We start from the raw sequence: 288358 nt of genomic DNA, 5'->3' as shown, positions 1-288358 counted from the left end.
AGGGGTAACTAATTGACTTTGGTGGCGTTACACCAGGAATTAATTTGGCCCCTTGAATAAATTACTTTGAAATAGTGGGTCTTTCTACCAAATAGTAGCTAAATGTATTTATTTTATGTATAGGCTTTTTTATTGCTCTCGTCACTGTATTATTGTATTGGAGAGCCTAAGGGCACCAGAGATACTGCCCTATATTTGGAAATGCACACGGGCCTCAAAGGCATCCGCACCAGATCATCATGTCTAGATCACAAGTCCCACGTGGGGGCACACCCCAGAGTAAATCGAACTGAGATTTAAATGGACAAGTATAATGGAACTGGACATCACTGTGGACAGCTCAATGAAAACCTCTGCTCAGTTTGCAGCAATGGTCAAAAAAGCAGGCAAAATGTCCATAAAGAATGGGATGGAGAATAATACAGCAAATATTAGGCTGTTATTTAAATCAGTGGTCTGCTCTTAGTTCTGGTCCTCCCCATCTCAGAAAAAGTACACCAGGAATAGAGGGAGCTCAGAGACGGGTGACAAAAATGACCAGAGATTGGGAAAAATGTATATGTGATATTAGAGAAGAATTAATAAGAGGGGACATGACAGAAGTATAGAAAATAATGGACGGTAGAGAGCAGGTAGGTAGGTTGCTCCAATTTATCTTCTCTCTTAATAAAAGAATAAGGGACATTCAATCCATGTGAAAGCAACACATTTAAAACAGACAAAATGGAAACACTTCCTTTCTTAGCACACAGTTAATGTGGAATTCACTGCCACCAAGATATCGAGTAGCAGCCGTGTTAGTCTGTATCAGCAAAAACAAGAGGAGTCCGTGTGGCACCTTAGAGACTAACAAATTTATTTGGGCACCTTAGAGACTAACAAATTTATTTATTTATACTTTTGTGGGCTAGAACCTACTTCATCAGATGCATGGGGTGGAAAATACAGTAGGCAGGTATAAATAAACAGCATATGAAAAGATGGGAGTTGCCTTACTCAGTGGAGGGTCAGTGCTAACGAGCCAATTTAATTAAGGTGGAAGTGTCCTGTTCTCAACAAATATTTTTGATGCCAAGAATATAGATACAAAACAGGATGAGATGGTTATATGGCTAATGGAAACACCTACAATTCTATTAGACAGGAAAAAACTCAACAACCCTCGTGTATAAACACTCCTGCTTCAGGACATAAGCCAACCACTAATTGATGATGGGTAGGAGAAAACTTTCCCTGTAGGGATGCTAATCTGTAATTGTCCACAGGGGGGTTCACTGCACTTTCCCACTGTCAGAGACTTTCCTTGGATTGGAAGGAACGCTGGTTTCACCTGGTATGGAAAGTCCTACGTAGAGTGAAGAATTAGTAATTTAAACCAGGTGCTAAAGCTAATGGGTAATCAGTGCAAGAAGTCTAAAACCAGGGTGTCATGTGATCATTACAAGAATGGAGGAAATTTTAAACAGGATGATCTGCTAAAAGACTTGAGTAGCCTGATTGTGAGAGATGGCTGGGTATCCGTGGGAGTTTAGCAGGTGACCAAGCCTCAATGGTGTGAAATTGCAAGGCCAGGGACTAAATGTTGTAGTCACCAAAATGGTTACATTGTCATGCCTCTGCTGAGGTATTGCCAAATGCATAGTGACTTGACTTAGTTAGACAGCCACCAAGGGACGAGAGAGGCAAGTCAGTGTAAAAGTAACATCCACGTTCACACTGGCAGGTGATGGGGACCTTGGCCAATTTGGCTAGGAACTGACTTCCTAGTTTAATGATTGGAGTGCTCCATTTTCACAGATGCAAGGGAAGAACACGCAACAGGAATTATCATGCTATCCAGGATTGTTTGACTGGCAATCAGTGATGGGTTGAACTTCAAAAGATTGGGAGGTTCAGTTTAGGTAAGTGCTCAAAACCTTGAGCCTGCTCCTCAGCTGATGTCAATCCACATAGCTCCGTTGACTTCAACAGATGTACGTTGATTAACCGCAGCTGAGGGCCTGGTTCTTTATGCTTTGTCAAACCTCTTGGGTCTATCAAACTGAGCTGTAAATCTCATAAGAGAGAACAGATATTTTCTTGCAAGATTTCTGGTACCTCTTGATTTCAGTCAGGCCCGAAATATCATGGTGTTTTGACACTTCTGCTTTGGAATCAGGCAGTTAAAGAAAATGTCTGGCAGTTTGGGTTTAAGTTTTGGTTTGGCTTAATTTGAACTCTATCCAAATCGATTTGCCAATCCCCAATGGATATGTACCCTCCTCTTCCTACCCCTAGTATTACATACCTGAAGGGGGAGCAGCTGGTGAGTCATGCCTTCTCTGCATTCAATATGTCCGTACTCATGGAGATGGGTGAGGTCCAGAGCACTACAGATGGGTAAACATAGTATCTGTCTTTAAAAAAGAGGAACTGGGAATTATAGACCGGTCAACCTAACTTCAGTACATGGAAGGATACTGGAACAAGTTATTAAACCATCAGTTTGTAACCACCTGGAGAAAATAGGGTTAATGAGGAATAGCGAGCATGGATTTATCAAGAACAAATCATACCAAGCTAGCCTAATGTCCTTCTTTGACAGGGCTACTGACCTAGTGGATGGGGTGAAGCAGGAGATAGGATATATCTTGATTTCAGTAAGGCTTTTGGCACAGTCCCACATAACATTTTCATCAGCAAACTAGGGAAATGTGATCTAGATGAAATTACTATAAGGTGGGTGCACAACTGGTTGAAAGACTGTTCTCAAAGAGTAGTTATCAATGGTTCACTCTCAAACTGGGAGGGCATATCTAGTGGGGTCCCATAGGGGTCAGTCCTGGGTCCAGTACTAGTCAATATTTTCATTAATGGCTTGGATATTGGAATGGAGAGTATGCTTATAAAATTTGCAAGCTGGCAGGGGTGGGTTGTAAGCACTTTGGAGGACAGGATTCAAATTCAAAATGCCCTTGACAAATTGGAGAATTGGTCTGAATTCAACAAGATGACATTCAAAAATGACAAGTGCAAAGTACTTCACTTAGGAAGTAAAAATCAAATGCACCATTGCAAAATGGGGAGTAACTGGCTAGGCAGTAGTACTGCTAAAAGGGATCTGGGGATTATAGTGTTTCACAAATTAAATGAGTCAACAATTTGACGCAGTTGTGAAAAAAAGCGAATATTCCGGGGTGTTAGGCTGGGGTGTCCACCCCACACCAGCCTTGAGTGAGGTAATGTGTGCCAGGGGGGCTCAATTAATCTGAGATGCTGCAGCTGGAGGGGAACCAGGGATTGATTGTTCCTAATGGCAGATGAAGCCCAGTTTGGGGAGGAGCTGGACTAGCATTATAAAGCCAGAATACAAGAGCAGAAAAGGACTTCAGGGAAGAGGTTTGCAGTCACTCCCTAGAGGGGAAGGGAGTTGGCCAGCGATAAGGAGGAGATTCAGCGGGAGAGTAAACCCCCGAGTCCTGCCCTGATCTAGAGAGTCTTAGAAGAGGCCTAGAAAGTTGAAGAAGCCATGGGGAGCAGAAGAGTCTCCAATGGTAAACCAGAGACAGGTAAGAAGATAGAGAAGTGGGGTAGGAAGGAGTTCCAGGAAAGAGCAACAGGCCTGAGACTGAGTGGAGCCGGTTTGGTAGTCACAGGGTCCCTGGGCTGGAACCAGGAGTCGCAGGTGGGCCTGCATTCCCCCACCAGCCACTTGCAAAGTGGCACAGGACCAGGATTTGGAACAGAAGACTGCCTGAGACAGCATACAGACAGCTTGTGCGGTGGGACTTTGTTACCCCGGAAGTGGGGTGCACTGCATAGTGACCTAGCCGGAGGGCTGAGTCATGAAGAGGGAGCACCCTAGGTCATGGAAAAGGAGAGGGGCCACAGCACAAGCAACCAACCGAAGGGGGCACCAGGTGGGGGGAGAGCTAATTCCCAGATCTAGCCTCAAGGAGGCACCACTATGGTGAGTGGACCCCTTTACCAGGTGCATTAACAGGAGTGTCATATGTAAGACACAGGAGGTAATTGTCCTGCTTTACTCAGCACTGGTGAAGCCTCAGCTGGAGTACTGTGTCCAGTTCTGGGTGCCACACTTTAGGAAAGATGTGGACAAACTGATTTAGAAAACCTGACCTATGAGGAAGGGTTAAAAAAACTGGGCATGTTTAGTTTTGAGAAAAGAAGACTTGAGGGACCTAATATGTCTTCCAGTATGTCAAGGGCTGTTATAAAGAGGACGGGGGCTCAAGTGTTCTCCATGTTCACTGAAAATAGGGCAAGATGTAATGGGCTTAATCTGCAGCAAGGGAGATATAGGTTAGAAAGTTTTCCCTAATATCTAAGTGTTAGGATAGTTTTGCTCTGGAACAGGCTTCGAAGGGAGGTTGTGGAATCCCTGTCACTGAAAGTTTTTAAGAACAGGTTGGACAAACACCTGTCGGGGATGGTCTAGGTTTCCTTGGGCCTGCCTCAGCGCAGGGGGGCTGGCCTTGATGACTTCTCAAGGTCCCTTCCAGCCCTACGATTCTATGAGTCTATCAGGAAGAGGATATAAAGCAGAGTAGCTCATCTTCCTTCTCCTTTGGTAGTGAATAGGCGTATTAATTCCACTAGGACTTTGTGCTTAGCTAGTTGCTGCTGCTTGCACTGGCAGGGCACTGTTGTGAGGAAGCTCACGCTGCTGGAGTCACTGGTCGGGTCAATGCTGCCTGGAAGCTCCCAGCTCAGATACATCTCTCTCCCTTGGAGGGAGAATTGCAGCATGTTAGACAGGACTGCCAGAGACAGTGGGATGTGGAGTGGGAGATGGAGAGGGCTGAGGAGCAGGAACAGAGTCCGTGTAATAAGAAGAGACAGCATATTAGCACTGCTCTGAGTTGGTGTGTCTCTAAAACCTGATGCCTTGCCAGTGTGTGTGTCTGGCAGTGAGCTCCCTTGTCACTTCTGTAATCCCATTCAGGCAAAGAAGAATGGAGAGGAGATTAAAAACAAAGCAGAATGAACCCACTCCATTCCCTGCTGTGGCTTGCCTCCGATGGCACATGCCCCCATGCAGTCTGGGTGTCTGCATGACTCACTCCCCAGTACTCCATGGGTTGGGTAGCAAGGGTACCTGCACCCAACATGTTATGTGCTGTTCCTTGGGGTGCTGTTGCGGGAGCTTGCAGGAGGGTGCTCTATCCACCACAGCTTTGTCTTAGATAAAAATGGGCGGAAAGAGGGAGAAGGGACATAACTTTGTGAAGACATGGGCTGATTCTGCTCCTGTTGAAATTAAAGGCATGATTCCCACAGACTTCAGTGGAAGCAGAGCTGGGCCAATGGTAGGTCTGGCCTTCTTTAACATCTTTGTCAATGATCTAGAAGAGGGAAGATAACAGCATAGTAATGGAAAATTTCCAAAGCGACTGAACTGTGAGATGTTGGGCGGGCAAAGGGACTAGAGAGATTAGAAATGAGGGAGAGACATAAAACGAGCTCTTAATCTTGCCTCTTGTGATGCTCACTTCTCTGGCTTTCTAGGTGTCCTTCCCATCATCTGTCACCATGACCGGCACTCAGATCCCCCTCTCCTTGGACATCTTTGCTGGCTTCTGACTCAGCTCCTAATTCCCTTTAAAAATTGTTCTCCTTGTTTTCTAAACTCCCTGGACTCACTCCACCAGACCTCTTTGACCTCATGGTCACTTTCTCCTAAGGCCTGCTCGTGCCACTGCACCAGTCTTGGCTCGGTCTCACTCCCCACCTTTGTGTCATTTCTCTGTGGATGTAGCTCTCGTGTGACTAAGGAGTTCCTGCGTGCCCAGAATGAATCACCACTGAGCACTACACCACAGCAACTCCATCAGCGTTGCCATAGTGTGCCCATCTAGCCATTACTCACTCCCTAGCTACAATCTCCTCTCTCCCTTTACAATCCCCTCCCCCCTTCCCAGTAAGGAAAGTAGATGAGAAGAGAGATGAGATGCATTAGGCGACCAGAGGGGAGAGTAATAAGAAATGAGGGCGAGAATGGAGGAGGAAGATTGAGATTAAGGGGGGCAGGTTAAATTCTCCCACTGTTTACAGCAGTGCAATCCCCTTGAAGTCAGGAGCCCTCCAGGGTAACATAATGCGACCCTAATTCTCTGAAGAGGATGAGCTGAGTCTCCACTTGTTCCAAGTGAGGTCTTGCTTCACTTATCTGGTTATGAGAAAGCAACCCGGGGCATCCACGGGCCCAGTCCCACTTCCATTACAGGCCGTGGAAAGATTCCCATTGATTTGAACAGGAGTTGACTTGGAATAACTTCCCCTTTCTTCCCTAAGAGGTGAGAAAGTATTTAAATTAGCCCAATAGCCTTTCACCTGAGGAGCCTGGGGTTCAAATCCTGCCCGATACTATCACTCAAATGACCCACTGCAGGCAGAGACTCTCCTCCCGTTCATAGCTCCATGCCCCTCAATCCTGCTCTGCAGCACTTGCTGCTCTCCTAGTCCTGGGCTCCCCTCCCAGCCCTGCCAGTGCCCCTCACTCCTCTAAGCCCCTCCAGGCCATATTTAATTGCAGCAATGAATTAACAAGTGTGAGCAATGAGAAATGTTAATCCAGATGTCAGGCCTCATTTTCCTTTTTTTTTAAAAAAAAAAAAGAGAGGGAGAGGGGCTTCATGGAGGAAAGTGTGGCCAGAGAAAGGGGAGGAAGAGATTCGATTAAGAGGAGGCAGAACAAAAGGGAGAGAGGGACTGGAGAAAGAAAAGATGTGAGGGAGACAATGGAGATGAAATAGAGGAAGGGGATGAAATTCAATCTTCGGGATTGTTCCCACTTCTTCCAGGGCAGGATTTCTCCACTGGGTAGAGAGAGGGGTGGGGGATAAGGAAAGAAGGGGAAATAGCATGAGAGAAGGTGGGTACATTGGAGATCGAGGAGGGGGGGAAAGGGGCAGTGGAGAGACTTGTCCAATGGGATTCCCACCCAGTGCAGTATAACAGAGTGTTACATTTTGCTGGCAGCAAAACCCCAGTGTACTTCACCAGCTGTCAACAGCCTTGCAGAGCACTAAGTGGTGCCATTCACAGGTGCTGTTATGCTGGCAAAGGGGCTGGGTGGGGAACCCATTACCCGGCCTTCCTGCCTCCGAGTGTGAGGTGCCATCTTTGCTGACACCCTTTCCTACCTCTCTCCAAGCCTGAATCCCCACTCTCCTCTCAAGCCTCTCTTCCTCCCTGCACATCTGACAGTACAACAAATGACGTGCTGTCTATTTCCATGCCTGCTTAAGCAAATGAGTCTGCCCATCACTCCAGGGCATCTGCCATGTGCCAACAAGACGAGCCAGGCAGGTGAGATTTCTCTGACATAACAAGGCTCAGCAGGTGCAGTGCTTTCTGCAGGAAAGGGCATGGAGGCCACTGTATCTGTTGATGTGCCAGCAGGGCCTGGGTGTGTGTGTGTGTGTGTGTGTGGGGGGGGGGGGGGGCATGAGTCAATAGGCTACACGTAATACTTAAGATGCTCCATCAAAATGGTGTCTCAGCAGCAGTGAGGTGCAGGATGAAAATGAAATAGAACAGATGTATTTTGACATCTGGTGGGGAAAAAAGTGGCTCTAATCTCCCTGTCTCTCAGGGCTTGTCTACACTTAAAACTTTACAGTGGTACAGCTACACCACTGCAGTGCTTAAGTGTAGACACTACCTACGTCGACAGGAGGGGTTCTTCTGTCAGCATAGGTACTTCATCTCCCTGAGAGGCGGTAGCTAGGTTGATGGAAGAATTCTTCCCTCGACCTAGGCTGTCTACACAGGGACTTAGGTTAGCTTAACTATGTCACTCAGAGGTATGGATTTTTCAGACCCCTGCCGACCTCAATTTTTAGTGTAGACCAGACCTCAGTCTCTGTCTTATTGCCTCTTGTTTTCTCATCACCAGAGACTACCGGCTGCTTGTAGTGGGAGTGGGTGGGGTGGAGAGGGAGGCTGATGTGGGGATAATCCGATTATGCCAAACACAAAAGATAGATTTCTTTGACTGCTGTGAATTTTTGTTGCCTACTTTATTTTCCTCGTCTTTCTCTCCTTTACCCCTCCTTCTAATGCATAGCATCCATTTTACTGTCATAAACTTTGGGCGTCTCAGGCCTTCACCCTCCCTTCCTACTGCTGGGATAGGGCCTCTCTCTAGCCATTTCCTTCTGCACATTTTCTTTCTTGCTCATTCCTCTTCCACACAGAGCATCAGTACCCCTGTGTGTGCCTCTGCTTCCTTTGCTCCCAACCTGTGTCTTGTCTGTTTAGATCATAAGGAGCAGGGACACTCTCCCCACTATGTTTGCCCAGTGCCCAGCACAATGGGGTCCTGATCTTTGACGCCTTTAGGTGCTACTGTAATAAAATGAAGTAATCGTAACTGAAGGAATTTTTCTCTTAACCCTAACCTGCCCTGTCTGCTGGAGGCAAAGCTCTCTGAAGCTTTAGTCTGGGAACCGATTTGGGGTTAGGTTCACCAAAGAGCTATGCCAGAGCAGACTCTAGTGTCTACCTTTGGTGGTAGAAAGCCCACCTACGACATGCCTGCAGTAGTATAAGTCACCCACCAGGAGTCCTTAGGCAAGTTGATGCAACTGTGAAAGTGGGTGTTGTTGACCTCGGAGGGGCTGTGGCCAGGTCACCCAGAGAATGTGCTTACTTAGGGTATGTCTCCATTGCTGCTGGGGATGTAATTTGGAGCTCAGGGGCACATACACTCACTAGTTCTGATCAAGCTAGCATGCTCCAAATAGAAGTGGCAGAAGGGGCCAGCCACCCAAGTATGTACGTAGGGTCTCAGACAGGATCCTACTCAGTGGCTATCCCCTCCCACTGCTCGTGCTGCTGCGGCTACGCTTGATCAAACCAAGCATGGTATGTCTACCTGAGACAGAAATTATACCTCTGGCTCCAGTGTAGACATCCCTAGGTGCATCCCAAGACAGCCTCTGCCAGCTGCAGTCCTCTCAGCCCTGGATGAAAGTAAAACTGCCCTCTTCTGGCAAAGGGTGGCAGTGCAAATGTTGTCTGCCCTCCTCTTGTGGCCCCATTGGGGATTGGATTCCCGGTGAAGCTCTCTTCTCTCTACCCCAGTGGGGTTGTGAACAAAGGCTTATCAAATTGTGTTTAATTACAAATAAATCAGTTCTCCAAACATTTAGTAATTGTTAAAATTAAGAGTATTTTACATTAGTCCCTAGCTAGACAAAACTCTTAGCTCTTATAGCAAAAGTCACTGGATGTGTTTAATGTACTGAAAACCAAACCAACACAGCTTTATTTCAGCATAATTCACAAACTGACACTCTGCTTATAGGTGATGAATAGTGCATCTTGCTCTTGCTTTTGTGACCTTCTTTTTGTGTGCGATGTTTCTCTCCCCAGCATTCACAAATATACCCTCAAACCACTCTTGATCTTTTCTTATGCTAAGGGGGTGGAATTGTCTGTTCTTCCTGTTAACTCATTTGAGAGCTGCAGGTGGAAGGTCAGAAGATTTTTTTGGGAGAACTTAGAGTGTATTTGAGATGGTTCGTAGCGCAATGGATCCTGGGTCACCAGTCTAGCTTCTTGTACTGACTTATCTGTCTGTCTGACATCAGTAGAATGTGGCGTGTCAGCCACAACACAAACTCACGTTGAATTGAGAAGTTTTATTGAATTTAAGGAGAATGTCTGATATATACCTGCAGGAAAACTGTAAAAGCTATGAGCATAAGTTAATCGAAATAAGTAAATAAAAATAAAGAAAAGCAAAAGTTGCATCACATTAGAAGACAAAACAATACTCTTACGATGAAGTAGTATTCTTCATTAGGCATCAGGGCTTCAGAGTAATCTAGGGCAGAATTTTCAATGCAGTTCTCCCCCCCACCCCCCCTTGAAAATTCCAGCAGTAGTATTTGAGCAGCCAGAAAGTCACATGTTGTTCCATCATTTTGTAATAGGATCACAAATAGCATAAGAATTAGTTAAGGCTGTCAATTCAGCTTTCATGGTACAAAAGAGCTCCATGCCATGCAGTTTATTCAGAAGTTATAAGGGCCGCAACATCTCTGTATTCTGCAAAAATAGCATGCAGGGCAAATCTTGGCAGATAAAACATGGCAGTTCCTATGTCCGAGTGCTATTGGGTGTCTTTCCATCATCATGCAGGAAGACTGACAAAATAATTTCTGTAGCGTCCCTGCAATGTCCTTATCCTCCTTGATTGTTCCCATTGACTCTCTTGCAGACTTTCTACTTCTGGTATTCTCAAATAATTTTTATTGGCTATTTTCTCTTTAAATTTCCTCTTAGCGCTCCTGATTTTCATATTACATTTTACCTGATGTAGCATTTGCTCCTTTCCTTTGGCATCAGTTGTGTTGAATTCCACTTTTTGAAGGGTACCTTCTTGGACATTGCCATTATCCATGTTATGTCTTTTATTGTTTGTTTGTTTAGGGGCATGCAGGCCTCCTCTTGCTCGAATATGCTGTGCTAAATCTAAAGGTATAAACCAGGGGTGGGCAAACTATGGCCTGCGAGCTCCCGCTGGGGAGTGGGGTCTGGGGCTTGCCCTGCTCCGGCGCTCCAGACGGGGTGCAGGGTTGGGGGCTGCACCACACAGCTCCTGGAAGCCACGGCATGGCTCTGCTCCGGCTCCTACACACTCCAATGGGCCCGCTCCAATGGGAGCTGTGGGGGCGGTGCCTGCAGACAAGGCAGTGTGCAGAGCCTCCTGGCCGCACCTCTGCATATGAGCCAGAGAAGGGACATGCCACTGCCTCCGGGAGCCGCTGGAGGTAAGTGCCACTGAGAGCCTGCACCCCAAGCCTCTCCCCATGCCCCAACCCCCTGCCTTAGTCCTGATTCTGCTCCCGCCCTCCAAACCCCTTAATCCCAGCCTGGAGCACCCTCCTGCACTCCAAACCCCTCATCTCCAGCCCCACCCCAGAGTCTGCACCTCCAGCTGGAGCCCCCTCCCACACCCTAAACTCATCATTTCTGGCCCCACCCCGGAACCCACACCCCCAACCAGAGCCCTCACCCCCTCCCACACCCCAACCCCAATTTTGCGAGCATTCATGGCCCGCCATTCAATTGCTATTCCCAGAGGTGGCCCTCGGGCCAAAAAGTTTGCCCACCCCTGGTTTAAACTGATGAACTTTTGTCTTTAGATTCTGGTACATTCGTTCCCACAAAGATGTTGAGCTTAACTATATTGTCACTAATACGTTAGTGGCTCAACTCCTTGAGCCAACTCCTGGGTTTAGGACTATCTCAAGAGTAACCTCTGTTCTCACATGTTCCAGAACTAGCGTTTTCCAATCGTTCATGGCATTCTCAGACCTGCAGTGTTTCCTTTTAACTCTCAAAAAAGCTAGACTCATTGAGGTCAAGAGTTTCTCATCTAGTCACAAGTCCAGGCTCTTCTAGTATCTCGCACTTGAAAGAGAACTGCTTTTGTGTTTCCTCTCTTCACTGAGTATATGGTGCTACTTAGTTCTTCTCACTTTGGTTGTCAAATCATAACTAAGAAAGAGAATTAGGTCATTGCCGTTGTTGCTGTTATTTTCTTCAAAAAGTTCCTTCCCACACCAACTAGTGGCTTTTTTTTTCACCAAGTTAGTTGTTTATTATGTGTGTTATGCCTGTTTCCCTTAGACCTACTGCAGTTTATGGTTCTAGGACCTATTAGTTGGTTTTCCAGGGCCAGAGTAAGTTACCAAGACTACATTAAAATAAATGCTGCAAGAATGAAACGGATTGTCAAACCTGGGGTGAAGATTAGAATAGCAGGAGGTTCTAAAGACGGGTCTGAGGGGGATGGGTAGAGCTACGCATGGGTCTCCAACGGATGATACTGATGGGGATTGAGGGGCATTCACAGAGTTCTTTGGGGATTCCAGGAATGAAATAGGTGGGAGAATGATGCTGCTGATGTGAAGTGGCTTGAATCATCACAGCTATGTGGGGGAAGCTTGCAGAGCCTAGGCCTGCCTCTAGCCAACACTATCTGTGGCTCCCTAGCAAGCACTAAAACAGCAATAACAATAATGCAACATTACAAACATCACCGGTGAACATTCTTCACCTTCCCTGCATCCATCAATGAAAGCACAAGTACAACCAGGAAGATAGGAAGGAAAATTTGTGAAATGACAATATGATTCATACAGTGCAACGTAACAGCATCACAGAAAGATGTCAACAAGTCTTGGCAGGAATTCATAGAAGGGGAACCAAAATGATTAAGGGACTAGAGAGATTAAAATCATGAAATATGTGTATCTTGGCTAAGCGATGATGAAAAGGGATGTGGTAACCATTCTCCGGTACCTGAAAGATGTAAATACCAGGGAGGGATGGGGATTGTTCAATGTAACCCCAAAGACTATGGGATGAAATTGACCAAGGAGCAAATGTAGGCTGAAACATTTCCTTAAGATGGGATCTATGGGTCTGTGGAATAGTCTCTCCAGGGGTGGATGCCTCCTCACCTGAAGAGTCTATTAAAGGTGGACTGGACAAAGCACTGGAGAGTATATTCTAAAATAAAAAATCTGCATTGGCCAGAGGTTGGTGGGATGAGATGTGACCTCACTTTATTGGCCTTTTCCATCACTAATCGATGATACTGGCTGTAATTGCGCCACCCTCATGTCATTTTGGGATGATCTCTGTGCAGGCGCTGGGGCTGGTGCTTAGGCAAACAAGCAGGAATGGGTTCTAACACAGGCACAGCTGCCACTTGACAGAGGTGCCATTTCGGGGGGCAGGGAGGGCTCCTGCCCCCTGAGTTTCATAAGGAAGGTGTGCTCCCAGGTGGAGCTCTTAACTGCAGCACAGCATGTGTGTGGAATGTGAGTTCTGCAGAGGAGAGGGGCTGCTCCCAGCTTGTGCCCCTGGGGCAGGGAGTCAGTATTTTGTTTACAAACAGAGGCAGAGTGATTAAGATAAGAAAGGGCTGGTAATTAAATCAAGGATTTGGAAGTCGTTAATGAGACTGTAAAACAGAAATCCCTCTTCAGTGGGTGGGGGTGTTGAAGAGAGAATGCAGGGGGCTCAGAAGAAATACAGCAAAACCCTCTGAGCCAAGGTTACATTCAGAAAAGAGGGAGATGTGAGGAGCATAGGTGAAAAGAAGGGGCCAAACTCCAGGGAAGGGATAGCAGTGGTATAGAGAAGTTCCCACTCTACCTATGGTACTTATGTGGCCCCATCACCGTAGTATCTGAGCACTTCACAATGTCTATTTCTTCTCACTGCCTGTTGGTGAGGTAGAGCAGTGCTGTTATCCTCATTGTACAGATGGTGCACTGAGGCACACACAGACTAAAGGCCAGATTTTCAAAGGAATTTAGGCACCTGCTGGTTAAGTGCTTTGTAAACCCCAATAGATGCCTAGCTGCATCTTTGGGTGCCTAAAAACCTTTGAATCTCTGTGCCGAAGGCACTGGCCTGAGGTCATACAGGAAGTCCATGGGGGGAGTAGAACCCAGGTCTCTCAGGGCTGGCTCCCTATCCACAGAACCAGCCTCTTTCTCTGCTGTGTGTTGCAAAAAAAGAGAGCTCTGATAGATGGGAACAAGCCAAGGAGGCCAGTTCTCTGAGACTCTAACAAACAGTCCCAGGCGCTTGGGAAGGATGTCATGTTTGATAGGATGAAAAGCAGCTCAAAGGATCAGGAAGGATGAAGAAAGAGAGAGAATGAGAGTCAGATGAGAGGTGATCACTTACCCCCTAAGGGGAAGTGGGTTCTGCCCCAGGTTGGGCTAGAGAGCAATGGTTGCTGTGCAATTTTTACGTTTTACTGAAAACCATTTTGTTTTGTCATTTTTTGTTCTGAGCTTGAGAAAAGGAAGGAAGGAGAAAGTGTCGTATGAGTATCAGATGTGTTTATGCCTCAAATTCCTAGGGTTTCAGCTGTATTCAGGCCAACTCCAGAACAGAGAACAGAAATTCCATCCAAAGAGTCCATACAGTTGACAATTATTGTCATGATTTGTATTATTCACTGGGCACCATCTGTGTGCTCAGCACTGTTCAGATTATGCCAGAAAATATAGTCCCTGAGCCAATGCGTATAAGATGTGTAGCGCTGGATAAGATGGTTCAGATATTTAAGTATGAAGTGAATAGTTATTGACCACATGTTAATATCTATGAGTGGAGATGCTGATGGCAATAGAAGTTTTACTGGATTAAGGACTAGAAGATTTGATCTTCCAACTTTCTTTCAAGAGGAAGAGCTGCCCAGAGCTCTTGTGCCTGTGTATTTACCTTGCTGCCTGCAGTGGCCCTGCAATACCTCAGAAGTGTCAATTTTTTCTCAACTTTGAAATCTGGAATTTTCTTGGTGTTTGGTTTTAGATATTCTCCTGTGAGAACTGCCACTCGATCACTGTAGTGTTGTGTCTAAGAGCCTTCTGGAAAGTACCTAGCCTTTAAACAGACGTGAAAGCAGTGTTTCATAGATTCTAGGACTGGAAGGGACCTCGAGAGGTCATCGAGTCCAGTCCCCTGCCCTCATGGCAGGACCAAGTACTGTCTAGACCATCCCCGATAGACATTTATCTAACCTACTCTTAAATATCTCCAGAGATGGAGATTCCACAAGCTCCCTAGGCAATTTATTCCAGTGTTTAACCACCCTGACAGTTAGGAACTTTTTCCTAATGTCCAACCTAAACCTCCCTTGCTGCAGTTTAAGCCCATTGCTTCTTGTTCTATCCTTAGAGGCTAAGGTGAACAAGTTTTCTCCCTCCTCCTTATGACACTCTTTTAGATACCTGAAAACTGCTATCATGCCCCCTCTCAGTCTTCTCTTTTCCAAACTCTGTTGCCAACTCTCAAGATTTTGTCATGAGTCTCATGATAATTATTCAAGTATCACATGCGTCTGACGAAGTGGGTATTCACCCACAAAAGCTTATGCTCCAACACCTGTTAGTCTTAAAGGTGCCACAGGACTCTCTGTTGCTTTTTACATGATAATTATTGTTTTTCTTAAAGCCCCAGCCCCTGGAGTCACATGGATATGTGGTGATTTCAGCCTGCATTCTTAAAAATTAACTTTCTAGCCCTCGTGGCTGTGGAGAAAGCTTCAAAAGATGACCCCGGTACACTGTAAAGGCTCAAAAAGCAGAAGGCAAATAAAAAGAACTCCAAATCCATTATTTTTACATAATTTCATGATTTTAAAGCCAATCTCGTGATTTTTGGTGAATATGAATTATGATTTTTGAACATTTGGGGTTGGCAATACTGTGAAAGTTACTTGAAAGTGCCAGTTTCACTCCTGTTTAAAGTCAGTTTCTAGTCTCTTATTTGGAGTGAGGTAATACCCATACACCCCCAAGCAGGTGCAGTATAAACTCATGGGGCCTTGCCCTAGTAGGATGTTTCCAAAAGTTAAATGATCTATTCCAAGCTCGGTGAGCTTTAAAAAAGTAAAGTTGCCCCCCACCCGCCACTTGAGCATCATGGCATGGGAGGAAGGTGGGATGGACATCTCTGCTTCATTTTCCGTCCTATTGAGATTCCCGCCTAGCATAAGGGAAGGTGGGACACCAGAGTGAGAGAGCGCCATTCAGGAGCAAAGATGGACATCCCGTTTTTTCAGAGAGGGAGGTTTGTAGGCATGTCTCTTTGATGCACTGTGCACATATGACTTTTTCCCTCTTGTTCCATCTCTAAGTCTCTCCCTCCTGTGCTAGTAAAAATCCTGTGCTTGCTTTGCTCCCAAATAAATAATTCCATCTATTTTATCTGTCTTAAGCACCTTGGTTCTTATCCAACTTTTCAATCACCTTGATATCTCAGCCTAATAACTATGTCTGTATTTATCTCTCAAATCTCTTCTCTTCCCTTCTATGGGGTGCTCTCTCCTCCCTTGTCTTCCCCCTTATCTCTCTGACCCTGGATTTCTCATTGGCACACTGCAGCTCGAGCTGACATTTTTACACGGCACCTTCTGTCTGAGCAGAGAGGAGGCTGTGCGTGATGGACAGTGGAAGTGGATAGAGCTGGTGCCCCGAGCATCTCCTGTGTGTGCGGTGGGGATTCAGAGGGGATTCACCAGGAGCTGAACCCTTTACGTTGGCTTTCCTGTTGCTGGAAACCTGCCATGATCTCCTAGCACATGTACTCCCCATGCAACCCACACCTGTCTGCTAGGTTCCAGGTGTGGGTTGAAGCAAAGTCCTGGAGGTCAGGGAGGGAACCAGTGGGGAGTCAGTTCAAATGAAGGGAGGCAGGGTATCATCATGACGGAGGGGTGTGAGAAACACTGTCCGGGGGCAGAAAGATTTGTAGTAGGCCAGGGAACTGGAAGGGGTCTCTTGTTGCCATGCTCTGAATACTGTGTGGCTAACTGGCCAGCTAAGTCAGGTTTGTTTCTGCTTTGCTTCACCCAGAGGGTACAGAGCAGCCAGAATGTACAGTCTGTCCACTGCTTTGGGGAGCCCTGGGTACACGAAGCCAGGATGACTATTAATAAAACCAATATGTTTCGAAAAGCTGCTGTGATCCGCTAAGACCCTCGTCCCTGCCAGGGAGAGGAGCATCGGTACATTTGCTGATTGGGCCTCATAGTATTGATGAACTGACCTCCATCCCACAGTGTGGCAAAGTGGCTCCTGGCTTTGGGGATGCACAGTAATAAAGAATGATCAGATGCAAATCACTCCCCTGAGATCCTGAGTTCTTCACAGCCAGTGTGTGTGTTTCAGGGATGATTCATTCATGTTTCATTTTGGTGGCACCATTTCTTTTTCTCTTGTGGCGAACTCCGCTCCCTTCCAATCAGTGTCTCATACTGGATGTCAGATTAATTGTATGTGTATACGTCTCCATTCCTCAGATAGCTGAGCGAAGAGAGTAAGGATTAGACTGATTTAGTGTGTGTGTGTATGTACACCGCTGCCCATTACTGAATGTATTTATCAGTTTATTGTAGTCTTGCTCTCCAGTGGCTGGCTGTATTGCTATTACTGATAACTAATGGTAATACTCCTTCAGCTCCCTCAATAGAGGCTTACATTTTATAGCCTTAGGTTGGGAATTTGTCTCTGGTGTAGCCTGTTAGCAGGTGATGGTGCTGTTGGTGAAATGATATTTGGATGTGCGCCCACACCATCTCTCCTCAGCCCCTCACACCTCAAATGTCTTTCTTTAGCACTCTACCCTCCCACCTCCAGGGTTTTCTGTGCCTGCCTTTCCTCCACCTCAATCCCCTCTATCCTTCACCGTGGTAGAGAGAGGAGTTCCAGCGTGTTCAGGCTTATAAAACTGAAAGGGAAATTGGAAATGTTTCAGCTTTGTGTATGTTTCAAATTTTCCTTGCAGTTTACAGTGCTAGACACACTGGATCCTATTACATAAAGATGTTTCTTGCCTTCATTCCAAGGCACACTGCCTGTTCTTGGCACCTTCCTTCTAATTTTATGGTCTCCTTGGTGAATAGTTATACCTACAGCTTTACTCAACTTTATCCTAATAATAACACTTGCTGTTTGACTTTAAAGGAGAAGCATCCCTTTCTGCATTTTTTTCTTCTAATTTTATTCATGCCTTGAAACCAACTCAGTCAGCTGAAGCAATGGGAACCCAATGACACTTGGTCTTCTATTAGTGTTGGGTGATCCTCTCTAGTTTTGTTTGTTCAGCTCAGACAAAAGTCCTGGGGCCAAATTCTGGTCACACTGATGCTACCCGGCAGAGTTTCAGTTGGCCTAATTGAGACCAGGAAAGGGACCTAGATGCTCATTTTTGGTTTGGAAATGAAGGCTGCAAATATAATGAGAACTGGCTGTTTCTGACAAGGTATTATTTCTGGTCTTCAGTGGTTCAGTCTAAATTAAAAATACAAGATGTTTCAATAATCATGGTATTTCAATACTTCCACTTCCCACCAAAATCAAGGTGCACATGTGTGTATACACACACATGCACGCACGCTTTTAAGATGCTAGTTAGAGGAGGAGATGTCTTGTGCTTTAACCACAGTTCTTGTATGCAGATTATCTGGGTTCTATTTACCTTCTCTCACAGACACATTGTGTGACTCTGGGCAAATAATTTCACCACTCTGTCCTTTCATTTGTCCATCTGAAAAATAGGGATAATAATGCTAAACTGTCCCATGTGAGATTTAATTAAGGCTTCTAAAGCAATTAAAGAACTCTGGATAAAAGGGGCTATTGAAATGCAAGGCTTTATTGTATATTACACACAAAAAAGCTACATTAAACGAACATTATTAAGATTGTGAAGTTAAGCACTCAAAAGTTACAAAAACCCAGAATTGAAGTTGCTTGTGCAACCCTAATTCGCCCTCCTTGTGCGTAAACATTATGATACAGTCTTTAATTACATGATCACATACTATTTTTTCCACAGGACCCCTACCACATTCAGTGCACAGAATGGATGGAGCTCATTTAATGAGCAGCTATTCAATATTTTGTTTCCTCTTCACTGGTCAATGTGTGGCCCCATGCCCTATTTACTGCATGCTATTTGACCCCTGCTCTGAAGACAGAATTATTGATTTCCTCATGGGCTTTTCTGTGATGCTCAGCAGAATAGCCTGAGTGCTTCACAAATATTAATTAATTAATTCATTTTCACAACACCCCTGTGACACCAGGGGGTATCATTCCCTCATGTTACAGATGGAGAACTGAGGCACAGAGAGTTTAAAATGAAAAAATCCACTACATTTGAATGCCCAATTTGAGACACCTAGAACCTGATTTTTTTTCCAGAGCACTTAGCATTATATAGCACTTAATACCTTCAGAGCACACCTTTCATTGACTTCTACTGCAGCTGTGAGTCCTCAGCACTTCTGCAAGTCAGACCTCAGGCTCTCAAGTCAGTCACCCAGAAAGTGCAGAACACACCATTAGGCTATGTCTGCACAGCAGCTGGGAGGTGTAATTCCCCGATCAGGTAAACATACACACACTAGCTCTGCTCGACCTAGTGCCTAAAAACAACACTGTGCATGGCGGCAAGGCTGGTTGCTTTGTACCCAGGGGGTCAGGTGGGATTGTATTCAGGAGGCTAGCCCAACCCAGTGCCCTCGTCTCCACGGTCTCACTGCTACTTTTAGGGGCTAGCTGGCATGTGTACAACTCTCTGAGCTAAGAGTTTGTGGCAATGAAAGTCCAGACACTGCAAGAGGAGAACAGGGGGTTTGAACCCCAAGAATAAGCAGTCGAATCAACTGATTGTAAACAATGTTATTGTTCTATAAAAATATGTCCAGTAAGGTCTCTTGTGAAAGCTTGTAAAGTTCTAAACTTAATAATCATTGAGATATATACATACAGGCTATGGTTATAAATTTATGTGCTTGTGTATATAGAGAACTGTGCTCATAAACTTTGGCTCTACCTCACAACAGAACAATGAGCGATCAGACAGGAGAGGCACCTCCCAAGCACAAAGTGTTTACACAGAACCAGACTCAAGTAACGATCCATTGTACAACCCAGGAAAAGACAACGTGAGTCATTAAATTTAATGGAAAGACATTGAGATAGCTGGGATTTTTCCCACATTGAATATAGTGACTGAAGAAAAAAACTGCAGACCCTTTTAAAATGGAACAGGTTTGAAGTGAAATCCATCCAGCAATGGAGGGACAGCATCTAGGTTGGAAGCTGTCCATGAATGAACAGGAGTACTTGTGGCACCTTAGAGACTAACAAATTTATTAGAGCATAAGCTTTCGTGGACTACAGCCCACTTCTTCGGATGTCCATGAATGCTGGATCCTGGGCTTGACTACACTTACCGGGGATCAACGTTGCGGAAATTGATGCACTGGGGGTCGTTTTAAGACCCGCTAAATCGACCACAGATTGCTCTTCTGTTGACTCTGGTACTCCACTGGAACGAGAAGAATAAGGGATGTTGACAGGAGAGCGTTTCCCATCGACGCAGTGCGGTGTGGACTCCACAGTAAATCGATTTTAAGCTATGTCGACTTCAGATACGTTATTCACGTAGCTGGAATTGCGTAACTTAGATCGACTTATCCCCGTAGTGTAGACAAGGCCTAAGGCTAAAGGGTAGGGCTGTGAAATTGTTCCAAGGCAATAAGTAACTTGTATTAGAAAAGGGATTTTGTCTGATATGAAAATGGAAAGCCTGAGGTTGCGTCTTTGTTTTCAGTGTAATTCGTGCATGTTTTCTCTCCCCTACTATTTCATTTTTGAATCTGTGTTTTTTCTATTAAATAATCAGTTGTTTGTTTTTTACCCCAAGCAGGTCTCTATTGTGCAAACTGTGTGAAGGGTGGGTGCCAAGGTGAACTGATAACTGGGGGGCTGGTTTTACATCTTCAGGGATGATGAACCAGAGGGGAATGGTCCAAGTGTCTGGTTCTTAAGAACTTAGGGAGGATGGATTTGAGGAGACTTAGAACTGGAAGGGCTGGTGGTGTCTCTCTGCAAGGAATAACTAGGCTGGTGGAAGCCAAGGTTAGATCTTGTGCTTGTGAGTAGGCTGCTGGTGTCAAGGGATTGAACCATAATGGCACAGAACAAAGGCCCCAAGGTTACAGGGCAGGAGGTAGCAGAACCCTTTACCAGTCTCCATGGTCCCCAAAACATCACAGAATTACACCTCCCAGCTGTTGTGTAAATGTACCCCGAATGACCACCTGTGAAAAGTTTGGTTTAAGTGACTTGCCCAGCATCACATAGGAACTCTGTGGCAGAGGTGGTGATAGAATCCAGTTCTCGAGCGCAGCTGTCACCATGAGACCATCTGTGACGCATGGCCAGAAAGGGTTAAACATCCTGCAAAATAAATAACCCTCAAAAGACATGTGGGGAGATAATGTTTGTGTTTTTGTGTATTTACATATATATGAGTAGGATCAACGATGTAATCAACGGTCCCTGTCTATGCTGTATTCTGATAGTTCAGAGATCAAAAGAACATCCTAGCATTTAAATGAATTGTAAACACGAGCTATCTCGGTATTCATCTCTCTTTGAAATGTACTATGAATGGTGGAGGAACAAGCAAATTGCCTTATGTTAATTGGTATAGCTAAGTATCGGTGATGGACTTCCTTCAAAGTCATGATTATTACCTTTTGTTCTCTGAGGAACTCCAACTTGTTAAAAAGACATGAAACTGTATAAAAGATCCTTGGGTCCTGATTCTGTCATGTCAAATCTGCTTAAGCTTCATCAGGGGAAATTTGAGTCGCAAGTCTGAGGTCCCAGTTATGCTGGTATGCCCTGAATATGATATTTGGACATTGGACTATAACCTATCAACTATTTCTGAAAGAACTCTTGCAACTACAAAGCTCACCATCTCTGCTATGAATCTGAATCTTAAGAACTGAACTCATGTCTCTATGTATATTGATCTTTTAATCATACTCTCTCGTTTTTTAATAAATTTTAATTTAGTTAATAAGACTTGGCTGTAGCGTATTTGGGTAAGATCTGAAACATTCATTAACCTGAGAGGTAATGTGTCCAATCCTTTGGGATTGGTAGAACGTTTTCTTTTATATCAGGGGTTCTCAAACTGGGGGTCGGGACCCCTTACGGGGTCGCAAGGTTATTACATGGGGGTTCGCAAGCTGTCAGCCTGCACCCCAAATCCCGCTTTGCATCCAGCATTTATAATGGTGTTAAATATATTAAAAAGTGTTTTTAATTTATAAGGGGGGTTGCACTCAGAGGCTTGCTATTTGAAAGGAGTGACCAGGACAAAGGTTTGAGAATCACTGTTTTATATGATGAAATATGATTTTCAGAAATCATCATATTTGACGTAGGTACCTGGATGGAGGCCTGAGACTGGATCACTTTAAGGGGACTGTGTTTTTTTGACTTCTGAGTAACCGGTAAGGTAATAAAGAAGCTATTTTATGTTGGCTTGGTAAATCTAAGTATTGGAATATCCAACAGCTTTTGGGGGATTGTCTGCCCCATTCTTTGCAGTTCACCCTAATTGAGTGACCACAGCTGGCTCCCACTGGGACCCCGGTCACACCATCCTTTCTCTGCCTGCAGTCCTCTGCTTTGTTCACCACACAACTTCCAACTTCTGCAACAAATGTGGCAGGGGTCCTACGGACAACATCAACCTCCTTCCCTATACAACCTGATTCATCCTCACAACAGGGCTATCCTGGTTACTGAATGAGGCAGTGGTCCTGTGGAAAAAGACTGCACAGGCTGCCTTAATTCTGGCATTGCTTATCTTCTGAGTGCTTGACACCACAACCCTAATAATCATCTTTTAGTGTAGTTTGTGCTTGTGCAATTTCTTGGTTTTTAAAAAAGCAAGCTGAAAAAAACAAATTGTATCATGTGGCATCATATTGACACCTGCAAGGGTCTTCAGCGGGGTTGGAACCTTTAGATCCATTGCATAGAGCTCTGCCACTTGAGCTAACAGAGTTACAGATACCAGTGGCAGGTTGCCATCCTCTATGTGGACCAGAACTAGAGCGAGGTCAGAGACACATTTTGTAAGTGGGTTTCACAGATATCTGCAGAGGAATGGTTAGACTCATGAGTCTTAGGATCCATTCTGGGGTTTGCAGGGGAATGTGAGGGGCACAGACTTTTCTGCTCTTCCTCCTATCCCCAAGTTTGACTCCTTCTGCCTTGTTCGCTCCCACCTGTCCCTGTCCCAACTCTGTCTCTTTGGCACCCCTCGCTCCTTGTCCAACTCCTATTCTTCTACCCTACCCAGTCCTAGTCGTCACTACTCAGGCTTCTTATTCCAATCCCAGTTTCCTTGCCCAACCAGTCCCCCCGCCCCAACTCCCAGTCCTAGTTTCATGAGACTCCTTGCCTCAATCTACTCCTTTCCCTCCCTCCAGTACAGATTTTGTCCCCTCTGCATTTGAATCAGGGACCATCCTCCTCCACGCTGTATGGGTGCCAGCAAGGGGGTTGAGTCAATGAGAGCACAAAAGACAGTTCCACTGCCCAGCCCCACACAAGCCTGGAGCAGTTATTACAGGGAAAGTCCTTCTGAGTTCCAGTGACCCTGGACTGGAGCATGCTCAGTCACTCTGTGGGGATGACGTATGTACAGTCTGATCATATGCAGGAGATGGAGCATGCTCAGTGAGGACAGAATCTTTAGAAATTTTAGCTGCAAAACTCTAACAAGTCTTTACTGAGCATGTGCAAACTTTTTATCCCTCCAAAGGCTTATAACTTGGTCAAATTCTGGCAGATTTCATGCGAATAATAAAGGCACATCCCTGACCCACAGACAATCCCTATGCCAAATTTCAAGTCCCTGCTCTAAAGGATGAGGACAGTAGAGCAGTTCCACATAACTCTCAAGATTCTTTTAACATGGCACAACAACATATGTTTCCAACTTGCTTTCAGAAATCTCTGAACTGTCTTGGCTGAAATTTTCCATAAACAATCAGCCTGAGGCAGAAACCAGCCATGGGTAATTTCAGCCCAAACAGTTAAAATTTGGAAAATTATAAGCAACTGAAAACAAGATGTTATAATAGGAAGTTTTCGGTAAGTTCAGTAATAGGCAACACTACCAATCCCAACTATAATTAATCCTAAAGTGTAGAACACTTCAGAACTGGCCATTTTCGTAAGGGCTTTGAGGGTTCTCTGAGGTTAGTTGTGGTAGGGAGGAAGGAGAGTTGTGGGGAGGACTATGTAATGTTTGGTGAGTGTTCGGGAGAGAAGGCACAGCACTTTTATGATCTGCATGAACACGTAGGGCAGTCTGCTCAAACCTCTGGAAACAGGGAGCTTACGCTAAACATGCTCAGAGTCAATACAAGCCATCCCTGTGCTAGCATTACATCATCCAATTGGCATAAATCGTTCCCATATTAGTAATTTATACCTATGCTTGCAAAGCTGGAAATACTGGTGCCTGTAATGATTCTGCTGGCATTAATATGGTTCTTTGCTCTGTTCCTTGGGGAATCAAGCTTTGGCCTCTTTTTCCTGTATTAATGGGTATCTGGTTTGTCTCAGGCATATCAAGTAAGTATTAATGATTTGTCTCCACAGCAGAACTGGTCCAAAAATTTCCCTCAAAACTGTTTTTTGATGAAAAATTGGCATTTCGATTAAATCAAACTTTTCAGGCCAAGTGTCTGCTTTCCACAGAAAATTTCAGTTTTTTGTTTAAAAAAAAAATATTTTGATACCTTAAATGCCGCTGCGGTGTCTCCTGGGAACAGTAATTTGGAACATTCTTCTCTATGGGCTAGGTTCCCTAGCTAGACTTAATCTCCCATAGTACACCTGGGCCATGAGACTTTCATGGTGTGACCCTACCCAACAGGGGAGGCCATGGTGCATTGTGGAAGGTGTCTGACTAGGGAGCCCAGCCTATAGAGGAGAATGGGAGTATTAGGCACCTGAATTGCCAGGAGGCACCATGGCAGCATTTTGCAATGTACATATGCCAGTTTTTTGCCAAAAAGTCAAAAATGTACAGGGGGGTAAACTATTTTCCAACCAGCTGTTCTCCTCAGTACGTGATTGGGTCTCTGCTCAGGGCTAAGAACTTTATTTGGCTTCCAGTTGTTATTGTCTATTCTCAGCCATGCCCCTTGCCTGGCAGTCAGTCTGAATGATGGTTTTATATATTACAGTAAAATTTTGCTTTATTTTGCCTTTCTTCCAGCTCTATTTGTGAGTCTGGTGTTTGCTTGCGTTTGGATAACTGTCTTGTGGGAAGAAAAGTCCTGTTTGTCTAATCATTAGCATCTGTGCTTTGGAAGCTAAGCCTTCTGTTGGTGTATTTCTAAAATCCAACCGGGGCAGATGTGGATCTTTATTGTCAATTCTAGCTTCCTTTAAGGGATTTTTTTTCACCATCTGAATAACTCTTTCAGGTATTCTGTAACTCATGTGTATCTGGACAAGGAGGCAAATTGTGCAAATTAGTGGGTCTTAGTGAAATCCTAAAATTCCATAACTGAAAGTTGGACTCCCTTCTTGGTAGTGAGACCCTTGCAGTGAACTATTGTGTGTGTGAATCTTCTGAGCAACCCTTCAAACCCTTGCTCTTTACCTGCATTTTCCAATATATGGATGACTTGTGTATTTTAGGGAACCATTTTTTTCTAAGCGTTGCTGGAGTAATCAGTCTCCTTTTAGCAAAATGTTGTCCTTACTAGTAGTTTCTTTTCTAAGTGGCTAATGGGACCACAATTAGCTTCTGTAATACATCTTTGTAAAATTGTTAATTTTGATTTATGCAAAAGTGGGCCTCTCTGAGTCGCTTGGTTTGAACTTCTGCCAGTTTGGACATAGCATGCCTCGCTAAGGGTGAAATCCACTCCTATGCAGAGAGCCAGCACATGACTTAGGCTCCTCTTCAATCCCACTAAAGCCCTCAAAATAAACACTCAATATTGCTGTTCCCAAGCCTTCGAGAATAATGTGTCAGGCCCCCAAAATATCGAGATTGCTTTAAAAATATGAGATTTAAGAAAAATAAATACATTTTGGATTTTAGTTTTTGAGCAGCAGCAAATATTGCAAGACTTCCAATAAAATTGTGACAGTTAGCAACACTGCAAATAAGTCGGTTTTAAGTTCTATGTAGTCCTTACATTGGCCGTCTGTAAAAGGGTGAATTTCTCCTTACATGAATTTCATATTCATGAATATCACTTTCAGGTGCTGTTGATCTGCTTATTGGTTTGTTGAGGGTATCTGCCACATGTGGGTCCTTGCTTGACTTATATTCCACATGGAAATGAAAGGTGATTTCCCCAGTACCTTGCACTGTGGTGTAGTCACTTACAGTTGTGCAAAGCGGATGTATTGAATTACAGATGAATCTTTGTAGCTTCAGTGTCAGATGTTGGGTTCTGGGTGGTACACAGTGAGCATGACTTTGAGTGCATCTGGAAGCAGGCTGATATTTCTGAACTTGTAATTTTTATTCTGTGAATCTGGATGTATTTTGAACACTTCCAAGGTATTGGATGATTGCTTATTATTGTTCCATATTAAAAGATAGACATAAAATAAATGAAGGCAAAGGATATTTTTAAACAGTATTTCAAGTAGTTTGTGATTATTTAAAACTTTCCCCCTCTCACGCTGTGGTGGAATGTAAGACAGCCAAGCACAGTTGCCAGCTTCCCTTTCTCAATCTGGATGTAGTTTCTTTTGGCCCTGTGTTGAGTGCAAATACAACTGGCTGCTGTTCTTGCACGAGTAAAGCACCTTCTGTGGTCCTCTGGAAAATACATCTGCCTATCATGCATCTGACTTAGTTCAATTAAACTTTAAAATGGATGGATTGTCGATCAGTATATTTAACTGTCTCTCTGCCTGTTTATGTCTCTCTAACCAGTGCTAGGCAACGTCATATTTCAGCAGTTGCCTTAAATGTCTATTGACCATAGGTAGATTTTGAATGAATTTTGCGCAGTAGTTTTTGCCCAGTTACATACATTTCTCTGGATCTACTTTACATTTGAGGATGGATGTTTAATCTGTTGCTTTTATTTTATCACCATTAGCCATTAATCTACCAGTGTAAATCCAACCCCCATACAAAGGGGCAGTAAAAAGGCTGGGGGTTCAGGGAACTTTGGAGGGTGTGCCTTATCCTCCCCTGGACCCTTCAGAATTCCCCATGGAAAGGTAAAACAGACCAAGACATTTTGGTGCCATCCTTCCCTACTTTGGAGAGCTCCTGTTAATGGAGAACTTGGGACCAGCTGGGGACTTCCTGGTAGCAAGGGTGCCGGAACCTTTGCAGAAGTGGGTGGGGGCCAAAGCCAAAGTAGATTCCTGCACCCCTTCTCCCCTAACCCCTGCACTCCCTCCTTGTGCCCCCTTCTCCCCTAAATCTCCCTCATGGCCCTAGCCCCTTGCACTCTCTCCCTGCGTGGCACCTCCTGCCCCCCAAGACACTTGGTGCAGTTGATCTCCTACCTCCAGCAGCTGCACGGAGCTTGTGGGAAACCAGCTGCGCAGCTTGTCCTTCTGCCCTTTCCACCGGCCACCGGCCGGCACCTGCAGCACCATGGTCAGCTCCCCTGCCACAAAGCACAGCCCTTGCTGCTGCCGCTCCGTACCTGCCCAAGGCTTGCAGTTTGGGGAGGCAAAACCCCTCCTGTCCCGCAAACTACACCCATGTTAAAAAGTGTGGGGGCATGCCCCCCCATTCTGGTGCTGGTGCCTGTTGGCACAGCTCTGATGGAGCCAGGCGTCCCAGTAGCAGCCTAGCGTTGAAGAGTACTGAGTCTAGTTCAGGGTGCCACACCTTTAGGAAAGATGTGGACAAATTGAAGGAGTCCAGAGGAGAGCAACAAAAATGATAAAAGGTTTTAAAAAACCTTATGAGGAAAGAGCTTAAAAATGGTCATGTTTAGTCTTGAGAAAAGAAGACCTAAGTGGGGACCTGATAAGTCTTCAAATATGTTGAGAGGTGATAAAGAGGATGGGGATCAATTGTTTCCATGTCCACTGAAGCTGGGACAAGACATAATGGGTTTAATTTGCAGCAATGGAGATTTAGGTTAGATATTAGAAAAACCTTTCTAACTGTTAGGACAATTAAGCACTGAAATAGGGAATCCATAACCACCCTTAGAATCCTATCTTCGGAGGTTTTTAAGAACAGATTAGATTGGGCTAGATAAACTCTCACAGTCCCTTTCCACTCTGCATTTCTATGATTCGGATGCTACATGTACACATTCAATTTTATATTTATTAGCATAATTGTGTGTGTGTGTGTGTGTATATATATGTATATATATATATAATATATATAAAAATAAATTTGCATCCACATATATGAATGCGTCATCTCATTGAATTGGTCATGGGTTTTAAGTATATACTGTAATTATTCTTACATATCAATATATGCCTATGTGGGAGGGCAAATAGTTGCTATTTCCTGAGTGAAGATTAAAAAAAAGTCATACAAATACAGATACATATTTGTATACATAAGGCATGTGGAGTTCTGTATGTAGCTGATAAGAGTGTGATTATTAATTCAGGTATCCAGGAAATCGGGAAGGCGGGGGGAAGAGTGAAAGGCATAACTCCTCATGGAGAAAAGTGAATAGGACCATTCTGGAATTTGTAGATAAAGGGATATATGAAATAGAATAAACCATAAAAAGTTAGAGGGATTTTTAAAAATGACAGAACACTTTAAAATGTGAGACCTAGTATCCCAAAAACTGGGGTTCTGAATTACCTCAAAGTCAGTGGGAAAATTCTGTGTGGTGGCAACATTGGACATGACAAGTGTGAGGACCTTTGTTTTTTTGGTTGTTGGGGTGGGTGTGTCAAAATCAACCTTAAAACAGGAGTATTTAACTATGGAGAGGTGGTGGCTCACTCCACAAATATATAAAAATACACACACACACACACACACACACCATTTTTAACTCAGTTTGGTGTCTCTCTCACTCACTGCAAATCTTGCTAAAGGGCACAGTTCACTCTATGGTACTCCAGTCTTATGTCATTGTGACTTCGTTTAAATCAGTGGAGTCACAGCATCATAAAACTGGAGTAACACAGTGGGGAATTGGCCCTTTTTGTCTTTAATTGTTCTATTTAATGTACTTAGCTCCAATTAAAATATCAACCATTATAAATTCATCACTTTGTAATCCCAGTGCAGTTACTCTTTGCAATACCTTGAGAGAACTAATACCAAATGCATACCATACTTAAGTTGGCCTTTCAGTTACAACCACAAAATTGATGTAATTATAGGTTGTTCTACATTTCCAATAGCCCCCAGTTTTTCCATATTATAGAATCACAGGGTTAGAAGAGATTGCAAGGGTCATCTAGTCTAACCCCCTGCCAAGATGCAGGATTTGTTCTGGCTAAACCACAGGCACCAACTTTCCAAGCACCCCTTGGCTCTGCCCCAGGCCCCACCCCCACTCCACCCCGACCCCACCTCTTCCCACTCCGTTCCATTCCCTCCCCTGAGCGCGCCACATCCTTCCTCCTCCATCCTCCCGCCCGGAGCCTGCATACCGTGAAACAGCTAATTGCGGCGGGTGGGAGGTGTGGGGAGCTGCTGAGCAGTGGGGCTGCCGGCAGGTGGGAGGTACTGGGGGGAGCTGATAGGGGACTGCCAGTGGGTACTCACCATTTTTTCCCCTGGGTGCTCCAACCCCAGAGCACCCACGGAGTCAGCGCGTATGGGCTAAACCATCCAAGACAGATGGTTATTCAGCCTCCTTTTAAAAAACGACAGTGAAGGAGTTCCACAACCTCCCGAGGCGTCTGTTCCATGGTCCTACTGTTCTTACAGTTAGGAAGTTTCCCCTGAGATTTAATCTAAATCTGCTATGCTGTTGTTTGAACCCATTGCCTCTGGCAATAGAGAACAACTTTTCTCCATCTTTTTTATGGCAGCCTTTCAAGTATCTGAAGTCTGCTACCATGTCCCCCCCTTAACATCCTCTTTTCCAAACTAAACATACCCAGTTCCTTCAGCCTTTTGCTCATGTGGCTTGCATTCCATCTTTTTGATCATCTTTGTCTCTTGCCTCTGGATCCTTTCCAGTTTCTCTCCATCCTTTCTATACATTGGTGACCAAAATTGGACACAGTACTCCAGCAGAGGCCTAACCAGCACCGAGTAGAGCAGTACTATCACTTCCCGTGTCTTGCATGCTATGCCTCTGTTAATGCAACCTAAAATTGCATTTACTTTTTTTGCTGACTCCTGTTGAGGTTGTGATCCACCACAACTCCCAGTGCTGCTGCCAACCCAGTTTTTCCCCCCAGTCAGTATTTGTGCATTTGGTTTTTCTTCCCTAAGTGTAGAACCTTACATTTGTCTTTGTTGAATTTCATGTTGTTGTCTATAGACAGCTTCTCCAATTTATCAAGATCCCTCTGAATTTTAGCTCCATCCTTCAAAGTGTTAGCAACTCCCCCCAGCTTTGTGTCATGTGCACATTTGATCAGTATGCTCTTTATTCCTACATCCAGGTCATTAATAAAGAACAGATCCCTGTGGAACCCCACTTGAGACCTCCCTCCAATCCAACATCATTCCATTAATAGTTACTCTTTGTTTGTGGTTGTTTAATCAATTATATATTCAATTATGTTTATGTATTCAGTCCTGTGAATAGGAGTCTGCCTTGTCCATGACAGAGCACATAGGCCTTGACTGAGCACTCAAACATACACTCTTAGTGAGGTTTGACTGTAGTGGTATCTCAAAAACAGTAACACATCATAAATTAAGCTGCTTCTTCGAGGTTGGCTATGCCTAGGGTTTCTCCTCCAGGGCTAATAGTGGTCTAATTTCTTAGTACCCTCTGACCCAGTATCACGCCCACTTCCTTTATATCCTTCTTGGAGGTTATTCAACCCTCCTGCCAGATTCAACAGTAATTACTCTGAATCCTAATGGAGGGTTTTAGCAAATGAGGCTAAAGGCATCTACACTGCCAAAAAAGGTGTGTTCTTAACTCTTGTTAGCTAACCCATATTAGCTAATTTGAGTTAAAATAGCACTGAAGACCTGGTAGCTCGCCTTTTAACTCTGGTTAATGCTTATAGGGGAGCTGGGTTGAACTCAAGCTGCTAACCCAAGATAACAGCCAAGTTGCAGGTTTTTAGGCCTAACACAGGTGGTACATCTATCTGCATTTGCTAAATGGAAAGTTATTATGAAATGATATTGGTTTTTAGGGTGAGTTGTAATAGTTAGTTGCCCTTGGATTCGTACTTTGTTTCCTGAATAAGAAAGAAATTTTGCTTTTGTTTCTGTACATTTCCCTTAGTTACAGTATTTATTTTCTTTTGGAATAACACCGTGCTCTAGTGCCCAGTGTAAAAGATACAATTCCACTGTTATTGTTTAGCTGTACTTGCCAACCTGAAGCAATTTGCACTGCAGTCTCTATCGCTACAAAGAGATATGGATCACTGCCTTGTTTGTCTCCAAGCACATGGCTATAACTCTGCCATATTGAAATATGATTTATTTATTGCATTTATGGCATCATTGATCAAATGCTGGACCTTTTTTGGGCTCATTCTTAGCTACATTTAGTGCCCGACTGAGCTGCTGCTGCAAATCAGTGGGCGAATCTTGCCATTGACTTCAACGGGAGGTAGATCAGGCTGCTAATATTTCCCTGCAGAATAAGATTTATATCTGTTTTGATTGTTTTTGGTTTCCTTCATTTCTAGGATTTTTTGTTTGTTTTTGTTTTTCTTTTTAAAATTAGGTTGCCTGAATTAGCTGCTCATTCTCTATTGGGTCACAGAGTTCAGATCTGCATTTCACCAGATATACAAGACTTCTGTGGTTCAGATTAAGGTGACTCCAGCTTCCCACAGCATTCTGTGACTTGCTGAGTCATTTTCTGTTCCATTTATAAGTTTAATCTTTTATTAAAAAGTCACATAGTTCCTCAGATTCACATGTTGGAGCTTGAAGTTTTAAATCCGTCACATGCATCAACGGGTTCATCTTGCCATTGATTAAAAATAACGAACAAATGTCTCTCAGAAGTAATTTTTTCCCAGGGGTCACGCTGCCTCTACATTTATCTGTACTCTGTCCCTAATCGTCTTTATTTTCCTCTTCCTTTCTTGTAAAAGCATTATGTACCTGCAACATGTTCGAGCCCTCCATGTAAAGAAATGTCACTGTCTGCACATAGGTGCTTTCTCTGCAGCCCCTGTGGCAATTTCAAATTGTTGCTTTCAAATGTCATTTTTTGGTGCGGTTTCTTTGCAAATCCAGGATAGCTGAAGAATGTAATTGCTTCATCTTTGGCAAGATATATAGCTTCTTGCAACATGTAACGCTCAGTAGGTACTCAGGAATCAGGCTGGTTGGGCAGAAGTTATGGCACTTTTAGTAAATGCACAAACACTTAGCTTGGTTTTAGTCTGCTCCGGCTTCTAGAAACATCTGGCTCATAATGGGCATGATCAGAGGCTTATCATAGGCCGTTGGGAGGGATAGTTGCTTCCATGCTAATTATGCATACACTAATTGATATAATCACTCCTATGCTAGCTCTTTACATATCCTTATTGGCAGGGCCATCCCTAGGGAGGTGCGGGGCCCTGGATAAATCAGCATCGCCGCTAGTCTTCTCGCCATCCGCCCAGCGCGTCCCCACCCCGAGGCCACCCGACCGCTGCTCTCCTTCTCGCTGTCCGCCCACCCACCTGCCTCCTCCCCCGCCTGCTGCTCGCCTCTCCATTCGCCTCCTCTCCCCGCTTGCCCGCCTCCTCCCTTGAATATCGGGACAAATTGCGTCCTGATCAGACATCGGTCAGGATGCAGGACAACGGGCTAAATATTGGGACAGTCCCGATTTTATCGAAGCGTGGGGGCCCCCCAAAGCCCGGGGCCTGGGGCGGTCACTCCGATTTGCCCTACCCAAGGGACCAGGGTGGGTCTCAAGAAAGGAGTCACTTCTGCCCTGGCTTGCCATCCCTCAGTGCACACCAGACCTCTCACTGTGCTCTCCCTTCCCTTCATGCTGGGTTCCTTCTCCCACAACATGCAGAGGCCAGTGGAGCAGGTAGATTCCAACTCTTGTGATTTTATAGCAGCTCTGGTGATTTTGGGTTGTTGTTTTTTACTTGTCTCATAAAAACATGATGAAAAGCTGCCAGCTCTCAAATCTTCATTATTCAAAATAGCCACCACCACCTGTTACTGTCAATGGGGCTGACGCCAGCAAGATGGCTGCCATTTCCCTACTGTTCACCAGCTTTTGGAAGTGAGGCTAACTTTGAAGTTGGCTGCCATCTCCCATTTGTTATCAATGAGACTGAAGCCATGCCTACAGGCAAAATGGCTGCTGCTTTATGATCTAGGGGGCTGGACAGGACATGGAGACTGTAGGGAGAAGGAGAGACATGTGAAAAGTGGATGGGGAGCATGAGTGGGAGAGCAGGGCAGTGGTGGAGTTAATGGGGAGAAAGAGAGAGTGACCCCCCCACACACATGGACGGTGGGTCTAATAGGTAGGGTTGCCAACTTTCTAATGACACAAAACCGAACACCCTTGTCCCACCCCTTCTCCGAGGCCCCATCCCTGCTCACTCTCCCCCACCCACAGTCACTTTCACTGAGCTGGGACAGGGTGTTGGGGTGCGGGAGGGGGTGAGGGCTCTGGCTGGGGTGTAGGCTCTGGGGTGGGGCCACAAATATGGGGTTCAGGGTATGGAGGGGGCTCTGGGCAGGGGATTGAGGTGTGGGAGGGGGTGCGGATTCCAGCTGGGGGATGTGAGCTGTGGAAGCAGAGAGCTCTGGGGTGAGGCCATGGATGAGGGGTTTGGGGTGCACGAGGGGGCTCTGGGCTGGGGCAGGGGGTTGGGGTGTGGGCTCCGGGCGGTGTTTACGTCATGTGGCTCCCAGAAGTGGCCAGCATGTAGGGTTGCCAAGTGTTCGGTTTTTGACTGGAATGCCTGGTTGAAAAGGGATCCTGGTGGCTCCAGTCAGCACTGCTGACTGGGCCGCTAAAAGTCTGGTTGGTGGTGCAGCAGGGCTAAGGTAGGTTCCCTGGCTCCGCACAGCTCCTGGAAGCAGCCGGTATGTCTAGCTCTTAGGTGTAGGAGCCAGGGGGCTCTGCGTGTTGCCCCTGCCCCAAGCACTGGCAGTTCACCCAGGGCTTCTCCAGCCATGGGGGGGGGGGGGGGGGGGGGGGGGGGGGGGGAGGGAGGGGGGGGCGGGGGGGGGCTGGGGGCAGCAGGGGGGGTCTCAGATGGAAGGGGTGGGGCCACGTGGCTAGTCTTCCCAAAGAGGAGGCTCACATACCGCCCATGCCCCCCCCCAGCACTCTTCAGGTGTATGTGTGGCTCCTTTTCAAGCCAATTGGTATGACTGAAGGTGGTACCACCAATGAGGCATCACCCTCACCAGCTCCGCCACTACTCAAATCTGGCTTCACTGTGAAAGTAGGGCACTGGGTGGAGCAGGAGGCAGATTTCGAGGGTTCAGGGGAATGAGGTCCAAGAGAATGTTGGGCAGGAGGGAGGCTGATGGGGGTGGGAGATGGCAGGGATTGGATGGCAGCTCCCCTATCCTGTGGGTGGGGGTAGGGTAAGGGAGTCCCCTCCGAGCAGCCAGGAGAAAGCCGCGTGGCCACAGTGACACTGCAAAAAGAGCTAATGTGATCCTGGGATGCATAAACAGGGGAATCTCAAGAAGGCGTAGAGAGGCTATTTTACCTGCATATATGGCACTGGTGTGACCACTGCTGGAATACTGTGTCCAGTTCTGGTGCCCACAATTCAAGAAGGATGGTGATAGATTGGAGAGACTTCAGAGAAGAGCCACTATGATGATGAAAGGATTAGAAAACATGCCTCATAGTGATAAGCTAAATAAATTGAGCTCCTTGAGTCTAACAAAGAGAAGATTAAGGGGTGACTTGATTATAGTCTATAAGTACCTACACAGGGAACAAATATTTAATAATGGGCTCTGCACTCTAGCAGAGAAAGGTGTAACATGATCCAGTGGCTGGCAGTTGAAGCCGGACAAGTTCAGATTGAAAATAATGTGTACATTTTTAACAGTAAAAGTCAATAAACCATTGGAACAATTTACCAAGGCTTGTGGTGGATTCTCCATCACTGGCAATTTTAAAATCTGCTCTAGGAATTATTTTGGAAAATTCTATAGCCTGTGTATACAGGAGGTCAGACTTAGATGATCACAATGGTCCCTTCTGGCCTTAGAGTCTATGTATCACAAGTCAAGAGATTTTGCCAGTTGCAGGAGGAGCTGTCACAATGACATGAGAGGCTCCTCTGAGTCCATGATTTAGGGCTGGACATGTGGGCAGAGCTCTGTGTGAGAGCCTTGGGGCTAAGGCCCCAGACTTATCCTGCCTGAAATGTATGGTCCTATAGGAGTGAGCAGGCCTTGGGGCAGGGGATGGGGGAGCTGGGGAAAAGCTGCTGCTGGGTCTGAGGCCCTGGATTCAGCAGTAATACTTCCATGACTCCTGTTGCCTTGGGACTTCTCCTCTATCTGATATCTGGGCAGAGGAGAAGCCCTGCAGGACAGCAAGGCATTTCCTATCTTGAGGGTGAGGAGAAGGTAAGTGGAGTCTCCATCTGAGTAGCCAGGGAGGGGCATGCATTTGTGTGGGCATTAAAGGTTGACTTTTCAACCTGAGATTATCCCACGCACACTGTTAGAAGAGTAGAGGGAAGTTAAAACGTCAAAAGACAGACTAAAAAACATGGTTTGATGTTTTAAAAACCTCATGCTATTTTATCTCTTGAGGTTGGCAGCACTGGAAACTTGACACAGAAGCCAAAGAGGTTTAACGATGGAGATGTGGGTGGAAGGGAGGAGAGAAGAGGCAAGACGGTATTGTGAGGCTGATGGCCTGCTGTGTGGGGATCTCCTCTCATGGTGCTGGAGAGCCGTGAGAGCATTCTTTAACAGATGGGGTCCATGGAGGTATGAAGTGCAGGGAGGGAACTGGAAGATAAGGAGAGAGAAACCTTGTTTATTCAGCTCCCAGTTCTTGCCTTGGCATCCTAAAGGTGAGTATATCTTCCCTTAGCACTCAAGAGGTCAAACCAAACTTTTCAGATTCCAGCATTTAATAACCACAACATTGGTCTTCCCAAAGGACAAGTAGAGAGCGTTCTCCAAGGGAAACTCACCCTGGAGGGACAATGATAAAACAATAGAAATGCGAGAGGACATCTCAGAAATTCTGTTTGGGAATTCACAGCCCCACTGATCCCTTTGCCTTACTTTCTGTGCTGTGTTGATGTCACTTCCATGCTGCGATGTCACTTCCTATGCTGGGATGAAGTCATTTTCTTTCTTAAAGGGGAAAATGGATGTGTTCCCTTTTCATACCACTTTTCAATTATCTATGTCTTTTCTCCTCAAGCTAGCTCTTTGTAATAGGTTTTGACAGATGCCCCCACAAAACAATCTCTGCTAATTGACAGAAATATGGCTGCTTCAGCAGTTGGGCAGGAACGAATAAGATTGTGAGGAAAAAAAACCCTAGTGGCATTCTTCTTCAAAGAAACAAAAGAATTATTTTAATTTTTTTAATCTATGCACCAAAGAAAAAGGAGAACAGAGAAAATAGAAAGCATTAAATTCCACACCGAGGAAGATACTGGCTTGTTCCTCTCACTATGTATAATCTATAATTAAACCCAGAATAGAGCAATGTGCTAGAGGAGGGAGGTGGGGTATGGGACAAAGTGGGAGGGGGCCGGGTTACTCACTTCAGAAACACTAACTCCAGAAATAAGTCTTGCGCTCGCTCGTTCTCTGAGTTTGACAGAGGGATTTGGTTTTATTCTCTTAGTCACATTTTTGGCTTTCCCCTCTTAGAACGTAAGAACGGCCATACTGAATCACTCCAATTGTCCATCTAGTCCAGTATCCTGTCTTCTGACAGGGCCTATGCCAGGTGCTGAAGAAGGAATGAATAGAACAGGTAATCATCCAGTAATCAATCCCCTGTTGCCCATTCCCAGCATCTGACAAATAGAGGCTAGGGATACTTCAGAGCATGGTTTTGCATCCCTTTCCATCCTGGCTAATATCCAGTGATTGACCTATCCTCCATGAACTTATCTAGTTCTTTTTTGAACCCTGTTATAGTCTTGGCCTTCACAACATCCTCTGGCAATGAGTTCCACAGGTTGACTGTGCGTTGTGTGAAGAAATACTTCTGTTTGTTTGTTTTTAAACGTGCTGCCTATTAATTTCATTTGATGACCCTAGTTCTTGTATTATGAGAAGGAGTAAATAACACTTCCTCAACACCAGTCATATTCCCCCTTAGTCATTTCTTTTCCAAGCTGAAAGGTCCCAGTCTCATTAATCTCTCCTCATACGGAAGCTGTTCTATACCCCTAATCATTTTTGTTGTCCTTTTCCAATTCCAATATATCTTTTTTGAGATGGGGCGACCACACCTGCACGCAGTATTCAAGCTGTGGGTGTACTATGGATTTATATAGAGGCAGTATGATATTTTCTGTCTTATTATCTATTCCTTTTCTAATGATTCCCAAGATTCTGTTCACTTTTTTGACTGCCGCTGCACACTGAGTGGATGTTTCCAGAGAACTATCCACAATGACTCCAAGATCTTTCTTGAGTGGTAGCAGCTAATGTACTCTCTTCCCCCTTCTCTCTCTGATATATCATTGTTATTATCCATTTATTAATCTGTATTATGGGGATGGTTAAAGGTCTGAGTTGAGATTGGGTCACCCACAGTGCTAGGCACTGTAAACACAGAGCAAGAGACCGTCTCCCTTGCACCTTGCTGGGCACTGTGGGGAGGGGCAGCCCGCGATGGGTCTCATCTCGAGCTGTGCTGCTGTTTTACCAGCTCTAATTGCTCCTGTATTTTCACTCAAGTTTTTCCTCACTCCCTCTTTCAGCCTAAACTTCCTTTCTTTCTCCATTTCCCAATCTACATCTCCTTTCTTTCTGGCACGTCTCTTTTTCCCCTCTTCCTCCTCTTTTTCTTGCATCTTCTCCTCATTCTGCTTTCCCGTCTTTTCCATCTTCATCTCTTACTCTTCGTATGCTCCTCTCTCTTTACATTTACCCTGACCCTGATTCAGCAAAGTATTTTACCACATGCTTACCTTTAAGCATGGGTGGCGGGTATCATAGGCCGGGGGAGGCTGTGCCTCCCCAAACAGCCAGGCATGGCTCCGCCCACGCTCTGCCCCCAGACTCTCTCTGCAGCTCCCCTTGTGCGGCCCTCCGGGGGGGGAGGGGGCAGGGTCAAGCCGCCAGTGCTCTGGGGGGGCCGTGACACCCACCCTCCCAGTGCGCTGGGACTGGGGGCGCTAGCCTGGGGCAGGGGCTGGTGGCCACAGTGGGGGGCTCGGGGCTCCGGCCAGGCGTGAAGAGGTGGGATCTCAGGCAGAAGGGGTGGGGCTGGGGGCTAGTCTCCCCCAGCCAGTGATTCACGCACCGCCCATGCCTTTAAGCGTGCACATAAGGTTAAGCATGTGCTAAAGTGCTTTGCTGAATATGGGGCCTCAGGTACCCACAGTGTACTGGGTGCTTTCCAGACAGAAAAAGGTGTAATACTTGTCATGGTGAGCTCACAGTCTAAGAACAGAGAAGAGATAGAGGGAAGGGATGAAACAACTAAACAGTTGTGTTAACAAATGTAAATTGGGCAAGAAAATTGTACCCATGGTACTTTCCCATTCCTCCTTTTTCATGTTCTGCTTTATTCTCTCTCCCTTCCCTTCCTCCCTTTTATTCTCTCTGTCTTCCTCTCTGTCTGTTTTTCTAGGGCAGCATAGTTATAACATAGCCACAAGGTAAAGGCCAGCAGGCTTACTAAGGCAATTGCTTTACAAGAATGTGAGAAATTCAGGTTAATTGGATGCAATGAGGTCAAAAATTTAGTCAGTCTTCCAGTGGGTGCGCGTGTGTGTTCAAAGAAGGTTTGTGCATGGTTTTGGGGTGACCCAGGTTTATCAATCCCAACCCCTCGTGAGCACTAAAATCCACTCTGAGTTTAGGAAAATGATTATAGCTGGGCTGAGTGATGGGACTGTGAAAGCTGCTTCTGTTCAGGGAAACTTCTCCCTGGGCTGGCAGGAGAATGAGGCTGCCAAATCCTAGAGGAGAAATGGCAGCAGTTGAACTACATCTAATAAATGAGAGTAAGAGAATAAGAGCATCTGCGCTTAGGAAATGCGGGTCGGGGGTTATGCTGGCATGAAAGATGAGGGGAAGGAATATTCCCTCCAGTTGCTTTATTGATTCTTAGTAATGAAGGAATAGGGTTAATTTTGCAAAGCCATCAAAGTTATTCAATTGCGAGATGCCCATTGGTGCTAATTGCCCGGCTGAGCTGGAAGGGATGGGGGAGGCTGAGATGGGAGAAGGAGAGGGAGGAAAATGGGGCTGCCAGTTTGAGAAGAAAAATGTTGGGCTTAAAACATATTCAATGATGCATCCCATTCTAATCTCCTACTGGAATCATTCAGGGCACTTGGTCCTGAGGGGAAGTGGAATATGTGACAGACTTACCCTGGAGGGTATGGTGGGCAACTGAGAGGGGATCAAATTTGGCCTAGCAAAGCAGTGAGGGGCTCTGCAGGTGAGCTGGTGGTTTAGCATGAATGGAGAAGGGCTTGGCAGCTGGGAGAGAGGTCAGGTTCTTGTTTCTAGTCAGGGGTGGAAAGGTTTGACTGCTTGGAGGGGGTCAGGTGAATGGTCACTTTCTCTTTGAGATAATACCACACAAGGGAGCTCTGTGCAGACATCGTTCATGTTATGTTTAAGTTGAAAATTGCAACACGCAAAATAAGCAAATATCACAGTTGTGGTACTTTCCATATAGCAATGTTAACTCAGACACATTGCAGATACAGTATGTGAAATTACTGGAGCCAGTTAAAATGAATGGCTTACCATATAAGGCAAGATTCATGCCTGGGGTAACTCCATGGACTTCTGGGCCGGATGCGGCAATCACTAGGAGAAATTCTGTGCTACGGAGGTCAGACAGGATGATCACAGCAGCCCCTTTGGTCTTAAAATCTAATAATTTGTATCTGGTCAATTATAGTCAATGTGGCTGAGAAAACCTTGCTGTGGGAACCTTATATTTGGAATCCCTTCACTTTTGTGCCTTTAAATTCAGAATCCTAATGTGGTGTGACAGCTATTCCATGCAGACAATGGAAGTTTGGTTCTGCATGTGCAGCTCTCACTGTCCCCAAGTGGTGTAGCAGAGCGGTTGTGCTTTTGGTTAGTGAAAACGTGACCTTTGGTAACCGTTTTATTTGTGTTACTAGTTTGTGTGGGTGGTGTGGTGATGTGAAGTGCAAATTTGGGTCTGACTTATTTATCTCTGTATACACCTTAAGTATGCTGTAAGTGAATGAGAGGGCATTTTCTATGCAGTTTGAATGTGGAGGAAATAGAGTGGAAACTTCGCAAGAGAAGTAGAAAGAACATGTGGGAAGCAGCCATTCAGAATGGCAAGCGGAATATTCCTTCATTTGAATTCAGGGGTATAAAACATTCATGATAAGAGGTTTAGGAGGATTCTAGAAAGGAAGGGTTCTTGAGCTAGACTGGGAACTGAGACTGTGGGAACTGGAGAAAACGTCTAAGAAGCTGGACCTGTGGGGCTTGTGCTGTATCCTGACTTGACTTCAAGAAATTAAGAGTAATCCTTCTCTTGAAACTCGGAGGCTGGAGTTGTGGGAACTGTACCATATACGTATCATACCAGGTGGGAGGAGGGAGCTTTTAATGCCTGCATGAGACCTTGTGTACTCCAACGTTAAAGGCAAGGCCTCATGTACTATGTGGCAGACATTATACCTAAATTATATCTGGGTGTAATGTCTGCCATGTAGTACATGTGTAGTGGTATGGTATATGTGGAAGAGCCTCTTGCTTTACACAGGCTGCTATGGCATTGACAAAATTAGGTGGGTGATAAATTGCCCCATAGGAGGAGCTTTGGTATCAGTGTGGAGGAAAGCGGGCTGCAGGCAGGTGCAGGTGATGTTAGTTGGGAGGAAGGGCATGTCCGGGAGGAGGAGCAATGACTATTAGGAATAGAGGTCTACAGTGCTAGAGGGAGCAGGGGGAGTTTTGCTGGAGGGGTAGTCCGCCATTGAGACGTCCTAGTCATGTTGCTGGATTAGAATTCTTAAAATAATGGAGGATATGGCACTGCTCTCTATCCCACATCCACATGGGGGGGAGGGGGTGGAACAACCATCTAAAGTCCTTATTCTTCACCTTAAGACATTTGGTGTGGGGGGAGGCTCCCCAGTATAGGGGGCAATGTGACACCAACCATTTCTGGGGTGGGGAGAGAGCTTAAAGCTCAGGTGCTCCATGGGAGTTCAGCTTCAGGCACTCTTCTTCCTGCACCGCTGCCTTCCCCAGCTCCTGACGTGAGGAGAAGGAGAGACGCGGGTCCCGCACAAATGGAGATTCACCCGGCGCCTCGACAAGAAGGGAGATTACGTGTCTTTGTGGGGCTGCATGATCGCATTGTACACATAACCTTGGTGGAAGCATTACACACACACCTTCCTCTGCGACTTGCTAACTGCATGTGATTATTTTTAATGCCAGCTATTTACAACAGTTGAAGTGCTACTTTCTGGGCATGGCCACTTGCTTTTAATTAACCACGCACACCTGTGCGCAGTAAAATCCTTCGCCTACTCAAAGCAGGGGACAGTAAAATAGTTTTATATGTTTTGCACCAAGCCCTGTTTCTGAAATGCAAAACGGAAGCCAGTGAGAACTGCCAAGAGCCACAAGTGGTACAGGCCGTTTCCCTGGAAGTGGGAAGAGAGGGAAATGGAGGGTGGGGGGTGTTCTGCATCCTACCTCTGTGCTGTTCCTTCACTGGCACAGAATTCTGCTTGTGACAGCAATGACCAAGCCGCTGTGATACCTATGTCCCATCAGTCTAGAGGGTGTCTGGGGATACAAGCTGTGCCTCCAAAACCATTCCAATCTGATCATTTCAGTCCAAACACCCTCTCTTGCTCCCCCCACTAGTATTTCCCCCATCACACCCACACTCTCTTCCCCCCTGATTACAAGCACAGTTTGTCAGATATACTCATACAATATGATACCATTTTATTTAGTATCCTTTGTAATAGTTGTATTTCCAAAATACAGGGGACTGAGTTACTTGGAATAACACAGATGCAAAATTTAATAATAGCATGGGGAGGGGAAATGAACAGGCAAAAAGCAGGAGAGAGAGGCGTTTTCAGCTGAGATTTTTAATGGTCGTGGAACTGAACTGCCTTCTCTGAACCTCCTTTTTGAGACTGGGTAACCAGCCTTTTGTGGGGGAGCTTTTCAAAAGCCTTTTGAAAACGTACATAAATTATGTCCACCAGTTTTCCTTTATCCCCTATTGACACATTTAAAGAATTCTAAGATTAATGAGACACAATTTTCCTTTTCAGAATCACGATCATCCTGATGTTTTGTTGTTCTGTTTTTAATTAGCAGTTCAGCCGGTTTTCCAGGGACAAATGTAAGGCTTACTGGTCTATAATTCCCTGGATCTCTTCTAGAGACTTTTCTAAACATAGGTGCAAAATTTGCCGCTCTGCAATCCTTTGTTACTGTAGTTGTTAATGAGAAATTGCTGGTTTTTGTTAGCAGCTGAGCCACTTCATTCTAAGCTCCTTCAAACCTCTTGGATGTATACAACTTGGGCTTGATGACTTATTGGTTTTTAACTTATCAGTGTATTCCATCACCTCTTCTTCTGACACCTCAATCTCTGGTAGTGCCTCACCTTTATTATCAGAAAAGGGTAGAAAAGTGAGGAGAGAGCAAGCCTAAAACAGAGGGAAACTCTGAAGTGGAATATGAAATGAAAGGCAAGACAGTGGAGTTGTTTGAGTGCAAGAGTGATGTGGTGGCTATTCTCTGACTATGGGAAGAGGTGGGCAGCAACATTCTGAAATCTTGATTTTGAGGAAGCATCAGAGAAGAAAGTCAAGGCAAGCAGATGTGAAGGTCTGGATTTGGATTTTGACACAGATCTTTAGTGGGAGGGTGAATCCTGGGAAAGAGTAATAATTAATACTTATCAGCTGTATAACACTTTCCATCTACCTATCTCAAAGCGCTTTTGATGTCTAGCTAATGCTGAAAGAGACCGATAGGTACTAATGGACAGTAAGTTAGACATGAGGTTGCTAAGCAATATGTCAAAAGAGAAGCTCAGTGCAATTTTGAGCTGTATACATAGAGGCATATCACAGAGCTGGGAGGTAACAGTCTGTCTCCGCACAGGGCTGATGCCACCACACCTGGAAGATTGTGTTCAGCTCTACACTCCTCATTACCAGAAAGAGCGAGACAAGCTGGAGGGAGTTCAGAGAAGTGAAAATACTCAGAGGGCTTGAAGGATTGATTTGGTGTGTGTGTGTAAGGAAAATTAAATACAGATGACTTGGTTTAGCAACAACTGACAGGGAACAAGGTTGTGGTGTGCTGAGGACTGTTGGAATTGCAAGCTATCTCTTTAAGGGTTGGGGTGAGGTGTTCCTGGTCCTGCTTACAGGCTGCGGGGGGGTCTGTAAAGAAGTGTTTGGGAGCAAGAGACAGCAAGCAAGGTGTGCCTTTCTGCTTGAGGAACAGCCTGTTCTCTGTGCTTTTGGGTATTATCCTTCTGAATTCTAAGGGCATGGCTATACTTGCAGATGTAGAGCGCTGTGAGTTAAATCAGCCCTCGGAGACCGCAGCAGGGAAAGTGTTCACACTGTCAGCTGTCAAGCGCACTGGTGTGGCCACATTTGTGGCACTTGCAGCGGCATTGGGAGCGGTGCATTATGGGCAGCTATCCCACAGAACACCTCTTCCCATTTTGATGCTGTGGCTTGTGGGAAAGGAGTAAAGGGGTGCGGGGCATTCTGGGTCCTGTCCCAACTCCCCATGATGCATCGCTTCGCATCTCAGCAATCCCTGTGCTTCCGTCCACATTTGGCACCACCTTTCAACGTTTTTTGTACTGCGCACTTGGTCTTCCCTTTCAGTCTGTGGGACTGGATCCCGAACTGCTGAGGAATATGCTGATGGGTCTTGCCAGCACATCACGAATTGCAGTCGAGTTACTCCTTAAGCTACAAACTGACAGTGAGGAGTCCAACAGTGATGTCGACTTGCATAACACATATGACACAAGATTGCCTGTGGCATTCATGGACATGCTCACACAATGGAATGCCACCTTTGGGCTCGGGAAACAAGCACTGAGTGGTGGGACCACATCGTCATGCAAGTCTGGGATGACGAGCAGTGGCAGCAGAACTTTCAGATGAGGAAAGCCACTTTCATGGGACTGTGTGCTGAGCTCGCCCCCACCCTGCGGTGCAAGGACACGAGATTGAGAGCTGCCCTGACGGTAGAGAAGTAGGTGGCTATTGCAATCTGGAAGCTGGCAACTCCAGACAGCTATCGATCGGTTGCTAACCAGTTTGGAGTGGGAAAGTCGACCATTGGAATCGTGTTGATGCAAGTTTGCAGCGCCATTAATTGCATCCTGCTCAGAAGAACCGTGACTCTGGATAACATGCATGACATTGTGGCTGGCTTTGCACAAATGGGTTTCCCTAACTGCGGAGGGGCGATAGATGGGACGCATATTCCAATTCTGGCACCAGCCCGCCTAGCCTCCAAGTACATTAATCGGAAGGGGTATTTCTCTATGGTTCTCCAGGCGCTTGTGGATCACCGTGGGTGTTTCATTGACATTAACGTAGGCTGGTCCGGAAAGGTGCATGATGCACGCATCTTTTGGAACACAGGCCTGTTTTTTTCATAGATTCTAGGACTGGAAGGGACCTCGAGAGGTCATCGAGTCCAGTCCCCTGCCCACATGGCAGGACCAAATACTGTCTAGACCATCCCTGATAGACATTTATCTAACCTATTCTTAAATATCTCCAGAGATGGAGATTCCACAAGCTCCCTAGGCAATTTATTCCAGTGTTTAACCACCCTGACAGTTAGGAACTTTTTCCTAATGTCCAACCTAAACCTCCCTTGCTGCAGTTTAAGCCCATTGCTTCTTGTTCTATCCTTAGAGACTAAGGTGAACAAGTTTTCTCCCTCCTCCTTATGACACCCTTTTAGATACCTGAAAACTGCTATCATGTCCCCTCTCAGTCTTCTCTTTTCCAAACTAAACAAACCCAATTCTTTCAGCCTTCCTTCATAGGTCATGTTCTCAAGACCTTTAATCATTCTTGTTGCTCTTCTGGACCCTCTCCAATTTCTCCACATCTTTCTTGAAATGCGGCGCCCAGAACTGGACACAAAACTCCAGTTGAGGCCTAACCAGCGCAGAGTAGAGCGGAAGAATGACTTCTCGTGTCTTGCTCACAACACACCTGTTAATACATCCCAGAATCATGTTTGCTTTTTTTTTTGCAACAGCATCACACTGTTGGCTCATATTTGGCTTGTGGTCCACTATAACCCCTAGATCTCTTTCTGCCGTACTCCTTCCTAGACAGTCTCTTCCCATTCTGTATGTGTGAAACTGATTTTTTTCTTTCTAAGTGGAGCACTTTGCATTTGTCTTTGTTAAACTTCATCCTGTTTAACTCAGACCATTTCTCCAATTTGTCCAGATCATTTTGAATTATGACCCTGTCCTCCAAAGCAGTTGCAATCCCTCCCAGTTTGGTATCATCCGCAAACTTAATAAGCGTACTTTCTATGCCAATATCTAAGTCGTTAATGAAGATATTGAACAGAGCAGGTCCCAAAACAGACCCCTGCGGAACCCCACTCATTATGCTTTTCCAGCAGGATTGGAACCATTAATAACAACTCTCTGAGTATGGTTATCCAGCCAGTTATGCACCCACCTTATAGTAGCCTCATCTAAATTGTATTTGCCTAGTTTATCGATAAGAATATCATGCGAGACCGTATTTCATGTTCAGGAAGCTGCAAGCCGGGACTTTCTTCCCAGACCAGAAGATCACTGTAGGGGAAGTCGAAATGCCCACTGTGATCCTTGGAGATTCCGCTTACCCTTTAATGCTGTGGCTCATGAAACCCTACACAGGGAGCCTTGACAGCAGCAAGGAGCCGTTCAACAACAGGCTGAGTCGGTGCAGACTGACTGTGGAGTGTGCTTTTGGCTGTTTAAAGGGCTGCTGGCACTGTCTGTATGGGAAGCTGGACCTGCCCGATGACAACATCCCCACAGTTATATCCGCATGCTGTACCCTCCATAACATTTGTGAAGGGAAGGGTGAAAAATTCACTCAGGCATGGACCTCAGAAGTTCAACATCTGGAGGCTGAATTTGAACAGCCAGAGAGCAGGGCTACTAGAGGGGCCCAGCGTGGGGCTGCAAGGATTAGGGATGCCTTGAGGGAGCAATTTGAGGCTGAAAGCCACCAGTAATGTTTGGTGCCCTGCACGGGAGTGAAGTGCAGTGCAGGGCTGGCTCTAGGATTTTTGCCGCCCAAAGCAAAACCAATTTTGGCCGCCCCCCACTTCTTTAATTACCCCACCCCCGGCCCTACCTCAACTCCACCCCTTTCCCAAATCCCCAGCCCTGCCTCCTCCCCCCAGGCTCTCAAGCCTAGGAGGGAGGGGGAGAAGCGGTGCCTGCACCGCGGCCACTTGGAATCTCACCCCCCATCCCAGGTTTGAGAGCCTGGGAGGGAGGGGGAGACTCCGAGTGGCCGCGGCGCGGGTGCCGCTTCTTCCCCTCCCTCCCAGGCTCTCAAGTCTGGGAGGGAGGGGGAGCAGCGGCGCGCGAATCAGCTGTTTCGCGCGCCGTGGCAGCAGCAGCGGAGGTGAGCTAGGGCGGTCGGGGCACATTTTTAGGGGTGGCATTCTGGCGCAGGCCATGCCGCCCCTAAAAATGTGCCGCCCCAAGCACCAGCTTGTTTTGCTGGTGCCTAGAGCCGACCCTGGTGCAGTGGTTCCGATGTTAGTAGGAATCTGTGTTTGCTACGTATGATGCACTGACTTGCAATGCCTGTTGCTTTCCTGGACTATGGTATCTTGTACTTAATGCAATAATAAAGAATGTTTTCAAAACCAAAAAATTCATTTATTGAAAATAAAATTCATTTATTGAAAAGAAACAGAACTGCTTGGGACACAGAAAGGGCATGACACATCTGTGCTGTTTGGGATGAGGGAAGGGGATGGGTTGGGGCACGGGACAATCACAGATTTGCGTATGTCCTGTTATCATAGTCAGCCTTCCTGTCTGGAGTGCCATTCAGTGAGTGCTGCACTTCAGGCTGGCTAAAATGCTTGGTGATGGGAGTTGAGTGCAGTGGGTAAGGGTCGTAGTTTGCAGAGCTGGGTGGTGAAGCTACAGGTGTTGGAGGCAGCTGGTGGAGATAAGAACCTGGATGTTGTAGAAAGTGGGTTGGCAGTGACATGGGGGCACAAGGGAAAGAGTTTTGGGACAAGGGCTGCAGGGGGGTACAGGCACGGAAGTGCTCTGCGTGCATTGCTACGAGTGCCTGTATCGAGTCTGCTTGGCACTCCATGATGCTTAGGAGCCGCTCCGTGCTTTGGTGCTGGTGATCCGCATTCTGCTGGCAGACCCTCCTTTCACTCTCCCGCCACTCCTGTACTTTCTGATTTTCATTAAGGGACTGCTGCATGACTTCATGTAGCATGTCCTCTTTGCTTCTTCGCGGCTGCTTCCTGGTTCTTTGGAGTCTTTCGGCCGGTGATAACAAGGACGGCTGGGATCTCAAGGTTGCATCTGTAAAGCCAAAATGCAACATTTAACAGAGGCAGCATTGTTCACACCAGACAAAGTAATGATTTGGCTATACTTAAAGACAAGCACAGTGTACACAATAGCAGAAATTGCACATCCCAAAGCGAGTGCGCACAACCCACAGGAGCCCCAAAATGGTGAGTAAGCACAGGGGCAAGTGGGACTGATTATTTCACGGCTGTACTGTCCTCTGGGGTTCTGTGCCTTGGGGAGAGCCAATAGCTGCAGGGGGCCCCTATATTGAACACCATCCCCACATTTTCCACAGGATGAGTTCATCCTGGACGATATCTCACTGCTGAGGGTGACCTGGGAAGCAAGGGAGGGTCTTCTACTACAATGCGGCTTCTGCCCTGGCCCATATGCAGCTTGCCTGTATGCAGCAATGGTCCCCCTGCCCATCACAGCACAGTGGCGTGGACATGTTAGCCTTACTGGGACAAGAAGCACAGTAGCTCTGCCAAGGAACCTGTGCAAGGGCATAGCCCAGCCTCTGCATGAGACCTTTGAAGAGATCACTGAAGCAGATTACCACGATGTGAGAGAGCACATCAACGCCCTATTCCGCATCTAGATAGGCATGCAGCGCTAACCCTCCTCGCTCCAAGAGCCCGCACCGAACAACTTCCTTCCCAAAATAAAAGCTGCTTACCGGGCACCTCCTCTGGAGTTTGTTCTTCCCCAAGCACCATCCACTGCGACTGGCTACCTTCCACCTGGCTTGAAAACAGCCCCTGGCTGCTTGCATCTAGGGATGCCGGGCTGTCCCCCTCCACCTCAGCACCCTCACTCCTGCTTTCCTCCTCCTCCTGCCTTGTTGAACTGGGCTCTCAAGTGTCCATGGTGGTCTTCGGAGTGGAGGTGGGGTCTCCCCCAAGTATCGCGTCCAGCTCTTTGTAGAAATGGCAGGTCGCGGGGGCAGCACCGGAGCGGCCGTTTGCCTCGCATGCTTTGTGGTAGGCATTCCGCAGCTCCTTCACTTTAACCCTGCACTGCAGTGAGTCCCGGTCATGGTCCCTTTCCATCATGTCCCATATCTGCCCAAAGGTATCGTAATTCTTATGGCTGGAGCGCAGCTGGGACTGGACAGCTTCCTCCCCCTAAACACTGATGAGGTCCAGCACCTCACCATTGCTCAATACTGGGGATCACCTGGCGTGTGGAGGCATGGTCACCTGGAAAGATGCGCTGAGAGCACTCCATGCCTCGCTGAGCAAACAGGAAGGGGATTTTCAAAATTCCCAGAGAATTTAAAGGGCGGGTCTGGCGGTTGGTCACCGGAGGACAGGGCAGTAGAGTTCAAAGTGATGACCAGTGTGACTAGAACAGGCATTGTGGGACACTTCTGGAGGCTGATCAGAGCGCATTAATAGACCAGGGCATCCACACTGGTGCCGCGGCACTCCAGCTGGGGCGCAGCAAGCGTTATGCTTCTCATGGAGGTGGATTACCAGGAGTGCTCCAGCCATGGAGTCCGAGCGCTCTACGTGCCTTGCCAGTGTGGATGCATCGTGAGTTAGGGCGCCCGGGGCTGCTTTAATGCGCTCTAACTCGCAAGTGTAGCCAAGCCCTAAGAAATAAAGTAGTATTATGTTGCAACCTTCCAGCAAGAGTATTTGTTTTTATCTAACTTCTATGTGTATGCTGTGAACATAACAGGGGAAACTGGCACTGAGTATGGGATTTTAAAAAAAAAAAAGAGAGAGAGAAAAGATAAAATGGCTAAATATGGCAATATGGACAGTTTCCAAGTTAATGCACAAGAGGAGGATTTTGCAACTTCTATTCAGAGCTTTGAGCTGTAAGAGCCTACAATATGAAAGGTGAAGAGCGAGAAGATTTATTTAAAATAGAACAACGGCTAGGGACTTGTAAAAGAATAAAGAGATGAAATAAAAGGAAGATTTTGGCTAAATAGTCTAATGCACTTCCTGGTTGTGAGATGTGTCATGTTGGTGGAAATTCCACTGCTTGTGACATTTAAAGTAGACAGGCCAAAACAAGAAAATGTGCAGTGCACCGGCCCCAGGGAAATGGACTGGACAGTGTAATAGGACTTTTCTGCCTCTAACTTCTGTGTTTCTATGAAAAGAACAGTGGGTCAAGTGTTGAACTGAGGCAGAACATAGGAATTGTCATATAAGATGAGACCTGAGGTCCTTCTAGTCCATTATAGTGGCCAGCACCAGATGCTCTAGACCACCGCAGCAGGCAGGGGTATTCGCAGAGTTACTGGTGCAGAGGTGGAGTTATCACCAGAAGCAGATGGAGCAACGGAACTGCAACAAGAAAAAAAATCAGAGGAGACCTCTACAGAGCAGCAAGAAGAGACACCTGCGCAGATCTCTGGGAGGATGGAATGATTCAGTGGTGAAGGTTACACTAGCGAAGGAGAATGAAGAGAGAAAAGAATCCCTCAGCGGCAGAGGATGAGATCATTACACCAGGTTGCTTCTGTGTTGTGGCTCTGCCAGAACCCAGCCTCAAATCAGTCTAGGATATTGTCTTATGGAAACCAAGAGGGGGCTACTTTCTTTAGGACTTTTCTGAGAAAGGGAAAGTTAGAAATAGGGTCAGACTAAGTGTGCATCAGGGTGAACAGGAGGAGAGTGAACATTGACAGATTTTAAAGAGTCGAGAAAGTAACAGAAGAAAAGAAATTGTTGACAATTGCAATAATAGGAGGGTGGAGGGAACCAAATTATAGCAATGGGGCACAAGGGCCTAGATATGAAGAATGCTCCAGGGCAAGAAGGAAGAAATAATTGGTTGGGAGGAGTAAAGGGAGTTGTTGGAGGAGGCAATATTAAAGTGAATTAGAGCAATCTTATATTGAAAGGAAGTGACATGTTTTAGCCACTCAGAAACAAATGCACGCAAGCTTCAGTTACATTACATGTATACACACCTCTCCTACTATATGTATTAATGAAGTCAGGAGGAGATTAATCAGGAATAACAGTGCTTTTGAAATTGGCTGCTGTTCAATTAAAAAAAAATCAAATGCTCTCCCTGGACCACAGAACTCTTTGGCACTTACAGGGGTCCACTCACCCCATATGTGCCTCCTTGCGGCTAGGTCTGGGAATTAACTCTTGTCCCATCTGGTGCCCCCTTCTGTCGTTTACTCACGCTATGACCCCTATCTCTCTCTGTGACTCAGGGTGCTCAGTCCTCTGGCCAGGTCACTATATAGCCCCCCACCCTCTTCTGGGGTAACAGAGTCCCACCGGATAAGCTGTCCAAATGCTGTCTCAAACAGCCTTCCATTCCAAGTCTCCAGGTCTCCTTCCAGGTGCAGCCAGGTACCCTAATTGGCCTCTCAAGCCCACGTTAACCCTTTCAGGGCCCATGTGGGGTACGCACCCCAGCACAAAGCTTTCTGCTTCTGATGTACTTAAAGAATCTCTTGTTTTTACACCGTTAACTATTTGCTCTTTGAATGTCTTTTTGGCCCTTCTCATTTCACTCTTACTACCAGCTGTAATTTATTTTCCTGTTTATTGGCATCACTAGGGTCCAGTTTTCAAATGTAGATAGATTTCTGTTTGGCTTGAATAGCCTATCAAAGCTTGCCATTTAATCATATTGGCTTCTTTCTTTTTGCTCAGCAGTCTGCATGTCTTTTGAGACTCTATTATTGTTTTCTTAGCATCATCCAGGCCACCTTTAGGGATTTTACTTCCTTTCCTTTTAACTTTAGGGTCTTTTTGACTAACTTTCTCATTTTAATGAAATCTCCCTTACTAAAGTTTAGTGTCACTTTGTAGTACGGTATCTGCCCCTTGTATGTTGAACCTAATTATGTTGTGGATTCTATTAAACAGTAGCTCACTTCTTGAATTTGCTCCTGTGTGTTACTTAAGATGAAGTCAAGAACAGTCTCTACTGTGTGCTGTAGAATTAGCTGTTCTAAGAAGCAATAATGTAAAGTGTTGAAAAATTGTCATGCCATTTGAGCATTTATAGATGGGTAGTTCAACTCATATTTTTTAGTTAGATTTTACTGCTGCTTTGATTTCTTTCACCGTTGTGCATTCAATTTCCTTTTCTTGATCTGGAATTTGGGCCTATATTTACATTCTTATAGTTTGGGATTGGTATCCATATGGATTCAACTGTGTGGTCTTCTTCACTCAGAATTGTTTATCTCACTAGATTCAATGGAATCTTTTAAGATGCAGCACTACTTCGGCCTAGTCTGTCTTTCCTGTATAGTTTGCAACCAGATATTACAATATCCCACTGGTCTTTGTCATTTCACCAAGTTTCCACTTTTCACAAAATGATCACTCCATATCTGACCTCTCAGTCCTTGTCCTCAAAGGAAACCTGCACAACACCTTCAAAAGACGACTCAGGGAGTGGGAACTTAAATTCATAACTTTGCTAGCTACTAAAAATCATGGACTCAATAAAGACACTGGATTTATGGTTTAATCCACGAACCTCCCTTTTTTGTCCATGACTGCTGACGTGTTAATGGGCCACTTCACCTTGAATGGTACTTTGTAATTTAACACCTTATGCTTAATCTGAAGAGCTCTTTGCAAGCTCAGAAGCTTGTCTTTCACCAACAGAAGTTGGTCTAATAAAAGACCACCCTATACCGGAAACTACTGACCGTTATACTTACCTACATACCTCCAGATTTCATCCAGACCACATCACACAATCCATTGTCTACAGCCAAGCTCTAGGATACAACCGCATTTGCTCCGATCCCCTCAGACAAACACCTACAGGATCTCTATCAAGCATTCTTAAAACTACAATACCCACCTGGTGAAGTGAAGAAACCGATTGACAGAGTCAGAAGGGTACCCAGAAGTCACCTAGTACAAGACAGGCCCAACAAAGAAAGTAACAGAATGCCACTAGCCGTCACCTACAGTCCCCAAATAAATCCTCTCCAGTGCATTATGAAGGATCTACAACCTATCCTGAAGGACGATCCCTCACTCTCACAGACCTTGGGAGACAGGACAGTCCTCGCTTACAGACAGCCCCCCCGACCTGAAGCCAATACTCAGCAGCAACTAAACACCACACAACAAAAACATCAACCCAGGAACTAAACCCTGCAACAAACCCCAGTGCCAATTCTGCCCACATATCTATTCAAGGGACACCATTATAGGACCTAACCACATCAGCCACACCATCAGGGGCTCGTTCACCTGCACATCTACCAATGTGATATAAGCCATCATGTGCCAGCAATGCCCCTCTGCCATGTACATTGGCCAAACCAGACAGTCTCTACGCAAAAGAATAAATGGACACAAATCTGACATCAGGAATCATAACATTCAAAAACCAGTAGGAGAACACTTCAACCTCTCTGGTCACTCAATAACAGACCTAAAAGTGGCAATTCTTCAACAACAAAGGACTTCAAAAACAGACTCCAACGCAGAACTGGAATTAATTTGCAAACTGGACACCCTCAGATTAGGCCTGAATAAAGACTGGGAGTGGTTGAGTCATTACAAAACCTAAACCTAATTCCCCCAATACTAATTTCCCCCTACTGTTACTCACACCTTCTTGTCAACTGTCTGAAATGGACCACTCTCATTACTACTTCAAAAGTTATTTTTCCTCCCTTGGTATCCTGCTGTTAATTGAATTGTCTCGTTAGACTGACCTCACACTTGGTAAGGCAACTCCCATCCTTTCATGTATTTATACCTGCTCCTGTATTTTCCACTCCATGCATCTGATGAAGTGGGTTCTAGCCCATGAAAGCTTATGCCCAAATAAATTTGTTAGTCTCTAAGGTGCCACAAGGACTCCTCATTATTATTTTTTTTAAATAAAAGATGCTACCTCACCCACCTTGTCTCACCAAGTTTCTGTCATTCCTATTGTATCCCTAAGTCACCATCTATTGGAAGGCATTCCAATTAATCTAGAAAGCAGCACTGTCTGAGACATAAAGATAGACTAGGCAGAAAGCAATGGAGATTACAATGTATAGCCATCTCTCCATTGTTTGGGAGAATATACAAGTTGTCACCCGATAGGTCTTTCCCATCTCTGATTTCTATGAGCCAGTCTGTGTGTTTTCTTAGCTGGGCTTTATCAGCCAAATGTTTTAAATTTTTATTTGCTGAATTTACTGCTTGTGAAAGTGAGAGTTGGAGACAGAAATACTGTGAGGCAGGGTCTGTGCCAGTTTCCCAGAACCCCCAGCCTTCTCTCCCGTACAGTGCTGCCTAAACAACGCAAAGATGACCTAGAAATCCTCTTGCTGTTCCAATGCCAGCATTACCATATAGCTCTAACCTGCATTCCCCCTCCTTCTTCCACTCCTGTGCCCGCCTCCTTTCAGTTTTTTCCAATGCACTTCATTTATGGCCAGCAGCACCTGTAGTTATTCCAGTCCTGGGATTCCCACACAGCTGTGCCAATAAATCTTAGTCCTTCCCTGCAGTAGTCCCTGATATTCTGTTCCTGGGCTCTCCAGACACAGCTCTGATACTGCACCTCAGGCCTGCCCAGCATTACTCCCTGTCCTCTCCTCTTTTCCTGCTTTACGTTTTTACATTCCCGACTCTTCCTGGTGTGTGGAATGTGCCAGGGCTGAGCTATCACTGGAATGAGTTGACTTGGGCTTGCAGAAAAGCTGTGTACATATCCTTTCTGCTCCTCCCCACTCCAATCCTCCCCATTCCTCGAACTACCTGCTCCCTTGAAGGACGATCAAACCTGCAGATGGGGGAGGAGGAAGGGATTAGTGAATGCCTGGTGAATGGAATAGCTGGGGCTTGCTGTGATTTTTTTTTCCCCTGTGTGGGGTCAGTTCCCTAATCCAGAAGTGAAAGATTGTGTCTGTGCCTTGCTGCAGGAAACAGGATGTTGGAATTTCCCTTTCACAGATTAATCTGGTTACACTGTTCTTTGCATCTCCCTTTAGCATGGGAGGTGAGAGAAGAGTAGGTAATGCAACCCACCATAACTTGCAGTGCTCTGCATGAACCTCAGAGAACAAAGAAAGAAAGCAACAGAGAAAAAGGGACACAACCCAGATAACATCATAATCCATCTATTTTTCATAAGAACTCTGAGATGTCTATTGTGGAGGTGTCTAAGGTCTGAATAGATTGGTCAGAAAACACTGATTTGACAAATTTGAAATATTTCACAGAAACACTCTGATTTCTTAGAAATTTTCAATGAGAAATTAATTAAACATTTCAACCTTAGCGAAATGAAATAATTTTGGAATATTTAAATACGCAAAACTTTTTATTTCAACTTTTTGTCCAGAATCAGAACAAAATGAAATATTGGAATTTCCTGCAGAATGGAAATTCCATTTTGTAACTGGCTCTTGATTTAGTTGGGGATTGGTCCTGCTTTGAGCAGGGGGTTGGACTAGATGACCTCCTAAGGGCCCTTCCAACCCTGATATTTTATGATTCTAGTTCTGCCGTAAATAACAGTAGTTCAGCTCCCTACGGTTCAGGGCTTCAGCTGACCATGGAAGTGCCAGAGCCAGCAGTAACAGCATTACCCATTACCCATTCAAGGTTAAGAATATCCAAATGATTGTGAAAAATATGACCTTTCCAATGGCACACGGCAGGATCTTCAACTCCCAAAGTTGAGGAGTCGTCTTTGGCCTGAATATTTAGACAAACACTATATCCCAGAGTTTAATGGAATCTTGTGCTGATCATAGGTGCTGGACTGACAGTTTTGAAAAAGATTGCTTAATGCATTCCTGGAAGGGGCTTAGATGCTACCGTGATGGGTATGATATAAGAAGCTGAAGAAATAAAATATAATGTCTCTCTTTCAACCTCCGGGCACGTACATCAAGGACGGTAGCCGCATAAACTTCCCATCACACTGGCCTCTTGTCTCAGTCTTGACCTGGAAGAATTCACCTCTAAGGTTGTTCAGTGTCTGTGGCCCATTCAATTCTTGGCTTGCCTGGGCCTTTGTTTTTGAAGGGATCTGTGATGCCAGTGGTAGGGTTGGTTTATGGGGTGTGGACACCTTTCCCAGTAGGAAATGGTCATAGACTTGTCTCATTTCACAACAAGTAAACCTTCAAAAACCTATAAAATTCCTGGCCACTCCTTCTCCATTTCCAAAGCTAACGTTGGGTTTTGGGGATTTTTTTTGAGCTTTTCTAATCTCTCTTGAATGGACGGGCTCTTTGTTCTTCAGAGCCTTCTCTTTGCTCCTTCGGTATATTTTAAATACAAAATATTTGATCATAAGTTCGTATTGTTACAGGGGAGATGTCACGGCAGGAAATAAGGCAAGGATGGCCTCCCACTCATTCTCTGTGACTGTTTCTGTGAATGGAGAAGGCAGATAGGTGAGACCCTTACTGGGAACAAGACAAGCCTGCACATACCAGCGTCTGCTTTTCCTGCTTGTGGTTGCTATCAAGGGGGTGGGGAGTGGTGGTAAGATGAAGGATGAAGGTCCCATGCAGAGACCCACACAGGATATATCAGATCTCACTGTTTGTTCCGGCAGCCACTTCCATGCAGGAATTGGGGAAGGAGAGGGGAGCAAGACAGAACATGCCAAACTTCCTGAATGTAATGTGAAAGAGAATTAACATGCCACCTGAGATTCCAGCGATGTGCACTTCCTCTCAGCAGTGCCCTGCCAATGCCAGCCAGGAACTCTGTTACTGTTCTGATGGCAGTGCAGGGCTGCCTGGGCAGTGCCATCTGGTACTCCAGTTGGGGCAGAACGGCGCAAGCTCACTTTCAGGGCTGGAAACGCTGCAGGGAGAAGTAGGAGTAATGAAAATTGAAATGCAAATTCTTCTGAGTGGAGAAAAAGCCCCATAAATCAGGAGTGACAAGAACACAAAGACACCATCAGGATGCATTTGCACAATCAAGGGATATTTCATATTTCAGAGAAAACCCAAGCTCAGCCTCTGCTTCTAAAATAAACCAAATCCATTTTTTTCCTCATCGTAGAGGCCTTTTCTGAATTTCTCTGTTTTAAAGAGCAACAGGAAGCAGATTGAGTTAAATTTCACCCAAATGTGGCTTGTTTTCTAACCCTGACAGGATAATATTTGTTATAAAAGAATCACTTAGAAAACCAAACCCAGCAACCTTTCTTTGATAAAAGATTTGAAGGTCCATGAATACTTGGTACCCCTGCTGAGTGTCAGGATTAACCACCCCCCAAAAACAAATGCATAGTTTTAAAACAAAGTAACTTTCATTGAAAGGAAAGACAGCTCAAATACTTGAGCACTAATTCTGACGCTAAGACACAGGCAAAGTGAGTTTGCTGCTCTCAGCCATAGCGGAAATTTCTCATTACAGACACCACCGTGCAACCCATCAGTCTCTGCTCAGAGTGCACATGACTGGATCAGCAGGACCTGCTGCTGGACAAGATGAAAATGCAGCTGCTGCGCTGGGGAGCAGGACTGGAATAGCAGGTTGCACTGCCAGTCAGAAGAGGCAGAGCTGGGGCAAGGAAAAAGGCTTTTTCCTGCCTGCATTGCACCCGATTTCAGCCAGTGCTGCCATCCCCCTCTCACTGTCACAAGAACCAAATCCATGCCATTGTTAAATTCCACTTATCTCAGTGTCGTGGGTATTAGATTTGGGAAAGGCCTCTAAGATCTCCCAGCCAGCACCGGATTGTTCCCTACAGGATATTTGTCTAGTATTTTGCCCAGTTTAAGATTTTCCTAAGCACTGGGGCTTCTGTCACTTTCTTTTGGCATGTTCCACAGCCTAACACATCCTCACTGTCAGAAAATAGTTTTGCCTACACTCTGCAGTGTGTGTAACATCTCCAACTCTGCAAGAGAATGATCTCTGCAGTGCAGGAAGTGGGATTTACATCTATGAAGGAGGTGTAATGGACTGAAAGCTGACCTGGCTGGAGGGCTAGGCCACGGAAGCAGCAGTTTGGACTGCTGCAGAACCAGGACACCAGGAGGGCTAGAGTGGATGAGCCTCCGCAACACCGCTTCCTGACTCAAAGGGGGTGCTGTGGCGGTGAGTGAACCTCATAATAGGGATCCATAAGAATGACCTAAGATAGCTTTCCTATGCATAAACATTTCACAGCTTTAAAGTTTATCTCCAGATATTCCACAGGTAGAAGCGAGCACTGAGCACTATTGGAAAAAGAGAAATTTCCTTTTTAGTGGAGTGGCAATTACCTCCCTATACTAAAGGTTTGCAACTAAGTTTCCATTATAAGCCCAATTTTGGCCTCCACTCTAAAAATCCACAAACAAAGGAATATTTGCCTCAAAATTGGCAGGTTAGGCGTGGGTCTGTGGGAGAATTTTTCTACCAACTGCAAAGGAGTTGGTCAAAGAATTTTTGTAATATGGCACCCAAAATATGGCATTGTTCACCTGAGTTCTGGAAGTCATCTAACCTTTCTTTACCACTCTGTAACAGAAAGGGAAAGGAGGAGGTAGAATGTAGCTCCTGAACTGGAGGCGGCAGATACAAGGCCCGTGTTGCCAGAGCTGGTCGGTGGGCTCCAGCAAGGAGAATCTTGGCTTACCATTTTTACCCTAACCCTAACCCTAGACAAACAGATTTATACTGATGCAAACTGCTCACAAAAGCTGTCAGGACCAATCACTTCTAATGATTCCCCCCTCCCACGCCATGCCCCAACTTTGTATGTATAATGAGCCGATTAACCCTGGGCCTGTATCCTAAAGAATTGCCTCCCCAAAATCCTCAGGCTGCCCCTGAGCAGCATGAAGGACAAGGTTTGGCCATGTTTGAAGGGAAGGCAAAAAATTGGTTTACAGTCCCATCCCAAAATGCTAAAGCCAGCTCTGCTAGTTAAAATATTAACTGTCTCTGGGTCTGGGGCGGAGCAGCAGTTGCTCCCTCAGGGCCTGATCTAAAGGTCATTCAAGTCAGTTGAAAGCCTTTTGATTTCAGTTGGCTTTGGTTCAAGCCTTCAAGGGAGCTGTTGTGGCAAGGTGCATCCCTCCTTGCTGTAGCAGTTGCTGCAAGAGGAATATCCCTTCCATGTTACCCATCAGCATCTTTGGGAGTGCCTGGGGTGCTCCTCTCCTACAGACCTCATGAAGTCAGCACTAAGGGGGAATGGCTCTCCAAGCCCTTTTCTGTCCCCCAGCCCATGTTAGCACTAACTAGAAAAACTAAGGAAATTCCTAGATACGAACACACACACCAACCAATTTCATTAAGCAGAAGTTACATTTGTGAGTAGGTTTCACTAATTTAAACTTAAAATAACTAAATAACTTTGTAACAAACATATGACCATAAAAATACCTGGAAATTCCAGGTTAAGGTTAAACATACACGCAATCAGAACTTTGGAAAGTATGCCAGTTCCCAGTGAAAGTACAGCTCATACGGCTGAGCTCCATTATCACATGCTTATTGCCTCCATGTAGTGTATGTATTTTTTGTATACAAGATATCCTCACACAGACACATGTTATATATCAGAGTTGTCATGTGACGGTCTATAATGGGACCAATGTGGTTTAGCATTTCTTTTTATGCATCTTCAACAAAATTCTGAAAGGCAGCACTCGGGGGGCTAAAGGGAAGAATGTGAAAGGTAAGTGCAACTGCTAATGGTGGGGGGGGGGAAAGGATCTGTCACAAAGGCGGGGGGTTGGGGGAGGTCAATTGAAATGGTTTTAATGCACAGGGAGACAGATAGGACCTGTAAAGAGCTTTGTAAATGATAGCATGGTCTACATAATAATTACTGCTTTGAAATTTATAGTTCTGGAAGTGTGTTTGAAAGGTCAACAGAACTAATTATACTAGGGAAATGAAGCTGGGTTTAGACAAAAAAATATAATAGGGGTCACTACACACACGCACACAAATTTGGTGAAAATTCTATTTTTTTCCCCCTCCCAATTCTTAGGGTCAGGCAGGTGGGAAAGGCGGAGTGTGGAGGACGGGGAAAAAGTCTTATCAGTCCGGCGCAGTGTGCTGGGTTTTGAATGTGCGGCTGACACCAGTACTGGGCGCTAAGCAACCGGTCTGGCTTCCAGCTGTCAACCTGGCCAGCAGCTGTCGCCTTGGCAACACTTTCTCAGTTCCTGAGGTATGTGCAGGACCTTAGCCATCTGGCCGTTGGCTGGTGATTTGTCATGTTCCATGATGGCGAGGAGGGTTCAGATGCTGAGCTGGCTTAGGGGACAGGCTGTTCTTTCCGGGAAAGAGCCGGCAGCACTTTGCTCTCATCCTTTAAAGATTTACTGCTGACTATTCAGTGTCTGGCTTCTCTAGTGCATGCCAAGTCACTCTTTGCCATCCTGACCTGAGTGCTAACTTTGCTTTCTCTCCGTGTGCTGTCATAAATAAGGCTAAAGGTTTCTAAATACAGTGAACTGAAATGCTTAGCACGGATTGCCTGAGAGCAGAATATGCTTATGTGCTGTGGGGATATACAAAGTCCATTCCAGAGGACAGTTCCATTTCAACCCTCCTGCCATAGGACATGCCCAAGGACTCCATTCTAGCAGAGGTGGCAGTGCTGAAATCCAGATAGGTTTTTTTCTCCTTCCATGGGGCTGCACCCATTCCAAGGTGCCACAAAAAGCCAGGACTTTCTCCCACCTTCACCTGGAATTTAGCAGGTGAAACTTAGTGAGGTAAAATATTTCAGTCCTCAAACTGACTAAAACTGAAATAATTTCCTTCACCACCTTCCACAAAGCCCCATAGTAATGGACTTGTGAAATGAATGACATCCTGGCTGCAAAACGAAAGATTACTTGGGACATTGGGTCACTGTAGCACCCTCTCAGGCCTACCTCTTTTCCTGACTTTCAGTGATACAACTGTCCACCAGTTCTTTTAAAAGTTATCTTTTGTGCCTTTCCATGTCCCTTTCTCCTCCTCTTCCCAATCCCTGCCCTCAATGGGGGCAGGGAGCAAGGAGAAGTGAGGTGGATCAGAGGCTGTGACGCCTCACTATTGAGAAATTTTAGTTTGACCCCTGTGTAGAACATGAGCACCACATAGTTAGAGAACGGGACTCTTTTCCAATTATTTTGACTGGTCTCTTGCTACCTTCTTCAACTTGCCCCATTCAAGTCCAGTAGTCCCTTGCTGATGATGACAATAATTAACACCTACCTCTTAGGCGATGATGCATTTGGTAATGTCAGTCTGCCTCCCTTACGTCCACAACCAGATGGCCTTCAGGATTAGAGCCACGTCCACCTGTGCAGACATGTGAGGTTAACTGCTTCTGGTAGTCTCCACTCTGTGTGCATAGTCTACGTAAGTGTGCAGTGCAATCAGGCTATGGAGAGAGGAGATTATTCTGTCATCCAGAACATAGACAGCTGGATGTGTGATGACCAGGAGACTGTAAAATAATTTGGTCACTGGATACAAAGGTGTCAAATGCCACAAGACATGTAAGTCTCTTAGGCCATGTCTACCCTGAAAAATTAAGTCAACCTAACTTATGGCAGCATACAGCAGTTGCAGTAATTATATCGCTTGTATGGGTCTACACTTTGCTCCTTGTGTCAGTGGAGTGTGTCCTCACCAGGAGCGCTTGTATCGATTGTAGTTTCAGTGTGGGGCTTTGTGGGATGGCTCCTGAAAGCCAGTAACACAACAGTCGACATAAGCAACACCATGTTGACCCTGTGTTGACTTAACTTTGTCGACCGTGAGTCTACACTGCTTGTGGAGATGGAGTGATTAAGTTGGTTTAGTGGGGCAGTTACATCAGTAGGAATTTAAGCATAGACACTTTCGTAGTTAGGTCGACGTAAGCTTCCTTGTGTTGATCTAACTCTGTAGCACAGACCAGACCTTAGAGACAGCTGGGGAGAAGTGGGTGATTATGGTACATTTTAGTAACAGTGATGTATGAATCTGTAGGAGAGAGGTCTTGGAAATGTAATCTACATTATTAGCAAGAAAGCCTAAAGTCAAGGCCTCACACTAGCCATTTCTAAAATACTATCAGCCTTATGTTCTGAGTCATCTAGGCAGGAAGAATTAAATGGATGAATGAAAAGACAGGGTAGAGAAGAGGGACCCAAGTTCTATTAGGCACTGGTGAAACTTTTGGGAAAAGGAGACCCTATTCTTAAGGAACAGCCTCCACCTTACATAGGAGCATAAATTTGCCATGCTGGATCAGGCTATTAGTCCACCAAACTTAGGTATCCAGCAGTAGCCAATCACTGATACCTCAGAAAATGGTGAAGGTGACCACCATCCTTCATGGACCATCTCAGTGATACAGTGCTGTATAAGGTGACCTTTGTGAGCCCTATGGTGACTGTGTTACACCTAGTTGCCATGATCTTAGCTTGCATAGTTGCAAGTGTTATCGATGTTCTTTTATCTCTTTAAAGTCCAGCCAGGCTATTTGATTCAATGCCCTCCCCCCATCCCAAAAAATCAGGGAATTCCAGAGATAAAACATTCACTGCATGAAGTAGCTTTTCCTTTTCTTGGTTCTACATTAACTAGCCACTAGTCACCATGTGAATGCGTCTTCTGCGACAGGGCAAGTAGGAGAGAAGGTTCAGTTTTCACTAGACCCTCCAGTATTTTTGACAAGCCATTTCCTGACTAAATATTAATTTTCAGTCCTTCCTCATATGTAAGTCATTTCATTCCTTTAACCAAAAGGGAAACCGACTGCTGGCATTGAAAATGTATGTGGATGGAGTGGGGGAGAGTCTTTAAACTGGGGGATTTGAGGAGAGAAGGAAATCTCGGGGAGAGTTGACTGGTCCTGAAGTATGTTCAGATCAGTCAGTGAAATCTGCTAGAGACAGAAGAAATTGAAGTGAAACTTTAGTGCAACACTCAGTAGTTAACAAGTCAGAAGTTGGATTGATGAGAATGAAGAACAATCCAATAAGGAAACAGCTTCCATGGAGTCACATAAAAATATGCACAGCTGTTAAAAATAAAAACAACCAGGAGCTGTACCCCCAGTGAACCTCTTAAAATCAAGAGTGGAACAGCAGGAATGGCGTGTGTGGAGAGGGGGGCTAGATGTACTGTAATGTGATGGGTGAGAATAATCAAAAGATTACCATAAACTCTGGCTATATACTATATGGTGAAAATAGGGTTTGTTGTGGATATGAGGGAGAGGGTGTGTGTTTCCAGAGATAATGTCAAAAGAGAATTTCTAAATAGAGGGTGCTTAGATTCTTCAGTGGTGGAAAAACCTTAGATAGTTTGTGAGGTAGACTCTGTAAATACATACAGATACGATAGTGGTCGTGTACTACCACTAGCTCCCAAAGCTGAACCATGGTGATAAATGCAGAAGGAAGAAATATCAGAGGTAAACAACTGTAGCATATTAATAAGAGGTGATTTGCTGGTTGATAAACTGGTAGATTGTCATACTGGCACATAGTGTGCAATAATAATTTCTTTGTGGATTCTTTCATTCTGTAGACTATCATGACAATAATTTGCACTTTATAATGCACCTTTTTATTTGTGATCTCAAAATGCATTAGAAAGAAGGTAAATACTTTACAGATGGAAAAACTGAGACATGTAAACTTAATTGTGCTCTGTAACTGAAGGTGGAATTTGGCTGTAAGTTGCTCACTTAAGATCATATAGCAAGTCAGGACAGATGAAGGGATGGAACACAGATCTCCCGATTCCCAGTTATCAGTGTACTAGACACTTCAATAGCCAAAGGTGAGTCTGAATGGGAAATGAAGCACTGACTGCCTTATGTGGCCCTGCAAATAATAAAATCAAGTGCAGTAATATAAATGCAACTGACCAGCTGCAGCTGTAAAATGAAACATGTAGAGTTTCAAATGTTTACTGGAAAGATTGATATGGGGACAATGCTTTCAGTGTCCCCGTGAACATAATGCATTCTAGCAGAGAGGGAGAGGGATCTTGTGGTTAAGGCACTGCAGTACAACTCAGGAGACCTGCGTTCAACTCCTTGCTTTGCCCCAGACTTCCTTTGTGACCTTGGGGAAGTCACTTCATCTCTCTATGCCTTGGCTTCTCATCTTCAAAATGCAGATGGGAAGTATTACAATCACTCAACCTTTGTCCGTCTTGTTTATTGAGATTCTAAGCTCTCCGGGCAGGCACTGTGTGTTTACTGTATGTTGGTACAGTACCCAGCACAATGGGGTCTTGAACTTGGTTGAGGCCCTCTTGGACTTACTGAAATACAGATAGCTAATAATAATGAAAATAATTAATAATAATAATATGTGCACCCACTGTAACTTAAACTAATTGCTGAAACAGTCCCCAGCCCTTTCCAAACAGAACAGTGGCCATTATTATGGAGGCTTGAGCATGCTTCACTTTGTGATGACACTTTTCTTTAGGGCTGTGTCGGCCCTCAGAGGAAAGCAGTGTGGTCTAGTGAATATGGACTGGAAGTCAGGAACACCTGAGTTCTTATGTTGGCTTTGCCAGTGACTCACTGTGTGACCTCAGGTAAGTCACTAGGGACAACACTTTCGAAAGTGAGCTTTCATTTTAGGTGCCTTCATTTTTGGCTGCTTAAGGCTGAGGCATTTGGGCCCTGATCTTCAGAAGTGCAGAACACCCACAGCTCCTGTGGGCTTTGTTAGAGCTTGGGGTGCTCAGCACTTCTGAAAATCAGGCCCTACCTTTCGCATCTTGGATACCCAAAGTCAGAGACCATTTTTGACAGATTTAGGCTTAAATCTTCCTACCTCTTTCCCCACGTGTAAAATAGGGATACTATTTCCCTATGTCATAGGAGGTGTTGTGAGTGTTAGGTAATGTTTGTACAGGACTTTGAAGGAGCTGTAGATGACTAAATATTATCATTGTTATGTGTCTCTAGGCCATGCAGCCCTGTTGCTGTGTGCTATAGGGGTTGGCAGAGAGACAGAGATGTAAGAGGAGAATACCAGTATGTCGATTCACTCTCCAGGCGCTCTTTTCCCTCCTTACAATAGAGCAAGTTAAAATAAATTAATGTGTGTCTGTCTCCCCACCCCTACCCCTCCACATTATCCATTTCCCTTTAGGGAAGCTGTTCTTTACCTCTTTGTGTCCCAATGGAGTGATTAGCTGCTGCAGGGAGCCTGAGCAATTATGAGCCTGCCGTAGTTCCCTGTTTCCAGTTGCCTGCTGAATCAGATTTGCTCACTTGGTTGTTCTTCCAGACCCCAGGCGTGTGCCCCATACCACACTGCCAATTCCTGCAGCAGGTCCTTTGGGAACAGGAGCACAGGATTCTGGGATGCATCTGAGAAAGATCAGCTACAAGTGTTTAGAACAAGGGGAGACAGCGAGAAAAAAGGCTAAGACACCCCTTAGCTAGGGAGACACATCTAGAAAGGCTGAAAATAAATGTTTTATTCAATGAGAGTCAATAATGAAAATGTATTGAAACAAATAGCAGGAGCTAGTACCAAGCCCTTTCTGCTTGTTCCCAGGCATGTTGTGTGCAATTTCTTCAATGTAATTGAATACACAGTACACCCTTGACTTTATCTTTATTTACATGATATGTTCTTCCCTATACTGAATAAGAAACGCTATACAGAAATATGTGGTAGTGTAAGCACAATGCTCCAGATTCTGCGATGGCTCTTGCAGGCAGCCCAGCCCAGGAGGTGGCTTTATTCCATCTTTGTACTTCCCTAATCCTGGACTGCTGCAGGGATGGGTGTGGCTGTGATAGGGTGTGCAAACCCCACACTAGCTGAGAAGGGATTGGTCAGAGCAGGAGAGCTCGATTAGCCCCACCTTGTTACACCTGGAGGATGTGTCAGGCTCAGGGAGAAGTTGAAAGGAATGGTTCAGAATAATTAGGGGAAGCAGGAGGAGACCTAGGAGAGAGGTGGTCTGGAGTTCCCTCTCTGTGGGAAGGGCCTGACAGGAGCCAAGCAGAAGGAGAACCAAAGGAAAGCTACAGGAATTAAGTTAACTTCTGTGGTGGGACTTGAAAAAGAGCAAGACTCCAGGAAGGGCAGCCCTGTGGGCTGGCACTCTGTGGAAGAGCAGCGAATTGGGGAGACCCTAAGATGGACTAAAGGCTCAAGCCTTGGGTGGGCAGAAGTTGCTTAGTTTGTATTTCGTCGGGTGGTTTTGTTTTGTTGAGGGACGTCCGGGAGACACCCTGGGATTGCTGCTCTGAAAAAAGATTGAGGCTGAAGAGAGCCCAGGCGGGGTAGAAGACATTGTGTTGATGATGATTATTTTGTCTGACATTTGTTGTTCGGAACAATGGCAGCGTGGAAGGGGTGGAACTGTAGTGTGAGCTGGCCAGAGAGCTAACTCACCATTGTACCAGATCACTGAAGTGCCAAGGAGGAGATCGAAGCAGAGTTGCTGAAACACCAAGTCATGCCACGTCAGGGTGCTCTGGGAAGGTGAGTCTACAACAGTGGCACCCAGCATAAGTTAGCCCTGGGAGCTGCTCTAATTTATGGGTATCTGAGGGCTGTCCTGCAGCACACAGTCACTGGAGCAGAGTGTACTCTGGCTACACCCCTAGCCCAACCTTACACTGAAGCCTGTATTGGAGGGCAGCATAGCATTATCTACACTGCCCCTTTGTGGGGGGTGTTGCCCAGCGTGGAGAGTGTGACAGCCCTTTCATGTGGCAGCAGGGGTCAAAATCTCTCCCTGGGTGTCATTACCGTTCTCTTAAGGGGGCTTCAAAATGTGATGGCCTTGTTACTGAGGGTGGGCAATAGCCTTCCCTTTAAACCCATTCAAGCACTGTGGAATTTAAAGTTCAACTTGGTTCATGTTTCATTTACTTGGGGGATGGGTGGAAAGAAGCAGAGAAGAAAAAAAATCTGATAAAAGCTAGGAGGAAGAATGGACTAAAAAGAATGAAGACGAAACCGAGAGAGACTGGGGCGGGTGGAAAGGGGAAACACCTAATGAAAAAATAAATGTATATGCAGTAGTTCCGTGTGCCACCCGAGTGCTTATGGGGTTTCTTCTAGCCCTTAAGTCAGTTTCTCCTTTTCAGGCGGACGAGCCCTTTTTCAAAGTCAAAACTTTTCATGATGCCCTTACATTTACTATAAAAGCCAAAACTGTATAAACAACAATAAGCCTGTGCCATTTGTGTGTTGTGAGAGGCTGAGAATACTTGAGCTTGAAGGGTAAGGATGTGCGGAGAGTAGGGGAGCAAGATTTTCTATGCTTTAGATTGTAATATAATTTTCGACGTCTCGCAGTCCCCCTTGATTGCTTTTCAGAATCCCCCGGGGGGTTGTGACCCACTGGTTGAAAAGCTCTGCATTACATAGCTGCTTCCCATTTGTGAGAGAGGCTTGGTGTAGGTTTTTAAAAACTGAATAATCTTTGAATTACGTGTCAGGGTTAAATTACAAGAAGAAAGGTTCATAACTTCAAATTAGCTACCTGAATCTGGAACACAGAGAGGGGTGCACGACTTCAGACTCCGTGAGGTTCCTCTATCCCTACTCATTAGCTCTAAAACAACCAGGCCGCCTTGAGCACAAGCTCAGAATTTCCCTTCAGGGCAACAAAGGTGCCTTAATTCCAGTTACAAGTGAGCTGACTAGTGATGGTAAGATAACCCTACGTGCACATGCTCTGGCGCAGCTTTCATGGACACACATGACCCCCTGGCATTGATTCAACGCCTTGTGCAGGACCAGTAGTCCTGTTGCTGGCTCTAGTTTCTAATGCTCTGATCCCTCTGTAGTAGCAGATACATCCCGACAGCTTCTTTCCCAGGTGGGGTAAGCTTCAGTGGATTCTGGAGTACTTCTCCTCCCACCCCCCGCCATAGATTATAAGGGTACCACTGGTACTCCTGTGAGTGGAGGGAACATGAAATAGGACCATCTCTTTTTCACCACAGTGCCCAGCACTGCTCTGTCATATGTAACATCCCTACAGACCATGCTGGTGGCCTGTGCATTTGGCTTGCAGCACTGACATTTCAGTCTGCTATTTCCCAGCTTCCTTCCTGCTTTCTGTCCTGCATATCACTCTCATTATCTTATGCTGCTCTCCCACTGCATGTGCTTCTCTCTGTTTTGCTTTCCCCATGCAGCAGGCTCCCTTATGGATGCTGGGAATTTCTCGGACACGGGGTGGGGTGGCGGCAGATTTTTAAAGGTATTTAGGTGCCTACAGATGCAGACAGGTGCCAAGATGCTTTTAAAACTCCCCCTAGGTGCCTAACTGCATCTTTAGGTATGTAAATACCTTTAAAAATCTGGCCTTGGCTGCCTGCCTAAAGGAAGAGCAGCTTCTCTTCTTCTTTACACTGGTTCCCTTCATGCAGCTTCCCCCGGGTTGAGGGGAAGGAGAGATTGAAGTGGGGAGGGTAGAGAGAGAAGCATCTAAATGAAAGAGGAGGAAAAAATAGGATAAGGGGATAAAAATTACGGTAAATTGTGTACAGGAAAATATTGAAGGAAAAAAATAGAGAGAATGAATGAGAGAGAGAGAGAGAGAGAGAGAAACCTAGGAGTGCTGACTAGGAGGTTAGGGTATTGAACTTGGAATTAAGAGACCTGGGCTCTGTTCCTGTTCTGCCACTGACCTGCTGAGTGACTTTGGGCAAGTCAGTTTCCCTCTCTGCCTCTGTTTCCCCTACCACACTTTGTTTGTCTTGTCTGTTGAGATTAAACTTTTTGGGGCAGGGACTGTCTCTCACTATGTTTGTCTAGTGTCTATCACAATGGGGTCCTGATCTTGTTTGGGGCTCTGTACACTACTACAGTACAAATAATATACAATAATAGTGTCCAGGATGCTAAACTTCAAGAAGTGGGAATTGAAAATATTAAGGCATTAGAAATGCACTGAAGGGAAAAGCTAGGAAACTTTAAAGCCCATAGAGTCATCATGGAGACTGATAGAAACCTAATTAGGGTCCCATTCCTGTTAAACTTGGCTGAAATCAGAGTTACCCCACAGTTGAATGTGCGCCTCCAAAAGTTCCTTTAAAAAATAAAAAAGCAAAATGGAGGGAATTCTGTTCATTAATTTAGATCACCATGTGCAGCAATTTATTCATACCAAAAATTGTATCCTTTAAACAATGAAATCCAGCATAAGAAAGGCTAATAGAAGGAACTTAAACTTTGGCAGGTAAAATGTCCAATGGAGATTAAGAGGCTAAGAAGAGATTTGAAGAGCAAATAGCAAAGATATTAAGACAGATAATAAGAAAACCTTTAAATACACTAAAAGTAGGAAGCCAGTACCAGAGTCAGGATGTGCTAGGCCACCGGGGTCTGCAGAGGGCAGTCGTTCACAGGGGAGATAAGCTGGCTGCAGAGAAATGAAATGATTTCTTTGCATTGGTCTTTACCACTGAGAAGGATGGGAGAAATATCTATTTCAGGGTTAGTCTTTCCAGATAATAAAGCCAAGGGGAGGCCAGGAATGCAGGGATTTGTCCCTACCCCACTGATTGAGTTGATTGATCTTGTAAAGCACCTGCTGTTTCTTCTACCAGAGGAGCCGTGCAGATCCCACGGGCTAAGAATTCAAATGTTGTTCCTCAATTCTGCCCACACGCTTTCTAATAATAATAAGTTAATAATATATTATATCCCACATTTCTGTAGCACCTTCAGCCCAAAGCATTGTGCAATGTTTATATACTGATCATGACCCACCACTGAACTGCAGTTAGCTCTGTGGTGCAATGTAGCAGCTGTTTAACAGTGTATAGCTTTCCTACACAACCATTTAGCACAAGAAGTGCAGAAGAATATTGTATTCAATAGAAACCACACAAGAAATTTTTAGGCCAGCAGAAAGTAATTACCTAAATCTGAATTTGGGAGGATACCAGAGCTAATAACCGTATTCATGGAAAAAGGACTGTAGGGTCTTTTAATATTCCCACAGGGTGAGGACCTTGATTGCATGTCTCATCTGGCAACATAGTGCTCTAACACTATTCTAGAGGGCATTGGTTCAGTACTGACTCATGGAAAACAGCACCTCCTGTTGAGTCACAAATGTCACTTCCTGCAACATTCTGGCTTTCTCTTGGAGGCCCCCATCCAAACATTGACCCAGCATCATGTTATGAGATTTGATGAGCACGGCCAGCTCCAGGGTTTTGGCCGCCCCAAGCAGACAAAAAAGAAGAAAAAGCCGCGATCGCGATCTGCAGTGGCAATTCGGTGGGAGGTCCTTCGCTCCCAGCGGGAGTGAGGGACCGTCCGCCGAATTGCCGCCAAATAGCTGGACGTGCCGCCCCTCTCCGGACTGGCCGCCCCAAGCAGCTGCTTGCCAGGCTGGTGCCTGGAGCCGGCCCTGTTGATGAGGTCACAGCTTGAGGTGATGTGGCTTCAGCTCTGAACGTTATGCCACCGTAGGGAAGTGACAGCGTGTGTTCTCAAAGCTTCTAATGAAATGGGCACAGCTACAGGGTCACCATCTTCTTCCCCTTGAAGTGGGGAGGAGAAGGGACATCAGTGGAAAACCATTGAGCCAGAAACACAGACTTGAACTCTAGATTCTAGATCTGTTATCTATCTAGATTTGAACTTCATGGACCTGATTCTCCACACACATCAGAAGCGATGCATTGACTTCAATGAAAATACACCTGATTTACACTGAATGAGACTTCTCATCTCGGTGTGTGTGGGGGAGGGGAGACGAAGACAGATAGGGACCAACCTCTGATCTGAATACTCCCAACATTTGGTTTAAAACCCAATTGCGTTCAGAATTAGTGTTCATGTGTTAGAGGTAGATTTGAACTATAAAATCTTGATCTCAATCCAGATCTGTGGTTTTCGGTCTGACCAGTCTGTAGAAGTTAGAAAATCCATTTCGACACGGTACTCTATTCAGTGTTGGAATCTGGCCTCTGATGCTGGTGCTTAGTTGGTTCTTTGATTTTATTTGAACTTCGTTGTCTCTTTTTATCTAATAAAAATAAGTGTTCAATGAAAAATGCAGTTTCAGCAAAAGTGAAATTTTCTGCAGGAAATTTAATTTTGTCAAAATTTTTAAATTTTCCATCAGCAAACCTGACCAAAAATCTCCCCTATACGCCAGCCATATACTGTATCATAAGTCACCTGATTGAGTAGGCTGACTAGGGAATCCAGCCTAAGGGAAAGAATTAAGGCACGGGGCACCAGACTATAATTCCCATAAGGCACTGTGGCATCATAGGACAATGCAGTGTCTAGTCATACTGACTAGAAACTGAATGTTTCAATTCATGTCAACAAACTGAAACACTTCATTTCAGGAATGTCAGAAGGTTTCATTTAGATCAACAATGTTGAAACATTTCAACATTTCCAATTGGAAATTTTTGGAACTTTTCATGCTGTAAAAAATGTTGACTTTTCTATCCAATTTGAGATGAAAAAATTGGTGAACTATTAGAATTTTCAATGGGCAGTAGATTCTGATTATCACTCAGCTTTGCTGGTGAATCAGACTTGCAGATTAAGACTTAAGGGAACTGTGTTGCTGCTGCTTTGTTACATGCTTGTCCTATAGAAAGAGAGCATGGAGCAGAGAAAGATGAGTGAGGATAAGAAAAAAAAGGGTGAGGAGAACAAGAGTAGACACCTACCCAATGGCAAGTCTGCAAAGGGAAGACAGAAGGAAGACGAAGGGACAGTGGAGAGAGAGAGAGAGAGAATTTCTTTCCCTGGAGCTACTGGTCTCTTTATCCTTCATAGCACAAGTCACTCCTCCCACTATAAATGAAATATTAACAGTCCTGCAGCAGCCACGGGCATCCCGCTGCCTCCCCAGGATCCTACATTAGGGGCACGTAGAGAGAGAGAGAGAGTGAGCCAGGGAAGAAATGCAGCTCTGCTCTCCAGTCCTGAGCAAGGCTATTTAAAGGGGAGGGAAGGAAAGTATAATCATCAGAAATCTGACTGATTGAAATGAAGTGGCTGTGAACCAAGCAAAAAGATGGTGGGGAGGGCGGGGGAGGGAGAAAGAAGCAGGGAAGAGAGGATGATGCTAAAGTGATTCTCATCTAGCTGGCAAAGTGCCCACAACTGCCTCCATGAAAGGCAGGGTGACAACTTCTCGTGAGCGCTGCTGACTGGCAGGAATTCAAAGTGAGGAGGGGTTGGGACTGTATGTCATTATGTGGTGCTTGGGATGGATTGCACATGTCTCTGTGTTTTGGGTTGTATGTCTCCATGGGGCCTACAGCTTCCACTACTGTTCCAGTCCTAGAGCAACTCTGCCAATGTAGTGCCCTCTGTTATCATTGTAGAATCCCTACAATCTCCTTTTAGCTAGCTTGTTCTTCCCATAGGACTGGAAAAATTCAGTTATTGTGGCTGGCCAGTCACTGGAGCTAAATTTCCCTGACATAATCCCAATAGAGGTCTGCCAAGGATGAATTTAGCCCAAGAGGTTTTGGGAGTGGGCTGACGCAAGGTATATAATGGGGAGAGGGCTGGGAATTTAGCAGGACATCACCCCAAGGAGCGTAGTGTTCTCCATGGAAACTTATCTATCTTTTAAATTGTCTGGGGTCTCAGCCAGTAGGAAACTTTCTGGGTTTGATGCTCTCTCATGAGCTATAAAGTGGACTCTGGTTTAGGGAGAGCAGTGAAGTGGGCCATGCCTGCAAAATGCATAACACTTGGACTTCACTTAGTTTTGTTTTTTGTCTAGGAGAAACAAAAGTGATTATGGCTGATAGTAACCCATTTTGGGCCACATTTTCCCTCCTATTGTTACTTGTCCTATGGTAATTGAAACCAAATGATTTCGCAGTGTCACAACATTGCCATGTTTTCAGTTTCATCTCATGGTCTCACATGGTGTGTTAGTTATCATTGTGTATTTTCATGACCTACAGATGCCTAAAATAAATGAAGATGTCTTTAATTATCCCACACACTAAGTCTTAGAGGACTGATCTGGAAAATCCAGGAGCGGCGCGAGAATTTTTGCCGCCCTAGGCGGCAGCGCTCCTCCTCTGAGCATTCGGCGGTGGGGGTCCTTCCGCTCCGCGTCTTCAGGGCAATTCGGCGGCGGGTCCCAGAGTGAGTGAAGGACCCGCCGCCGAAGACCCGGAGTGGAAGGACCCCCTGCCGCTAAATTTCCGCCGAGGATGGCAAAATACCGCCCCCCAAATCCTGCTGCCCTAGGCGACCACCTAGGGTCGCCTAGTGGAAGCGCCAGCCCTGGGAAAATCCAAGGTGTCCCATACTTTTTAAGACAGGCAGTGATCCTTTTATAGCCCAAGTTGGTGTCCTATACATCCCCTAAAGTAGACTTCAGCTTCCCACTTCCAACACCACCCTGACTGGTTGAGAGCAGAAGTTAAAGGACAATTAGTCATTTGGCCGATGCTCCAGAGAGTGTGGGCTGTCCAGCTGCTAGGAAATCAATAGATAAGAGGATGAGGGAAGGAGATAGATGACTGGCACTGTGAATTGTCACTGAAGTTGAAAGCCAACAAATGTAGAACTGATAAAAGGGACATACTTCTCAGGCAAAGCCTAATAAACCTGGATCTGGAACCTATAATAGGACTGGCTGCTTCCTGAGCGCCCCCTTGTGGCCAGAGGTCACTCTCTGGCATCCTGCCTCTCTTTCCTCCTCTTCAAGGCCCCTGAATAATTTACTCAGTCCAAAGGTAATCAAATCACTCCCCTTCTGGGGGGTCCAATATTTTAGTCATCTGGGTACACACTGGCTCTCCAGGCCCCAACCCCAGTTCTCTCCCCTTAGGTAAGGAAGCATCCAGCCCTTCTTCCCAGAGATGGGTCCCAGTTCAAAGGTCTCCTCCCAAGTAGGAGTTTGATGCCCGCAAACCCCATTCAGTGTCTCTTTACTCTTAAGTAGGGAGTTCCCAGCCCTTCTTCCCAGAGCTGGATCCTAATCACAGTCACTTGGAGGCTTTACCTGGCTGGAGTTCAGGCTCCTGGCTCTGATTACTTATTTCCCCTGGTAGGAGCCTTTCTCACTCCTTGAGGTTCCTCTTTCTGTGTATCTTCCTGCTGCCCTCCATCAGGCTCCATCCAGGCTGCTAATGTGGCACAGTAGGGCTGTAGCAGTTTCTTCAGTAATAGGGGTTGGCTGCCCTCAGGCCTCCAGCCCATAAGGGGCAAGCCATCCTGTTACAGAACTCATGCTACAAGACAGCACTGAGGCCAAGAGCTTAACAGGATTCTGAAAGGAGGAGACAGTTATATGGCTAATGAGAGCAATCCATGGGTATGGGAGACTGGACAAAAAAAATTTAAATGAGCGATATAAACCCTTTAAGTTTCAGGATATGAATCAACTGTAACTGACAGTGGTTAGGAAGAAACTTCCCCTGAGGGCAAGTTATTACAGAATTGTTCACTACAGGTTTTCTTGCACCTTCCTCTGAAGCGTCTGTTGCTGGCCTCTGTCAGAGAGAGGATGCTGGACTAGACATAAAGCTGATATGATCCATTTTGACAATGTCTGTGTTCTTGTTTTCATTTCCTAAACCCACCTATGGCGACAGGCCTTGTTGTGAAAGTGTGTTGTCACTTCTCCATCCCTTTGGGATCCAGAACTCAGAACGAGAAGGGGAGCAATGACAGGAGAAGGAGGGATTGGAGCAGAGAGAGAGGGATGGGAGAGGAACAGCTAGGGAAAAAGAGAAATGGGTGGGGGAGAAAGAGGGAAAATTCACTTGTAATTAGAAGACTTGAACTTCAAAAAAGTTAATTAGTAATGAAACTTCTGACTGAATGATGCAGATTTTGAATACCAGCTTTGTCAGCAGTTGAAATTAATTACAGGCTCAGGCGCAAGAGAAGGGGAGAGAGCAGAGAGGGAGGGGGAGACGTTGCAGAAGTGAAGATTATAAACCTGGTTCTAGGCTGTTGCCGTGGTGACTGGAGACAGTCCTTGTGGCTGACAGTGGTGACACATTGAAGGCAGCAGGTAGTTATAATTACCCCCTTCCGTAGACTCAAGTTGACAGTGACCCCTCCCGATTCCGAGCGGGAGATGCTCCATTTTTCTCATCAGACTTTCTCTCTCTCAACTGCAGCTACAATGGGTCTTTTGGAGACCCACCTGCACTGAAAGGAAAACTACAGAGTGACAAGGGCGGGAGCCTTTTTTATGTCATTTTAACCACAAGGATGCTCAACAATGTCACCAGGGAAACCTGGATGGCATCTACAAACTTTCAGAGAGCCAATTTCTAAAAAGGGGAGGAGAAATCTAGTATTGCCAACCCCAAGTGTCCAAAAATCAAAAGTCAGGCCTCAAAAATCAGGTGGTTTTAAAAAATAACAGATGTGGGGTATTTCTGTAGGCACCGACTCCGTGGGTGATCCAGGGCTGGAGCACCCATGGGAAAAAAAATAGTGGGTGCTCAGCACCCACTGGCAGTCTCCCGATCAGCTCCTCCCCATCCCCCGCAGCGCCTCCCACCTGCCGCAGATCAGCTGCTTTGCGGCATGCAGGAGACACGGTGGGGAGGGAGAGGAGCAAGGGCAAGGCACGCTCAGGGGAGGGGGCTGGAAGAGATGGGAGCAGAAAGAGAAGGGGCAGGGGTTGGAACTTGGGGGAAGGGGTGGAGTTGGGGCGGGGCCTGGGGCAGAGCGGGGGTCGAACACCCCCCAGGAAAGGACAAAGTCGGCACCTGTGGATATTTCTATTTGCCTTCTGGTGTTTGGGTCTTTAGGGTTCATATTTTTAAGCTTTTCTCCGCAACCATGAGGGCTAGACATTTTTTATTATTTATGAAAACTGAGATTCTCATGTAATCCATGGCTTCGGGAGCTAGGGCTTTAAGAAAAACACCAAATATTGTGAGATCACAATAAAATCACGATAGTTGTTAAAACTGGGGAATCTATCGGTACTTAAGTGGCCCCATCAACATAGTATTTGAGTGTCTCATAATCTGTTCTGTCACCCGTGTCTGGCCTCGTGCTTAGAAAGGAACCCCTCTTTTAAAACAGTTTCTATCCCCCTTTTATGCATGTGCTTCAGGCAGCAGAGTTCTGAACTCCAGCTTCCTTCTCCCTGTCTTCTGTATAGAGAGACAGTCAAAGTCAATGGCCCTACCCAGAGAAAGCCCCTTGTTCCCGTAGGGGAGAGTCATTCAACATTGCTGGCTCTGTCATAGCTTCTCAGACAGACATTCCACTAGATGTTAAGCCCCTCTTACAAAATGGCTCCTCTAATCCACAAAGGAAGTTGCAATACACCATGAAGGTCACAATACAAAGTAGAGCCCCTGAAACAAAATGGAACCTACAGTTCGACACAGACACGTGTCATAATGGGTTCCTGGTAGAGAACAGTTTAGCAGATGAGAAATGAGAAAAGTCCTCATTTCCTTGTGTATGCAGGAGCATGTTGTCTTCAAGGCCATGAAAATGGAGGGAGAACCAGCAAACTGTGGAGACGCAGCTGAATGACAAACAACCCTTTCAACCCTTACCACCTCCTTCCAACAAAGTACAAAGCAATAACAAACTGTTCCTGTCTGCAGCGAGGGCAGACTGGGGGCAAAATGCAGGACAAGGCATCTCTAGCTTAGATCCAGCTTAGTCCCTCCACAGGGGGTGAAGAGAGGCATAGCCCATGCACCAGGCTGGTGAGTAGGAAGAGAAGTGGAGACTATCCTAGAAACAAGGGGAGAGGGAGAGAGAACTAACCCAGGAAATGGACAGATGCCAATGTAGGAAGAGAGGATTGGTGGAACAGAGAACAGGGATGGAGGAATCAGAGATAGGAGGGGGCAAAGAAAGGAGATGTTGCACAGTTAGGAAAAGGGGTGCTTTTCAAAGCAAAGGAGGGTCAAGAGAGTAGGAAGATGATGCACAAGAAGAAAAAGAAAAATGGGAGAGAATAGGGCTGATGCAAACCCCATTAGAACCAATGGGAATCTTTCCATTCCATTCAATCGGGTCCTTAAAGAAGTGATAGGGAGAATAAAAGACACACACACTCAGAGTTGACAGAGTGAGTGTATTTGATTCATGTCCATATACTTTATGTTTGCAGTGTTGGTTCTAGGATATGAGAGACAAGGTAGGATAGGTAGTTTATTTTTTTGGATCAGCTACTGTTGATGGAAGGGACAAGCTTTTGAGCTTCACAGAGTTCATATCTTCCACCAAGAGCAGCTGGTCTGATAAAAGAGGTTACCTATTCTTCCTCATCTCTCTCATACTTCATAACATTTTCCTGGCAGGCAGGCAGGCAGTTTGCTTTAAAACTTGGTGCTAAAAGGATCTGTTCATACAGTAGTAAGCAGAAAGGACCTTCCTGATGTGGCTGTGAGGGGTGGGCAGGCAGGAGCCAGTGAATGGTGGGGGGCAAAACTGGGGAAGGGACCAAGTGAAGCTTAGGGAGGGAGCTAAATAGGGCCCTGTGTGCATTACCTTCTACTAAGCCTGGTGCTGGCCTCCCAAGGGAGCACAGGAGGAATGTGTTCTTTGAACTGCCTTTGAGCATGATTGAGACACAGCTCAGCCAGTGCCCTTGCTGAGCATTTGTCTGATGTCATGACAAAAGGAAGCTGACTGCTGCTCCTGTTCTTTGGTGAGGGCAGTGGAGGAGAAGGAAGGGAATCCATAGTCCTTCATCACAAAGAGTGCAGGTTTGATGTGCTTCCCTGTCACATGTCAGTCAAGGAAGAGCCCACAAAACAAAGTACAGGGCTTGAAATCTTCTTGAGACATGACAGAAGTCTAGGCCACCATTTTGCGTTCACTTATGTAAGGACCGAGAGACACCACGACATGAGATTGCTCTTTAATAATGGACTTTTCAGCTCTGGTAGTTAAAAGAAAACTATTTGGTCCTGTTGATGCTACAGCATGTCCTTGCACCCCTTGGAGTCTGAGCAAGGTGTCACTGGCACATCCTGGCTCAGTTTTCCATCTCTCAGGTACACAGACTTTTGTCCTTTAAAGCATGCCTCAGAGCCTCATTTATTGATAACAGAAAATGATATAAGTAAACCTGACTCTTAGAAACAGTCTCTAGTTTCTTCTGAACTCTTGCCCCCTCCACGTGGGATCACACTCTGGTTTCTTCTTTAGGCACTCCTCTTTTGGAAACCATCTCAAGCCCTTGCCTTCCGGGTACATCTGTTCTCCTCCCTTCCAGCCTGGAGAACAGTCACTCCTTCAGGTTGCCTTTCAGGCATCTGTTCCCTCCCTGGGAACAGCCTCTCTCACAGTTGCCATTTAGTTACAAGCCAAGCTTCTCCTCTCTACCGGCACTTTCTTCTTCCTGTCAGGGAGCCTTACAGGAAGCAGTTGCTCTACTGCTAATTGTCCATTAACTGGTTACTCCCAGATGGACTTCAGAAAACCACAATGGGCAAGTGAGGCCCTGATTTCCCTGGATTCCCCAGGCTCTAGGACTCTGTGAGGTGCGAAGGTCCCAGAGCACAGATTCCAGCCCGAGCCCATAAGTCTACACAGCAATGAAAAAGCCTCACAGCTTAAGCCCAAATCGGCTGGCACAGGCCAGCAGTGGGATTTTCTTGTTGTGTAGACATCCCCTTAAAGGACAGACACCCACTATAAAGGAGGGTTAGTATAAGTGAAATCCAGGCCCTAAGTCTGTTTAGTTGGGAAAGGAGAAGAATAAAAGGAGGGCGGTATATAATTCTGAAGGGTATAGAGAAGGTCATTCAAGCACTCCTGTTTACACTGCCCCCTAATGTAGAAATGGAGCAGTACTTGATAAAATTAAAAGACAGTTCATTAAAACAAATAGAAGGAAACACTTTTTAATGTAAAGTATAATTAGCCAGTGTAACTCACTGCTGCTGGCTATTATTGAAGCAGATATCTTACTTTAAACAAAGGATTCAACATTTTTTATGAATAAGTGTAGCTTCTGCAGGGACACCAATGTAGCTAAGAAAACAATTACAAGGATTATCAATCCTCATGCTTCTGGGCATAAACTGGTCACCAGCTGGGGTCAGGAACACAATTTTCCCCTGTGGTGATAGTATAGCACAATTAGGCACATCATGGAAGTTTTATCCAACATTGATCACTGTTGGAGGCAGAATAACAGATTAGATAGACCATTGATCTGTTCCATTATGGCAGTTCCATGTTTCTAAGTTCTTATCAAGGAGAGAAAATGATTTCTAGGCTTTGAAACCTTAAGTTGTACTCTCCCCAGGAGAGACTCTTACTTCTAGGTTCCACTCCATTGTGTTGGATGAACCCTGTCCTCATATGCTGAAGACCTTTGCAGCTTTTGAGTGGAGGGCATGATGGGAAATCTGTTTCTATCACACTGAAGTTGTAACAGTTCAGCAAACCACTGAAACAGGAAGTTGGTGTGTGTCTGTGTTCAACAATGGATGTTAATTTGCATAAATAGCCCACAATGCTTTGAGTTACTTGAATCTGTCCCCAAAATGAGTTTCAACTTGTTTTTTTTTTTCCTGGAATGAAATGGGAGGAGGAGGGTAAAGGATGGAGACAGAAAATATAGGGATCAATGACTTGGCTATTATATCACCTGGAATTTTGTTTTCTTTAAAGATGTCTATTTTGTCATCCCAAGTTTTAGGTCAGTTGACCCTAGCTGAGTTTTCCTTGACTCTCTATTTTCCTTTGCACTTGGTTTGAGTGTGTCAGCATGATGGTGATTCTACTGAACTGTGTTACCCTGGGGATGTACCAGCCTTGTGATGATATGGACTGCCTCAATGACCGGTGCAAGATCTTGCAGGTAAGCAGTCTCCTGCCCTTTAATGGGAGAAGGTGCACCATTGGCTGAGGCTCAGGCCAGTGTTCTAATTGTTATGTCTGATGTTTCCCTTCCATCTGCACTTAGCTTTTTCTGGGAAAGGGTGGCAAGGACCAGGGCTGATTGGGGGGAGGAGGAAAATCGGGGACAATTGTACTGGGGCCCTGAGCTCGGGGCCCCACTCCCAAACATCTGTAAAGTCTGTTTAAATAAAGTGAAATGGGAGCGGGCGTGGCCCCACAAACATGGTGTAGTGGAGCCTCAAATTTCTCTCAACAAGGATACCCATAGCAACGTACTAGCTTGCTTTAAAAAAATCACAAGAGTTTGCCAGAGAGAGAGAGATTGAATGTAGTCTCTGGCACTAGAATATAGATAGTTCACTTATACTCTATGTATTCCTATTTATCCAGCCATGTTCAGAGGTAACTTGTCCAGCACCTGCACTGTCCAGCACTGTCAGTCACTCATTTTTGTGCACACTGAAATTTATATTCATCTACACACGCTGAACTGTAGACCAAAAGGGCAGCGAGCTCTTGTTAAACTTACCCTCCATTTTCCCTGTGGCTCCTTCAGGTATTTGATGATTTCATCTTCATCTTCTTTGCAATGGAGATGGTGCTGAAGATGGTGGCCCTTGGGATCTTTGGCAAGAAGTGTTATCTTGGAGACACCTGGAATCGCCTGGATTTCTTCATTGTGATGGCTGGGTAGGTTAACTGTTTTCTGTGTTTTTACAGTGTTGGAGTGTTGCAGTGTTGCATGCAGTTGGGACATGGTCCCCATCTTAGGGTTGTGGCAAGCAGGGCTTTGGAGCGGAGCCTGGAGCTGGAGCGCGGAGCAGCTCCAGAGCAGTGGATCTGCAGGTTTTTGCCTGGATCTGGAGCGGAGCCGGAGCACAGCTCCAAAGCCCTGGTGGCAAGTGCTGGAAGAGAATAGAAGGTTCTTGGGGGTATTTTTTACGCACAGGAACAGATTCAGCTCCCATTTACTTTAGTGAAAGGCCAGCACAATTCCGGTAAAGTGAACATTGCTACTCTTGATTTGCCCTGCTGTAACTGAGAACAAAACCAGCTGAGGTGTTTGTGGCTTTGTTGCTTTGTGGGCATCGTCCCTGAGAACCTGGAATCATGCATGTGCTCAGTTCAGCAGGATTGTGGAGAAACAAGTAGACAATGAGGTCCAGACCTTCCACCACTGTGAATTGGTGTAACTTCCTCAGTGCAGGGGAGCTAAGCTGATTTACATCAGCTGAAGCTCTGGCTCTGAAACCCAGCAAGCTTTTTTAACGTAATTGGGCCAATGAGGTGTCGCCTTGGCCGAAATCAGTGCAACAGCTCTGCTTCCACTAGCTCAGCTTTAAGATTAAAAGCATCCTTTTAGAAACTGTGGGTCTCTGCCTTTGCATCACATCAGTCCACCCCACAGCACCTTAGGGACAAGTTGACATTTGAGCATTTTTAACAACAAAGTTGCTATGGTGAAGCTCTGATTTCCCAAGCCTCTGCGCATGCACCGCCAAAAGCCCACATGAATTGCCACTTGAATGTGAGGTGAAATTTTACTCCTTGCACTGGCGAGTGCAGCTTGTTTTTAATCAAATTGCCCCATGGCAGAAATTTTGCTGTTTACAGAAGAAAATATGGCTGGTTTTTTTGTTTTGTTTTTTTTTTACAGCGAACAAAACACAAATAGCTCCTTTCTAGAGGTATCCCCACCTCCCTTTTCCTCCCTGCAGGGAATAGCCAGCTTTCATTGTCATCTAGAACTCAGTATCACTGGTTGAGCTGGCAGAGCCGTTCAAGCTTACCCCACACAACTGTTCCCCAGGGTGAATAATAGGAACATCTTTTACATTTGTTTTTAATACACCTGTCTGCAACAAGGCTTGAAAGATGTTTCCCTTTGGGTGTGAGGACAATTGTTTCCTGATGCACTAAACTGAGACCTTCAAACTCATTTAATTTGTTGTCTGAGAGATGAAGGTAGGTGCCCAGTGGGGAAATCGGCCTGTACCTAAAAGAGAATGGAAGAAAATGAAAGATCCTGTGTTTCAACACTGAAAGCAACGTGGGTGAGATGGGAAGAGCCTTCCCATCTTCCAATTCCTGAGCCTGGTGTTTCAGTAGCTAGGATCTTTAATTAAACTGGCCCCACATTGTGGTGAGCAGGAGGTAATCGATGGAAAATAAGTTAAAACAACTGAATCATGTTGCATTACACCTCCCAGCGTACTGATTCTGAGCCTCTGTAACAGCAAGGTACAGCTGAGCGTATGGAGGGGGTAGTGTAGTGGCATGAGAAGTGATGTTAAAGGAGCGATATCAAAGCTCAGATTTTTGAATTGCAAAAGGACAATAAGTGCATTTGAATGGAGTGGCTTGGAGCTGGTTGTATTTCTCTGATCATGTTAAGATCTCTCAGAACCACTCTGTCATTCAGGAAATAAAGAAACAAATCAACAGAGCCAGACGTGTACCCAGAAACCTCCTGCTACAAGACAGGCCCAAAAAAGAAACCAACAGAACTCCACTAGCCATCACCTACAGTCCTCAGCTTAAACTTCTCCAATGCATCATCAGTGATCTACAACCCATCCTGGACAATGATCCCTCACTTTCACAGACCTTGGGAGGCAGGCCAGTCTTCGCCCACAGACAACCTGCCAACCTTAAGTATATTCTCACCATCAACCACACACCACACCATAACAACTCTAACTCAGGAACCAACCCATGCAACAAACCTCGATGCCAACTCTGCCCACATATCTACACCAGCAACACCATCACAGGACCTAATCAGATCAGCTACAACGTCACCGGCTCATTCACCTGCATGTCCACCAATGTTATATATGCCATCATGTGCCAGCAATGCCCCTCGGCTATGTACATTGGCCAAACTGGACAGTCACTACGCAAGAGGATAAATGGACACAAGTCAGATATTAGGAATGGCAATATACAAAAACCTGTAGGAGAACACTTCAACCTCCCTGGCCACACAATGGCAGATGTAAAGGTAGCCATCTTACAGCAAAAAAAACTTCAGGACCAGACTCCAAAGAGAAACTGCTGAGTTCCAGTTCATCTTCAAATTTGACACCATCAGATCAGGATTAAACAAAGACTGTGAATGGCTATCCAGTTTCTCCTCCCTTGGTGTTCACACCTCAACTGCTAGCAGAGCACCTCACCCTCCCTGATTGAACTAACCTCGTTATCTCCACACTGATTTATACCTGCCTCTGGAAATTTCCATTACATGCATCTGAAGAAGTGCGGTTCTTACCCACGAAAGCTTATGCTCCCAATACTTCTGTTAGTCTCAAAGGTGCCACAGGACCCTCTGTTGCTTTTTACAGATTCAGACTAACACGGCTACCCCTCTGATACTCTGTCATTCAGGTCGGGATTAAGACTCCATTCCAGGTGGACACAGAAATCCAGTTCCTTGACTTGGAATGAGGAGACTGGGAAATGGATGGCTTCTCCCTGTCTGATGCTAAGCAGCATATCCCATTAGGGAATGCCATTCACCTTTCCATGTCCAACGCCAGCACCAGAGATGCTAGACTAGAACCTCAAATCTGAACCCCTTCTACACGGGCAGCACGTAGAAGAGCCTCCCCAAAATAAAACAGGCTGGCCAGGCAGGGGGCAAATGCCAGATGCAGGTCATCTTCCTTTGGAGGTGCACCAGCCCTCCGCCTTCGTGCCCTGGGAGCAGATGTGCCGGAAGCTCCCTAGAAATGGTGGGGCCACCAGTGTCTGGACCATGGCCCTGCCCCCCGCTGTGCCCCTCCTCCGCACGGCCCTGCCCTTAAGGCAGGAAACCCTTTGTATGTGATGGGGCCATGGCCCTCCTCTCCCCCCCCACCCTCCTGTTCCAGTGTCCCTGGCCATGGTGTCCTCACTTTTAAAAGTGGGAGGGCTATGCCCTCCTCCTTTTTTCTTGCCTTAAGGGCAAGAGATGGGGGAGAGAGGGCAGAGAGGAGCGAGTGAGGGCAGGACCTCGGGGCGGGGGGGGGGGGGGAAGCGGAGTGGTGGCAGGGCGTAGGGGAAGGGCAGAGTGTGGGGGGAGCCTTAGGGAAGGGGTGTGGCCACTGTCTGGGAGCCGGTGGCCCCCCCACTTCTAGGGAGCTTCCAGCGCTGAGGTAACCTTCCCAAAAGAAAGAGTCACTTTCTGCCTATAAAAACAACAAGGAGTCTGGTGGCACCTTAAAGACTAACAACAGATTTATTTGGGCATAAACTTTCGTGGGTAAAAACCTCACTTCTTCAGATGCATAGAGTGAAAGTTATAGATGCAGGCATTATATACTGACACATGGAGAGCAGGGAGTTACTTTGCAAGTGGAGAACCAGTGTTGACAGGTCCAATTCAATCAGGGTGGATGTAGTCCACTCCCAATAATAGATGAGGAGGTGTCAATTCCAGGAGAGGAAAAGCTGCTTCTGTAATGAGCCAGCCACTCCCAGTCCCTATTCAAGCCCAGATTAATGGTGTTAAATTTGCAAATGAATTTTAGTTCTGCTGTTTTTGAAGTCTGTTTCTGAAGTTTTTTTGTTCAATGATAGTGACTTTTAAATCTGTAATAGAATGACCAGGGAAATTGAAGTGTTCATTTACTGGCTTTTGTATGTTACCATTCCTGATGTCTGATTTGTGTCCATTTATTCTTTTGCGGAGGGACTGTCCGGTTTGGCCAATGTACATGGCAGAGGGGCATTGCTGGCACATGATGGCATATATAACATTAGTAGATGTGCAGGTGAATGAGCCCTTGATGGTGTGGCTGATGTGGTTGGGTTCTCTGATGGTGTCACCAGAGTAGATATGGGGACAGAGTAGGCAACGAGGTTTGCTACAGGGATTGGTTCCTGGGTTGGTGTTTCTGTGGTGTGGTGTGGTGTGTAGTTGCTGGTGAGTATTTGCTTCAGGTTGGGGGGTTGTCTGTAAGCGAGGACTAGCCTGCCTCCCAAGGTTTGTGAGAGTGAGGGATCATTTTCCAGGATAGGTTGTAGATCGTGGATAATGCGCTGGAGAGGTTTTAGCTGGGGGCTGTATGTGATGGCCAGTGGTGTTCTGTTATTGTCCTTGTTGGGCCTGTCCTGTAGTAGGTGATTTCTGGGTACCCGTCTTGCTCTGTCAATCTGTTTCCTCACTTCCCCAGGTGGGTGTTGTAGTTTTAAGAATGCTTGATAAAGATCTTGTAGGTGTTTGTCTCTGTCTGAGGGGTTGGAGCAGATTCGGTTGTATCTTAGGGCTTGGCTGTAGACAATGGATCGTGTGATGTGTCTTGGATGGAAGCTGGAGGCATGTAGGTACATATAGCGGTCAGTAGGTTTCCGGTATAGGGTGGTGGTTATGTGACCATCACTTATTTGCACTGTAGTGTCCAGGAAGTGGATCTCTTGTGTGGACTGGTCCAGGCTGAGGTTGATGGTGGGGTGGAAATTGTTGAAGTCCAGGTGGAATTCTTCAAGGGCCTCCTTTCCATGGGTCCATATGATGAAGATGTCATCAATGTAGCGCAAGTAGAGGAGGGGCACTAGAGGATGAGAGCTGAGGAAGCGTTGTTCTAAGTCAGCCATAAAAATGTTGGCATACTGTGGGGCCATGCGGGTATCCATAGCAGTGCCACTGACTTGAAGGTATAAGTTGTCCCCAAATCTGAAGTGGTTGTGGGTGAGGACAAAGTCACAAAGCTCAGCCACCAGGCGTGCTGTGGCCTCATCAGGGATACTGTTCCTGACAGCTTGTAGTCCATCCTCATGTGGAATATTGGTGTAAAGTGCTTCTACATCCATGGTGGCCAGGATGGTGTTTTCAGGAAGAACACCAATGCATTGTAGATTCCTCAGGAAGTCAGTGGTGTCTCGAAGATAGCTGGGAGTGCTGGTAGTGTAGGGTCTGAGGAGAGAGTCCAAATAGCCAGATAATCCTGCTGTAAGAGTGCCAATGCCTGAGATGATGGGGTGTCCAGGGTTTCCGGGTTTATGGATATTGGGTAGCAGATAGAATACTCCTGGTCGGAGTTCTGGGAGTGTTTCCATGTAGATTTGTTCCCGTACTGTAGCTGGGAATTTCTTGAGCAGATGGTGTAGTTTCTTTTGGTATTCCTCAGTGGGATCAGAGGATAGTAGCCTGCCTATGCCCTTCTGATATCATGGGAGATTTCAAATCAAGTCCTGGATACAAATCCGACATGTTTGGTTATGATTTCAGATTCAGAACTGGACGGGGCTTGTTTTCTGGTTCTGGTGCAACTGTCCTCATGAGATATCGGCCTGTGATGGTGGAAATCTCATGAGATTGTCTGATCTCACAAGACTTCTCCCATTAGAGAGATTCCTCCCACTTACTTATATAAGTAGAACCCTGAGTGGATACAAAATTTATGGCCATGGATATAAAGCGGATATCCGTGGAGCTGCAGGGCTCTACCAGGAACCACAGCGGCAAAAGCAGCAGCATGTTGGGCCGTCACTCACAGGAGCCAGCGCCCAGCCTGGACAGCTCATCCCGCGTGGCTGTACCGCCCCCAGTCCTGCTCATTGGCTGCTGTCCCTGGTCACATTAAGGTGTGCAAGCGGCTTGCATGCTCCCGGACAGGAGTCTCTTCTATGCAGTGGTGTGCACATAGGTGCTGGAACTAGGGGTGCTGGGTTCCCTGGCTTGAAGTGGTTTCAGTTATATCCAGGGTTTACAGTTTGGTTCAATGGCTCTCAGCACCTCCACTATACAAATTATTCCAGCACTGCTGGGTGTGGTCTCTTGTCCGGGAGCATGTGAGCCGCTTGCACACAGTAGCACGACCAAGGACAGCTGCCGGTGAATCTGGGGCTGCCACAGTGGGCAGAGCTGGAGGTGGTACAGCCTCTCTGGAGGATCTGCCCAGGCTGGGCGCTGGCTCCTGCAAGCAACAGCCTGACATGCTACTGCTTTCACCGCTGTGGTTCCTGGTAGAGCCCTCCAGCTCCACAGGTATCCACTCTATATCTGCAAACATCCGCATCCATGGATATAAATTTGTATCTGTGCAGGGATCTATATATAAGCTATTTTATAATGTGTATATTATGTTATCTGTCAGAGAGAGACGAGAGCCATTAGTGCTGTGTAAGAACTAGTTGTTATTTGTTGTTTTATTATTTGAAATCCATTAATGTTGCTTATGCAATTTGGGTGTGATCAAACTAATGTTTGCCATCAAAATCTGAATGCAAGCTTTTATTCAGCCTCAAACCCAACCCCAGAACCCCAGTTCTGATTTAGCCTCCAACCCAAATCCTCATGTAACCTGTCCAAAATCCAAACCCCTCCTTGCTGGCTCATCTCTGACTAGAACTGACTCCGTTAGAAACCTCTGTTTGCCTGGAAGTCCCATGGAAATCCTTGACACTGGGTCCTCAGGTCTCCTATCTCATTTAACTACCTAAATCAGAATCAAGTCATTCCTCTCCCCTGCCCTGTACTGCGGGCCATGTCTTGTTCTAAATCAATTCCATGGCAGAGTTCCCATTGACTTCAATAGGGCTCAAATTTGGCTCAAAAAAGGAAAGTGTGGTATTGATAGAACTAGGCACCATCAGGCTCCTCTCCTCAAACCAAGGGAAAAACGAACAACTCACCTGCCCCAAAACAAACACCCACCCAGTCCACCAGACCGAGAGCCCAGGATTAAAAGATCACCCTGTGGCCAGAAAAAGTAGAGGAACAACAGACAGCTGGGGAGACTATCCTATGGGGCATTCCTGGGTGGTTTAAATTACCTCCCTCTGACTATTTGCGACAATAGTATCCTTTATCCAAAAAAAAAAAAAAAAAAAAAAAGTGGCAAAAACAAAAAGAACAGTCATTTGGGGTGATTCTCAGCAAATGGTGTTCTGGTTGCATAAACTTGGTTCACTTGTTCATTAGTTCAAGTAATTTATTCATTCGGTCGTTTTTTCTCTCGCTCTCTTTTCACTACCTTTAGAAAGCCAGAAGCTATAGTTTTAGTTAACTGAATTCCCTTGTCCGCCCCCTGCCCTGCTCGCCCTTTCTCCCCACACAATCCAGCCCCTTGAGGAAGAAGACTTCGTTGTCACTAAAAATGTTCAGTTTCCATGGCAATGGAAGCTGACATCACCAGAACTTTCTCCCCCTTCCCTCCCTAGTTTTTGGAGTGGTTTAGAAAAAACAAAACAAAATTTAAAAAAAACAAACCCCCAAACCGGCCCTCACTAAGTCAATATTTTCCTTCTTTATTATTCCTCTTAAGAAATCTGCAAGCTCCCAAAACGAAGACAGCTGTTGCAGGGTTAAAGAACGCATATGCCTGTGCGCACATGAGCGATGAGGCTGCAATCTGGCTTGTAGATATTCCAGCCTTCAACTAGTCACTGGATGACAGTAGTCTCCAGGTACCCAGATGTCTAATGTGGGCTGCAGTTGTCACCAACTATCCTGGTGGGATGCCCTCCTCTTCACCTTTTGCTTTAGATGTTATCTGCTGTGATTTATGGCCTGCATTTCCCAAAAATGTCTAGTGATTTTGCATGCTGGATTTTGTGGGTGCTCAACTTGAGACAACTTAATGGGACATGGAAAACCAGGCTTCTTTTAGGGTCTCAAGTTTGGGCACCCAACATCACTAATCACTCTGGAGAATGTAGGTCAGTGTCTCCAGACCTAGGCCACCAATTTTTGGAATGGAATATTCACTCTAACTTTCCTGATCTGGCAGCTCACTGCCTGTAAATAGTGATGTATTCACTTTCCTTGTTCTAATCTGTGTGTGTGTTTGTGTGTGTGTGTGTGTTTGAGGTTGGAGGGGGTTACTGCCTGTTCAGGATGAGGAATTCACTCTGAATGTCCTGCTTTGAGGGTTGCCAGTTAGCTGAGGTTTTATATAATCATGCTACCTTCCTGATCTGTGGGGGGATCGCCTCCTATTTAGGGAGGAGTGTTTACTCTACCTGTCCTGATCCTAGATGCCATTATTACCTGTCCTTGGTGGGATGTTAACTTTATCTCTGATCTGTTTTGTGGGGCCCACTACAAGCCTAGATTGGGATATTCATGTGACCTGTCCTTACATGCGCATATGTGTGTGTGTAGGTTGAGAGAAAAGGGCTGATGTTCATAGATTACATAAGGCCAGAAGAGACTGTTGCGATCATCTAGTCTGTCCTCTTGTGTAACAAAGGCCTTAGGACTTCCCTGAACTTATTTCTGATCCAAGTCTGAAACTGTCATTGAACTAGAGCATGTTTTTCAGAAAAACATCCAATCTTGATTTAAACATTTCCAGTGATGGAGAATCCACTACTATCCTTGGCAAATAGTTCCAGTGGTTAGTTACTCTCACTGTCAAAAATTTGTGCTCCAGCTCTGGACTGAAATTGTCTAGCTTCAACTTCCAGCCATTGGATCTTGCTATACCTTTGTCTTCTAGATTGAAGAACCCTCTATTATCAAATTTCTGTTCACCATGGAGGTACTTACAGACTGTGATCAAATCACCCTTAAGTTTCTCTTTGATAGGTTAAATAGTTCGAGCTCCTTGAGTCTGTTACTATAAGGCATGTTTTCCAATTCTTTAATCATTCCTGTGGCTCTTCTCTGAACCCTCTCCAATTTTTCAAGATGTGACTCAGGGTGCCTGGGGCAGCCCTCACTGGAAATGCCAAGGTCAGGGCAGGCTGCAAAAGGGAGAGCAGATACTCCCAAGACTGGTGGGTAACACTGAAGTTAAACTCCCCAACCAGTCACAAACTGTGGTGCTGATCCCCCACACTGGTTATCAAGAAGCAAAAGATAAATCACGCAACCCACTTTATTGTATTCCAGTTCTCTGGTTCCCAGTCAATACATAGATCCAGTACAGTGAGCAGTTATTTAAAAAACTCTGCTCACATATGCAAAATGTTCTTCTGACCCCAAAGGGTCAGCCACATTATCAGGTCAATATAGGTTTGGATCTTACCCAAAATACCACGCTGCCCGTCAATCCTTTAGTGTCTAAAACTAAAGGTTTATTATCAAGAAAAACAGAAGAACAAGAAGAGAGATGTTAAATGGTAAAGCAGTCACATACATACAAAGACTTCAAAGTCCATATATCAGGTTCTTAGTAGTATTGGTGAGTTTGCTGGCTTGAAAGTTCCTCTGGAACACATCCACAGCTTGGATGGATCATTCAGTCCTTTGTTCAGAGCTTCAGTTTGTAGAAAAGTTACTCCAGAGGTAAGAAGCAGGACTGAAGACAAGAAGCAGGATTGATGACAAAATGGAGATAATGCAGCTGCCCTTTATAGTCTTTTTGCCATGTGTCTGGTACTTCCTTTGTTTCACACACAACAAACTCATAGTACACATCATTGAAAGGCCTTAGAGTTCTTTCCATAGGCATGCCCCTGCATGCCTTGCTGAGTCGTAAGGTGTAGTCTCGGCTCCTTTCAGAGGGTTCATTGTACAGCTGATGTCCCTTGATGGGCCATCAAGCAGGCCTAGTGCTGGTGCCATTATTTCTGGCGGGGGGTCACCCAGAAACACTGCACAAGTTTGGAAATACAGATATACCCTACATATCTATAACTCATGGACCACTGCTCAAAGAGCCAGGAAGCGATACAAACATATGAATAAGATCATCATATTTGGCAAATTATGACATTTTTGCAGATACCTCACACGGCAAATCTGGCACGATTCATTGCAATTTTATAATATTGGTATCAACAATATCATAAAGTGTCTCCTATATTCCATATAGCGTCACACAAGATTCTTCTTGAAGTGTGAGCACCAGAACGGGACACAATATTCCAGTAGCAGATGCATCAGTGCTTAATGCAGAGGTCAGAGAGCCTCTCTACTTTTATTTAATATTCTTGTTAATGCATCCAAGGATCACATTAGCACAGGGTCACACTAGGAACTTATGTTCAGCTGATTATCCACCATGACCCCCCTGTCTTTTTCAGAGTCACTGCTTACCAGAATAGAGTCCCCCATCCTGTAAGTATGGCCTACATCTTTTTTCTTAGATGTCTGATCTTACATTTGACTGCATTGAAATGTATATTGTTTGCTCCAGATTGCTCTGTATCAGTGACCTGACCTCTTCATTATTTACCACTCCCTCTACCATTGTGTCACCTGCAAATTTTATCAGTAATGATTTTTTTTTCCAAGTCAGTGTAGGACCAAGAACTAATGTGGGACCCCTAGTAACACACCTTCTTGATGATAATTCCCTATTTACAGTTACGTTTTGAGATCTATCAGTTAGCCAATTTTTAATCCATTTAATCTGTGCCATGTTGATTTTGTGGTGTTCTAGTTACATCAATACAATTATAGTCTTTATCAACAAAACCTGCAATAATATCAAGATAGTTGATAAGATCTATTTTTCATAAGCCCATGTTGATTGGAATTAATTATATTACCCTCCTTTAATTCTTTCTTAATTGAATCCCATATCAGCTGTCCCATTAATTTGTCTGAGATCTATGAGGAATCATGGGTCTCAAACCCAGGTCAGCAGGTGCCCAGGTAGTCCTTGGACTGCTGCCACTACCCAGCAGCTCACTGATACCAGTGGACCGTAGCTCACCAGAGGCACCACCCACAAAGCTCCTGATTGGAGGAGGTGTCAGGCCTCTCTGACTCACTCAGACTTACTATTTAAGCCAAAAGGAGGCACAGGAAGTTGTCTGAGCAACTTGAATTCCTGACTGGCCGCCACCCTGCCTTCTTCCAGCCTTCTTGCCTGGTTCCAGATCCCTGCTTCTATGCCCCACATCTGGCTACAACCCTTGACTTGACTTTTTGCTCTGGGTCTGACCCCTGACCCTGTCTCTTGTTCCTGATCCCTGGCACTGGGTCCTGGCTCCAACCACTAGGCGGGACCACCACTAGAACTGACCACCTATAACTTGGTCCATGACAGGATTGATGTCCGGCTGATAGGCCTTTACTTACTGAGGTCAACCCGTTTACCCTGCTTAAATAGTGGCCCAACATTAGCTTTCTTAGAGTCCTCTGGAACTTTCCCAGTTTTTCAGGAAATATTAAAAATCAATATTAACAGTCCAGAGAGCTTCTTGGCCAGCTCTTTCAAACTCTTTCATGCAAGATATTTGCACCTGCTGATTTAAAAATGTCTGTCGTCAGTAGCTTCTGTTTAAAATGCTTCTTAGTTACTGTTGGAATGGAAAGTATTTCACCATCATCTTATTATGTAAATACATCATCTGGATTTTATCCAAATATAGAACAAATATTTATTAAATATTTCTCCTCTTCTGCATTACTATTCACAATTCTACCACTTCCATCTATTAGTGGACCACTACTATTACTAGGATTCCTTTTGTTCTTGATTTATGTAAAAAAAAAAAAAATCCTTCTACTTGTCTTAACTCTGCTGGCCATAGAGTTTTCCTTATGTCCTTTTGCTTCCCTAATGAATTTCCTACGTATTCTAGCTTCTTATTTATGTTCATTGCTGTCAACTGCCCCTTTTTCCCATTTGTATTTTTTGCTTTTTGCTTTGTTTTTGTTATTGCTGCTTTCATTTCCTTCTAAGCCAGGTTATCTTTTTTAACCAAGATACTAGATGTTCTTCTCGATTATGGGATTGTGGCTTTTTGGGCATCTAGTAAAATGTTCCTAAACAGCTCCCAACTATCATTCAAATTTTTCTGATTTAAATTCTTTCTCTCAGATGATTTGGCTCATAATTGTTCTAAGCTTTGGGAAAACGGCCCTTTTAAAGCACCAAGTATACATATTACTGGTTTGGACTTCATTCTGTTTGCACATAACCAATGTGATTAAGTCATGATCACTTTCTCCTAAGCTAACTTTTAGTTCTGTGAACAACGCCTGTATATCTGTTGAAATGACATCTAATATAGAATTCCCCCATGTTGGATGTAATGCTTTCTGAGTTACGAAGTTTTCATTTATAATGTTTAGAAATTTCAAAGATGTTTTAATACTGGCAGCATGAGACCTCCAGCATATGTCACTCAAACTGAAATCTCTCATGATGATGCAGTTTTTTCCCCTACACATTAGAGGTAGGTGCTTAGCGAGCCAATCATCATGTTCTCTAGTGTGATCTGGTGGTCTGTAGCAGACACCAACTAGTACCCAGGATTGCGACTTATCTGTTAGAACATTGATCCATAAGCATTCAAGATAATTTGCTTCTGAGTTGTCAGTGACTTGGAAACAGGTAATGCCATTTTTTACATAGAATGCCACTCCTACTTCCCTTTGCCCACTCAATCCTTCCTAAATAGCTTATAGCCATTGATTTTAACATTCCAAATGTGCAAAACTTTCCACCAGGTTTCAGTAATGCTAACTAGGTGAAATATATTCTCACAAATGAGCAATTGCAGTTCCTCTTGTTTATTACCCAGGTTCCTGGAACTGGCTGCCTAGGTAATTAAATTTTTTCTTTTCATCCTTTGGTCCTTGATTATTTTGTTACCAACATCTTGATTTTGTGGGAAATCAGAGCTCATTTATTCCCCTTTTCGCTCTCCCCTTTCATTGCTAGGGCCCCACTGACAAGTCAAGCCAATCTGTGCCATAGAAGATTGTTCCCTTTCTTCAAGCTGAGGTCATCTAAATTGTACAGCCCCCTCTACTCACAGAAGGTGGCCAATATTCCATAAAACCAAACACTTTACCTTATGCAACTTACCTAGGCACCAGTTCACTTCCCAGAATCTTCTGAATTCCTTTGTGTGCGGGATGGGAAGGATCTCTTAGAAAGATCACATAGACATTCCTCTCCTCCTTCAACACCTGTCCAGGTTCTCTGAAGTCGTCTATAATTAAGGCTAAGATTTTGTCATGATTATTTTTAGTAAAATTCATGGGCAGGTCATGAACAATAAACAAAAATTCATGGAAGTGGTGACCTGTCTGTGAATTTTGCTACTGCGGCTCCATGGTTTCTCCCGCCAACGTAGTGGCTGGGAGCTGTGGGGTTCCCCCTCTGCCCGTGGCAGCTGAAAGCTGCAGGGGGGCCCCCTCTGCCAACAGTGGCTGGGAGTTGCAGGGTGACCATATTTCCCAAATTGAAAACGGGACACCCCAAGCCGCTTGCCTGAGGTGCTCCCACCCCCTCACTTGAGGCTGTTGCCTGTCGCTGGAACCCTGAGGAGGTCCCCCTCAGGAGTCTGTCGCCTGTCACTGGAACCTTGCAGGAGGCTCCCTGTCACTGCTGTTGCCTGTCGTTGGAACCCTGCCAGGGCCCTGCTGGCTGCCAGCTTCAGAGTCCCGCAGCCCCTGAGGCTGAAGTGGAGAGTCACAGAAGTCACGGATTCCGTGACTTCCATGACCTCTGTGACATAAATGGAGCCTTATCTATAATCTATGGTGTAAGTGTCATGTGAAGCAGTGTCATTAGTGCTCATATACAGCATCACCAGTGGAGCCTTGCCTGCTGACTTCAGAAGCCCTTCCAATCTTGCAGTCACATCTCTTGGCTTGTCTCCAGGCTGACAGCACACCACCCTATTGTCTGCCTGTCCCTTGCAGAATGTTCTTTCCATTCTTTTAGCATAGAATCCCTGACAAACACAGTCTGCCTTCTTTGAATGGTTGGAGATCTTTTCATGGGCACTCTTGATAGTCTTGTGGGTGGGGCTGAGTAGTTCTTCTAACTCTGTGGGTATTCTTCCTGGTCCTCTTCTCTCTGGTGGTCACAGCCAGCCCATTCTCATATGCCTCCAGCCACACAGAATGTTGCCTGGTCCTCTTGTCTCTGGTGGTTACAAACTGCCAAGCCTCCTCTCTGGTTCCTTGGTCACCAGTTTCTTTCTTTCTTGATTCTGAGAGGAGAGGGGTGCATGTGATATTACTTGAATCTGGTTTGCTAACTACTCCTCAGTCTTTCTGATGCTCTGTAGAGTCAATACTTGTCCTTCCAAATCACAAATCTATTTTTCCAGCACAGCCACCAACTTCCACTTCATGCAGAGGAAGTCCCTTCTGGTTTCAAGCAGGAAAGAAAACGTCCATTGCTGGCATCAGGGTATTGAACATAGAACTGTAGCTAGAAAGAGAGCCTCTCACACTCCTTCTCTCAGCTCCCCTGTTTGCAGGGCTGGATCCAGGTTTTTTGCCATCCCAAGCAAAAAAAAAAAAGCCGGAATGCCATGGCCGAAGCAAAAACAAAAAGTGTCACCCCTTGAAAAGTGCCACCACCAAAGTGCCGGAATGCCGCCTCTTGGAAAGGGCCGCCCCAAGCACATGCTTTGAACACTGGTGCCGAGAGCCAGCCCTGCATGTTTGCCACTCCCGTTCACCTGGCAAATGACTTCTACACTTCTAGCTTCATCTCTCGCTAACAGGGAGGGATTAACCGCTCGAACTTCAAACTCTGGGGTTGAGTACATACCCAAAGTTCCCAGCACACAGTCCTTAGAGAGACATAAACAAATAGACTCTCTCTCCTGGCCCATTCAGGGGCCCAGAAGCCCAGCCAGGTGACCCTCATGGAGAATAAACAACAGCCTGAACACACAACTCACTCTGAATGGGTGCTGCTGGTTACTTAGTGGGATATGACAGTATCAGTGTATGAACTCTGTTTCCACACATTCTATATGGGCACAATGACTGCATAAGTCTGGGCTTGCCCAAGGGCAGCCTGTTGCACTTCGTTTCAGCCAGCTGTCCTTCTCGGGGAAGGTGTTAAACACCTCGCTGAAGGACTGTCACCGAGAGCCATCTCTTGTTATCAACACTGAATGACTCTCGGCTACTGGCTCACCCCCATGGAACAAGAGTCTCTATACAGGAACCTATAAGGGGCAAGCGAACCTGACCGGTGAGTCGGGAGCTTCTCAAGCCAGGTCTAAGCTATGCCAGCAAATGTTCATAGCTATGACAATCAGAGATGTGAAGAGATGAGTTCCCTGACTCTCATACCTGTGTTGGCAACCCCCCCTGATGTAGACGCAATTTTACTGGTATAGCTTGTTTCACTCAGGGGGCTGGAAAAAGCTATGCTTGCAAAGTTTTGTTGGTATAGTTATAGTGGCTAGGAGTGTGGGGAAAAAAATCACACCTCCAAGGGGACAATGATATGCTGCTAAAAGCCCTAATGTAGCTGCAGGAATCCTTTTGCCTGTATAGCTTATGGAGTTGGTTTAACTATACTAGTAGAAGATCTCCTTTGTTTGGTATAACCTGCATCTCTACTAGGTGGCTTTGCCCACATGGCAATACCAATATAGCTATGCCAGCAAAGCACTTGTGGTGTTGACAAGCCCCTAGTGTAGAGCTGGCCTCAGCATGAACATGTGGTACAGAGACAAGGGTCCTGTTAGAGAGCGGGGTCCTGCTCTGTATTGTGGGGGCAGCCATGGCCACATATAAGAAGGAATTGCAGGAGGATGAGGGCAGGAGGGACGGTATGCATCCTGAAACTCTAACGAACCTCAGACTCACAAGGAGAAGTGAGCTCTGACTAGGACAAGGGATTTTTGTTATTTTCAAGAATCTGTAACTGCTGAATGTTTTAAGAGTCAAAGTGACTGTGTTCTTTGCTAAGCCTGTGAAGCCTAGAAGCCCAGAGTGGCCCACAATCTACGTGGAGTTCAGGAGGAGCATCCCTCAGTAGCTTGGGGACTCTGGAGGTCTCAGACACTGGTTTCAGGCGCTAGGACAGCTGGATGGTGGTGTCCCACCTCCCAAGGCAGGGCACTGGACAAAGGTCTCAGTCTGGGAGTATTCTCTAGAATCCCAGAGCTAAGAAATAGTTGCTAGGCTTTACCCAGACCTAGTTGGCTTGGAAGTACAAGGGACCCAGTATCAGGGTCCACCCACAACAGACTGATGACTATACAGGGGGGCACGGTCCAGGCTGTAACACTCAGCACTTGTGGAAATCAAGTCACTGATTGAAGTGCCTAAATATGGATTTATGAGCCTATTTTTAGGTTCCTGCTTTTAAAAACCTAGGCCCCACATTCTTTCTTCAGTTCCCTGAGCTGTTCAGTCTCCCCTAGCTTTCTCATCACAGAGAGAAAACCTGATTATGTCTTATATATTAGTCACAAAGTGTCCCTCCAACTGTTAAGACATTCCGACATTTTCTCTTATTACTAGGTTTGGAGGGAAATGTGAACATACAGGGGTGTGACATAATCACATCCCATTCAGCTAGGGAAAGATATCATAGACTCAGGCAGCTTTCAGCAAGCCTTTGCTTGGAGAGACATTAAAAAAAAACCTGATTAAATCAAAAATTACTTACTCAATTAAGTTATCCTGTACAGCATGGGGTTTGGTTTTGTTTATATTTTGTTTTTAATAAGAAATGGAGTAAAAATTCCCATTGCCAGCAAAACAAGGAGGGCAAAAATTCTATTGCATCTCCCAGCTCTGCTGCTAGTGAAGGGTTATAATTGCATTGGCATGAAATCTGATTTTAGAAGAAATAAATAAAACTGCTAAGCCAATCAGATTATGGTATGCAAAGAAATCTAAAGCAAACTGTCATGATTGGCCAAGTCTCATCTGATGTCATTTGATGGTTTTCTCAGTGTGAGGAATGGAAGGTGTTATTCGATGGTTTCCTCAGTAGTTTTGCTTGACCCTTTAGGGCCCGTTTTCAAGCCTTGCCACAAAAGTTATGATTGCAGAATGTGTGCAAGAGCCTTCAAACCTCATGGTTGAGTGTTTGTCTGGATACATAGCATGAGATATTGCTAATCAATATGTATTGAGTGCTGATAGTGTCCTCAGTGCTGTCGAGAGCCTGAAGTAGAGCCTTGCAACCCGACACGTACTCAGTGGGACCTAGCTACAAGTGTTGGATTCGGCTTGGGTCAGGTCTGCAAATAACTTGACACTCTCGAGCTTGGTCGGGTTTGGGCTCAGTTCAGTTAGCCATAGCCAATGCCAACACTGCTTGGAACATGAGCACCGGGGGGCTGCTCCAACAAGGGGATCGAGATGTGAGTGGGACCTGCCCCAGTGTGGGTATGGGGATGGATCCTGGACTCAGCTCCTCACATCAATGGCACCATGCTGCTTTCAGGACAGTCTGCTGCTTTCTCCTTGTGGATAAGCCAGGGTACGTACTTTACTAATGAGGCCTCATAGCAGGTGTCTTTCATGATACACTGTTCACTTAAGCAATTTAGCTTCTTATTTGCTTTCTTGCCTTCCTTGCTCTTGCTCCGCCATTATTGCTGTTAGCATGAATGAGCCACACTAACCAGACAGCAATTGGCTTCTTAGGTGCTTTGAAGCTAGTTGGTTCAGCTATTTCTGCCTATTTCTTCCACTAATCGGGGCAGCTATTGGAAGAGGCTGTGGGGGGTTTGTCCAGGCTGATTGTCTCTGACTCCTAGGAATGAACTGTATGGAGGAATATGCCTATCTGAGGTGCCATTTTTAATATCCTTGAATGTGTGGGGCTGGCCAAGGTATGTCAGGTGAGAGGAGACATAGGATGGGGGTACAGGACACTAAGATAATATGAGCCAATGAAAGGATTAGCCATGGAATTGGGTGTTGGAACGTTTCTCCCACCTCACTCCATGGCCACAGATTTCTAAGCTGGAGGTGGGAGTTTCCAAGGGTAATTGGCCTTCCCCCCCATCCCTGCTTACCATGTGGATGTAGGCATTTTCAGGAGTGACTATCCTGGCCCCTCTTCCATATTGTAGGTGGGAAATTTGAGACACAGCATCTTCCATTTCCTCAGCTATTGTACTGACATCCACCAGGTTCCTTTGCCTTGAAGTGAGGGAAAGGGGAAATCTAAAATAAGACTGGTGAGTAGCTAAAATGCCCCCTATGTCCTATTTGGGAAGGGGAGACACATGACTGCATGGAGACATAGCCCCTGGAATGAAATACGACAGTTGGCATCTAAGGTTGGACACACAGCTGACCATGCAGACTGAAAGAGACAATTCCATGCTGGCCACCTCCTCATGGGAGAGAGAACTATATCAGCATTCCCTTGCCTTTGCCCTCTTGCTAATGTTGTCAACCTCGATACCCTGTTGCCTCTGCAACCTGGTCTGCAAGGGCAGTACATTCTCATTCCATTCCTGAGACTCATTTCTGCCGTGAGGAGAGTCACCCACGATGTTTTAGATACCGGGGGAAAAAATCCCACCTTGCTGTGCAGCCTTCACTGAGTAACGTAATCCTATTGCTGTAACTCTCTTCCTCCTCCTCCTCCTCCAACCCCTTCTGTCCCCTCTCTTTTGCATCACGATTGCAAGCCCTTTGGGATATGGGCCAGGGCTGCTTTTTTCTGTCGTGAAGCACCCAGTAGACTCTTACAGGCTGTATAATAATTAATGTCATTTGTCCTTTCTGTGCTTATTTCATGTCTAGTATCAAAGGGATAGCCGTGTTAGTCTGGATCTGTAAAAGCAGCAGAGTCCTGTGGCACCTTATAGACTAACAGACGTATAGGAGCATGAGCTTTCGTGAGTGAATACCCACTTCTTCGGACGCATAGGAGCATGAGCTTTCGTGAGTGAATACCCACTTCTTCGGATGCATGTAGTGGAAATTTTCCACTACATGCATCCAAAGAAGTGGGTATTCACTCACGAAAGCTCATGCTCCTATACGTCTGTTAGTCTATAAGGTGCCACAGCACTCTTTGCTGCTATTTCATGTCTGTACCTCTGCTGTGTATTCTGTACATGCACCTAGCAAGAGACAGTCCCCACCCCAAAGAGTTTACAAGCTAAGGCTACTCTGCAATACGAGCAAGGGGTGTGATTCCCAGCTTGTGCACACATACTCGTGCTAGCTCGATGAGTATAAATAGTAAGGTAGCCTCCATTGCACGCACAGCGGTGGCATGGCTTAGCCAGGATTCAGGTGGGTTTGTACGCCACATGGCCAAACCATACTGCCACTGCCCTTGCTCCCACAGCTACACTGCTATTTATACTTCCAGAGCTGAGAATCACAGCCCTGGTTCATAGTGTAGACATAGCCTAAGTAGTTAAGACAGGTGAAAGGTGGGAGAAAGGAAGTAGTGCAGAGAGATTAAGTGACTTGCTCAAAGAAAGTCCACATTAGAGAAGGGAATTATTGAAACCAGATCTCTTGAGACTCAGGCCAGTCCCTTAGCAACAGGACCAAGTTTCCTCTCCTTCCTGTAATGGTTCTATAATCATTTGGTGTGGGCTCGCATGTCCTTGCTGTGTACCTCTTGCCAATGTTCTTTGTTCTCATTGCATATGACTTTTCTATCCCTTATGTGCTTTGTGTTCCCTTGTGCCCATCACGTGTCACTTTCATGTTTATTTCATGTACCTTTTGTGTCCATTCTGTGTGGCTTTTGTATGTAAGGAATCCAGCTCATTTGAAAAAAAAAATCTAAAATGTGGCTATCAAAGGTCTCTTGTTCATGACTACTTCTTGTCACCTGACATAGTCAGTTTGGCCGGGTTCTTTTGCTGTTCTCAGGTTCTAAACATCATTCTTCTCTCTGGAGCATATAGGGAAGAGGAGCAAAATAAATGCAAAGTTGTGGCTGGTGAAGCTATTCAGCCTGGGCTCAGACCTCACCATCAGTGTCCTCCTTCCTGTATGCTTGTTCTCTGCTTCAATGGTTGGCATGAGTTGAAGGTGCTCCAGGCCAGACCCTTTTGGTACGTTCAGGCCAGGGTCAATGTGTTAATAGATTGGTCAGCACATGGAACAAGTGACTGGGACTGTCCTTCCTTGTAACTCAAGGTCTCTTGTATATCATAGAATCATAGGACTGGAAAGGATCTCAAGAGGTCTTCTAGTCCAGTCCCCTGCACTCATGGCAAGACTAAGTATTATCTAGACCATCCCTGACAGGCGTTTGTCTAACCTGCTCTTAAAAATCTCCAGTGACTGAGATTTCACAATCTCCCTGGGCAATTTATTCCAGTGCTTAACTACCCTGACAGTTAGGAAGTATTTCCTAATGTTCAACCTAAACCTCCCTTGCTGTAATTTAAGCCCGTTGCTTCTTGTCCTTCCTCAGAGGTTAACGAGAACAATATTTCTCCCTCCTCCTTGTAACAACCTTTTATGTACTGGAAAACCGTTATCATGTCCCCTCTCAGTCTTCTCTTCTCCAGGCTAAACAAACCCAATTTTTTCAATCTTCCCTCATAGACTGAGCTGGATGAGCGAGCGTCTCAAAGGGGTGATTAAGAAAAAACAGAAAGCGTACAAAGAGTGGAAGAGGGGAGGGATCAGTAAGGAAACCTACCTTATTGAGGTCAGAGCATGTAGAGATGGAGTGAGAAAGGCCAAAAGCCGTGTAGAGTTGGACCTTGCGAGGGGAATTAAAACCAATAGTAAGAGGTTTTATAGCCATATAAATAGGAAGAAAACAAAGAAAGAAGAAGTGGGACCGCTGAAGACTGTAGATGGACTGGAGATTAAGGATAATCTAGGCATGGCACAATATCTAAACAAATATTTTGCATTGGTCTTTAATGAGGCTAATGAAGGGCTTAGGAATAGTGGCAGCGTGATAGAGGGGAATAAAGGAGGGGGGATTGACATTACCGTATCCGAGGTAGATGCCAAACTTGAACACCTTAACGGGACTAAATCGGGCGGACCGCATGATCTTCATCCGAGAATATTGAAGGAACTGGCGCGAGAAATTGCAAGCCCGTTAGCGATAATTTTTAATGAATCTATAAGCTCGGGGGTGGTACCGTTGGACTGGAGAATAGCTAATGTGGTTCCTATTTTCAAGAAAGGGGAAAAAAGTGACCCAGGTAACTACCGGCCTGTTAGTTTAACATCTGTAGTATGCAAGGTCCTGGAAAAATTTTTGAAGGAGAAAGTAGTTAAGGACCTTGAGGTCAATGGCAATTGCGACAAATTACAACATGGTTTTACGAAAGGCAGATCGTGCCAAACCAACCTGATCTCCTTCTTTGAGAAAGTAACAGACTTTTTAGATAAGGGAAATGTGGTGGACCTAATATACCTCGATTTCAGTAAAGCGTTTGATATGGTACCGCACGAGGAATTATTGGTTAAATTGGAAAAGATGGGGATCGATATGAAAATCCAGAGGTGGATAAGGAACTGGTTAAAGGGGAGACTGCAGCGGGTCATACTGAAAGGTGAACTGTCAGGTTGGAGGGAGGTCACCAGTAGAGTTCCTCAAGGTTCGGTTTTGGGTCCATTTTATTTAATCTATTTATTACTGACCTCGGAACCAAATGTAGGAGTGGGCTGATAAAGTTTGCGGATGACACAAAGTTGGGAGGTATTGCCAATTCGGAGAAGGATCGGGCTATTCTGCAGGGAGACTTGGATGACCTTGTAAATTGGAGTAATAGAAATAGGATGAAATTTAATAGTGAAAAGTGTAAGGTGATGCATTTAGGGATGCCTAACAAGAATTTTAGTTATAAACTGGGGACGCATCGGTTGGAAGTAACAGAGGAGGAGAAAGACCTCGGAGTCCTGGTTGACCGCAGGATGGCTATGAGTCGGCAATGTGACGTGGCCGTGAAAAAAGCTAATGCGGTCTTGGGATGCATTAGGTGAGGTATATCTAGTAGGGATAAGGAGGTGCTGCTTCCGTTATACAAGGCACTGGTGAGACCTCATTTGGATTATTGTGTGCAGTTCTGGTCTCCCATGTTTAAAAAGGATGAACTCAAACTGGAACGGGTACAGAGAAGGGCCACTAGGATGATCAGAGGAATGGAAAACCTGTCGTATGAAAGGAGACTCGAGTTGCTCGGTTTGTTTAGCCTAACCAAAAAAAGACTGAGGGGGGATATGATTGCTCTCTTTAAATATATCAGAGGGATATATACCAGGGAGGGAGAGGAATTATTTCAGCTCAGTACTAATATGGACACGAGAACGAATGGATATAAACTGGCCGTGGGGAAGTTTAGGCTTGAAATTAGACGAAGGTTTCTAACCATCAGAGGGGTGAAATTTTGGAACAGCCTTCCGAGGGAAATAGTGGGGGCGAAAGACCTCTCTGGCTTTAAGATTAAGCTAGATAAATTTATGGAGGGAATGGTTTGATGGGATAACGTGATTTTAGTCAATTAATCAACAGCGTGCCATCGCTGGTAAATAGTATCAATGGTCAATGAGGGTCTGGCTGGAGAATCTTGCCTGCATGTTCGGGTTTCTACTGATCGCCATATTTGGGGTTGGGATGGAATTTTCCTCCAGGGTAGATTGGCAGAGGCCCTGGAGGTTTTTCGCCTTCCTCCGCAGCATGGGGCGGGGGTCGCTAGCTGGAGGATTCTCTGCGACTTGAAGTCTTTAAATCACAGGATTTGGGGACTTCAACAGCTGAGTCAAGGGAAAGGGGGTGGGTCAGCTTTTGTGGCCTGCATCATGCGGGAGGTCAGACTAGATGATCATAATGGTCCCTTCTGACTTTAAAGTCTATGAGTCATGTTTTCTAGACTTTTAATCACTTTTGTTGCTCTTCTGTGGACTTTCTCCAGTTTGTTTACATCTTTCCTAAAATGTGGCGCCCCGAACTGGACACAATACTCCAGTTGAGGCCTAATCAGCATAGAGTACAGCAGAAGAATTACTTCTCATGTCTTGCTTACAATACTCTAGTTAATATATCCCAGATGTTTGCTTTTTTTTTTTTTTTTTTTTTTGGCAACAGTATTACACTGTTGACTCATATTTAGCTTGTGGTCCACTATGACCCCCAGATCCCTTTCTGCAGTACTCCTTCCTAGGCAGTCATTTCCCATTTTGTATGTGTGCAATTGATTGTTCCTTCCTAACTGAAGTACTTTGCATTTGTCCTTATTGAATTTCATCCTATTTACTTCGGACCATTTCTACAGTTTGTGCAGATCATTTTTAATTTTAATCCTGTCTTCCAAAGCACTTACCATCCCTCCAAGCATAGTATCATCCGGAAACTTGTGTACTCTGTATGCTGTTACCTAAATCATTGATGAAGATATTGAACAGAACCAGATCCAGGACCGATTCCTGTGGGACCCCACTTATTATGCCCTTCCACTGTGAACCACTGATAATTACACTCCGGGAATGATTTTCCAACAAGTTATGCACCCACCTTATAGTAACTCCTCTAGGTTGTATTTTCCTAGTTTGTTTATGAGAAGGTCATGTGAGACAATATCAAAAGCCTTACTAAAGTCAGGATATACCACATCTACCATCATAGGTGCTGGAACTAGGGATGCTGGGGGTACTACCGAACCCTCTGGCTTGAAGTGGTTTCCATTGTATATAGCGTTTACAGTTTGATTCAATGGCTCTCAGTACCCCCACTATAAAAATTGTTCTGGCACCCCTGTCTACTGCTTCACCCTATCCACAAGGCTTGTTACCCTGTCAAAGAAAGCTATTCGGTTGGTTTAACAGGATTTGTTCTTGACAAATCCATGCTGACTGTTACTTATCACCTTATTATCTTCTAGGTGTTTGCAATTGATTGCTTAATTATTTGCTCCATTATCTTTCCTGGTACTGAAGTAAAGCTGACTGGTCTGTAATTCCCTGGGTTGTTCTTATTTCCCTTTTTGTAGATTGGCACTATATTTGCCCTTTTCCAGTCCTCTGGAATCTCTCCCATCTTCCATGACTTTTTGAAGATAATTGCTAATAGCTCAGATATCTCCTCAGTCAGCTCCTTGCGTATTCCAGGATATATTTCATCAGACCATGGTGACTTGAAGACATCTAAGTAATGTCTAAGGTCTTGTCTACACTGCAACTTTACAGCGCTGCAACTTTCTCGCTCAGGGGTGTGGAAAAAAAACACAGTGCTGTAAAGTGGCAATGTAGACAGCGCACCAGTGCTGGGAGCCACTCGTGGGGGTGGCTTTTTGACAGCGCTGATGCTGCGACTACACAGCCATGTTAAAGTGTTGCCATGCTAGTGAAGACATACCCTAAGTAATTTTTAACTTGTTCTTTTCCTATTTTAGCCTCTGATCCTACCTCATTTTCACTGGCATTAATTGTGTTAGATGTCCAATCACTGCTAAACTTTTTGGTTAAAACTAAGGCTATGTCTACACTTGCAGAGTTTTTGCACTGTCAGTTTCACTGGTGATAGGGAACAGGTCAAAGAAAAGTGCTGGTTTGTGTTCTCACTTACTTCCACAAGCGTCAGATTGTGTTCACATTTGCAGTACTTCCATCCCCGATGAGAGCAGTGCACTGAGGGCAGTTATTCCACAGTGCAGCTTTCTCCATTTTGAGGATAGGTCTTGTGGGAAAGGGAGGGGGGTGATCCCGGGGCATCCTGGATCCCTGCACAGCCTCCTCTCCCCAAACACTGATCAGCTGCAGTAGCTCAGTATTTCTCCAAGCAGGGGATCCTTTGCTCTGTGGAGCAGGCATTGTCACCTGGCCGGATGATAAGTGAGCACTTGCCAAGAAAACAGGAAGGGGAGTTTCAAAGTTTTCAGGGCTTTACAGGGGGAGGGGCAGAGGTCTGTTTACCTGGTGTCAGAACTGCAGGCCAGCGTGGTCACTTAGGCACTGTGTGATACCCTCCAGAGGCTAAAAGCTGTGTAAACAGGAAGAACGTGTCTTCATTTGCACATCACTGCAAAAGTATCACCAGTAAGAACTGTACGCCTCTCGTGGAGGTGGTTTTCTGTTTGTGGTGAAACTTCTGAGTTTTTCCGCAAAAAGTCATTGGCAAGTGTAGACGCTCCTGTGGTTTTTGCGCAAAAAAGGGACTTTTTGTACTTTAAATGGCAAGTGTAGATAGGCCCTAAAACAAAAAAGTCATTTAACACTTCTGCCATTTCCACATTTTCTGTTATTGTTCCCCCCCCCCCGCCCCATTGAGTAACAAGTCTATCCTGTCATGGTTCTTCCTCTTGCTTCTAATGTATTTGTAGAATGTTTTCTTGTTACTCTTTATGTCTGTAGCTAGTTTAATCTCATTTTGTGCCTTGGCCTTTCTAACTTTGTCCCTACATAGTTGTGTTATTTGTGTTTATATTCATCCTTCATAATTTGACCTAATTTCCACCTTTTGTAGAACTCTTTTTTGAGTTTCAGATTGTTGAAAATCTCCTGGGGTACGTCTACACTACCCACCGGATCGGCAGGCAGTGATTGATCCAGTGGGGATCGATTTATTGCGTCTAGTCTAGATGCGATAAATTGACCCCCGAGCGCTCTCCTGTTGACTCCTGTACTCCGCCACTGCGAGAGGCGTAGCTGAAGTTGCGTAACTTAGATCGATTTCCCCCCAGGCCCTGGTTAAGCCAGGGTGTTCTCTTGCCATACTTCCTATCTTTCCTGTGTCATTGGACTAGACAGACTTGCCAAGGCACAGAGTAATGATTACCATCAAAATAGAGAGTAGGACTAGAGAGAGAGAGAAGAGGAAAGGGAGAGTGGAAAGAGAATAGAAGGAAAAAGGGGAGAGTGAGTTATGAAGGTGGAAGAGTGATAGAAGGACATCCATGAAGGATGGGAGGGAGGAGTAGAGAGGGAAGGGGAGGAAGAGGTAAAGAGGCATGAGACAGGGAGATGGAGAGAAAGCAGCACAGGGATAAGAAGGGAAGAAAACTGGAGCAAGGGGGATTGAGGCAGAGCCACAGAGGAGAGAACATCTGAAACTACAGACGCCTGTTACTTTAGAATTCTATGGAGCAAATATCATATTGATTTTGACAGCTGAAATGCACAGGGCAAAAACTGTGTCTCGCCTCTGCCCACCTTTTCCTTTTTCTGTTTTCACCCTTCGTTGCCCCCTCTTCTTCTTGAAATGACTAACTGGCCCCTTCCTGGGCATATAAAGCACAGGAAGAATTGAAGTAACTTTCCTTGACGAGAGCCTCTGGCCCTGCCTCGGAGATGTCACAATGGATTTTTTACGCACCACCCCAAACCCCTACTAATTAATGCTGCATGCCTGAGAAGTCATGTCAACTGCTCTGTGGATAGGGATCTGAAAGGCAATCTCAGCAAGAGGGTGGGGGTCAGATTTGCACGACGCTTTTTGTCTTAACTCCTTTCATTCCCACGTCTCTAGTAACTGGCAGTTCCCTTTCAGGCAGCACCTCCATCCCTCACAGCCTCTACAGCACCATCCCCAGCCAGTGCTTCCACCCTGTTCCCTACAGCGATCCTGCTCACAACCCATACTCCTGCCCTGTTCCCCACAGCAACTCCCCCCCTAGGGTGACCAGATGGCAAGTGTGAAAAATCGGGACAGGGGTGGGGGGGTAATAGGCACCTATATAAGAAAAAGCCCCAAATATCAGGACTGTCCCTATAAAATCGGGACATCTGGTCACCCTACCCCCCCCCACAGCCCGCCTTTCCCTCCCGTTCCCTCCAGCAACTGCCCCCCCACAGCCAGCGCTCCCACCCCATTCCTTACACGACCCCCTCCCACAGCCGGCGCTCCCGCCCTGTTCCCCACAGCAACTCCCCCCACCAACAGTGCTCCAACCCCGTTCCCTCCATCGACTTCCCCCACAGCCAGGTCTCCTTCCCCGTTCCCAACAGCGATCGTTCCCACAGTCAGCCCTCCCGCCCTGTTCCCTCCAACGAACCCCCAGCCAGCCCTCCCGCCCCATTCCCTCCAGCAACACCCTCAGCCAGTGCTCCTGCCCCATTCCCTCCAGCGACTGTCCCACACAGCCAGTGCTCCCACCCCGTTCCCTCCAGCGGCCCGCTCCCACCCCGTTCCCTCCAGTGAACCCCCAGAACCAGCGCTCCAGCCCCGTTCCCTCCATCAACTTCCCCCACAGCCAGTGTACCTGCCCTGTTCCCTCCAGCAACCCCCCACAGCCAGTGCTCCCGCCCTGTTCCTTACAGCGACCCCCGCCCCAGCCAGCACTCCCGTCCCATTCCCTCCAAAGACTCCCCCCACAATCAGCGCTCCTGCCTCGTTCCCTACAGCGACCCCCCCCCACAGCCAGCGTTCCCACCCCGTTCCCTACAGTAACTCCTGTTGAGAGTGGCTTGAACTGGAAGTAGTTATGAGTTCCTACATCTTGAGCACTACTCTGCCATTCCCCACGGTGACCATTCCCCACGGTGACCATTCACCATTCTTTTGCCCCCTACACCTACCCTGGACAATAATAGTTTTTTGGGGTAGCATTGTTCCCCCTCCCTTTCCGAGAAGTGTCACACAGGAAACCTTGAAGGGGAATATAGTCTCTGGGTGGAGAGGCATTACTGTACAAATTCAATTATCTTGACAGCTCTCTACTCAAATCCCTTCACAGCTCAGGGGTTTCCCACTGATTTAGCAGTAGTTTCAGCTCCCTAATCCCTTCCTGCACTCACCCACCCACAACCAAAGGCCAAGTAACATCTGTTCAACGACGGAGGTGAGCTGCCATTTATTTGAGGGGGATGGAGGGAGAGAGTGTTCAAATCCCGGTATGGGTTTTTTTTGGGCCGTTTGCTTTGCTTGATTGCTTCTGGGCCTGAAGACACCAGCAGCAATTATGATAAAAGAACAGAGACTACAAGATGCCGAGAGAAGCTAAATTGGAATATATAATCAGGCCCATGCTTTCTTGTCAAGCTGGGCTGCGACAAGGGGAGGATTAGGGGAGAAGGTGGTGGATATCTTGGTTGGCCTTAATTTGACCCTGCTCTAGTTAATTTATAACACCTGCAGCGTATTGTGATCAACATGGTTTCCCAAACTCTTTCGGATAGCTGGGGGCAAGTGATGGGTCGAAACCCCAAAGTTCAGATGCAGACCCAGACTTCTCCTTCTTCAGGTCCAAAGTTTTGGGTGCTAGCTGTGAAATTCTGATCCAGCTTCAGATTTCAACCCTTTCTCCCCATGCATAGGAGTCACTGGATTCAAGATAATTGTTCAGGCCCATTATAGAGATGGGAATTTGAATTCAAACTTCACAGCTGGGCCCCTGAGTTTTGGTCTAGTGAACTCTGTTGAACAGGGACAGCCATATAATCCTGAACTCTGTGAGGATCAGGCTCACTGCTGGTAGGGTGTGGGTGTTAGGTGAAGCAGGAGTTTAAAGGCAAAGGTTACAAGAGCTTCAAACGCTTGTGTGGCAAATGTGATCCTGGTTTCCTGACGGTTAACCTGGCCCTGGCTACTCATTCTTGGTGACATCCCAGTCAGTCTCCATGGTAACCTGTCCTCCTGTCACACAGGGAAGATTATGACATCAGACATAGGTGTGCACACGGGGTGTGCCGGGTGTGCCCAGGCACACCCTAATGCAGGGGTGGGAAAATGGCCCCACTCTCCCGGCGCAGCAAGCCGCAGGGTCCGCGCTCCCGGGCTGCAGCGCCCGGCCAAGCGCAGCAAGCCGCCGGCCCCTCCCCCACCATCCTCCCTCCCCTGGAGCCATGCCGCCGCACGCACAGCACTCTGGGGACCGGGGCTGTGCGCTCCCGTGGGGCAGTGTTTGGCTCCGCAGGGAGGCAGACACGCTCCCTGCTCATCTGGAGCCATACCACCGCGCGCAGCACTCTGAGGGGCGGGGCTGCCCGCTTCTGCGGGGCAGCATGTCTGGCTCTGCGCATAGCCAAACATGCTGCTAGGAGCCTCATGGTAAGGGGTCTGGGTCCAGGGTTGGATAAGGGGTGGGGGCAGTCAGGGGACAGGGAGCAGGGTGGGTTGGATAGGGGGTGGGATCCCGGGGGGGTGGTTGGGGTAGGGAGTCTGGAGGGGGCAGTCAGGGAGCAGGGGGGGTTGGAAGGAGCACGGGAGTCCTGGGGTCTGTCAGGGGGCGGGGGTGGATAGGGGTCAGGGCAGTCAGGGGACAGGGAGCAAGGAGGGTCCTGGGGGGGGCAGTTAGGGTGGGGGGGTCTCTGGAGGGGGTGGTCCGGGACAACGAGCTGGGGGGGGATTGGATGAGTTGGGAGTTCTAGGGGGGCCTGTCAGGACGGCAGGGATGTGGAGAGGGGTTGGGGCAGGCAGGGAACGGGGGGGGTTGTATGGGTCGGGAGTTCTGGGGGTCCTGTCAGGGGGTGGGGAGCGGTTGGATAGGCGTGGGAGTCCCGGGGGTCTGGATAAGGGTCAGGGCAGTCAGGGGACAGGTAGGGGGTAGAGTCCTAGGGGGGCAGTCAGGGGACAAGGAGCAGGGAGGCTTAGATAGGGGGTGGAGTCCTGGGGGGCAGTTAGGGGCAGGAGTCCCAGGAGGGGGTAGTCAGGGGACAAGGAGCAGGGGGGATTGGGGGTTTTGAGGGGGGCAGTCAGGGGGCGGGAAGTAGGAGGGAGTGGATGGGGCGGGGCTAGGGCGGGGCTCCCTGGGTGCACACCCTAATGAAATGTGCTCCGCACGCCTATGACATCAGATGATGCACTCCTCCAGTGTAGTCCAGCTTCCCTCCATGTACTGGGTACCACCAGTAAAAACACAGTCCGGGGAGGTGGGGGACAGGGTGGCAGGGAAAAGGTATGAAAGCAAACAGCAAGATTGAAAATTGGTGGGGTTCTGCAGGTCCACCTGCTGAAATTACCAGTGTCTCTGAAAGATCCCATTTTGAAAGGGGATGGAGGTGAAATTTGAATTGCCCACACAGACAGTAGATTCCTTCCTGGGCAGGGGGCTTGCCTCATCCCAGTCTCCTCCCTCCTTGAGTCTGTGTTCCTGGCATCACTTTGAGGGGTGGGGAGAGACATTGACATAAGGTAATGCCAAAGCTAGAGACATCAGGAATGAGAGAGATGTGTCAAGGAGTGGTCCTGAGGCAGGAGAACTGCTGACTCAGAGGAGATTCTGGAACTGTGTGATGTGGAGGTTCAGGGGGTCCACGTTATAGCTGATATCTCTGAGCTGAACATAGTGGGCATAACCAACTAGCCGGGACCCCTTGTCATCCAGTGCTGGTGTGCATGCATGTCCCGCTTGTTACCCTAACCAAGGCTATTACTGAGAATCCTCATGAGAAACTGTAAGTGGCAGTTCTATCAGATGAGCTGAAACCCCTAGCCAAACAGGTAGGAGTTGGGCTCATCTCTGTTAGAAGTTGCTCACTACAAAACCCTAGAGGGTCAAACTTTCTCCCAAAAGAATAATCCTCTCCCTTCCCTGAGAACCAGTTGTTCTTTTTCACTGACACCTGGCACTGAGACTGACTGTTCCAGGATCTTGCAACCAAACAAAACTATAGTGTAACAAATCCAGAGCCACCTAGAATGCTGTATGCTGACACTGTGGCTACTGGGAACTTTGTAACTACAGCTGACATAGACTTCTGACCCTCCTGCTCCAAACTTCAACTGGTGGAGGATCTCAGTTGTAGCACTATAGTTGACAAGTTTTGATTCCATCCAGTACAGGGAGGTAGAGTACACGTACCCAGCAGTGAGTTCATTACAAGATTGTGCCTTTCTGCTGTGCTCATGCACTGTGAGAGCAATTGGATCTTTTATGTGGGGACTTGTAGTTCAAAGAAGGCCCACTTTCCAAAGTACAAGATTTTACATTAGGATCATTTGCTTATTTGTTATCTGCGTGAGAGAATTTGTTTTGGATTATTCTGCTATTTGTCAGAGAGGAAACTCCTTGTTTTCACAGCTCTCGCCCTGCCCCACCACACATCTCCATAGGGAGTATAGCTGACAGTGTCCTCATGGTTACAGTGTTGTTGTAGCCATGTTGGTCCCAGGATATGAGAGAGGCAAGGTGAATTAAATAATGTATTTTATTGGACCAACTTCTGTTGGTGAAAGAGACAAACTTTCGAGCTATTGAAAGAGCTCTGTGTAGCTCAAAAGCATGTCTCTCTCACCAACAGAAGTCGGTCCAATAAAATATATTACCTCACCCACCTTTTCCCTCTAGTGTACTCATGGGAAGTGGGCGAAAAGAACATCTGCAAGTGTATAACTCTGTGTGGAGGCCTTGTCTTTGTGTGTGTGATTGCATGTCTACATGCACATATATCTCTGTGTGTGTGTGTCAGGGCCGGCTCCAGGCACCAGCTTGTCAAGCAGGTGCTTGGGACGGCCGCTCCGGAGAGGGATGGCATGTCCAGGTATTCGGCAGCAATTCAGCGGACGGTCCCTCACTCCGCCGGGGAGCGAAGGACCTCCTGCTGAATTGCCGCCGCAGATCGCAATCGCGGCTGCTGTTGTTGTTGTTGTTGTTGTTTTGGCTGCTTGGGGCGGCCAAAACCCTGGAGCAGGCCCTGGTGTGTGTGTGTGTGTATTGCTTTGTATCCTTTCCCAACTGCTGTTCACATCTTCAATCCCTGTCCATCATTCATGCTTTCTGTGGGCTGACTGTGTCTCCTTTATGAATATTTTGATTATCTGTACAAAATCCCTTCTCTCTCTCTCTCTCTCTCTCTCCCTCTCTCTCTGTGTTCACTGCGTATGGAGCTGACAGCTCCAGGGGATAGATCAACACCGCTGCATTTCAGGAAAAGAATTATTTCACTCAATTACTCTAAAAGTATGAGAGAGAACAGAGCGGAGGGAAAGAGAGAGAGAGAAAATAATCACAACACCTAGACAGGTTTACCCCATTTTGTCTGAAAAATCTATCACTCCAACAAGTTCCTTTGTGAAAAGTTTAGATAGAAAAGTAGACACCTGCTCTTCATGTCCTTTGGGTGGGGAGGAATGAGGTGATGGAGTGTAGGGATCAATCTGGATAGAGGGGTTACAGTGCTCAAAATAATTGAGACAAAGCAACATGGTATTTTAATAGAAAGTGGATTTGGTGTTGGTGAAAGGTGCTGAATAGACATCCCTGAAATCTAAAGGCCTCTATATGACAAGTGCAGCATGTTAAGCAAACATCTCTGGTTTTGGAGTAGATGCAGCAGAAAGGAGAAGATTCTCCTATCCGTCTCCTATGCACCTCGAAACAACAAGAGAGTGCCATTTTTTTCCTGGCCTTGTGGTTAATGTCGAGGAGAAGGATTCAGAAGATCTGGGTTCTATTCCTGAGTCTGCTACTGACTCAGTGGCCAACCTGAGGCCAGTCACTTTACTGCAGTGTGCCTCAGTTTCCCTTCATGTAAATTGGGAATAACAATGCTTGCCTACCTTCCAAAGGGGTCATGAGCCTAAATTCATTAACGTGTGTAAAGTGCTTTGAGGTCCTCTTACAGTAAGTGCCTTATAAGGCCCATGTTTCTTCCCCTTTCCACTTATTAAAGTAAAGGAATGCTTCCTTAATGTTTGTCTGACTGGCAGGGGTGGGTTAAAGCCAATGCATTACTCATACCTGCTCAGTTCTCAAGGTTATTTGGGGAGAGAACTCACTGCGTAGGTTGCAAGTTTAAAAAAAACACAGATCCTGTATATATCATAAAATAAGGACATTCCCCTTAGGATGGTGTCCAACAGGCATGACGTACAGCTGAGATGTGATCACTCCTGCTGCTCGTGAGCCCTGCCCAATGCTAGAAGGATCCTTGATGAGATCCTTGTGATGGGAATCCATGGATGTGTATGCCACAGTAAGTCCAGCTGCACCAGCTGGGAAGGGAAGGTGGCTGTTGTGCTCCAGACTGTTCAGCTGCCAGTGGACTCCAGCCCGTCTCTCTCTGCAGGGGTCACCTGTGGGGTGCGTGCTATTCTGCCACCATCCCCTTGTCCATTCTTGCACAGCCCTTTGTGACAGTCGCCACAGGTAAGTGCCAGGCTGGGGTTATTGCAGCCTGCTAAGTTGGAGCCTGATGGCTTGTCACTGCTGCTCTCTCTCTCATTTCCATTCCAAAACGTATGGATTGAAGGGCTGAATTTTCTACCTTGGGGTTCTGGGGACTTGAGTTCTGCTCTTGTAGGGCTCCTGAGGACTCCAGCTCCACTCTCAGGACTTATACTGTTGCCAGAAACTCTTGAATAAAAATGCACCCTGTGCTTTGTAAAGCCGTTGTCATTCATTTCCTCTGCCTCTCCAGCTTCAGTGAGGAGCATATTAGCATATTATCAATGTGTTCATGGGTTCATCAGTACCCCCTTGTTTTTAACACTTTCCCCACCAGCCGGATGGAAAAGCACGAATGCGTTGAAAGCTGTTTGCACTGCATGGAGGGCGTGAACACCCTGCCCTCTCATCTCAAGCACCCATCACTTCCTCCTGCTGGTGTCATACCTGTCGCTCAAACTGGGTCTTGGATTGTTTTAAACTCACTCTCTGTCTCTCCTGTTGCAGGATGGTGGAATATTCCCTGGACCTCCAAAACATTAACTTGTCTGCAATCCGTACTGTCCGTGTCCTGAGGCCCCTCAAAGCCATCAACCGGGTGCCTAGTAAGTCGTTCTTCCCTCTCACCGGCACCCCATTTCATCTGCACTTCACCCTTGTCTGTGCCGTTTTTATCCATTGCTCTGCTGCTGTGTCTGGGATCTCTTCCCCCATTGATTGTCCAGCCCTGGACCTCCAGGTAGCTGGATTGACCTTGTTGTCTGTAAAACAGGTATGCATGTATACTCTAGGTGGATCACCAAAACAATGGCCCCTAGATTCCAGTCCCAGCTGTGGACCATTGGCTGGCTCAGGAACTGGGAGATAGGTTTGGGATACTTAGCCTTCCCGCTCTAAATCACCAATCCCTCAGTTGGGCGGTGAGTACCGAAGAGCTCAAGGATGTTGGGAGAATGGGATTGAGAGCCACTAGTTCCAATCCAGGTGTAGGTTAAATTCCTGTGTACCTGAGATTCTCAGCCTAGCCCTTCATTTTGTCTCCAACCACCCCCATCCCACCCTCCAAAAAAAACCTCTTCTCAAAGGGCTTTGCAAAGACTGCCAGGCTGGGTTGTGAGGAGTGTGTGAACAGTAAGGCTACACGTGGTGTCGTTCTGTCTATCGTGCCCAATTGATGACCAAAGTGCTGGAGCTGGGAGTTGGCAATAAAGCAAGAATTTTTTTTGTCTCATGTAAGAATATGGAAGGGGTGAGACTGCCTGTAGAGTCATGGTGAGGTGTGTGGTGGGGGATGGATGAGCAGTGAGATCCGGTGGGAGAGGGGTGAGGGGGTTGATTTCTACTACCTTCTGCACCATTCTTCAGTTTCCTCTCATTTAAAAATACACCAGCCCAGCTCTGCGTGGGGGTGAACAACAATGGTGTATTTTATCTATTCCTTGCTGCGTACTTTCTCCTTTCCCTCTTGTCCTGGTTCCCACCTCTGCAGCTCTGTGTATATGCAGCATGTATGAGTCAGGGCTGTGAGCTCCGCTGAGGATTGAGCTGTCAGGATCTGATGGGCCGAGCCCGAACCTGGAGGCACAAGCAGCTTTCTACAGCTCCCTGGCCCAGCTAAATGGTTTGGCTCAGATCTGAGAAACAGGCCCACCCTGGTGTTAATTTCACTGTGGCGGGAAGGGGGTGAGGAGGGGTACCATACACAGGATCCAGCCATGTATCTGCTGTGTTCATATGACACTTCTCTCTTTCCTTCTTTTCCCTGCAGTCAATGGACACTGACCCCTGCCATGTGACAGGGGTATAATCTTTTGTAACCCTGCCCCATCTCATGTGGCAAGGGCTGGGAAACAGAAACTAGCCTCTTACCTGCGTGTCACATCTTTATTACGCTCCACCTCTCTTCCTTTGCCTTTTCCTCCGCATCTCCTCTTTCTTGATTCAGTTCTGATAACTATAGAGCACAGTAAGGTAGACAAGGATTGCTTGTGTCACCACAGGACGTATCCACTCTATATGGCACAGGTATCATGGTGGTTATAACAGGGGAGTGGATTTGATGCAGTGGGCCAATTTCATGCCATTGAAGTCAGTGGAGTTACACCAGCAATGAATTTATCCCACTGTGTCTGTCTGGTATTTCAGGTCATGCCTTGCTCAGTGAAAACAGCTGTCACGTAAGACATTGTGACACTTTCAGCATTTCTCCCCAGGTTTTATACTGAGTTTTTCTTCCTTACCATATAACAAGAAGTCTCTTTCTTCTCCCCCCTTTAATGCCGCCGGCTCTCACTTTTATCAGGCTATCCACAATGACCAAGACCTCCTTAGGGCTCTCCCACAGGGCTGAGGCCAATCCCATTCCATACCTCAGTGTCTTCATTCCCTTCTCCAGAGCTGAGGGGAAGTTTATTACAGGTGAGAGCAGGCAAGAAACTAAATGAAAGAAACTCAGTTGACAGGCTGTCTCCTGAGGATGTGTGCCAAGGACATTTTAATTATTGGGGCCCAGAACTAAAAACAAAGCTAGACAGATCAAAATGAAGCCCTGCATTCTTATCTCTCTTATACGAGTGTAAATAAGGAGTAGCTCCACTAGAATCAATGCAGTTACACCTTGGGAAAACCAGTGTGAGATCAGAATCAGGCCCACAAAACTAGATTCAGAGATGTTAAAGCCAAAAGGGACCATTGTGATCATCTAGTCTGACCTCCTGCATAACACAGGCCAGAGAATTTCACCCACTTATCCCTTTATAGAGCCCAATAACTTGCCATACAGCCACTTCTAGGCATTTCTTCCCTACACTGGTCCCTCTTCTAAACTCTACTTCTCTCCACTATAGCAGTGTCTGTGTGGAACTAATACTGGTTTAGTTTCTATTCTGCTATCAGGCATTTATATCTCTGACTGTCTACATAGATATATGGTTATATGTGCAATAGTTCTGGATGAAGAGGCACTTTCATTATTAAATGAAAAAATAAATTTCCTTGGATAGGAAGACTGTCCTGTGGAGTGAAAACTGGCTAAAAGGCTGTAAACAAAGGCTAATGATAAATGGGAATGTGCTGAGGTGGAAGCAAGTGTCTAGTGAGGTACAGCCAATATCACCAATAGGCCCTTTTGTCAGAAATCTTATTGAATGTCTTTTTAAAATTCTTCATTAATGATGTGGAAGAAGGAGCAAAGCACATTAAGGAGATTTGCAGACGATAGTAAAACTGGAGGAGTTGCAGACACTAGGCAAGACAGAGAAATAATACAAAGGGATGGAGAGAGAATAGACACCTGGGCAGAAAGTAACAAAAGGAGAAAACTGGAGGGGCGGGGGAAGGAAGGAGTGATCTGCAGCGCACATGTTTAATGTGAGGGAGGAGGACTCTGAGAGATAGCAGTGGTGAGATAGACACAGGGCCACGTTTTCAAAAGAGCTTAGTGCTACATTTAGGCAACTAAATAGGGGCCAGACTTTCAAAAGACCTCAGCACCCAATGTGAACCCAGTAAGCTGAGCTCTTTTGAACATCTGGCTATGTGTTTTGGTGCCTCCCAGAGAGCTGAGTTCTTTGGAAACTTTCTTCCCAGTCATGGGCGCTACACTCTTCTGAAAATTCCTGCCCATGGAGTGAGAGCAGGCAGCAAAGATGAGATGAGTTTGCAATGTGCAATGGCAGCATACAAGTTTGCTATAACTTTGGGCTTCATATGCCAAGAGTAAATCTAGACTAGAAATTAGAAGAAGGTTTCTAATCATCAAAGGAGTAAGATTCTGGACCAGCCTTCTAATAGGAGTACTGAGGCAAGCAACCTAACTAGTCTTAAAATGAGGCTTGATATATTTATGAATGGGATTATATGACGGGTTGCTTGCGATAGCAGGGAAGTGGACTCAATGACCCAGGAGGTCCCTTCCAGTCCTGTGTTCCTAATATTCCCTCTCTACATGGTCTTATCCAGAACCTTGTTTTCAAATCATTGCACCGTATTACCAGAATATATTAGAAGGCATTCATAGAAGAGCAACCATAATGATCAGGAAGCTGGAGGGATTTGATTGATGAGGGAAGATTTTTAAAAAGTGAAATAGGTCTAGCTTGGCTAAGCAGGGATGTCTAAACAGGAGGACATGATAACAACCCACAAATAATTGATTTGTGAACTGATTTTTTGGTGTGCTGCCTAGGCTATAACTTAGAGTGATGGGATGAAATTAATAAAGAAGAAATGTAGAGTGAATAATAGGAAGAACTTCCTTATACTGAAATCTGGTAAGCCATGGAATAGTCTCTCAAGGGAAGTGGTGGAAGCCCCGTTGGTTGTATATGACATGATTGAAGTATATGAAATAATAAATGGTACAGACAAAGTAGATCGGGAACTTCTGTTAACACAAGAACAAGGGGACATTCGATGAAATTAAAAGGAAATGCTTTTTCACACAATGCATAATTAGACCATGGAATTCACTGGCCCAAGAAGTCATTGAGGCCAAAACTTAGCAAGATTCAAAAGGAGATTAGACATTTGTATGGATGTTAAGAATATCTAGAATTATCATAGTTAATGATAACAAGTTTTGTAAGAGACATTAAACTCCATGATTCAGGGTTTGAGCCAATCTCTAAACTACTGGGGAATAGAAGTTTCTTGTACCTTCATCTGAAGCATCTGGTGCTGGCCATTGTCAGAGACAGGACACTGGTCTGGATGGGCCCAGGGTCAGATCCAATCTGGCTACTCCTGTGTAATTTTTAAATTAGACTGGACAAAATACTAGAAGCCCAGTTTTTATAATACTGTATGTCTCACCCATGCATTAGCATTCAGGCTTCTCTCTCACATTCCTGCCTTTAGCCTTATGAGTGCTGCCTTTCAAGGTTTTGTGTGAAGGTGCATGAAACAGAAATGATAGGCTGTTGTGGTCCTATAACCATTCAATTTAATTCAGTAACATTGTATTGGCGTGACAAGCTATGCAAGCCAACAAATTGTAAAGGGGAGAAAGACCCTTCAGGTGTCTGTCAAAGGTAGTTACAATCTGCTCACGGTAGGTCTTCAGACTGGGTTTGGGGTATTTTTCCACATCCTTTGGTTATTATTGTCCATTTCTGATTCAGTGGTAGGTTGCTATGTAAAATGTCATCTATGTCATCTCTTTTCTTCTCATCCTCTCAGGGTAATGCAGTTTTTCCTAACTGCTTTTTAATGGAAAGTCTTTAATCATTTCTGATAATTTGAGGAAATATCTCTTACTCCATCATATTTTTGACATTGGAGCACAAAACGTCTCTTCAATTCACTCTGCTGTCACATTGGTTGCACTGTCCTTTTGCACTTTACTATGTCTCCCCCAGTCTCTGCCTCAAATTTATGGTCACTGATTCTTAATTTGATAAGAGTCGTCACAGACTGCACAGAGGTGAAGAAATCTGCTAATGTGAAGGTTCTGTGGCGGGATCTGTAGTAGACTGTTGCATAGCAACTCTGTTGAATAGGAAGCATATGTGTCTATTAATAAATAGTGTATGAGTGTAGGAATATATGTGGGGGGGTTGCATATACATCTCTCAATATAGTATTATCTCTCATATACAATATGGCATATTATTATTTAGAGTTGTGTGGGAACAGGGATTTCCATTTCGTGCGGAATTCTGTGATTTCAAGGTTTGTTTCAATCCTAATTGGAACAAAAACAAAAAAGTTCACATTTTCACTTGAAACAAAATTTCTTCTCTTCCACCACAAAAGAAAATCATTTTTGGTCGATCAAAACATTTCATTTTGGATTGTTACTAAAAAATTGTATAAATGTCACATTAAAGTAAAAGAAATTTTGAAATGAAAAATCAAAGCATCTGAAAATATTGAAACAGAAAGTTTTCACCTTATTGAAACTTTTTTTTTCCAAAAAAATTTCCAAAATGAAATTTCATTGATACATTCCTGTGGGAAGTTTCGGTTTTGATGAAATGGCATTTTCTGATGGAAAACTGTTCCACTAGAAAATTTTCCACCAGCTCAGTTGTTGTTGTTCATTTATATTGCAGAAGCTCCTAGAAGCCAACCTGGTCAGGTTCCCATGCTTTTCAATTGCCAATCTCAAAAAGCTTTCCAGAAGTGTATTAGTTTTATCATCCTCTTGTTACAGAACGGGCGACTGAGGCACAATGAGTCACCAGCAGAGTCAGGAATAGAACCGACATCTCCTGATTCGCAGTCCTATGTTCAGCCCACTAGACCAAAACAATAATATAAAAATAATCTAAAGCAGCTGAACCCTGGGATGGCAAGCACAAAGCAGTTCAATATTTACTTGCCTGCCTTAAATCTGTATTCCACACCCAGATGTTTGGTGTCATATCAGTGCCTAGGACAGAGAGATTTATATGGATGTAAACCCCACTTGCAGCACCGTGGAGAAATGATGGCTTTTGACTTCTCTCCAGTGTGTTTTTGAGGAACTAATTTCAATGGAGAGTGTATGTGAAATTAGCTTCTGATAGGGAGATGTATTAGGCTGTGGAACAGTCTGTCTTAAAACTAGACTGTTTCCCTGTGGGAAACAGTCCTGCCATGGCTTGGGGATCTAATAGGTCTTTTCCATCTCTAACTTTTAAAATTCCATTATAAGCCCCTTGTTTCAGATACTATTAACTTTCTGAAAAAAATTATTCTTATTTGTTTTCTGTCCAAAGGCAACTTAGTTTTGGAAAATGTAAAATTCCACTTGACTATTTTTGAACTGTATTTTCTTATTTCAGATGGGGTTTTTGTGCATAGATAACTCAAAGCCAGATTCCCCTCCCCCCAAAAATTTCAAATTTGCCATGCACTAAGTTTTCTGTTGTTGTTAATAAATGTTTGTGGAGCACCATATGTGTACATGTCCCCCCACCCCACAACCAAAAAGTAACAATACCTGGCAATTGCACAGCACTTTTCATCAGTAGATCTTCAAGCAAAAAAAAAAAAAAAGGGGGGGGGGGGCAAGGCAAAGGAGTTTACAATCTAAGGCTATGTCTATTCTATGGATCTTACAGCAGCACTGCTACCACTGCAGCTGCATCGCTGTAAGGTCTCCCGTGTAGCTGCTCTATGCCAGTGGGAGAGAGCTCTCCTGCCAGCATAATTAAACCACCCCCAATGAGCAGCGGTAGCTATGTCACCTGTTTTTTCACACCCCTGACCAACAAAAGTTTGGCTGACAAGAGCGCTAGAGTAGACATAGCCTAAGGGTATGTCTATACTACGAAAATAGGTCGATTTAATACAGGGGTCTCAAACGGGTGATTTTCTGTGGCCCGTGAGCCCCTCACAGCCCCGCCGCCCTCCCCCAGTGTTTACCAGAGCGGCTCCAGCTGGACGTGCACCGGGAGCAGGGCATGCTCCCTGCCTGCCTGCCCTGCCCTGCCCTGCGCAGCTCCGGGGAAGAGGCTGAAACATGGGGAAGGGGGGGCAGAGGGGCTGTGTATGTCTGTTGCTTCAGGCAGCGCCCCCAGCAGCTCCAATTGGCCGTGAACAGGGAGCTGCTGGGGGCAGGGAGGGGGCAGAGTTGGGGAAGGGGTTGGAATGGGGGCAGGGAAGGGGTGGGAAGAGGCGGGGCAGGGGCGGGGCCTCATGGAAGGAGTGGAGTGGGGGCGGGGCCGAGGGCGGTGGGAGGGGAGGTGTCAATAATGCGGCCCTCGGGCCAATGTACTAGTCCTCATGTGGCCCTCATGGTCATTTGAGTTTGAGACCCCTGATTTAATAGAAGTCGATTTTTTAGAAATGTATTTGATACAGTCGATTGTGTGTGTCCCCACTAAGCACATTAAGTCGGCGGTGTGCGTCCACAGTACCAAGACTAGCATCGACTTTCGGAGCGTTGCACTGTGGTAGCTATCCCACAGTTCCCGCAGTCTTGCCGCCTATTGGAATTCTAGGTTGAGCTCCCAATGCCTGATGAGGCAAAAACATTGTCACGGTTGGTTCTGGGTATGTGTCGTCAGGCCCCCCCTCCATGAAAACAACGGCAAAAAATCATTTCTCGCCTTTTTTCCTGGGTTACCCATGCAGACGACATATCACGGCAAGCATGGAGCCCGCTCAGCTCACTGTCACCGTATAATCTCCTGGGTGCTGTTAGCAGACACGGTACTGCAGTGCTACACAGCAGCATCCCCTTGCCTTGCCTTGCGGACGGCAGACAGTACAATACGACTGCTAGCCGTTGTCGTCGTCCCATGGCTGCTCCTGGCCGACCTCAGTTAGGTTGGTCGGGGGCGCCTGGGCAAACATGGGTACTCCTGGCCAGCCTCGGTGAGGTCGGTCGGGGGTGCCTGGACAAAAATGGGAATGACTGCAGGTCATTCTCTTCTTTAAGTTTTGTCTAATGGAGATTCAGTCCTGCCTGGAATATCATGCCAGCTGGAGACTTCTGCCTCAGGCTGTTCTCCCAGTCGGCAGCACCGCGCGGTCGCACCTACCCCAGCCTACCCCTTGTTCCCATGGCTCATGAAGCCTGGACAGTAGTAAGGAGCAGTTCAACTATAGGCTGAGCAAGTGCATAATGGTGGTAAAATATGCCTTTGGACATTTAAAAGCTCGCTGGCGCAGTTTACTGACTCGGTTAGACCTCAGCGAAACCAATATTCCCATCGTTATTACTGCTTGCTGTGTGCTCCACAATATCTGTGAGAGTAAGGGGGAGATGTTTATGGCGAGCTGGGATGTTGAGGCAAATCGCCTGGCCGCTGATTACATGCAGCCAGACATCAGGGCGGTTAGAAGAGCACAGCAGGGTGCGCTGTGCATCAGAGAAGCTTTGAAAACCAGTTTCATGACTGGCCAGGCTACAGTGTGAAAGTTCTGTTTGTTTCTCCTTGATGAAAACCCACCCCCTTGGTTCACTCTACTTCCCTGTAAGCCAACCGCCCTCCCCTCCCCCCTTTGATCTCCGCTTTCAGAGGCAATAAAATCATTGTTGTTTCAAATTCATGCATTCTTTATTAATTCGTCACACAAATGGGAGGATAACTGCCAAGGTAGCCCGGGAGGGGTGGGGGAAGAGGGAAGCACAGGGGTGGGGTAGTTGTAGGGGCGCCCCCTAGAATGGCATACAGCTCATCATAGAAGCGGCATGTCTGGGGCTCTGACCCGGAGCGGCCGTTTGCCTCTCTGGTTCTTTAGTAGGCTTCACGCGGCACTGCTGCGGGTTCCTGTTATAACCTCTGTCCTTCATGCCCTTGGAGATTTTTTCAAATATTCCGGCATTTTGTCTTTTGGAACGGAGTTCGGATAGCACGGATTCGTCTCCCCATATAGCGATCAGATGCAGTACCTCCCATTCAGTCCATGCTGGAGCTCTTTTGCGATTCTGGGACTCCATGGTCACCTGTGCTGATGAGCTCTGCATGGTCACCTGTGCTGATCAGCTTGCTACGCTGGCCAAACAGGAAATGAAATTCAAAAGTTCGCAAGGCTTTTCTTGTCTATTTGGCCAGTGCATCTGAGTTGAGAGTGCTGTCCAGAGTGGTCACAATGGAGCACTCTGGGATAGCTCCCGGAGGCCAATACCGTCGAATTGCATCCACACTACCCCAAATTCGACCCAGCAGGGTCGATTTCAGTGCTAATCTCCTTGTCGGGGAGAAGTACAGAAATCGATTTTAAGAGCCCTTTAAGTTGACAAAAATGGCTTCGTCGTGTGGATGGGTGCAGGGTTAAATCAATCTAACGCTGCTAAATTCGACCTAAACTCGTAGTGTAGACCAGGGCTAAGGACAAGATTTTCACTTGCCCTCTGTGCCCAGGCAGTAAAGGTAAGGGGCATAAGAGCCCTCCTTATTCCTCTGCATGGGCTACCTGCATTGCCAGTCCATAAGCAGGGGAGAGAGCAGGCTCTGTGGATTTGTGATTCTGTGCCCCAGGAAGGTAGGCAGGGAATGGGTGAAGAGGAGTGAGGAATAGGCAGAGCCTTGGCTTTATCCCCCAACATGCTGGCCAGTGGAGCTGAGCCAAAGCAGAGGGGGATGAAATCTGTGCCTGCTGTAGGCCAGTAGAAGATGGCGTTCCTTTGAGAGCCAGGGGAGATCACGAAAGGAGTTGTAACTCAAAGTCATGGTTCCTTCCATAGAGTACTCCTGGGTAAGACAGCTGTTTGTCACCCCTTTCTATGGCTAAGGAGCAATGCCTTAATGTAGCCCTAAATCAGACAAGCATGTACAGTCTACAGAAGAGCAATAGAAAGAGAAGATGGAGAGTGAACAGGGCAGCATAGAATTCAATGCTGGCAAGTGAAATGAAAGAGGTGGCTCTGAAGCAGGGAGAAAAGTGGATATGGTTGATAAACAAGAAGTGAGAGGCCATTCCTGCTCTAAATGTGGTGTGAAGAAAGATGCGACATTGATCTTGGAAGAAGAGTGGGAAGAAGGGGAAATACTGGGGGTGAGAAATGGGAGGAGAGGGAAATGTCAGCAAGTGTCAGTAGGAAAAAAGTTCATTTACAATCGAATAACTAAGTGAGAAGTGTTTGGAAATCAGCATTTAATACTACCTCATTAATCAATTTACCAAGGTCTAGACTAGTTCTAGACACACATAGGGATATCTAGAAATAATCCTGGTGCTGTCGTACAGATACATTCAAATAAAAATGTCATGCACTGGCCTTTATTTAAATGAATGATCCATCAAAAGAATTTTTTTAAACAAAAATTAAATTAAATTAAACTGATGTCAATGCAGCATCATGGCAGAGATTTTAGATCCACGAGAGTCAGGGAATTCCAAAGTTAAACTTCCTACAGTATTGTTAACGCTACCACATTGCACATGTGGGGACAAATTTTCAAAAGAGCTCTGCTCCCTTTTAGGCTCATAAACAGGCCAGTGAGAAGGTGTAAAGGCGCTCCAGCATGTCGGGGTTTACTGGGTTCCTGCCTGTCAAGTGGCCAATTTGGGCAGGGCTATGAAAGGACAAGAGAAGGATGTGACCTTTCTCCTCTCAGCTGGCTGAAGTTGGAAAGACCTCAGTTAGTTATTACCCAGTAGTTTGAGTTGATTTGTTCTGGCTGCAGTATTGCCAAACCCAATCATTCAAAAGTCATGTCCCAAAAATCATGAGATTGGCTTAGAAATCATGAAAGTTTAAAAAAAAATGTGGGGGTTCTTTTTATTTATCATATGGTTTTTGAACCTTTCAACCTGGGTCCTGTTTTTAATCTTTTCTCTGCAACCGTGAGGGATAGAAGCTTTTATTTCTTTTAAATGAAAGCTGGGATTGTCCTGTATTCACAAGTTGCTGCTTTTTGGCAGAAGACAAAGTGATTCATGTGTGTAAAGTTTGGATGGCCAGTTAATAAATATTTCGAAGTACTCTGGGATGCATTTGGATGAGAGCTGCTGTGTAAATATAAGTTCATTATCATTATACCTTCTGTTGTTGGCCTTCTCCTGCTCCGGTACGCTGCCTGTATTACTCGGAACCAGAGTCTCTGCAATCTGTCCCCTGCAGAACACTTCACCCTACCGAATCCTCATGCTGCACTACGCTGCCAGTCACCCTCACAGCCCGGGCAGCTGCTGAGAGCTAGCACCTGTTAATGCAGAGCTAGAACTGGGCGGGTCTGTGTTGACTTGGAATATTAATGTTGTCCCCAGAATCAGGGCCAGCGCACACCAGCACTTTGGCCTTGGCCCAGTGAAGCGTTCCCACCGGGCTTCTGACCCTCCTGCCCTGTGGTGGGTGTGTCTGAGGACTGGTCTATGCGCAGCCACCTCCTCATGCTCCAGCTGTCTAGCAAGGCTTGTGTGGCCTTCTTGTTCCCGTGCACCCCATCAGAAATGGAGAGGGTGTGCTAAGTTGCGTGGCTGAAATTGCTGGGGAGAGAAGCACTGTGGGGGCAGTGGAGGCCAACACAGAGAGAGGTGAAAAACAAAAACCAACACCCAGCTGCATCCCCTGGGGATATCATACCACTTCCTCAGGGATGGCCCCATTCCTTTCCCTGATTTAAATCCATGCCCAGTGGGCAACTTCCTCTGGCTGGCTGGCTCCCTATGGAATGGGGTCCTGCCCAGTTGCCTTTAGGGCCCAACTCTGGCTCCCCACAATGGTGCTGCAGCCTGTCAGGAGAAGGCATGGGCGTACCAGGGAGCAGTGAAGGAAAGAAGGAGAAAGACCAAAGGGCTCCTGAACAGGAAACTGGTGGTTTGTGAGAAACGGTGGAGATTCAGAGAGGGGGGTCACCAGAGTAATCAAGTGGGGGCGCAGGTCGGCAGAAGGCAGGGGGCAGAGAGGGAGCGGTGTGTATATATATGAAGGCAGTGGGGAGAGGGCAGGACGTAAATGGAGAGGAAGCTGATGCTCAGAGGGAGCGTACAGCACCAACACTTCTTTTTGTAGTGCCTTATCAGTGGGGAATCTGGACACCTTGCCTCAGGAGACCATTGTGATGGAGAGGAAAGCATAAGGGTTAGCAGGGCAACGGTTACCATTTGGGCTATGAGAGGACATTGGAGCATCGTACAGAATGAGTTTTCAAAGGTCTCAGGAAGCGGACTCTTTGGGGTATTCCTCCCCAGCTGCTTCCTGGCCTCTTCGCTTAATTTTTTCCTGCCAGTCTCTCTTCCCATGTACTTTTCTCTCACTGTGTTTTTTTCTCATTCTCATTCTCTCTTTCTTTCTCTCACCAGGTCTGTGCCTCCCCCTCTCTCCTTGTCTGACTCTCCCTCCCTCTCATCCGTTGTCTTTCCCCCCATCTCCATTTGTCCTTTTCCATTGGCAGAGCAGAAGCCACACTGGCTCACAGCGAGGAGTGAATATGAAAGGGACAATGACCTTTTCTGAGGCAGCCTTTGAAAACAGCCGTTCCCTGAGAAGAGAAAGGAAGAGGGGCTGGGCAGTCCAGAGAAAAAGGGGGAAGGGAGGGCATTAATGAAGCAACACTCAGCAACCAAACAGGCTTCCAGGGCATCAAATATGAAAAGGTTTGCTCTTCAAGGGGAAGAAAAGCAAGAAGCATGAAATATTCATGAGTGCCAGGTGTGGGCTATGAAAGGCGTCTCACCCTCCCCACTCACCCTCGCAGGAAGACTGGGGGGACACACAAGGCTGTATCTGCTGCAGGCAACCAAGGGAGGATTCTAGCTGGCTGGTTTCCCCCAGAAGACAGAGCTTGTGAAATGTTAGATAATAGTCCTCTACCACCCACCCATGCACACACCCCTGCGCACACTCAAAGGGTGGAGAATGGAAGAGCATGCCTGGCAGGTATTAGCCAGCTGAGGTTACTCTCAGTGGGGTGTCCCAAGGACTCAGACTATGGGCAGAATGGAAACATCTCACTGACTCCAACATGGCAGTGCTTCATCAAACCAGGCAGGACACCCTGCCATGAGGGCGGGTGGAGGGGAGAGAGGGTTACAAGAGAAGGAACCTTTTAAGAAAACAAAACCAAAATCCACTGACAAAAGCCAATATTTTGGGAAAGTAGCTGAATTCCCTCTTGGATTTGGACAGAGCAACTCTGCTCCTTGCTCTGGAGGAGCCCCAGGGCCCTTTCTGACAAGCTTCTGTCAACTTCAGAGAGTCCATGGTTCCCTCCAGACAGTTCCTGTCAGCCCCAATTAGCTTGGCCGTCACAGCTGAAACCTTCCTGAGCGGAAACACCTGGCATGTGCCAACCCTTGGGAAAGCAGAACCACGGTGAGCGATCCAGAAAGAACAAAGCAGGGGGCGTATGCTGCAACTTGCATGCTAAGCTAACAGAGCATGTGCAGAAGAGACCACCGACCCTTTAAAAACAAGCAACTAAAGCCCAATACATTTCTTTTCATGACACTGGACTGGTGGGAAAATTCTATTCCACTTAGGTGGTTATACCTTTCCCCATCACCGTGGTATCTGGGCACCTTCTAGGAGTGCATTAATGGACATGACTAGCATCTGTAGTATCAAAAGGAGAAGCAAGATTTGAGGCAACGAAGCCTTCCATTTGTTCAGTATCCACTGGTTCAAACAAACCAGGCAGAAGAGTATAATTCTCAGTACTCATCTTAACAGCATTATGGGCCAAACTACCAGTTTGGATTTTTGTGGAAGCCAAAGCAATTATCTTCCCCATCAGCATTTGGGACATAATGATCGGCAGGGGCACTGGAATACATAATTTTGCTGATTCCAATAGCCACTGCAGAATCTGAAGCATAATTCTGTCCCTCATCCAGGCAATGTGCCCCAACTGAATATGCCCAAGTTTTCCCTCCTTCCCTGCCCCAGTGTGCATTTCACAGGGATGTCATTAGGCTGGTTGGATTTTTCTGTGGTCTGCTCTTTGGTGGGAATTTTCAGAAACCAGAGACTAGATATAGAAGTAGGCAGTATTTGGGTAGACAGAAGCAGAGAGAAATGTTTGCCTTTTCTCATGCTATCCCCTGTGACTGAAACAGTGTCCCTGTCTCCAGGCACAGTGCAACCTCACTCTCCTGATTCAAACCCTACCTCAAAACTTGCTTCTTTCCTTGCTGATCCCCAGCCTTCATTCCACACACGGTCCACAAATTTTAATAGGTTAAATTCATTTAAAACAATCCAAAGAGGCACTAATGAGCTGTGTAAGTAACACATCACAAATGCACCACAACACCAATGATATACCTGAGATACCTAGATGATATTTTCATCCTCTGGACAGATGATTTAAACTCCCTCACAGATTTCCACTACAACTATCACCACCTGTCCATTAAACTCTTTCTGGAACACTCCCACACCAGCATCAACTTCCTGGATACCACAATCAGCTTCAACACTGGAACCCTATAGACAGCTAGATACAAGAAACCCATGGATCACCACACCTACCTTCACAGATCCAGGAGCCACCCCAGACACACCAAGAAATCTGTTATCTACAGCCGGGCACTCAGATACCACAGAATATGCTCCGAGGAGAAAGTCTGGGGTATACACTGTAATACACTTAAAACCACCTTCACCAAACAAGGACACTCCACCAGAGAAGCAGATCATATTGTGGAACAGGCCACCCAAATACCCCGAAAGAACCTGCTCCAATATGGAAATAAAACCCTCTCTGACTACATATCCCTAGTGGTCACCTACCACCCCACACTGGAACCCATACCGGGTATCATCCAACAACCACAACCCCTACTTGATGACCCCATCCTGAAAGAAATCTTTCCTGAACCCCCTTTTCTGGCCTTCAGACAACCCCCCAACCTCTCCAGATTCATCATCAGAAGCAAGCTCCCTACAGGCCAGACACATCAACTCGAAGCAGCCCCAGATCCTGCCAGAACAACAGGTGCAAAACCTGTAGACATATCTCCACTGCTTCAATGATCAACACCTCCCATGACATACCTTTCAAGATCCATGGGTCCTACACATGCCTATCACAACATGTGGTGTACCTCATCCAGTACACTATGGGTATGGGCTAAATGGGGATAAATGCCCTGCAGTGCTGCCCTCCACGCGCACAGTGTCCCAGAGCTCGAGCTCCATCCCAAGCCCAAAGGTCCATACAGCAATCTTTCAGCCCCAGAGCCTGGGCCCTGCAAGCGTGAGTCAGCTGATGCAGGTCAGTGGTGGGTTTTTTATCCCTGTGCAGACATACCCAAAATGTCCCGATAGCAACTATGTGGGTGAAGCAGACAATCACTACACGCTCAAATGAACTCACACAGAAAAATGATAAAAGACAAAAGCACCATATTACCTGTGGTTGAACACTTTTCACAACACCATCACTGTATATCTGACCTCTTAGTCCTCTTTCTCAAAGGAAACCCACACAACACTTTCAAAAGAGGAGCCTAGGAGCTTAACTTCATAACTCTGCTAGTCACTAAAAATCATAGACTGAATAGAAACACGGGGTTTATATCTTATTACAACAATCCGTAATCCACTCACAACCACCCCTCCAGCTGCCTTTCCATCCCCCCCTTCTTGTTTCCCCTATGACTGGAGGGGTGTTAATGGGGGTCCCTGGAAATATGTGTTAACTACTTATGCTAAACAATCTATTCCAAGCAACAGAGGGTCCTGTGGCACCTTTGAGACTAACAGAAGTATTGGGAGCATACGCTTTTGTGGGTAAGAACCTCACTTCTTCAGATGCAAGACATCTATTCCACCTTGCATTTAGCTGTGATACCCCGAGGGCAAACCTACACTTAAAATGCTGCTTCAGCAAACCTGCACCGATGCAGCTGCGCCGCTATAGAATAGCGCTTTAATGAAAGATGCTCTATGTCAACAAGAGAGAGCTCTCCCATTGGCGTAGTTAATCCACCTCCCTGAGAGGTAGTACCTGTGTTGGTGGGAGAAACCCTCCCCCTGACATAGCGCTGTCTACACAGAAGTTAGGACGGTAAAACTGTGTTATTCGTAGGATGTGGATTTTTCACACCCCTGAGTGACATAGCTATACTGATATAGGTCTATAGTGTAGACCAGACCTGACTATGTTTCCCAGACCTGAAAGAGAGCTCTGTGTAAGCTCAAAAGCGTGTCCCTCTCATCAACAGACATTTGTCCAATCAAAGATATTACCTCACCCGCCTTGTCTCTCTACACATCACCTGACATTTCGTTGTTGCATGCTCAGCCCAGAGTCTCTTGCAAACTTTTTCATTATTTCCTACTGGGTGAAGTCTATGTAATTCCCAGCTTGATGAGGAGCCTTGCAGGAAGCTGGACACAGGAGAGACAGGGAGATTTTGGAATCTGCCTGTGTTCCATTGGAACTTCCGCAAAATTGCACGATCTGTGAAATGTTTCCATTTCTCCAATTTGGCAAATTCTGACAAAACAATGTTTCCTCTGAATCTGTCTGACCGGCTGTAGTCAGGACCTCAGGTCTGTGACTCATCTGAAAGTTAGCACCATCCCCCAAATACCAGGATGGAGCATTGGTTTAGCAGTGACTCAGTGGAAAGGCAGTCGATCACCTACTGCATTACCTGCACAGCCGCCTAGGAAACCTGGGTTTCCCTGCAGGTCTCCCATCTACGTATTACCCAGCCTGACCCAGTCTAGCTAATGAGAGCTAATAAGATCACAATGTGTGGCAGTATTGTTGCTGGAAGCACATTGCACTGTAGTGAGGGGGTGGAGTTGTAAGTCGGTAATGCTGTAAAAGGGTTGCTTCCAGAGACCGGAAGGTCAGGGTGACTGGCAGCACACAGCCCTGTGGCTTGACTGTGGGGCTTTGTATTATTACAAATCAGGAAACCAGATACGGGCAAATACTCTCAGGCAAGAGGCTGGAGCTGTGATCCTGTGCTAGTGAACTATTGATGCCTTACTAGGCTAGAAGATGACTAGCCAAAGACTAATGGCACATCCGGGCATTCAAGAGACTGGGGCTTTGCAACCACCCCAAGACTTATGCTTATTAAGTCCAAAAGGGACTGCTCAATCATTCCTTCTACTCTCTCCCTCTCATGCATATTCCCCCCAATGCTGGAATTCTGCACACACACACCCCACTGCACACACAGACCAATGCCAGGGTGAACATGTAAAGCCCTGTATTAACTCATCAAATCACACATGGAGAAGCTCTCTACTCCCTCCAGCAGTGGAACCAGAAGGAAAGGAAATTCGCTATCAGAACCCCCACTGCTGGCTTAGGGCCTCCCAAATAGTAAGGCCGGAACCCACACCTGATCAACATAAAAGATATATACTCCTCACACCCATACCATCTTGTCACATAGATACACATACCTGTCCGCCTCATGTACATGCCTCACACTAGGTCCAGACCCTCTCACCATACAGATGCTCTTCTCTCCTCCTCCTCTCCCACCTTCTTACTCAGGTATAATAAACATCTCCACCAGTACAAATACATCTTAATCCTCATCCACCCTTGTTGCCCACATACGACATTTCTCTGCGTGCCCAGCATCCTCTCCCCCTGCAGTAGGAACAAAACAACACAAGAACCTGAGACATAGTGTAAAGCACAACTTGATGTGGCTAATTACTTGACAGTGGGCATAAAAGAGGGATTAACTGTTGCCTCGAGGGGCTGTTACTGAATCCTAATCTTATCTTTCCCTCCCCCTCCCCCTTTCCCTTCCACTGCCATCTGAAGTAATGAACTAGTTATAAATATCTAATTAGCTAATTATATGCTGGCCTACATGGAGCATCTTGCATGATGGAATTCCCTGGACCCCTGGAGGAGGGAGTCTCAGCGGAGGAGGGGGGAGGCATGTGTGTATGTGCGTGTATGAGGAGTGGGGGGCGGTGTGAGGGAGAAGGCGCTTGTTTCATGCTCCGAATGATTTCTAGAATTTTGGCATCCTTGGAGACCAGAGGAAATGTAATTAATTTAGCAGCGGAGGGAGGCTGGCCTGACCCTGCCGGTCTGAAAACAAAACCACCAAAATTCTTCACGCAATAATTTCAACACAAAATTGTTTTGTTATGAAATGTTTGCACTGGTCAGAGGTACTGTATCGACAGCCCTGAATGCCCTGTTTTGCCAGAGAACAGGTACAGCATGGGCGGCAGCAGTGAAAGCTTCCTTCATACAGTACCCTCCAGCGTGCCTCAGCCCTGTCATGGAGGGACCACTAGAGAGGAGAAGGGGGTTTGGTGTCCATGAGCTCTGTGTGGCTCGAAAGCTTGTTTCTCTCACCAACAGAAGTTGGTCCAATAAGAGATATTGCCTCCTCCACTGTGTTTCTTTGATGAGGCTGTCATTGAGTGGGCCAACCCATGCCAGTTTGTTGAGGGGGTTGTGTTTGTGTGGTGTGCATACTCATCCCACTAGGAATTGGGTTCAGGCTCATTTCTCACGAGTCACCGGGCAGCCAGCAAGCATTTATGATTGTTAGTCCCTGCCAGCTGAGGCTGGGGTAGTTGATCTGCAAGGATTTCAGGGCGGTGTTTTCAACTCATCGCCCTTCTGTGGGAAAGGAAGAAGATGGAATATTATATCAAATGATGATTGTGCCAAAAACCTCTTAGGAAAATAGGACTGGCAGGGACCTTCTGGGTCATGGAGTCCAGTCCTCTGCTATCGCAAGCAACCCCGTCACAAGCTTATCATCATCCTTCCTTCCTGGGGCTGTAACATGAAGCCGGGGTAAAGAGGATATTGAACAGAAATAGCTTTGTCCCTGCCTGTCATTTGGGAGTGGGACTGGGGGAGTAGTGATCATACCTGAGTGACCCAGCCTGATTTGGAAAATAATTAATTTCCAATCTGCCTGTTTTATTTTCATTAAAATGTTTCTCTCTGTCTTGTTTTTTCCATTTCCCTCTTTTACTCTTCTCTCTGCTTCTCCCTTTCTCTCCCTCCATCTCAATCCCTCCTCCTCCTCCTCCTCTGCCTCTTCCCCACCTGTAGGCATGCGGATCCTGGTGAATTTGCTCCTGGACACCCTGCCCATGTTGGGGAATGTTCTGCTTCTCTGCTTCTTTGTCTTCTTCATCTTTGGCATCATCGGAGTACAGCTGTGGGCTGGTCTGCTCAGGAACCGCTGTTTCATGGAGGAGAACTTCACAATGTGAGTGCATGGGAGATAGCTACCCCCTTGTCCTGTCTGTGTGGATTCCTTCCTTCCCCACCCTACTCTTTACTTCCTTCTCCCTTCTCTCTGTCACTGAAGATTTCCAGAGGCTGAGCCAAGGGTGCTAACAAATCGAACGCTTCCCCGTTTCCACCCTTTCCCCCAGCCAGAAAGGTTCCTGTTTCCTTACACGCACACACCTTCTGAAAGCTACCTCTGCCTGTGGAAGGGACCTGTCAGCATAGTGGGCTCCAGCAGCATTCCTCTTCTGCATCAGCCAGAGCAATCTTCATTTCTGGGATCCCACTGCTACCTCTCCCATCCCCCTTGATTTCACTAAATCAGCTCAAACTGTCCCAATGAAAAGAATCTCATCTCTACAGTCAAGAGGCCCATTGCCTTGCACCTCGCAGAGTCACTTCCACCTGTGCAAAAGGGATGCAGGATGCCACGACCTTGATACTGAGCTGCCTTCTGGACAAATCAGAACGGGAAGGAGGGCAAAGAGGCCTGCAAACCTTCTTCGCAGCCGCCAGACTCTTGGGCGAGCTGGGGACTACGTCTGGCTGCCCACAGCCTCAAGCGATCATTCCAGTTGCCAGGAATATTTACAAGAATAGTTAAAGGATTAGAAGACAGGCCTTATAGTGGTAGACCCAAGGAGCTTAATGTATTTAGCTTAACAAAGAGTAAGTTCAGGATGGCTTGATCATAGTCTGTAGGTACCTACACAGGGAACAAATATTTGATAATGGGCTCTTCAAGCTGGCAGACAAAACTCTAGGCATGTGTGGAATGTCAGACAGGATCTCTGTACTCCACGGCACATGCTTAAGAGTGATCAAGGTGCTCTACCCAAAGAAGGGAAGGATGGTCCAGTGGGTAAGGCACTGCCTTAGAACGTGAGAGACCCAGCTCTGCCATGGACTTCCTGTATGGCCTTGGGCAAGTTACTTAATCTCTTTCTGGCCTCAGTTCCCCCTCTGTAAAATGTGGATAATAGGACGTCCTTACCTCACAGGGATATGGTGAGGATAGATACATGGGGGTGCGGGGGGAAGAGAGATTGTGAAGCGCTTTGAGATCTACTGATGGAAAGCGCCATATAAGAAATAGGCATAATTAGTATTATTATCTATGGTCAGACAGAGCATGTACAGCTCCGTTCACTTCCTTCAGTAATACACTGAACCATGAAAACTTCTGTGGGTGATCACCACTCCAGTCATCTTGCATGGCAGAGCACCAGTGCCAGACTGCCATGATCCCTCCAGACGCTTATTGTCTTCTTTGCAGCTGAAACTGATCTAAGGCTTTAAAGTGTCTTAGCCCCTTAAACAAATCTAAGGCCTTAGATCAGTTTAAACTGCTTAAAGATCTGAAGTGTTGGATCAATTTAAACTGTTTAAACAATTTTAAGTCCCTAGATCATCTTAGACTGAAAAAAAAAAATTGCAAAAACACAATTTAGGGGGCAGCAATGGGACTGGAGGGCTAACCAGGGGGTGGAAGCTGCTTAAAGCTGTCTTACACTGTGCATTTATAAGGGAAAATGCATAAGCAGGACGTTGTTCTTCTCCCATGTGCACCAGTGTAAATCAAGAGTAACGCCGATGAGACAATGGAATTACACCTGTGTAGAGCTACTGTCACTGTGAGGTGAATCAGACCCACAGCCTGCACAGCCATCAGATACTAGTTAATCTTTGGCTGACTATTGCTGGCTAAGTCGACAGAGTCTCAGTTTACTAATGATATTAATATGCACTGCTATGCCTTTATAGATTAGTGTCTATTAGTTATAGAATTAGGAGCTTTTCTTTCTTTTTTCTTTTTTCTTTTTTGGACACGTTCCCATCCACCACAATATTTAATGCAAAAAAATCTATATTAATGCAACATTCAGGTTGTGTATTGTAGCTCTGGGAAGACTGGAAATGCACGAGTTAAGGTTGAATGCAAAATCCTAAAGCTTCTCCCTTTCATTTGCTCATTATTGTCTAGTCTTAAATTAGGTGAGCACAGATTATTTCAGATACACGTGTATTTTGAAGGTTGTAGAACAGATTGTGTTACTGCAGAAATATCATGTGATCTTGAAATTAAAAAGCTCTCTGGAATATATACACACAAGGGATCAGAGTTAAGGTTGGTCGTTCAGTTTTAACTTCTTCATTTACTGACTCTTGAGAGCTTAATTGTGGAACTTTAACTATGCATTAACTGGGGGTTTGTACTTTATTATAGAAAGTTTACTGCCAAATGTAATCAAATTGATGGTCACACTCACAGGCACATCACCATGTAGCCCTGTTCATTTGCTTTACATTGCAACAGTTGTAGGCCTTGGTGCCAGCTGGGTGGGGGAGCTGACTGCACAAGTTTCCCCCCTCGTTCCCGAGAAAATTAAAACTTTCCTTTGGCAGCTGTAAAATCTCCTTCCCATCCCCCAAATCTGCTGGTGGTGGGGTTCGTCTTGGGACTGTGCAGTTTGACCCTGAACAGGGCTCTGCAAAACCAGGGACCAACTCAAGAAACTTCCCATGTCTCTATTCAGCCCCTCACCAAAATAAATCTGAAGGCCCCTTATATGCAGATTTCATGCACCAAAGTGGGAGTTCCCAGTTCCGTAAATGTCACTACGGTGCATGTTTGTCACAGTAACTTCATTAGCACGTTTTTCCTCTTCCTAGACAAGGCGACATCATTCTCCCCCCCTACTATCAACCCGAGGAGGACGATGAGATGCCCTTCATCTGCTCCCTGTCAGGAGACAATGGCATCATGGGGTGTCATGAGATCCCCCCGCTGAAGGAGAGGGGCCATGAGTGCTGCCTGGACAAGGATGACTATTATTACTACAACTCCATCAGGCAGGAGTTCAATGTCAGTGATGTGTGTGTCAACTGGAACCAGTACTACAACGTGTGCCGCACAGGCAATGCCAACCCACATAAGGGTGCCATCAACTTTGACAATATCGGCTATGCCTGGATCGTTATATTTCAGGTAAGATAAGGTTGGCTTCCTATCCTCAATCCAGGTTTGTGACCAGATTCTTCTCTTGTCCCCATGCTTTTTCAGCCCCTAATTGAAATGAGTTAGGCTCCACATTCCAAATCTTGTTGTGGTTCTCCCTACGGATTGAAAAGGAGGCTGAATTTGTAAGAACCCACTCCAGGTGGGAACTGAAATCCAGGCCTGTTTCTTCTCCTCCCCATTCCAGAGCCTGTACCCAGAATTCAAGCCAGAGGGCACAGAAATCCAGTTCAGATTTTATTTCTTTTTGTTCCAGGGAAACAAACCATTTGAATGAATATAAATTGGTGACTAGTGCAGTTCCAGATTATGTCTAGACTGCAGTCACGGGGTGGGATTACAGCTCGAGCAGACATACCTGAACTATCGTTAATCTAGCTAGTTCGGATCCTGGAGCTGTGCACATCTGTCAACAAAGTCTAGCTCTGCAAGTAGTTACCCAGGGTTCTGGGTGAGTTAGTACAGCCTGCACCGAAGCCCATGCGGCCACAGTTTCACTGCTCCAGTACTTAACTAGTTTGGGTATGTCTACTCGGGCTGCAGTCGCATCCCATGTGTATATAGACCTACTCTTTCAGGCTCTCTTAGCATGTCTCTTCACCTAGGAGAATCCCACTGATATTCTGGCATGGAAATTTGGCCTTCTTGGAATGGATTCATTTTCTCACCTTTGTTGAGGTTTGAATCTCCTGCTCTGCTCACCAGCGTCAGCCTGTACCATGTGTAGAAATGAATATCCCAGCTGTTGAATGAATCCAGAAGTCCCACATCCTGGTTGTCTCTCTTGCTCTCTCTTCTCTTTGCAGGTGATCACACTGGAAGGGTGGGTGGAGATCATGTATTATGTGATGGATGCTCATTCGTTCTACAACTTTATCTACTTTATCTTGCTGATAATCGTAAGTACAGGGGTGGCCTCTCACCCTAGTAGAATCCTATTTTATGACCGAGAGTGTTGCAGCTTTTCAAGCCAAGGGTCTGAGAAAGGGCATATATTCTATAAACAAAAGGTATTGGATGGCGAAGAGTTGTAACCAATCTATTCCAGGGAGCTGAAGAATCTAGGTCAGGTTCTCGTCTTCCTGGCGGCTGCATCCAGAGTCTATGCCAAAGCATATAAATGCAAGTCAGGTTTTTCTCTTCCTTCCAGAAGGATGCACCCAGAATTTATTCCAGGAGGCACAGAAATCCAATTCAGGAGTTTCTGCTCTTCTTAGGTATCTACACCCACAGTCCATTCCAAGGGAATCTATAATCCAGATCAGCTTCTTCTGCCTGGTGGTGCTGCATCTAGATTCCATTCCAAGTGCACAGAAATCCATTTCCACCTCTTTCACTGTAGATCCTCTTTACACATTTGGCAGTCTCGAGTAGTTCCTCCTATTATTAATTTATTTCTCTTACAGTTGCACCCAAAGGACCCTGTCACAATCAAGTGCTGAGTGACATAATCACCTAAAATAAAAAAAGTCTCTGTCTCAAAGATCTTACAGTCTAACTAGAGGCAGAACATAACAAATTGGTGTAGTACACAAGGGATGGAGGGGAAGGAGGAAGAGAAGTGTGACAGGAATAGGAAAATAAGGTTGTTTATATTAGTTAAGTGTATAGTTTGGAAGCTTTACAGGTTTTTGTGTGGTTTTGTTTTAAAGACGTGCTCAAGAACTATTAACAAACCACTAACAAGCTCGCTGGACTTCATCTCTTTTGGGTGCAGAAATTCTGCCTGTCAAGTCATTTATGACACAATCACCACCATGGTATCCGGATTCTGGGTATCTCTTGGTTTCCAAGTTACTGTCCACGTGGAGAATACAGAGGAGACAAAAAGAGAAGCAATAAGGGCTAATGAAAAGGGAAAAGAAGGGAATATTTTTAAACAAAGCTAGACAAGGCCTGATTGAAGAGCTTCATTGTGGCTGACAGCTGAAAGTGTCGCTTCGCCGTAGCTAAACTTTGTTTCTGTCTGTCTCTTTGAGCTGAGATCCCTTTCTTTCTCCTCTTTCCCTTTATTGCTCAGGAAGTGCCTATGATCCTTCTCTCTGCTTGGGTCTGAAATGAGCAGGAGCACTGTGAGCCTAAGGGTACGTCTATACTTACCTCCAGGTCCGGCAGTAAGCAATCGATCTTCTGGGATCGATCCCGGAAGTGCTCGCCGTCGACGCCGGTACTCCTGCTCCACGAGAGGAGTACGCGGAGTCGACGGGGAAGCCTGCCTGCCGCGTGTGGACCCGCGGTAAGTTCCAACTAAGATACTTCGACTTCAGCTATGTTATTCACGTAGCTGAAGTTGCGTATCTTAGTTCGAAGTGGGGGGTGAGTGTGGACTAGCCCTAAGTGAGAGGATGCATGGAAAGCTGGGTGCCATTGCTTCTTTTGTCCCTTGGGACCTGCAGACATGAACATCCTCCCTTCTCCTCCTCCTCCTCCTCCTCTTCCTCCAAAAAGGGATTGTTTTCAAAAATTATCGTGGAGTCTGGCTACACAGGAACCAGACCCAAGACAGAGGGGAAGTCCTAAAATGGGTTGTGGAATATATAAGATGTATCTGGGGAAGGCTCCATTTCACTCCTTGATCACTTCCCTTGTAGGGACGTTAGCCTATAGCTTCGAAATCTCAGGGTACATCTACCTTTCGAGCTTGAGGTGTAATTTTCAGCTAAAATAGATGTAGGCATGCTAGCTGTGGTTGTCCTACAACGCTAAAAATAGCAGTGTAGCTGCAGCAGCATGAGCGGCATGGTGGGCTAGCCACCAGAAGTCAGGATGTAGGATCTTGGGTGGGGTCGTGCTCAGGCAGTTAGCCCATCCCAACACACTGTGGCAATTACACTTCTGTTTTTAGTGTGCTTGTGTAACCCACACACCTCCTTGGGTGTGGTGTTCTGACCCATCTAGTGGCACCGAGACCACTTAGAGAGATTAATGAGTTTGCTCTACAGCAGGGGTTCCCAAACTTGGTTCGTGGCTTGTTCTGGGTAAGCCCCTGGTGGGCCGCAAGACGCTTTGTTTACCTGAGCGTCTGCAGGTTCGGCTGCTCGCAGCTCCCATGGGCCGGGAACGGTGAAACGCAGCCACTGGGAGCTGCGAGCAGCTGTACCTGTGGACGTTCAGGTCAACAAAGTGTCTCGCAGCCCGCCAGGGGCTTACCCTGAACAAGCCATGAACCAAGTTTGGGAACCCCTGCTCTACAGCCTTAGCTAACAGCCAGTGGGCTTTTAGCTCATGTGATAGACGCTCATGCACTAAGGTCCAGAGGTCCCAGGTTCAATCCCGCCCGCCGACGACCAGGGTCTGTCGGTGTTACACTTGCTCAATCAAAGCTCACAGGCTGGTTGAAAGTATAGATATTCCCCAAATGGATGTGGAGTGAAGATGAGACAGACCTAGCTAAGGGCCTATTTTGCAACATTCAGTTGAGCTTGTGAACCCCCCTGGTACCCACTCCTGTAGGGAAATAGGATCTCAGGAATGTTCTTGGAGCCCATCCCCAGTGGAATTCTCCGCATACACCTTCTTAGCTCATCATCTCATTCAGAATAAAGTGTTTCCACTTGATGGGGTGCCAGGCTTGGGCTAAGGGGAATCTCCATTGTGTTCTTTTTCTAAACATTCCTCTTTGTTTTCTGGCCTGTTTACCTCATTACACACCCACTAGTGTAGGAACAGAATCCCCAGTGAGGGAAAAGAGAAATGGAAATGGAGAGGGTATGACTGTCACCTGAAGTGCTGAAACTACCTCTGAGCCTGTTTTCCCTACCAGTTTGGGATTCCAGAACCCTGCCTTGTTGAGCCAGACATACTACTCCACTGCAACACAGACCCAGGGTCTGAACCATGCCCCCAAAGTTGCAGGCTTTAACCAAAACTGCTCAGCAGGTTTCCTATCTCCAGCACCCAGACACCCAGCTCCCAATGGGATCCAAACCCCAAATAAATCCGTTTTACTCTGTATAAAGCTTATACAGGGTAAACTCATAAATTGTCCGCCTTCTGTAACACTGATAGAGAGATATGCACAGCCGTTTGCTCCCACAGGGATTAATCACTTACTCTGGGTTAATTAATAAACAAAAGTGATATTATTAAGTATAAAAAGTAGGATTTAAGTGGTTCCAAGTAATAACAGACAGAACAAAGTAAGTTACCAAGCAAAATAAAACAAAACATGCAAGTCTAAGCTTAATACATTAAGAAACTGAATACAGGTAAATCTCACCCTCAGAGATGTTCCAATAAGCTTCTTTCACAGACTAGACTCCTTCTTAGTCTGGGCCCAATCCTTTCCCCGGTACTGTCCTTGTTAGTCCCAGCTCAGGTGGTAACTAGGGGATTTCTCATGACTGGCAGCCCCCTTTGTTCTGTTCCACCCCCTTTTATATCTTTGGCACAAGGCGGGAATCAGGTCTCTCTCTCTCTCTCTCTCTCTCTCTGGGTTCCCACCCTTCCTTCTAAATGGAAAAGCACCAGGTTTAAGATGAATTCCAGTATCATGTGACATGTTTGCATGTCCTGTGAGACTTCATTACCCACTGGCTGGCACACACAGGTATACAGGAAGGCTTACAAGTAAACAGAGCCATGTACAATCAATTGTCCTAGTTAATGGGAGCCATCAAGATTCCAAGCCACCATTAATGGCTCACACTTTGTATAATTACAATAGGATCTCAGAATAATACTTCATATTTCTAGTTTTAGATACAAGAATGATACATTCACACAAATAGGATGAACACACTCAGTAGAGTTTAAGTTTTATAATGATACCTTACAAGAGACCCTTTCCATAAAGCATATTCCAGTTACATTATATTTATACTCATAAGCATATTTCCATAAACATATGGAGTGCAACGTCACAGAGGGAAAGCCTATCTTCAGCAAGAAGACAACTGAAAGCTGTCCCCATTCCCATTGGCATTGTGTACTGATGGGCTGAAGCATGGGCTAGGGGAAAGCATGGATGCAGGGGGGTATTTTTTCTTTGAGGGACTCTGTTTATGGTTGGAGGAAGGAGAAACCAAAGGATGGGTGCAGGTCTATCACCCTCTTCAAATCTAATAGACTTTTAAAAATCTAGAGGCAGGATCCCTTAAAATGGTGGGACAGCCTCTCCCCACCCCACCCCCAAAATTGAAAATGGTCTGCTGAAGTCTCCACCCTGGCACCCTTTGGTAGAATTCCCCTGTCACCCCCAACAAGAGATGTTGTGTCTGAAGCAGTTTGTCCAAGAAACAGCTCCCAAAGGGGAAAACCGAACCTTCTGTGTTTTCTATGAGTTTGAAACAATTTTCTTTTCCTCGCAATTCATTCATTTCCCCATTGGAACAGACATTCTGGCCCCATTTTCACCTGAATAGCACCATTGATTTAACCATGTTTGTAGAGTGTAACTAAGGACAGAATTTAGCCTTGTGTCCATATCTGCAATTCCCACTGAGGTGAGCAGGAGTTGTGCGTGTCTTTCTAAAGGCAGAATTTAAAGGTGGGGGCTGGTTCCCTCTGAGTAAATTCAGATGCTCCCAAACCACCTGGATGTTACAGGTGAACGTTCTGTCTCTGGAAGAGGAGGTGGGAGGTGTCTTGCCAATTTAAGATTAACTCGCAGTGATTTGAACTTTGTCTCTGCATTTTTACAGTCATCTGAAACCCTCAATTAAACACTCAGCCTGAGACTGTGCAGCTGAATACCATTGATTTTTTTTCTATGCACACCCCACTCATGTTCCTTTTTTTTTTTGGCAGGCATGGCCTCTGATGAACCACTGGTTAGTGCTGCTCAGCGCAAAGGTCCAAGGCCAAATTCATTTCTGGGGTAATTCCATTGCCTTCAGTGGAATTACGCCAGGGATGGACTTGATCCCATGTCATCATCCCTGCTTGTGTAGAGTACCCTGTAGCAAGGGAGTAGTCTCAGCACACCCCACAGTATGGCACTGCCATCACACCATCTCAGTGCCCCCTCTTGGGTCTCCAATCCATTCACATGCATTCAGAAGTTTTAATAACATTCCTCTTCTTGGGATCTAATTTATTAAGACCTCACAAAAAAATCCTCTGGCCCTTCCACGCTCCAGCCCTTCCTTCCTTGGGTCTTCAGGCCCCAGCTCTCTCTCCACTCCCCAGCTCTACCAGTGCTACTCCAGGCCATGTATGTCTTTGGGGAGACCTCCCTCTAGGTCTTTTCTAGCCCTGGTCCCTGGGCTCAAATTCCTTCTGTTGGGAAAGAGTCTCCACAACCCCGTCTTGGGGCTATGCTATAATCCAGGCAGGTTTCCCCAACCCACCCTCATCCTAGTTCCACCAGAAGAACCTTCTCTTCTTCCTCCCCCATAAATCACATATGGCTATCACTAGGGACAGAGCTAAGTGCACTTCTCTTTAACCCTGAGCAAGTGGCCACATGGCTCAGGCACCAGGAGTCATTCCCAGCTCGATCTGGTGATCCTTCTCAGGACTTCCTGTTCTTAAAGGGGCCATGCCTTGGAACAGGGTTGACTGACTCTCGCCCCTCCCAGCCCCCACTGCCCTTAAAGGAGATGGACCACTCTGTGAAATGCACCATTGACACTCAGTAAATAATAACTGTCAGCCTCCTTGCCAAAGGCCTCGTGGGCAATATATATGTGGTGAATTAGGCACTTAACAGAAAAAGACCACGGGTTCTTGATGCCTGAAGCTGCTAGTTGAGAAATCAGAGTTGAACCCAACGCACCCTTTGACTCTTCTCCTGTGTGTCCGTGGACTTTCCTGTTGTCCTAAGAATAAAACAAACACATGTGATCATATTTAATGACTTCAGCAGAGTGGTTCATGAGATGGTCATCCAGTAGCTATATCCAGTCCTTCTCCTCCTCCCCCTTCCTCTTGATTTTAGATGAGCTCCTGGAGGCAGGGCCGGCTCCAGGCACCAGCTTACCAATCAGGTGCTTGGGGCGGCCACTTCGGAGAGGGGCGGCACATCCAGCTGTTCGGTGGCAATTTGGCGGACGGTCCCTCACTCCTGCTCGGAGCGAAGGACCTCCCACCGAATTGCTGCCGCAGATTGCGATAGCGGTCGCGGCTTCTTTTTTTGTTTGTTTGTTTGGCTGCTTGGGGTGGCCAAAACCCTGGAGCCGGCCTGGAGGAAGGACTGCTTTGCGGCACAGGATTAGGGTACAGGAGATCCGAGTTCTATTCATGACTCTGACGCAGTCATACTTTGTGACTTTGGACAAATCGCTTCACTTTTCTGTGCCTCAGTTTCTCCATCTGTAAAAATGGGGATAAATCTTCCTTCCTCCTCCCCCCCCCCACTCCCCAGTTAGTTTGTGCACAGTGAAGGGCACCATAGAAATGCCTATTAAAAAAAACAACAACTCTTCCCAAACTCCACGTTCTGGTTCATCCCATATGAGGGGAGGGAGACAATGTAAATGGGAAAGTGTATGTGTGGTGGGGAGGGCATATCTGAAAGAGATTTGGACTCCCAATCACTCATCAATGAAAACAAGATGAGAGTATGAACTACCCAGAAGCCTCTGGGGGAAAGGGATCTGAAGCAAACAGCAGTTTCCTTTTTTTCTCCCCTCCTTTCTAGGCCACATAAAAAATCTGAAGGGCAGATGGGCTGAAGTGGGGGAGGGCTCTGTGAATGAAGGGGAATGGATTTAGAACTGCTTTGAAGGGCATTGAGAGGGCAGGGAGAAGCATTTTATTTTGAAACTGCATATATTGTCCTAATGCTGATCTGGCCAGGAATGGCTTCGTTTTTCAAAGGCTAATTTATATGTCAGCAGAGACGTCTCCCCTTTGAAATAGTAAAAGCCACTGGATTGAATCTCATGATGGAACCTCTAGCCACCTGTGTGTGTGTGTGTGAGAGAGAGAGAGAGAGTGAGTGAGTGTGTGTGTGTGTGTGTGACTAGGTATGGGTAGTGAAGGGGGGGATATTATCTATTCAAGTAGAGGAAGTTATGCTTGAACACTGTTCATAAACAATCCCCACTGTTTCCTTTTCTGACTCAGGTAGATAGTGGAGTTGGAGTAGGGGTTCTCTCCTTCGCCTACCTGCGCTCTCCCTTCCCTTTTGGAGGATTATGCTTTTAATGACCCAGGAGAGGAGCTGCCAAACAGGATGAATAGGAAGGTATTGGATACAGCTCTGTTGTATTCCTGAGCTGCATCAGAGATTCCACCCTGGGAAGGAAGGACTAGTAGTTCTGCTAGTGGTCCTAAATCTAAAAAGGAATATGATGGGAACGTAATGCTGGTGGCACCTTCAGAAGCCCTTCCAGTGGAGCATGGGAATCCACTTCAGGTTTTCTCCTCCTCCCCAGAGGGCTGCAGCCAGAGTCCACTCCAGGGGCACAGCAATCCAGTTCAGGTTCTTCCCAGGTGCCTGCACCCAGAGTCCGGGGTCTCTCTGTAGGAATCTAGCTCAGTCTTCTCCACAGGTCGCATCCAGGGTCCATTCCAGATGAGCACAAAAATCCAGTCAGAGTTCTAAAACAATCCCTCTTTTTAGCACTGACATATCACAGTTCACAACTCTTTGGAGAGCAGATCCCAACCATGTTGGAACAGCGTTCAAGATGAGTGGTTGAAAGTCCTAGTGTGGACCGGATTTGCATTCCTGTTAAATTTCTATCTCCATCCTTGCAGTAAAGTATTGATCCCATTATGGAGATTCAGATTGATCCCACAATGGAGATACTTAAAACTGATATAGTGTTTTTTATCCATACATCTCCAAGCATTCAGCATTGTTGTCTCCATTTTAGGGATGGGAAAATTGAGGCATAGCTAGAGTAAAGGAGATCTGCAAATGAATAAAATAGGGTGTTTGCCTTTTTTGGTTTTTGTAGAATGGATAATAAAGGCCTGAAACATTTTATTTAAAAAATGAAGGGTTCTGCTTGTTTTTACATTAGCAATTGAGAGCCTGTCTAGACTGGAAGATTCTCATGATTCGGGGACTAATGAAAGTAGAATATCACAAGAGCCAAGAGAGTGAAAGTTGAGCAAGGAAGGGATTTTTGGTCAGACTGTTTAACGCTCTTCGTTTTTTATTTGTTTTTGTAAATATCTATTTGACTTCAGTGCCTAGTTAACATTTTGGAGAAGAGCCATCTTTGTTAAAGATTCAGCATCCCCATCCTTTCAATTAAGGTGGGAGAGTTAGGATCAAATATGTTCTGAGACCACGAACAAGTCCTCCAGAAGTACTAGGGAAGAGCAGGGATGACATTCCCAATTTTCCTAAAGTAAAAACCAAGAAGGGAAAAGAAACCAAAACACTTCTTTTATACATCAAAAAGAAGAAAGCTTAGAGCAAAAGTCCAATTTTTATAAAAGCCTTTGCAGGTCATCTTTAAGTGACTTGCCCAATGTCACACAGCAAATCAGTGGCAGAGTCAAGCATAGAGCCCAAATCTCCTGACTCCCAGCCCAGTGCGCAAGCCACTGGGCCACATGGTGAAAATCACATCAAGGGAGTTGTCCTCAGAAACAAGGTGAGCCAGGCAAGTTTTCCTTTGAGGACTGAAGTCCCACCTTCTTGTGCAGAATCTCACCTATCTCTACTTTTTCCTTCTCTCTTTGTCCTGTTTTATTTTCCCCTTCCCCTTTCTTTTCCCTACTTTCTTTCTCTTTGCCCCATGCTTTTTCTCTCCCTCCCTCTCTCACTTTTTTCCTCTTCCTTCATCGGCTGTAGGTGGGCTCCTTCTTCATGATCAACCTGTGCCTGGTGGTCATAGCCACTCAGTTCTCTGAGACCAAGCAGCGGGAGCACCAGCTGATGCAGGAACAGCGAGCGCGGTACTTGTCCTCCAGCACCGTAGCCAGCTACACCGAACCAGGAGACTGCTACGAGGAGATCTTCCAGTACGTCTGCCACATCGTGCGCAAAGCCAAGCGTCGCACACTTAGCCTCTACAACACCCTGCAGGACCGACGCCAGGGCCGGATGGAGCCAGGCAGTGCCAAGCTCGGTGTGAATGGGAAAGGACAGAGACACTATAGTAAGAATCCCACGGGCAAAGCTGGGAATGTCAGTAGAGGAAGTGAAACAGCAGCTGGGAACTTCACCATGTACCAGCCTTGCAAAGGGCATGTGCCCCAAAAGCACAGAGTTCAGAATTAATATTAGGCACTAGGAATTGGACAGCAGCATGGGGGAGGCAGGCAATGCATCGGAAAAGCAGTAGGTGTTGCTGGCAGGAATTGTGTGGGAAAGCCAGATCTAGCATTCCAGGGGCTGCTGAATGGTAGGATTGGGAGATATCAACAGGTTGTTGTAAAGGGTTCCAGGTCTGGAATAGCAGAGGGTATTGCAAATTGGGTTAAGTGCATTAGCAGAGTGGGAGAGAGGGGAATTGAGCTGCTTAAGCAGACCCTGTGGGACCTCAAGATTAATGAACAAAGATACTGCAGATCAGGGTTGAGGTGTTTTGGCAGTGCAATGGTGGGGGGTGTCCCAGGACCAGAATAGAAAGGAATGCTGAAGTACACAGTTTTGAGGCATATTGGCAGAGTTGGGGCGAGGGGGACAGCGTAATTTTTTTAAGGGCCAGTGGAGACATTTTTTGAATGTGTAAAATTAGACGTGAGGTACAATTGTATAATTTAAATTGCAGTTCTAGTCTGAAGAGTGACATTGAAAGTGGCTTTATGGGTTCTATGTTAATTGTCTCAAAGGCTTCGGTATCAAGTGAATTCACTTTACGAGTGAACAGATAGAATTTCTAACTGCCAGGCTTGCAGGCTCAGCCTTCCACTTTTGCGCCTGTTCACCAATAATAAAGTTTCTGCAACTGGCAATTTGTTGTACCACTGGACTCTGCCTCACTCTTGCATAGCTGTGTTGGCTCTCCAGAGCTAACAGGAGGAAAAAGGAATAAAAAATTAGTTAGGTCACTAAAGCCAACAAATCTGATCTTATACACACAGTGTTGTGTACAGTAACTCCTCACTTAACATTGTAGTTATGTTCCTGAAAAATGCGACTTTAAGCGAAATGATGTTAAGTGAATCCAATTTCCCCATAAGAATTAATGTAAATAGGGGGGGTTAGGTTCCAGGGAAATTTTTTTCACCAGGCAAACGACTACATATACACACACACATATACACAGTATAAGTTTTAAACAAACAATTTAATACTGTACATAGCAATGATGATTGTGAAGCTTGGTTGAGATGGTGGAGGAAGAGGGTAGGATATTTCCCAGGGAATGCCTTACTGCTAAATGATGAACTAGCATTGGGCTGAGCCCTCAAGGGTTAACACATTGTTGTTAATGTAGCCTCACACTCTACAAGGCAGCACGAATGGAGGGAGGGGAGACAGCATGGCAGACAGAGACACACACCGGGGTGTGTGTGTGAGAGAGAGACGTGTATTGCCCCTTTAAGTATGCTGACCCCACTCTAAATACACTGCCTTTTTAAGTAGATCAGCAAGTTGAGACAGCAGCTGCTGCCAGCAAGCTCCCTCCATCCTGAGTCCTGTCCTGTCCTCCCCTGCTCTGTGGAGATGGGGTAAAGGAGCGGAGGGCAGGAGCTGCAGGAAGGGGGACACCCTGACATTAACCCCCCTCTTCCCCCTCCCCACCACTGCACAGCAAGCAGGAGGCTCCCAGGAGCAGCTCCAAGGCAGAGGGCAGGAGCAACACACGGCAGTGGGGGGAGGGACAGCTGAAGCGCCCAGCAATTGATAGCCTGCTGGGCGGCTGCTGCACAGGGAACTTAGGGGAGCGGGGAGCTGATAGGGGGGCTGCTGGTCCACCCTGGTTACAAGCCCCCACCAGCTAGCTGCAACGGGCTGCTTTTCCTGCAAGCAGTGGACAAAGCAGGCAGCTACCAAACAACGTTATAAGGGAGCATTGCGCAACTTTAAACGAGCATGTTCTCTAATTGATCAGCAACGAAACAACGTTAACCGGGACGACTTTAAATGAGGAGTTACTGTATAAAGAAATGCCATTTTCAAAGTCACTCTTCTGGCTCTTTAAGATGCTGTCAAAGCGTGGGTTCCTAAATCAGGGGGCCCAGTTCTGCCTTTAGGCGCTTCATATGCTCTCATTGACTTTAAGGCCAGAAGGGATCACTGTGATCATTTCGTCCAATATCCTGTGTGACACAGGCCACAGAATTTCACCCACTGATTCATGCAGCGGAGGAAATAATTCTTCCCTACGGTGTGAGTGAATAGTGTTGAGCCTAATCACTTGTGGCTGAACTAGAGTGTATGTTTTACAGAGGCATCCAATCTCAATTTAAAGACTCCAAATGATGATGAATTTACCACTTCCCTTGATAAGCTGTTCCAGTCTTTAATCACCCTCGCTGTTAAAAAGCCTGGCTTTCCACTTTCGGTGCCTTCTTGCTATTTAAGCATCCAAATGGTGCACTGATTTGTAGGCCTGATTTGAAAATTGAGCCCTGTTCCTTTAACTGTAATGATTTCTTTCCCCAGGGCATTGCCGGAAACACAACTCTCTCAAATACACTCCTCATGCCCTCGTCCAGCCCATTGCTGTGACCCTGACCTCTGACCCCAACAACTGCCCCAGATGTCACAGGGTGCAGCGTGAGGCAGCCCGGAGGCTCTCCATCCTGGACAGTGCTGATTCGGACCAGGAGGAAGGAGGGGCCGACGAAGAGCAAGGAGAAGGAAGAAGAGGAAGCGAGGGTGCCTCAGATCTGGAGAAAGAGGAAGAGGAGGGGGAAGAGGGCGGATGGCTGAGGCTCTGTGGTGACCTGTGGCGAGAAGTGAGAGTCAAACTAAGGGGGATTGTGGACAGCAAGTATTTCAACCGTGGGATCATGATAGCCATCCTAGTAAACACCATCAGCATGGGCATTGAGCACCATGAACAGGTAACACACCTTGTGGGGAAGTGGGCACCTTAAACCCTGTCAGCTACAAGAATATCCAGCAACTTAGAAGGTGGGGGGACGGTGGCTCTAGCACTGTGGGTTGCCTGGGGTAGAATCAGGCAGCATGGGCCTGCCAAACCACATGGTCTAGACCTGAGCTGCATCCAGTGGTGGGTCTCCTTGGGCAGCATCCAAAGTTGAATGACCCAGTGAGGACCTGAGGAGAGGCTCCTCGGTCACTTCCTCTTGACATTAAATCTCTCCTCTCCCTTCTGTTGTTATTGTTTATTGAGTGCCAACAGTGCGCTCGATGTTGTATAAATCTCTTAAGGAGACATGGACCCTGCCCCGAGGAGCTTACAACCTAGCAGAGGTGGAGAGAAAACAATTTGGACACGTGATCGCACATGGGGTCCCATCCTGGGTTTGAGATGGAGTAAGGACCGTGCAGGGGCTATCCTGTGCCTGTTTCTGCACTCAGTCATGTTGGCCATGGCCATCTTTTTTCCTTTCATCTCCTTTTGTTCCTTCTGTTTCTCCCTCCCTGATCTGTTTCATCCCCTACTTTTCTTTCTCTCCTTGTCTCCTTTATCCCTATCTTTTCCCTTATCTTTTCCACTCCCCCATCTCTCTGCCTCATTTCTCTCTTCATTAGCTGACTGAATCCGTAGTCTGTTTAGTTTAGTTTAATATGGTCTCTAGGGATGTCACAGAGACTTCACCAACATCTGAATTCAAATCCACCAGCTAGCTAGACTTTCCAGTTTAATTAAGAGATGCACAAGCACAGTCTATCTCTGGAGAAGGACTGAGGAAAGCTGGTGAGTCTTGTGGTTACTACAACCAAGAATCTTCCCATTCCCTTTGGGGGGGCCTGAGCCCCTCTGTAGGTCTGGCAGCATCAATTAACAGGTGGATCATGACATGGAAAGCAAGTATCTATCTAGGTACGTATATAGCTGTCATCACTAGAGGTCTCCAAGCACCTCACAGTCATTAATGGATTTTGTCCTAACAGCACCCCTGTGAGGTAGAAAAGGGTTATCATCCCCTTACAGATGGGGAACTGAGGCACTTAAGTCCCCTGCCCAAAGCCACACAGGAAGTCTCTGGCTGAGCCATGAATTGACCTCCAAGGCTCCTCAGTCCTCGTCTAATACCCTATCCACTAGACTGTGTTTCCTACCCTAGGCAGTCTCTGATAGGAGTAGGAGTAGCCACAGTTTGATCCCAGAGTAAAAACTGCTCTGGGCACCTCAGTACCAGAACAATGCTGTTGAGCTGCAGGGAGCTCAGAGGCGAGCAATACAAATTACTAGGAGACTGGAGGGACTGAATCATGAGAAAAGATTAAAAGAGCTAAATCTGTATCACTTAGCTAAACTATGACTAAGGGGTGAGGCTCAGGACAACATGATCACTGGCCACAAGTGTTCAAAGGATGTAAACACCAATCAGGGAGAGGAATTGTTCAGGGTCATTGGAGGGGGTATGACTAGGAGCAACGGAATGAAATTTAGCAAAAAAGAAAATCTGAGGTGGAGATAAAGAATTCTTTCTCAGATTCTTGGGTTATAAGCTCTTCAGGGCCATATCTTCCTATGTATTGTTACAGCACGCAGCACAATGGGTGTTACCATAATATAAATAATAAATACTATTAATAATACCTTCCTGAAGTGAGATTTATTAAGCTATTGACTGATCTGCCCCGGGTACTGATAGAGACCCCATCACCTAAATTGTCTAAAAGTGGACCGAGACAAAGAATTGTGAAGTCATGATTTGGATGTGGGATGGAGATTGGACTACATGTGACCAAATCGGTATTTTCCATCTCTAATTTCTATGATTCTCCAGTTACTGTTAGCTTACTTTGATGTAATTTACAAATATGACCAGACTAGAGAAATCTCTTATATATTTATAAGGTACTTATCACTCTGATATCTGAGTACTGATATATGGGGCTGGTCTTACGATCCCACAGAGAATCACCCCAGTAAGATTTCGGCATAGTTGCCAATTTAGACCTGGGGGGAGAAATTCCCTGTATGGACAGGTCATCTGATACATTACAAGTGTTCTTGCACCTCCTTCTGAAGCATCTAGTGCTGGTCCCAGTCAGAGAGAGAATATTGGACTAGATGGACCCTAGGGTCTTATCCAGGATAGCAATTCCTTTGTTCAAGTAAGGAAGTGTGTGTGTGTGTGGTGGGGAAGTCAAGACCAAACAGCTGCTCTCCTTCATCCCAGCTCCATCATCTGATCACTGGGGGAGGCTCCAAATGAAATCAGCTTCCCTCAGCATAGAAGTGGACTACATTGTTTCACACATCTGCTTAATCCTAGTAGGGAGAGAGGGTTCATTGCTGTGGGAATCTGAATCAGATAGTTTCATGGATTTGGAAAGAAATCCAGATTCAGGATAGAAAAACTAGTTCTGATACAAGAAAAAGTGACCCGAACCATGACCCGCCCCCCCATTCACATCTGACTGCTTCCTTCCCCTTCCCCAACTTGGGCCCCAACACTTCCAACTTAGGAAAAGTTCAGTTTAAGTGTTTCTCCTCAATGCTCAGTCGTGATACTTGTGCGTTCTCTGGTCTGGCAATCGTGTGTGTGAGACAGAGAAAACAGGCTTCTGCGCTGGGGAGATTTCTGATACTCCCTGCTTCTGGCTAGGCAAGAGATGGTGAATTGCAGACCTTTCCTCATGGCTTTGTCTGTTTTTCTGACTCTGGAAAGAGCCAGGAAGCCTGGAAATGACTCAAAAAGGAAAGTGGAACTATGTTTTTGTTAAACCCCCCAAAAAGTAGTGGGGAAAAAATGGCAGGCTGCTATTTATTTGATCCAAAGCAGTTTTCTACAACCCTGCGTTAATCAGTTGGTTGTGGTTATTTGTGTGGGAGCAGCCAGAAGGAGAGTGATTGAGCAGCCGAAAGAAGAGTGACTAGCTTCCTTTCAGCCTCCCCACTCCATCAAGATTACCCTTCCTCTACCAGAGAGAAGCTCCCCACACACACACACTCTGCCCCAGCCATCAGCTGTGTCCGCTGTCAGTCACAGTTAAGCTGAAAACCCATGATGGTATTGCTAGTCCCAGATGTGTTGGAAACTCTCTTAGAGGATGAGGGCCTCTAGCCCCATCAACAGCACCTTGGGCTCAATGCTAATGGTTCTTTTCACTCTAGCTAATTATCTGTCTCTCCAGAAATAGCTGCAATGCAGGGTCTGTCTTTGCTCTAGGAGTGTGTTGCCTCAGGCCTCATGGATCCAGCTGGCTCCTCTCCCTCCCTTTATCTCCTTTTCTTTTTTCTTTTCCCACTATTTCTTTAATCTTTCTCTGTATCACTCTTTCTTTTCTGTCCTCGCTCTTTTCTCTCCTATTCCTTCACCATCTCTCCTTCTTCCTTTTTTTGGCGGTATGGAACTGTTTTGTTTTTTCCTCTTTCCTTTTCTCCCCTTATCTCCCCCTTCCTGTTCTCCCCCCCCCCCTTTCCGTTCCTAACCCTCTCTCTGGGAAGAATGCTTGGGGGAAGGAGGTGAGTGATGGCCCTTAGAAAAAGATTAACAGGTGTGGGCTTCACTAGAGAAACAGACGTCAGGGAGGGGAGGAGGGCTGGAGAGAACAGGTGACCTTTTCCTTAAGAGAGATGCAAGCATGACTTTTAAAACATCAGTTGCGCCCTACAAGACAGCGAGAGAGCAGATGCGTGGACAGCAGAGAGAAGGCTAATCCACCATTATACCCTGTCGTATTTTTACATTCTTCATCTGCATTGACATAGTCATTTGATTCATGCTGAAATTGGTGTCTCTGTTTAGCATATGGGCCTCTCATTCCCTGCTAGTGTCATTACTTCCTGGCTTTGAGGTTATCTTCATCTCTCTCCTCCCTGTACTCTCTCTTTTTTTCTCTCCCTAGTTTTTCAGGACCTGTTTTGTTATTCAAATATAATTATGGATGGAAATTGAGCCTCCCCCCCTTTTATTTTGATTTTAGAGAAACTGGCAGTGTATAAAATTCTGTGGCATGGGGAGAGCCTGCAATTTCTTCCCCCAGCCAGAATGAAATCAAAGCCAGGTCCTAGTGAAGAAGGGGAAAGGTAGAGGTGCTGAGAAGAGAAAGGGTTGAGTGAAGAAGTGGTTTTGGTCAGCATGTGTCAAATGTGGTACAGGCACACAGATGGTTGGGGTGGGGGGGTGGCTTCAGTAACTGGAATGAAAGCTCAGTTAGAAAAGGACATGGAGGGTATGGTTGTGATGGGTTGCACCCCTTGGGATGTCACCTAGTGTGCTGGGACGCCACTGAGTCAGACTGTTCTGCCACCCTGGGCCCCCTTTTACCTGGTCTTGGCTCCCCAGCCTTTTCCAGCCAAGCACACAGGCAGGGCCACACCCAGCTGCACAGAGAGACAGAGATACGCTCTGGGAAGGCTCAGTTTAAGGGGCTTGCCACAGCCCCCAGATGTCCACCCCCCCTTGGAATACAAACCCAAAATTATATGAAATTCGCCTTTTCCCTCAATGTGGAGGAGGGTATGCACAACTCCTCATCCCCCAGTTAGAAATCACATAAACTGGGTTATATTATAAACCAGAAATAAAAGTATTAACTATAACAGGTGTATTTTAAGTAGTCAAGGGGGTAGCAGACAGAAAAAGGCATATTGCTAAGAAAATAAAACAGAGCATGCAAACTAAGCTTAATACACTAAAGAAGCTGCTTACATGTAAGTTCTCACCCTAAATGTGGTTCTAATAATCTTCTTGACAGACCAGACGCCCTTCCAGCCTGGGTCCAGTTTTTTCCCGCAGTTCAGTCTTAGTTGTTTCCAGCAGTCATCTTGGGTAGGGCAGCAGGGGAGAACTGATGACCTGGATTACCTCACTCCCGGCCCTTAAATATGATTTGCATAAAGCGGGAGTCCTAGTTTGACCACCCCCCACCCCCAGCTTCTTGTGGAAAAGTACAGAATTCAAGATGGGTTCCAGTATCAGATGACATGGTCACATGACTCTGTAAGGCCCCTGTAGCCATTCTTCACAGGCTGCCCCACAGGTTCACAGAAAGACTAAGCTCTTTTACAGTCCATTGTCTCTTGCTGATGGGCCATGAGCACTGTCCGGCTTTTTCATTGTTATACCTGAAGTGTTAGCAGGGGGCGTCACCCACAATAACATATTTGAAATATAGATACATAGTCAATATTCCTAGCTTCAGATACAGAAATGATACAAGCATACAAATTGGATAATTGCATTCAGTAAATGATAACTTTTCCAATGACAGGTTTCAGAGTAGCAGCCGTGTTAGTCTGTATCCGCAAAAAGAACAGGAGTACTTGTGGCACCGTAGAGACTAACAAATTTATTAGAGCATAAGCTTTCGTGGAATACAGCCCACTTCTTCGGATGCATACAAATGGTGACTCCATTATCTTCTTAATTTAAGCACCCTTCCTTTAAAAGGATAGTAACCCTGCCATTGTCATCATCTGTATGCATCCGAAGAAGTGGGATGTAGTCCACGAAAGCTTATTCTCTAATAAATTGGTTAGTCTCTAAGGTGCCACAAGTACAACTTTTCCAATGATACCTTACATGAGCCATCATGCATAAAGTATATCTGTTGTGTCATATTCATATCATAAGCATATTTCATAAAGAATATGGTTGGGGTGGCTTCAGCAATTGGACTGAAAGTTCAGTTAGAAAAGGACATGGAGGGTACAGTGACTTGGGAGCAGGCTCCAGTCCATTCATTTACTTGGGATAAGAACAATCAGAGTTGGATTCTTATGCCTCCTGGAATGGACTCTAGGTGTAGCCCGTGGGAGGAGGCAGGAGGGAAAGAACCAGAACTGGATTACTGTGTGTGTGCGTGTGAGCACCCCTTCCCCCAATGTACTGCTGATACAGCCTGTGGGGAAGGGAGGAGACTCCATTATCTTCTTAATTTAAGCACCCTTCCTTTAAAAGGATAGTAACCCTGCCATTGTCATCATCAATAAAAAAGGTGAATCAATGAGTCTCCTCCACACGGAGCACTATGGGGCAGTGCTGACTTCAGTGGAGAACGTTTGCTTAGGCCTTGGTGGAGTCCCCATCTCCATTCCTGATGGGCTCCCCTAATTTCCCAAGTGCCTGTCCTCTCTTATCACCACCAGGGGGCGCCAGCAGTCTCTCTGTCACTAAGCTTGTGTGATGTCAGAAGTATGACCTGGCATTTATGGGTAGCTCAGCCCCACATGAAGAAAGAGGCTAGCCACGTGACCAACTTATCCAAGTGGATCTGTGATGGACACCCGACGTGTGGGGACCTGTGTACACTAGAGAATGAATGCTGCTGCCCCCTGGTGGATAGAATGTGTTAGGCTTGCTCATGTCAGTTCCCTCTAGGACTGGACTAGGGGAGCTGCTCCTTTAGGGATGAAAGGGACAGGAACGTGGCAGGAATCAGACTTCAGATATGTAACCCTATCCTGGGGTATGTCTATACTATCTGCCGGATCGGCAGGCAGCGATCAATCCAGTGGGGGTCGATTTATCGCATCTAGTCTAGACGCAATAAATCGACCTCTGAGTGCTCTCCCGTCGACTCCTGTACTCCACCACTGCAAGAGGTGCAGGCAGAGTCAACGGGGGAGCGGCAGCAGACGACTCACCGCGGTGAAGACACCACGGTAAGTCGATCTAAGTATGTCGACTTCAGCTACGTTATTCACGTAGCTGAAGTTGTGTAATTTAGATCGATCTCTCCTCCTTCCCCCCTCCCCCCCGTAGACCAGGCCCTGGATGGATTGTACTGACATATACATGAGGAGTCTGACTTTCCTTTCATGTTGGTGACACTTTGGTTGCTTGTCATGCCATTAAAGTCTCATTGAAGTATGTGTGACAGAGCAAAAGAGAGAGAGAGAATCTGCCCCCTACTGACAGGAATGTGTCAGACATTTTTATGTTTATTTCCATTCCCCTTGCTGGCTAACCTAGTGGAGTTCCAACTCAGCCAGTGAGGGGAGCCAGTATACTCTCACACATATAAGTGAGTCCATCATAATCAACTGGGGGGAGGCCTCCTCCCCCCCCCACCTCATTTCTGAGAGGATGGAAAGAATCTGTCATCAATGGTGTCAGCTCAGCCCCAGCCATATAAACATCCACTTAATCATTCCTGAGCAAACAGGCTGGACCCCTTCCCAGCCTTGTCAGAGGGGCCTCCAAGAACTGAGCACAGCAAAGAAACATCCATTAATTCTGAAAACAAAAGGAGGAGTAATTGAATTTGTTCAGGCTTGTTCAACTGATGGAGTCATTAAAGCTCTCTCTCTCTTTCTCTCTCTCCCACACACACCACCCTTTGGCTGGAAGAAGCTGAATTACCTGTGGCAAAAGGTGTCACGGATTCAGTAGATGCAAATATCCTGGACTGGACCAGTTATTTCCTTTTACCAACACATTTGCCCTGTTTGGTTTCTTGGGAATTTCTCCCTTTGTCTCGCCAGTTTCCTCTTTCTTCCTCATTGTCCATTTCCCTCTGTTTCTTATTCCCTCTTGTTCTCTCTGTCCCTTGTTGTTAGACATTAACAGGCTACTCCTCATTGCTGATGCGTTATTCATGCACTCTGATATTCCCCTGGGTAATTACTTAGACCACTGCAAAAAGGAAGGTATGAGAAAAGATTGCCAGAGCAGGCCCAGCAAATGAATTCTGGCAAGGAAAAGGAGGGAGAGAGGGGGGAGAGGAAAGTGGGGTAGAAAAGAGAGAAAACAAGGGACCAAAGGACTGATGTGTAGAAAGAGAAAGGAAAGGGGGCAGGGAGAAGGTTGGGAGGTAGAGGTGAGAACTTGCTGGGGAGGGACTGTGTAAACACAAAGGAGAAAGAGAACACTGAGATCTGGTCTACACTAGAAAATTAGGTCGTTGTGGAAAAATCCACATCCTTGAGCCATTTAATTAAGCTGACCTAAATCCCCCAGCACTAGGTCAAATTCTTCTGTCAAGCTAGCTGCCACCTCTCAGGGAGGTGGAGTTCCTATACGATGGGAAAACCCTCCTGTCAGTATAGGTAGTGTCTACACTGAGATGCCACAGTGGCACAGCTGTGTCACTGTAGCATTTTAAGTATAGAAAAGCCCAAAGATGGCACCATTGGACCCCTCTGTCATCAGCTCTACCGTCCTTCCCATTTCCCGCATGACTCCCATCCATGCACAACCCTGTGTCGTACGAGAAAGGTATCCTTTGGTTCTGAGGTGATGTTTTCAGATTTTGCCCGATTCTGATCCTTGCTTTTGCCACTCCTGCAGCCAGAAGAACTGACTAACATCTTGGAGATCAGCAATGTTGTGTTCACCAGCATGTTTGCCCTGGAGATGATCCTGAAACTCGCCGCGTTTGGCCTCTTTGATTACCTCCGCAATCCCTACAACATCTTCGACAGCATCATTGTCATCATCAGGTGATGACCCCAAAATAGGGAGACCAGGCTCGGGATATTGAGGTGCAGAAACAGAGAGGCAGATCAGTGCCTGAACTGTGTTGCTGTGCCATACCTGCTTCAGCTTTTTAATCAGTTAAAATATGAGAGAAAGCATGGTTAATGCACAAGGCAAAGAATAAGGAGATCTAGATTTTATTCCCAGCTCAAATACTGACTCACTGACCTTGCGCAAGTCACATAATCTTTCTGTGCCTCAGTTTTCCCCTCTGTAAAATGGGAATAATAATAGTTATCTACATTAGAAGCCTGTGAGGCTTAATTAATTGGTGTATGTAAAGCATTTTGAGATACTTAGATGAAAAATGCTGTAGAAGTGCAAAGTACTATAAAGGAGCTTTCCACCCTAGGTCCTTATGATGCAGCATTTGAAAACTCCTGAGTAGCTGAGCAGCACTTCAATTTTCCCCAGCAAGAAATGCAGTTTTACAGACATATACATACAAAATGTACACTGCATACACACACCTGATTCAGATTCCCTTTTACACATAGATTTTTGTGCACACACACACTCACTCACTCCCTACCAACACACACACTTGATTCACATAGAATTCTCTCTTTTACACTCTCTCAGTTCACACAGATTCTCTTTTACACGCACAGATGCTGCATTGGTGAAAGAGTTCTCTCTCCCTCTCTCACTACCTCTGTCCTGTTTTCTACCACTCTCTTTCTTTGTCCCTTTCCATCTTTTTCTCTCCTTGTCCAACTTTTTCTCTCCTCCTTTGTGTCTCTGGGCCACAGCATTTGGGAGATCATTGGCCAGTCAGATGGGGGGCTGTCAGTGCTGAGAACTTTCCGCCTCCTGCGGGTGCTGAAGCTCGTGCGTTTCATGCCTGCTCTGCGACGCCAGCTGGTGGTGCTGATGAAGACCATGGACAATGTGGCCACCTTCTGTATGCTCCTTATGCTCTTCATCTTTATATTCAGGTGAGGAGGTGTTGTCTTCAGCGCAATTTGAGGAGGCATCACAGGGCATATACAAACCCTGGCGCCAATCTCTTTGTGACTCAACCCGCCCAGGTCTTTACTTTAGACGTCAAGAGGAACTTGGTTAGTTCTCAGAGACAGATCCTCAGCTGGTGTAAATTGACTGTATCAGCCGAGGATCTGGCCCTCAGGTGTTCGTTCACAAGTAGAGGCTTGGCTCTTGGGGTGGAGAAACTTTGCCAGCCAGGGAGTGTGCTGATCTGGATTTCCATTAGAAAGGGCGAATTCTGTCAGTGACCTGCTGTGCACTGCAGGGAATAGTCTGACTCCTCCCTTCCCCCTCCCTCCTCCACTAACTATTACAGAATTGTGGTGTGGAGCACCTGGCAATATTTCACAGCACACAATGCAGATAAGCTAGAAGTGGGTGGAAACAGGCAATGGAACAAGAGAGAATGGTGGAGATAGCGGCCGTGGGGGCAGGACTGGATGGAGTAGCCAGAAGCTGGGGGTCTTGTTGCCTATGGTGGTGCAGGGGGAAGGAGAGGGTACATGAGGGGATGCAGGCTGATCAGTGTCTTGCCCTTCTTCATTGGTAGGTCTTGATGGGTTAGCTATATTTTTATATCCCTTACTCTGGTAACAAGTGGCAGCAGGTTGGATTGTGAAAGAAAAAAGGGGAACCGCTCTAACAAGCTCATTTTGGTGGCAGAGATATTTAAATTGGACACCGTCTCCTCTTCCCCACCCAACAGCATCCTGGGAATGCACATCTTTGGGTGCAAATTCAGCCTCCGGACAGACACCGGAGACACTGTCCCTGACCGGAAGAATTTCGACTCCCTGCTCTGGGCCATCGTCACTGTGTTCCAGGTGAGTCCACACAGCTTCCATGGGCAGGCCAGACAATGGGATCGGAGGGGGATCTCAAAGTGAATTGGATCAGGAATTAGTTGTAGGTTTGTACAATTGAATGTTACACTCATTCCTGATGCCTCAAAAACCCACCCACGAGGCTCCAGCATGTGATGCTGAGAGAGGAATGACAGGCACACACTGTAATCAAGCAGCTGACATCTTTGTGACCTCCAAGGAGCAACAAGGCAATGGAAGGATGCGGTAGTTAGAAAGGTCAGAGCTGTGGGGGCAACTCCTGTGTTTAATGTTGTCGCCGTAGCGTGCACACTATGCTTGTGTGTGTTCGTCTCTTCCCTTTCGCCTGAGGTCTCTTGAGCTATTGCCATGGAGACAGCGAGAGAGATGGACCATGTTCACTGATGGCAATCATTAGACACCTGGGGTGGGATGTTGGGAGAAGATGGGGGAGCCTCACTCTGCAATAGGCATATGTGGTGGTCAGATGATTTTCCTCTCACTGCTCATTATTGCAGCTTCCTTCCTCTGTAATCCCTTTCACTCTCACTTTGCTCTAGGGGCTCACGCTGCCTCTCTTCTGTCTTGCAGATCCTGACCCAGGAGGACTGGAATGTTGTGCTGTATAATGGCATGGCCTCCACCTCACCATGGGCATCCCTTTACTTTGTGGCCCTCATGACCTTTGGCAACTATGTCCTCTTCAATCTGCTGGTGGCTATCCTGGTGGAGGGCTTCCAGGCTGAGGTGAGTTGCCACTCCATGGAGGTGAAGTGCAGATGAGGGAGATGGCCTGAGGGGACGAGGAGGGGATCCCAAGTTATGACATTCCAGTTATGACATTCCCTTTCCTCCACTGATATGGAGGAGGGGTTAACAATTTCCACCCCATCCTATGCGCCCTGCAAAGGTGACTCAGTCCCCCTCCATGGGCCAGGAGTTCAGCAACTAAGCACTTGCAGACCACACAGGGATTTCTGAAGCATCTGTGGCAATGGACAATCAGAGGGAACAGAATCCTTTCCCCTGGGGGGCTCATGAATCACAGACCTTTGCTTTGATTTTTCCATTCCAGGGTGATGCCAACCGGTCGTACTCGGACGAAGATCAGAGTTCATCAAACATGGAGGAATTTGACAAATTCCTGGACAGCCGGGATGGCTCAGGTCAGTGGATCCTCCCACCTCGTTTGCTCTTGTTCTACCAGCAGCTGGGTGAAAAATGTAAATGTGCAAATCTCCCTAAAATCTCATTCCTCTTTCCAAGGTGGGACCAGAATGCTTTGGCCCTGCCTAAAGCACTTTCATGGCAATGCAGTTTTATGCAATTTTGTTTGTTTTAAAGTCATTGTCAGCTTGCAGTCACTTGCAAAAAATTAGAGCCATGGCAAAATTCTGTAATGCTGAAGCTAAGAGAACAAATGTGATCCTTGGCTAGCGAAGCAGGTAGGAGATATTGCATCAAGTAGGATCAGGCATTACTACATCTGCATACAGCGTTGGTGAGCCCATTGATGGAATTCTGGTGTCTACACTTAAATTGAAAAGGATTCAGAGAAGAGCGACAAGAATGATTTGAGGTCTAAAAAACATGCCCCACAGTGAGAAAGGAAGGAAGCTAAATGATTTAGTTTATCCAAGAGAAGGTTAAGAGGTGACTTGATCATGGTCCACAAGCGTGTACAGAGGGAAAAGATTTCTGATGGTAGATGGCTCTTTAATCTAGCAGAAAAGGGCATAATGAAATCCAATGGGTGGAAGCTAAAGCTGTGGACAAATTCAGACTAGAAATACGGGGCACATTTCTAACAGTGAGGATAATTAACCATTGGCATAAGCACCAACTGCATGGGTGCTCCGGGGCTGGAGAAGAAGGACTCACCGGGCAGAGGGGAAGTCGGCGCCTATGATGGCCTGTGTTATACAGGAGGTCAGACTAGTCAATCAAAACGGTTCCTTCTGGCCTTAATATCTATGAATCTAATAGAAAAGAGCAGCATATCACATTATTAAGAATATTTTGATTTCTTCTTTCTCCCATCTGTGCCTCTCCCTGGCACCCCGCAGGAGCAAATTAAAGCAGGTTTGCTAGATCCTTAGGGTCTGTGAGCAGAGAGGGAGCCCAGTGCAGCAGTGAGTCAGTGAGAATTCAAAGCAGACTGGGAGGAGTAGTGTGTACATGGGAATTTGGAGAAAGATAAAGGATTTCCAAGGAGGCCACAAAGTTTTGGTGGATCTGGGCCCCAATGAGTCTCAATCTGCCCCTCAGTATCTCAGCCCAACAAGTGGATCTAAGAAAAACAGGGAACATGCCTAAAATATTCAATGGCTGCTGGTCTCACAGTCATAGCATTTGTTTCAAATGTGTGGATGACTGCCCCCTAATTCTAGCAAATGGGGGCACTGTCTCCTTCACATGCTCCCAGGCAAGAGCCTCGCAGCGTGAGCCTGCAGGGAAAGCTATCTGATCGGCTCGCCACTGGCACTGCCTGGCCTTAATCAGAGCTCTCTTGTAGGCACACTCCCTGCTCTGGGTCCATTAGAGCGAAGGAGGCTGAGTAAGTGGACTCAGCTAGGTGAAAGCTGTTGTGTGAAACACTCTTCCCCCTCCAAAGCCAGAAGAGAGGGAATGCTGCCAGCACTGCCCAAAGGGGCAGGGAGAAGAGACTAGGAAGAGAAGATGCTAGGGGGTGGGTAGAGAGAAAGACAAGTTGCATCATCACTTTTGTTTTTCTGCACCCCACTTCGCCTCCTAGAGGTATGCCATTGAGAGGCAGAGGTAGTAGTTCAAAGGACTCTGAGGAATCAGTGCACCTAATGCTTGGGAGAGAGGCCATGGCCTCAAGTCCATCACTGTCCTGACCCACCCTTTCCATACAACGAAAAGGCACCAAGAAGCAGTGTTGGGTTCTAACAGGGCTAAACAAACTGAGCATTAAAACATTCACTGAATGGTGGAGGAGGAAACCGCAGAAGGGAAAGGAATGTCTTTTTCTCTCTTTCTTTCTCTTTCTCTGTGTTTTTCTGCTCAGATCCCAGGCTCTGTGCAATTCCCATGACCCCAAATGGACACCTTGACCCCACCCTACCTTCTTCCAACCAGCCAGTGGCAGCTGGTGGGGTCACAAGTTCCGCCCGGAATTCCCTGCAGCCAGACCAGATCCTCATTGCCCTGGGTTCCAGGAAGAGCAGTGTGATGTCACTAGGGAGAATGACCTACGACCAGAGGTCACTGGTGAGTGAGTAGAACCATGAGTAACATACTTCTTCTGAAACCCAGGGGATCCGTTGTCTCAGTGCCACCATCTTGGAATTCCATTGGGGGTCTACCCCTACTGGAAACTTACTAACAGAAGCTTGTTGCCTGTCCCCATTTAGCCGAAGGTGGTCGCAATTTCCAATTTCTCAATCCATATTCCGCCTGACTGGGTGTAGGATTAAACTGCCTTGTTATCTCCTCTGGAGTCTTCCCTCAAGAATGAAATGTGCATTGACCTCTTAGCCCTCCACTGTAGTTCTGGAGCACAGAGCATGGAATTATGGTGCCTCCTCGGTAACATAAAAAACACATGGAGAGCTTCTGCCATTAGGTCCTCCTAACAGGTCCTCTACCTGGAGAAGTTTCTGGAGCCCTTAGTTCAGGTGAAAATCAAAACCTTGAGCTGCAGCACCTTTTCCTGTCCTAGGCCTGCCACCCCTATCTGTTCATCCAGACAACCATCACTCACAGTTCTGCCAGTGCACTTCGATCCTGTCCTCTAGCACCCCTGTTAGTTCAGTCCTTGGGCGCCTCAACCACCAACACACACAGCTTTACTGGTGCACCTCAATCCTGATGTGTGGCATACCCTGCTATCCCAGCCCTTTGTTTCTCCTGAGCAGAGATGGCTGCCGGTAACAATTGGTGTTGAGATTTGGTGATGGGGAGGACTAGGCTGAGACCCTCAAACCCATATCTCTTGCTTTCTCCTCTCATTTAGATTGTAAACTCTTTGAGGCAAAGATTTTGGGCTGGGTTTATCCATCACCCTGTTCCTTGTGCACCAGTGCAAAGCAAGTGCAAAATGCTACCTGCCTGATTTTGTACCACTTTCCACTGCTGTAAATGACTACACAGGCCTTTTGCTTTCTAACTTAGCTTATCTGTAAAGTGCCTGGCACACAGCTGGGGCTATAAAATAAATATGACAGTGACCAATTAAGAATTATTAATTAATAATAATAATAATTAATTTGATGCCAGATTTAGAGGTCACCTTTGAGTTCACAAAATGCCTCTCCTGGAGGAATGGGAGAGCAGGGCTTTGTAATCTTTCATTAGGAGATTTAGGGGCCCCAAGGGGTGAGTCTTTGATATAAACTGCTGAGACCCCATCTTCCCTGTGACCCGAGACACTGAATCCCTGTCTCCCTCTCTTACAGTCTAGCTCTCGCAGTTCTCACTATGGTGCATGGGGCCGCAGTGGGGCCTGGGGGAGCCGTCGCTCCAGCTGGAACAGCCTGGCTCGGGGACACAGCCTAAAACACAAGCCTCCGTCTGCCGAGCATGAATCTCTGCTGTCTGGGGAAAGGCACAGGGTGGCGGATAGAGAACGAGAGGGGATGGGAAGGGCCCCTCATCACCGGCGGACGCTCTCCCTGGACACCAAAGATTCCTGTGATCTGGTGGAGCTGACGTCATCAGTCCCATCCAGTCACAGGGCGGCGCGGAAGGTGGGTGTGGCTCTGGGCACCAGTGAGCACCAGGACTGCAATGGCAAAATGCCCAATATCGCTAAGGAGATTTTCCCGAAGATGGACAACCGCAAGGAACGTGGAGAGGACGAGGAGGAGATAGACTATGTGAGTACAGGGGGCTTCACCAAAGGAGCGCCAAGGGCTTACAAGGGGGACAGCAATCACAAGAGATGGGACGTGAATTATGCCAGCCTGGGAGACGTTCATGCTCAGGGCAAGAGCAGATTGTAGAATCCCTATGGGCTAGCCTGAGGTCTCTCGGAGCCTCAAGCAGAAGAAGACCAGAGTGCTGCTTCTTAGCCAGCCTCCAAGGCTCCGGTGCCCAGAACTGAAGAGATTACGGTGACACTCCTGTAGGGTCAGAGGCAATGGAGATTTTAGCAGAAGTTTTCACTGTATAAAATGACATCACTAGGACTTCACTTAGGAGGAAAGATGCCAGTAGATGCCATTAGGCTCATTGGTTAGGCTGTGGACCCAGTACTCTAACTCCACTTTCCCTGAGGTTCGTGGGTAGTGCTGGTACAAAGATCCAGTGTGCGCTAGGCAGTGTCAGTGTCAGCATTCCACAGCAGAGTACAGGCTAGCATCAGGTTCAGTTTTAAGAAGTCAGAAGTGAATCTTGATACTCTTCCTTCTGGGAGGAAAACAGGCTTATGGAATAGCCACCCCAATTAATTTTCCACCTGCCTCATCGCTCCCCCTGTAACTATGACATTAGCTCATTTTCTCATGTGGGGTTGGGGCAGAGAGAGGAGGATCTGGGGAGGTAATGTATCCAAGTTACTGGTATTTTAGGTTTAAAGAAAAAAGACAGATTGGACTTCTCAGTGAAGTGGGGAGGTGGCCAGTGACAACCCATTCCCTTGTGTCCTGCAGAGCCTGTGTTTCCGCATCCGGAAGATGATAGATGTCTACAAGCCAGACTGGTGTGAGATACGGGAGGATTGGTCCATCTATCTCTTCTCTCCACAAAACAGGTTCGTCCCAATATTGTCAGTGGAGGAATGGTTTAGTATAATCCTGTTGCAGCAGCCGTGTACGTGGGTTGGATGCTGAGTCTGCAGCTTTAAACTTTCAAGATGGGAACGATTTTGTTGCTTCCAGTCACAGCCTCTCCACCCAACTCTTGTTTGGTCCCTGAGGTTGGGGTAGAGAAGGGGAATCCTGAAAGGCTACTGTTGTTTTCCTTCCGAGGGAATGCTCCCTTTTTCTTCAATGTAACTTAAGGCAAGGCAGAGAATACTAACTCTGACCGAAAAAGATAAAGAATGTATTATTAACTAATCTGTGCCATTGGCAATGTCTCTGGTGGCACAAGAGTGGGCCCCATTGCATTAGAGGCCACAAAGTTGACTTATTAGCAATCCTGTCGCACTGTTTAGGCAAAGTTAGTATTCGCTGCATTTAATGAAATAAATATTAGAAAAACTCCTCCTTCCATCAGGAGGAAACAGTGTTTATCACCAGCTATCAGCTTGCTACACCACAGGGTAACAGCTCATGGAGACAAGAGGGTTTCATCATAACTGTTGGAAGATGAATCTTGGCTGCACGTGCTGATCTCCTACCTATTGTATTGGTTATGGCAGCTTTTAGAGAAGCTGGAGGGCTAATTCCTGTGGCAATAGAACTAGTCATCTATTTTCATGGCAGTGATTCCTCATCAGCCGGCAGCACAAGGGAGTGTGATGCCTAGAACACTCTGGTAATCCCAGCACAGGCATATCATGATAGGAAATTCTAAGTTGGGAGAGAGGGGGATGGGTTAAAGATTGTGACTCATCATCACCCTGTGGGAGCAGAGCTTAGAGAGGAGGGGTGGTGCGGTGCTTTGGGCATGTCTCTGGGGCTTGGGAGACTGAGGTTCAATTCCTTGCTCCACCACAGATTTCCTCTGAGACTTTGCCTCCCTGTGCCTCAGCTCCCCATCTGTAAAATGGGGATAACAGCTCTGCCCTACCTCACAGAGCTGTTGTGAAGAGAAAGAAATAAAAGTACTGTGGTGATGGGGGGGGGCATATAAATAACTAGGATAGACAGACAGAGCTTAGGGGATAAGGTCCTTATAAATGCAGGTGGTTTCTCAAGAGGAGCTCTTTAGAGAATTACTATTACTTGCATTGAGGTAAGCCCAGTCATGGAGCAGGACCCTGTTGTGCTAGGTGCTGTACAAACACCGAACAAAAAGACGGTTCCTCCCTGAACAAACGTGTCTCCTTTCCAGTCTGGTAACGTGCACAACAGGACAGCTGATTTTACACGAGCGAATGTTACATTTCAGGCAGAACCCTTACTCCCTCCCCTCTCTCCCCATCCCCTGCCATACCAAATTTAATTTCACCCCAAGCACATGTGTCCTTTTGGAACTCTCTTGCAGGTTCCGCATCCTCTGCCAAACCATCATTGCTCACAAGCTCTTTGACTACGTTGTTCTGGCCTTCATCTTCCTGAACTGCATCACCATTGCCCTGGAGAGACCACAGATCGAGCATCGGAGCACCGTGAGCAAACTTGCACCCTCAGCCTTTTTTGGCTGAACACAACCCCTGGACGGGTGTGGTGGACAAAGTTCATTAATTCTCTGGGCATTCCATAGGCTCTGGATAACCCCCAGCGCTGGAGAGTAACCCCCATCCCCCAAACACACACACACACCACTCCGTGATTTCTCTGTATACAATAAGAGGCCTGCTTGTCTCCTTTTCAAGGCCTTAAAATAGTATAATCCTTCTTTCTCAGGAGTAGCTTCCTTTGTCATAGAAGGCAGAAGGGTCCCTCCAGGCCTCATGGTTGGGACATGGCTTGCCAGTGGGAGTCAAATAGCCAGGGACCATGAAACTAAAAGAGGGTGGTAACCTGGCTATGTAGCAGTGTCCCAGTGGGAATGGCGTGCCTGGATTCAAATGTGCTGCTTCTGCATTGGCTTTGAATGTGGATCTGGGTGCCGTGGTTGGGGAGAGGCTGGTGTGCTTCAGTGGGTGAATATATTCTCGGTTCTCCTCAATTCATTCTTAACTGAGGTCACAGCTGACATGGCTTTTTGAGCGTCTTTGCTGAGTCCACATTGCCAAATGACACCACAGTTAGGTGAAGTCTGGGCTCAGGACAGGTCCAAGAGTGGGGTGACAGGGCTGGGCTGCAAGTCAGCATCGTGTTGCATTGCAAGGTGATGAAAGGCTACATAGCTGGATTAGCAGCAGATGCTGCAGATCACGATTGCAGTGCATTAGCAGAGCTGTGTGGGAGTTGCAAGATTGGAGTAGCTGGGAACACTGAAGGTCAGGACTGAGGTGCATTAGCTGAGACAGGTGGGATGAAGGTTGTTCAGCAGGTGCCCTTGGCTGTAGCCAGTGCTCTCAGTTCCACTTTCACAATACAGTGAAATTTGTCAAGTTCATAACAAAGGATTTAGTAAACTCACAGAAGTGTGGAAATGTCTCTCGGTGTTTTAGGGGCTTTTTTCTGTTCTTTCTAGGAGAGAATCTTTCTCACCGTATCCAACTACATTTTCACGGCAATCTTCGTAGCTGAGATGACACTAAAGGTAAGTCACCTGGAGACAGTCAGCCTTTTCCCATGTGCCATGGGCCCAACACATCTGCCTTCTACTCGTCCATCCATCCATCCTCTATAGTCCATCCATCCTTTCAGTCTTCCAAGGAGGTCCACCCACTCCTTGTGAACGCTGTCATGGTAGGGGCATGTCCAACCGTTGAGTTTGAATCTCATTTTCAGATTTGGATGCATGACATTAAACACCTTTTAGACATCTAAACACGGGGCCTGGTTTTCAAAGGTGATGAGAATTCACAGATTCCGTTGACTTCGGTAGCATCTGCTGGTGTTCAGCAGCTCTGAAAAGCAAACCACTTATTTAAGTGTCTGCATATGGATTTAGGTGCTTAATTTTACATACTCGAGTTTGAAAAATTTGGATTAAGTCATTTACATAAAGTCACCAGAAGAGCATGAATGAGCCCTTGTCTTCTGACTGCACGCACCTTGTCATATCCTCTGAACATCACCATCTCCCTCCAGCGCGGTAGTGCTCGAGGGAGTGGAGCAGATATTGGTTGAGAGGGGAGAGGACTTTATCAAGGCTTTGGTGGGTCTTTATTGTTTTTTCCAGAACATTTGCACTCCAACATTTGATTTCTGTGCCATCCGTATCTCCATTTTTACTTCACAGACTGTGGGTCTTTTCTGAGAAAGGAGATGAGTGTCATGGAAGGGAGAAAGATGGGTCCTCATTGCTTCTTTACCTGTTGCTATTGAGTTATTAAGTACCTTCCCCTCTGGATAGTGGAGAGTTTAACTCCCCATGCTCTCCCTGCTCCTCTCCTGTAGGTGGTCTCTCTAGGCCTATATTTTGGGGAGCAGGCCTATCTCCGCAGCAGCTGGAACATCCTAGATGGCTTCTTGGTCTTTGTGTCCCTCATTGACATTGTGGTCTCAGTGGCCTCTGCTGGAGGAGCTAAAATTTTGGGGGTGCTCCGGGTCCTCCGACTGCTGCGCACCCTACGTCCTCTCAGGTGAGAACCCCATGGGCAAATTCCTAGCCTTCCATCCTCTCTCTCACTGTGTCCCTTCCTTTATCCACCCAGGAATGGCTTCCACACAGTGCCAGTATTAGAATATGCTTTATGGAGAGACAAGGCATAGGCCAAGACCCCCGGGCTAACCCCTCCCCCCCCACACATACACATACATACACACCTTAGCGACCTGTTGGGCTGTGCATCAGAGAAGGGCTGAAGGAACATCCTACTAGGGACGAGAACGTTGTGTAGTGTCCTCTCCACTGGGATGTTTCTCTTAACTGTGCAGCTTCTCCTCCAGCCCCTAAGGTAGTCACTGCAGTATCCTCATTAGGTAACTCGCCCAAGTCCTGCTGTGAGGGACTCAAACCCATGGCGTTCAGGCGTACGGGAGAGCACGCTCTCCACTGGATGATAACTGCACCATGATATCTGGGATGCCACTGTTGTCTGATTCTGAAAACACAGGGGAAGAAAGAACTCTGCCATCTCTCTGTGTAACCCCCTCACGCTCCGTCCCTTCCAGGGTCATCAGCCGTGCCCCAGGCCTGAAGCTGGTGGTGGAGACACTCATCTCATCCCTCAAACCAATTGGGAACATTGTCCTCATTTGCTGTGCCTTCTTTATCATCTTCGGCATCCTGGGTGTGCAGGTAGGGTTGTTGTTGACTATCAAGCACCCACAAAGCGCTCGACACTGTACTGCCAGATAGGAAGCGTAATGCAGACACAGTTAAGCAGATGGAGTTGTGTCTGGGGGGAGGGCCAGGCATCTCAGGACACCTGCCTGATCCTCTGCCACACTCTGTCCCCCTTTGTGTAGTTCTCATCATAATGATCCTTACGCCTTTGGCAGTGGCAGGTGGGATCAGTGCTGAGGTCTTTCAACAGTAGAGACTGATATTCAGATCACGGCATTAGCAGAGTTGTAGAGAAGACCCAGGAGTGGAGTAGCAGCTGGGTGTGCTGCAGGTCATGACTGTGATGCACTGACAGAGCAGTGTCAGTTGGGGCAGCCGCACAGGGGCCTGCGCGATGCCTGGCTCTAGGCAGTTCTTTCTCTCCCCTTCACTCCAAGCGCTAAATCCACCCACAATGTGGTGTGTGTCGGGGGGGGAGGCAGGCAGGGGGAGGTTAATCCTCCTTATTTTAGGCTTGTGCTGCAGAGGAGTGCTGGAGTGGGTGTTACTTCCATCTCAGAGAATGTGCTATACTTAGTCTGTATGCAGACTGTTCTGATGAGCCTGTACAAATGCGCAATCCGGTACCCTCCATATGGAAAAGGAGCCTGGGGCAGAAGAACCGCATCAGTGTCCCTTTATTTAAAAGTATCGGAGAAGCAGGCGATATTTTTCTGGGTGTTTGCTCTCACAAGAGATCTTTTTCCTTTCAGTACACTTAGCAGCCATCTGAGGGAGCGGATGGCTCTGGGGGATTGGGCATGGGGCATTTCATCTCTAGGTCATTGGTTCCAATCCAGCCCCAGCAGGCCACCACATGGCTGTCAGACTGGGAGGACTTTCAGTCACTGCTGACCCAGGGCAAGATTATAATCAGTGATAAAGAGGCAAAAGGCTCTGCGTCCCACTCCTAATCTGAGGAGCTTCCTATTGCTCTTTATCCCCTGACACTGAGGAAGTCTGAATGAAACTCACTGACCAAGTCACTTCCATCTTATAGCTCTTCAAGGGGAAGTTCTACCACTGCCTCGGGGTTGACATCCGTAACATCACCAACAGGTCTGACTGCGTGGCCGCCAATTACAAGTGGGTACACCAAAAGTACAACTTTGACAACCTTGGACAGGTATGTGCGGGACCCTCCAAGCCCCTCCTCTCAGGTGAACCTGGGTTGTGCTTTGCCCCTTTGGGTCTCTCCCGCCAAGGCCACATTCACTCATTTCGAGGGGAAGGGTGGAGTGTTCCAGAACACACTCTGGGCCAGAGGCGGCAGTCATGTGAACGAGGGGTCGGGGGCTGGATGCTGGTTAGACATGGGTGTCCGGGTTAAAGCGGAGTAACTCATGTAAGGATGCCGCTTCCATGCTGGAGGGGCAGAAAGGGGGATGTAACAGCTCAAGCAACTCACGTGAAGCCAGGGTATGGGGGGCAGGGGGCTGCTTTTCCTTTCACTCTCCTAGGAGTGCCTCTTTTTGCTAGCCCCTGAGCTCCCTCAACATGTAACACCCGGTTCCTGACCCATGCTTAGGGGTGAATCCTGCCTTCACTTGCACAGGTGCACCTTCCATTGGCGTTGCATGTAAACAATTGCAGCTTTGAGCCCTTATGGCCTGATTCTCTGAGCAGAGTGTTAACTCGCTGACATCAGGGCAGTTAAAAAACAGTGAAAGGAGAATCAGGCCCTTCATAAGCAACTTTCACCCCGTTTACATTGCTGGGGAGTTGGGCCAACGGTGTCTGTGCAATCTGCATGTCTGCAGTCCTCTTAGGCTCCATCATGGAAACGTCTGCAGGATTAGCAGAATCCTCCCTTCCTCTCTGCAGCCTCCCTACCAGTCCGGTCAGCGGAGTGCTGCCTTCTAAGGCAAGGGGCCAAGCCAAGCTCTCTGGTTTCTGAGCCGAGGCCCATGCATGCAAGTAGGGAGGCTTCCTCAAAGGCAGGGGTGGCCGGTGGGTGTTTTCTGATTGTGTTGGCCAGTTCTGCCATGGCTCTTGTAGATTTCGCCATGTCTCTGGCATTGATATATTTTTACAGACAAGCAGCAGGCATGTCGTGCTGGGGTTTTCTGTGTTTTAATTCGTCAGCCTGATGCAATAATTGCCGAGTTCACTTGTCTCTGGGGAGGGGAAACTTTTTACTCTGGTGGTTCCACAGAGCAGACTTGCATAAAGGTCCCTGTCTGCTGGCAGCTCCCCTCTCTCTCCCATCTGTTAGTAGTTATGCAGATGACAAGTGCTTGGAAGATGACACCTTGAGTTTTAATTATGTTTTGTGCCTAAGAACTTAAAACCTGAACCATCCACACTCCACCGCTCACAGATGCTCCGTGCCTGACGTGTTTCTGTTGTGTTCCAGGCCCTGATGTCCCTCTTCGTTCTAGCCTCCAAAGATGGTTGGGTCAATATTATGTATAATGGACTAGATGCTGTGGCTGTTGACCAGCAGGTATAGACACTTCCTTCCAAACTGATCATGCCATCTAGACCTCCTTCAGGCAGGAAGGTGGAAGCATGTTATATCAGCCAGCTTTTGGTACTTCCTCTCCACCCAATAGCATTTTAAAGCATTGCTCTGATCCTCTCCCATCTGCAAGCCCCTTCTCTTCACTTTCGTTATTACTGGTGGGTTGGGGCCATGGTTGTGCGTACGCAGGGAAGTGTGTTTGGAAGTGATTAGCCTGGTGGGATTCATTGTAGCTCTTGTCCTTTATTCAGCTGGGGAAGTTGTGCAGGCTGGATCCTTATGTATCCTGTGATATCTTCACAGCAGCTGTCGCCCATGTCTTTCTTGACATGCTACACCCACCTGATTTACAGTTGGTTCCTCTAATTGCTTATAAACTGGGATTCTCTGTCCCTGCAACTAAGTCCCAACAGTGTCCAAAACTCATATTGACTTGAGTAGTGCAGGGTCAGGCCCCTGGCGAAGGCTGCAGCGACAGAGGACTGAATGGCCGTGAAGATACTACCCTTACCCTCTGTTCTCAGCAGTAGAAGTGCTGTTGGTCTTTTAAAACCCTCAGTGGTGAGAAACCTAGAAACTCAAGCCCTCCTTTCTACTTGATCCTGACTGACACCTGGTTTCAGGCACCCCTCACCTTTCAGGGTTGCCCCCATTGCACCTTCGAGGTGCAATTTACTCACCCTCAGCCCAACACACCTTTTCTTCAGGTATCTTTAGTGTCTGTCATATTCTCTGATGTTTTAATTGTCCATTTGATCTGTTGCTGTGATTATATTGCAATTGTAAGTGCAGCATCCTGAGTGCTTTATTATTAATTATTATTATTATTATTATAAGCTTGTCCTTGACTTTCAGACACTCAGTCTATTTGTTGCGCCTACCCTCATTTTCATAATCCTTTCCCAACCAGACAGTCACAATCTGTTGATCTCCCTCATTTTCACAATCCTGCCACATCCAGCCAATCACAACCTGCTGCTCTCCTTCATTTTCATAATCCCACCTCAGACTCCTAGTCAGCTAATCACAGCTTTTCTTTTCTTTTCTTTTCTTTTCTTTTCTTTTCTTTTCAGCCAGTGACCAACAACAACCCCTGGATGCTCCTTTACTTCATCTCGTTCCTCCTCATTGTCAGCTTCTTCGTACTCAACATGTTTGTGGGGGTGGTGGTGGAGAACTTCCACAAGTGCCGGCAGCACCAGGAGGCAGAGGAGGCACGCCGGCGGGAGGAGAAGCGCCTCAGGCGTCTGGAGAAGAAGCGCAGGAGTAAGGCACAGCCTAAGTGTTTGGTTGGTTCGTAGGCCAAGATTTTCTGAGAAAAACCTTCTCCTCTTCTTCTTTTATTTTTTGACTGATTAGTTTCTCTATAACAGCGTCTATGTCACTGCTCTCAGCACTGCTCTCCTTTTGGTGGGACACTGCTGCCAGGCTGCTGTATGCACCACCGGGCCTGACACCCCCAGCCAGCTACCCTCGAGCCAGAATCCCGGCAACAGAGGGAAGAGGTGACAGGGTGCCTGATGGCAACTAGGGGTGTTTGGAAAGGCCTCTGTTTTCTTAACACCTTGCCTCTGGAAAATAACACATTCATAGGTGTGTGTGTGTGTGTGTGTGTGTGTGTGTGTGTGTGTGTGTATTCTCATCAACAGGGAACCTCCACCCAGACACACACACTCCAGCCCTCAGGGATTTAGACACTCCTTTGGAGAGCCCTGCAGCACCAGCCAGTGCTGTTGGGTGGACCCCATGTTAATCCTTTCCTGTGTAATGCAAATTGAGGCAGGGAAGAAGAGGAAAAAATCCATGTGGTGTTCCTGGGCCTTTCCATTCCTGTGGCAGTTTCTCTCACTGGGTTCCAAGGCTTCCTTAGAACCAAGAGGGCCCCCCCACAGTGATGGTCCCCACGTGTCTGTTTCCTGGGCTCCAATGAGAGAAACATCACAGATGCACACTTGACCCTGGACCCTGGCAATCACCCCTGCTCCTTCCCACCCCTACCCCGGAGATCCTGGCTGATTACTCTCCTCCCTTCCAAGCCCATGGGCTTCCCTCTTCCTTCCCCTTCTTCAGTTTTTCCTCTCCCTGGTGCCACCTCTGGGTGTCTCCTGGAGCCATTTGCTCCTTTTTATCATTTGTGATCTTAATTTGTTGAGGCATGAAATGCTGATTTAGTGCCATTCCCACAAACATAGGACTAACAGATTCTTTCTATCGCTCCCACCTTCCCTCTCTTGTCTCCCCCTGCCTCCTCCTTCCTTTTACACTCTCTCTTTCCTCACCATTTCTGTTTTCTTTCTCTGCATTCTTTATTTTATTTGTCTCCTTTTTCTATCTGTTTCCTCTGCTTCTTCCTTCTCCGTTCCTGTTTCTGTCTCTCCCTCCCTGCCTTTCCGTTGCTTCTATTCTTTCCCTCACTTTCCTTCATAATTCCCTTTGTTTCTCTTCCCTCTCTCTTCTATCTTCTCTTTCTCTCTCTCTCTCCCCCCCACTCCCATTGAAGAGGCGCAGCGCTTGCCGTATTATGCCACCTACTGCTCTGTTCGCCTCCTCATCCATTCGGTCTGCACCAGCCACTACTTGGACATCTTCATCACCTTCATCATCTGCCTCAACGTCGTCACCATGTCCCTGGAGCACTACAACCAGCCAGTGGTGAGTGAGTTCAAGGGACCAAACCCTGCCCCTACCTCCCTCTCTTTCTTTTCCCCATCTCATTTTCCATAACAAAAGAGACTTGACACTTTCCCTTCCAAGCAGTCAAACACATAAGGGGTCACTAGGTTATAAGTAAAACTTAGCAGCCATTAGAGATTGATTTCGAAGAGCAGCATCTCCCAGCATACTTTGCGGGTGGGGGGGGTCAAATTGCAACCCAAAGGAAATCTCTATATATTCTGTAACCTTTTCTAACTTCTATCTTCCTCAAACCTATCCTGTCTGCAATGCCTCCTCCCCACTCCTTATCCTGGCAATCCCACCTGCTCAAAACATTAGCCAGCGACTGACTGCATAATTTCACTACAGCTGCCGATGTCATGATCCACCATGATAGATGGTAGAGGAGGGTCCCTGTGAAAACTGTCGTGCAAAATTCTGCAAGAGTTAACTCAGCTGTCAGGGTGATAGAGGGAGTTCTTTCCACTGTCATGTGGATGACCCAAGTTTAGCCTCGTGGCTTCTCTTTGTAGTTTCCCTTAGGCCCCAGCAGAGGGTGGCATACTGCCCCTGGGAGCTAGTGCTTTGCACTGCTAGTTGGATCAGATTTCAGTTTCTAAGTATCAGGGGGTAGCCGTGTTAGTCTGTATCTACAAAAACAACAAGGAGTCTGGTGGCACCTTAAAGACTAACAGATTTATTTGGGCAGTTTCTAAGTAGCCAGCCCCGACCCTCAGTGGAGTGAGTTAGGAGTGCTACAGGGGCTGGCACACCCAGTCCTTGGATAGCTGAAGAGAGCCCCTCACCCAGCCACCCTCCTTCCACAAGAGAAGCAGTGTGGACAGACTCTGAAGAAAGTCCGACCTAGTTTCTCTCAGCTGGAAGAAGGGTGATCGCAACAGAAGGTCTTGAGGGTTGTGAAAGATCAATATTTGGGGTGGGGGAGATTGGGAAATCCTCAATATTTGTTGACAGGGTTACAGACATGTGCAGAAGGGAGGAAATATGTGCTGAAAATGGGGCTTTTTCTCTCTCTCTCTGAAAGCACCACATTCACTGCTATGTCTGTCCAGAAGCATGCAGTTCCAGGAAGCCCTTGGTAAACTCCCGAGGGGTTTGAGGTGACAAATCTGATTTCATAGCTGGAGCTGGTTATATTAGAAGTGACCAGGGCTGTGACTTGTCTATGGTTTCTCAGATTCACTGCCAAGTTTTTCCTCTAGGTCCAGCTTATCTTTCTTGTTGGCTGTTTAATTTTGTTACTGTTTATCCTGTATTCCTGAACTGCCCCCTTGCCCCCCTTGGATTCCTCACAGTGTTCCCTATATCCCCTATTTGTTCTGCAAAAATTAGCATCCCTTATTCCTTCTCACCCACACATCACATCTTGGGCAAGTCAGTTAGCTTCCCCGTGCCTCAGTTTCTTCATCGGTGCAATAGGGATAAGCATACCCATTTCCTCACAGGCATATGGTAAGGCTTCACTAATCAGTTCTTGCAAAATGCTTTTAGATTTCCAGGTAAAAGGTGCTGTAGACATGCTACATACAATTAATAGAAACCGTCTGGTGACAGTGGCACCAATTCAGATATTTTTTTGGGGGGAGGGCTAATTCCAGTCCCCGCCCCCTCCGGCTGGTCTCCTTCAGCCGGGGAGTCTCCCTTCTCTGTACAAAGGGGCACCCAGGTCAGATTTCAGTGATGCTGTGACCACGCAGCCAGAGCGACATTCGACTGCTCTGTACTGATTTATTATGGAGCCACTGCTTAAAAGAAAGCGGGCCAGGGCCTGTGGTACTTTGAGTAAGTCTAAAAACTTTTTTTGGGGAGGCGGTATTCACCCCCACAGCCCTCCCTAGTTGGTACCACTGTTGGTGGAGAACAGGGACCTCACACGGGAGAACCAGGGCAGCAGAGTAGAGGGCGGAAGCTTGCTAAACCCCCGCCTAGTCCCCAACCAGAGACATGTGGTTTCCCCTTACTGCAGATAGCGATAGGTTATTTGCTCTGATGCACTCTCTCTGCCTGATGCATTCCCTGTAGATTTATGGAAGCCATTTATAGGGTAACACCTGGGTGATGTCCCATGAACCTGATGCTGCTGCTGCTGTCGGAGGTGCTGGGTGATGATGCTTTGTTAACCCTTTGCACACCACTGCCCTTCCCCAGGCCTGCTCATTCTCCTTAGCCGTGACTGGGCAGAGCAGCAGGTATCCTGAGAGCCCCTTGGCATGGGAGTGCAGTGTGATGGCTGCTGCCCTTGGTAAGTCTGTGCCAGCCTTCAAGTAGTTGCAATCCAGGATTTGGCAGCTCCCTCCTGCCTCCACCATTCCTGATCAGTCAAGCAGGCTGGAACTCAGTGACTTCACAAGCACGTCTGTAGTTAATGCCTCTCACTCTCCACCTCTCTCAGCCTCTCTTTCCATCCACAGTCTCTTGAGACTGCCCTGAAGTACTGCAACTACATGTTCACCACAGTCTTTGTGCTGGAGGCGGTTCTGAAGCTGGTGGCGTTTGGACTGCGACGATTCTTCAAAGACCGGTGAGCAGGAGGGCACGCAGATCATCCGGTGAGGCAGTGAAGTTTGGGGAGGGATCTGTATCTGCAGTGGAATCCTAGAGCATGGGGGCCTCAACTTCTTCCTTGTTCCAGGTAGCAAAGATCTTACTAGCTTCACCTTAAACACACTGGAGCGATAACCAGTTAATAAGAATTATCCAACCTTTCCTCGTGTTGGAGTCTGCTGATTGGTCCAGGAAGCAGAGTAGACGGGAGTAGAATAAATGACATCCAGTCGTATTAGGCTCTAATAGTCACAGCGAGGCCTCCGATTCACTGATTTGGAGGATTTTATTTTACTTTATATTTAAAATGTAATGAATTCACATGCCCCTGTCAGTCACACCGAAAAGCTCCATTCTTCCTTCTTCTTTTTTTTTTTTTAAGGTGGAATCAGCTGGACCTGGCCATTGTGCTGCTATCTGTCATGGGCATCACGCTGGAGGAGATTGAAATCAATGCAGCTCTCCCCATCAACCCCACTATCATCCGCATCATGAGGGTGCTGCGCATTGCCCGGGGTGAGAGAGACACTGGAGGGAGACGTGGGGCAGACACCCCTGGGTGGGACAGAGTGCACTGGGGGCTGCCTGTGATGCCATTTCACCAATTGGCTTCTCATATCTAATCTTTGATGGCCATAGAAACTCAGGGCTTGATTACAAGAGCAGTTATTCTGGAATAGCTATTCCAGATTAACTCCATGTGTGGACGCTCTTATTCTGGAATAAAAGTGCCTTATTCTGAATTAGCTTAATCCATTTTGGATTACATTTATTCAGAAAAAAGCACTCTTATTCCAGAATAAGAGCATCCACACATGGAGTTTAATCAGAAATAGTTAATCCACCACCTTATTCCTGATTGATTTTCATGTGTAGACAATCCCTTACGCTTTCTCACGATTGCCCTCAACTTGACATTTAGACGCACCTTTGTCCAGGAAAGCGGTAGTGGCTTTCACTTTGTGAGAGGGACCAAAATGATTGGCAGATTTTGTGAGAAACAAATTCTTTCTTCTTTTCTTTTGTAATGCAAATGTTGCTGTAATTTTTACAGAAAAGACCAAGGGCCTTTATGATTTGCACTGGGGAGAACAGATTTTCAGTGATGAGGGCTAATATTTGCCAAGCTGCATTTGCAAAAAGGAGACGGAGGAGGGAATGAAGCGGGTGTAGAAGGATATGGAATTGGAGTAGGAGAGATTGGTGATGTGTGGTATTGGGGAAGGGAGGGCCAGTGTGCAGGATGTATGGGGATAGGATGGAAGGGACCAGAGTGGGCATGGAATGAGAGAGAAGGGGTCATTAGTACGCAGAGGAATGAGTTAGAATGGAAGGGACCATGTGGGGGGATGTGGGGGTGGGGCATGGAAGGAAAATGGCCAGTTGGAGAAGGAGTGAGAGGTTGGTGGGTCAGTTTAACAATGGAGGAGAGTGGCAGAACACCCACATGGTGTGCTCCTTCCAGTTGTCCTGGCATACTGGAAGCAGATTTCTCTCCCTTGAGTCCCAGCACCGAGTGACACTTTTGTTTTGGTTCTGGTACCAGTGCTGAAGCTGCTGAAGATGGCAACAGGGATGCGGGCGTTACTGGACACAGTTGTGCAAGCTCTGCCGCAGGTAAAAGAAACCAGCTACTAGAAAGATGCCCCTTTTGTGCACCAGTCTTTCCATTCATTCATTTCCCTGAGTGCACCTAGAATCAGAGAGACAGTGTCTGCTGAGGTTGCATGATGTGCCAGAGGGTCGTGCTCATGTCGAAACGTCAACCACGTGGTTACATTAATTTCTTTCTGGCCTTGTCTGCTCACGACTTTATCCCCCCATAAAGCAATGCTCCATTCCTGGGTGAGAGCTGCTTCCCTGCTTTATTTCTGGCTGCCCCTTCCCCCTTGCTGCTGTCACTTTCCTCACACTCATTTGCCATGAGGATGGAGAGCAAACCGTGGCCATTTTAGGGAGAAAGCAGATGTTCAAGTACCTATTCTGTGACCCTCTCATTCTTGCCCACTTGTGCTCCCTTTCCACTGTTCTCTTCCATGCTGTGCTTGTTTCACCTCTGCCACCACCTGCTTGCTTGCTTTCCATTTCCCTCTTCTCCTCCTTGGTCCGCAAATGATTTTGAGCCTCTCATCCCACGAGAAGCAGTGACGCTACCTGTGGTGGAGCATGCAGCTAAATGCCTCCTGAAAGGCAGCTAGACGGAAGGATTTCACGAGCTGTGAGTGGCAGCTGTTTTGGAATGAGTTATTCATGCGCCACTTCATGCAGGCATCAGGCCCGCTGAGAGAAGCCCCCGTGATGGATGAGCAGCCAGAGAGACCGTTCTCTTCTCTTTTGGATCCTCCAGAGAGACATGTTAAGGAAGGAATAATGGCCCCAAGTAGCTCTATTGATCATAGATCAGATCATTCCTCTGGCAGGCCCAGAGTAGACAGTAATCTTATCTGATATCGAAATGCACAGGCATTTGTCAGCTGATTTATCAGGTAACACACCAGTGTTCGTGAATGAGGCTGGGCTGAAAATCAATCTGGGGACAGCACGAGCAGTTACACAAGGAGCTTAATTCTGATATTTGTGTCACTAAACCGTGTCCATCTGAATTAAAGGAAATCACCTGGCACAAGAACGAGATGGAAACACAGTTTCCAGTCTTCGCTGAATTCTGGGCTTCATCTGACTTCCCTCTATTTATTGAGATTATTTATTTATCACAGTAGCAGTGAGGGGCCCCAACTTAGACCAGGGCCCTATTGTGCTAGATGCTATAATGGAATCATAGAGATGTAGGGCTGGAAGGAACTTCGAGAGGCCATCCTGTCCAGTCCCGTGTGCTGAGGCAGGACCAAGGAAACATAGAGAAACCCTGACAGGTGTTTGTCCAACATGTTCTTAAAACCTTCCAATGACGGATTCTGCAAGCTTCCTTGGTAACCTGTTCCAGTTCTTAACTACCCTGATAGTTAGAAAGTTTTTCCATATATCTAACTTAAGTCTCCCTGCTGCAGATTAAGCTGATCACTAGTCCTTCAGTGGACATGGAGAACAAGTGGTCACTGTCCTCTTTATAACAGCCCTTAACATATTTGACAACTGTTATCAGGTCCCCCCTCAGTCGTCTTTTCTCAAGACTAAACATGCCCAGTTTTTTTAACCTTTCCTCATGGGTTAGATTTTCTAAACCTTTTTATCATTTTTGTATAATATGCAGAGTAAGAGACAGCCCCTGCCTCAAAGAGTTTACAGTCTAACTAAACAACGTCAGTTGTATTTTCTCCATTTTACAGATGGGGAAACTGAGCCACCGAGCTGCAGTAAGTCGCTTAGGGTCACTTAGGGATTCTGGGGCAGAGCTGAGAATTGAACCCAGATCTTCTGAATCCCAAGGCAGTACCTTGGTCACAAGGTCACCATTCTTCCATGCTTGATAAATCCTGGGTTTTTCACATTATTTCACCAAAGAACCTCACTGCTAAGCAAGGGTTCTTAATATCTGCCCCTGCACACACACAAACAACTATTAAAAGAAGGTGCCCCCTTGCAAGGAGTACTGGGTCCAGGAATTTCCAGTAGGAATTTCCGGCACTGAAGGAGTCTAGTCAGGACCTTCCTATCTGATGGCCCTTGATTCTGTAATAGGGAAAGGTTGACTTCATTTAAAATAAAGTTACATTATGGAGGCATCAAAAATGACTCCACAGTCAAAATTGTGTTAAAATGTGCTCTTAAGGCAATACTAGAACCCCTCTGTTTCACATTTAAATGATTTAATTTAGTCTCTATATTTTACACACTAACTCTTCAGGGGACAATTGAATTATCCATAATACTATTTTTCTCCAGGATTTATTAACATTGGTAGAAGAAGTGTTTTAAAACAATCTCTCCTTTCCCTGGCACTCTCTTCTCCTCTAGACCTTTCTCTTTATATTGTAGAGCAGAGAGTCACCAATGATTTTACTTGCTAATGGCATGGAAGGCTTCTCTGGCTGTCCTGTTTGAATCCCCTGCCTGTCTTTGTTACTCTGCAACCTTCTGAAAAGTGAATAAATATGTAATTTAAAAAAAAATCCCTCTCCTCCCCCATTCAATGTGTACGCACAAGTGCACACACACACACATGTGCTGACATGACATTTCACACACAGGCTGCTTTTCAAATTTTTAAATGTAACCAGACCAGAGTGACTCCCAGCCTTTTCTGCTGCTGCCCAGTCTGCCTTTTGGACACACTGTCCTGTTCCTCACACTCCCCTCTGCAGACAACGGAGCCAGGAATAGGAGAGGCAAGCAGGGATATTGGGGAGGGGTAACAGGGGAATTCTTTCCCCTGTTACTGCTGGCACAGTTCCCGTGGTGCACCAGACAGCAGCCCCATGGGAAGCCCTGCAAGTGCCAATAGCTGGGGGCATAGAAACTGGGCTCTCTCCCACAGGCTACCTGCTCCTTCCATTCCAAGCTCCTCACGCACACAGGCCTAGTTCCCTACTTGAGTCCCTGCAGTCTCTCTTCTCCCTTGTTCCCCTCCCACCACACACGTCAGGAGGGCCTGGTTCATTCCTTCTGCCCCCTGCCACATGCCTACTCCCGTGGTGCTCGCTGATAGACCTGCTCTCACCCTCTTCTGCCCCCACATTTGACTAGTACCTTAACTCCCACAATGCACCAGGCAGCAGCACTGAGGGAGAGCTGGGCAGCTGGGGAGGGGGGCTCTCCAGGGTCAAATTTTACTCTCGACTCATACTTTGTCACGTGTGATAGGCTTCACGACACCATATGTGCCTAAATGTGATTATCTTCATCTCTCTGGGCTTGAAGTCTGAGGGGTGGGATTGTGAGGAACTGGATGACCGGCTATAGGCTACAAATGAAAGGAGCTGTGATGGCTGTGAGTGGCTTTGAGGGTTATGATGTTTGGGTAAGAAGGCCTGGGGAGATGAGGTTGCTGTGAGCATGACTGGTGACTTCCTGGGTTCTGAGTGGTTGCGTGCATGAAGTTCCTAAAGGTTTTGGAGTGGAAATATTTGATGGTGTTCTGTTGCTGCTGCTTGAGTGATGCTATCTGGCTTGGCCTGGTGTTATTCAGTCTCACCTGGCTTGGCGTGGGTTAGGCTGATACGGTTCGGTTTGGTTTCAGGTGGGGAACCTCGGACTGCTCTTCATGCTCCTCTTTTTCATCTACGCTGCTCTAGGAGTGGAGCTCTTTGGGAAGCTGGGTAAGTTTCAAGCATGCCATGCTCTTGGGTGAGCCACAGAATTGCAAAAAAAAAAAAAAAAGTCAGTTTCCCATATTGCAGCAGGCCCTGTTCTGATTTAATGAAAAGGCTGGGTATTCTGATGACCTTTATCCTCCTCTCTGGGTATTTGCCGTGATAGGAATTTCCGTCTTTCAAAAAAACCTGTCTGAAAATGAGAGAGATAGATGGCTTTCTCTCATTCTTAAATCTTTGCTTTCCATGCACTGCCTCAGCAAATCAGCTCCTGTCTGTCCCAGTGCCAGCCAAATGGCTACAGGGAAGACTCAGGAGAAATTCATGGACTCCTCTGGTCCATGTTGACATGTATCAATGCGCAAAACTTTCAGCCAAGTAAATGAAGAGGGGCAGAAAATCTTCTTTCACACCAAGAGGATTAGACCCTTGATCAAGTGACTACTGCTGAGTGTTGTGGGGGTAACATTTTACCACTCTTACTACTATGCCGAGTACGTCTAGCTCACATGCACTTGCTATGCTGCTGACTGTAGCAGGTACACCCTCAAAATCCCTTCATTTTAATGGATGGTGCCAGCACAGCAAGCTTGCAGGCATGGATCGGCAGCCATGGGGTAAGGGAGAACTATGTTTTGGACTATTAAGCATGCTGGAAGACATCCCTGGGAAATGAGTTATGCTGATTGATATCCTGGGGTTGGGGTGATTATTCTGATACTGCTAGACAATGTCCAACCATTGGTCATTACTGTCATGGACCCAGTCCATGGGACTATAGACTGGAGCCACTGAGTGTAGACTTCTGGATGTGAAGCCAATAAACTCAGAGTGGAATGGTCACAGGGGGTCTTATTCTGAGTCCCTGGCACACTCTGGGAGCTAGGAACGTATCCATTGCACAATTATAAATCCCTTCTTTTGCAGTGTGCAATGACGAGAACCCCTGTGAGGGCATGAGCCGCCATGCCACCTTTGAGAACTTTGGGATGGCCTTCCTCACGCTCTTCCAGGTCTCCACTGGCGACAACTGGAATGGAATCATGAAGGTAACATGGGCCTCCGAGAAGGCAAAATTCTACGCTGGAGTGGGAGGGATCAGCACTGCTTGGAACTGTCAGTGACTGGGACATGGATGGCCATGCCTAGGGGTTATAGCGGGCGTCAGAACCGGAGTCAGAGGCCCAGTGCCAGAGCCAAGGGTCACAGCCGGAATCAGGAATCAGGGTCCAGGGTCAAAACTGGGTTACCTGGAGTGAGGCTAGGTAGGAGCAGGGCTGGGTCCAAGACAGAAGCTGTTGCAGCCAGGGACAAATACTTAAAGCAGCAGCTGCTGCTGGGTTTAAGAGCCAGTCTGCTGACTCTTCCAGTCAGTGAGACAGTCTAACCTATTAGGCAATCTACTACAGGCCAGCTGCACTCATTGGGGGCCTGGAGATTGGATCTGTTGCAGGCCCTGTTTTCTGACAAGAACTGTTTTCACAGGAGCTAGATGATGGGGAGAGATAGCTCGGTGCTTTGAGCATTGACTTACTAAACCCAGGGTTGTGAGTTCAATCCTTGAGGGGGCCATTTAGGGATCTGGGGCAAAAATCTGTCTGGGGATTGGTCCTGCTTTGACCAGGGGGTTGGACTAGATGACCTCCTGAGGTCCCTTCCAACCCTGATACAAAAAAAAAAAAAGTAGTAGATGTTGGCTTGCCAGTTCAGACCACTGGCCCATCTAGTCCAGTATCCTACCTCCTGCCAGACTCGATCAGACCATTGGCCCATCTAGTCTTGCAGGCAGCTGGCGGAGAGAAGTGCAAACTCTCTCCTCAAGGAGCAGGACAACAGTGTGGCCATGCTGAGAAGGGAGATTCATCGCCATCACCACCCTAGCCCCTTCTCCCAGGCTGAGTCGGGGGCGCATTTGGTATGACACACACCTGGAGTTGCAATGGGAATGGCTTGTGATTTAGAAACCTCAGGCAGATAAGTTTTCTCCCCTACGTTCAAATCATATTGCTCCAAATTAAATAGCTCACAGGAATTCAAGGGGGGGAATGAACAATTCTTTGGACATGGGTAGTGTCTTTGGGAGATGAAGGGGATTAGGCACGTAGTTGCAGTGACTCTTGCTCACATTTGCAGGATTAAAATGATCACATTTGCAGATCTGGAAGGAATTTTCTCCCTAGGCCTATGGGGAAGAAGGCACCTGTTTCTGGAGCACTGAGCAGAGATTGTCAAATGTGATGGTCTTCCTGTGATTGCCGGGGGCACTGGGCACTGAGGATCCCATATGCTCAGACAGTACCGGGTATTGGAAGACCTTAGTCCTACCTGGCATTGGATTCTGTGTTTTTTGACCGAGGGAGCAGCCAAATTTAAATTCTTACTCTAGTCCTTCTCTCCTTTTCCCCACCACTTCCTCTTACACCTGCCCTTTCCTCAAGGATACCCTGCGGGACTGCACCCATGATGACCGGAGTTGCCTCAGCAACCTGCAGTTCATCTCGCCACTCTACTTTGTCAGCTTCGTGCTCACAGCACAGTTCGTTCTCATCAACGTGGTGGTAGCTGTGCTTATGAAACACCTCGACGACAGCAACAAGGAAGCGCAGGAGGATGCGGAAATGGATGCCGAGATTGAGCTTGAGATGGCACACGGGCTCTGCCCCCGCAGCATGGGCTCCCCGAGCTCAGGACAGGGAGGAGGAGGTGGAGGAGGTGGGAGAGTGGACCCTGAAGGACATCTGTGCATGAGATGTTTCTCTCCAGCACAGGTGGGTAAACCTTTGTGCTTACCAGGAAGACTGCAGCAGGCTGGAGTGGGGAAAAGGAGGGCAGTCTAGATGATTTAGGGCTTAGTAATGGGATACAGACTGGTGACTGGTTTGCATTCAGGTCTAGCTTGGGTGAATTGGGTTGTGCCGGTGCATTGGTGGAGTTGTGTGGGGCCAGGACTGGAATAGCAAAGGGTGCAGGGAGTACTACAGGACAGGTTGGAGGTGCATTGTCAGAGCTGTGCAGGAAGCTCAGGATTATGATAGGAGGGGTGCTGCAGGTCAAGATTAAGGTGCATTAGCAGAGTATTTTGTGTGGGGAGCTGAGGATTGGAATAGCAGGAGATGGCGCAGTACAGGAGTGAGGTGCTTTGGCAGAGCTGGAAGGGAAGCTTACGCAGTGCCTGTCTGCACCGGCAACTAGTGATGTTAGTCCCTCCATTTCATATGAACACTAAGGCCTGGTCTAACTAAAAAGCGAAGTCAACCCAGCTTCATCGCTTAGGGGTGTGAAAAAACCACCCCCCTGAGCAATGTAGCTTTGCCTAACCCCCGGCATAGACAATGCTAGGTCGATGGAAGAAGTCTTCCACAGACCAAGCTACCACCTCTTAAGCCTGGTCTACACTGGGAAGGGGGATCGATCTAAGTTACTCAATTTCAGCTACATGAATAATGTAGCTGAAGTCAACGTACTTAGATCGACCTACCGTGGTGTCTTCACCGCGGTGAGATGACTGCTGCTGCTCCCCCGTCAACTCTGCCCGTGCCTCTCGTGGCGGTGGAGTACAGGAGTCAACGGGAGAGCGTTTGGGGATCTATTTATTGCGTCTAGACTAGACGCAATAAATCGAACCCTGCTGATTCGATCGCTGCCCGCCAATCTGGCGGGTAGTGTAGACTTACCCTCAGGGAGGTGGGTTCCCTACGCCAATGGGAGAACCCCTCCTGTCAGCATAGGTAGTGTCTACACCAGGGGTTTTCAACCTTTTTTCATTTGTGGACCCCTACAAAATTTCAAATGGAAGCACGGACCTCTTTGGAAATCGTAGACATAGTCTGCAGATCCCCAGGGGTCCATGGACCACAGGTTGTAATCCACTGGTTACGATGAAGCGCTGCAGTGGCACATCGGTAGTGTTTCAAGTGTAGACAAGCCCTACGTGCTGGATTCTGCCATCATCACTCACCTTAAGTGACACCTTGCGCCACGATCAGCCTCACTGACTTGAGCGAGGTTGCTCATAGAGTAAAGTGCTACTCCCTCTGAGTAAGGGTGGCAGAATCTGGCCCTAAATTCGCACAACACATTAAAGCAAAAAACTCTGGGTTCTTTAAATAATTTCTCCCATCCTCCCCCTTTCTTGTCCCCTAGGAGAACTTATGGCTGGACAGTGTCTCTTTAATTATTAAGGACTCCTTCGACGGGGAGTTAATGATCATCGATAACCTATCGGGCTCCGTCTTCCATCATTACTCCTCGCCGGCCATGTGCGAGAAGTGTAACCATGACAAGCAAGAGGTAACCTGCGTGCGAGGTTGGGGAGGGAACCCCCCAATACACACACACATGCTCATACCCTTGAGGTTTCCCTGAGGAGAGCTCCATAGATTGTTTAGACAGAAGCTTCGACCTTTGTTACTACAGTGAATTTCTGATATTGGCCTGTCCTCCTAAGCAATGGGAGACACGTATGTACTAGTGGAAAGCAGGAAGGAAAGGCAGATGAACCAGGAAGGATGACAGGAGAGAATGAACTAGAGGTGGAGATATCATTGCTGTGTATCAGTTTTCACTTAAAGAAGAGATTTGTTTATGTGAAGGACACAGTGTATCTTCCCCAAATTTTCAGCACTCAGGGCCCAATTCTCAGAGAATTTAAGCCTATGCTTAACTTTAAGATGTGCTTTCTGAAGTCCCATTGATGTCCATGGGAGTTAAGCACGTGGTTAAATGCTTTGATTAATTCGGGCCATAATCAGTGAGGAAAGATTGGATTTTTAAGTAAGTCTGTTAATTAGTTTGAGTTAAAATTAGGGCTGTAGATTAATCGCAGTTAACTCACACGATTAACTCAAAAAATGAATCATGATTAAAAAAATTAATCGTGATTATTTGCAGTTTTAATCACACTGTTAAGCAATAGAATACCAAATGAAATTTATTAAATATTTTTGGATGTTTTTCTACATTTTCAAATATATTGATTTCAGTAACAACACAGAATACGAAGTCTACCGTGCTCACTTTATATTATTATTTTATTACTAATATTTGCACTCTAAAAACGATAAACAAAAAAACAGTATTTTTCAAATCACCATATACAAGTACTGTAGTGCAATCTCTTTATCGTGAAAGTGCAACTTACAAATGTAGATTATTTTTGTTACATAACTGCATTCAAAAACAAAACAATATAAAACTTTAGAGCTTACAAGTCCACTGAGTCCTACTTCTTGTTCAGCCAATCGCTCAGACAAACAAGTTTGTTTACATTTACGGGACATAATGGTGCCTGCTTATTATTTACAATGTCACCTGAAAGTGAGAACAGGCGTTCACATGGCACTTTTGTAGCCAGCATTGCAAGGTATTTACGTGCCAGATGTGCTAAACATTCATATGCCCCTTCATGCTTTGGCCACCATTCCTGAGAACACGCTTCCGTGCTGATGACGCTTGTTAAAAAAATAATGTTTTAATTAAATTTGTGACTGAACTCTTTGGGGGAGAATTGTATGTCTCCTGCTCTGTTTTACCCGCATTCTGCCATATATTTCATATTATAGCAGGCTCGGATGATGGCCCAGCACATGTTGTTTCTTTTAAGAACACTTTCACTGCAGATTTGACAAAATACAAAGAAGGTACCAATGTGAGATTTCTAGAGATAATTATAGCACTCGACCCAAGATTTAAGAATCTGAAGTGCCTTCCAAAATCTGAGAGGGATGAGGTGTGAAGAATGCTTTCTGAAGTCTTAAAAGAGCAACAGTCCAATGCGGAAACTACAGAACCCGAACCACCAAAAAAGAAAATCAACCTTCTGTTGGTGGCATCTGACTCAGATGATGAAAATGAACATGCGTCGGTCTGCACTGCTTTGTATGGTTATCGAGCAGAACCCGTCATCAGCATGGACACATGTCCTCTGGAATGGTGGTTGAAGCACGAAGGGACATACGAATCTTTAGTGCTTTTGGCACGTAAATATCTTGCAACGCCAGCTACAACAGTGGCCTGTGAATGCCTGTTCTCACTTTCAGGTGACGTAAACAAGACGCAGGCAGCATTATCTCCTGCAAATGTAAGCAAACTTCTTTGTCTGAGCGATTGACTGAACAAGAAGTAGGAATGAGTGAACCTGTAGGCTCTAAAGCTTTATATTGTTTTATTTTTTAATGCGGGGGTTTTTTTTTACATAATTCTACATTTGTAAATTCAGCTTTCTTGATAAAGAGATTTCACTACAGTAGTTGCAATGCGGGAATTGAAAAATACTATTTCTTTTGTCTTTTACAGTGAAAATCAAAAATAAATATTAACTGAGCACTGTGCACTTTGTGTTCTGTGTTGTAATTGAATAAATATATTTGAAAATGTAGAAAACATCCAAAAATTTAAATAAAAGGTATTGTTGTTATTGTTATTGTATTATTGTTTAACAGCGCGATTAATTGTGATTAATTTTTTTAATCGTGCGATTAATCGTGATTAATTTTTTTAATCGCTTGACAGCCCTAGTTAAAATTAATTAAAAATTGGCCCATTAAGAAAGTTTTTGGGTCTCTTTTTTTTTTTTGGAGGGGATCCTTCTAGCTAAAAATGGCTTCTTATTAAGGATGGGAGTTTCAAAATCACATAAAGGACTTAGGAGCACAAGACCCATGGACATTCCATGAGACTTGTGCTCCTTAATCACTTTTAGGTGGTTTTGAAAATCCTTCCCTAAACCTTTGGAATTTCCATTAAAACTCACTGAAAACGCTGAAAGAAATTAGGTTATAATTAAGTAAAATTTTTAACAATTGTTGTACCTAACTGTTATGATTGTGGTTAGAGTTGTGTCAATAGCTCAGGTTATTCTTATATATTGTCAATGTGATATCAGCGGTAACACAACTAATCATCATTCCCTGTCTAGTTAATTTGCATTCTACAGTTTTATTGGTTGAAATGAGTTAGCAAAGTTAGAGTGTCAAAGTTCTCATTGGTAGATTACTCTCGCCTCTGTACATAAAGAGAGCAATGGATTAGCTCCATGCCCCTGGGTCCAAGGCACCAGGCCTTCTCCTCCCAGCCACAGCCTTCTCAATGAGTCTTCCTCAGAGGCAGCAATAGGCAGATGCTGCTATTCTTCTCCAATTGGAGTCTTCAAGCCCTCATCCACAGGGGGCATGTGGTGGTATACACAAGATTTTGATAAGTAACTAGTAATTTGGGGTGCTTGCATTTTTGGGTGCCCAACTCAAGGCCCTTCAAGGGGCTTGATATTTAGAGAGTGAGTGCTAAGCACTTTCTGTTAATCAGGCCCATTTAAGGCATCCCAGGGTGGGCACCCAAAAAATGAGGCACCCAAAATCACTTGTTGCCTTTGAAAATCTTGGCAATAATCTTCAGCATCATGTATGGGGAGGCAGGTGGCAGGAGAATTTTCCCACCCTCTCATGCAAGAAGGTAGGCAGCAAAATCACCACACCACCACCAAGGGGTAGGGTGGCAGAATTTTCACAACCACAAAGGGTACTTGTGGTGGCATCTTCCCCCGTGGTAACAAAATTTTAGAATCCAAGTCAAGGGAAAGGGAAAGTAATAGGGCTAAAGAGAAAGATGATGAATCATGGACTTTCATGAGCATCATTACTATGTATGTATGTATGTGCTGCTGTATGCCGCTGAATTATGGGTAGGTGACAACCAGCAGTAGCCTTGAGCACTCCCGCTAACCCTACAGACATCCTCTGGGTCCCCAGGGTCTCCCATGCCTACTTCAACTCAGCATGTCAGCAAAGCTTCTAAGCTCAGCAGAATTTCTCTGGCCCCACTTGGGTCTTTCTTTGAGTCATCTGCCCCCTACTTCTCAGCTCCCCCAAGTTCCATACTTTGATTCCAACTTCTGGTCCCAGATATTCTTCCCTGCAGACTTTTTGAAGTCTGAAGGATCTGCTGTGAACATTAGTAGATTCCACATTGGGTCAGTGGTTCCTGCAGACCTGTTAAGGTCTGCAGCAGATTCTGTGGACTTCAGAAAGTCCACAGGGGTGCAAAACTGGGAGAAGAAGCAGGAATCAAGGTTTGGAGCATGGGAAAGGAGGGAAGGCTGGTGAATAGTAGGAAGCTGATTTCCAGAGGATAGCTGGGAAACCAAGGTCATGCAGAGTTTCTCAGTTTCTTTGAACTCTGGTGCCTCATGGTTCCCAGGGCCCTGCAGTTCTCCTGGTTTACTTGGTCCCATTTCCTATCAGAACATAGGGGCTTCAGCAGGTTTCCTCCTGTCTGCCTGTCTTGTTCCCTATGTATGTCATAACCATGTCAAACTGTTAAAAAAACACAGGAGCTCTCCAGACAAAATTCCTTTGTTAAGGTGGAGTTAAGGTTGTGAAGACATACAGGAAGACACAAGAGAGCATAAAACAAAATTTGGATTAAAAACATAGCAAGAAAAGTATTTTGAAATATTAACAGAAAGAAAACAGCAATTTCATTAAAAAAAAAAAAAACACACAGACAAGCACAGGTGGCCAGAATGATAACGACAATCAATAATCATTTTTTTAAATATAAAAAAATTACATTAAAAGAAAAATAAGAATAAAAAAACATGTGCTAAAAATGAGGAAAGTGAAAACAACTATGAAAGAATTGATTTGTAATTTAAAAGAAGTTCCAATAACCACTTTAGAATTATAAATTATTTTCCAAAGTTGATATTTTTGATTCATATAAATACATTCTGGAATTTAAAGGAAATTATTGATCAACTCATGCAGGAACAATTTAGCATTAAAATTTAGATATTTTTATTTTCTAAATCATATTAAAGTAAAATTAAAGTTCAACGTTTTAACCAGATATATGCATAATTATTTTTTATCCATAATTACATAGTATAAAACTTTTGTGAAAAACAACAAGGAAATTCCACCAGAAGAACACTATGCTGTGTAACACTGAAGGCTGTCCAGATACAACCACTAACATTAAAAATCTAGGATGTACACAGACATTTCAAACACACTGTAGAGTAATGAATCAAAATGTATATAGACAGAGCACATTCTTCATCTGGCCCTATTCAATGTGTGTGAGCTTCATCAAAATTATAAGGAAACACCATGCCAAAACAGGTTGAAACCTGCCCGGTGACAACACTTGCCTACAGCCTTCAAGCTGTTCCCTTCTTATCTAGGGCTTGATCCAGCAATGTACTAAGTGCTCCAGCTCAAAACACTACACATGCTTAAAGTTCTTAAGTATGTGCTAAGTGTTCTGCTCTGTCAAGCGAAAGTGGTCAGCACTAGAGCCATGCAGATAGTGAGGTTTTGGGTTTGCTGGTGATTCCAAAAAAATTGTTTTGAGACGCCCCCAAACCAAAATTTTGAGCAAATTGAAAAGTAAAAAAAAAAAAAAAGTGTTTTGGATTGAACAAAATGTTTTGTTTTGATTCTGAGAAGTTTTTAAAATGTATTTGCATGTGTAAAAAAATTAAATTGAAGGAAATTTTTAAACAAAAAGTCATTTTGATTGGAAAACTCGAAAAATGTCAAAATGAAACGCTTCAACTTTTGGGGAATTTGGTGGGGGAGGGATTTTTTTATATAAACAGTTTGGTGAAGTGGACACAAATTTGCAAAATGTTTCAGTGTTGCCAAATCTGCATTTTTCACCCAAAAAAATGTTGGTCAAAAGATTTTGCTCAGCTCTACTGGGCATCTTGCAGGACTCAGCCCCTGGAGCCTTGTTTTCAAAACAGTTCTTCGCACAAAGATTGTCATGATTGCTTCCCTAGGGTTACCATATTTTGAGCCTCCAAAAGGAGGATACTCCACGGGGCCCCGGCCCCCCCCCAGCCCCGCCCACGCCCCCCCCACGCCCCAACTCCGCCCCTTCCCCAAAGTCCCCACCCCAACTCCGCCCCCTCCCCTGCTTCCCGCGAACATTTGATTCGCGGGAAGCCCGAAGCAGGTAAGGAGGGTGTGGGGGGAGGAGGCACGGCCCAGTCTGACCCCCCCGGCGTCTCCAGCCTGGGTCGGCTCGGGCCCTGGGGTGCCGGCCCCGGGTCCGGCCCCAGGCCGAGCACCCCCGGCTCGCCCAGCACTGCCGGGCCCCGGCCCGGCCCCCAGGCCCCCGGCTGAGCACCCCCAGCCTGCCCAGCACTGCCGGTCCCCAGCCCAGCCCCCGGGCCCCCAGCCGACCACCCCCGGCCTGCCCAGCACCGCCGGTCCCTGGCCCGGCCCCTGGGCTCCCTGCACCGCACCGCCGGCCCGGCTCCCGGCCCCCAGCACTGCACCGCCAGCCCGGCCCCCGAGCCCCCGGCTCGGCACCGCCAGCCCCGCATGTCCCGATTTTCCCGGACATGTCCGGCTTTTTGGGATTTCCCCCCGGACGGGGATTTGGAGCCCAAAAAGCCGGACATGTCCGGGAAAATCCAGACGTATGGTAACCCTAGCTTCCCTGTTTTCAAAGGGATGATCTGGTGGCCCCTTCTGCCTTGAACTCTGTGACTCTATAATTTGTTATGTCTGGATCTAGTCATTTTTCTAAGGGATATAAGAAGTTCGGTGACTATGCATGTGGCCATCTTTGAATTTTTTAAACCAATCTACTGATATAGTGAACTGCCCACTGTCATCATTTCATTTTTACTTCGTCAACTTTATTCAGGAGAGTTCTAAGTAGTCTGTAGTCTATAGAAGTTGTAATATTAAAATATAAGAAGACCCTTGTTCTCTTTTCATGTCATTGCTATCATTTCATTTTCTGTCTTTATGAGGTTTGCATACACACTAGCAATGTGTATTGATGGTCCATGGAGTGTTTAATCCGCAGCCCAGGGTTTGTCAATGAAAAATGGTGAACCTGCTTTGAGCCTGCTCGTTGTCTATTTATGACTTTGTTAAATCTGTCTTTTCGTGTAGACTGCGAGATGGACTGATTTGCAGAATAGCAGTTCAACAAAGAGTAAAGTATTCTTGTGTTTTTGGTCACTGATGATTTGAAACGCTTTGTTATGGCTGAAGGAGGTTGTCTCAGATTTTTTCCTATTTCATACTTACATGCCTATAGGGACAGAGTTAAGGTTGTTTTGGTGAAATGTTTGCTTATACATCATGGATGAGCACACATGTCGAATGGGGCTGGATTCAGACTGTGTTTCTAGACCATAAATTGTTGTTGACTGGTTGCTGAGTAGCATGTTTGACATAATGCAGTTGTGGGTTTCTGAGTTTGTTAATGCTCTGAGTTGGTGGCTTTTGTATTTGAGCAATCTGAACAGTTCTACAACATGGTGTTCTTGTGTTGGAACAACCTAATGACTATGGATGTCAGGTCTCTTTAAAAATGTAGATCAGGTTTTTTCTTTTGTTTATTACAAGTGAATTATCACTCTGAAGGAGTCCTCTTCCAATCACTGACACTGGCAAAGACCACTAAACTTCCAGCCTGGAGGAGTCATATCACCAAATCATCTTCTTATTGTTATTCACATAGTGCCACTGGTGCACGCAGTCTGTTCAAACACATAGGAGGACAAGATCCCAGTCCTGAAGGAGCATGCAGCCCTAAATAAGACAGATACAACAACAATAAAGGATCAGGTGCAGGAGTAGGAGCTAGCTCTGCTCTAGAGACCAGTGAGGGAAGGCTGAGGGAAGGAAGTATGTTTGAAGAAAGAGAGGGAGGCTGCTTGGCATACAGGAAGAAGGAGAAGCTTTCCAAGTGTAGAGGAGAGATGCAAATGGGAGAAGGCAAAGGAAGCACTAAGGAGAGAAGGTTGGGGAGGGGAGTGTAGGGTGTAAAATGGGATGGGGGATGAAATGAACAGAGATGTAGGCAGGAGCAGAGCTGTGCAGAGCCTGAAAGCTGAGAATGGTGAGCTTTGTTACACCTGATAAAGAAAGAGGAAGCCAATGAAGGGAATGGAGGATGGGGTGCCATAGATAAAGCAACAGGGAGGAGAAGATGTTAGTTAAGGTGTTGGATAGATTAAAGGTGAGAGAGGGAAGAAGCAGAGAGGCCAGAAGGGAATAGGTTATAGTAGTGACGGTGAGAGAGAATCAAAAGCATGATACTGGCATGGACTGAAAGTGGCATGCTTATCCCTGGCATGAAAGAGCCTTCACACTATTTAATTAGGACAATCTTCATTAGCCCCAGATTGAGGGGGCCTTCTCCTCATCCAACATCAGAGCACACTCTGTTGTCTCCAGACTAGGGGTTTGTGTGCACAACATTTAGCTTGCAGCGAGGTGGGGTGTGAATCCACACCGCACTAGCCTGATGTGGGCTGTCTGTCTGCATGGACCCTACTGAAGGTCAGAGAGGACTAGATTAATGAACTGTTAATGCATGGCAGCAGGTCCACAGGGAGAGTCCATCTGCCAAAGGCTAGTGCAGGCTAGATTCGTACCTCAGCTTGCCACGAACTAATTGTTGGTGTATGGGATTTTTCCCCACTGCTCTGTCTCTGGGGCAGACTTTTCTCCCCAGACTAAGGAAGTCCTCTCCTGGCACTGACTCAGTGAGCCCTACGCTCGAGGAGCCTGGTGCCAGACTCTGACCCTGGGACAGACTCTGGATTCCTCTCTCCATCTTTCACACCAGGGGAGTCTTGATCAGGGAACCCATCATCTGGACTGGTTCCTGGCAGCTCCCAGTTTTCATTTCCGTGCTTTACTAGAAGTGGGTTGTCTCACCAGGCCTAGCTCTGGGTTAGGAAATACATAGTATAAATAAAGGAATTTTTTTTAAGTCACTCTCAGGTGTATGGGCTCTCTCCCTGCACCCATTCAGCCTTAAAACAGCAGGATTGGTTGAGAAATAGATTCAGGCCATATCCTGTGACAGCTTCTTTCTCCTCCTGTAGGTTCAGCTGGCTGAAATGGAAGGCTTATCCCTCAACTCAGACAAGTCTTCTTCCATCCTGCTAGGGGATGATTTAGACAATCGCAGCATCTGTCAGTTGAGTCCTAAGGAGACCAAGGTAGGAGCATCCTAGGTATTTGGGATATCTGCATACACAGTGGGAAGCGTGTGCATCCTCCCAGGTCCTGAATGACAGGTCCTTCCTTGAAAGAGCCACCATTCCTCCTAGCAGTGGTTTGGCAAGAACCCATTCCTCGCTCAGGGCATGGGAGTGAATCCCGTGAGGGTATGGCTTTTCCCAGTGGAGGAGGTTACAAGGAGTGAGTGTCTCCTCTCCTCTTCACTTCTCCATGCTGTCTGAGACTGGGTCCATCACAGAACTTATGTGCACACAGCACAAACCATGGGAGGGGCCTGCATCTTGGAACACGACCACAACATCCGTTGGCCAGCTGATCGGGTACATGTTCCTCTTAATGTGCCGAACTCTGTACCTCTGTCCCAGCGCGGCCTGGAGTGCCATGTATTCCCCTACTGGTCACACTTCACTCTCATGAAGAATGTGAGTGTCAGACACTTAGCAGCAACTCCTCCCCTAGAGACTTTTCACTCAGACAGATCTGATGAGAACACGGAGGGGGGTGCAAGCTACAGCTCCCTTCACCGCTATCAATGGCTTGCTTTGACTGGAAATATATTTAGGGGGATGGGGATGTAACCCTTTGGAATGTCCATTTNGAAAGACCCTGGGATTTGGGCACCTAAATCACTTAGGATTTTGAAAATTGCACCCTAAACTGAGTGGCCAGATTTTCAGCAGACTGGTGCCCTGGGGTTGCTGAGTTCTTTTGAAATGCTGCCCCGATGTGTGTCCGAGTCTGCTAGGCAGGTGTCTGAGCATGTGTGTATGTATGCTATGACTGCATGCGTGAGGGCACGCGTGCTGATCCGTTCGTGTGAGAGGGTGAGGCGATGCGTGAATGGGCTTGAAAACATGGACATGTGTGAATGGCGGTGCAGCGAGTCAGTGACACTGTTTGCCTAACGCCCTCGCGCATAAAGCTTGTGCTGCAGGATGTGAGCCCAGATCCCCTCTGAGTCTCCCGCAGGTTTACACATCCCTCCTAATGGGAACAGGAGACCAGTCACTCCAATCCTCACCACTTTGATTTATCTCAGTGTGATTTAATGTCCCCATTTGCATGGAAGGAACCATTCCGCCTCTCCTCACCAGCGCTGTTATAACTCTCTCTGCCTGTCACTCAGCTCCTTCAGGGACAGCAGACTGGTAATGAAGCGACACTGGAGTGACAGCCGCTAACACAATTAAAACTACATGGAAAACCAAGGGCAGAGGGGAGGGAAATGAGAGTTCAAAGGAATAAGCCACAACTCCTCTCTCCACTCCCGTGTGTGCATGTGGGGGGTGCCAGAGGCAATGAGCACATATGCTCTATGTCAGCAGTTTTACCAGCAAACCTTCAGGAGCCAGTAAAAGAACATAAGGTGTTTCGGGGGCAGGGAAAGGCTGCTCAACCCATCACTTTAGCATCTTCTTGGATCTATCTGAATTTTCCTTCCTGCTCTTTCGGGCAGGCCCCTCTAGCCCCTCCTCCCCTGTCCCAGAAACCAGCAGTTCTCTTGAACTCTTCTAGTCTGCCTCAGTTTGTTGATATTCTCTCTGGCTTTAGTTCCATTGCTGGCCCCTTTTTAATGAGATGGGAGCTGCTGAAGGGCCGAGTTTGCCCCGGATTTCTTCATTTGGAGACTGGCCCCATCACGTTTGTGAACCTCTCACCAGTGTGAAAAATCCCTCTGAGCCAATGCAGGTCCTTCCCTGACTCTGAATGCCCAGACTGGGGCACTGTCCTTTTATCCAGTGAGAACAAGCCCAGTTCCCTTAACCTTTTCCCATGCCTCAGAGCCTTCCCACCTGCTCTCATCTTTGCTACCCTCTGCTGTGCCCTCTCCAGGGTAGGGATGGGGCCAGCACACTCTCAAAAGAGGCCTTGATTCTGGGCCAGGGCCCAATCCTTTTATGCTGCTTCAGAGCCCGTAGGCACCACCCCCTCACTGGGAATATACTTTCCCTCCCCACGCAGCCCTGGCATAGAAATGTGCCAGGAGGCCGGAGGGGGTGTGGCCAAAGCATTGGCACAGCTCTATGGGAAGCTGCAGGTAGCAGCTGTAAGTTAGAGCAGCTCCTGGGGCCCCCGGAGCAGCCCAGAATTCAGGAGGCACAAAGGGGTGCACAGCCACATCTGGCCCTCTCTCCCCCTTCCCTGGGCTGCACCTCCCACGCTGCAAAGCTCACGGGGTTCCACTCAGAATCTGGGCCAGTATCCCAGATGGAGTCAAAAAATACCACAGTATTATCCAAGGCTTGATCATCTCCCTTTGGGACAGTTACCAGCGACAGAGGCCCAATTGGGGCTAACAAGAATCATACATACTAAGAGCATCACCAAGGCATAAGACCCTTCTAGACGCGATTAGTAAAGAATTAAAGGAGAGTAATTTAATGAATGCCAATCAACATGGGTTTATGGAAAATAGATCCTGTAAAACTAATGATATCTGCTTTTTGGATAAGATTACACGTTCGGTTGATACAGGTAACAGTGTTGATGTAATATACTTAGACTTTGATTTTGTACCATACAGCATTTTGATTAAACAGCTAGAATCTGTTAAAAGCTGGCTAACTGGTAGGTCTCAAAACGTAACTGTAAACGGAGAATCATCATCAAATGGGTGTATTGCTAGGGGTTCCCGCAGGGATCAGTTCTTGGCTCTAGGCTATTTAACATTTTTAATCAATGACCTGGAAGAAAACCCAAACTCATCACTGGCAAAGTTTTCAGCTGACAACAAAAATTGGGGGAGTGGCAAATAATGAAGAGGACAGGTCACTGACCTGGATTGCTCTGGGTTGCTTGGTAAGCTGGACACAAGAAAACAATAAGCATTTTAATATGGCTAAATGTAAATGTGTATATCTAGGACCAAAGAATGTAGGCCATGCTTAGACTTTGGGGAGGACTCTATCATGGGAAGAACAGTGACCCTGAAAAATATTTTGGGGTGATGGTGGATACATGAGCTCCCAGTGAGAGGTGCTGTCCATAAATTACCTAATGCTGGGGGTCCTTAAATTTTTCTTGTTTGTTTCAGTGTTACAAAAGTGTTACAAGAGGTGGGTGGGTCTTGAAAAATCACCAAAAAATGAGTTATGTAATTTATGGACAGCCCCTGGCACCATGGCCAAAAGGGCTAATGCAATCCTTGGATGCATAATTTGTGGAATCTCATGTAGCAGTTGAGAAGTTATTTCACCCTTGATCTGTATTTGGCACTGATTTGACCGCTGCTGGAATACTGTGTCCAGTTCTGTTGTCTACAGTTCAAGAAGGATGTTGCTAGATGGGGAGAGGGTTCAGAGAAGACCCATGAGAACGATTAAAGGATTAGAAAACCTGCCTTATATACTAGTAGATTCAAGGAGCTCCATTTATTTAGCTTAATGGAGAGAAGGTTAGGGGGTGACTTGATTACTGTCTGTAAGTACCTACATGGAGAACAGATATTTAATAACAGGCTGTTCAATCTAGAAGAGAAAAGTAGAACACCATCCAGTGCCTGGATGTTGAGCTAGACAAATTCAGACTAGAAGTACTGTCACCATTAAAAAGTTACTTCTCACAATTTACCAAGGGTCGTGGTGGATTCTCCATCACTAGCAATTTTAAATCAAGACTGGGCATGTTTCTGAAAGATCTGTGCTAGGAATTATTTGCGGACGTTCTCTGGCCTGTGCGAGACAGGAGGTCAGACTAGATGATCACAGTGGTCCCTTTTGGCCTTGGAATCGATGAAACCCAGCCCTCAAACTCAAATCTCACTTGGCCAGGCTGACCCACCTAATGCTTCTGAATACAGTATCTCACTGATCTCCACATTGCTCTCCTTCCAGGCCTTTGCCCCTCCCCCACTTTGAAAGGAGCAGGTCTAGATGAGCCTGTGGTGTGTGACCGCTTTCAACCAGTCTAGGCTGGGAGGCAGGGGGAGCATATGCAGGGAAGGGGGATTCAGTCTTCTGGCTAGAATGTAAATAGGCTTGAGCACAGGTGGGTTCCCCTCACCTCTCTCCCCCTGCCCCAGAGAACTGCTCCCGCTCACCCAGTGTTTTCCCCAGGAATTGAAATGGGGGTGTGTGTCAAATTTATGGGGGGAGGGGCAGGGCCAGTGAGGGGTGAGACCGTGAGGGTGAAGGTGGGCTTTATGGCACCAGAGTAAAAAAATTGAAAAAAATGTTTCACGACCATCTTATTAGATTTAACTCCTGTTTTAAAGTCATCACAAAAATTAAAGTTGGCTACTCAAGCCTTCTATGAAGCACTACAGCTACATCCTTCTTGGTTTCTTGTTATAATTTTGCACAACTCTGTTAATGAACTTCTTGAATGCAATGCGTTCATCTTTGGTGGCTTCTCGTGGGTCCGGTACTTTCATTCCTTCAATTGATATGCTCATTAGTTCATTCACATGATCAGGCAGAAGGCGGCTTCTTTCAGAACACAACATTCTATTCAGTGATGAAAAAGAACGCTCAACTGTAGCTGTTGTGACTGGGAGTAGCAAGAGATGAATTCCTGCTCAAGATAGTTAAGACCAAAGCAGACTGTGAAGAACTTCAAAAAGATCTCACAAAACTAAGTGATTGGGCAACAAAATGGCAAATGAAATTTAATGTGGATAAATGTAAAGTAATGCACATTGGAAAAAATAACCGCAACTATACATACAATATGATGGGGGCTAATTTAACTACAACAAGTGAAGAAAAAGATCTTGGCGTCATCGCGGATAGTTCTCTGAAGACGTCCATGCGGTGTGCAGAGGCAGTCAAAAAAGCAAACAGAATGTTAGGAATCATTAAAAAGGGGATAGAAAATAAGATGGAGAATATATTATTGCCCTTATATAAATCGATGGTACGCTCACATCTTGAATACTGCGTACAGATGTGGTCTCCTCATCTCAAAAAAGATATACTGGCACTAGAAAATGTTCAGAGAAGGGCAATTAAAATGATTATGGGGTTGGAACAGGTCCCATATGAGGAGAGATTAAAGAGACTAGGACTTTTCAGCTTGGAAAAGAGGAGACTAAGGGGGGATATGATAGAGGTATATAAAATCATGAGTGATGTGGAGAAGTAGATAAGTAAATAACTTTTCCTTATTCCCATAATACAAGAACTAGGGGCCACCAAATGAAATTAATGGGCAGCAGATTTAAAACAAATAAAAGGAAGTTCTTCTTCACACAGCGCACAGTCAACTTGTGGAACTCCTTGCCTGAGGAGGTTGTGAAGGCTAAGACTATAACAGTGTTTAAAAGAGAACTGGATAAATTCATGGAGGTGAAGTCCATTAATGGCTATTAGCCAGAATGGATAAGGAATGGTGTCCCTAGCCTCTGTTTGTCAGAGGGTGGAAATGGATGGCAGGAGAGATCACTTGATCATTACCTGTTAGGTTCACTCCCTCTGGGACACCTGGCATTGGCCACTGTCCGTAGGCAGGATACTGGGCTGGATGGACCTTTGGTCTGACCCAGTATGGCCATTCTTATGTACTTCTTTCATCACAGGAAACATAGCACAAAGATTGGGTCGAACCACTAGTGATAATAAAAAAGAAGTTGAAGTCAAATCTTCATTTATTCGTCCTATGATATTCCATTCTGTGTTCAAATTCTCTATTCTGTCCTGAGCACATGGTAGCCCCGTTGCTGGTAGTGCCTCACTCCACTCAACTGTCGGTGTTTTATGGGACACGGATCTGTAAAAGCTACTTAGTGGTTGAGTAGAATCTATAAGTCGCTGTTGTAGATTTTTAAGAATCAAGTCTGAGTACTTTTTCAGTTGTCTTAACAAACACTTCTTGTTCTCTTCACTTCAGGATTCAATAAATGCCTTCATTAGTCAACTTCTGGACTGAAGTCTTTGCTTCTTCCAGTACTTTTTCAATGGATCAATCCAAGAGCTATCCAATTGTAGCTTCTATTGCTGGACAAAGATTTACTACTGTTGTAGCAGATGCCTGGATGGCATTGTTTAGTGACCCAAGTGGTTTCAACAGTAGACTTACAAGGGAGAGAATGGCAATAGTCTTCTCTGAATGTAGCAGCAAAAGTAATCCACCAGCCTCACTACTTAGATCCATCCCATCTTGGTAAATACTTTCCAAAGCCAGTAATAAGGCTGGAGTAATTTTAAGACAAAAGCCAAGGATCGCTCATAAGAAAGCCAGAGGGTTATCCCTGGTTGGACTAATTTGAACTTCAGTCCTAGTATATCTTCTATATTTTCCAAGATATTCAGTCTTTTTGGACTCTTGCTGAAAAAAGACTATAATGAAGACATTACATTTATAGCTTTTTTAATGTCTTTTGAAGAGTCTGCATCTTGTACTAGCACTAGTTGGAGTAGATGGCCTCTGTAGTGTGTATAGGAGAGATTAGGGTTACACTTTTCTCTGAACAAAGCTTGTACTCCACCATGTCTTCTAGAGAAGTTTGCAGCTCCATCAAATGCACAAGCAGCCATCTGTTTGGGGTCCAACTGACAAGCATTTAACTCTTCTACACTGTGGGTTGTCACATATGCACCCAATGTGGCTTCTTTAACTTGAACATCTAGAAATACATCTACTGGCCTACCACGGACATCAAGATAACTAACATACACAATGACTTAATACTTGATGTCCATTTGCATCAGTGCATTCATCAGCCATGTATGCAAAAAAATTTTGTGCTGAGAGAGTTCTTCACTTTTTCAACTGTTGAGTCTTTCACTGTTGCATCACATGCTTCTAGCCAGTCAGTTGAGTTTCTTGCAGAAAGATAGTGAGCATTTGCTGGTCTTGTTCAGAACCAGTGTTCAACTTCAGGATAAACAAGGATGACAATGCACTTAACATTGGCCTCCAGTTTGTAGTGTGTGGTATCTCTTGCTTAAATAGAAAGTATGATGCCACAGCCATGTTTGTTCGCATGAACTGTGTTGTGTCTCCAGCATTCTTAACAGCCTCATTAACACTCACTGGTGTTGTCCTTGGTCAGCGGAGACTCAGAGTTCAGAGGCGCTTTCACATGAGTTCACCTCCCAGGTTGGGGGCAAGAAGGTACCTTGCTCATTCCTCCAGCAACTCACTGTTCGCTCTGGCCACTGTTGTTCATTGTGCCACTATTCACTCCATTGCTCTGTTGCCACTGTGACCTCTGCTAGTCGATCTCTTGAGGTTCCACCCAGCTCTCAGTGATTTCAGCTGAGCTCTCCTTCCACAGAAACACTGTCCCACAGTAGATCTAAGCACTTAGACCTGATTTCAGCTGTAGTGGTCACTTAACAAAACAAAAGACTATCTATGGAGCCTAATCAGCTCTGTCTTTAAACAGTGGAGAGGGGCAGGTCAAATAGTACTTGTGACTCAGGCAGACCATCAAGCAAAATACCTATCCCCACCCTCTCTCTTGATGCCCTCAATCAGCACAGGCTAAATACAGTTCTACTGCCCTTTACTCATAAATAAGAATAACAACATTTCATTCCCCCCCACCCCTGCATTCAAGTGATTTGTAACCCAACCCCAGCCAAAATCTATCACTTGGGCGACACAGCTCTGTTTGCTGGATACCGGGGTAGATTAGGTGTGAATGTAAATACAATCTGGTCCTGAAGCCTTTCCCCCCAGCCCCCAGCTCATCACTAGCTGTCAGGGAGAGCTCATTTCGACTTTGCTCACAAATCATCATTTGAAATTATTAGGTTGGCCAACATCACCGAACTGAATGCACTGACATTGTCATAAAAACAACACCTGTATAAAGAAGCTAGTCTATGTTCATACTTTTCAAATCTATTCTACTTTTTCAGATACATGTATTTTATCATACATTGTATATACTTTTAAAGTGTGTATTAATGTTTCAATTTCAATTCAAATTACCAAACAATCACTAAACTGGCAACACTGCATGTAACTAGTTCACAAAACTGGGGGGGGGGGGGGGGGGAGAGGAATCCCTGCACTCATTCAAGAATTAGATAGAAGGGAAAGTATCAGAGGAGTAGCCGTGTTAGTCTGTAAAAAGCAACAGAGGGTCCTGTGGCACCTTTGACTAACAGTCTCAAAGGTGCCACAGGACCCTCTGTTGCTTTTTATAGAAGGGAAAGCTGCACTTTAATCACTCCTCTGTGGCTTACAGCCCAGCTGATGCTATAGCTCTCCTTCTCCTTGTACAGCCTGGCTCTGCTCAGAGGTCAATGAAGATGTGAGGAGCTGGAAAACCACTGGGGACAACAGTTCTGGTTTACAACAGACATCTCTCTCTTTCTCCTCACTGCCTCTGTCTCTCTCTCTCTTCCCTTCTTCCACTGGGCCAGACTGCACCCTCAGGCACAGCCAGTCAAGCCTGGCAAAGCCTCCCTTCCCTGGAGTCCTGTCACTGCTCCCCCTCCTTGTCTGTTCTGCTGCTAGAAGAGAGAAATCTTCCTAAGGAGCCTTTGTTTGTACACCCTGACCAGGACTTTGGAACAATCACAGGTCCCCAAAGAACCTATTGTTAAGGAATCATGATAGCATTAACCAGAGTATTATGGAATGGCATGATGTTCCACCCCTTCCCTTACTTTCTGTTTTAGAAAACTTTTAATGGGGGTAGGGGGTGTTTCCCGCTCCCTTGACCTACTCAGTTGTGATTCAGTTAAATAAAACAGCAAGTGCTCAGCCTGCACTCCTCTGAGTAGATTTAGTTTTGTTGCACCAACTGGTCCCTTTACAAAAGAACCCACTGCCAGTTTTACCCCAAGCCTGGTGCCAGCCAGGCCAGGATTTGTGAGTTGGTTCCGAGCTGTATAAACACTCATAGAGCTCAAACTGCTAGTGCTTACTAGCGGGTCTCAGAGCTTCTATTTGCAGAGCTCCTCATTAACTGAGGCAGGAGGGTCTCAGGGTGAAAGCCTAGGGAGGGTAGCTGGAGGTCTGGCCAACACAGAGGTTTTGCAGCCACCCAGATGAGACCCAGCTGAAAATTATTAGAAAGAAAGAGCGGTATCAGAGGCTAGGTGCAGAGGCAATGAATAGCCCCTGCTGATTGGACAGGAGAAGGAGTTTTATGGTGGAAAAGGCAAGAGAGTTGAGTAGTAGAGAAAGGGTATATCAGAGGCGAGTGGCTGGTTAGGTAAAGCTTGTCTGTTGTTGCTGATCTTTTGTAGGATAGTATAGTTCTTGGAACAAGGCTGTTGCCTGAACAGCATTACTCTGAGAGCAGGTCAGAGATAAGATGTGCCCGTCTAAAAACCTCAAGCTCTGCTGTGAACAATTTCTACCAACTAAGCCAGGGCATCTGTCCTTGTGGTCAACCACTTCAGAAGTATGATACCTCCTGGCAGTATGCTGGGGGATAGCTTCAGTACAAACTCAGAGGCTGCACAATGTCTCCTGGGGCTTGTTTCCGGATACATGCAGTGGAGATAGTAACAGAGGCTCCAAAGTTTAGCTCTGCCCCCTCAGTTATGATTTCTAGGTTTGGAAGGTGTTACGGGAGGGGGGAAGTGGGTGACACCTGAGCACACATCAACTTTAGGAGATACAGCAGAAACTCATGTCCTCTAGCCAACTTTTTGCTGTTGCTGCTTTACTCGACCCACTCGTCACTGTAACAAAGCTGGCCTTCGTCTGCCCTTTCATGAGGTGATTTCAGTGAGACCTAACTTAATCTTTGCATCCTGGTCTCCCCATTAATTACAGGATTAAAAGAAAGCTGCACCAATGTGACTTTGAGCCTTAAAAAAAAATTTTTTTTTAAAGAAAGGCAATAAACCCTGACTCAGCAGCAATTTTTAGTTAGATCTGAATTCATGAATTTTAACCAAACATTGGCATGTTGAGTATTAATGTATGTCTGATCATTACAGACCTAATGGAGGTTTTGCATAAACATTAAATTCTGCCACTGAGGCTATATTCAGTGATGGCATATATCTCTATCTTTATTCTTTTTAGATGCATGATCGAAAGTTATGGTTGCTATGGCAATAAGACTGTTACCAGAGGAGGGAGCTAAAGGTAAGTGTGTGTGTGTTTGTGTGTGCGCTGGGGGAGGGATGGGTTTGCTGGCTGCTGGTCATGATTCTCCCATGCTGCTTTCTCTCCCTTCCACCTACTAAGGTGCACTGTAGTCTCCATCCCTAGGACTGAAATGTGTAGTGCACACCCAGCTACTTTATTTTCTAAATCAACTTAATATCGAGATTGACAGCTGCCCTTGGAGACTGAACTCCTCTATTATTCACAAATGGGTAAAGTGTCGGCAGCAGGTATAAGGGCTTCCCGGACGCTGCCTGTCTGGGCAAGACAGGAGGTCAGTTTCTGTGGCCTGTTGGATCTTGGTCTGCCTGCTCAGACTGCCACAGGAACCAATCAGTGCCAATTCCAGCGGTGGTTTTTGTAATGTGGGCACCTGTCCTGCTGGGAACTGGCCTGAGAGACTTCCCCCCGCAGCTGCTGTCTCACGGGTCGCTGCACAGCATTCAAAACTTCCAGCCACTACCAACCTAGGGGTTGGAACTGGTGACCTAAGGCACAGGGGAAGGACTCCAGCTTCCCAATCACTCAGTCCCCTTCTTCAGTTTTTGCTTGTTTTGGAGCACTTGCCCCCTCAAAGAACTGGAGAAAGCCCTAGATTCCTAGAAACTATCTCTTCTGGTGAAGTCTCTCAGGGAATGTCTACACAGGGGTAAAAGTTCCATGGCATGGCCACAGCTGGTCCAAGTCAGCTGATTCAGGCGTTAGCCAATATTCAGGGTCTTGCAGGATGTTCCTATTGGGAGGAGAAATCGATGATGGAGTCAGGTATTTCTTTGATGCGATTCTATTTATTTAAAAAGAATACACACGAAGTCTTGTTTCCCTGAACACAGCAAGAATCAAACAGAAGAGTTTCCTTGTTTATCATTTCAAGTCTCTTTTTCCAGCCAAAAAGCTGTTTGAGTTTTCTCTCAGGGTCCTGCTACAAGTGCTTCTCTGCTGGTCCTTGGCTTTCTGCTGCCTTCTCTGTCTGCTTCTGTGGTGTTTCTGGCTACATCTGCACCCTGTTGTGTGCATGCTACACACACAAGTGAACACGCACAGCTCCACCAAAACAGCACCCAATCCTCTGCATTTGCTTCTAGCCCCCAGCGAAACTCCTTTGTTTGAGCAGCTCAGCTCCTGATTGGCCTTGCATGGGGCTGGCGTTCTGGGCAGTGGGTCTTTGTGTTCCAGTTATCTTACTCCAAAAGCAGCTTAATTGCTTCTTACATTTATCCTGAATGAAGAGCGGCTCTTACATCCACCAGCAACAATGAGATTTCACCCAACCCGCAGCATGCTAACATTTTGCACCTATGTAGAATCCCATCACCTCAGGCCAGGTTCTGAGCTCAGTGGCTCAGGGCCAGTGGAGCTGCTCTGGATTTACCCAAATGTAGCTGTGATTAGAATCAAGCACTCAATCGCTTCTTCCTTTTTTATTTAATTTTTTGGTGCAAATTTTCCGCAGGAGATTTCATCGCTAATTTATTTTGTATCCTTCTTTGGTTAAAAATAGCCACAAGTGCTTTGAAAGGGCGTCTCTCTCTCTGTCCTCCCCTGTCACATTTCATGTGAGTTCCCGAGCTTGCTCCTTGCCTGCATGCAGCTCATCGAAAGAGAAGCTGCTTTAATGTGAGCGGACCTTTCGCTCTCATGGGGAGGGGGGAGGGCGGGATAAACGACTGGGCTTGCAGGGGTACTGCCATCCACGCTTCCCTCTCCTCTCCTCTCAAGGAAGGCCTTTCAAAACCACCCGCAGTTAGACTACTGCCCCTCAGAAGGGGCCCCCTTCCATCAGTCGCCACCGAAAACTGGTTTGCTCACCAGTGATTTCAGATCCGGGGGAAATCTGGGGAACTGGCAGATGCTGCAGCTGTGGTGACTGGAGAGCAGGCAGAATTGCTTGTTAGTTTTAAGGTAGGAGTTTGGGGAGTGGAGGGAGGAAGCAGGGTTACACTTGATGCCTGCATGATTTTCTCAGCGGAGCTGCGGCCATAGTCTAATTAGAGAGAGGAAGTCCTTGGGAATGATTATCTTTAAGGCTAAAAGCCAGAGAATGCTGCAAAACAGAGCGACCTCAACACCTGCTCAATCCAGTCATTATTTGGCCTTCCCCTTTTAGCTGTTAAATATAATCCAAGCAGTTAAAGACAGAACAGACCTGCCAGGTCATTCTCCCACTTCAACCAGTGCAGTGTGGTTCTCCGAAATATATTCTCAGGTGCCTTATCCAGCCGGTAGGGCCCAAGCAATGTGGGTTTCCTAATTTCCCTTGGGGATGATTCCACAGCGTTACCAAGTGTGCCTGATCTCTAGCCTACATTTCTTTTTGCTTAATTTCATCCCAGCACTCCCAGTTACAGCCCCTCAGACCCCTCTGAGAAATTCCTCCCCTTTGTAGCCTCTTATTCCTCCTCACTATAGCAGGTTTTGCAAACTACTGCATAGATTTTTATTTCTTTCTCCTGATGGGGCCAGTAAAGCTGGATTGGTTTTACCTCTGAGAAGCCCCTGCCTTGAATTTCTCACTTTACTCCCTTTCTTGCTTATCGGGTGGTCATCAGTCTCTTCCAGGATGGCTTAATCCAGGCCAGGATTTAAGGAAATCCTGTGCTGTGACACTGGGAAATGCAAGTTGTGTTAGTTACTCTGGGAGCAAGAAAACCTGAGAGAACTAGAGGTTGTGCCCGTGTCCAGAAGCCTCGGTAAAAAAGTGCCCTTCCAGCTTACGACACCTGAGTCCTTCTCTTGTCCCCCAAGGAGCATTAGACTGATGATGGCTTCAGCATTGTATCTGAGGAGTGCTTCTCTTGGGAGATCCTTCTCTCGCTGTTCCTGAGGTGGCTAGAAGAGGGATGGGGGAATTACTGCAGGGCATTGTGAGACTGGGGTGTCGCTGAGCACACGGCCTCTTTTGCAGCCAGGCTGTGGGGTGAAAGAAAATAGGAAGTAAACCTAGGTAACCTGCACATTAGCACAGAGGTTGAAGTGGATTAACCCAATGTATGTCCTCATGGTGAGAAAGGGTTGCTGACTTTAAACATTAGGGGAGGGAGGCTGGGTAGCACAAGGGCTTGGTTATGCAATAAGGAACCTTTCATCTCTAGGATAGTGGTTTAATTCTAGCCAAGGTCAATCGAGATGCAAAGTCATAGCCTGCAGGTTGTTGCTTGGTAGCAGTCTGTGTAAAATAATGTTGGCATCAGGCCAGCTTTTGGGGTATGGGTCACAAAACTTGTCATCCCATGGGAATGTGAGTAGGACCATCAGAGTAGTCAAGAAGCGAAGAGGCCAGTGCATGTAAAGTCCTCTCTCACCCTGCAGCTCAGGGGTGAGGTGTATGGGCGGAGAGGAGGGCAGTGTGCATAGGAAACTGGCATTGTTTCCTGTGCTGGGAATAAATACAGGCCTGGAGACACCATGGGCAGCTGTCAGTCTGGTCCTTTCACTGGCACAAAATTCACTGCGAGAAAATGTCATCTGTTGAAACACAATTTCCCTGTGCAAATATTTATTGTGAGTAGTTAAATGGAAGGTCATGCAGCTGTGGGCTATGAAATTCAGGCTTGTCATCCTCTTTCATCTAGAGGAAGATCCAGTAAGCCCTCAAGTATCCTTTTCCTCCCCCAGTCCCCAGGCCGCCTCAGTACACTGCTTCCACAAAGATTCTCAGAGACTGTTCAGAGACATTGATGCAGCAAATAGAAACTGGGTGACCATAAATTCAAATGAGCTAGTTGGGTATTTAAGGACAAAAGACATTAGCAGGGGATAACCAGCTAGATCTAAGATGGTCCTAAATGGGTCCCATGTAAGAACTGCAGCCTAATTTGTAGCTATCCTGAGGGGCACATAATAGTCTCAGCATGAGATTATATCTTGACATTTTGTGTCTGCGTACCACGCTGCTGCAGCAAGGCCCACTTCTAGTTTTGTCATACACTGTTGTGGCATCAAGAGGTATCCATGACCCTCCAGGTGTGCCGGGAGCTTTCAGGACACAGACAGACCCAGAGAAATCCTATTTGTTGGGCTGAGTGGCAAATCCCTCTCCTTCCATCCCTCAGCGTCACTCTAATCAACAGGATGGAAGTGTTGGGAGGGATGTAGTGGGCAGATGAAATATCCACCTGTGTTGAGATCTGATGTAACTGCAAGGTGTGGTGGGGAGCCGTTAGCCGTGACGTACTGCAAATAGGGAGTGGCATTTTGTAAAAAAATTAATTGGGCGTTGGCTCCTTGATGTGTGCTGCTGGCATGCCTCGGCGAGAAGAGATGAATGCTGTGGCTCTGCATTGCAGTGTCACGGCACAGTTATTTTCTTTCCGGGTTATTAGGACAAGTAGGAAGTGCTCCTAACAGTGCCTGTTGTGGTGGAGGGGAGTGGAGAGTGGGTTTAGATGGGCCTCGGACTGCCTCAGCCCAACTGCTGCTTTCGCAGCAGGTGCAGAAGGAAGTGTTGATTTCTACACAGTCACTGGCAGGCAGTGGCACTCCTACAGTTTCTGAGATTTATATTGTGTCAAGCTGGGTGTTTTTATAACTGGACATTGCCTGCCTGCCTAAGACATTGCCTTTGTCTGCCTGAGAGTTTATCCCTTTTCTGGGCTCTGTGTGTGGAATGCCCAATGAATCCACTCTGATCATCACAGGAAAAAATAATATACATTTTCTCCCAATACAGATGCACTCGTTCCACACTGTTCCGTCAAAGCACACCAACAAAAGGATGGTCCATTATTTGTCTCTGTACATTCTTCCTCTCCTTTTAAAAAGTCTTCTATCATATTTGTTGCCGGGGTCGAGGTGAAGAACTGCCTCTATTTCTTTGTTTGTTTCGGGGGAAAGTTTTCTAAGTAGAGATTTTATTCCTAGGATCTTTTCTGCCACAAAAGGACCTGTAAAGACTCCCTTCATGTTGTGATTGGGTTCTAGTGACCTCTAATGGACAACTTTTAACAGCAAGCCAAGCCCATAAAACCAATAGCTGCCAGCTGCTGTTGAATTATCAGAGTTTCTAGCTGCTGTTGTTTCAACAGGGAATATAGGGTATTGTGGGTGTGGCTTAAAGATTTTATTGTCATGATTTTGGGATGGTCACATTACTTATGTGTGGCATGTGTGTGTATTTATTGTGTGTATGTAGATTGCGTGTACCTGACTTTGTCTCCATCTTTTCTTATCCAGTGGGGGTTGGGGTCCTTACCCCGTGCCTTCTGGGGACGGGAGTATGGATTGAAAGCAAGCTAGCTTAAGGCTCCGTCTAGATAAGATGGAACTGACGTTGAATTGGAAGCTAGGGCAGAGATCACATTGGCCCTTTTGATTTGAGGGGTTGCACCTGCTGTGCAGTACCAGAATTCATCACTTTGGTTTCTCGTCAAACCCACAGCTGTGTTTAGATGGCCAATTAGCTGGTGTGGCCAGGATGGCTTTTCATCAGCTATAGAGAGATTTGCCTTTCAGCCTTTTCTTACAGATGCAGTTCCTGCTCCCATCATCCATGCTTTTAGCACTTTGGGGGTTACACATTACAGTGCTGTCTCCGTGCAACTGGAAGTGGAAAGGGATGCAAAATACAGCTGCCCTACTTGGTGAGTGGAGTAACTTTCTGGGACCTCATGACACCATCTGGACTGGCTTTCTGTTGGCTCATGAGTAGAACTTAAGGGGGTTGATTTTGACCTATAAAGCCCTAAATTACTTGAGACCTCCCTACTTGAGAGGCCTTTCCTCCTACGCCATATTGCAGCAGCTGCTCAGCGGATGCTCTCCCTGGGTATATACAGGAGGATGTTCTCCTGGAGTGCCCCTTGGCATTGGAATTTACTCGCCTCCCTGGCTGATCTTGATCAGCTTTGCTAAGTGCCATGTTTTTCTCCAGGCAATTGGGGAAGGTCTGAGCATAAACTGGATCAGGGCAGAATGGGGTAGAGGTCAGTCTGATTATATATTATTTGATTAGGACTGGATTTTGTTAGTGAGGCCAAGGGGGCTTTACTGTATTCTCTAATTCTGTATGTGATTGTAAGGAGTGGTGGGGTTCTTAGAGCACTAGAGAAGTGCCTTTTTGTTTTAAAAATGGAAGTAAATAAATACATTTTAAAGCATGCAGAGAGATCTTTCATGTCACAGTGCTTGTAGCCCAAGGAAGGGAACTCATTTGCCAGCCTACTCAATAGTGCACTTTGACAGTGGTGTTTGTGTCCAAGGGCCCTTTGCCGGCAAGTTATCTCTCTTCCTATGTCCTGTTGACACCCTTTAGAAGCAAGTAATCCTTACTTACGGCTTCACGATCAGATGGGGTATTTAGTCCCTGCCCCTCTCTCCCTTTGTGCTTTTTCATTTGTCTCTTGAAGGCAATCAGGGTTGGATTCAAATGGCTTGTAGGGTTGCCAGGTGTCCGGTTTTCGACTGGAACGCCCAGTCGTAAAGGAACCCTAGTGGCTCCAGTCAGCACTACTGACTAGACCATTAAAAGTCCGGTTGGCGGTGCAGCGGAGCTAAGCAGCTCTGTGCAGCTCCTGGAAGCGGCGACATGTCCCTGTGGCCCCTAGGCACAGGGGCCAGGGAGGCTCGATGCACTGGCCCCACCCCGAGTGCCAGCTCCGCAGCTCCCATTGGCTGGGAACCACGGCCAATGGGAACTGCAGGGACGGTGCCTCCAGATACGGACAGTGCACATCACACAGAGCCGCCCCTGCACCTAGGAGTTGGACATGTCGGCTGTTTACAGGGAGCCTGTCTTAGCCACACTACGCTGCCGCCTGGGAGCCGCCTGAGATAAGCACTGCTTGGGTTGATCTGCACCCACACCCCAACCCCCTGCCCTAGGTCAAAACACCCTCCCGCACCCAAACTTCCTCACAGAGCCTGCACCCCTCCCGCACCCCAACCCCCAGCTCTGAGCCCCATCCCACACTCCAAACCCCTCGGCCCCAGCCCGGAGCCACCTCCTGCATCCCAAACCCATCATCACTGGCCACCCCGCAGCCCACAGCCTTAGCCAGAGCCCTCACCCGCTCTTACACCCCCAATCCCCTGCCCCAGCCTGGAGCCCCCTCCTGCACCCTGAACCCCTCATTTCTGGTCCCACCCTGGAGCCTTCACCCCGTCCCACACCCCAACCCCTGCCCCAGCCCAGTGAAAGTGAGTGAGGGTGGGGGCGAGTGAGCGACAGAGGCAGGGGGGTGGCTGGAATGAGTGGGGGCAGGGCTCTCAGAAGGGGTGGAGCCTTGGGGCGGGGTGTTCGGTTTTATGCAATTAGAAAGTTGGCAACCCTACCGTTGTGGGGAAGCTGTGCTGAGCCAATAGGCGTCTTCACTGATACGGCCGGTGAGTGGCTTTGCTTTCAAGTTAGAACCCCCTGGCAGTGCGAACCCATCTGGCATCTCAGCCTGTCTGTAATGTTTAAAATGGAATCCTATGATTTTGGACATTCTATTACATTAAAAGGTGGCAAATTCCAGGAAATACTTTTCACATAACACATACTTAGCCTGTGGAACTCACTGGCACAGGAAGTCATCAAGGCCAAGAAATTAGCTAGATTCATTTGGAGTGGGCTCTTCTATGGATCCCAAGAATATCCAGAGTTATAATGAATGATGAAAATGTTGGAAGGGATATTAAAGCCCATGCTTCAGGGACAATCTCTAACTGGAGACCAGGATGAAACCTAATGTTGGGGAGCGGGGCAGATTATCCCACATCTGCCTACTATGGGATTCTTACACCTTCCTCTGAAACATCTGATGCTGGCTACTGTCACAGACAGGATACTGGGCTCGATGGACCCAGGGTCAGTTCTTCTGTGGCAATTTCTGTGTCGCCATTGTTTGCCAAGGACACATACATCTTTCTTTGCTCTCTCCCCATGGCTTCTCGAGGTCCCTCCCAGCCCTACACTTCTGTGATTTTTATGAGTCTATCTAACACCGTCAGCCAGGTCCACAGGAAGATTACAGGAAATGGAAGGTCAATTGATCCGTGGCACAACTTAAGACTTCCAGTTCCAGAAGACTAAGCTGCTGACAGGATAAACAGCAGCTGTCATGTTCTAAGTGGGAACTCCTGGTTGCTCATTTGTACGCTTCCCCTTCTGTGTGCGGCCAGAGGTGTAGGTGGGTATCTTATTTGAGGTAATATTGCTGCCTGCACTGACTCTCAGATCCCCACCACGTATCCTGTGTTGTCTGCTTTAATAGGCTGGAAGCGTTCTGTGAAATTGATACATTCTGGAAATTCAAAGAGCAACAAAATGTACTAAGGGGTATAAAAATTGACTTGAGGGAAGATTAAAAGAATTAAATATGTAGGGTCTCGGCCAAACCATTCCTTTGGGGCAGATATGGTAATCGCCAGCAAGATCTGAAGGAGATACATAGCAAGGAGGGAGAGCAATTGTTCTGGGTGGGATGAGTGGATATAACTTGGAGTGATGGAATGGGGCTGAGTTAAGAGAAATTGAGCCTGAATATGAGGAAGAGATTAGCAGTTGGTTAGACTGTGGATTAGTCTCCCGAGGGCTGAGACTGGAGAATAAATTGTAGGGAACCGTTCGTCAGCCGTTGTGGGGCAGGAGATGGAAAGAGCTAGATGACTTGTGGGGACCAGCGTGAGACTGCATATGAAATTAACACAAAGGTGAGGAGAGTCTGTGAATTGGTAGGGATAGAGGGTGTCAAGGCTGATTCCCCACTCTGGCACTTCGAGTGCAGAAGGTGGGGGCCTGCAAGGATTCTACAAATTAATACTGGCCACTCCAGGCTTGTATTAAACTCCCAAGTTTACAGCTTTTCTCTGACCTTGGATTGGTAGATGCTGCCACCACCCAAGTGCAGAACCCTTTGAGAACCCAGGAAGGCGCATTTGGGAATTCCTTCATGTGGGGTACCCTCAAGCCCTTTCACCCGCCCTCCAAGGAAGAGCTGAGAGAGGAGGAAGGGGGGGGGAAGAAATCAGCTGTTGCCACCAGCTAATTAAACAACATGTGCACAAACCTCTTAAAACACAAAAATCCAATTCTGTTCTTAAAAAAGGTAAATGTTATTAATAAAAAAAGAAAAAAAATACATCTGGGAAATCAGGCTATTGCTAGATTTTAAAAGAGCAGCTACAAGGATTAAGCATCAAGAATAGCTTTCTTGAGGTCCAGCTTAATGGTTACAAGCAAAACAAAAGCACTGGGGTTAGCACAGAGGAATCCATAAGCCATAAAGAAATAAAAGGGATAAACCTAATAGTCTGCCCAGACATTTCCTGATTGTAACAGGGTCCTGGCCTAAGAGGCACTGAACCAGCCCCCGTTAGCTCAGAACCTGCTAGCATAGATCCCATAAAGGGGAACTGACTGCAACTGGCAGGGTGTGGCTCATTAAAGGAGCCTGAGAGCAATCACCTGTGAGCCTGCTGAGAGGAAGGCCTATAAAGCTAGCAGGAAGGAAGTAGGAGGGGGAAACAGGAAAGTGAGGCGTGAGGGCCTGTTGCTCCCAGCTAGCTGTAAGAACAAGCTGTTCCCTAAGGGGCTACCTGATGATATTGAACTGTATATACGTGGTGGTGGGAAAATACAGGGAAATAAAAGGCCACTGGTGTGTGTAAGAGTAGTCTCCAGTGAATTTGTACCATGAGCAATGAAGCGCTCATCTACACTGATCTTACATATCTGGGCTTTTAAATGAGTAGTTTCTAGGTATGATACTGATGATTTTTTCATGGCCAAAGCTCTTATAGTATAGCTGCTGCCCTGTCCGCCTCTCCCTGGGAGAATAACATCAGACAGACAAAAGGGGAGTTTTTTCTCAATTTTAAAAAGTTCTAGCCTTCCCATTGGCTCTTTTGGCCGGGTGTCCACTCACTTCCTTTTACCTTTGCATAGCAGTGAGACTTTTTAACTCTTTACAGGTAGAGCAATTAGAGAACAGCTACTAAGAGGGATTTTATAGCTATTGACTGGCTGGGTATCCGTAAAAGGGAGCTACCCCCCTCTTCATTTATCACAGAGGGCCCCACAAAAGTAGCTTAATACTAGCCTTTTCCTCCTTTAATTGCAAGGACTCTATTGTCTCCTGACCAACTCTCTCAAGACATAGTTGCAGATTTCTACCACTTTGATTTCAGCACCTTTTTGCTTCTGGCAGCTTTGATTTCAGCACCTCTTCATGTTCCTATTTATTCTTCAAAGGTGAATTCAAACTAGTCAGATTTGCCTGGGCTAAATGGCTAACGTGTCTGCAGATGTCATTTTAACTATGGAAAATAATCGGACTTATTGACACTCAGGTGTGTGAGATGGGGCGAGTGTGCGCAAATCTCCCTGCAGGCAGATTGTGATTGCATCTGCTGAGCAATGTCAGTTGTGATCAGTACTGTGCTTGGATGGAAGAACTCCAGGGGAAACCCAGATGTTGCAGGAAGTAATACTATGATTCTGTAGGTGGCTCTCTTCCATCTGAGTCAGCAGTGACTCAGTGCCCTGACATGGTTCTTGGAACTGTTGTGAATTTAGGGTAGGACTTCACTGCAGAGTTAGCACAGGCACAGCGTCTCCACTGCAATGCCCTAGCTCAGTAGTCCCCACGCTATGGGGCGCACCCCCCATGGAGGAATGTTGGGGGGGGGGGCAGTGCGGCTAGGGCCCAGGCCAGCCCCCACAGGGGGTGGGGAGGGCGCACCACCAAGCTCTGCTCCTGGCCTCAGCTGCCAGCCCCAACGCCCAGGACCCCAGCTGCCAGCCTTGACCCCCGGCCAAGGCGGCGCTCCCAGCCCCAGCTGTGGCCCCAGCCTCTGCTCCTTTACCCCGTCTGCATCCCCATTCCCATATCTGCTGCTCTGCTCCGGGCCCTAACTCGGTGTGTGTGGGGGGAGTGGTATGAAGTAAAAAGTTTGAGGCCCGTTGCCCTAGCTTTGTCAGCCCTGTGTGGCTGCATTCACAGTGGTGCTGGGAAAGATTTCCAGCGGAATATCCTCTTAATGGTGCATGAAACAGGGTGTGACAACCAGGGTCCAGACACCCTAAGGGGAGAACGGGGGGGTTGAACTCCAAAGTATAAGCAATTGAAGCAACTGATTGTGTACAATGTACAATTGTGCTATAAAAGTGTATCAAGTAAGGTTTTTTTATGGAAGTGTGCAATGTTCTAAACTGAATCATTATGAGCAGTGTTCTCTCTAATTTTTCCCCACCCATGTGCAGAATGAATTTTGTGATGTGCACCAATATGGAGGTGATGTGTAACAAAATTCATCACAAAATTCATGTGGTGGGGGTGGGGCTGAGGGGTTCAGCGTGTGGAAGGGGGCTCAGGGCTGGAGCAGAGGGTTCAGGTGCAGGGGTGTGAGGGCTCTGGGGTGGGGCTGGGGATGAGGGTTTGGAGTGCAGGAGGGTGCTCCACGAGAGGACTCCCCCCAACTCTCTCTCTCTCCAGCAGCACCTGGCTGGTGGAGGGAGGCACCTCTCCCTGCTGCCACAGCTCCAGAACTGGAGCCACAGGATAGGCACCCCTCCCCCAGCAGGTCCAAGCCAGGGCTGGGTTCAGGCCGGGGGAGAAGCTCCGTGTTGAGTTGGGGCCGGGGGAGGGATGCGGCAGCAGGTCCAGGCGCCCTGACCGGTCCTGTCTGTAGCAGGCTGGGAGATGGGCTAGGTTGGGGCCAGGGGAGGGATGCCCCACCCATAGCTGCGGTAGGTCCCCGGGCCGGTTCCCTGAATGCCTGTGTGGCGCTAAATAGGCTGCTGCACGGCTGCGCAGCTTACAGGGAACTTCGATTATGAGCTATGTATACAGGCTATGGTTATGAACTCATGTATTTATGTGTAAAGAGAACTGTGCTCATAAACTTCAGTTCCACCTCACAGCAGGACAGACAGGGGGAGGCACTGCTCAAACCGGGTGTAAATACAAAAGTAGAGTCAAATAAGGATCCATTGTACAACCCAGGAAAACACGACGACGGGCTATTAAAGTTAATGGAAAGACATTAAGACAACTGAGGGTTTCCCCACTTTGAATCTGTGGTTTTTGCATGAAATAAACCTTGTGTTTATTTGTTGCCGCCAAGCAGGTCTCTGGTGTGCAAACTGTGAGGAGTGTGGATGCCTACATGAACCGATAACTGGGGGTCTGGTTTCACACCTTCAGGGGTGACAAACCAGAAGGATAGTCCAAGTGTCTGGTAGTTAAGAACGTGGGGTGACTGGATATGGGGAGACTTGGGACTGGAAGGGCTGTTAGTGTCAGCTTGCCAGAAGTAACTAGGCTGCTGGAAGCCAGGGTGAGACCTTGTGCTTGTGGGCAGGCTGCTGGTATCAGGGATCTGAGCCATAGCACCTCAAGATTACAGGGCAGGAGGTGACAGAACCCCTCACTGATCTGGGTAATCCCCAGAATGTCACAGTGGGCATTCATTCTATGAATTCATTTGCAGTGTGTTGTGGAAGAACTTGTCTGTCCTTCTTGAGCTCCTGTGTGGAAGTGTTCTTATGGGTCCTACTGATATTACACCAGCTTTACCAGAAGGCTGGTATCAGCGTCTAACTGGCAGCACAGGAGAGAAATTTCTTTAATGGCATCTTTGCTTAAAAGCTGTGGGATGCAGCAGAAAGGGAGCATGTAAATGGGGGATTAAAACACAGTGCAGAAGAGGGGAGGAGTTAGACAAAGTACAGCCCAGGAGAAATTGTGGGATAAGATTGGAAAACTGACAGTGCCTGGGCTTGATTAGCCGCATTCTCACTGCAAAATAGGCGGGTTGCCAGCTCATGCTGAAGCAAAACGCAGGCTCAAGCTATACCTTCAGCTGTGCTTGCTAGCCTGGGTTAGGTTTTTCTTTGGAAGGGTGGTGAGGAGCAATATGGGGGCTATAGCCTGGATTAACGCTGTAGTGAAGACATACCCTTGGTGGTGCTCTCTTGCAGAAGAACAGTAAAACTGAGCTCCTGTTCACTTGTATGCATTAAAATTCCCAGCTAACTTTCCCCAAGAATAGAGGTGCTAACCTTGTTGTCAAGCCAATATTCCAGTTCCATTTTGCCTACCTAAAATTCCTGCTGTGGTTTGTTGGATAGGGCACCCACCTCACTGCCTATCCTAAACTGTAGTGTAGATTAACTGCGCAGGATTAAACCACAGTGCCCTTCCAGCCCAGAATTGGCTACACTTCACGACTGTGTGTGTCATTCTGACATGAAGGCAGCTACATTTCAGTGGTGGATGAATGATCTCTATAAAGTGTGTGTGTGTGGTGGGGGGGGGCACTTTGGATGAAAGGTTTTGGAGAAACATAGGGTGGTATTTTGCCTTCCTTTAGGTTTTCAGCTTTGTGACATGATATTTAACAACTTTGCTGTCTAGTTCTGTCGCAACACCTTGTTGAGTCAGGTATTCTGAACACAAATTTGGGAGTGTCAGTGTTTTTCTGTTAACTGCTTTTTATAGTTTTTGTCCTTTCTGAAATTTTGCATGGCGCAGCCACAAAAGGAAAGGCAACATTTGAAGCTAAAGCTCCAGCAATTGAATTAGTAGCAAAAACCAACAAAACATTTGGCCAAATTCCAAGCTACTCTTTGGTGCTGACATGACAGCAGAGGTTTCTTCAGAGATGTATGTTGGTGTGGTTTTAAGGCAGGGGAGTTTAATTAAAAGGGGGAGAGAGAGAGAGAGAGAGAATATGGTGCACAGTGTTCCAGAAATTATCAAAAATCCAACAACCCAACCCTAGTTTCTGATTACTTTAAGATCTATAACGAAAAGACAGCACAGAGACTTAAAGATGCTTAGGATTCTTGCCATCCATTTTTTAAAATGTCTTATAACCTTATGTGTAGGATCCTTAGCTGGTGTAAATTGATGTAGCTCCATTGACTTCAGTAGCATTTGTCCGTTTACACCAGCAGAGGATATGGCTCTGTCTCCCCAGACATATAATGAGATCCCAGCCCAAGGCAATAAGTAGTTATGAACACGATGGGAGAGCTCCAAGGGAAAAAGAGGGATACGCAGGAAGTGGTGTGGGTGGTTTGATAAGTGGAACTCTTCTTTTTGGTTCATCATTGGTCCCAATTCCCGACCAAGGTCTTGTTGGCAGGAGGTGCCATCTCCTGGATGAAATGTAAAACTGAGGTACTAACCACTTGGAAGTATTAAAGATCCCAGGGCACATTTTGTAAGAATAGGACTATTGACTGCTGTTCTGGCCAAATCCAATGTGAGTAATTACACTATGCCCCACTAAAATTCCCCTTGTGGTTTGTTAGTTTCAAAATTCATCTTCACTTCCTGTCCTAAGGATATTGGGTAGCATTTCGGTGCTTTTTATCACAGAGCCAGGTGTACTGATTCCTGCATTATGAATAGTTTGAAGCATGCTTTGGAATCCATCAGTTGGAAATGTGCTATCAAAATGTAAATTATGTCACTGCTTGTCAAGAAATGCCTGACCTTCAAAGGCTTTCCTATTACAATATTAAGTAAGGGGACAAGGAGGCTAAGAGAACATGACAAAAATACTTTTCTTTTCATTTCACTTCTAGAACTCATTGCTGCAAGGAATTTATTGAAGTAAATCTAAGAACTTAGAAAAGAGTTAAGGAAGGGTTGGGTGCTGTTTTGCCTGTTAACATTAACACTAGTTAGCATTCCACCAGCTTTTGTCCTAATGGAGCAGAACGTTTGCTTTGTGTTGCAGTTTCACTTCACAAACCTTACATTGCCGGTTGCTGTGCATTCCACCTCCTTTGTTGAGATAGGTGAACTCCCTGCTTAACAAAATTAAAAAAACATGACATGCAATGGATACAGTTGTGCCAGGAGCTACCGTGGTCAGAATAATAACAAGAGCTATTATTCTTCATTATTGAGAGCATAAGCTGATCACCAACTATGATCAGGAAGAAAATTCCTCCTGTGGCATATAAAAATGCAAAACTGTGACAAGGTGCATTTGGGGTGAGTGAGGGGGCACTCTTTCCTACGAAGCTTCAAATATAGTTCAGTGCTAGAAGATGGATACCAGACTACACAGACAATTGATGGGCAACAAATTGGCAGTTCTGATTTGAAATTTTTTTTCAGGCAAGTGAGAGACTCCTTCATCTATCCTTCCCTTCATGGTAGGTCACAAAGGCGAGCCTACATCATTCTACAGTCCTGCCACAGATTGGTCCCCTCAGCCATGCATAGCGCTCTCTCTCTCTCTCTCTAGAACAAAAACAACAAAGAGTCTGGTGGCACCTTAAAGACTAACAGATTTATTTGGGCATAAGCTTTCGTGAGTAAAAACCTCACTTCTTCGGATGCATAGAGTGAAAGCTACAGATGCAGGCATTATATACTGACACATGGAGAGCAGGGAGTTACTTCACAAGTGGAGAACCAGTGTTGACAAGGCCAATTCAATCAGGGTGGATGTAGTCCACTCCCAATAATAGATGAGGAGGTGTCAATTCCAGGAGAGGAAAAGCTGCTTCTGTAGTGAGCCAGCCACTCCCAATCCCTATTCAAGCCCAGATTAATGGTGTTGAATTTGCAAATGAATTTTAGTTCTGCTGTTTCTCTTTGAAGTCTGTTTCTGAAGTTTTTTTGTTCAATGACAGTGACTAGAACAGTGGTTCTCAACTAGGGGTACGTGTACCCTTGGGGGTATGCAGTGGTCTTCCAGGGGGTACATCAACTCATCTAGATATTTGCCTAGTTTTACAACAGGCTACATAAAAAGCACTAGCAAAGTCAGTACAAATTAAAATTTCATACAGACAATGACTTGTTTATACTGCTCTATATGCTATACATTGAAATATAAGTACAAGATTTATATTCCAATTGATATATAATTATATGGTAAAAATGAGACCATAAGCATTTTGTCAGTACTAGTGTGGCTGCGACACCTGTATTTTTGTCTGATTTTGTAAGCAAATAATTTTTAAGTGAGGTGAAATTTGGGGTACGCAAGACAAATCAGACTCCAGAAAGGGGTCCAATAGTCTGGAAAGGTTGAGAGCCAATGCTCTAGAACACCTTCCTGGGCCAAGGAAAACAAGTGATTTTTCTTCACCTTGTCTCTGAACCCTAAACCATATATTCTTATGAAGTTCTGGTTGGTGGCAAGAGAAGACATGAAGCTTATCACTAATTGGTAAATCAAATGAAGAGGGTTTACTACTGACCATTAAGAGGAAACCAGATGCAACATCCGTCTTTGTATCTCTGCATCTCTCTAGATTAGTGGGTGGCTATAAGATTTCCAACACCTGATAGATTCACTGCCTATGGATCCTGGAAAGATCCCAGTCCAAGTCTGTTGTAGTGATGTAATATGTATGACACATGGGCAGCATGAGGGTACGTCTATACTTACCTCCGGGTTTGGCGGTAAGCAATCGATCTTCTGGGATCAATTTATCGTGTCTTGTCTAGACGCGATAAATCGATCCCAGAAGTGCTCGCCGTCGACACCAGTACTCCTGCTCCGTGAGAGGAGTACGCGGACTCGACGGGGGAGCCTGCCTGCTGCGTGTGGACCCGCGGTAAGTACCTTGTAGTTCGAACTAAGATACTTCGACTTCAGCTACGTTATTCACATAGCTGAAGTTGCATATCTTAGTTCGAACTGGGGGATTAGTGTGGACCAGCCCTGAGTCTGGTCATCAGTTGGAGGAGACTCTGCCAATTGGTTACATCTGTTCTGTTATCCCACCAAATAAGAGGGAGGAGGAAGGGGGATCCCTAATCATCCTCCTATGTTCCAAAGTATACTAGGGCTCAGATCTACCCTTGGACTAAAGAGAATAGAAAGAGACTTGAGTCTAAGGCCTTGGCTACACTGGCAATTCACAGCGCTGCACGCTCCCTCGCACCGTTGCAAGCTATTCCCCTCGGAGAGGTGGAGTACTCGCAGTGCTGCGAGAGAGCTCTCGCAGTGCTGGCGGCGTGACTACACTTGCGGATTCACAGCGCTGCCATGGCAGCGCTGTGAATCCATGAGTGTAGCCAAAGCCTAAGCAGAGCTCTTCCCAGTGCCATGAGGATGAAAGGGACCAAATCATTATGCATATATTCCGTGTACAGCCTGAACCCGCTGAGGCATGCATGTCAAACAACTAGCACATATGTCTGGAGGCAAGTGTCTCAACTAATGAGCTTTGAAAGTGGCTCCCTAATGGAGCTGCTGGAAGCCATGTGACCCTGAAAGTGGGAAATCCTCAGAGAGTGCTTCTGAAGGTAAAGCCTGTATAGAGGGGGACAAGTGCAGACTGAATTATGAATTGGAATCGCTCACGCTGTTAAAAGCAAAGCAGACTAATGGCAAGGTGAACATTAAAGCCCTTTAATCTTAACTTTTTTTTTTTTTTTTATTTACAGAAGTCAGTTTGAGCCATTTTCTTAAAAGGAGGAAACCAAGATAGATAAAAGAGGCAGGTATATGTGTGTGTATAAATATATTTATACAAATAAACACAAAGGATGGTGTGATATAGAGGCACAGCCATGAGTCTGGGGTGTTTGCACTGTTTCTAGAGATGAAGGTCTGACCTTTGTAAACTTGTACTCTAATGGGAGGTTTGTAAAATCAGGTGTGTGTGTGTGTAAGATAGATATATATATATATATACAGAATTGAGATATATTACACACACACACACTCTCAGGCTGCGGAACACACAGGTATTTTGGATAAAACAGAATCCTTTAAAATCAGAGTTCATAAAATCAAGATGTTCTTATATAGACTAATTGTACAGAGTCCGTGTATATAACTACACAGTATGTGTGAGTGTATATATCCTAGAAAGCAGGCAGTTTTTCCATAACTTTACACCCAATTTTGGGACCACCTCTAAATTTCCTTCAACCAAAGGCCTTTGTCCTTCAATTTTTGCAAGTACAGTCTGTGGCAGTAAAGAATATTTCTGACAAATGTAGCAGTGAACTGAACAAACCATTTCTGAGCGATGGTACTTTGAAAATGGTTCTTTGAAAATGTGTTCTTTGCTTTTTGCAAATTCTTCTAATACTACTTTGTCATGTCGTATCTCAGAAATGGCTTGGCCTAGAAACTTCAAATTTGGTTTATCCAAGAGTCCTTGATGAAAGTCTAGCGCCAAGTACTATTTCTGATCAAGCCAGAAGCTATTTAAGCATTATTTGCCATGGCGTTTTGAATGTTTTACTCACTAGCAGTGGACTAGAAGGGTGGAATTTTCAAAAGGATTTGGCATTGGCCTAATTGCACAAGTCCTGTTTGATGTCAGTGGGAGCAAAGTTAGGCCAATGCCAAGTGCTCTGGAAAGCCATGCCCTAAACGTTGGCAGAGTTCAGAAGTTGGGGTACAGCTGCTCTAGTGGGGTCCATACGGTCTATCAGTCAAAGCTCTCTGGTTAAAAGAGTTTACAATCTTCAGACTGCACTGTCACAGATGGCAGCACTTTAAGGGCTGCTGGTTGGCTTGCTCAGGTAGAAGGAGGTTACAGGCTCTATGAGCACAACCTACAGAGTTTGTAGATTCTGTCTGAGCCACTTGCCCTGGAAATTATAAGCTCTTCTGATGCAGCCAGTGGAGCTTGTAAACTCCATTAGCCAAGCTGCTTGGGTTTAGGTTCGAGGACTAAATAGACTCCTGGCTTGTGCTGCACTTCTCACGATTACAGTGCACAGGAATATTTCTGGCAAGGTTAGAAGCTTATGTGAGGAGTTACTTGCTATGGATTTTAACTCTTGAATTCTTTGACAGGTCCTGATGACTTTTGTCAGATTCCCCAATAATCTAGTGCAGATTGTGTGCTCTGGTGAGGTGTGACTTCTCACTAGGGTGACCAAATGTCCCATTTTTAAAGGGACAATCCCGTTTTTGGGGACTTTTTCTTATATAGGCGCCTATTACTCCCCACCCCTTGTCCTGTTTTTTCACAGTGGCTATCTGATAACCCTACTTCTCACTCAGACAGAAATTTAAGCTTTGTCAGCTGACTTGCTCCAAGGCAAGGAGGTTACACTCTTCATAGTTAGCATTTTATTTGAATACTTCCATTTGAAGTCTGTTAGGTTTGGGGTGTGCTCCATTTTAATGATCTGAGGTGTTTAGTAGTAGCTCTGGTAAAGGCATTAAGCTTGATTCACCCATGCTGAAGATTCAAGACAGGTGCATATTGCAGGTTGATAAGGGTGTGATGCAACAGGGGAATGTGTGTATGTGGATGCATGCATTGTATTTCTGCTTTCTCTGATGGTTCCTTCACTGTGGTCAGCTCTAATTTCAGCCAGGATGCCACTGGAGACTGCCTTGGGGGATGGGGTGGAGAGAAGAGTGCACTGAGACTCTGGGTACGTCTATACTTACTTCCTGGTCCGGATGTAAGCGATCGATCTTCTGGGATCGAATTATCGCGTCTTGTCTAGACACGATAAATCGATCCCAGATCGATCCCGGAAGTGCTTGCCGTCGACACCGCTACTCCAGCTCAGCGAGAGGAGTACGTGACATCGACAGGGGAGCCTGCCTGCCGCGTCTGGACCCGCGGTAAGTTCGGACTAAGGTACTTCGAATTCAGCTACGTTATTAACGTAGCTGAATTTGCGTACCTTAGTCCGAAGTGGGGGGTTAGTGTGGACCAGGCCTCTGAGATGTGATTGCTCTGTATAAATATATCAGGCAGGGAAAGGAATTATTTAAGCTCAGTACCAATGTGGACACAAGAACAAATGGATATAAAGTGGACATTAGGAAATTTAGACTTGAAATTAGACGAAGATTTCTAACCATTAGAGGAGTGAAGTTCTGGAACAGCCTTCCAAGGGGAGTAGTGGGGGCAAAAGACATATCTGGCTTCAAAGACTGATAAGTTTATGGAGGGAATGGTATGATGGGAAGGGCCGGCTCTGGCTTTTTTGCCGCCTGAGGCAAAAAAGCCTCCCTCCGCCCCCCAGCAGGGAGCGCGGCAGGGAAGGGCGGCGAGCCCGGCCGGGGCCCCACTCTCCCCGACCGGCCGGAGCGCCGGGGGGAGGGAGGCGAGCCCAGCTGGGGCCCCACTCTCCCCAACCGGGGCCCCGCTCTCCCCGACCGGCCGGAGCGCCGGGGGGAGGGAGGCGAGCCCCACTCTTCCCGGCTGGCCAGTGTGCCGGGGGGAGGGCGGCGAGCCCGCCGCGGCTCCGCTCTCCCCAGCCGGCCGGAGCACCGTGGGAGGGCGTGAGCCTGGCCGCAGTCCCACTCTCCCCGGGTGAGCGCCGCCCCCCCCCAGGTGCCGCCCCAAGCACATGCTTGGAGGGCTGGTGCCTGGAGCCAGCCCTGATGATGGGATAGCCTAAATTTTGGCAATTAATTGATCTTTGATTATTAGCGGTAAATATGCTCAATGGCCTGTGATGGGATGTTAGATGGGGTGGGATCTGAGTTACTACAGAGAATTCTTTCCTGGGTGCTGGCTGGTGAGACTTGCCCACATGCTCAGGATTTAGCTGATCTCCATATTTGGGGTCGGGAAGGAATTTTCCTCCAGGGCAGATTGGCAGAGACCCTGGAGGTTTTTCACCTTCCTCTGTAGCGGGGGGCATGGGTCACTTGCTGGAGGATTCTCTGCACCTTGAGGTCTTTAAACCACAATTTGAGGACTTCAATAACTCAGACATAGGTTAGGGGTTTGTTACAGGAGTGGGTGGGTGAGATTCTGTGGCCTGCGTTGTGCAGGAAGTCAGACTAGATGATCATAATGATCCCTTCTGACCTTAAAGTCTGAGTCTATGAGACTCTGATTCAAAGCCCATTGAAGTCTGTGGAATTTTGCATTGATTACAGTGAGCTTTGGATCAAGACCTGGGTCGGAGAATCCCACAAGCTATGCCTTCTCCTTGGCAAATTCTTCTAACTTCTGGGCTAGCACTAGCTTGCCCTGAGCTCTGGATAGAGCAGGGATTACAGGCACCTTTTGCCAGTGCAACCTCTTCAGCAAAACAGCAAGTTTAATTTTCTGGAAATTACAGCAAACCGAAGAGAAATGGGTATTACATCTTTCAAAAAGTAATTGTCTATTTGTGCTGGACACACTTCTTGTTTTACCATCTTAGAATCTGATCGTGCCCCCACTGAAGTCAGTGGGAGTTTTGCCATTGGCTCTTATTGGAACGGAATCAGGCCTAGTACAATTACAGCCAGGGCCGGCTCCAGGCACCAACTTGGCAAGCAGGTGCTTGGGGCGGCCACTCCGCAGAGGGGTGGCAGGTCCAGCTATTCGGCGGCAATACGGCGGACGGTCCCTCACTCCCGCTCGGAGCGAAGGACCTTCCACCGAATTGCCGCCGCAGATCGCGATCACGTTTTTTTTTTATTTTTTTATTTTTTGGCTGCTTGGGGCGGCCAAAACCCTGGAGCCGGCCCTGATTACAGCAAACCTCTTCCTTCTCCCTGGATCCTGTTTTCTTCATTTCAACCATGTGCATCTTGTTTAAAAATAAAAGTCAAGGTAGAATCCTCTGTAGAACCCCAAGCACTGCATCAGCTCTACGGTGGTAATAATTTGATAAACAAATGAGTTAATTAACATTTCCCTTGTACTGTAACAGACTCAGTGACGTTTTTAATTGTCACTGGATTCTAGGGGTAGTGCAAAGATACATGCTCCCCATAGTATGGAAAGAGTCTGTTTTTTTTTTTTTTTTCTTAAATATTATTGATAGTCCTACCCAGGTCCAGGCAAGTTTTGACGCAATTAAACTTAAACAGCACATTTTGAAATGAGAACTGTTCCAATCAGAAATGGAGCAAATACCTCCCGACCTTCCTCTCCCGGAGCAGAATCTAGACATGAATACATCCATTGGCTAAACTGGGGATAAACCAATTTGGGGGAGATGGGGGAAGGGGGCAATGGAGGGTGTTTTGAGATCCCTCATGCCTCAAGAGTTCCATATTGAAACAGCATGTCTCCTAGGGAGCATATTTTCACTTCCCGAATCCTGAGAACCAAGAGCAAGAGCCGCTAGACCGCAGTGTAGAGCACTCCCTCCTGATTGGGAGGGAGCGTTCGAGCATGTTTATGTTGGGGCTATCCTATTCTCAACCTCCCACTCCAGTATAAGGGAGCACATGGGCTGACCCTGAATTGCAAATGCTGAAGGAAGGGTGTCACTGCCTTAGAATTCACAGTATGCAGTGTTGTAGCTGTGTCGGTCCCAGGATATTGGAGACAAAAATGGGTGAGGTAATATCTTTTATTGGACCAACTTCTGTTGGTGAGAGAGACGAGCTTTCTTCTTTAGGTCTGTGTCGCTTGAAGGCTTGTCTCTCTCACTAACAGAAGCTGTTAGTCCAGTCAAAGATATTCCCTCACCCACCTGGTCTCTTAGAATTCACAGCACAGTCCCGAAGGCCTGCAGCTCACAGGACAGTTAGAGTCCAGAGTTTGTTCTGGGTGTCTCAGCATCATGCTGCAGTGTAATGATGGGCTGAGCTCTCTGCATAATGATGTGCCATCATGGTAGCTATGTCATCATGCATTGGTGCTGCATTATAGCATATAGATGGAAACACCACAGCAATTTGTCCTCCCACAAACAGATGGTAATTCTAGAAAAGGGTTTTGATACAACAGGTGAACCAAGGAAGGTGATGGCATGGGTCACTAGGGCAAAAGATTGGCTGAAAAGAAGGTACAGACTGTTTGTCCTGAACTTTTTCTGATAATGAATGACTAGATGCATTATCACTGGTGTAGTTCCATCGGTGGTAGCAATGGGGGTGCACTAGTGTAGACAAGTTAATGGTGCTTTTAATACCATGTCATCTCACCTTGCCCCCAGCAGATTGAGGGGATGTGGTGGTAAAAATACTGACAACGTCTGGTGCCTTGTCTACATTAGAGCTCCCCCCCTTCACTACCTGGGGTGGAGTTCCCCTGGGGATAATACAATGGTGGGGAATTTTAAGGAAACGGCCAATGTGGACAAGGCCACAGTCAGTCTGAAGTTGTAGTGCTACCCTACCACATATGCATATGCAACCTCTACCACAATCGAACTTTTAGTTCAGGAGAGAAGGGGGATTAAGTACATCTGTGTCTATAGAGCATCAGTGACGGACAAGCAGGATTCCCACTTCTGTAGTAATCAAAATGGGTTCGTTAACTGTGGAAGGAGTGGAGATGCTGATGAAATGGAGTCCCCACCCATGTGCTTGCAGTGGACCCATCTCTCCCCATCGCTGCTGTTGTCATGCCTGGGAGTGGGGTGGTAACCAAAGAACGTTAATCTTTGGGCCATCTGGGTATGGGTTGGTGAGGGTAACAAAAGGCTGCAACACTGGTCTTCCCAGACTGGGTGCCAGGAAACACCACCCTTGACTGACATCCCTGACAGAGCTAAGAGAGAATAAATGTTAGTGGGAGCATGGAGAACAGGGCCGGCTCCAGGCACCAGCTGAGCAAGCTGGTGCTTGGGGCAGCAGATTGTTCGAGGTGGCATTCTGCCCAATCCTAGGGCGGCTCAGCCGCTTTTTTGTTTTGTTTTGTTTTTGTTCCGCTCCGGCCGCCCTGTAGGGGGCAGCAGCGCGGAGGACCGGAGTGCCCTGCAGCAAGCCCAGCAGGGCAGTCCTCGTCCTTCCCTCCCCGCTGACTGGAGCGGAGCCCTCCCGGCAGGAGGCGGCGTGATGGGAGGGGCCACATGGCAGCACCCCCGCTGTAGCCCTGGCCAACCCCCTTCTTTCTCTCCCCCCGCCTGCTCCCTCCCCCTCCCCCCCGCTAGCCAGTCCCCCTGCACCCACGCTCCGGCCACGCCGCAGGTTTTTTGGGTTTTTTTGGTTTTTGTTTTTGTTTTTTTTGCTTGGGGCCAAAAAGCCAGAGCCAGCCCTGATGGAGAATGAAACAAAGAGGCAGAGGACGAGAAGTTGTTCTTAAGTGCTTTGCTAGTGTGTGATGTAGTTGCTCTTTAAAATAGAGTTGCACTTAAAGGAGAAGGACAAGCTTGTGGGTAAGGCATGGGACTGGGAAGATCTGGACTCAGTTCCTAGCTCTGCTAAAAACTCCCTGTGTGACCATGGGCAAGTCACTTCACTCCTGAATGCTTTAGTTGCCCATCGGTAACCTGGAGATAATACTTTCCTACCTCACAAAGGTGTTTGGGAATAGATCTGCTGATGTCTGTGAGGGGCTCAGATACACAGTGTTGAGGGGCCAGAGAATTACCAACAGAGAGGGATGTTAAGAAATTCCTTGGTGCCGTGCTCTCTAAGCTGCCGCGGTGAGAACTGCTGCTCTCCATTATTAAAGTGCGATTTGCATTTAAGGAGTGAATGTTTGTAGCAGAGGCACACAGGCAATGGCAAGTAAATACCAAACATGGCCAAGGTTAGGATGCCATGGACATTACTTCAAGAGTCAACACACCCCAGCAGTGTTTTAAAAAAAACAGTGTTCTTGCCACATGGAAGTTCTGTGTGGCCATTTTTTCAGACTTTGGGCTCACTTTGAGGGTAGGGTTTATTATTACTATTTGTAGTGTGTATGTGTACTACCATAAATGTCTATAGTACTTTACAGAGGAAATAAACAAAAGGGGCCAGATATTCAGCAGACTCCATTAGAGCTATGCCACTTCACATCAGCTGAAGATCTGGCCCCATTATCCCTAATCCAAGAGTTTCCAACAGAAGGTTTCCGAAAGGAATTGTAACCCCTGGGAATACAGGTGAAATTTGGTTTTGTTCAAAGGCAGGGGAAAATATTAATTATTTGAACAGAGTGGCCTGGGTGGAAAAGGAGTGATACAGCTGGTCATGTTTAGCATCCAAAAGTACTTCCGTGTCCTCTGTGAGATGAGAACACTTGATTTTTCTGGGCTGTGGTTAGCTGAAATCTTCCTCTTGTCATATAATCGAAAATAAACCTTTGCTTCTTTTTAAAATTAAAATGGGCATTTCTGAGGTTCCTGCTTGTGGTCACTGTACTGCAGAAATCCGATACCATCTGTGACAGTAGTGGAGTGCGTGCAGCCTGTTCTGCACTGGGGATTTCAGCCAGCAGTGCCCAGCCCTCTGTGTAGATAGGAAAAACTGTTGTAAGCCTGAAGGAGTTATAAGGGAGGAAGGATGGTTCAGAGCTCAGGTGCTAGAGCCTGGGATTTGGGAGACATGTTTAACTCCCTGCTCTGACAGACTTCTTAATAATAATAATCATGGTCGTTACCATATTGCCTAAGGGCCAACCAAGAGTTGGGCCCCATTGTGCCCGGCACTGTACAAATAGAGTAGTATATAGTAAGGCTATATCTACACAATGAGCTAGAGGTGTGATCCCCCTACTTGTGTGCACATACTTGTTAGCTCTCATCAAGCAAGAGTGAGTATAAATAGCAGTGTAACTGTGGTAGGACAGGTAGCAGCAGCGGAGGCACAACTTAGCTGTGCCAAGTACGTACCCACTGATTTCAGACATACATACTTGAGACGGCTAAGCCATGCCTCTACTGTTGCTACCTGTGCTACCCTGCAGTTATGCTACTATTTACAATCATGCTTGCTCAATGAGAGCTAGCATGAGTATGTGCACTACTCCTGGGGAATTATGCACCCCTACGCACGCACAGAGTTCACGTCCCCTGCAGATTTTTTTTTCCCCCCTCAGAAAATAGATTCCACTGGGGAGGTGCTGAAGTTACACTTTTCATCCACCAGGGACTGCTGTGGCACCAGAAGAAAGGGCAGTCACCTCAGGGCCAGAGTAGCCAGCCATAGAGAGGGAGGGGGCAGTGACGTCCTTCCACACAGCACCCTGCCCGTGGGGCCTGGTGAGGAGATATGAGGGTAGGGATGGACAGAGGAGGGCATGGGACTGCTGGGGGTCACATAGACTGAGGTTCGGAAGGGCTAGTGAGGGGAACAGGCTGGGGCAGGGGCACAGGAGCTACTGGGGTGACAGCATTGACCCAGAAGTGAATGGAAGAGGGGGTGCAGGGCCACATGGGGGTGGGGCAGTGCAGTGGCACAGGGGGGTAGGGGCAGATGTGCCTGACTGAATCGGAGAGTCTAGGGGTCAACCAGTGTCTGCATGGGAGAGGCTTCCCAACTCCCTAACAATCCCTCCCCTCCCCCCCTAAAAGAACTGTTTCATACTTCTCCCACCCACACCCAACAATCCTTCAGGTTCACTCCCAGGCTCCTTCCCAGCAATTACTTCCCTCTCCCTCTGTTCCTCCATTACCCCTGGCTCTCCCAAGTCTTTGTATTGCTTCTGACGGGTGTGGGAAATACATTTCTGTATTGTAGTTTAAATGACTTATTTCTCAAAGTTCAGTATTAATATGCCTAGTAAGGAATCTATTTGTCAAAAAACATTTCCTGAATCTTTTATTGTCTGTATTGTTACAGACATACTTGCTGACAGGTATTTTGAAGTAAATTACCAAAATAATTGAACCTGGCATGATTATATTGTGTTGTTTTGACAAATAAAAGATGCAGAATTTTAAAATATTGTGTGCGGATTTTTTTTTTAATTTTGGTGCAAAATTCCCCCAGGACTATGTACACAAGCAGGAGGATCACACCCCTAGCTCATAGTGTAGACATGGCCTAAATAGACAAGAGGAGACAGTGGGTGGGCAAAGGAATAGAACACACAAGCAGAGAGAAATGAAGGCTACTTACCCATCACCAGAGTTCTTCAAGATGGCCTCTGCATAGTCACATTCTTGGGATGCTCTGACTGGTGCAGTCTGAATGGTAGAAATCTAGCTAGCAGTCCCCATTAGATCACTCCTGCATCTTCCTTGCTCCTCCCCCTCAGTGAAGATCAAACATTCTAGAGCAAGGGTATAGAAGGGGTATGGCGCTCCTGACGCCTCAGTGTCTTCCTCAGTGACATCTACGTCTCTTGGTAAGTAGGAATCTAAGATAGCGGGGAAAGAGTGGGCAGGAAGTGTGAACGTGCAGAGTTCATCACTGAGAACTCCGGTTACAGGAAGTAACCGATTCTTTTTCGAGTGTTGTCTGCATATTCCCACTCTTGGGATAGACTAACAAGTAGTAACTGTGGTCCAGGATGGTGGGACCAGGGAGTCCTAAGTACACAAAGACAGTAAAACTGCTTTGCCAAATTTTGCAGCAGACCTAGATTCCAAGTCTATTAAGTAATGTTTAGGAAAAGCAGGGACTGAACTCCATGCTGCCACTCTGCATGTCTCTGTTAAAGAAATGTCTAGAAAATGTCATAGAGGCTGCCTTTGATAGAATGTGTCCCTCAGGGACAGGTAAACCAAGCAACTTGTAAGATTCATTAATACATAACCTAACCCATCTTGAAAGAGTTTGCATGGAAACAGTCTTCTCTTTATTTTTCTTTTCAAACACTATAAACAAGCTTGGAGACTGTCTAGGTTGTTTAGATGTTAGAAGGGCTTTACCTGTTTGTTTAGACATCTAATGTATGTAGCTTAGCTTCCTCGTCTTGCCTGTGAGGCTTGGGGAAAAACACTGGTAAGATTAGATATTGGTTTATGTGAAAATATGAAACCATCTTTGGTTAAAAAAACAACTTTGAACGTGTACAGAGAATTACCTTATGAAACAGTAAATGGGAGACCAGCCAGTAACACACGCAATTCACTTATATGTCTTGCTGAAGTGATAATTATTAAAAACACTGTCTTAATAGATAGATGGAACAATAAGGTACAACTTGCCATTGGCTCAAAAGGAGGTTTCATTAACTGTGAAATCACTTGGGACTTGAGCTTAGAAGGCACAAGGTTTCTTAATTGGAGGATACAAATTATTAAGACCTTTAAGAACCATTAATTACATCATGAGTAAAAACTTATTTACGATCATGCTATTCTGATATGGCTGAAAGATTAACCTTAACTGTAGACAATGAAAGACTCACTCTCTTAAGATGCAACAGATATTCTAATATGCAACTAATAGGGGCTATAAAATGATCTATCTCATACATGGAAACTTACAATAAAATCCTTTTCTGTTTATAACCATAACATTTTCATGTGGACTCTTTTCTTGAATGTATCAGTATATTTTGCACCTCTAATGAACAAGACTTTTTTAACAATCCCAGAGCCTTATTCCCCATGCTGTTAAATGAAGAGAGTGAAGATCTGGGTGATAACTTTCCCCTGTTGTTGTGTCAGCAAATACAATACTACTAGTAGAGGTGTGATTAACCCTCTGGACAGGTGAATTAAGTCTGGGTACCACTGGGTACCACCCAGGATGGTGCTATTAAAATTACCCTGGTTCTGTCTTGTTTTGTTTTATCACTCTCTGAATGGGGAAAATGCGTACATAAGGTCTTGACCCCAATCTTTCAGAAATGCCCCTGACACTGAGTCTCTATCTTTGTCTGCCCTCGAGCAAACAGGGTCTCTTCCTTTGACACTTTTATTAAACAGTCATCTAGATAAGGATCAGAGGTGGCTCTATGTATTTTGCTGTCCCAAGCACGGCAGTCAGGCAGCCTTCAGAGGCATGCCTGCTGGAGGTCCACCGGTCCCGCGCCTTCGTTGTATATGCCACTGAATTGCCACCTAAACCGCAGGACCGGCAGACCTCCCGCAGGCATGCCACCGAAGGCAGCCTGACTGCCGCCCTCATCACGGCGGCCAGCACCCCGCCCCCCCAGCTTGCCACCCCAGGCACGCGCTTGGTGCCCTGGTGCCTGGACCTGCCCCTGATAAGGATATACATAAGTCCACTGTTTTCTTAGATATGCTGCTACAACCAAGAGGCATTTTGTAAACACTCTTGGGACTGTGGACAAACCAAAAGGGAGGACCCTGTGCTGATAATGGTCATTTCCTACCACAAAACAGATATTTTTGATGACAAGATCAATTGAAATGTGGAAATACACATCTTATAAATTCTTAGTTGCAAACCAAGTCTGAAGGGAAGGAAGAGATTATAGAAATTAGAGAGAATATGTGGAAATTAAACTTTTTTTTATAAAAATGTTTAATTATCTGAAATCCAAAATGGGGCGAAGGCTTCTGATTTTTTTCAGAATTTAGAAAATAATGCGAATAAAATCCCCTCCCTTTGTGCTCATGAGGTACTTCCTCTATTGCAGCTGCTTGCAAAAGGGACTGAACTTCCTTTCTAAGGGAAGCCAATGAACTGGACCTTTGTTCAATGAGAAACCAGTGGGAGGAGACAATTTGAATTGAATCGAGTAACCACATGCAATAATGGTCTAGAATCCACCTGTCCAATGTTATTAATTTCTGTATTTGTTGTATTAACCCCCATGCCCAATATCTAGCTGTAGATCTGACATTTCTCATTTTTTCTAGCACTTTTTTCTGTCTGTGTGCTAAACAAACCATCTCCATCAAAAGGAAGATCTTCTATTCTCTGAGGGACAAGGATTACTCAGTATAAGCAAAAGATCCCCAGGACTTGGCATGGGTTTGCCCTAAAGGACATATAGAGCTTGCTTATCATAGAAGCTTTTATTACCTTTTGAAACTTGAGTGTAACTCAGGCCCTATCTACACTGGTAAGTTTCTGTGCAGTAAAGCAGCTTTCTGCGTTGTAACTCCCGAGGTGTACATACTGCCAAGCCACTTAGTGAGCAGAAACTGTGCAGTTGTAGCACTTTTTAAAAAAACAACACCCCAATGAGAGGCGTACAGCTTTCTGCACCGGGGCTACAGCACTGCAGTGCCAGTGTAGACACCGTGGCAATTACAGCGCTGTGATTGGCCTCTGGGAGGTGTCCCACAATGCCTGTTTTCACCTCTCTAGTTGTTGGTTTGAACTCTACTGCCCTGCCCTCAGATGACCAACCGTCAGCCTCACCCCATAAATTCCATCCAATCCCGGCTGCACTCCAGCCATAGGAATTATGATACCTACGGACAGATTTCACAATGCATGACGGAAAGGGGCCATGACCGGGACACACTGCAATGCAGGGTCAAAGTGAAGGAGCTGCAGAACACCTACCACAAGGCGCGGGAGGCAAACCGCCACTCCAGTGCTGTGCCCACGAGCTGCCAATTCGCCAAAGAGCTGGACACGATATTCAGTGGCGACCCCACCTCCACTGCGAAGACCATTGTGGATACTTTGGTGGATCGTGTGCCAGTCGAGAGTGGACTGATCCAGGAGGAGGAAATCTTGAACAAGGATGTGGAGGGGGACCCAGAGGCAGAGGATGACTCAGAGGCCAGAGATGCATGCAGCCCGGAGCTCTTTTCTACCCCGGAGGAAGCTAGCAAGTCACAGCTGTCAGATCTTGGTAAAGCGCAAACAGGAGAGGAGGCCCCTGGTAAGTGGATCTGAAGTGAGTTGTTGGGGGCGGGAGGGTTGCTTCCTGAACAGACCAGAACGAAAGATGTGTGTGTCATGCACCTTTATGGACCAGCCTGCGTTAATGTCCATGAAATGCCCACGGTGATCCACAAGAGCCTGGAGAACCATTGAGAAATACCCCTTGCGATTAATGTATTCGGTGGCTAGGTGGCCTGGTGCCAGAATTGGAATCTCTGCAGTTAGAGAAGCCCATTTGTGCAAAGTCATCCACAATGTCACACACACTGCCACTCGCGACGTGTTGGTCAGAGTGAGCGGCATCCTGGTCAACAGGTTGGGATCCATTCCTGCAGGGCGAAGAGGCAGAATGCGCAATACACCGACTGTTGAAAGATGGTGCCATATGCGGATGGAAGCACAGGGATTTCTGGGATGTGAAGCAATGCATCACGGGTCATTGGGTAGGACCCAGGATGCCCTGCGACCCCCTCCGCCTTCCCACAGCTCTTAGTGGCAGAAGAGGAAGAGATGCTCTGTAGATAGCTGCCCAGAGTGCACCGCTCTGAATACTGCTGCAAGTGAGAACACACTATTGTGCAGGCAGCTGACAGTGTGACCACACAACGGTTTCCCTTCAGCGCTCTCTGAGCGGTGCTGTAACTGCCAGCGCTGTAACTCTGCCAGTGTAGACATGCCCTCAGGTGTATGCGTATGTTTACCTGCTTCAACTTTGTAAATAACTCTCTTATTGCCTTTTCCTGGTTAATAAATCTTGATATAGTTTATTATAGGATTGGCTACAAGTGTTGTCTTTGGTATAAGAGCTAAGGTGAAATTGACCTGGAGTAAGTGACTGGTCCTTTTGGACTGAGAGTAACCTGAATACTGATATGATCTTTAGTGTAAGAGATCATCTATCACAAAGTTAAGCTTACCTGGGTGGCAAGATAGATCGGAGTGACCAAGGGGACTATCTGTGACTCTTGGTTAAGGCTGTTATAGTGCTTGAAGAGCTCACAGTTGATACTTGGTTGGTGAAATCTATGTATAGAACTCACAATCAATTTGAGATTTTTGCCTGCTTCTTAACAGTCTGCCCTGGGGTTGATGCTCATGCTCTTGGGCCACGGCAGAACAGCTGGACGTCAGTAACATCGTCAGACACCAGGAACACTGCCAGGTGAGACATGCACCTCCTAAATCCCAGCGTTTTAGTCTTTGGTTCCGCTATCTCCACACTGAAGATAATTACTTATAATTAACTTAATCAAATACTAACTAACCAACTCAAAATCAAAAACTAGCTACGGATCCAGGAGTATCCTGGAGTAAAGCTTAATCCATTCAAATGGTCGTGGCTGGAAGGAACCGAGGTGGCTGGAGTACCATACCCTTTTATAGCCTCACTCTAGAGCATTCGACGTTCACTGAGGGGAGGGTTGAGGGAGATACATGAGTAAGGCTCAGATTTTATCACAGACTTTTTTAGTAAAAGTCACGGATGAGTCATGGACAATAAAGAAAAATTCACGGAAGCTGTGACCTGTCCGTGACTTTTACTAAAAATATCCATGACAAAATGCTGGGTCCCCACACTGTCTGCAGACACTGTGCAGCTGCTGGGGCCTCTCCGAGCTCGGAGGGCCCAAGCGTCTGTGAGGGCTCAGAGCTCCAGGGTTCCCCTGCTGCCTGCTGTGACCAGGAGCTCTAAGGAACCCCACTGCTCCAGGGGGCCCCCACTGGGTGCCGGGGTACCCAGCAGCTCCCAGCTGGCAGCAGCCGCAGGGGGATCCTGCAGCTCCCAGCCACCAGAGCTGAATTCACACAAGTCGCTGGAAGTCACGGACTTCGTTACTTCCCCAACCTCCGTGAAAAAATCGTAGCCGTATACATGAGTGATCCAATGGCTATGCCTAGCTAGAACATTACTGTTCAGGATGCACCAGTTGGAGCTGTCCAAGAGTCGGACTGTGCAGAGGACACGAAAAGAACAAGGCAATGGCAGCAAACTGCATGTTAGTTCCACAATGTAATTAATTCATTAAATTATGTATTTGTGTTACGTGGGTTTAGTCAGGAGGGGATTGGTTAAATGGGATAAAAAGGGAAGGTAAACAGGACGTGAAGGGGTCAGGGCAGGGGAGGAGGGGCAGTGTTGAGTGAAGCTGAGGTGAAAAAACTAGGAGGGAATGGGATAGGGTGTGTGGAAGCAAACAGCCAATTAGCACAGGACAGAGAAAGTACGCTCAAAACTGTTGAAAGTTCTTTGACTGTCCAGAGGCCCTGCTTTTCTGGCTGCTTCTCCTGGCCAGCGGTAGACTTCACATGTGATCTTTGCTGAGTCATTTAGTTTCTGTGTGCCTCAGTTCCTTCTCTGTAAAATGGGAATAATAGTACTTATCCTCACAACAACTCTACCGCACAGGCGCCAACTTTCCAATGTGCCGGGGGGTGCTCAATCCCCAGCTCTGCCCCCACTCCACTTCTTCCCCCAAGGCCCCACCTCTTCCCGCCCTATGCTGCCCCCTCCCCGGAGCGTGCCGTGGCCTCGCTCCTCCCTCACAGAGCCTCCTGCATGCCACATAACAGCTGATCATGACTGGCAGGAGGCGCTGGGGGGAGGGAGAGGTGCTGATAGGGGGCCTGCCGGTGGGTGCTCTGCGCCCATCATTTTTTGTTTTTTTTTTTTTTTTTTTCCCCCCGTGGGTGCTCCAGCCCCGGAGCATCCACAGAGTCGGCGCCTATGCGCACAGGGGTGTTGTGAGGATATATGCAATAAAGATTAAGAGAAGCTCAGATACAATGGTAATGGGGGCCATGTACGCATTTAAAATAGATATCTAGATAGGCAAGCTGCAATTTGCACTGGTGCAGTTTACCATGCCTGAAAACAGGGTAAACATTGCACTAATGCAAATAGCAGATTGGCTGATCTATTCTAGGGTTCACACTGGTGCAGCTGGCCATCAATGGCAATAACTGGGGCACATTCCCAGTGTAAATAAGGCCTGGGATGGGGAAACAAAGTGTGAGCAGTGGCTGTTTTAAGGTAAATCAGTGGCTCTATGCTCCGTGCCTAACTGCTTCCTTACCCAGCGATGTGTGCACAACTTGGTTAGTGAGGGAAACACAATCACTTATCTGAGGAGGGACTGAGGGGAAGAGAGCGGAAGATTAAAGAGGCTGGTAAGAAATGGGTTCATGTGTTCCCTTTATTTTTCCAGATCATTTCAAAGGGTTATTCGTATACAAACATGTGAGTTTGCTTTCTCTTTTTTCCAGGTAGCGGCAGCTTTCCTCTGAAAAATGACCAATAAACCCCTGTTTCTTAATCCACAAATTTCAGTCCGAATGAAATTACGGCAAATCTCAATGGATTTAGTGATCAAAATTAAGGCTTTTTTAAAAAACAAAGAACACTATTAAAATGTCTAGACAAAATCAGTCAGCGTGCTTCTGCTATGGTCAGCCCCTCCACGCTCTGAGATATTCCTGGCATGCTGCTGTTTTACATAATATTGGTGCCATGAAGCATGGCCTCTTTAGGTGAAGAGGCAGAGATTAATGAGCCACATGGAAACACTAATTTGTCTGAGTTAGAGGAGATTAATTATGTTAATGGTCTAAGCAAAGCTAATCTAGAGGCTAGAAATGTTCATTCAGTGTCATCCTTAAAAATTGTTGGACTTGTATTTAAACTCTGTGAAAAGAGAATCTGAAAATAAGTGATGTATTTTATTTACAAAATGTGAGCTCTCATCCTTTTTTTCTCTGTGCATCAATACATATAGGAGTTGTGTATGGGAGATAATAGATCCCTCATTATTTAATAATATTTTACATCTCTCTACCACCTCCTATCCCAGGGGTTCTCAAACTTGGGGCCGTGAACCCTCAAGGGGTCGCAGGGTGGTTGCATGGGGGTTGCGAGCTGTCAGCTCTGTGGGGCTGACAGCCCTGAGCCCCCATTAAATTAAATTCTCTCTCTCTCTCTCTCTCTCAGAGGCTTACTGTATGAAAGGGGTCACCAATACAAAAAGTTTGAAAACCACTGTCCTAGCCTCAAGGATCCCCAAATGTTTCCAAAATGATGCATTTCAGTCACCACTGAAGTCCAGCCACTTCTGGATTGAAATACAGCAGCTGTTTAACTTTCAAGGAGCTGGCCAGTCTTCCAGAAATGTTGTTGTACGCTATGGCCAGCAGTATCAAAAGTCGCCTCTGATTCTGAGTGCCTCAACTTTTTAGTTGAGATACTTGGAGTCTGATTTTCAGAAGTGCTGAGCACCTATGACTGAAGTCAGTGGGAGCTGTGGCTGTGCAGTACCTCTGAAAATCAGGCCCTGGGTGTGACAAACTGGGCACACAAAATCTGTGGCCACATTTGAAAATATGGCTGTTAATGATGGCTCAGTTCCGGTGGGGAAGCCTGTTAAGGGGCTAGGCTAGGAAGAAAGAAGGATCTATGGCTAGGAGAGCGAGGAGCTGGAGAATCAGTGTTCTTGGGTGAGGCAATGCTCACCCATGCTCCACCTCACCCGGATTGGGAAAGGTCCCTTCTCCCCTGGCCTGCCTTCCCACTGTTCTCCTCCTTCCCAGGTCCCATCCCCTGCCTCCCTTGTGGAAGGCTGGATGGCAGACTGAGAGGAGCATCAGTTGCCAGGAGCAGAACAGAACTGGCACGGTGCCCAGAGTGACTCCATGATGAAGAGGCTACTGCCTCAGGAGACAAGGTGGGCAGGGAGTGCAACGTTCCTCTCCATTTGGGGGGAGTCCCTTTCTCTTGCCTATAGTGGCAATGTGAGTGATCTAGAGAGGTGGAAGAAGACACTTTCTGCTCTTGGGAGGAGAAAACAGGAAAGGAGCTGAGAGTGGGGTGGTGGAGAGAGGGAGGAGAGACTAGGGTGACCAGACAGCAAATGTGAAAAATCGGGGTGGGGAGTAATAGGAGCCTATATAAGAAAGAGACCCAAAAATCGGGACTGTCCCTTTAATATCAGGATATCTGCTCACCCTAGGAGAGACTGCTCCTACCCCTTCTCTGGAATCCTAAGGATGGGTGTAAGAACGTGATGGTGATGTGAAAGCTCTTGAAGCATGGCTGTAACATGCACCTCCCATCACTAGATAATTCTGTACAGTAGCTTTTTTTTGGGGGGGGGGGGTTAGTGAACCTCAAACATGGAGGTTTGAGATTATTACACCATAGTTAAAATTGCAATTAGCTTTTGTTTTAAAACTATTTTGTCGCTCCTGTAATTATAAATCTGTTCCAGAGAGTATGAGAAACAAGAGTTTGGGGCTGAGAGGAGCTGCAGCATTCAGGAATTTCAGATAAACAGATGGAAGATCCAAGAAAAGTACTTTAAAAGCTGGGAACTGTAATACAGGCTGCATTGTGTCCTGTTTGACTCGAGGGAATTTAGGTTCTCCTGAGACTCATGTGGAAATGGCTGGAACATGGATCTGCTAGGGAAGTTTATCGCAACATTCCAAGGTGAAATCATTTTATCTTTCTGACTTTAAATTTTTGTTTTTATTTTCAGCTCTTCAAATTTTGGACAGTTCAGCTGGAAAGAGCAGCTGTCCTTGCTGGCATTCGCTTTGATTCATAAAAGATACAGGTGTGCTGCCAAAAAATCCTAAACTTAAGAGAAATTGGGTTTCAGGAGTAAAGATCAACACTACACGGAAACACTACTCTGTAATGTAAGACAAGAAGTAAAGAGCTGTGTGCCCAGCTGAAAGTTGCCCAAGTTGGAATCTGGCCAAGACATGTGAGCCAACACCACTCGTTTAATACAATATATAGGGTTGGAGGTAGAAGATTTGAAGAAGGTTGGGTTTCTCAGTCCCTGTTCATTCTTCAGCTTCATATTTCGTAGGTAGTCTTATCTCCACATCCACTGCCCTTTTGGTGGTTCTCCCTTACACATGGATTTATTTTATACAAAGTTGTGTTTTTTGAGAGGATGGGGCCACATCTTCAGTAAAGAATCTCTCATAATCTTCTAGGAATACAAGAGAGAGAGAGTCAAATAGCTTATTTTAGCAGCAGCCATGGCAGAAATATTCTGCCCACCTCCCCAGAGAGGGGAGGGCAGTGTGCCCACAGCAGCTTTTAATGTATTCATCAACACCAGACAGGTTCTGATTAACCACAGTTGTGTCTTCCAGTGGAGCGTAATGATTAGGTCCATCCATCCTTTCTATCGCTGCATGCTCCCTTCCAAACAAATCTCATCAGTCAGTTATTCTCCATTAGACCTTTATCAGACAGCATTTAAACTGCCACTTGAAATCAGCCACATTGAGTCTATTATTGGCATTTCCACATCTGTTTCCAGTTCTGAGTTTTTCAAATTGATGAACCTCCGTTATCATTGTATATATTCTCCTCCTGTGACCTCAGAACCTTAAGCCAGTTCTCTTGTAGTTGCATGTCTCAGTATTAACCTCTTGTTCTCTCTCCTCTCCTTGCTCTCTTTGGCTTTCAAGAAGTGACTCGGTGATGTGCAAGCAGGAAGGTGAGGGGGATATAGAGGCTATTCAGCCCAAGCAGAAGTGCCTAGAGGCATGACTCAGCCAGAATACATCTGGGAGTAAAAGTCTGCAGGCACTGCAATGCCTGTTTTAAAGGGTGAAGCTTGCGCTCTCCCACGGTGCTTGCCCCTGCTTCACAAGCTATAGCAGAAGGTTCACAGCACTGGCTGTGCCTCCCTGTGATGCCACGCACCACTCTCTGAGGAAGGTCACCCATTTAATGAAAAACCTTGGATAATGTCAAAAAATATTGTGGCAAATTATGTTTGATGTTAAGCGAATATGATTGTCCGAGTATTTACGCCCTAAAGTAATATAAGAGCAGTCTATCTGAGAGCCCACCTGCAGCCTTCTGTCCTGTCAACTGACTATTGGAATTGATCATCCCACTATAGAGTTTTGAAAGGACAGGAGGCGTGGCCTTCTCTATCAAGGTCCTGTATCTCTGGAATGCTTTCCTCCTTAATTTACACCTGCGCAATGATGATTTTACATTTCAACATAGAATCTTTTGTCCTAAAAGATCTCAAAGCATTTTACAAATTGAAAGCAACACACAAACTACACATAGGGCATGCTTAATCCGTACCTGAAATGCGACCGTCTCCAGGATGAAAACACAACTTCAGTAACACAAAGCAATATTACACAAAAGGTTAGGACAGGAAGTGAAGAGTACCTTTTCCAAGTGAAACTGTGTGGGGAGTTTTTAGGTAGGCAGCACATAATGGAATTTGGAATTTTGGTCAGGACACTGGGTGACCTTTACTGGCCTTTATTTTTATAAGGAGTGCCAAGCATTCAGGTCTTCTCTCTCTGTCTCATCTGAAAGATTGCACTTACAGTTGCATGGGGCTTCCACACACCTTGCTAAGCCATTGGTTCAATATTAACTCCGAGAGAAGAATGCCACATCCATGTTACCACCATCACTTTCTGCAGCATCTAAGTATTTCTTAGATGTCTCTGATCCAAGCATTAAACTAAGTGGGATTGATCTAGATGATCTGACTGAATCATATCTGACATCGTTTCAGTAAGGGGCTTGATTCCCTCCTCCACTGCACCCATAGGCACAGTGTTTGCAAGTTGAACTTCCCTGTGTCTGCAGTTGCGCCATTGGACACATTCAATTCCAGCAATGGGCAGGTGCTGGTACCATCCTTCTTTGGGGATCCTGATGAAGAGTAGAAGTTTTAAACTCCAGCTAGGACTCCAGAGAAGCCACATCACAAGTGGCTCCCTAGGAGATGCATTGAATCAGCACATCTGGCTCCATACCCTTCTGAAACAATTGGGTTTGAGGGCATCTTGAGCTCCTCCTGGCAGATTTTTCTGCCTTTGGGCATGTGCAACCAGGCTTCCGCTGACAAGAATGGATTGGGCTTGAAGATTTGGGTTTTTTTATTAGCTGTGGCTGAGGGCTTGTTCTGACGGTTGGGCTTGCGAAATTTCTTTAAGTCAGTTGCAGAATTCATTGAGAATCCATGTAGTGTTTGCTAGCCACTCCTCAGGCACTCCCTCTCTTTATACTTAGACTGGACCTGTTGCGTGTGGCAGGGTCCAGGGCCAACCAGCCAATCCACCTGTTTAGGTTTTGGTCTGGAACCAGGGAAAACCATTCTTGAGAGAGGCTAACTCGGACCCCTCCTTATGAAGTAAAATAGAAAGGGGGTGAGTTTGTCATCCTCCCTTAGGAAGACACAGCGTGGGGAAGGAGCCAGCGGCTCATTGTCTTGGAAGGAAGAGGGGCCTAGTGCTTTTAATATACAAGGCTTTAGTCCTTATCTAGTCAGCAGTGAGAGTAACAAACTGTAGAGCTTACAGACAGCTTGAAAAAGTAGTGAGTCATGTGGCAGCTATAAGTCATTTTTTGCATGATTTGGGGTAATTATTAGGATTGCTGTTCATTTAGTGGTGCATTTTATTTCAGTTTTTTGTTTCTGTAAACAATTAACTTACACCTTATTTTTGGTCACTAAATCTTGCATCTCTGGTAAGCTATTTCCTGTGGCTGCCTCTGGGATTCCCTAGTACCGCATCTGTGGTACTTCCAAGCACGCACATGCTGCCTTTTTCCCCACTAAGACTTATATTATACAGTTTGCAAAGGGGGCAGGGGTGTTCAGACATGCAGGGACACCCTATAAATGAACGGCATGATACATATTATTTTATTTGCTGACAAATAACTGCGCTGGCAGATTTGCATGCACAAAACCTTTGTCCTGTGCCATGTGAAGATTTTGTAAAATGCAAGGTGTGCGTAGTCTAAATGTTAACAAAACTCAAAGGATAAAGATGTAAATTATTTATTTATTGACCATGACAAGAACAGAACAGCCCTATGCATTTGTATCTGTAATTATTTCAACACTGTAAAAGAGGTCTGATGACTTATATGAAGCGTATTGTTGGGGCAAGATACCACAAAGCTACATGGAAAATTGTGAAAATTACTACTGACATGGGGCATCCTTAGCAGTTTGGGAAGTTGTCGAGAACTTGCTCATATGTTGAATCTCACCCACCAGGCTTGCCATCTGGCTGCCAATGGTTTGCAGCTCCTGGGCCATTTTGCCTATGTCCCCTCGCAGTCCCAGAACTGCATTTTTTATCTCCTCCAAAGTGCCCAGGGCTTTCTTTGTCATGCCCACGTTAGGTGACCCTCCAGCAGAAGGCATATTGGGGCTAACCACAGGATCTACATTTTGCACAGGAAATGCCCCCCAACTCCCACCAGAAATGCGGAGAGTTCTGCTCTCAAAACTGTTCACTTTTCCAGCGCAACGTCTTGAATTATCTGGGAGAAGGTTCAGGATGCTGGTGTTTTCACTCTCCTCTTCCTCAGATCTTTGGCAAGAAAAAGGATGTATAACCCTGTCCTTGAGACAATTAAAGAAAACAGAAGAGGAGAGCTTGTGAGGTGAAGACAAACCTGAAGGCCCACAGGAAGGGATAAGGTTAGGATGAACTATGTTCTCTGGAACAACTGAGTCTGGGGACGAGATGGAAAAGGTGGAAAAAGAGGACGTTGTTGCCATGGAGCTGGTCGAATCTAAAACGTATGTAAAAGAGAAACAAAAATGAACACTATACAATCTTGGCATGAAATTAGTAGTAGTAGTAAATTATTTATACTAAGGTAGTGTCTGAAGGCCCGATTGGGCCCTGGGTCCCATTGTGCTGGGTGTTGGGCGCACACACACAAGCGTTAACCCCTGCCCTAAAAGGCTTACAGTCTAAAGACACAAACAGTAGAGCTGGTAGGAAAATGAGGTGGTATTGTATGTAACATTCAGTCCACATGCTGTACTTGACACAAGACCCAAACAGCCTTAACACTGGACTGATTTACAAGCCAAAAAGGACCTACTAAAACATCCAGCATGGTGCTAAATTGTAACAGACCATTGTTCAGGTTTATAGGTGGAACAGCCACTTATTTCAAAATTCATTAGACAATTCCTGATTTTCATACATGACTTGAGAGCACAGAGTTTGTAGGACAACTAGAGAATATAGGAATGACATTTCTAGGCCCCACAGCCTTACAAAGACATTACACTGAGGGTTAAATCCTCAGATGGGCCAGAGCAGCACCCACCACACCTTGGGACAGGGTGAAGGTAGCTTTATGCCAACTTTGCAGTCGTCCTCCCTTTCCTAGGACCAGCTGGAGACTTATTTGGCCCCTGGGCTGCTCTAAGTCACACCAGTTTGTAATGGTCCCAGAGTTCATTACACTACCTGAGGATCACTACAGTGCAGCACTCTCCCTCCTTTAACAGCTGGGAAGGAGAGAGTTATGTAATGCTAGCTTTATTCCCTCATGCTGGAGGAATCCTTAGCTGTCTTTTTAGAAAAGCTTTGTCTTCATTGCACTACCAGAGTGCCAAAAAGGAGCTTTATTATGGGCCGTGACCTAGCACTTAGTCTTCACACTGTGACATTTTACATTGCATCACTGTGCACTGATTCCACCTCCTATGTGAAAAAGCAAATATGATGCAATTATTTTGTCCTGCAGGATAAAAATAAAAAACATGGAGTGACACAAATAACTATAGGCTCTGAAAGGAGCAGTTTAACAGATTTTTTGCCTCCAGGCTACTGATAATATTTTGATTATACCTATACACTACTATCTAAAATATAAACACATATGTAATTTAACAGTATGAGTACATGTCTTGCAAATCTCCATGTACAATGTATAAGAGGGCTTGGGTGTCTGACTTTCACCAAACAGATCAGACTTTATTTTTTTTTTTTTATTATTCTTTTTCTGGGATGGAGAGAGTCTCCACTTGATTGCTGCTTCCATGAGTAACTGGCTTCCTCTTCTATTCTGAAAATACTTAGTATTTCCTTGGTGGCATCAATTTAGTTTCATTTGGCAGTAGTGACACTTTATTGGAGTAAAGTGTCTTCTTTTACAAGTTCCACCCTCTTTAAGGTGGTCACTATCACCTTAGGATGCAATCCACCTTGTTTTCCACACTCTCCAAAACAATTATATGCACAAAATGCTAAAATGAATCTGGCTCAGTGATCTAGACTGAGTATGATATGTTGCCAGACAGAGATGGATTCCTCAGAGGTGAGAACAATAAGCTGGCTCAACACCGTGACTATGAGGTGAAGAGGGGAATAATGCTTAGTGCAACTGACTTAAAAACATTACCAAATGATTGAATTTTTGTTTACATTTTCAAGACCCAAGAATGTTTCTTTGCGTACAACAACATTCTATAAACCTAAATGGGAAAGTCTCAGAAATGCCCATTTTAAACTTAAAAAATAGCTGCTTTCAAAAGCAATTGACTCTATCAGCAAGTGAGAAGCATTTCTTAATAAATGAACCTTCAGAACACTGCACTGACTCTCATGGAGGCAGCTATTCATTCTCTAGTCCTGTCTCCTCATTCAGAGGTTTCTTCTGACATCCAGTAACTCACAGGTGTGAACACAAGATTACTAACTCCTGACAGTTTCTGTTTAGAGAGAACTTCTCATGTGAGAAGAAAACAAAGGGGTTTCATTTGTTTGTGTGTCACACGTATAAAGCTGTATGGTACAAAAGTCACAGGACTAGCTAGGTCTGGGGACCAGGAATGGGATAAGGAACCTTTCACTTCTAAACCACTAGTTTCTGATATACCGCAGATCATTAATTACTATCTGATAGGTGAAGTGAGTTTGTGGTCTCTGTCCAGGCCCTAGTAAGGGAGCGAGTTGGTACTACTGGACACTCTTGTTGGCAGTCTCAGCAGAGAAGCCAAGCAGTGAATGGGCCATGGAGACTGAATTACCTTATGGTCAGGGTTGAACAGTGGAGGTGGGACTGGGGGGAAAGCTTGTTCTGACATTAACTATGCTGTATCTGTTCGGTGAGTAACCTGAGAATTTCAGTCCCCAGCACCTTGCAACTGCACTAAATTCACTTAAATGATGTACAAACATTTTACAGCATTTTCAAGGGCTTTGTTAATTAAAGATACTTATTACCGCTTTCATTCTGTAAGATTTTGCTTTGGCTTGTCGTATCTAATATTGAATATGAAAATGTAAAGGAAAGATGTTCCTTAACCTCCATTTAAGTAGCTCTGAACATTTAGTATTGTGTTCACGCTAGTGACAGCAAGGATGCCTGCTGCACTAGAGGAGGCACCGATAGCTTTTTTTCTTAACACCTTCTAAATTCTGAAAGGCTAACTTCCTTTGCTGAGTGCTGTCACTACTGCATGCATGTTTTGCAAGAACTACAAAGAGGATGTGGCTGGGAGAGGAGGTAACAAAGAAATTAGAATGCAAATTAGACACTTGTCTTCTGTTAGACATGGAATGCACAAACTCACCTGGCCTTGGGGAAAGGTGGAGATTTGTGTTAAATGTCTGCACACTATTAGGTGTGGAGGAATTGAAGTTTAGCATGGTGGTTGTATTAGGTCCAGGGAATTGTTTAGAAGAAGATGGAGTTGGTTTCAGAATCTCACTGTTTGCCACACTATTCCCTAAAGGATCAAAGACATTGAAGGTAGGGGAGAGGTAAAGGGTCTCCACAGAAGCTACGCTGCTAGAGGGAAGAAAGTCTGACTCTGGGACATGTTGGCTGGTTGTGGCAGGCTTTTCTGGAACTGATGACTGACGACCAAGCAACATTGCTGCAATTTTGGGAGTGTTTGCTGACTGGGTCCTTGAAGGAAGCATAAGAGTGATTGTTGAAGCAGGATTTGTGATTGTGCTGTATGTTCTCCTGCCTGTGTCCCATTTCTGTGAAGTAGATAGGCTTCTCTGTGAGGGGAAGGATATGACACCTGTCAGGCAAAAAGTGAGAATAATGTCACAGAAAAGGAGCTGCATCTTGGATGGGAAAAGTAATAATATTAATACAGTAACTAGCTTTAAAATAGCATTTTTCACCAGAGGGTCCCAAAGTGCTTTACAAAGGAGGTAGATTATCCTCATTTTACACATGGGAAAACTGAGGTACAGAGCGGGGAAATGACTTACCCAAGGTTACCCAGCAGGCCAGAGCTGGGACTAGAACCCAGATCTCCTCAGGCCCAGTCTGGTGTGCTAGCTGCTAGGCTAGGCTGCCCAAGTTAGTTAGAATTGCAATAACAATAATGCTTAGCACTTTCCAGCCATAGATTTCAAAACATTTTACAAAGGTGTACAATGCAGTATCTTCATTTTTACAGGGGAGTTAATGAGACCCAGAGAGGTTAAGTGACTCTCCTGAGCTTACACAGTGAGTCAGCAGTTGAGCTGGAATGATCTGCTGTCTATGAAACAGTTCGTAATTCATAGAAAAGTGCACTAATGTACAATTCTAATATTACATCTCATTACAAATTACCATAAATCGCTAAACCTAAGTGTCTTATGTATAATTAGAAAATTAACAATCAAACCATACGATGTAATCTTGACAATCTGATATAAGTTAACATGGCAGTTTGATTCAGTAGTGGAATGTATGAGACAGGCAGACACTTCTGAAATCCTTATAAGGTAAGTTCTATTAATTTAAAAAATGGTTAATAACTATTAATTCAGCTAAAAACATAGAACTTTTTGCAACAATTTTTGAAAGTCCCTGCTTTGCTCCGCATTCAAAATGGGATCTGCATTCCAGTGTCTTAAGCCAAACTTTGGGCTCTTGACTCCCCTGAGGCCTCCCCCAGATACCTGCAGAGGTGGTGGTGGGGAGGCTTAAGCAGGTTCCCTCCTTAGAGGCACAGAGCTGCCAACACCACAGCATTGGCTCCAGAGCGGCCTTCAGAAATCTAATCACCTAGAGAAATTATCAGAACTCATCTGGACTTCTATTTTCTGCAGGGTGGTGATGAGTGTGGGGAATTGGGGTGGAGGTTGCCTGCACACGCTCACACACACAATATTATCTATCTATCTATAGGGAGAGAACCTGCTTTGTGGATTGGAGCTCAGTTGTTTGGTGGAAAGGGACTGGGTGGTATTTTGTTAAATTTATCAAGAACAATGGTTATGTTGTAGAGGTAAAGCTAAAATAATAGAATTAGGCAAGGGCAATTGTATGTGGTTCTGGGTTTTTTTAATAAAGTATGTAAAAGGCTTTTTAAAAAATGGAAAAGGCAAGTATCCCTACCTTCCCTATCGCAGTCCCCCCACTGCCAGCCTTAGTCTCCTTACCCACACATGCTCCTCTTCATCCTTCTTTTCCTCTTTCCTCTCTCCATATCACTTTCTCTCTGTCCCCTCAGTGTCACTTTTCCTCCTCCTTGCTCCTATTAACTCCTCTTTTGCCATTTCCACTTCACCCCAACTTTGAATAAACTTCAAAACATGCATGTTACTAATATGTGCCGATCATCTACTTGGACCCCAACCTCCACTCTTCCGTTGGTTTTGTGCCTTCTAAGGCCCAATCCTGCGAATGTGATGTATGTAATTTCACTCAGACCAGAATTAATCTTGAAAATCTCAACTTCCCTATACAGTTATCGTAGACTCACAAAACTGTTTGAATGTAAGAAAAGGGCAAAGGGTGAGAGGGGGATTAGCCCTTGCTTTTCATAAAGTGGTGGGAGAAGTTCTCCAACATACAGTCCTCGCCCTTATTACTCTTACTATCACAGTTTAGGACTTTGTCCCAATCCAATTTAAGCATTCTCTGAGCATTTGCCAGAAGGAGCTTGGGAAAGATTGCTTCAGAGGATCTTGAGATGCACCCAGTAGTTGGAATATGGTTCTGCCCAGGGTGCTGGAACAATTTGTATAGTGGGGGAGCTGAGAGACATTGAACCAAACTGTAAATCCTGGATATGATGGAAACCTCTTCAAGCCAGGTTGTGCAGCAGCACCCCTAGTTCCAGCACCTATGGTTCTGGGCCGCACACAATTCCCATTTGCTACTGCCCCTCTAAGATATAAAGCTCTGTCCTACAGTACTAGTGCCTTCTTGATTGCTCTCTCTTGATATCTCCACTTTCTTGTTACTGGGGCACACTGCATTATTCTTCATACACCACCATGTGGTTTTGTTAGACAGAGCTAGATTCCCAGAGGCTATTGCTGTGAGCAATTTCCATGTTAGCCCGATATGCATGCATTACAGGTTTCAAAGCAGAGAGTCAGCAGGTGTGACAAGAGATTTTTTAAAAGTTGAAATGTATCTCACGGTTTAAGAATGTGTGAATGAAAGTTCCTCTGCGAGTAATTACAGTGCTCAAAGGAAATAGAGCTCAGAGATAATAAAAAGACCAGTACATTAACTGCCTTCAGTATTAAACTGTTGATACAGTGGGGAGATTAGAATCAGTTAATGTACTGATTCAATGGTAGATACAGTCTGTCTTTTAACAAAGATACTGTATGCTCTTGTTAAATGTTACATTTGAAAGATGGGTCTTTAATTGCTGGGGCAGGAGAAAGTGGGGGGTGTTTCTGTGTGTGTGCACATATGTGCGTAGGTAAGGAATGATGAGATAATAGATTTCTAATAATGGAAAGATCTGAAATCTCTATACCTTACTCTCTATTTTTGAGAATAATTTAAAATTCTAACTTGTTTATATTTAAGTGCCTTCTCAATACAGACTAGGTACCGAGTGGCTAGGCAGCAGTTCTGCAGAAAAGGACCTAGGGGTTACAGTGGATGATAAGCTGGATATGAGTCAACAGTGTGCCCTTGTTGCCAAGAAGGCTAACGGCATTTTGGGCTGTATAAGTAGGAGCATTGCCAGCAGATCGAGGGACGTGATCATTCCCCTCTATTCGGCATTGGTGAGGCCTCATCTGGAGTACTGTGTCCAGTTTTGGGCCCCACACTACAAGAAGGATGTGGAAAAATTGGAACGAGTCCAGTGGAAGGCAACAAAAATGATTGGGGGCTGGAGCACATGACTTATGAGGAGAAGCTGAGGGAACTGGGATTATTTAGTCTGTAGAAGAGAAGAATGAGGGGGGATTTGATAGCTGCTTTCAACTACCTGAAAGGGGGTTCCAGAGAGAGGATCTAGGCTGTTCAGAGTAATGGTCTCAAATTGCAATGGGGGAGCTTTAGGTTAGATATTAGGAAACACTTTTTCACTAGGAGAGTGGTGAAGCACTGGAATGGGTTACCTAGGGAGGTGGTGGAATCTCCTTACTTAGAGGTTTTGAAGGCCTGGCTTGACAAAGCCCTGGGTGGGATGATTTAGTTGGGGATTGGTCCTGCTTTGAGCAGGGGGTTGGACTAGATGACCTCCTGAGGTCCCTTCCAACCCTGATATTCTATGATTCTATGAATACTATAGCCTTTGTAGAAAACACATTTGGAAGTCATTTAATAATACATGCACTCCAGTTTTTTCACAGTGAAACAGTGTAAAGCTGAGAGTAGTGGCAAGGAACCATCTGAGAAAGGTGTTGAAGATGCTCTTCCTTTTCCTCCCTCTTATTATGATCCGCACCTCTCTCCTTCAGCATTGGGCTCCCAATTTTCATGTTAGCTTTTCATTCCATTTACCCGTCTGCTGTTTTCTTAACCTGAACACCAGCTTACTGAACCAGAACACTCCCACAGAGGATCTGATACTAGGAAATGCTGCATTCAGCGTTCATTTTCGGTTGGCTCTCATTGCCTCTGCCCTCAGAACCACTTCATTCATTCCACTGGAAGGGATAGGAAGTAAAGGATAGTGAACAAGCACATGTGCTACTGGCCAAATTCTGCCACTCCAAACAGCACTGTGGGCTAGATTCATGAGGGCATGTAGGCGCTGCAATACAGACCATGCACCATCTCACTTTTAGATGCCATGCTGCCTAGTGGAATTCACTACTCCAAGTTAGGGACCCAGGGTCCTTGTACAATATATGGGGAGAGTTAGGCACCTAAAAATGGGATTTATAAAAGCCAGTAAGCCAAGCAGGGAGCCACCTAAGCTCCCTAGCAGGCAATGCAAAAGGGGTATAAGCCTATACTCCATCCCTCAATGGGAGTTAGTCGCCTCCCTCTGGCCTGGATTTAAGCACCTCTCTCTACTTGGGATTCATAGCCATGAAACCTCCCCTGGAGTTAGGCACCTAAGCCAAGAGGAGGCAGTGGTGCCCCCCTTACAGCCAATATCTCAGTGGTTAGCACCCTCACCCAGGATGTGGGAGACCTGGGTTTAAATTCCCCCTCTGCCTGATGTGGAACAGGAACTTGAACCCTGGTCTCCCGCTACTGAGAAGATTGCCCTGACCACTGGGCTATGTGGTACTTTGGGGTGGGGCTCTCAGTCTCTCCTGTTGGATCTGTTCCTCTGTGTATAAAGTCATTGGGCCAGAGAGAGTAAGAGTGCCTCTGCAGCACAATGGTTAGGGCTCTCGCCTGCAGGGCTTGAGTCATGCCGGAATGCTCCGGAACACCACTCTGGCTTCTTCCTCAGACTTCTGGTACTATCAGTTTTGAGTGATGAGGAATGGAAATGCATTCTGACACTTTTTTTTTTTTAAATGACTCTGTCACTGCTCACCTGGGAGGTGGGAGTCCTGGTTCAAATCCCTATAGGGTGACCAAAGAGCAAGTGTGAAAAATTGGGATGGAAGGGTGGTAATGGGTGCGTATACAAGACAAAGCCCTGAATAGCCAAAGTGTCCCTATAAAATCAGGACATCTGGTCACCCTAAATCCCTGGGTTTAGTGTTCTATGCACTGGGACATTGAAAGGGAAGTGGCACCACCTCCACCATTTTGTGTGGGGCCCAATCTGATAGACATGCTCTAAGGTATCCTCTGAGCATGGCTACTGGATCAGGCCCCAAATGCAAGGTAGGCACGGGAATTTTGTGAATCCCACCAGGCCTTAGGCACAAGTTAGGCACTGAGCTGGGGGGTGGGGACACTATTCAAGGGCGTAGGTGGCCGGACATGCAAATTAGGTACCAGGGGGATTTTGCTGGTGGAAACTTAGGGACTTTAGGGATCTACTGGTTTAGGCAGCAGCTGAATAGTGATTTTGTGAATGCCAGTGGCACTTAACTTGTCAGTTAAGTGCCTAAGTCCCCCTTGTGAATCCAGTCCGGTGTATCTCTGGAGATTGGAACAGGTTGTGTTTGAATAGCTAGCTGCAGTTTCTATGCAGGGATTCTGCCATCCTCCAATAGTCTTCCCCCAAAAGGCGGTGTGGGTTTGACAAATGTAAACATGCCCTCTATGTATATAAACATTAGAACAGAATTGACGGGAAAACATTCTGGCCAAGATTTGTAAAAATAGATGCTTTAAAGTTAGGGTCCCAAATTCTTATTTGCACACCTAAATACATGATCTGGTTTTCATGAGTGTTGGTTGCCACTGAAGTGAATGTGAGCTGCTGGGAGAGCTGGTCACTTTTGAAAATTATGCCCATTTATTTCAGTGCTTAAATAAGGCTGTAGGAATCTAACTTTAGACACCCAATTTTTGAAAATATTGATTTCTATTTCTATTCACTTTGGGAAAGTTTTCAAAAAGTACCAAAGAAGATGAAGATTAAACAGCACACAAACTGGAAATTTCTATTTTAGGGTGTTGTGCTGCCACCCATCACAGTTGTATCTGAGCCAAAATATCTAGGTTTCAATAATAATAGTATCTAGTTCTTATATAGTGCTTTTCCTCAGTAGAGCTCAAAGCACTTTACAAAGGTGGTTAGTATCATTATCCCCATTTTACAGATGGGGAAACTGAGGCACAGAGAAGCTTGCCCTAGGCCACACAGCAGGTCACTTGCAGAGCCAGGAACAGAACCAGGTCTCATGAGTCTCAGTCCAGTGCTCTGTCTACTATTCAAAGCAGTAGTTGGGGGACCAGCCTTCCTGTGACTATGCAACCTACTCTGCTGTTCTAGATCTGCTCTCCCGCGGATCTTTGCCAATGATCCTGACCTGCAGCACCCCTGTTATTTCAATAGTGCTGCAGTTATAACCAACCCATAACACTGTGCTCTTTTCAATATCTGTAATTATGATCTCTAGTCATAGTATTGTATTCAAATTTGTTTTGCTCAAGCTGAATGCTATTTTGGTGCATGTAACTTATAGTCCTCAGTGACTGTCTTATTTAAATGCTAATCACCTATGAGAGGCTTGGTTTCCTAGAAATGATCACACTAGTCTTACTCAATAGCTTGGTATTACAGTATCACAAACTTCAGATACAGAGAAAAATCATCAAAAGAGAGAAGGTTTCCAGGAACTAGTCAAAATGCATCCAAAACTGTCAAATCCCCCTGCAATAGTTTTGGGGAGAGATCCAAGAGCTTACTCGCTCCTTCTCTTGGCACTATCTGCAGCCAAAAGTGCTCCAGAATGTTACTTTTATTTCCTTGCAGCCAGAAGAATTTCTTCAAAGTTGCAGTTAATTCCTTTTAAACTGCCTTGTTCCACAAAGAAGTCTATGGACTTGCGCGTCAGCCAACAGACATGGTACGTGAACTGTATTTTTTGATCGGTTGGGCCCAAAGAGGAGTGATCTCCTCTATCTCTAATTTGTCAATGTTTTTAGTGCTTGCACTGTGAAAATACCCTTGAGTTTGCCAACAAACATCTCTTTGAACGGCTGCGTAAACTTAAAACATGGGTCTCAGAATGGAGGAGTACACAGTTACAAGGTCACAGGCCACCCTCTCACCCTGATTTTTAATTTATAAATAGATCTGATTCTTCTCTCACTTACACCAGTTTTACATTAGTGGAAATATTGACTTCAGTTGTTATACCTCATCTATACCCATGCAGGTGAGAGCAGAGCCGTAATTCTTTTATATTGCATTATATGTCATCTGGAGCATATGAGTTGTTGCACTTTAATCAGATCACTGGTTCCTTTCGTCCTGTAGGTTGTCTCCAGCAATGGACAATGTAGGACTCTTCAGGGCATGGTTAACAGTCCTAGTAATTATGTAATGATGTGCATGAGGGCTGGAACTATTCCTGACACCTTCATTCCAACCTAAGCATAAGGATTGTTAATCTCATTTTAGCTTATATAGCTACAATGTTCTTAATGATCCTTTTTGTTTAAGGAGGAGTCAGGACCCCTAGGATCTGTCACAGAGTGGGCTTCCCACCTCCACACCCAAGTAGCTCACCAAATAGAAAACAAAAACAGTTGTTCTTTTTTCCAGAATTTAATCTTGTAAAAAAATAATTCTCCCCCTTTCTGGATACAAGCAGAAAAATCAACAAAGGACAAGATTTTTCTCTTTCCAAGGTGCACGCTGTAGCAGCCAAACAACCATCAGGCTGAGACCAACGTCTTCCCACCACCTTTGTTCTTTCTCCTTTTTATACTTGACAGCTGAGCCTTGCAGTTTAAATGAACCCCATCTGCACCTGTCCTCCACTATCATGCCAGCAGTCTGATTACTTATCCTTTAGCCTTGGTAGAAAAAATGGGCTGCAGGCTTTAGCCCTGCCTGGGCAATCAGTATGGGGGAGTACTGAAACCTGGGCAGGTAGAATAGTCACAGTATGCCCTCCTACAATTTTCCCTAATTGACTTTTTCAGCCCATGGAAGGTTCTGTGTCCTACTGCTCCCACTAGAGCAGGAGTAGGCAACCTATGGCACATGTGCCAAAGGCAGCATGTGAGCTGATTTTCAGTGGCACTCACACTGCCTGGGTCCTGGCCACCAGTCCGGGGGGCTCTGCATTTTAATTTCATTTTAAATGAAGCTTCTTAAACATTTTAAAAACTTTATTTACTTTCTATATGTCTAATATATATAACTAAACTATTGTTGTATGTAAAGAGACCTTCTAAAAACGTTAGAATGTATTCCTGGCACGCGAAACCTTAAATCAGAGTGAATAAATGAAGACTTGGCACATGACTTCTGAAAGGTTGCCGACCCCTGCTCTAGAGTCCTAGATTCTGAGGCCAGAAGGGACCACTGTGATCATCTAGTCTGACCTCCTGTATAACACAGGCCACCCCTAAATAATTCCTACAGGAGACCTTTTAGAAAAACAGCCAGTCTTGATTTTAAAATTGCCAGTGATGGAGAATCCACCACAACCCTTGATAAATTGTTCCAATGGCAATTACCCTCACTGTTAAAAATGTATGCCTCATTCCCAGTCTGAATTTGTCTAACTTCAACTTCCAGCCATTGGATCATGTTGTACCTTTCTCTGCTAAACTGAAGAGCCCATTCTCAGATATTTGTTCTCCAAGGAGCATTAGAATTGGGTTAATTGTCCCTAGTCTAAAACCTGTCAGGGCTGCCCTGAGTTTTAGCTGGAGAGCACTGCTTGGGAGCAACGGGATGTGAACCATCCCCCAGAGGGGCTGAGTATGCCATGTTTTCAGCCCATGAAGGGCAAGGCAACATACGGTGGGCTATTGCACTACTCTTGTCTGTTTTCTTTTTAATGTCTTAGTTAATGTGTTCAAGGGAGGGGCTGTAGGTTAGAATTGGCATGCCCTGACAGAGCTGTGTCAGGGGAATGGAGGGTGAAACTGCTTTTAGCCTTTTGGTGTGGCCCATTTGATGTCCAGCCTACCCCTAGGCAGTGCCAGGGCAATTTCTAGGGGCTGAATTTCTTTGATGTGAGCCCAACAATTCATCAGTTAATTCCTCTTTACTTTGTTTTGAATTTGAAAACAGGCAAACAGACCACTCCAGGACATTACAGTCAATATTTTCCCAAACAGAACAGCCAGATCCATTTCAGTTTAGATAAAATAGAATGCATTTCTTGAGGTGCAGCCATGAAAACAGAAAATAAATGGTTTTAAACATTAACTGCCTGACAGGATAACAACAATGAGACACTCTGCAAGCTAGGCTGTAAAGCTTGCAGAATAATTGTCCATCTAACCATTTAAAAAAGGACTGAAAGTTGCTTGTTGTCTAAATAGCTAAAACTTCCCCTTTCAGTGTCTGGCTTCTCAGACCACGCACACAAACATATACAGGGTATGTCTACACTGCAATAAAATACCCACCGCTGGTCCATGTCAGTTGACTTGGGCTGTGGGGCTGTAAAATTGCAGTGTAGACGTTTAGGTTTGGGCTGGAGCCTGAGCTCTGGGTCCTCACTGACGTGGGCTTGTGGGCCTTGGACTGCAGGGCTATAAAACTGCCGTGTAGACATTTGGATCTTAATGTGGAGCTCGAACATAAGATCTGCTATGCTAGCACATCCTTCAGAAAGTTGCTTCATCACGCCTTTATTGACAGAGATCTGCAGATGGAAACTAAGATCCTGGTCTACAATGCAGCAGTCATCCCCAATCTCCTTTATGGGTGTGAGACGTGGGTGACATACCAAAGCCATCGTAAGCATCTGGAGTGGTACCAACAGTGCTGCCTCAAGAAGTTTCTCCGTATCAGATAGGAAAACCATCGTACCAATGGCAGCATTCTCTCTGCAGCTAACATCACAGTTGAGACGAAAATTATGAAACATCAACTTCACTGGGCTGGTCATTGTGTGTGGATGGCTGATACTCGTCTTCCGAAGCAAGTCCTCTTTTCTCAACTTAGTCATGGTAAGAGGACCCATGGGGGACAAAGGAAACACTACAAGGGTACCATTAAAGTATATCTTAAGAAGGGAGGTATTGACCCCACGAATTGTTAAGAGCTGTCTGGCAATAGACTGCAATGGCATCGCATCATACATCAAGCCTCAGCCCCTTTTGAAGAGAATCGCCTTGCTCAAGAGACTGAGAAACGGCAGAGGAGGAAGGAAAGTGTACAGCATCCCAGCCAGCAGTTGTGCTTTCTCCAAGCAACCACCTGTCACATATGCGGAAAAACCCTTAGAGCGCAGATTGGACTCCTCAGCCATCTTACGTCTCATCGTGACTTTTCCCCCTGACAGACATCAACCTCGTATCAAGGGACAGCCACCGCCGCCACTGAGGCATTTGGGCTCTGGGACCCCATGAGGGAGAAGAGTTTCTGAGCCCAGGCTCCAGCCTAAATGTCTACCCCCAATCAGCTAAAATGGGCAGCCGTGGGTGTTTTATTGCAGTGTAGACCTACCGTATGTGTCAAATCCCTCAAAGGAAGTCTCTCTCACCTCAGAGCCTTGTTTCAAAACCAGCTTCTTGTTGAAAAATGTGGATAATAATAAAGGCAATCTGATAGAATACTGACATTTCTTTAGGAATTTACAGAACAAAGATACTGCACCAATCCTCAGTTGTTGTAGCGCCGCTGACTTCAATGGAGCAATGCCAGTTCACACAAGTTGAAGGTCTGGCCCATTATTCCTTAACATACATAAGACCAGTTCAAACAGAATGTTTAGGTGTCAGACATTGTTAAATCCCATTCCCTTTTCCCATGCTGGGTTTGTATTTTGACTAGTTTCTGGAAACCTTCTCTCTCTTGATGATTTTTCTCTGTATTTGAGGGTTTTTTGGTTGTTGTTGGGTTTTTTGGTGGTTGTAATAAGGGCTGCATTGAATTTCACAGTAATGCACTGCAGACAACCGCCTTCTAGAATGAGCAACTAGAAGAAGGAAATTAGGTTTTTCAAAGGCAGGGGGAAAGGAAGTCATTTAAGTGTCATGTGTTCAGTGACTATGATTGCAGTCATACCTCATTTATGTTATATGAAAAGAGAATGCTGCAGGTTTTTAGGATATGCTTCTATTTCTCAGCCATCCTCTCTTTGGGGTTTCAACTGTGGTTTAACTGCTGTCGCTTTATCTAGAACTAAGCCGCATGCACCAATTTCAGCTTGCTGCTGCTTTTTAAAAATTGAACTATACCTTTTCTCTGTTCTTAATGGGTACTGAGTAGTTCTGGAAATGGAATTTGTAGATGAAAAACACTCAAGGTGTTTACTAGACTGCACTAATAAGTCTGACTATTGGGTCTGCTTATACAACTAGAATAATTAACTCTGAGTATTGACTTTCCACATCTTGGTTAACATGTAAAATCTGATTGAAAGACGTGTGTGTGTGTGTGTGTGTGTGTGTGTGTGTTTGCAGTTTTCTCATTCTAGAATTGAGACTGAAAAGTACTTGATAGCCAGGGTCAGAATAGTACAAGCAAGTGCTAGGTAAGCTTTCACACACTGTTCTGCTGATTATTATGCTATCCTAATTATTTCACTTGCTCCCCCCTCCTTTTTTTTAGCCACCTATTGCGTCTCATAAGGTAGGAATGTTAAGCTGTTTGGGGCAGGGACTGTCATTTACTGTTGTGTTTGGCACATAGCCTAATGAGGCCCTAATTGGGGTCTCTAGATGCTACTGCAATATAAATAATTATTAAAAAATACAATTCATTCCTGATCTGCAGAGCCCCTCCTAGTACAGCACTCTGCTCCCCACACATACCTCTCTCTATACACCTTGCAGCACTCTCCACAATTCTAACAGTAAGCCTCTACTGAACATATGGGGAAAAATGTTAATTGAAAACTAGAATGGAAAGACAAGCATAACAACCTACTATGCAACCTACCATAGTCCTGCAAAAGGCAGAAACTCAAAACTGGGGAACATCCTGGCATGCTCAGATTCAGAGCTGTAAGTTTTCCAAATATACTTACCAGTGGTATCCTATTCAGCAAAAATGAGATTGAAATGGTGACAGCGTAAATCAAAACTTTGGATAACATATTGAGAGAAAAGGGATAGAGCTGTAAGGTGAATTATAATTAGTGCAGATACTTTCAGCTGAGCTGTTTTCTTTTAAAAAATAATACTATATATCTTAAACCCCTTTCTTTGGTTGGGTTCCATTCTGCCGTACATGGTATCTTTGAAATCAAGTACCATGCACATCTGATGCAGTCAATTTGACAAGGCCTGTGCCTGACCAACCTGATTGCCTTCTATGATGAGATAATTGGCTCTGTGGATATGGGGAAGTGATATACCTTGTGGACGTGATATACCTTGACTTTAGCAAAGCTTTTGTTGTGGTCTCCCACAGTATTCTTGCCAGCAAGTTAAAGAAGTATGGGCTGGATGAATGGACTATAAGGTGGATAGACAGCTGGCTAGAACGTCGGGCTCAACAGGTAGTGATCAATGGCTTGATGTCTAGTTGGCAGCTGGTATCAAGTGGAGTGCCCCAGGGGTCAGTCCTGGGGCAAGTTTTGTTCAACATCTTCACTAATGATCTGGATGATGGGATGGATTGTACCCTCAGCAAGTTCGCGGACGACACTAATCTGGGGGGAGTAGTAGATACATGGAGTGTAGGGATAGGAACCAGAGTGACCTATTGGAGGATTGGGCCAAAAGAAATCTGATGAGGTTCAACAAGGACAAGTGCAGAGTCCTGCACTTAGGACAGAAGAGTCCTATGCACTGCTACAGCCTGGGAACCGACTGGCTAAGCGGCAGTTCTGCAGAAAAGGACCTGAGGATTACAGTGGACGAGAAGCTGGATATGAGTCAACAGTGTGCCTTTGTTGTCAAGAAGGCTAGCGGTATATTGGGCTGCATTAGTAGATCAAGGAAAGTGATTTTTTCCCCTCTATTCGGCACTGGTGAGGCCACATCTGGAGTATTGCCTCCACTTTCCTCCCTCTCTCCCCCTACCCCCCAAACGGATTTGAACAAATTGGAGAGAGTCCAGTGGAGGGTGATGAAAATTATTAGGGGGCTGGGGCACATGACTTATGTGAGGAGAGGCTGAGGGAACTGGGCTTATTTAGTCTGCAGCAATGAAGAGTGAGGGGGGATTTGGAAGCAGCCTTCAACTACCTGAACGGGGGTTCCAAAGAAGATGGAGCTCGGCTGTTCTCAGTGGCACCAGATGACAAAACAAGGAGCAATGGTCTCAAGTTGCAGTGGGGGAGGTCTAGGTTGGATATTAGGAAAAACTATTTCACTAGGAGGGCGGTGAAGCACTGGCATGGGTTACCTAGGGAAGTGGTGGAATCTCCATCCTTAGAGGTTTTTAAGGTCTGGCTTGATAAAGCCCTTGCTGGGTTGATTTAGTTGGGGTTAGTCATGCTTTGAGCAAGGGGTTGGACTAGATGACTTCATAAGGAATCTTCTATGATTCTATGATCAGCTGAGATAAGAACCACTCTAGAAAACATAGGGGGATTATACTGTGTGTGTTTACAGCAGAAAGATTAGTTAAAGGCATGTGGAACTGGTTTGAATTGTCCATCTTTCCCAAAATTCACATGACAGACCCCAGTATTATTTTAGGCTTTGCAACATGGTATGATGATAAACTTTTTTCCCCCCCTGCAGGATAAGTAGGGAGAGATTTCAGCCCTACATGTAGTGAGGTTCAGCTTTTACTCCAGGCAGCTTTGGTTTTTACCTATTGCATTCACAGGAGCAGAAAAATGAATCCCCTCATCCTTGTTCTCTCCCCTCCCCCCATTTTTATGATAGGCTTTTTAGAAAGACATATTTATGGCCTGTTTCACATACACAAATAATGAGGTGACACATTCTCTTATGTTCTTAAAGGCAGGGAAGGGCAAGGAGTAAAAGCAAACAATCCCCACCCCCACCCCGAATAGGCTTCTTATGCTTATACCTAAATATAATTTATATTTATAATATAAAGCCTTATGGAAGACTTTAAAAATGTAAAAGAAATTCAGCTTCTAAGCTATGAGATTTTCTGCATTTCACTCCTCCTCATTTTTTATCACTAAGGAGACAAGTGTTGGCATGAAAACAGGATCTTGGTTCCTTGAGAGTTCACCTACTCCAGCTGCTTATTATTCTCTCGCCCCTATGTCTTGCGCCTGAGGACCTAATTCTCTGCTTGTGACATCACTTGTTTCCATGGCAACAAATTGTGATGTCACAACTCTCCCTTGAGGTGCAGGAGAAGAGATAGCAGCAGGAACATGTGAACTCTTCTTAAGGAAGCTGATTTCAGCCTTTTATCCTAATGAAGTAGAGGGGAGAAAAATACAAACCATATTGTGGAGAAGCTGAATAGCTGCTACTTACAATTAATAACTTAAGCCAGCATCAGCTGTTAGAAAGCAATACAGATGCTCCCCGGTTTACGCAAGGCGTTCCATTCTGGAACGCCTTGTGTAAGTCGAATTTTGCATAAGTCAGGAACGTATACTCAACAATTACGCAAATTAAAAAAAAGAAAAAAGAGAAAAGCTTACGGAACTTTTTCCATAATTGTAGATTTGCGTAAGTCAGGTTTGCATAACCTGGGGAGCATCTGTATAGCAATAACTCCATTTCAGAGGCTCTTCTTAAACTAGGACTGTACAATCTGGGGTCTCAAGTATTAACTGAACTGAATCTCAACCCTTTCTCTGAAACGCTTCAGAACTTTTTTACAGTTCATATTTCCTCCTCTCTCCACAGCCTCAAAAAAACTTCTTCTTTCTAGACCCCTTCCACAGCACCAGCTCCATGCCCTAGCCTCTTCCTTCACTCCCTTCCCTGGCTGCCTCTTAATAACTCCTTTTCCACACATCCTTCCTTCCTATAACCCTTCCCCACTATGGTTTGAACATCCTGCTATCTAGCAGTATTGACAGCCTCTCTGGTTGAGTCTCATGCTTTGCTGTATTCTAATCTTCTAAGCAATGCACTCAGTGCGCACCTCTGAACAGGGAAAGTTTAGAGTGTAGGAAAAATTTAAATACATAGGGTGCCCAAGGACAAACAAAAAAACTGATGTCCTACATGCAGCAGCCTTGTTAGGGGAAGACTTCAGGGGCGTCTAATTAATGAGAGGGTTGAAGGTAAGGAACCAAAGGAGACAGAGTCAGAACAAGCATCCAAATTTATGGATGGTTGCCTGAAATCAAACTGAACCCTTTTTAGGTCTGCCTATTTCAATTAACTCTTTCCCTGTTCATTGGAATGGACTATTCCTTTGAAGCACAGGATACATAGACCAAAAGCTGATATGAGTTTTGCCCCATGTATCAGCTATGTTATTCAGCAGTAAAGTGGTTATATAAAATGCCTTCCAAACTGACTTATTTTGGTAAAGCTCATTCAGTTAAAGATTCTGTATTAATACAGAACTTCTGTCCCTGCTCAGATTTTGAACTCTTAAGCCAACATACTTCTGTTCCAGGAGTCACTGGCAGCTGCCTGCACCACTGGTAGTGGTCCATCTGAAGAGCCCTCAGCAGGAAACGGAGGTGGCAAAGTGGTGGTGGCGGGGGTCTGCTCATCCTCACTAAATACTATCAAGTCCTGGTGGAAAAGACAATACAGAAATCATCAGTTAAGCAGTGAACACTCAGGTACAAGCCATGCTGCTTGCTCAAAGTGGTGAAGACTCGAGCTTTATAGGTGGTGTTAAAAATTACAACTTACCTAAATTGATTGATTGGTTGGTTGGTTTTTAGTAAAACCACTGGCCATTAAATATAGACTGAAATATTTTTTAAATGTTTAAGACTGATAATACATTTATCTGTGTGAGAATCAGGCCATTGCAAGTATACTTTTTAAAACAAAAATAACTGAATGCTGACTTCTCTGACTTACCTACATGCTGAGACCTGAGTCCAGGGGGCTGCGTTTCCCCTAATAACGTTGATGTCACAGCACCATAAAGAATGCAGCTCACTGTTCTGCTTTAGGTGTCAGTGATATGATCATCTATTATAGGAGAAACTCAGAACCCTATAACGAGGTCTTGCAGGCTTTTAAAATACTAAGGGACTTACTTCGATCTGTTATTCTGCTATACGGTGACTTTTGCCCTAGAGCAAATGTGTAAAAAAAAAAAAAAAAAAAAAAGACCGTTGATACAAAAAGAAATGTTCTGGCTCTGTTTTCTTTGCTATTATTGAAAAGATTTGTGTTTTCATAAGGACTCTCTTTAACCAGTCCCAACTTCAGCTTCGTAATACTACAACTACTTTGCAATTTCATAGCACCTTTCATCTGAGGATGCTAAAACATTTTACAAATATTAAAGAACTCAGCCTTACTACAGCACTGTGAGGTAGGGTATTAGTATTTTTCTTTTCAAATGGGGAAACTGGGCTAAGAAAAGTAAAGAAATCTCCCCAAGAGAAGAGAACCCAGATCTCTTCAGTATCAGGTGTGTTGGGCCAGGTCCTCAGCTGGGGCTAATTGGTGTAGCTTCTAGGAAGACATTAGAGCTAGGCTGATTTCCACCAGCTGATGATCTCTCCCAGTGCTGCTCACTTGTTTTATTTTATTTGATCTTAGAGGGATGCCAAAAATTGGTGATTATAACATCTCAGTTGACTACTGATGTGGTCACACACTGGTAGCTAGTACAGCTTTGAAAATACTTTCATTGAAATAGGTAATGTTTGAGATGCTTTCCTCTCTTCACAGAAAGGGCTAAAAATAGGACTGTTAATTAATCGCAGTTAACTCACATGATTAACTCAAAAAAATTGATCATGATTAATCACACTGTTAAACAATACAATACAGATTGAAATTTATTAAATATTTTTGGACGTTTTTCTACATTTTCAAATATTTCAATTATAACACAGAATACAAAGTGTACACTGCCCACTTTATATTATTACTCTTTATTACAAATATTTGCACTGTAAAAATGATAAAAGAAATAGTATTTTTCAATTCACCTTATACAAGTACTGTAGTGCAATCTCTTTATCTTGAAAGTGCAACTTACAAATGTAGGATTTTTAGTGACATAACTGCACTCATAAACAAAACAATGTAAAACTTCAGAGCTTACAAGTCTACTCAGTCCTACTTCTTGTTCAGCCAATCGCTAAGACAAACAAGTTGTTTACATTTGTGAGAAATAATTTTGCCCACTTCTTAATTACAATGTCACCTGAAAGTGAGAACAGGTGTTTGCATGGCACAGTCGCAAGATATTTACTTGCCAGATGCACTGAAGATTCATATGCCTCTTCATGCTTCAGTCATCATTCCAGAGGACATGTTTCTATGCTGATGACGCTTGTTAAAAAAAAATGTGTTAATTAAATTAGTGACTGAACTCCTTGGGGGAGAATTGTATGTCTCCTGCTTTGTTTTACCCGCATTCTGCCATATATTTCATGTTATAGCAGTCTCGGATGATAACGCAGCACATGTTGTTCATTTTAAGAACACTTTTACTGCAAATTTGAAAAAATACAATAAAGATACCAATGTGAAATTTCTAAAGATAGCTACAGCACTCGACCTAAGATTTAAGAATCTGAAGTGCCTTCCAAAATCTGAGAGGGATGAGGTATGGAGCATGCTTTCAGAAGTCTTAACAGAGCAACACTCTGATGCAGAAACTACAGAAGCCAAACCACCAAAAAAGAAAATCAATCTTCTGCTGGTGGCATCTGACTCACATGATGAAAATGAACATGTGTCAGTCCGCACTGCTTTGGATCATTATTGAGCAGAACCCCTCATCAGCATGGACGCATGTCCTCTGGAATGGTGGTTGAAGCATCAAGGGATATATGAATCTTTAGCACATCTGGCATGTAAATATCTTGTGACGCCGGCTAGAACAGTGCCATGCAAATGCCTTTTCTCACTTTCAGGTGACATTGTAAACAAGAAGCAGGCAGCATTATCTTCTACAAATGTAAACAAACTTGTTTGTCTGAGTGATTGTCTGAACAAGAAGTAGAACTGATTGGACTTGCAGGTTCAAAAGTTTTACATTTTTTATTTTTGAATGCTGGGTATTTTTGTACATAATTCTATGATTGTAAGTTCAACTTTCTTGATAAAGAGATTGCACTACTGTACTTGTATTAGGTGAATTGAAAAATACTATCTTTTGTTTTTTACAGTGCAAATATTTGTAATCAAAAATAAATAGAAAGTAAGCACTGTACGCTTGTTGTAATTGAAATCAATATATTTGAAAATGTAGAAAACATCCAAAAATATTTAAATAAATGGTATTCTATTATTGTTTAACAGCGCGATTAATCGTGATTAATTTTTTTTAATCACTTGACAGCCTTAGTTAAAAACCACAGCAGGTTTCCAATGGTCTTACCAGATTAGATTTAACAAAGCAGTGCTTAAAGCAGCTGAATGGGGAATTAAGGCCTTGTCTACACTTGAAAAGTATCTGTTGCTTACATCAGGGTGGCAGGAATGAATGCAGTTGAAATAGTGCTGAAGTCTATCCTTAGCACGCTTGCAGGTAAACTACATTCAGCATTGGTTTAACTCTCTTTGTTGCTGACACCTGCTATCAACAATGGGTATTTTTTTGTAGTGCAGTCAAGATTAAAGTCATACATTCCTAGAACAGATTAAAATGAATCTGCCATGGCAACTCCAGACAGATTGGCAGCCTTGGATGTAGGAGGAGTAATTGTGATTGGCATATGGCTGGTGCCAGTGACTGTGAATGACAGAAAGGTATATGATCTTACAGAGTTTTAATGTGTTTGGGGTGGGTTCAGACACAGACGTTGGAAGCAGTCTGGTGACACATGGGTTTAAAGGTTGAATGCAAAGATGTTCTGATAAAGCCCTGAAAGTGGTGCTGTGCTACGTGCGTGTAATCTTTGTTGCTGCTTTTGTTGTTTTTACTCCTCTTTAGTCAACGAAATAATAGCAACAATCTAAAAAGTAGAATAAGAAAGAATATCCCAAGTCTGTTCATTTTTCTCACAGCAAAGAAACAACATATTCCAGAAGTCCAAACCCTTCTAGACCGCTCGGAAGCTGACACAACTCAAAGTCTTGGTAGTTCAGTTCATGTAACTACCCAAAAGTTTGGATAATGATTCTAGCCTCTTAGATCTACAAAGCAGGCCCAGAATTAGTGAGAAAAGCCTTTCTCACGATATTTCTCTGTTTCTGCTTCACACCTTAAATAGGTAATGCAATGACTGCATTGAAATGAAAATAACACTAAAAACATTAACTGATCATCACTGAGTTTTCCAAAAGCTTTGGTTTGGTTTCAGTTCTAGTTGGGGGCAAAGGTTCATAATGGTTTTTATTTTGCAAGAATCAGGTTGCATTTGACATAAAAATTATTCTGATTGCAGAAATTGATGATTATGAGTTCACGGCAGGATCAATTCAAATAGGAGGATAAAGCTGAGAGAGTATAATGCTTCTGTAAAAGCCTAAATAAGTTAAATTAGCAAATGTGGTAAGGAAAATGGTTAACACTGTGTGGAAGGTAAGTGGAATCATATTTATGGCTTTGTCTACAGTAGAGAATTGAACTATTTGTAACTGAACTGGTGGGGTGACACTGCTGTAAATACCAATGCAGCAGTGTGTCCACATTAGCCATTCTGTTCTGGTTGCAGTTTTGCCCTGTATACACACTTCTGCTCTGTTACCTGGTTGTGGTTGCATTGCCCTCTGAATTTTTTATCACACAGTTCCCTACTTGGCAATCTGAAGCAGTGGATTCTGGGAGCTATTACAAGGACTCCAGAAGCTCTTCTATTATACACAAAGTTGCAGGCCAGCTGCAATAGCAAAACAAATAGACATAGGTACACTATAAAAAGCAATAGAGATGCTATCTTCCAAGTTCAAAAGTGCATCTCACTGGGACTCCAATTTTCCTTTCCAGGATCTTGTAAAGGAGTGGAATGGCTATGAGGCAGCAAGAGTAGGAGGTAATCCAATAAGTAGTGGTATCCTGATTTAAAATGTTGTACTGTGCAGGGATGGAAGGCATAGGTGTAACAGCTAGTTGTTGCGTCAGTACTTCACTTATGCTTGAGCCCTAATGTAATAGTAGAAAATTTCCCTTTGGAACTGTGTCCTACATTTGCATTTCTCCCACCTCAAATTAGCCCTGCATCATTTCCCTGTTGTCCTGTCTGAAACCTTCCTGTGGCACCTTTGAGACTAACAGAAGTACTGGGAGCATAAGCTTTCGTGGGTAAGAACCTCACTTCTTCAGATGCAAGTCTCAAAGGTGCCACAGGACCCTCTGTTGCTTTTTACAGATTCAGACTAACACGGCTACCCCTCTGATACTTGAAACCTTCCTATTTCTCAAAGGTCGTTTTATTTTATGCTCTCCAAATTTATATGTGCAGTCCAAATCTTTATTCATGTCTCTGTGCATGTCTAGGTCTTCTCTGTTCTTCCTTTTCCTGGACTTCAAGTCTGTCAGTCATTCCATCTCTATGGGTCCAGTCTGCTTGCCCCCAGGTCTGTTCTGGGATGACCACAGAGGCTACTAAAATGAGAAATAAGAAATGAAAGAGTTAATAATCATAGCAAAAGCACATCCCTCCCCTGATACAACAAGGAATGTGATCAAAAGTAACCATTCCATTTCAGTTTTGAATTCCAGTTCTTGGTCACAAGGCACTTTCTTCTTTGAGTAGAGATGGTAGGAATGTATTATTAGAATTTACACACAACATTTAGAAGGGTGAGTGAGGATACTAGATTAATGTGAGGATGGGAGATTGGCCAGGAGATGGTCACTCTAACTAGATTAACAAGGGAAAGAAAAGCAGTTTTTGTTTGCACTGATGATATTCGAGAACCAGCGCTGTGAATGAAGAGGTTGTCTGAGCTTCTGTAGGGGTGAAGGGAAATATGCAATGCCCCAAAATTTGATTGTAAGGCTAGAAGACTTGTTTTGTTCAGGTTTTTGGGCATAACTCCTGAATACTGAGGGGAAATCACTAAGATTAATCATATCTCCACAAGATTTCAATCAATGTATTTGATCTCTGAGTGCTGGTGGGATAGACAGCATAATTAGTTTCCCTACTCTCATGGTCTGTAGTTATCTCTACTTCACTGTGTCCTCAAAATATGCCTAAAACTGCTTTTCATGCATTAAACAGCAAGAAAAAATAAAATTTGAGTGCAGGTAGATACAAGCAGCAAACTGTGTATGGATTGAGAAATACCATGTCACATGAACAATTACACCAATATGCTCAATATGTACTTTCTTGCAATAGTATCTTATTTTTAGTCCCTTTTTTGTGATTTCTATGTTACTTTTGACTTTTTTTCTCCCCTCTTATCCATCATTTGGAGTCTGGCCATGAGGCATGACATGCCACAGACAGCTACTATGCAAGCTGAAGTAGGCACTTCCACTCTGAACTCTGCAGCGGAAAGCAAGGGGCAACATTACGGAAGGACATGCTGATCCTGGTGGATTACAGGGGAACTGAACTGGGTGGGCTGAGGAGAGGGTCAGTAACTATCTCTCATTCTGTAGAGGAGGAGAGAATGGAAGAGCTGGGGAGAGAGTTGGACACTTCCACCTTCATGTGAGGCATTATCCTCTATCCACAATCACAAAGAACAGCATTCATAGGAACCTGGAAACCATTCGTCTGTCCTCAAGCCTACAAAATCCGCTCCCATTGGTACATTTTACAATAAAAAGCTGCATACCTGCTATAGAGGGCATGTTTCCTGTTCTGCCTCCTGCAGCAATGGCATAGACATAGTCTCCACCTCCAGCTCTGGATCCTGAGATTCCAGCAATGTGTCCGGAATCCCCTTGTCTTGCTGGTTCACCTGATTCACAGATCGAGTGCTCTCCTTTTTTCCATCACCATTGCGCTGCAAGAAACCTCCATGCTATCTAGAAGCACTTCAGGCTATGTAGGAGAGCGAATGCTAAGAACTCAGTCCAGTTTGTTGTAAAAGGAGCACATTTTCCAGCATAAACCAGATCTATTGTAATTGTCCCAAGCCTTGTTCTTCTTGGACCTTCAGTCCCTTTGCCTTCTCTCAGTACTCTTTGCCACCCTAAGCAATACTCATCTTGGTACCCAGTAGCTCACGTACCCAGTCATACATTAAAGTAGTGTGAAAGACTAGTTTCAGGTGGTCCGGGCTCACCTCATTGCCCCAGATGGCCACTAATGCCTGCACATTGGCTGTCAAGCCAGCTGGCAGCATTCTTATACAATGGCCTCCTTAGATACTGCCGATGATAGAATCAGAATAAAATCAGAGAGGCTGATCACTGTGAAAACAGCATGCAACTAGCTCCATGCTGTTTGTTGTGCTATTTGTATGCATAAGTATTTTCCGGCAAACTTATCTCCTTTCTGACAAAGTAAAGAAAGTAGACCACACAAGCTGTATGAGCAGTGACCAATGCGCTGTGAGGTGGTAATGGGAGAACTATTTGCACTGCTATGGCTATTATGCCAGTGATCTTCATCTTCTGGTAATTAGCTCCACAAATTTCTCCAGTGTGGACAAGGCCTCTGTGAGGTACATTTGAAAGCTCTCGCCACATTAAAAAGCACTAGGGATATAAGTACAAGAGCAGAAACTAGGAACTCCTGAATTCTAATCTAGGCTCTGGCAATGACCATGTGCAGCAAAGCTAGGGCCTGATTCTCATTTACACGAAGACTGCTTGATGCAGTCCTGGAAGTGTGAAGAGGCTTTAAATTTGAGTAAATTACACTTACAACCACTTTAAGACCTCCTCACACTGCCACGGTGGTGCAAAGTGGCCTTCATGTCAATGAGAATCAAGCACCTAACCTCTCAGATTTCCCATCCGTACAATAAGGAGAATACTACTTACAGTATCAGAGGGGTAGCCGTGTTAGTCTGGATCTGTAAAAAGCGACAAAGAGTCCTGTGGCACCTTATAGACTAACAGACGTATTGGAGCATAAGCTTTCGTGGGTGAAACCCACTTCGTCAGACGCATGTTGGTATTCACCCATGAATACATGCGTCTGATGAAGTGGGTATCACCCACGAAAGCTTATGTTCCAATATATCTGTTAGTCTATAAGGTGCTCCAGGACTCTGTCGCTTAATACTTACAGTGGTCACCATTCAAAATTCAGCATTCATCTTCAGTCACCACAGTGCTGGAAATCATCATAGTTCTCTATTCAGAGAACAGGAAATAAGGCTAGGTCTACACTACCCGCCTGAATCGGCGGGTAGAAATCGATCTCTAGGGGATCGAATTATCGCGTCTCGTCGGGACGCAACAATCGATCCCCGAATCGACGCTCTTACTCCACCAGCGGAGGTGGGACTAAGCGCCGACGGGGAGCCGCGGAGGTCGATTTTGCCGCTGTCCTCGCAGAGGGGTAAGTCGGCTCCGATACGTCGGAGTAGCTATTCGCGTAGCTGAATTTGCGTATCTTAAATCGACTCCCTCCCCCCCCATAGTGAAGACCTGCCCTAAGTGTAGTATCTCCAGCATCATTGTTCATTATGCAGTACAGTTCTGATAAATGTTGACTTTTTAATGGCAATCACTGGGCCTCAGTGAGGTTTAATTAGTCAATGACAGTGACTTTAAACTGTAAAGTCCTACATAAGTGCTAAGTATTATTTTTAACTATGAAAGCATGCAGCATAAGAAAAGAGAAAGCATGGATCTGAGTCTGAAAGTGCTGCTTTCCTAAATTCCAGTGTGCTGTGCATGGAAAACGGAATGGGTTGAAATATATATTTATGTTAAGCCATTTTGAAAAATATGTGCAAGCTTTGCCTGTGCTGACTTAGCAACCATAGCGATGAACCCTTCTCAATTTCTCTTTTGTAATCCCAGTGTGTGCTTTCCTTCAGTACTGTAGATCACATACAATCCCTTACACAGCACGTGTGGGCATCACTAATGAGATTTACTGTTTATCCATGCCAAGTTTCATCATCCACTGTGAAAGCAGCTTGCTGAACAGAGGGAGAGCTGGACTGTGGCGAGTGCTGCTGACATTTAATAAGAGGGGAAGCTTGGCAGGGGGATGGTGGAATATTACCATGCTATAATAATGCTTTTAAAATGAAAAATCTCATTTCCAAACCTGTTTGCAAAGCAGGGGGTACCATTTATAGAAAACTATTTGGGATGGGGAAGAAGCAAATTAGTTACAGCAGGGCCTTGTAGAGCCTCAGAAATAATAGCCAGGAATAGATGGGAAGAGACAGAGACAATACTGCATTCCACTTCATCATAAGATTCCATAAAACTTTTGGGGCATGTTCTCCTCCGTGCCCAGGGAATTTCATACACTGGCCAGTGAATATGCCCCTTAGAACCATATAGTGTGCATTTGGAAAAAAAAGTCTTGGAACACAGAAATGGGTCGTCTGAGATGGGACTTCCCCTCACGGGATTTTCTTCCTCTTTATTCCACCTCCTATCACCACCCTTACATTCAGGGATGCACTAATTCTCCCACTGGTCAAGGGCTGAACACACCTCCTTTCAGAGTCTGTATTTGCTTCTGTAAACACCAGTCAGAAGAGGCAGTTGCTCCCAGCCCCTATGTAATTGATTTTGGAAAACAGAACACGGATAAATTTGAATATATCAGAGTCCTAGGCCACCAGTGTCCCTCCCGCTTTCCCACAATTGAAGGAAATAGTGTAGGATTCATCCACCTGATCTAAAAAGCAATGTCTCCTCAATGGTCCAAATGAGGAAAACTTTCCTCCCCTAGATCTCTGTCAGAAGAGTCAGAGTAGGGTAGAGAGCACAGAATTCTCTCTAGAACAAGCAGTTTAATCAGGTGAAGTTGCAGTTCATAAAGCTACCAAATATACAAAGGTGTGTTAGTCTACATATTAATCATATAACCTCTTTGTGCAGAGACTAGAGATCAGATAACAAAATGTTACTAAGAAAAGAGTATTGTCCTGGAATACCCATGCATGTCTACAGGGATATAGTTATTTCTATTAATAAACTTATCACTGCAGTTTACAAAGATTTTTTTATAAGTGACCTTCCAAAACATGTTCCACGTGGGCATCAGTTCTGCTGACTGATGGCCAGATGCTAGAGCTAATTTAACCAGCTAGCATAATCCCGCTTCCATGTGATGCCTGGACTCACTCTAGGCCAGATTGGGATACTCTGACTCTCACTGAATAGTACCTGATTCCACCAGATAAGTCCCAAGGATGAGACAAGCACTTTGGGATAGAGACTGCCTTTTTCTTCTGTGTTTGTACAGCACCTGGCACAATCAGGGCCTGTTCCATGACTAGGGTTCCTAGGTGCCACGGCAGTACTACTACTAATAATAATAATAATAAATCAGGCTGGAATTTATTGCTGAAAATAGGTGGGATTTTGTTGGGACCTGTAACATGGTTAAACCCCAGATTAAAATCAGGGTTGGGGTCAGAAGCCACAGCAATGATTGAACCAGAGTTGGAGCCAGAAGTCACACCAGGGGTCAAAACTGGAGACAGAATTAGAAGTTACACCAAGGTTCAAGAAGCCAGAGTTGTTAACTGGAGTCAGGATGAGGGACAAAATAAAGGAACAAGGTGAGGTAACAAAAAAGAGCGGGAACCAGGTGAGGAGCTATGAACATGATCTCAGGAGTCTGGTCAGCAGCAGGCCTAGCAGCTAGTCCCTCAGACAAAGGGTAAGGTAGGAACAGGAACCTTTATGCTAAGAGGTGTCCAATCAGCAGCCTGCTGCTTGTCAGGTGATGCTGCTGAGTTAGCAGGTGTAGCCCCTGTTGAGGGGTATCAACTGGTTTCCTTGTCTGGCCTTGCAGGGTGGTGGTGCAGGGGGTATGGCTCTCTCTCTTGGCAACCCCATGGGACTGGATTTGAGACCCATGATGCTTGACACTACTCCTCCCCTGCACCCTCAAGGCTGGTCTCTAGGAGCCATGGGGTCAGGCTTTTCATGGTGATCCCTGTAGTTTTGCAGGGGCACGAACATGATGAGCTGACTCCCAAGAGCATGTTTCGCATCCACAATCTTTCCTGGTCGATCAAATAATACAGTGCTCACTCGTCTACGTATTTGGGAATCCAGGATGTCCCAAACTATGTACTCCTCATGGCCCTGTGTTTGAACTGGGGGTTGGAGCTGTGGCACCAGCAGGGAAACAGATCATTGAGAAGAGGTTTCAGATCATTGAGAAGAGGGATACATGAGATATTGGATGGATCTTCCAGGACTGAGGGAGTACTGCAATTCAAATGTCACCGGACTGATTTGTTGAAGGGTGTAAGGGCCTTTGTATTGATTATCCAATTTGTGCATAGGTTGGTTGGTCTGTAGGTATTTAGTGAACAGCCATACTTTTTGACCAACCTTCAGAGGTGGGACCTCTTTGTGGTATGTGTCAACATGATGTTTGTAGGCTCTTATGGCAGCTTCCGGATGCCTGGGTGTTATGAATAGTCTGTACCAGATCTGAGGCAGCAAGAGCTGCTGTGGACAAGGGGACAGAGGGATTGAACTGTAGATGAAACCCATAGCTGAGACAGAAGGGACTGAATTGGGCTGAAGCACATTGTGTTGTTATGAGCGAATTTGGCTAACAGGAGTAACACAACCCAGTTATTTTGGCAGTGGTTCAGGAAACAATGTAGATACTATTCAAATACCTGGTTGACCCATTCTGATTGGCCATCCGTCTGGGCATGATCGGAGGTGGATGTATGCGAATGGACATCCACGACATGAAACACTTCCTTCCAAACTCTGGATGTAAACTGAAAGCCTCAGTCTGTGGTAAGATGATCAGGAAGGCCATGACGGTGGAAAAAATGCATAATTAAGGGTTGTGCAGTAATTTCTACAGTTGGGAGGCATACGCATGGTATAAAATGGGCCTTTTGGTAAGCTGATCCACTACTGTTAGTATAGTGTTGTGTCCTCCTGATTCTGGTAGTTCTGTTATGAAATCAAGGGTTTTATGTGACCAGGTTTGGGAAAGGGTTTCATACTGTATCAGGAGGACAAAAGGCTTGTTTCAAAAGGTCTTAATCCAAGCACAGTTGTCACAAAACCTGATGTAGGATCAGACATCATCCCGCATCTGTGGCCACCAGAATAAGCAGGCTACTTCATTCCAAGTCTTGGATTGTCCAAAGTTAAATTGGTTAAGCATTATTTATTCCTAACAAATCCATGCTGACTAGTCCTTATAACCTTATTATCCTCCAGGTGTTTACAAACTAATTGTTTAATAATTTGCTCCAGTACCTTTCCAGGTACTAAAGTTAGGCTGACAGGACCTGGGGAATTATAGACCACCTTGTTCCCCTTTTAAAAGACCGGTATTATGTTTGCCCTTCTCCAGTCTTCTGGGACCTCTCCCATCCTCAGAGTTCTCAAAGATAATTGCTAATGGCCCCAAGATTGCTTCAGCTAGTTCCTTAAATACCCTAGGATGAATTTCATCGGGCCCTGCCGACTTGAATACATCTAACTTATCTAAATATTCTTTATCCTGTTCTTTCCCTGTTTTGGCCTGCGTTCCTTACCCCTGGTTGTCAATATTAATTGTATTGAGTATCTGGTCATCATTAAGGTTAAGATTCTGTTACGGGTGTTTTTAGTAAAAGTCAGGGACAGGTCGTGGGCACTAAACAAAAATTCATAGAAGCCCATGACCTATCTCTGACATTTACTAAAAATAGTCTGGTGGGCAGGGAGAAAAACAGAACTCTGCCAGGGTTTGCAGCTGCTCCTATGGCAGGGGCTAACCTCTGCTGCTCCAGCCCCAGGGGGGCTGACCCCACCCCAGACACTGCTCCGGCAGCCCCGGGACTGGCTGCCAGTCAGCTGTTCTGGCAGCCCTGGGGCTAGACGCTGGCTAGCTGTTCCACACCTGCCCTAGAAGAAGTCACGGAGGTCCTGAAAAGTCACGGAGTCTGTGACATCCATGACAGAATCGTATCCTTAGTCATCATTAACCTTTTTAGTGAAGACTGAAGTAACATAGGCACTAAGCACTTAGCTTTCTTGATGTCATCAGTTATTAGCTCTCCTTCCCCACTACATAGAGGACCTACACTTTCCTTTGTCTTTTTCTTGCTCCTAATGTATTTAAAGAAACTATTCGTATTGCCTTTTATATCCCTTGCCAGGTGCCCTAACCATTTTGATTTTCTCCCCACATACTTGTGCTGTTCTTTTGTACTCCTCCTTATCAATTTGAGGATGTTTCTCCTTTTTGTAGGATTCCTTTTTGATTTTCAGGTCATTAAAGAGCTCCTGATGGAGTCATATTGATCACTTACTATTCTTCCTGTCTTCCTTTGCTTCAGAATAGTTTGAAGTTGTGCCTTTACTATTGTCTCCTTGAGGAACTGCCAGTTCCCCTGAATTCCTTTTCCCCTTAGATTTTCTTCCCATGGGACCTTACCTACCAGTTCTCACAGTTTGTTAAAGTCTACTTTTTTGAAGTCCATTATCCCTGTTCTCACTCCCTTCCTTTCCTTAGAATCATGAAATCTATCATTTTGTGATCACAGTCACCCCAAATTGGCTTTCACCTTCAGATTCGCTACCAATTCCTCCCTGTTGGTCAGAAACAAGACAGATTCACAAAGGAAATGGCGCAGTTTCTGTATGGGGGGTGGTGGTTTTTCTGGTTTCACAGGTCTATGGGACAATCATAAATCATGATGCAGGAATACTGTGTGTGTGCATTTTGTTTTTTTTAAGCTGTCCTGGTAGTCTCGGTATTTTATGGGGAGGCATGGTTTGTCATGGAGAATTGGTGTTTGTGGACCCAGTTGAGTTGCGGCCACGTGGACAGGCCTGTGGGTTCTTCAATCGGGTTTCTCCAGCTTGGGTTCTAGGATTCCAGGTTCTTGAACTGGGAGAAGCTCAATGGGAAAGAGATAATGTGTTGCGACCACAGAATATGGGGTCATGCCAGATTAGCCAGGTGTCCCAAAATCAAGGTAAGATGCAAGACACTAATAAGAATGAATTGTAGGACTTCTTGCTGTTCCTCAATCACAACTTTAAAGATGCGGTCTCTTGAGTAACTAGGCCCAACATCAGTGGGGACCTGTCTGCTGTTTCTACCCTAACTGGGGTGTTTTGGGGTTTTACTGGAAGGCTGAGGATGTGACCTATAGAGAAATCCATGAAATTATCTCCCACTCCCAAGTCAATCAGGGCACATTGCATGGGAAAGGCCTGTTTGTCCTGCAGGATCTGCAATTGCAGGGGAATTGGTAGACATAAGGAAGAATGATGGCCTCCCAGTTGACCAGAACCTTGGGATCTTTCAATGGTGGTGCCCAGACTCGAGACCCCAGCTGAGCCTGGGCCATAAGAACGGCCCTACTGGCTCAGACCAAAGGTCAGTCTAGCCCAGTTTCCTGTCTTCCGATAGTGGCCCGTACCAGGTGCCCCAGAGGGAATGAACAGAACAGGTAATCATTAAGCAATCCATCCCCTGTCGCTCATTCCCAGCTTTTGGCAAAACGAGGCTAGGGACACCATTCCTGCCCATCCTGGCTAATAGCCATTGATGGACCTATCGTCCATGAATTTATCTAGTTCTTTTTTTTAAGCCTGTTATGATCTTGGACTTCACAACATCCTCTGGCAAGGAGTTCCACAGTTGGCTGTGTGTTGTGTGAAGAAATACTTCCTTTTATTTGTTTTAAACCTGCTGCCTATTAATTGCATTTGGTGACCCCTAGTTCTTGTGATATGAGAAATAGTAAACAACACTTCCTTATCTACTTTCTCTACACCAGTCATGATTTTATAGACCTCAATCATATCTCCCCCAGCCATCTCTTTTCCAAGCTGAAAAGTCCCAGTCTTATTAATCTCTCCTCATATGGAAGCCGTTCCATACCCCTAGTAATTTTTGTTGCCTTTTTCTGAACCTTTTCCAAGGCCAAATCTTTTCCCACTGTTGGGCTGGCAGAGATTTTGGCAGGGCACATGGATATCTCCTGTCCTGCTTCTCCACAGTAGAAAAAGAGGTTTTCCTGTCTCCAGCACTCTCACTCACCCTGGGTCAGGTGGGACTGCACCACACCTATCTGCATTGGTTCAACTAGGGCCAGACTTCCTTGAGTCTGAGGGATGAACATTGGGCAAGTGTGAAATATAGAGGGGGGCTTCCTGCATTCCATTTGTCGTTTATGAATTCTGATGTCTATCCTTATACACAGGTCCATGAATGCCTCCAACCTGGCAGGAGAGTCTACCTGTGCAGGCTTGTCCTTTAATTTGTCACAGAGACTGAGCTGAGCTGAAACTGATGGAGGAGTGTGACATCATTCCCCAGGCAATGTCTGTGGCCAAGCATCTAAACTGGGTGACACGGAAGGGCCCGACCCCAGTTTTGCCAAAGCTTACGTAAGAAAGTCTCTGCCATGCGCGCTTTATGCAGGTCATCAAAAATGGTGGCAAACGTTTGCAGGAAAGAATCCTATCTTGTCAGCCATGGGTGGTCCTTTCCATGGCATATTCCTGTGGCTGGAGCATAAATAGGAGTCTGTGCTGGGTAGTCAACTTGCAAAACTTGCTAGAGGTGCCATCGTATCTCTGGTAATGGAACTCTAGGGTTGGTCACCCAAGCTGGTGTCAAAAGGGAGATAAGTGGGTACCTGCAGTTGTTCCAAGTGCTGCTACTTGTTCCCACACAGAGCAATTTTCCATTTGCAGATGCCATTTTTGATCCCTTAGTCTCTGGTTCTCAGCCTGGAGGACAAGAATCCGTTTCCACAGACTCACAAGCCCCTGGAGCACTGGTGAGGCGGAAGTACCGCTAATGTCCATACTCGGTCCAGGGATTCAGCAACAAGTCCAGGAAGAGACTTAGAGGGTCTGAGCTAACTATCAGGGCCCATAACATGGGCAGTCTGAGTTAATGGTCGGAGTCCAGAGTAGAGTTGGGGTCAGGAGTCACACCAAGGATCACAGCTGGAGTGAGTCAGAAGCCATGCTAAGGATCAAACCAGAGCCAGAAGTGCACTGAGGGTCAAGAAGCCAGAATCAATAACTGGAGTTAGGATGAGGGATCAGGGAAAGGAACGAGGTGAGGAACAGGAATAAAGAGTGGAACCAGGCGAGGAAGCAGGAACTTAGTCTCAGGAGTCTGGTCAGCTGCAGGCCGACTGACTAGTTGCTCAGACAAGAAGTGTGGGAAGAATAGGAAGCCTCATGCTAAAAAGTGTCCAATCAGCAGTCTACTGTTAGTCAGCGGATATAGCCCCAGTTTCGGGGGTTTCAGCTGCAGTTTCCTTGTTTGACCTTGGAGTGCAGTGACACATAGGGTAAGAGTCTCACTTGTAAACCTTGTGGACTGGGTTCGAGAGCTGTGGTGCCTTACAGTTCTTCTGCTGGAGTCACCCTGTAGGTAGGGAAGGCAGAGCTGAGAATATGGGTGGATTTTAGCGCTAAGGTCAGAGGAAAAGGATGCATGATCTGGTATAAGAATACTAAGCTGAAGAAGAAGGGAAGGGGACAGATCAGCTGCCTGCTATTTCTCCGGGAGGGAGACTTCAGTTTATCTCCATCTGAAATTCCTAGACACTATCTTGCAGTAAAATAAAGTAAAGCAAGTTAAGTTCAAACAAAATTATGTTTACCTGAAAAAATTGTCTTATTTTAAATTTACCAAAAATTGGTATTCACAATCCAGTGTTTCCTGACTGATTTCAATGCAGACTAAGTTGCTCCCTGACCTAATTTCTACCTGTTAGCAAGATAATGGCATTCTTCATGGAGTTGTACCTTTTTAAATATTTAATGTCAATTTTAAGAAGACAGCTTTGATGTTCTTTTGATACAAAATTTTAAAAACAACACTGGAGTTTTCCTTTAAGATTGCTGGGAACCTTCACTTCAGGCGGCTTTATACAGACTTAGCAAGTCATGTCCAGTCTCTTCCAACGGACTAGAGTGGGGAGATGGTGAACAGCATAATTCCCCTCACTCCAGCAATTTGGGGACCCACAAATCATAAACCTGGCTCTGAGATCACATCCTAATTTGGAAAACTCCAGTGTGTTTCTGACCTGCTCTCTGCTACTTGTTGTTCACTGCCATGGTAATAAATAGCATAAGGATCAGAACAGACTGATGTAGGCATCCTTCAACCCCTCTCCTCCAACAGTAGCATCATTCCCTATAGCATTTACCTCTGATGACTTCTTAGCAATGATTTGGGATGCCACCATTTCTTGGGCCATTGCCGCTTTCCCTGATGACTGAAAAGGCTGGTTTTGCTGTGGCGCAGATGCTGCCTTAGGAAAGTGGTCTGTCAATTAAAGAAATATTTTAAAAAATTACTTTGGCAAAAGAAAAAAAAATGAGTTTTACACAGGTGTTAAATTTCCTGGAGTTAATCAGGTAGAAAAATGCCTCTGAAGCCTCATTTCGTCCATTAACTGCAATGCCACCTGCCAATGACTAGGATTGAATACTAACAGCTTTTATAACTCTTTATGATAATTGACAAACCCAGATGGATTCAAAATTCAGCACGGCCCTCCTATTCTTACCTACTGCCTTCCGTGTTATATCCCCAGTGTGTAAAACATGCCTTCTTTTATAAACAGGTGAAATGAATGCTAGAAGCAGGGTCGTTCTGCTCACTTATGTGAAAATTATACAGAGAAACGAATGCCCAGCAAACCAATACTAGAATCATCCCCTCCCCTCCCACCAAACCGTCTAATTACTATTTAAAAGGAATATTATTACTGCAGCATGGCAGACATGTGCTGCACATCACAAGGAACTAAACAGGAGTTTAGAGACCATTTGAAAAGACAAATTTTAAAGACCACAAGCCACTAAAAGAGAACTTTGTTCAGAGACAAATGTGAAAAAAATGAGAAGATGAAATTATATTGTCATGAATAATTTTTATTTTATTTGCTACCATTTCAGACTGTTTTTATTTTAGCTTTTTTCCCTGGTTATATCTTTTAACAGCCTGGCTTAACAAATAATAATTAATCAAAAATTATTTTCTTGCCTACTGCTGCAATGAATCATGATTCTCTTGTTGTTATGGCAAAGACTGTGATATCAGATATTCAGTACTGTGATTTCACATGGCAGGATAAAATAGGAGTGGGATTGTGTATGTAAAAATGAGAGAGAAAGGGAGAGTGCGCTGAGAGAAAACCCTTTCATTTGATGCCCTGATTTTGTGGGTAAAAGAATAAATATTGTTTAGATATTTTGGCAGCTTCTCTATGGACAATCTTTTACACTCAAGGGTCATTCAGTAACTTTCCTAAAACTGACAAGGCATGGATGGAAGTCCCCTTTGGAGCTCACGAATGCGGTGGATCAGCTAACAGGTATCTCTATACAGCAATGCAAAGGTATGTGAAACTTTGTTCAACAAAAAATGCAGATTCAGTGACACCAGAATGTTTCGTGAGTTCATGTTGGTTTAGCTGAAGTGGTTGTGTTGAAATAAAAATTCCAAAAAATTGATTGTTTTTCCTGTTAAAAACAGTTTCATTTCAAAATTTCCTTCACTGAAAAATTAAAAAAAAAAATCAATTAAATCCAAAATGATTTTTGTCTGATTTTTTTTTTCAGAATTCCCAGTGAACCAAAAAAATCATTATTTGCACAGCTCTACTTCTAGCCCCTGCAATCCCCTGGGAAGTAAAAGACTGACCTAGGTATTGAAACTAAGGGTATGTCTACACTGCAATTATAAAATTGTGACTGGCCTGTGCCAGGTGATTTAGGCTCATGGGACTCAGGCTAAGGGGCTGTTTAGCTTCAGTGTAGACTTTCAGGCTCTGGCTGCAACCCGAGCTCTGGGACCCTCCCACCTTGCAGGGTCCCAGAGACTGGGCTCCAGCCTGAGTCCAAACATCTACACTGCAATTAAACAGCCCCCAAATTCCAGGAGCCCGTGTCAGCTGACATGAGCCAGCCGCGGGTTTTTAATTACAGTGTAGACATACCCTAAATCTCTCTCTTGGTGACCACAGGAGACACTTATTTGAATTTCTGTTTAAGCGTGATATTTGAAGGCCTTATAGCAGGGGTGGGCAAACTTTTTGGCCTGAGGGCCACATCTGGGTATGGAAATTGTATGGCGGGTCATGAATGCTCACAAAATTGGGGTTGGGGTGTAGGAGGGGGTACGGGCACTGGCTGGGGGTGCGTGCTCTGGGGTGGGACCAGAAATGAGGAGTTCAGAATGCGGGAGGGGGAATCTGGGCTGGGGCAGGGGGTTGGGGTTTGGCCAGGGCTCCAGCTGGAGGTGTGGGCTCTGGGGTGGGGCTGGGGATCTGGGGTTTGGGGTGCAGGGGGTGCTTTGGGCTGGGATCAAGGGGTTTGGAGGGGGATTAGGGGTGGGGTGCAGGAGGAGTTCAGGGGTGCTGGCTCCAGGCAGCACTTACCTCAAGCAGTTCCTGGAAGCAGCGGCATGTCCCCTCTCCGGCTCCTGCGCGAAGGCACAGCCAGGTGGCTCTGCGCACTGCTCAGTCCACAGGTGCCACCCATGCAGCTCCCATAGGCCGCAGTTCCCGGCCAATGGGAGCTTCAGGGGCGGTGCTTGGAACTGGGGCAGCATGTAGAGCCCCCGGTCAGCAGTCATAGCTCTCCAGCCGCCCAGCTCTGAAGGCAGCGCCACCACCACCAGTAGCAGCACAGAAGTAAGGGTGGAAATACCATCACCCCCCTACAATAACCTTACACACACACACACACACCCCACAAACCCTTTTTGGGTCAGGACCCCTACAGTTACAACACTGTGAAATTTCAGATGTAAATATCTGAAATCATGAAATTTATGATTTTTAAAATCCTATGACCATGAAATTGACCAAAATGGACCATGAATTTGGTAGGGCCCTACCAATTGTGTATCCACTTAATGATAGTTCTGCCAAGCCCACATTTCTACAGCTTACCTATCAGAATGTCATGTGGGACTGTTAAAAGCCTAGCTGAAGTCCAGGTATATTATGTCCACCACATTACCCCTCTCCATCAAACCAGTTACCCTGCCAAAGAAGGAAATCAAGCTGGTTTGGCACGATTTGTTCTTAGTAAATACATGCTGACTGCTAGTGCTCATCTCTTCATCCTCCAGGTATTTGCAAATTGAATGTTTTATACGTTGTTCTAGTAGCTTCCCAGATATCAAAGTCAGGATAACTGATCTATAGTTCCCCAGCTCCACCTTTCCCCCCTTTTTAAAGATGGGCACTATTTTAGCACTTTTCCAGTCTTCCGGGACCTCTCCTGTTATCTATGAGTTTGTAAATATTATTGCCAGGGGCTCTGAGATTTCTTCAGCTAATTCCTTCAGTACCCTCGGGTGAATAGCATTGGGCCCGCTGATTTCAATTCGTTCAAACTGGTCAGAAGATCTCTAACATGTTCTTTACTTATCCCAATCTGCATCCTTTCCCCTTTATTGTCTGTGGTAACTTTGCTAGTCATCCGGTCACATGTTATTTTTTGTGAGAAGACTGAAGCAAAGTAGGCATTGAGCAGCTCTGCTTTCCTATCATCTTCCGTTACCAGTTCATCTTCTCCACTGAGCAGCGGACTCACACTGTCCTTGATCTTTCTTTTTTTTGTCTGATGTATTTAAAGACCCCCTCTTGCTGTCTCTAACATTCCTTGCCAGCTGTAACTCATTCTTTGCCTTGGCTTTCCTGATTTTGTCCCTACACACTCACTATTCCCATGTATACTTCTTTGGTGACATGCCCCTCCTTCCATTTCCGGTATGAATCCCTTCTGGGGTTTTGGATAGCTAAAAAGCTCCTTGTGCGGCCACATTTGCCTCTGATGGCTCTTCTTATTTTTCCTCTGCATCGGAATAGCTTGATGTTGAGCCTCCAGCATTATATCTTTTAGGAACTGCCAGTTCCCTTCGATTCAGTAGTTTATGTCAAGCGTGCACACACTGACAGAAAGAACTGGTACTAAAATAAATTAAGCCCTTTTAATTAGGGCTGTTGATTAACCACAGTTAACTCATGCGATTAACTCAAAAAATTAATCGTGATTAAAAAAATTAATTGTGATTAATCACAGCTTTAATCACACTGTTAATAGAATACCAATTGAAATTTATTAAATATTTTGGATGTTTTTCTACATTTTCAAATATATTGATTTCTATAACAACACAGACTACAAAGTGTACAGTGCTCAATTTATATTATTGTTATTACAAATGTTTGTACTGTAAAAATGATAAAAGAAATAGTATTTTTCCAGTCACTTCATTCAAGTACTGCAGTGCATTCTCTTTATTATGAAAGTGAAACTAACAAATGTAGATTTTTTTTTTTGGTTACATAACTACATTCAAAAACAAAACAATGTAAAACTGTAGAGCCTACAAGTCCGCTCAGTTCTACTTCTTGTTCAGCCAATTGCTAAGACAAACAAGTTTGTTTACATTTACGGGCAATAACACTTCCAGCTTCTTATTTACACTGTCACCTGAAAGTGAGAACAGGTGTTCATATGGCACTTTTGTAGCCAGCATTGCAAGATATTTATGTGCCAGATATGCTAAACATTCATATGCCCTTTCATGCTTCAGCCACCGTTCAGAGGACATGCTTCCATGCTGATGATGCTCATTTAAAAAAAATGTGTTAATTAAATTTGAGACTGAACTCCTGGGGGAGAATTGTGTCTCCTGCTCTGTTTTACCCACATTTTGCCATATATTTCATGTTATAGCAGTCTTAGATGATGACCCAGCACATGTTCGTTTTAAGAACACTTTCACAGCAGATTTGACAAAACGCAAAGAAGGTACCAATGTGAGATTTTTAAAGATAGCTACAGCACTCGACCCAAGGTTTAAGAATCTGAAGTGCCAGGGCCGGCTTTAAGCCGATTCGGCCGATTCCCCGGAATGGGGCCCCGCGCCTAAGAGGGCCCCGCAACGTCCGGGGCTGCCAGCAGGGAGGGGGGGGAAAGCTGTGTCCTACTTCTTCCCCCCTCCCTCCAGTGCTTGCGCTGCCATACAGCTGATCAGCGCAAGCCTGGGAGGGACGGGGTGAGGAGGAGGAATGCGGCGTGCTTGGGGAAGACGCAGGGCCAGGGCGGGGATTTTGGGAGGGATCCAATGGGGCAGTGAGGGGGCGGGGATTTGGGGAGGGATCTAATGGGGCAGGGAGGGGGCGGGGCTGGGGCAGGGCCAGGGAGGGGATTTGGGGAGAGATCCAATGGGGCAGGGAGGGAGCCGAGTTGGGGCGGGGCCAGGGCGGAGTTGGGGTGGGGGGGCACGAGACAATTTGTGTTCTGGCGTGGGGCCCCGCACCTGCTAAAGCCGGCCCTGTGAAGTGCCTTCCAAAATCTGAGCGGGACAAAGTGTGAAGCATGCTTTCAGAAGTCTAAAAAGACCAACACTCTGATGCAGAAACTGCAGAACCTGAACCACCAAAAAAGAAAATCAACCATCTGCTGGTGGCGTCTGACTCAGATGATGAAAATGAACATGACTCGGTCTACACTGCTTCAGATCGTTATCGAGCAGAACCTGTCATCAGCATAGATACATGTCCTCTGGAATGGTGGTTGAAGCATGAAGGGACATACGAATCTTTAGCGCATCTGGCACGTAAATATCTTGCAATGCCTGTTCTCATTTTCAGGTGATGTAAACAAAAAATGGGCAGCATTATCGCCCACAAATGTGAATACGCTTGTTTGTCTGAGTGATTGGCTGAACAAGAAGTAGGACTGAGTGGACTTGCAGGCTCTAAAATTTTACATTATTTTGTTTTTGAATGTAGTTATTTTTGTACAGAATTCTACATTTGTAAGTTCAACTTTCATGATAAAGCGATTGCACTACAGTACTTTATGACAGACCCAGACCAGTGGGGTACAGGAGTCTGGTAGAGGGCAAATATACTGGTCACTGGATGAGTAGTTTTCTGTTCCCTGAGTGACCAGAGCAGCGGCTGCACTAGAGTAATCAGGAATCTGCTAGAACCAGTTAAGGCAGGCAGGCTAATTAGGACACCTGGAGCCAATTAAGAAGAAGCTGCTAGAATCAATTAAGGCAGGCTAATCAGGACATCTGGGTTTTAAAAAGGAGCTCACTTCAGTTTGTGGTGCGAGTGTGAGGAGCTGGAAGCAAGAGGCGCAAGGAGCTGAGAGTGAGAGGGTGTGCTGCTGGAGGACTAAGGAGCACAAGCGTTATCAGACACCAGGAGGAAGGTCCTGTGGTGAAAATAAGGAAGGTGTTTGGAGGAGGCCATGGGGAAGTAGCCCAGGGAGTTGTAGCTGTCCTGCAGCTGTTACAGGAGGCACTATAGACAGCTGCAGTCCACAGGGCCCTGGGCTGGAACCCGGAGAAGAGGGTGGGCCTGGGTTCCCCCCAAACCTCCCAATTGACCTGGACTGTAGGTTCTTCCAGAGGGGGAGGTCTCTGGGCTGTTCTCCAACCCACATGGTGAATCTCTGAGGCAAGAAAATCTGCCAATAAGCTCAGGACCTACCAAGATAGAGGAGGAACTTTGTCACAACTTGTAATGGGGGAATTGAAAAATACTATTTCTTTTGTTTTTTACAGGGCACATATTTGTAAACAAAAATAAATATAAAGTGAGCACTGTACACTTTGTATTCTGTGTTGTAATTGAAATCAATATATTTGAAAATGTAGAAAACATCCAAAAATATTTAAATAAATGGTATTCTATTATTGTTTAACAGCGTGATTAATCGTGTGATTAATCGCGATTAATTTTTTTAATCGCTTGCCAGCCCTACTTTTAATATATCACTTTGACCTGTGCTCTCAATCATTCTCACAAGCTAATTAGGACCTGGCCTAGTCTGTTCTTAAACTGGAAACTTCCAGGTAAAACTTCATAGCTCCAGAAGTGGTGATGATGATTCCGTATGTAACATGCTTCTCTTTGAGTCAGTATCGCACCAACACCCCTAGAAGGTGCTAACCTTGCAGTCTTTTGCATGAGACATAAAACCAAGGTCCTGAACACTTGGAGGGGTTAATTATCCCAAGGAATATTTGCAAAGCTCCTCTCTGATATTTTCATTGACTATATGGTATTTCTTCTTCACTTCCAATACTAGGTGCTCAAATACTATGATGGAGGGACAATGGCCCAAGTCTGTAATGGGACTTAGGTGCCTAAACACCAGATTTAGAGGCCTGAGTCTCAGATTTAGGCACCATTGGGATCCACAAACCCCCACTTGGCTGCCACCTAACACTGTAGGTGCCTAAATTCACTCAGTGCCTGAATTTTTGTTGTAAAAGTTCCCTCAGTGTCTACATTTCTGCCTTTGGGAATGTGTACAACATCTCACTCTAGGTGACCGAATGCCAATCTCATTCCTAAATCCCAGCAGGATCCTCAAACCAGGTGAAAATAGGTATTCCCCTGCCTATGTCACCTGCAAGGCCCAATCCAGCAGATGTGCTCAAATCGCACCTTAATCTAGGCCCATTCAAGAGGAGGAGATTGTGGTGACAGTGCCCTTATAAATTTTAGACCACTGGTTAGGGCACTCCTTCAGGATGCAGGAGATCCAGGTTAAATTCCACCCTCTGTCTGATGGGGAGAAAGGATTTGAACAGGAGTCTCCCACTTTTCAGAATAGCACCCTTATGTGTCTCCCTCAGTCTCTCCTGTTGAAGCTGTTGCAGTTTGGATACATAAACTCCCCAGTAGGGCTCCCCAGGGCACAGAATATGTCACCTCGACATGGCACACCTACAGTATACATTGCAAGCCAGAGAAAGTCACAGGTAACTGAACTCATTAGGTTTAATTCTCTTTTACACTGAGACTGCTTTACCCCATTTTGGCAGTTTAAAGAGGTCTTAAAGTGGATATAAATGCAGTTCAAGCCCACTGGAAGGTGCCTTTACTTTGCCAGAGTGATGCAAAAGGACTTTAGTGTAAATGAGAATCAGGCCCAAGACTAGCACTATGCCAGAAAACTATTAAGAAAGTTTGAAAGCCAGATATCAGATATGGTATCTTGAGGTATAAATGGAATTAGATGCTTAGCTATCATTCTTCTTGTTCACATGCATAGAATTTAAGTGACCATTAGATTTGGGAGTCAGGAAGGAATTTTTCACCTCTGTCCCAGGGCATACTGGTAAGAATCTCCTGGAAGAAGTCACCTTCCTCTGGAGCACTGAGCAGGGATCATCCATTAGGATTAGGTACAGTAACTCCTCGCTTAACGTTGTAGTTATGTTCCTGAAAAATGCGACTTTAAGTGAAACAATGTTAAGCGAATCCAATTTCTCCATAAGAATTAATGTAAATGGGGAGGTTAGGTTCCAGGGGAAATTTTTTCACCAGACAAAAAACTATAAAATGTATACTGTGTGTATATCTATATAATATAAACAAACAATTTAATACTGTTTACAGCTATGATGATTGTGATGCTTGGTTGAGGTGGTGAAGTTAGAGGGTGGAAGAAGGAGGGATATTTCCCAGGGAATGCCTTGCTGCTAAATGATAAACTAGCACTCGGATGAGCCCTCAAGGGTTAACATGTTGTTAATGTAGCATCTCTCACAAGGCAGCACGAACACAAGGGAGGGGAGACAGCATAGCAGACAGAAACAGACACACACCTTGTGTGTGGGAGAGAGAGAGAGATGCACACTGCCCCTTTAAGGAAGCTGACCCACTCTTAAGTGCATTGTCTTTTTAAGTGGATCAGGAAGTTGAGACAGCAGCTGCTGCCCCAGGCGCTCTCTGTCTCTCTCCGCCGGTGTCCTCTCCCTGCTCTATATGGAAAAGGGGTAAGCGGGTGCAGGAGCAGGGGGGAGGGGGACACCCTGACATTAGCCCCCTTTTCTCCCCCTGCACAGCAAGCAGGAGTCTCAGGGAGCAGCTCCAAGGGAGAGGGCAGGAACAGCACGTGGCAGTGGGGGGAGGGACAGCTGAACTGTCTTGATAGCCTGCTGGGCAGCTGCTGCACAGGGAACTTAGGGGAGCGGGGAGCTGATAGGGGGCTGCTGGTCCACCCTGGTTACAAGCCCCCCCCAGCTAGCTGCAACGGGCTGCTCTTCCTGCAAGTAGTGGACAAAGCAGGCAGCTGCCAAATGATGTTAGAAGGGAGCATTGCACAACTTTAAACGAGCATGATCAGCAACGTAACAACGAAACAACGTTAACCGGGACAACTTTAAGTGAGGAGTTACTGTAGGTATATCCTGAGCTATCGATTTCCTGTGATGGGAGGAAGGTGAGGGGCACTGTGAGTGCTACACACTGTATACATCTATGCTG

At 45.8% G+C, this 288358-nt stretch overlaps 2 protein-coding genes across 2 annotated transcripts in view; one reads left to right on the top strand and one right to left on the bottom strand.

The window, feature by feature from the left end:
* Positions 1-78831: 78831 nt before the first annotated feature.
* On the top strand, positions 78832-195373 carry CACNA1I (calcium voltage-gated channel subunit alpha1 I). Its single transcript, XM_034790613.1, has 34 exons — positions 78832-78942; positions 79540-79673; positions 113091-113188; positions 131972-132131; positions 134828-135143; positions 135980-136072; positions 144871-145177; positions 147634-148037; positions 156354-156505; positions 157295-157480; positions 158236-158353; positions 158945-159100; positions 159429-159519; positions 161385-161587; positions 162775-163194; positions 163969-164069; positions 165470-165593; positions 166568-166636; positions 167440-167624; positions 168157-168283; positions 169311-169436; positions 170667-170756; positions 171848-172040; positions 173275-173426; positions 175862-175971; positions 176377-176510; positions 177541-177611; positions 181132-181210; positions 182132-182253; positions 183643-183972; positions 185348-185494; positions 194064-194180; positions 194568-194624; positions 195329-195373. Exons 1-34 carry the CDS (start codon positions 78850-78852, stop codon positions 195371-195373), a joined length of 5310 nt encoding a protein of 1769 aa, XP_034646504.1. The 5' UTR covers positions 78832-78849.
* A 48085-nt stretch (positions 195374-243458) lies between these two features.
* Positions 243459-288358, bottom strand: part of ENTHD1 (ENTH domain containing 1) — a 64601-nt gene continuing 19701 nt past the window's right edge. The window contains 4 exon segments of the mRNA XM_034757874.1: positions 243459-244057; positions 246861-247324; positions 262464-262630; positions 279245-279363. Coding sequence (XP_034613765.1) covers positions 243459-244057; positions 246861-247324; positions 262464-262630; positions 279245-279363 — 1349 coding nt within the window.

The sequence above is a fragment of the Trachemys scripta genome, chromosome 1, assembly GCF_013100865.1.
Source record: "Trachemys scripta elegans isolate TJP31775 chromosome 1, CAS_Tse_1.0, whole genome shotgun sequence".
Taxonomy (NCBI): Eukaryota; Metazoa; Chordata; order Testudines; family Emydidae; genus Trachemys; species Trachemys scripta.
The sequence above is the reverse complement of the archived record's forward strand: the minus strand, read 5'-3'. Positions and strand labels throughout refer to the sequence as shown.

Excerpts from the sequence above, each read along its gene's own strand:
- CACNA1I (XM_034790613.1), top strand. The coding sequence starts at position 78,850 with ATGATGGTGATTCTACTGAACTGTGTTACCCTGGGGATGTACCAGCCT. Across the intron at positions 145,178-147,633 it reads GAAAGGACAGAGACACTATA|GGCATTGCCGGAAACACAAC; the intron begins GTAAGAATCCCA and ends TTCTTTCCCCAG. Across the intron at positions 185,495-194,063 it reads GTAACCATGACAAGCAAGAG|GTTCAGCTGGCTGAAATGGA; the intron begins GTAACCTGCGTG and ends CTCCTCCTGTAG.